This window comes from Dendropsophus ebraccatus, chromosome 13, assembly GCF_027789765.1.
Source record: "Dendropsophus ebraccatus isolate aDenEbr1 chromosome 13, aDenEbr1.pat, whole genome shotgun sequence".
In the NCBI taxonomy this organism is placed as follows: Eukaryota; Metazoa; Chordata; class Amphibia; order Anura; family Hylidae; genus Dendropsophus; species Dendropsophus ebraccatus.
The window spans coordinates 36,200,215-36,478,724 of record NC_091466.1 but is presented as its reverse complement, the minus strand read 5'-3'; the positions used below and the strand labels follow the sequence as shown (position 1 = coordinate 36,478,724).

The 278,510-nt window shown below is 44.6% G+C and overlaps 5 protein-coding genes across 10 annotated transcripts; 2 read left to right on the top strand and 3 right to left on the bottom strand.

Moving 5' to 3' along the window:
• Window positions 1–28,459: 28,459 nt before the first annotated feature.
• CFL2 (cofilin 2) lies at window positions 28,460–61,124 on the bottom strand. The gene is made up of 4 exons (XM_069949477.1): window positions 60,902–61,124; window positions 36,335–36,642; window positions 32,794–32,870; window positions 28,460–29,897 (listed from the first exon to the last, which is right to left on the bottom strand). Exons 1-4 carry the CDS (start codon window positions 60,902–60,904, stop codon window positions 29,782–29,784), a joined length of 504 nt encoding a protein of 167 aa, XP_069805578.1. The 5' UTR covers window positions 60,905–61,124; the 3' UTR covers window positions 28,460–29,781.
• A 17,615-nt stretch (window positions 61,125–78,739) lies between these two features.
• On the bottom strand, window positions 78,740–136,393 carry BAZ1A (bromodomain adjacent to zinc finger domain 1A). Of its 2 annotated transcripts, none has more exons than XM_069951370.1 (28): window positions 136,053–136,393; window positions 135,721–135,851; window positions 129,765–130,043; window positions 128,007–128,132; window positions 125,320–125,421; window positions 123,421–123,508; window positions 120,389–120,514; window positions 116,686–116,764; window positions 110,634–110,800; window positions 104,800–104,895; window positions 103,689–103,827; window positions 102,416–102,562; window positions 101,666–101,761; window positions 100,180–100,404; window positions 99,907–100,072; window positions 98,225–98,332; window positions 97,154–97,272; window positions 95,343–95,864; window positions 94,008–94,168; window positions 91,751–91,896; window positions 90,736–90,881; window positions 89,523–89,615; window positions 89,186–89,433; window positions 86,479–86,645; window positions 83,033–83,508; window positions 81,943–82,088; window positions 81,693–81,780; window positions 78,740–79,563 (listed from the first exon to the last, which is right to left on the bottom strand). In XM_069951370.1, exons 2-28 carry the CDS (start codon window positions 135,831–135,833, stop codon window positions 79,382–79,384), a joined length of 4,551 nt encoding a protein of 1,516 aa, XP_069807471.1. In that variant the 5' UTR covers window positions 135,834–135,851; window positions 136,053–136,393; the 3' UTR covers window positions 78,740–79,381. The 2 variants fall into 2 exon arrangements, with proteins under 2 accessions (XP_069807471.1, XP_069807472.1); XM_069951371.1 differs by having other exon boundaries at window positions 136,196–136,393.
• A 14,967-nt stretch (window positions 136,394–151,360) lies between these two features.
• On the bottom strand, window positions 151,361–232,064 carry LOC138771452 (uncharacterized). 5 transcript variants are annotated; one of them, XM_069951157.1, is made up of 8 exons: window positions 232,046–232,064; window positions 174,389–174,510; window positions 162,040–162,178; window positions 160,429–160,550; window positions 157,024–157,134; window positions 156,162–156,268; window positions 155,336–155,426; window positions 151,361–151,691 (listed from the first exon to the last, which is right to left on the bottom strand). In XM_069951157.1, the coding sequence occupies exons 2-8, from the start codon at window positions 174,419–174,421 to the stop codon at window positions 151,575–151,577; spliced, it is 720 nt and encodes a 239-aa protein (XP_069807258.1). In that variant the 5' UTR covers window positions 174,422–174,510; window positions 232,046–232,064; the 3' UTR covers window positions 151,361–151,574. The 5 variants fall into 5 exon arrangements, with proteins under 5 accessions (XP_069807258.1, XP_069807255.1, XP_069807257.1 ...); XM_069951154.1 differs by lacking the exon at window positions 232,046–232,064 and adding an exon at window positions 181,124–181,225; XM_069951156.1 differs by lacking the exon at window positions 232,046–232,064 and adding an exon at window positions 180,884–180,952.
• Window positions 180,973–193,632, top strand: SRP54 (signal recognition particle 54). Its single transcript, XM_069951152.1, has 16 exons — window positions 180,973–181,456; window positions 184,617–184,723; window positions 185,714–185,805; window positions 186,352–186,436; window positions 187,094–187,198; window positions 187,300–187,366; window positions 187,744–187,801; window positions 188,620–188,770; window positions 189,679–189,827; window positions 190,157–190,257; window positions 190,910–190,996; window positions 191,281–191,354; window positions 191,581–191,689; window positions 192,320–192,490; window positions 192,682–192,777; window positions 193,414–193,632. Exons 2-16 carry the CDS (start codon window positions 184,646–184,648, stop codon window positions 193,503–193,505), a joined length of 1,515 nt encoding a protein of 504 aa, XP_069807253.1. The 5' UTR covers window positions 180,973–181,456; window positions 184,617–184,645; the 3' UTR covers window positions 193,506–193,632.
• On the top strand, window positions 206,756–225,211 carry LRRC14B (leucine rich repeat containing 14B). The gene is made up of 2 exons (XM_069949844.1): window positions 206,756–207,680; window positions 222,990–225,211. Exons 1-2 carry the CDS (start codon window positions 206,761–206,763, stop codon window positions 223,630–223,632), a joined length of 1,563 nt encoding a protein of 520 aa, XP_069805945.1. The 5' UTR covers window positions 206,756–206,760; the 3' UTR covers window positions 223,633–225,211.
• Window positions 232,065–278,510: the final 46,446 nt, after the last annotated feature.

Genomic DNA, 278,510 nt, shown 5'->3' with positions numbered 1-278,510 from the left:
AGAGGGGGCTATGCTACAGGGGGGCTATACTATAGAGGCCGCACAGAGGGGGGTATACTACATAGGGGTCTATATTGTACAGAGGACCCTGTACTACAGAGGCTACACTGAGGGACCCTATATTATACAGGGGTGGCACAGATGGGGCCTATACTATACAGGGGCAGCACAGAGGAGGCCTATACTATACAGGAGCAGCACAGATCAGTCCTATACTATACAAGGCTGCACAGAGAAGAGCAATACGGAAGGGGGCTATACTATAAAGGGTCATATAGGGAACAAATCATAGAAGGGAGCTGCACAGAGGAGGCCTATACCATATAGGGGCTGCACAGATGGCAACTATACTATATAGGGGCTGCACAGAGGAGGCCTAACAACTATATGGGATTGCAGAGGTGGGCAGTACAAGATGAGAATGATGCTGGAACAAGAAGCCTAAAATATCTGGCAGATTCTGTGGAGACGAGTCATGGCAGGAAGGAGAAGTCTTCATGATGGCCGGGCCAGATAAAGAAGAAAAGCGTTCAACTTTGATTAGCTAAAATATCATCTGCACTTCATACAGAGAAGGTGCCTCCTGTGAGTCACTGCACTATAATCATTTATAATGTTTGCAGAACCTGTATACAGTCTTTATGTAGTGAATTTTATTCAGTGACAATTTAGTGTCATTATGCAGTCACTGTATGGTAAGGGTGGCGGTCAGGTTGTGACTGTATTATTTGTCCTGTATATATGCCATATGCCACGGTAGCCTATGTGGTGGAGTAGCAGCACTGTGGGTGCTGGGGCACTTGTCACAGTAGCCTGGAGTGGTGTTTGGACGCACCCTTGAACAAATGGACACCTAGCTACTGGGTTTGGATAGCCCAAGTGTAACCTTGTGTGTGGGTGCAGGTGCAAAATGACAGGCCAGAGTCATATAGCTGAAACAGAATAACATCCATTTCATTCTTAAGTCTTCAGTGCAATACAATATCGCTTTGGTAACTGTAGGTGCAGGCAAGAGGTAGTAGTAGTAAACTTTAGAAGCAAGAGTAAAGGAGCATCTTGAGGTAGGTCCAATGTAGCTGAGTACTCTGTAGGGATAGCGTAGAAGAGGAGAAGAGAAGATCTCTCCAATGTGACCACCTTATGCCCTATAGCATGGGTCTTCAAACTGCGGCCCTCCAGCTGTTGCGAAACTACAACTTCCATCATGCCTGGACAGCTAAAGCTTTGGATTTGGCTGTCCAGGCATGGGAAATGTAGTTTTGCAACAGCTGGAGGGCCGCAGTTTGGAGACCCATGCCCTATAGTGTCGGGTGACCCGGGTTGCTAGGGTAGTCCCTGGTCCCTGCGCTGGATTAAGCAGACTTTTCAAAACTTCCCATAATAGCTGTGCATTACAGTAGGATACATAGGCATTAACTGCAGCTTTATCCTACTAGGGTCAGTACCTAGCCTCAGGTATACTGCCCTGTGTAGTGTAGATGGTATTCCTGGCATGGACAAGGTGATACTCAGAGGACATCCTTCCTCCTGAGGGGTCTAGCAAGGTTCTAGCAGGGTCTGGCAGAATGCGCTTGAGACATCCTATTAAATCAATGGGACAGGCGAAACTTTAAGCAGAGTCTGCTGCGTAAGCTCCGCTTGAAATTCCATGTTGATTCTGTATTGTGAACACACCCTAACAGATGCATATTTACGTCCGTATTATTGACTGCTGGTCCAATTAGCAAAAGAGGGCCAGTGCCCCGGATGTTTTAGGACCCTAGTAATGCCCCTGCTCTAGGTCAGGTCTCCCCAGGTGGAGAGCACAATATTCACAGGATGGAATTAATGCACCTCCTTCATGATTAACGACAGGGGTAGCTCCCTACCCTGCCTGTAAATACAGCATAGTCATGGTATGTCTCGTAAAGCAGCACATGTTCAACCCAATGTTTATCACAAGTTTCTTTCACCTGTCACTCCTGTTGTGTTTCTACATAACATAAGACAGGTTATCCCAAGGTGACCTGTAATATTTGTCACTATAGGAGCGCTGCTCAATAACCCCATGTCAGTGAGCAGAGCCTGTTCCATATACACAACAGGCACTATTACAGCCGACACATGCCATTGCTGCCAAGATCAGAGATAACAGAGATAAATGGTGACAGAGAACCAGAAAAATCATTGTTTTTCCCCCAATGTCAATAAAGGTATCACTCCTAAAGGTATCACTCCTAAAATACTTTGATTTTAAGTATTTACCACGATATGGATTTTTCTGGCTAACACGGTACTATACTATACAATTTTTTTTAAGAATCCCCCAATGTCAGAATTACCCTTCCGTTTCCTCTTGCAGACAACTAAAATGCTACATGACTCCTCCAGTGTCTGCACATTTTCTCTGTATTGTTAGGTAGAAACTTCCTAATTCTCAGCCACAGTGCCTCTTATCCCATATGAAAGTATGGCTCAGTTGCACAGCAGGTCCACATCCACTGTCTGTCACATTGCTACTTTATTTCCTTTCCTACTGTGACTCTTGTGTTTGGTTTTTAACCGGCTGGTTATGGAAAGGGGGGGGGGGGATCCTTTTTTTTTTTTTTTTAAATAATAATAAAAAAAAACCCGCATAGGATCCCCCCTTTTCATAACCAGCCGGGTTAAAAACCAAACAGCAGCAGCCTAGTAACACCAGGGTGGGAAGGGCCATTTATTTAGGCCCTCCCCAGCCTTAATATTACCAGCCTGCTGCCGCCCAGTCCAGGAGCGTCAATTTTGACGCTCCGGGATCACTGGCACCCGGCTCTTCCCAGTACCCCTGGTGGCATTGGGTACTGGGGTAATAATGGGGGGGGTTAGTGTTAGCCACTTTATACCGGCTAACACTAAGCCCCGACTGGATTCCATCTATCAGACAGCTTCCACTACTAAGTCTGTAAAGTAATAAAAAAAAACACAACACACCTAGAAATTTTTTTTATTCAAATAAAAACACCCCCACACCCTTCGTTGAACATTTTATTGAACAGTTGAAGTCAGCCGGTCATTGACGTAGTCTAAACGAATACGACATAATCCTTTGCATGCGGGTATCTGAAAAACAAAAAGCAACAACAAACAGCAAGTAAGGGGTTAAGTCCCTGGGAGCCAGAGTGTAACTCCCATGCCTATGCTGGAAGTCACCCAGCTTTCCCAGCATCCTGTAAGGTTAACCCTTACAGGATCCTGGGAAAGCTAGGTGACCTTCAGCATGGGCATGGGAGTTACAGTCTGGCTCCCAGGGACTTAACCCCCAGGGAGTCAGACTGTTCTGGCACTGAACCTGCACCAGCAAGGAAGGGGGTTAAGTGCCCCCCTTCCTTGCTTGGGCAGATGCAGTGCGATCTCCATGGGGAAGGGGGGGGGGGTTTGATGCTAGGGGCTGGGGGTTACCTGCTGAGTCTTCCTCCACAGTTGCCAGCGAAACTGTAATCTCCCGGTAAGCCCCGGCCCTGTATAGGCTGCTGTGATTTTGGGGGTGGGGCTTACCGTCACGGGGGCTTAGCTTACCAGGACATTCCGGGATTGCTGGCAACTGTGGAGGAAGACTCAGCAGGTAACCCCAGCTCCTAGCATCAACTCCCCCTTCCCCATGGAGATCGCACTGCATCTGCCCCAGCAAGGAAGGGGGCTCTAAACCCCCTTCCTTGCTGGTGCAGGTGCCATGCCAGAACAGTCTTGTCCCCAGGGGCTTAAGCCAGACTGTAACTTCTGTTTGTGGATTTCAAATTTCCCGCTTAGAAGCAGACTGCTTTGTGCTTCTGGGTGGGAAACCCTGTAGACAGGGAATCCCGGATTAATTAGGGGATTCCCTGCTCCTGTACTGTAAGGAGGGGTGCGGTAAGCACCCCTTCTTACTGTACAGCCCCAGGGGGTTAGTAGTGATGCTACTCAGGGCCGGACTGGGGCTGAAAAGCAGCCCTGGCACACAAACCCCACCAGCCCACATATATATTCCCCACACACCTATTGCACTATGTTGAGCAGAAATTTTTTTAGCTTTACTACTGTCACATTATTTTCTTACATATGTGAAGTATTACTCCCTGCAGACTATAGAAGTGTATACAGCAGTGATATCCCATAGCAGATGTACATAGATGCTGAGAGTATACAGCAGTGGTCAGACAGTCACAGGTAGAATACAGAGCCATTACAGAGGATCTTTCCCCACTCCTGTCATTGTGCTGTTCCCCTATCCGACGCCTAAATAAATTATCTCAGACTGCTGACTAAATGGAATTCACAGACGCTGAAATAAATTCATAACCTGGACCCCAAAAAAATGTATGACACAGGCCTAAAATGCATACCCCAACATGTAACTTCAGACCCCAGGCCACATTAACTTATACTGCAAACTCCAAAGGAAACACAGATCCAAGACTGCCTCTCCCCACACAGCTCAATCCCCTCAACCTCCAATCTCTCGAGTGCAACTCCTCCGTACTCCTCCATTCTCTATAGTGTGCACCACCTCCGTACTCCTCCATTCTCTATAGTGTGCACCACCTCTGTACTCCTCCATTCTCTATAGTGTGCACCCCCTCTGTACTCCTCCATTCTCTATAGTGTGCACCTCCTCCGTACTCCTCCATTCTCCATAGTGTGCACCACCTCCGTACTCCTCCATTCTCTATAGTGTGCACCTCCTCCGTACTCCTCCATTCTCCATAGTGTGCACCACCTCCGTACTCCTCCATTCTCTATAGTGTGCACCTCCTCCGTACTCCTCCATTCTCCATAGTGTGCACCACCTCCGTACTCCTCCATTCTCTATAGTGTGCACCTCCTCCGTACTCCTCCATTCTCCATAGTGTGCACCACCTCCGTACTCCTCCATTCTCTATAGTGTGCACCTCCTCCGTACTCCTCCATTCTCCATAGTGTGCACCACCTCCGTACTCCTCCATTCTCTATAGTGTGCACGACCTCCGTACTCCTCCATTCTCTATAGTGTGCACCTCCTCCGTACTCCTCCATTCTCTATAGTGTGCACCCCCTCCGTACTCCTCCATTCTCTATAGTGTGCACCCCCTCCGTACTCCTCCATTCTCTATAGTGTGCACCCCCTCCGTACTCCTCCATTCTCTATAGTGTGCACCCCCTCCGTACTCCTCCATTCTCTATAGTGTGCACCTCCTCCAGGTAACACAGAGGGGACACAACCAGAGTGACACTGCCAGGAGCCACACTGTGTGACAATGTGAGTGCGATGTGCTGCATCACCGGCTCTCACACACACCTGTCCTAGCTGATCTGCCTCTTTCTTGCACAGTAAACGCTTAGGGGAAGATTTATGAAAGGGTGTAAATATACACCTGGTGTAAACTGCCCACAGCAACCAATCACAGCTCAGCTGCCAGCTCTGGTAAAATATAAGAGGAGCTGTGATTGGTTGCTGTGGGCAGTTTACACCACGTGTATATTTACATCCTTCTTCTATGCCCCATATTTTTCACTTCAAGTCCGATCTGTGCCCCATATATTTGATTAAAGCCCCTCTATGCTCCAATTACTAGTGTCCCCCCCACAGTGCCCCCACCAGAGAAAAAAACAAACAAACAACAACTCTCCTGTGACCCGTTCCTGCAGCTCCTCTCCCGGCAGCGCGTGTCTTTTCTCTATAAGGCATCAGTGTGACTTCTGGTGCTGCATGGTTTTGCTGATGGCTTTGTAGTCCTAGTCCTACACACACTACTTACCCCACCTGACCCCCCCCCCCACACACACACACACACACACACACACTACCCCACCTTAAACCCCCCCCCCTAGGTAATTTTGACTACAGGGCGAATCTTGATAAAAGCAGTGTGTGTATTATGACATGGAGCAGTGTTACTCAACCTTTTTCAAATTGAGGCAAAAAAGTCATTCAGTGACTCACAGGTGACGTCTTCTTTGTTCTGAGGTGTCACTTTCCCTTTTCCTCTCCATCCGGCCCAGACCTCCATGATGATTTCTTGCAGCTACAATTCATCTCTTCTGAACCTGCCAGACAAACATCTTAGGTTCCGCACTTACAACAACTTCCACTTTTTTGTGTCATGTGCAGTAAAGTAGAGATGAGCGAACCGACCGAGGTTTGGCTTTGTATGAACCTGAATTATCGGTTTCTGATTCCCGCTGTCTGGCCGCTCCGTGGAGAGGATGGATACAGCCTGAGGACCGCCTGGAAAACTGGGATACAGCCATAGCCATAGGCTGTATCCCAGTTTTCCAGACAGTCCTCTGGCTGTATCCACCCTCTCCACGGAGCGGCCAGACAGCGGGAATCAGAAACCGATAATTCAGGTTCTTACAAACCCGAACCTCAGCCGGTTCGCTCATCTCTACAGTAAAGTTAGTAGGTATGTGGGTTGCCCCCTGTATATAGAATCCCCTGCTGTGCTCCCATATAATAATAAGGCCACCTGTGCAGTGCCCCAATAGTCATAATCCTCCTGTGCTGTCCCCATAGTAATAATCCCCCCCGTGCTCTGTCCCATAGTAGTTATCCCCCTGTGCTGTCCCCATAGTACTCCCCCTGTTCTGCACCCCCATAGTAATCCCCCCTGTGCTTCACCATAGTAATCCCTATGATGCACCCCCATACTTATCCCCCTGTGCTGCACCCCAATAGTAATCCCCCCTGTGCTTCACCATAGTAATCCCCCCCGTGCTCTGTCCCATAGTAGTTATCCCCCTGTGCTGTCCCCATAGTACTCCCCCTGTTCTGCACCCCCATAGTAATCCCCCCGTGCTGCACCCCCACAGTAATTCCCCCTGTGCTCTGCTCCATAATACAGCCCCCATTCCCCCCCCCCGCATTGCCAAATACAAACAAAAACATTATACTCACCTTATTCTGAAATACAGCGGGTCCTTCTCTCTTCTGATCTCCTCGCAGGCCGTATCCTCCCAATAAACTTGCGGTCCCGTGGGCTGTGGGTGGGCGGCACTATCGTCAGTCTGAGCATGATGTTTCGGAGGGGCGGCCGCTGACAGGGGCACACTAATTAAGATCCCCCCACACACACACACACTCACACACTACCCTACCTGACCCCCACACACACACACTCACACATTAGCCCACCTGACAAATCCCCCACACACTCACTACCCCACCTGACACTCCACACACTACCCCACCTGACAAATCCCCCACACACGCTCACACTACCCCACCTGACAAATCCCCCACTCACGCTCACACTACCCCACCTGACAAATCCCCCACTCACACTACCCCACCTGACAAATCCCCCACACACGCTCACACTACCCCACCTGACAAATCCCCCACTCACGCTCACACTACCCCACCTGACAAATCCCCCACTCACGCTCACACTACCCCACCTGACAAATCCCCCACATACGCTCGCTCTACCCCACCTGACAAATCCCCCACTCACGCTACCCCACCTGACAAATCCCCCACATACGCTCACACTACCCCACTTGACAATTCTCCCACTCACACTATCCCACCTGACAAATCCCCCCAAACACACTCACACTATCCCACCTGACAAATCCCCCCACACACTCACACTCACACTATACCACCTGACAAATCCCCCCCACACACACTCACACTATCCCACCTGACAACCCCCCCCCCCACACACACTCACACTATCCCACCTGACAACCCCCCCCACACACTCACACTATGCCACCTGACAAATCCCCCCCTCCCCTCTCCACTCCTCCACCTGACAAATCCCCCCCTCCCCTCCCCTCTCCACTCCTCCACCTGACAATCCCGCCCCTGCCACCGCCTCCCCCCACCTGTCCGAATCGGCGCTTTTGCCACCTCACCCCTCCGTGGCCTGCTCCTCCCACCGCAGCCCGCTTTTTTCCGTGCGGCCAGCTCCTCCCACCGCAGCCCGCTTTTTTCCGTGCGGCCCGCTCCTCCCACCGCAGCTTGTCCCGTCCTGGCCCGCTCCTTTCACCGCAGCCCGCCCCTGCTCCTGGCGTGCTCAACCAATCAATGTGGAACAGGAGCGTGGGGCCGCTGCGACTGGCTGTTGTGCATGTACAACGCGTGCGCCACAGCCAGCTGCAGCGGCCCCACGCTCCTGCTCCGAGTTGATTGGATGAGCACGCCAGGAGCAGGGGCGGGCTGCGGTGGAAGGAGCGGGCCAGGACGGGACGGGCTGCGGTGGAAGGAGCGGGCCGGGACGGGACGGGCTGCGGTGGAAGGAGCGGCCCGGAAGGAGAGGAGCGGGCTGCGCGGTGGGAGGAGCGGGCCGCATCAGTGATTTTTTTTTTTTATTGTGCAACCCGGGCGGCCCACGGACTGGTAATCCGGCCAGCCCAGCGGGCATTTGCCCGGCTTGCCAGATTACCAGTCCGGGCCTGATGCTACTGCATCACTATTTAACCCCTTACACTCCATGGAGTATAAAGTATAGTAAGGGCATAAACCTGAAAAAATTGCAGCAGTTTGTAGATACAGGATGGAACTGCAGATCTCCATGCAGTAGCGTAGTATAACAGGCTAGAATAGAGAAGCAGGGCTGCTGTCATAGGTCTGTGTGGTCACATGACAGCAATGGAGAAGGGGCAGGGGTGTTCAGCATTGACCAATCGGCAAGTGAGAATCACAAAACTGTTCAGGACGAAAGTGACAGGAACTTTATATACAGCAGTTTGGCTGAGTGTGAATGCAGGCACATTATAGCATCAGTGTGTATAGCTGAGTGCAAGTGCAGGCACATTATAGCAGCAGTGTGTATAGCTGAGTGCAAGTGCAGGCACATTATAGCATCAGTGTGTGTATAACTGAGTGTGAGTGCAGGCACATTATAGCAGAAATGGAGAGGATGGGAAACACAAGGGCTGACAGAGACTGCAGGGAGCATGAAGGAATGAGCAGGGCAGATGTGGGCACATAAATGCAGCACACTCTGTCCGGGGAGAGAGGAGTCACAGCTATGAAGAGATTACCTCCACAGTCCTGTCCCCTAATGCAAGCCCCAGCCTGAAGTGGATCTGCCATGATTTGGAAAGCGAGTGAGATGTCCTGGGTCAGTAGAGCTCTGTAGACCTCCCTGTGTAGGCCATGCCCCTCCCCCACTCTCGCTCCCACTCCCACCCAGTACAGGGAGCTCTTAAACCAAAGCAATGCTCTTAAACCAAGTTACAATTGTGAAAAACTGTGAGCTCTTCTTGCTAACGCTCTTAATCCAAGTTACTCTTAAACCAAGCTACCACTGTAATTGTAGCAATGTAGTGGTGTTATGTGTAATAAGGTTTACTTAGTATTAGTACTTTATTCTCTTGTGTGGTGTGGGTATTAATGACGAATATTTGGATTAGTAATCTAGTAATCAATCAAACCATCAGGCACTGCCCCAATGACTCATAGCCCATTTATAATGTTTATAATGATGATTTATCTTAAACGGCACAGGTACTATGAATTGTAAATTGTAGGAATAAAGGAACCTATCAAAATAGTATTGTTCTCTGCTGGAAGGGGCTCTAACCACCTTGGAGTCAATGGCAATACACTTGAAAAACCACCTATACTCCACCCCAGATATGGTTGAGCCAGCTGGTGGGGTTCCCTATTGCAGGCGAATTGCAGTCAGTGGGGTAAATCGGCTTTGGTTGCGCTTTCCCAATCCATTGACTAGTCTAGCTGCTGAAGCTGCTGTAGAAATTGCAGGGCTTGAAAAGAAGAAGCCCTGCTTAAAAAAAAATAAAAATAGTGGAACAGTAGTGGAACCCAGCACGGGACTGTGTCGGCTGGCCAGACCCAGGAAAGTCTCTCAGTAGACTGACTGACTACGAGAACTAGAGCACATGGCCCAGTGGTGTAGCTACCATAGAGGCAGGGTAGGCAGCTGCTATGGGCCCATGGGGGAGGGGGGCCCAGGGATGCACAGGGAAGATAAGAGCCATTGTGTGTCCTTCTGCTTAACCCCAATGTGTAAGTTACCCAGTGTTTACTTACATGCTACAACACAAAAAATGGGTTAAAAGCAGAGGAGATCTCTGCTTCACTACACTTATAACACCTGACCTCTGTTCTGGGCTGCCTGCTGCAATCAAGTAGGAAAATGTGGGAGCTCTATGCAGAGGTCAGGGGTTATCAGTGCACCAGCAGTAGAGTAGAAATCTCCTTGTCTTCTAAACACTGGGTCACCTAAGGCCCTATTACACGGAACGATTATTGGCCGATAATCGTCCCGTGTAATAGAAGGCAACGATCAGCCGACATGAACAATGTCGGCTGATTGTTGCTGTCGTTTGTCTTTCAATATGTTGAAAGACAAACAACTGTGATAGCAGCGATCTGCTGCCATCGCTGCATGGAACAGGAGTGGCGGCAGCAGACCGCTGCTATCCTCTATGGGCTGCCCAGACTAGCGATCACCCAGGAAGCCCCCCGCAGCCTCCCCTGCACTTGCCCGCTTGTTGCTGAAGCATGTAATAGCGCTGGCAGCGAGCAGGGAACAAGGAGCTGACAGCGCTCGTTTGCTCCTCTATGTCGCCCTGTGTAATAGGGGCTTTACACACAGCAGTACATGAGGGGTTAAAGGGGTACTCCAGCGTGGGGTCACTTTTTTGGGGGGACAGGGGAGGAGGTGGCTGAAATAAAAGATGTCCACTTACCTCCCCGGTTCCAGCGGTGGGTCCCGCATCACGGCGCTCCGGTGCCCGGCCGCTTCCGGGTGTCTGACGCCACCTGAGATGCTACGTCTCAGGGCCGCTCAGCCACTCAGTGAAGGAGGCGGGATCCGTTTGAAGTCTGCTCGGATCCCGCCTCCTTCACTGAGTGGCTGAGCGACCCTGAGACGTAGCGTCTTGGGCGGAGTCAGACACCCGGAAGCGGCCGGGAACCGGCCACCGGAGCGCCGTGATGCCGGACCCGCCGCTGGAACCGGGGAGGTAAGTGGACATCTTTTATTTCAGCCACATCCTCCCCGGTCCCCCCAAAAAGTGCACCCACAATGGATAACCCCTTTAAGTAGAAGGTAGTCTGCTCCTGCACCTATGTATTTAAACATGAGGGCTGCTAATGGGCCCTTATAGTTAAATACAGTGGACTGACAGAGTAAGCAGTCATTGGCTCTCTGCTCTGCCAGTCACTCTACACAAGAGATTTTATTTTTTGGATACATCTCAGAGCCTTTACAAAGGGGGGCTCCTTACAATTTTTTGCTATGGGGCCCTGTGAATCCTAGCTACGCCCCTGGCCCATGCCATCTCTATTTATAGGCTTCCTAGAGGTTACTGATTGGTGAAGAGGACAATGGGGAGACAATGAAATTATCCGTTTTGGTTGACCTTAGCAGAGATTGGATAGAAAGCAAACTCTAAAGCAGGGGCGTAGCTAGGATTAATGGGGCCCCGTAGCAAAAAAACTGTATGGGACCCCCCCACACACTATAATATATATATTCGTTGATGTAGCAAAAAAAAAAAAAAAAATCTCTCGTGGCCAGAGGCAGAATCCTGCATGCAGCCACAACAGTGACAGGCAGAGGAGAAAGCCAATGTCTGCTTGTTCTGTCCATCCACTGTATATAACTATAACAGCGTATTAGGAGCCTCATAGTTATATACTAGGTGCAGGAGCAGACTACCTTTTGCTTAAACCTTTATTTACTGCAGTGTGTAAGTGACCCAGTGTTCTCTTACATGCTGTAACACAAACAAAGGGTTAATATAATAGAGAAGACAATTAGCTCTCTCCTTCACTACTCCTGCACTGATAAAACCTGACCTCTGCAGGAGCTCAGAGAACAGAGGTCAGCAGTTTGAAGCTCTCCCTCTCTCTTTATGGTTTTCCTATGGAGAGAGAAAGTAGAGGCAGCAAAACAGGACAACAAAGAGTTAATTTACATCCACATCATAGGCTCTCTCCTCTGACAGTCACCACTGACCTCTCTGACCTCTGAATAGCACTGTGAATAGCTCCCCCGCTGAGCAATGCTTTGTTCTCGGCTCTCAGCTGCCATCTAATCTCCCTCCTTCCTCCTCCCCCCTCCCCTCTTCATAGAACAGAAAGATCCGACAGATGAAAAAACAGTCGAGATTTCCTGATTCTCAGCAGTGGATGACAGAAAGGAGAGGAGGGGGGGCCTGGGGAAAGGCTTTTTATATGCAGATAATGGCATATTTGGCCAATAAACCCAATGACAAAGTTTCTTAAAAAAAAATTTAACGACAGTGACACTTTAAAGATTCACTTTAAGGCCAGGTTCAGACTATGTAACTGTACGGCTGTAATTGTGCGGCGGTATTTTTGGTGGTTCATGCGTAGGCTGGAAAGTATAGGATATACGGCTGCACAGTGCACACTATGTATGAATCTACGGCCCGATCGTAAACGGACCCGTAAAAAATGAACAAGACCATTGTTTGCGGCTGGACATGCGGCCGAGGATTGACAGGCGGTCCGTACGGAGTACTTCAAAAATAGCCGGCAATGATGCCGAATGCCGATGCCTCTAATAGTTAATATATTAAATTAATAAAACACATTTTCTTTGTAATAAATTCAGTTTCGTTGGTCGATAATTTAATTCTAACGAATCCATCATTTGGCAATTAAATATACTGTTAAAATAAATAGATATATAAATAAATGTATATTTATATATATATTTATTTTTCGACAGTATATTTAATTGCACAATGATGGATTCGTTAGAATTAAATTATTGACCAACGAAACTGAATTTATTTAATCGAAAATGTGTTTTCTTAATTAAATATTAATTAGTACAGGAAGCTCCATAAGCCGTTAATTCATATTGCCGGCAAAAGAGGATTCTGTACTAATCATCACTTTACTTTAATGAAAACATCAAATGTTTCTTCTAATTATGTTATCACAATAGCATTATTAGAAGAAACATTTAGAATTATATGTGCGCTCAGCTGATTGGCTGATCGGCTGAGCGCACATATAATTAGCGGGTCCGCAGCATAGTGACTTCATTGTGCTGCGGACCAGCGAAGAGGACACATCGGGGTGAGTATAGAGCTCTCCCCACCCCCTCCCCAGCACTGCACCCCTCCCAGCAAGGAAGGGGGGGGTCAGTTAACCCCTTCCTTGCTGGGATGGGTGCAGTCTGACATCATTTTGGCCCCCAAGGGGTTAAGGGGGATGCAATACATCCTCCCTTAACCCCTTGGGGGCCAGACTGTAAGCAGCGATCTGTAAAGATGCTGCATACTGTAAGGTGCACAACACCGCTCACAATGATGGGTGTTGTGCTCCTGTTTGTGTGTTTTTTGTGTGTTTCTCCCTTTTTGTTTTTCAGATATCGGTATCCTGTGGATTACGTCGGATTCCGTGGACTACGTCGATGACCAGCGTTTTTGTAATGTTTTTTTTTATATAAAATGGTCAATGAGGGGTGTGGGGGTGTTTTTTTTTAAATAAATAAATAATTTAAAAAACCCGCATAGGGTCCCCCCTATTTTTATAACCAGCCGGGTTAAAAACCAAACGACAGCAGCCTGGTAAGACCAGGGTGGGAAGAGCCATTGGTTTAGGCCCTCCCCAGCCTAAATCTTACCAGCCTGCTGCCGCCCGGTCCAGGAGCGCCAATTTTGACGCTCCGGGACCACTGGCACCCGGATCTTCCCAGTACCCCTGGTGGCATTGGGTACTGGGGTAATAATAGGGGTTTAGTGTTAGCCATTTTATACCGGCTAACACTAGGCCCCAACTTAGTAATGGATTCCGTCTATTAGACGGCTTCCACTACTAAGTCTATAAAGTAAAGAAATAAAGACAAGACACAAGTTAAAAAAAAAAATTTTTCAAATAAAAACACCCCCACACCCCTCATTGACCATTTTATTAAAAAAAAAAAAACATTAAAAAAACGCTGGTCATCAACGTAGTCCACGGAATCCGACGTAATCCACAGGATACCGATATCTGAAAAACAAAAAGGGAGAAACACACAAAAAACACACAAACAGGAGCACAACACCCATCATTGTGAGCGGTGTTGTGCACCTTACAGTATGCAGCATCTTTACAGATCGCTGCTTACAGTCTGGCCCCCAAGGGGTTAAGGGAGGATGTATTGCATCCCCCTTAGCCCCTTGGGGGCCAGACTGATGTCAGACTGCACCCATCCCAGCAAGGAAGGGGTTAACTGACCCCCCCTTCCTTGCTGGGAGGGGTGCAGTGCTGGGGAGGGGGTGGGGAGAGCTCTATACTCACCCCGATGTGTCCTCTTCGCTGGTCCGCAGCACAATGAAGTCACTGTGCTGCGGACCCGCTAATTATATGTGCGCTAAGCCGATCAGCCAATCAGCTGAGCGCACATATAATTCTAAATGTTTCTTCTAATAATGCTATTGTGATAACATAATTAGAAGAAACATTTGATGTTTTCATTAAAGTAAAGTGATGATTAGTACAGAATGCTCTTTTGCCGGCAATATGAATTAACGGCTTATGGAGCTTCCTGTACTAATTAATATTTAATTAAGAAAACACATTTTCGATGAAATAAATTCCGTTTCGTTGGTCAATAATTTAATTCTAACGAATCCATCATTGTGCAATTAAATATACTGTCAAAAAATAAATATATATATAAATATACATTTATTTATATATCTATTTATTTTAACAGTATATTTAAAGGGAACCATTCACCCCGTGGCCCCCGGCAGAAACTGACATACAGTGACATAAAGTTCAATATACTTACCACATCACTCCCGGTCCCGTCCCGAAGCCCGTTGTTGACACGGAGAAATCGACGATTCTTCTTCTCGCGCCCATTATGGTAATGAGCGCCGCCGGGTCCGAAGTCCAGCCTTCTCCCCGCCTCCGACACTTGATTGACGCCAGGTCCTCTTCCTCCTCGTCTTCTTTCTTCTCGCCGGATCCCGCGCAGGCGCCGTGACAGTCGTTTTCGGCGCATGCGCAGTTCACAATTGAAGCCGCTCCGCAGCTTCAATGTTTACTGCGCGTGCGCCGATTTGCTCGAAGACCGTATCCCGTTTACCGCGCAGGCGCAGAAGAGGTGACGAGACCATCACAGCGGCGCCTGCGCGGGAATTCGGCAGAAGACTGAAGACGTCAATCAAGTTCCAGGAGGCGTGGATGGGCGGCGACGAGAAGAGGACCTCATGAATAAGTTGGACTCGTCCGTCGTTTCCTATGGACGTTGGACTCATCTCAGCTCATTACCATAATGGGCGGGAGAAGAAGAATCGGCGATTTCTCCGTGTCAACAACGGGATCCGGGACGGGACCGGGAGCGATGTGGTAAGTATATTGACCTTTATGTCACTGTATGTCAGTTTCTGCCGGGGGCCACGGGGTGAATGGTTCCCTTTAATTGCAAAATGATGGATTACTTTAAATTTAGTTAGTGAACAACAAAAGGCACTTTATTACAACGAAAATGTGTTTTATTATTTTAATAGATTAACCATGAGAGACATCGGCATTAGTGCAGAGGATCGCAAACCCCGGTAATAGCAATTCATGTAAACTGTGTTCCCTGCTTTCCCAGATGCATCCAGAGGTGTTTGTATCACTTTCTTAAGATTTTATTTGTTATTTTTAGTTGAACCAGATTTCCAAGTAAATGACCGTATGTTTTGAGCCGCATGTCTATTTTTTCCCACGGCCGGAGTTTCATCCGCACATTTACAGCCGCATAAAAAATACAGCCGCACAGTTACATAGTGTGAACCTAGCCTAAAGTAGTAACAGGTTCCCAGTAGTGATTATATTACTTTAATACAGTGGTGCCTTGGATTACGAGCATAATTCGTTACGGGGCCGCGCTTGTAATCCGAATCCACTCTTAAACCAAAGCAAATTTCTCATAAGAAATCATAGAGATGAAGACAATTGGTTCCACACCCCAAAAATAATGATTTATTATTCTGAATAATTTATTATTCTGTTTCTGAATATCACATTCAGAAACAGCAGAATGTGATATTATAAGTTACTGTACAGTAATGGAGAGGATGGGAAACACAAGGGCTGAAAGTGACTGCAGGGAGCATGAAGGAATGAGCAGGACATATGTGGGCACAGTATAGCAGCACTCTCTGTCTGGTGAGAGAGGGGTTATAGCTATGGAGAGATCACCTCCACAGTCCTGTCCCCTGATGTGAGCCTCAGCTTAAAGTGGATCTGCTATGATTTGGAAGGTGAGGGAGACTTCCTGGGTCAGAGTACAGGGCTGTAGACCCCACTATGCAGACTATGCCCTCCCCGCTTCGCCTCCCACCCAGTACAGGGCGTTCTTAAACCAAAACGCTCTTAAACCAAGTTACTCTTAAACCAATGTACCACTGTATAGTTAGTTTTATTGTTTGTGGCCATACTGTAAAGGTGATCACCAGACAAGGAGTCAGTGTACAGTGTATTGTGTTTTTTGAGACATGCTATCCTGAACCAGATCAGAAGTATAAAAATTAACAAAAGAACCATTAACAATATGCAAATATGAAATATATTGCTGCTATAATATTGCAACACAAACCTGGTTACCAATTTATAGTGAGCATAACTGCATCATTCATAAAGTAAGTAAATAAGACTAGCTCAGATTCCCATTACATAATGCAATTTCTGGCTATTATCCTACACAAGGAAGGATTTTTTGATGATCGCTTATATGTTTTAGATCAGCCATGCATCAGGAACCTTTCAGGCTGTATCATTACAAAGCCCACCCTCTGACCAATGACATTATATTTTTGCTGTCTCCTTTTATAGCCTGTTCTGAATGCAGCCTGAATGCTGTCCTGGTCGAATTTTTTGTGTGAAGCAACAGCTTCTAATTCTCTGTCGACCCTAATAGTCACTTTGCCAGTGTCCGTAGTAGAGTTTTTCCACTGACGTAGCTATATTCATCCTATAGACCATGACATATGTGCTCATTTAGTTCCCTCATCTCCATAGGAAGAGAAGAAGAAAGGATCTAAGATAAAAGGAGAACAAGGTTTACTCAGCACTCAGCGCACATTAGACCTCATCCTGCTGTACAGTACAGGAGTCATTGAATGGCACCTAGCAACCAGCCCAAAGAACACACAAACCTCTGTGTACAATATAGATTTCCTGATACGTCTGGTATTGATGTGGCGGCTATTTATAATGTTATATATTGCCAAAAATAAATCATAATGCCTAAAAATAGTAATCACAATTAGTTTGTAATTAAATGGCATTAAAGGTATTGGCGCAGCTGCTATGTGGCACCTAGGATATGAGTTCTCTTCTATCTGGGTGTAATGTGAAGTGTTGTCAGGAGGCTCGGGATGGACGCGCCGCTGTCTGCTTTTTTAGAATAACATCTGATAACTAAATCCAGTTTTAGGTGGCGCAGGAACAGGAACCGGAATGAGGGGCTTTACTGAGAAGAATGGCCACAAGGAAACAAGAAACAGTTTGCTATTCTTCCCCTACACTTCAGTGTCGCATATACAGTAGTTGTTGTTTGTCCCCAATACTTTTAAAGCAATAGCTGAAGTGGCTGCATAAATTCCCTCCTGGATACTTGGCATTTGGACTTTGAACAGGTTGGAAGAAGTAGACAACATGGCCCCCCTGTGTCTGAAAGCCACTTTCACAACCCCTGTCACACACATAATTGGCACAGGCCTCGTATAACCTGGCACCTCTCCTTCTCTGTTCTACTAGCAACTTTCTCAGTCTTTATCCAATTGGCCTCCACCAGTTTTCAGTGACATTCAGCATCTCTACACGCCACACCCTTGTCCATTTTACTTTGGGTGCCACCCTCTGGAAGAGTCGTGAAACCATTGCACCCTCCCAGACAGGGGAACACTTACAGGCAGTCACTGAACTTGTCCGGGAACCCAAGGTACTGTGACTATCAAGAGCGAGAGATCGATCTGCAACTCACAAAACACAATCATGAATGAAATGTTAACCCCTTCATATACACAATAAAGTTGACAAATAAATGCACAAATGCACAACCATAAAGGGTAGAAAACAGTAGACATATAGTACACAAATACCACAATGATTGCATATACCTACACTAGCACAATCTGTTCAGCTGTCATATTTCTAATCTCCTCTTGTTTGGTCTATCATTTCTCAGACACCAGCAACTAAATTAGTAACCCATCAGATTTAGGTCTGTATTAGTGATAAGCTGAAGGTTTGGGTTCGCACAAACCCAAATAATCGGCATTAGAATCCTGATGCCGGAGAAGATGAATGCAGCCTGTGGACTGCCTGGAAAACAAGGCCTATGGCCGTATCCATGTTTTCCAGGCAGTCCGCAGGCTGCATCCACCTTCTCCAGGCAGTGGGATTGAAATGTTGATTGTTCGGCTTCGCTTACTTTCATGAATGCTGTACTCCATTTCTCCACAACTTAGAGCCGCTAATGAATTTCAAATCAAGTTTAGAAAGACCACAAGATGGCAGCATTAAATAGTGCACTACAGTAAAGCACTCCCCGCTTGAGTTGCTCTTTAGCACTAACTTAAAGCTGCTCTAACAGCAGGTTCTGCCCAGATGGGAGTGTGGATGATGGGAGCGTGGGTGCATGGAGTGGATGATCGGAGTGGATGAGGGCAGTGTGGATGATGTTATTGTGGATGCATGGAGTGGATGACACTCCCATCATCCACACTGCCCTCATCCACTGCATGCCTGCACACTCCCATCATACACTGTATGTATCCACACTCCCATCATCCACAGCATAAACAATCTCTCAACAGGGACCCACTGACAAGACAAACATAAACGTATACTTACTGATGTCAGTGACCTCGGCGCTGAGAACAGCTTGGCCGCAGAGGATTCTTCTTCCAGTTTCAGACAGTCGGCCTATTCGCGCATGCGCAGGAAGATAACCGTCTCGGACAGGACATCTTCCCATCACTTGCGCTGTGACGAGTCCATTATGGATATATGAATATGCATAGTGGGCGCGGGCTGGGCGGCACACAGTGGTGCTCTGAGCAGTGGGAGACGCCCCAAATGCTCCTAAGCGCCAGGGCAGTTTCTAGGTCATTTTGACAACAGGGCGAATCTTGATAAAAGCGCCCCCCTCACCCCACCCCCCTACCTGTCCAGCCCTGGGGAAGCAAGGGGGGTTACTCGGGTTACTAGGAAGAAGCAGTGTGAGCATTACGGCATAGAGCAGTGTTGCACCCCTACCAAATAATGTTCTACTGAATACAAAAGCATCATTCAGTGACTCACAGGTGACGTCCTCTTTGATCTGAGGCCTCACTTTCCTTTTCCTCTTCATCTGGCCCCGGTCTCCATGATGATTTCTTCCAGCTACAGTTCATCTCATCAGAACCTGCCAGACAAACATCTTAGGCTCCGCACATTTCCAGCAACTTAATTCCCCTTTCCCACCTATAGGGTCCCAAACTGTAGTAATTGCGCTGTTAGGTGCAGTAAAGTCAATAGGTATGAGGGTTGCTCCCTGTATGTAGGATCTCTTGCTGTGTCCCCATATAGTCATAATGCCTCCTGCTGTCCCCCATATAGTAATTATGTCCCCTGCTGTGTCCCATATAGTAATTATGCCTCCTATTGTCCCCCATATAGTAATTATGCCTCTTGCTGTCCCCCATATAGTAATAATGCCCCCTGCTGTGTCCCCCCCCATATAGTAATAATGCCTCATGTGTGTTTTCCCATAGTAAAAATGCAATAAACCTACCCCCCCACACACTATCCCACCTTACCCCCTACACACACTATCCCCATCTGACCCCCCTACACCTACTATCCCCACCTGACCCCCCTACACACACACTATCCCCACCTGACCCCCTACACACACTGTCCCCACCTGAACCCCCTACACACACTATCCCACCTGACCCCCCCTACATACACTATCCCAACCCCCTTCAAACACTATCCCACCTGACCCCCTTACACACACTATCCCACCTAACCCCCTTCACACACTATCCCACCTGACCCCCCTTCAAACACTATCCCACCTGACCCCCCTTCACACACTATCCCACCTGACCCCCCCTTCAAACACTATCCCACTTGACCCCCCTTCACACACTGTCCCACCTGACCCCCCTTAACACACTATCCCACCTGATCCCCCTACACACACTATCCCACCTGACCTCCCCTTTACACACTATCCCACCTGACCTCCCCTTCACACACTATCTCACATGACCCCCCTACACACACTATCCCACATGACCCCCCTACACACACTATCCCACCTAACCCCCCTACACACACTATCCCACCTTACCCCCCTACACACACTATCCCACCTGACCCCACTACACACACTATCTCCACCTGACCCCCCTACACACACTATCCCACCTGACCCCCCTACACACACTATCCCACCTGACCCCCCTACACACACTATCCCACCTGATCCCCCCCTACACACACTATCCCAACCCCCTTCACACACTCTCCCACCTGAGCCCCCCTACACACACTATCCCAACCCCCTTCAAACACTATTCCACCTGACCCCCCTACACACACTATCCCACCTGACCCCCCCATACACACAGTATCCCACCTAACCCCCTTCACACACTATCCCACCTGACCTCTTTTCACACACTATTCCACCTGACCCCCCTTCACACACTATCCCACCTGACCTCCCCTTCACACACTATCCCACATGACCCCCCCCCCCCAAACACACACACACACACTATCCCACATGACCCCCCTACACACACTACCCCACCTGGCCGCCATCCCAACAGACACACTACCCCAACAGCCCGGCCCACCCGGTCCTAGAAACGGCCCTAGGTCACGTCTGTGCACAAGGTGCTCAACAGTATCAGGAGATACAGATATATTACAGGGCGACAGATGTAGCAGAGCTCAACTCCCTGAGACCTGCAGCTTACGGGTGATCACTGGGGTCTAGAGGGGAGGGGAGGCGGAGGGGCGCCGGTTACATGGTCAGGGCAGGAGCTGGGCGGTGTCAGGCCCCCCCTTAGCTGTGGGCGCCCCGTGCAGTGGCCCGGCCCACCCGGTCCTAGAAACAGCCCTGCTAAGCACCTTATTTGCATAGGGGCAATTAAGGTATTACGAAGGAATGCGGGGGAGGAGGAAAACGTTATAACCGGCAATCTGCTGCTAAGGTAAGCAGCTTCTAAGGCATATCAGCAGGTTCTCTGGGCAGAACCTGCTGATAGTGCTGCTTTAAAACAACCAATATTATTCACAGTGTCTGTTCATGCAACTGGATATTTATGATGGGTCTTTCAGGAAGCAATATCTGTTCAAAAGATGGTAACCAAGTTTGGACTGTGATAAACTTCAAAACACAAGGGATGTGGGGTCATTACTATGAAATTCTTTCACGTCTTGTTCTAAAGGTCTCAACACAAAGTTTTGATGTTACTTAAATACTTAAAGCGCAACTATAAAATATTTTATAGAGCTATAGAGCTGTGTTTGCCTCTGTGTAAGGATATGTGCACACTGAGGAATTCAGACGGAACCTCCGTCGTGGAATTCCTAGCTCGCGGACTGCCTCGGGCGTGCGCGTCTCCGCCCGTGTCATAAACTCCATTCTATGCACGGGCGGATTCCTTCCTCTGTCCAAAGAATGATCAAGATCATTGGAGTTTATGACACGTGCAGCAACCCTGGGAATTCCGCTGGGAATTCCGCGACGGAGGTTCCGTCTGAATTCCTCAGTGTGCACATACCCTTACTTGTTCAAATCTGTTCAACCTTTCTGGAAATCCGTACTCTGCCTAAGCAGCAGTTTTGTATGGTCCAGTGAGACCATAAGGAGCCCTGCCCACCCCCACAGCGCCGATCTGGCCAGCCCCTGGCCGCCTCGTTCTATTCATTATCATTAGAAAGGGGTGGGATGGACAGGGGTATATGGGCAGTGCTCCTAACAGTCTCAACGGACTATGGAGCAAATGACTAACTGCAATGGAATAGTGTCGAGGAGGAAAGTAATTCACATACCTTCCTCCTTGGCATCTCCTGTGCAATGGGGACATATCAGCAGGTTAGATTTGTCCCCTTTAATATAGATAGTTCCCCTTTAATATGGCAACAGATCTGTGGAATCTTAGAATTTTTCTAAGCATCGAATGTCTTACCTTGGGATGAATTTGTTAGGACATCCCTTGGAAAGATTGTCAACTGTCTTGAATGTTTTCTATTTATGAATAATCTTTGTCACTGTTAAATGATAGACTTCAAATTTTTGACCTTACAACCCATCTCAGATTGATAGGCCGCAACAATTGCTTCTCTTTAAGATTATCTGATGTCTTTCCTCCTTCCTTATGTCTTTCCTGTCTTTCCTTATATAATGTATTACCGTGTCTGCACTGCGGTGGCGGGGCAAATGCTGGGGCCAACGAGCCAACGGCGCCTCTAGGGGCCCTCTAGGGGCCCAAGCAAAAAACCAGGGGCATCGCTAGGCAGTTTTATATAGGGCTCATTCCCCTGATTAAATGCTTGCTGCCCTGAATCCCCCCACTCACTGCAGTAGCCCTCTCCTGCTGGAAAGGGGGGCAACAGTACCAGCATCAGTCACTGATGTGCTTGAAGTATAAAGCCGTTCCCCTCCAGTACACCGCGGCGTCCAGAAGCTGTTAACGTTGCTCTCTCACTTTAAAAGTCCCACTATTGGCAGCAGACATACTACAATACGGAAGCACACAGGGGATCAACTTATTAAATGGGAGCACAGAGAATCCTAATTAATATATGGAGGCACAGATGTGCTGGAGCAAGGAATTTAAAATGTTTCTCTGGCAGATACTGGAGAGAAAAGTTGTTGATGGAAAGAAAAAGAAGAGTGAGCAACTCTGATCAGAGAAGACGTCATCTGTAAGTCAGGATATAAGTCCAAAAGTATCAACTATATGGAGCACTGAGGGGGCCTAACTACTTTATGGGGGCACACAAAATATTGTACTCTCTGTAGTACCTGTTGTTTTACTGTCACCACATGATTTGCTCCACAAATGGGCCCGCTAAGGCTTTGTCGCCCAAGGGCCCAGAAAAGTTAATTGACATCCACGAAGGAAAACTGGCCTCCCTGCAATCCACTCCCTCTTCTGTCCCCCCTCAGAAGACAAAGTATGTGACCACTGTCTCACATTTAGTTTGTTTGCTGAGCAAAAACTAAGGATGCAGGACAGGAGGCAGAGAGTGGTAGGGGAAAATGGACGTTCTGAGCGTGCACCACAAAGACTCATGGGAAATGTAGTGGGACTACAGTAAAACCACATGAAGGGTGTCAGGGGGAACATAGGCTACAATCTTGCACTGTTTAGAAGTTTTGATTTTTAACATGGTTACCCGGAGTTCCTCTTTAACACCCATCAAATTGCCAAAAGGTTTGTTTTTATACACTGGTAACACTTCCTGATGATCAGTTATGGACATTTGATTAGCAGCACTTGGATAATACTCTTTTATTTGACATTGAAGCAGAAAGGCAGTGTTTCCACATGCTTACCTGCACCTAAAACTATGTCCCCATGTATTCCCCTATGGCCATGTTGTGTTGCCAGAGGTCCCAGCATTATCTCGCTGCCATTGGAGAATGCAAGGGGGTGTGGTTTCAGATGAATCCATGTGGGAACATAGCCTAGGAATGCACGTTGATCTTTCACACACAGCTCAGCTCCCATTGAATTAATAATACACTACACTGTAGACAGTATAGGGGTTCTGGCACCATTTTCTCTGTATGGTTGATGGTGCAGCAGCTCCACTTAACAGCTCATCTGCAGGTGGTCTACATGTCAGCACCCCACCAATCAATTATTGATTGTGTAGTGTCCAGGTACAGGTGGTAGTGTCTTATGTCAACCGGGTAAAGGTAACTCTGTCAGGCGTCACAGAAGGCGGATGTTTGCATTTTTACCACTTGGTGTCTCACTTCCCCTAAACTGTTTGTATGAGCACATCTGAAGGTGTAGGGTTAATTTTTGCACTATATGTTTTCTGTTCTAACCAATCACAGGTGCAGGTACCACACACGGCTTACAGCCAACTACACTTCTTCTTTCTCCTCACTCTGTACACAGCCCCACCAATAGGAGGTTAGACCTGGTCACCTTTATAAAAGTGTAGTTAGTTCCTGGTGGGAGGTCTTTTGGTCTTTTGTAGGGATGGTCCGAACCTGGTTCGGACGGGGTTCGTACGAACCCTCCGCAATGATTACCGCTGTCTGCCCGCTCCGTGCAGCGGGCGGATCCAGCAGGAGGAACGCCTGGAAAACTGGGATACAGCCATAGCCAAAGGCTGTATCCCAGTTTTCCAGGCGTTCCTCCCGCTGTATCCGCCCGCTGCACAGAGGGGCAGACAGCAGGAATCCGATGCCGAGCATTCGGGTTCAGCCGAACCCGAACCTCGGCGGGTTCGGACCATCCCTAGTCTTTTGTCTAGTTTATGGGAGAAGGAGCAAGCAACTTAGAGTTCCTGCTAAAGTTATACCAGGGCCTGACCCATGGGGCCAGAGCCCTTGTCAGGAACTAAGGACAAATATACAGATTTTTCTTATGCGAGACACTTTCTTTAAGATGCACTGCTAAATCCACTAAATGGTTAACCATCCTCTAGGGATCACCTTGTCCACACCAGAGATCCTTCTACATCAGAACAGGCTGCAGTGCTCCAAAATTGTTATATTATGGTGAATACAACTTTTTACCAAACCTCCTTTCCAGTCTGGAGAGCAGAGGTTTTCTATGGGGATTTGCTACTGCCCTGAACCGTTCCTCTCATGGACAGAGGTGTCAGCAGAGAGCACTGTGTCAGACTGGGGAGAATACACCACTTGCTGCAGGACATACAGCAGCTAAAAAGTACTGGAAGACTGGAGAAAGTAAATTAAAAATCTCTGGCACTTGCTGGGACCAGTTGATTCGAAGGAAAAAAAATTGGGGAACTACCCCTTTAAACCCCCAATGATGAAAAACGAATCTTTTATCTGAAGGTATACTTCAAGAAACCCATTTTAGTGTTAGTATTTCACCCCACCCCTAAAATGGCTGGGGAATTCACATTCCTCCCATGGCATGCAATACTCTGTGCTCAGGACCTTGAAGCACAGAGCATATGGAGCTTTATCATAGGAGCTGATATGCTGCAGATCAAAGCAGTAACCCAATAAATAATTGACACATGACAATGGGTGCTGTGCACATTTTATACATACTGTTTTGGAGCTTTACTAGTTTCTCAGAATATTTTATTTGAAAGTTTAAAACAATTCTATCCCCATAGTGAACACTAAGCACATAGCTCTATAGCTCTATAACCTCTGTCCAGTGATGACAAGTGTGGGAATGTGTTTGCTATTAATAGGACTGGTGTATGCGGGCCTGCAGGCTGTATCATGTTACAAGCTAAAGTTCCTACAGATTGCTTGCCCTGTATCTGAAATGGCATCTTACAAAGAATATATTAGGAAACTCATTTTGCATATCTATCTATGTAGTACTATGTTGTACTATGGAGTTATTTAAATACCATATCTTTTAATAGCTGTAAAGGGGTTATCTGGGGATAAAAAAAGAAGTTTTTTTATATGACAGGAGGTGATGAAAAAAAGAAGTGCTACCTACCTGATCTCTGCAGCTCCCAGTCTGATGTCTCCTGATACCTTCTCCTGATCACCTCTTCCTGGTTCCTGTTACATGTTGTCCCTGTAAGAGTGTCCAGCCTAGCCAGTCACTAGAGATGATCGAACAGGGCCAAGGTTCAGGTTCGTATTAGCCCGAACCATCGGCATTTTACTCCCGATGCCTTCCCATTCCGTGGGGAAGGTGGAGACAGCCCGAGTACTGCCTGGAAAACAGGGATACAGCCTATTACCTAGCTGGCTGTCTCCACCTTTCCCACAGAATGGGAAGGCAGCGGGAGTCAAATGCCGATTGTTCGGGTTCGTACGAACCTGAACCTCGGCCCTGTTCGATCATCCACCAATTACTACCAATGACCAGTTGCGGCAGGGACCACCACTCAATCGGAACCAGAAATAAGCAATGATAAACAGAAATCAAAAGACATCAAACCAGGGACTGCAGGGAATTAGGTTAGTTTAGTATCACTCCTGTTTACCACACCCCCATCCATATACAGCACCCCTTTAAGTTACATTGGTCTTAAAGGGGTTATCCAGCTTGCTTGCTATGAACTTAACCTGATACCATTGTATCAGACTGATTCATCGCCGTCTATACCACTGTTTTGTCCATACAGTCCCCCCTTTTCTCCAGGCTGTAAATCTTGCTTCTTCCTGTCTGGCCATGTCATCACCCATCATCCTCTGGACTTGTTATTCACGCCCAAGTGCTGGAATTCTTTGCCCACATCGACGGCCCCTCAGGCTAATTATTCCGCACAGAAGGAAGTACGCATGCCCAGAGCGTACCATGTGATTGGCTGAACTTCCGTGGCTGACTTCAGCCAATCACTGCAGGGGGGGGAGGTGCTCAAGCAAGAAGGAGGCGGTGATGAGGATGTCGCCGTGATTACACATGGATTGGACTACAGAGATGACGCGTTGTCTCGAAATGACGGAATAGTGACGTAGCGGTGGTCGAGTTATAGGAGAACTATAAAAAGAACTAACTTCCGGCGGTGAGTCAATCATACAAAAACGGGGCCAGGCAATGCAAATATGTAAACGATGTATATTACAACCTTATATAACTTTTGGTTAGGCAGTGTAAGGTATATAATTTTGTAAAACCGGACTACCCCTTTAAGTTACAATTTTTTTCAATTTACAATGGTCTTTCCTGGACCCAATTATTATTGCATGTTGAGTGACCACTATAAAAAGTTGCATTACCTCTTTAACTAGTCAAAATAATTGTATCGTACAGATCATAAATGCCACCAATCTGCCATATACTTTAACCCACTGAAATAATTTGTCATAAGATTATAAAGATGTCAAGGGAAAATAAGCTTTTCTTTAGCCAATGCCCACTGTGTGTACACAAACCTTTCAAGGTGTACCAAACATGTAGGGGTTAGCACCTACCAAAAGTGCTCCATGGAAGCACAGAAGGACAACTAGCAGCAGGCTTCACATGGCTCACTGACGGCTAGCCCATCTGTTCTGATGCCATGGCTGTGCAAGTACAAATAACTGAACATGTTACTGCTTCCCATGATAAAGAGGTGTCAACTTGACTGCACAGCCAATGACAGTGCAGAATGCTCAGGACCTTCCTTAAAATTGGCGTGCAAGCATCAGAACGACATTTTGTTTTACATAATGTGAACAGAATTTATTATTGGAAAAAGACTCCATAAGAAGGCGGGAATACTCTAGGCAAAGTTCTGTTATGAAGTTGTAAGTTCTGGCATTCATGGGTATGCTACTTTGACCCGTATTAAAGTACTGTGTTTTGCCACACTGAGAAAATTGTTCATAAATTGTTTGATATTCACAAAAAATTCATAGTGTAGACCTAGCCTCCAGATTATCCAGATTTTCATCCAGCCGAGCAACTGTGGGATGTGCTGGAAGAATGTCTGATCCACAGGAGCCCCACCTTAATAACACAAGGCACTGCTGCTCTTTTCCCCTCTGGTCGTGGCTTATCAAAAGGACCAGGACCTAAGAAAAGGATCAGGACCAAATAACAAGACCCAAGAAAGGGATCAGGACCCAAGAACCAAAACCCAAGATCAGGATCAGGACACAAGAGCAAAGAGATCAAGCAATAGAAATGTACCTGGCCCATACATATTAGATGGTTATCCAGTCCTGATAAAATCTGTAGTCAATGCATGAGTAATGTGGATGGGGTCCCTCGCTTCTATCTAATGTGTAACCCAATTAGGGATGGTCCGAACCGAGTTCGTACGGAGTTCGTACGAACCCGAACCATCCGCAATGATTACCGCTGTCTGCCCGCTCCGTACAGCGGGCGGATCCATCGGGAGGAACGCCTGGAAAACTGGGATACAGCCATAGCCATAGGCTGTATCCCAGTTTTCAAGGCGGTCCTCCCGCTGGATCCGCCCGCTGCACGGAGCGGGCAGACAGCGGTAATCCGATGCCGAGCGTTCGGGTTCAGCCGAACCCGAACCTCGGCGGATTCGGACCCAATATGTTCATTACCTATATTCTCTACATTATCTTTACTTTTATGGTTTACAGTTTGAACTTTTCCATTGACTTTATCTATCACAGAAGATTCGAGAGGCCTTAAGACATAAGATGTTCAGCTGGCCCCTCTGACAATGGTGGGTTTGGCTGACACATCTAATGTGTATGGGGGCCTTTTGTAAAACATCTATCATGAGATTGATCTTATTTTGGCTGTTTTTTTAGACAACTTTTTGGACAGCCATCATTTTGGATGTATTATGACAATTACGGATGTAAAAAAGCCAAAATAAGCCTGTGTGGGGACATAGACTTGAAGAGTTTTATAAAGTAGAACCCTATAACAACGCTTATGTGTAATAATCAGACATGTTTTATTACTGTTTGGCACAAAATTCCACAAAACATTGCTTTGGTTGTCCGCAATCAAAACTCTTATAAACTGTCTTTGGCACAAATAACATTGAAATCTGGAACAGCATAAAATATGTTGACTATTGGAAGCATAAAGGCACGCATTTGGTCTAATATAAATACCAATATTAAACTCTTTGGAAACAAAAAATGGTAGAATATATTATGTTAATATAGTTCTTATTGTTATGTATGATACAATTATTTGTCTGTTATTTGGTTTCTCTAGCACTTTCTCTTCCAGTTTTAATATAAAAGGCCTATTTTTAATAGTGAACAATCCCTCAGTACTTATGATAAATGTATGTATTATAATACTTACATTCTCCTACTTTACCATTATTTATGACCAATAGTCTGCCCTTGTTAACCTATATTTATAGTGGTCTGAGCTTCATTTTTGTAATGCAATGCTCCAAATCTCATGTATAGTAGGCATAGTGCCTTACTGAGCTAATTTACAGTAAGTTTGGGTTTAGTCAAATATCGAACGTTTGGGGTTTCACAACCCCGAATTTACTGTAAATTTGCTCTAATAAAGGGCTTGTCTGGCACCACACGATGTACCCATTAGGGTTTGGACTAGACTAAAAATGCCCCAATTTCCCACCATGTCTCTCCTGACAGAACCCAGCCTGGCTGAGCTGCACGTCTTGCTTTCATTTCGACTGCCCAGCCAATCACTGACTGAGGTTGGTTGAAACAAGAGCAGGAAATACTGCTCAGCCAGAAACGGACACAAGGAAGAACACCCCAGGGGATTCAGCATTGAGATTGAACATCATTTTTTTTCTAAGCCAGTCTGAAACTGGAGCATTACATGACAGCCATTCCAAAGAATGGCGGTCCATATGATACATGCTGTTGAGTCTGCTGAAGTGTCTCTCTATTTTGGCTCTGAGTGGCAGGTGCCTCTCTCTGATGTCCATATGTTCTAATAAGGCAAATATATTAGGCTTAATTTACACTTCCATCTTACAGTTCAGTTTTAATATTCCAATATGTATTATTATTCCAAGTTTGTGTGAACAAACCCTTATTGCTGTTGCAATTAGTCTAACTAGTGTAAGGAAAAGTTTTGTCATTTTGCAAGGTTAGTTCTTCACTTCATTTCTCAAGCACCAAAATGGTTTACTCAGTTCATGGAGGTAAAAGGGGGGAAAAAAAATAAATAAATTAAAAAAAAAAAACACTTCTTGGGGTCATAACAGGAATAGCTACTTAAATGTCGTAAGCTTCCAAAATTAAGGAATTGGCTTCACTTTAATGGAACACCTTCCAATGATGTAACCACATTTCCTCCTAGTTTATCTGCTAGGGTGGATCGGTCTCTAATGTCATCCATGCCATTCACTTGCCACTCATGCTTGATACCTAAAAATAGAAAACATGTGAGATAAAATGTAACATACTGATGAACTGGACATTTCTTGTGATGTCTGTAAATACTAGGTTCACTTTTGAAAGTATGTTTTACTATTGCTCCAGTGTATCTGATATACAGTCCAATATAAATGTCCATAATAAGTACAGTGTACTCTGATCAGGCAGCCAGATTCACTTTTATCTGTTTTGTATTACATAGCCGAGCCATGCTATAAAACAGTCTCCTAGATGTTTTGTTTTTTTTTCATATTCTTTCAAATTCCAGTATAAAAATATCCATATTACAATAAAAATAAAACAAGCATAGTACATTCCATAACCAGACTATTCAGAGAACATATTATATCCCCTTAACCCATCCTACTAACCACCCCACCCAATGGAGGGAAGGCAATACGGAGGAGAGGAGAAAAAAAAAGGAACACCCAAAGAAGAGACTCAGTTTATTCCTTCTCAGCATCCCCATATTAGTTTATAACTTTTATAGCTATCTTTAGACTCTGTGCTAATGAAGTTTGCTAATAAGGCTTAACAACCTTGAGATTGGTGGAGAAGAAGAGTCTTTCCATAGTCTCAGGATCGTCTCAGGATCCACAGTCTCCTAGACCGTTGCACATTGTCTTTCCATGGCTCGATGATGCTGTGGCAATCAGTAGATTGTTTGTGCGACCTTTTGCTTTATTTAAACAGCCATTGGATAAGCAGCCGATCAGCATTTGCTCATTAGTTGATTGCTGGCCCTATTAAAGAGGGTGATATCCGCCTGATTTGACAGATAATCCCCCCAGTAGTTAACTACAAAGTACTGTTTGTAGTCTGAATAATTTTTCATAAAGTCAGTCTACAAAGTTGCTTTAGTTTTATATTAGGTCCATTAAAGCAATAATACTGCAATAGTGGACATGGTATTTTAGGATAAGATAATCTTGTAACAAACATTCCAAAACCTTGCCACTGTTTCCCTATTCTTTGCTTCCCTTGACCTGCTGTGTGGATAGGAAATGCCCACTTACAGCAGAGACAGCATAGGAAATGTGTAGGGCACAGCACCTCCTTGCAGACCCAGTCACTGGCTTATTTCTTAGTGCCCAGCCCAGGTCTCCTTCTCCTGTACTCTTCCCTCCCCTTCCTCTGCTACTGCAGATTTTTCTCTGCCTGCCTATAGGCTAAACACATGCTTACTCCCGGGCTCCAGCATTAGAAAAACATGGCCACTTTCTTCCAGAGACAACACAACTCTTGTCTCCAGTTCGGGTGTGGCCGGAACCCCAACTTGCTTCTGCCTGCCATTAGAAGAATCTGTCCTGGTCACTTGTTCCCTTCAACAGAATTATTATTATTTATGTGCCATTGCTTGATTCCCAGTAAAAACAAAGGGGGAGATTTATCAAACATGGTGTAAAGTAAAACTGGCTCAGTTGCCCCTAGCAAACAATCAGATTCCACCTTTCATTTTCCAAAGAGTCTGTGAGGAATGAAAGGTGGAATCTGATTGGTTGCTAGGGGCAACTGAGCCAATTTATCTTTACACCATGTTGGATAAATCTCGCCCATAGTTGATGTCAACACATCAGGAAAATGGCGGCCATTGTTTTGGATGGCCGTCATTTATGCAAAAGACTCCCACAAATTACACACCTAGGCCCCGTTCACATAGAGCAGGTGGGGCAGAATTGTCTGCCGCAGAATGCCGTTAGCCTCCGTGTCATAATGACACTCTATGGGAGGCGCCCGCGCTGCATCTCTCAGTGCTGAAGAATAATCATATTCATTCTTCAGCGCGGAGAGGCCCTGAGCGATGCGGGGCGCGCGCCTCCCATAGAGTGTCATTATGACACAGAGGCTAACGGCATTCTGCGGCAGGGAATTCCACCCCTCTTGCTCAGTAAACGTAGGTTCCAAATGAAATGTTTGCACTTAGTGTTAGTTAGTGTTAGTTGTGTGTGTCTAAAGCTATTTAGAGTATGTTAGGGGGGGGAAAAAACTGGCTCTGCTTGGGAATTGGCTAGGTGAAAGGACCGTGTTATAGCTACTAGAGTTCTAATCTTAGGGCCCTATTCCACAGGAACGATAATCGGGCGAATCGGCCCGATTCGGCCCATTATCGCTCGGTGGAATAGAGAGAACGATCGTTCATTTAGGGCCAGACCTAAAATCATCGGTCCCCCACAGCGCATTGCTACGGTGGAATAGCGGTGCGTGGCGGGCGACTGACGATTTGAGCAGCAGCATACATTACCTGCAGGGCTTCTCCTCCGCTCTGTCTTCCTCCCCAGGTCCCACGCGCTCTAGCTTCAGAATGGCCTGTCAGCTGACGGAGCGCTCAGTCAATCACAGGCCGGGACCGCCACGGCCTGTGATTGGCTGAGTGGCCTGTCAGCTGATAGGCCATTCTGAAGCTAGAGCACGCGGTACCCGGGGAGGAAGACAGAGTGGAGGAGAAGACCTGAAAGGTAATGTATGCTGCAAGGGCTGTAAGGACATCGGTAACGATTAGAGATGAGCAAACCGGGTTCGGGTTCGAGTCCATCTGAACCCGAACGTTCGGCATTTGATTAGCGGTGGCTGCTGAACTTGGATAAAGCCCTAAGGCTATGTGGAAAGCATGGATATAGTCATTGGCTGTATCCATGTTTTCCAGACAACCTTAGAGATTTATCCAAGTTCAGCAGCCCCAGCTAATCAAATGCCGAACGTTCGGGTTCGGACGGACTCGAACCTGAACCCGGTTCGCTCATCACTAGTAACTATGTCCCTGCAGCCCTCGCTCAACGATCATCGGGCCGTGGATCGTTGATTGGGCCCTGCTCGGCCCGTGGAATAGGGCCCTTACTCCACAACGTTACTAGGCTGACACCGATCTTGGCAGTACTATTGCACACACCTGTGAATTTCTTCTTAATTGCATCTTTTGAACTGGCATAGATCATCTTGCTTTTTAGAGGTGCATTGTCAGGCGCCCTAGAAAACAACATAAAAACCAAGAGGTATAATATAACAAGTTATTAACAGTATTTATTTATTTATTAACTTTTTGTCTGCTTTCGGTTCCCTGATGTTCCTATCCCGTGCGTGTATCTGAGACAAGAGTTAGGAGCAGGACCTTCTTATTTAGCCAGTCATTTGCAACAATGGTGTCTGTCTTGGCCAGTGATTGACATAACTGGCAAGTCCTGCGCTAAGCTCTCATCTCGGAAGCAGGCAGAGAACAGAAGTAGCAGACGAGATAGTTGCTGTAGCCTCTCCTGCAGAACTGGGGTATGTAAGTATAATTTATAAATATATGAAGTGTATTTAAATATTTAAATACTCATTTAGGGAGCTGACATTAGAACAGATAACATGCAATACCTCATCTAAAGTACTCTTACGTATAGTTATTAGATTGACTTCAATGGAAAGCATGCATCACTTAGAGCCGCTGACACTGATTCACTGCCAAGTAGCTGTAATAACTCATAGGCCATGTTCACATTAAGAATAACACGGGCCATTCTGTGACCCGGCCGGATCACATAATGGCTGGTGTTACTGAAGAAGATCATCCCAGCTGGTACTGCAGTACCAGCCAAATGATCTTCATTTCTTCTGAATTCGGATACGGGTGCATCCATGGGCACTCGCATCCCAGTTTGACACAGGACAGAATGGAGCTCCATTATGTGAACTGACAGGTTCTCTGCGGCTGCTATTCAATGAATAGCGTCCGCAGAAAATTGACATGTCAGGTTTTTGCGGCTCTGTTAGTGAACCCGGACAGAGTGTATACCATGTGTATACACTCCGGCCGGGATTCCCTCTAACTGCACTGCACATAGGTTGTGTATTAATCACGGCCGTTGTTGCACATGGGCAACAATGGCTGTGATTAATACACAACTGACGTTGTGTGAACATAAACTGTAATCTTGCTGACTCTTTACTATGGATAATGGAAGGGGTACTGGAAACAGAACTTCATACTATAAAATTCGTATGGCAAGGGACTGTCTTAATGGCATTAACTATTAAATAATAATATTAATTTTTCCTTCCCCAATATTCATTCCTTCCCCAATATTTGCCTCTCCAGGGTCAGAGGCTACGCACTATTAAGCAGTTTATGACAAGTTATGCCCTGTGCATAGTATCCATGAGATAGGGTATAACTAAAAGATTGTGGGGGTTCAATTGCTGGGGCCCCTACAATTTTGATAACAGGTACCCCAAAATCAGAGTGGCATGCCAGAGTGGAGACCTCTCTATTTAGTCTCTATGGAGCCACCAAAGATAGCCACAAGCTACATTTGTCTATTTATAGTGCTTTTCATGGAAAATGAACAGAGCAGTAGGCTATATATACGTGACCTGCCGATATATCCAGCAGGGATTTTGGTGTCCCCAGGGAAGTTGCGAGGGGCTCCAATGGCCCTATCCAGTTATGCCGTATCCTGTGCATACTGTGGATAGGACATAATTTGACAAGATGGAATGACCCTTTTAACTATAGAAAATCTGATGTCAATGAGGTGTTTCTATTTCGCACACTGTCACTTTATTATTGATGGGGGGGTTTTATCTCAGAGACTAAGGGTCCTATTACACGGGCCAATGAAGGCTCGATCAATACTGTAAATAAGTGTCGATCTGCTATATCGACACTTATTTACTGGGCCTATTACACGGCCCGATAATTGTTTAGCAATCATTAGCGATGTCCATGCAGCCCTTGCCCAAACAGTTAATACATTAAATCTGCACAGTCCCTGTCTTCTCCTGTGCTCTGTATGCGGGAAACTTACAGAGCACAGGAGAAGACCGGGAGCGTGGAGATGTAATGTATTAGCTGTTTGGGCAATCGTCAGCCATCGGCCGTGCATCGCTATTGCACGCAGCAATGCGTGGTCGGCAGCCGATAATTATACGTCTGGCCCTAAAGAAACGATCAGCTGATGATCGTTTCAACGGCACATAGTTGTCTCTATTACACAGAGTGATAAATGTCTGAATCAGGCCAATTCAGAGGATTATCTCTCTGTGTAATAGGGCCCTTACAGATCCTGAGATTTTTTCTCCACAGCAGCACTCCTGGCTACCTTGCTGAGGGGAACTAAAGCCAAGAATATTTATTTGCAGGTGCTACACAGTAGGTAACCAGACAACACTGCATAGGAAAAGCCGAATCTCAGGAACAGTAGGATCTGAGAGGGGTATCCTAGGGATATGTCATCACTTTATGAGGCAAATACAAGGGCCCTTTAAAACAACACTTTTGTCAGTAATATAAGGGAAAGTTCACATGACATGCTGTGAATATGAATGTGGATCAGCCTGATTCAGTTTCCATACTGCATCCACATTAAAAGGCAGCATGTATAGACTATGGCAAGGATTCCTACAGAAAACAATGGCCTGCCGTTTTTACATGGATTTCACAAGGATTTTAAAACTGTAACTGTGGTTAAAATCAAACACAATTATAGCCATCTGAACAAACCGTAAAAGAGTAAAGAGACAGAAATTCCGAGCGGAACTCTCGCCACGGACTCCACTTGGAATCCTGCGTACACAGTGTCTCAATGTAATCTGTTGCACGCCTCCACTCTCCGCCACTCTCCACTCAAAATATTGACATGTCAATTCTTTGAGTGGAGAGCAGAGGCGCATGACAGATTACATTGAGACACTGAAGCAGGCAGGATCCCAAGCAGAGTCTGTGGCGGGGGTTCAGTTTTGACTTTCCGCCTGTTTTACTCAGTTTGAACATTACCCTAAGGTAACTCATCAAATTATATAATACAGTTTTAGCTAAAACATGACTATACTGTGGAAATATATTTCCCAAACATAGATTCTAGGGATTAGGAAAGGACTGCACATGATACGTAGCAGTCTATATTATTATGATGATGTAAATATGGTATGTATATTAGCTGCTATGTGGATATCCTCTCAAATACAGAGCCTTGACAAAGTATGCTTTTCAGGATCTGCATTCTAGAACCAGTTTTTAACATGCAATTTTATATCAAATTAGAGATATTAGAGACATTGCTTGTATTAAACAGCAGGTAAAGAAACAGTTATACCAGTCAAATTTACCAAGAATGTGGGACCTACAAAAACATAGGAACCCAAAGAGACCTGTGATGTTGCCATTAGATGAGCTTTGTTATTTAGGCATAGTGGTCTCCTACTTGTGGCACCCTTTTAAATACAGCTGGAGCCGCACAACACCCAGCTTTCTGTTCTGAACCTCAGATGGTGGCTGCCAACTCATACCAAGCAGTCCTATACCCTAAAATGGTTCAATCTATGGGACTTCCCCAACTACCCAACCAGCTTTGGTCTAAAATAATTATTTTTTATAGTTCTGGTTTTACACTGTTCAGGGAAGAGAAGGAACATCTGCTCTGTTATTTACCACACCATTTTAAGGAATGTACCAGAAGATGAAGACAAGATCTTCTTTCTTGGACTCCTTGGTCTCATATGTAGCATCATATAGTCCATAACGGCAGTCGTCAAGTGGCAGAAGATTGACAAAGGTCCTGTAAGGGTCCTCAACTGTGTTTCCAATATCTCCCACCAAGATTTGCTTGGCCTCCTCCACAATTATTTCACGTTTATCAGGGCTCAGACAAAACAATACGGCCTTCTTCCTTTTCTTGACCTCTTCAGGAGACTGGGCTTTTCTTACCTTCATCTCATTGAAAACTTTGATAACTTCATCATTTACTGTTACACCAGATGCCTGTTAAAAAATACAAATACAAATGTAAAGCTCCTTTTTGCCCAAATAGTTAACCCTACACGAGATCAGAATCATTCAAGAAGTAGAAATCAGACATTTTAAATGACAATAGAGAGAACACTATATAACCTTTTAAAAGGGTAATTCCACAGGGAGCTGCTATTGTCTTATACTGATGCTATCTATCTACTGGTGTCACATGACGCTGCAATGCTGCGCAGGTCCCTTTACAGCAGCCTCCTAGTATCACCACAAACAGAACATGAAGTCTCAGCTTAGCTTTAGACCTAGACTAATTGTTTTAAAATATAAATAGAAAAATGGAAAGTTAGAAAAAAGCATCAACAAAAATTCTTTAAAAATATGTTTAACGTAAAGGCTTGATTTAAACCAGTGGTGGGGAACCTCCGGCCCGCATCCGGCCCCTGACACCTCCGGATGCGGCCCGCGGCTCCCCTGTGGCGTGCGCCGCTCTGAAGGGGAAGTAGCCAGCATACACAGCTGCCAGACACAGGAGGATGCTGTGAGTTTCGGCTCCTTCCCCTTCAGAGTGGCACACATCTTCCTTCTCCTGTGGGCCGTGCGCGATGACGTCATTTCATTGTGCAAGAGAAGATGGCACAGGCTAGAGGAGAGAGAAGAGAACCTGGGCAGCATGGGAGCGGAGGAAAGGTGAGTGGGATGTTTATTTTTTTTTTATTTGGGGCAGGCACTGGGGGTTAACTAGGCCACCAGGGACATGACTGGGGAGGGGGGGGGGGTAACTAGGCCACCAGGGACATGACTGGGGGGGTTAACTAGGCCACCTGGGACATGACTGGAGGGGTTAACTAGGCTACCAGGGACATGACTGGGGGCAAGGGGAATTACTGGGGGTTAACTAGACTACAAGGGGCATAACTGGGGGTTAACTAGACTACAAGGGGCATCACAGGGGGGTTAACTAGACTACCAGGGACATCAGTAAGGGGTTAACTACAGCTACCAGGGGCATCTGGTTACAGGGCATCACTAAGGATTCACATCAGGTACAAGGGGCATCAAAGAGGGTTAACTACAATAGCAGAGACACTAGGGGAACAATACTTTGCTTTGCCCCGGGTGCTGCAAACCCACGCTACTAACTGCCGCGCACAGTAATGATTTTTATTATTTATTACTGTGATTTTATTCATGCCCGACCGGCCCTTGACATAGAAAAGGTTTCCCACCCCTGATTTAAACAATAGGTAATTTATGACACATTTCCTTTAAAGGGAACCAATCACCTTAAAAAATGCATATAAAGCTAAGTATATGTGCTGTTAGACCACAGAGTACACTTCTCACACATGTTTTCATAGCCTCCTTGCCTCCCCCGTGTAAGCCACAAAGTCACTTTATAAAACTGGCGCCCTGTATGCAAATTACCTGAGGTAGTCATCGGGGCGTTGTGCGGATAGCAGGTAGTCACGGTCTGCTGGACGTCTCCTATCGTCCTGGGCGTTCTTCCGCTTTAATCACGCCTCTGTGGGCGTGATTCAAATTGCCCAGTAGCTGTGACGTCACTCGGGAGCGCGCCGTGCCCGACGTCGGCGCGCCTGCGCTGTGACGCCGCTGCGCATGCGCAGTACCGCCACTTCCATTCCGGCAGTACTGCGCCTGTGCAGAATAGCCTCGAACTCCAGCTCACACTGAGTTCGAGGCTATTCTGCACAGGAGCAGTACCGCCGAATTGGAAGCGGCTGTACTGCGCATGCGCGGCGGCGTCACAACGTAGGCGAGTGACGTCACAGCTACTGGGCAATTTGAATCACGCCCATAGGGGCGTGATTAAAGCGGGAGAACGCCCAGGACGATTGGAGACGCCCAGCAGACCGTGAATACCTGCTATCCGCACACCGCCCCGATGACTACATCATGTAATTTGCATACAGGGCGCCAGTTTTATAAAGTGACTTTGTGGCTTACACGGGGGAGGCAAGGAGGCTATGAAAACGTGTGGGAAGTGTGCTCTGTGGTCTAACAGCACATGTACTTCGCTTTATATGCATTTTTGAGGTGATTGGTTCCCTTTAAAGAGTACCTGTCATTAAAAAGAACCTTTGACATGTCATCAGGCATGGACGCTGCTAAAACACAAATTGTACTGTATGTTACTGAAAAAAATATTGATATGCCAAATATATGGTTAAAAGAACTAATGGTAATTTCTTCCCATGTGTGGTTTCCTCATGAAAAACACTTTTTGAAAAACAAGATTTGAGATAAATGGACTCCTTTTCATAGTTCTACAAATTGGCATGTTTTTTTTGTTTGTTTGTTTTCACAAGTTGATTGTCCTGATTTATTTTTATTTTTCTTCTTATTTACAGTATTAATTTATGTTTATGCCTCACATTTGTTCACTGTATTGTTGATTATCCTTCCCCTTCTTCCCCCTTTTGAAATAAAATAGAGAATGTATTAAAAAAAAAAAAAAAAAAAGGTTTAATAAAAAAAAACTGTTTAACTTTTAATTATGCAAAAAATTTATTTATTTGCCAAAAATAGAATCCCCCTTTAACAGAACAAGAATGTGAACAGAAAAATATGTTTTATACTGTAGATGTTTCTGCACCTGTGTTCCCAGCTGGGGTTCCTGACTTTTATGCAGCTCTGTTTCCCACAGGTTTTTGTGCCATTTCGGTTTGGTCCAGTCTTACGTTTATGTCTTTGTACATCTACTTAATTTACTGGCTTCTCAACTCAATCAGCTGACAGCAAGTGTTATAATATGTCATGTTTGTTTAGCATTGGCTGACATACTAGCATAGAATTCATAGTCTCCGTCTAGACAATCATTGCCAAATGAGAAGCCCAAACATACTTCTAGCACATGATTGAGGTAGCTCATATGACATGTCTACTTACTCTACTGTAGATGGAGTAAGATGCAAGAAACTCTTCTGTGCTCTTTTGCAAGCTGTATCAAGAAAGGATATCTGATATAAAGTTTAATAGACACAATCACATATTTCATATGCATCAAAGTGTATATTACGCAAGTCTAGAGAATGGAAGTCGGGGTGAGGAACTGGCTTCACAAACTAAACTATGTGTAGCCTTAAGCCCCTATTACACGGGGCGATGGGGTGGGCAAGTGAGCACCGACTTGTCAGGTCAGCGCTCACTTGCTGCTCGTTCCATTGCCATCACATGCTATTACACACATTTGCAGTGAGCAAGGAGGAGCGGGTAGGAGTCGGGGGAGGGCCGCGAGGGGGGCTGCCCGGGCAATCGCCAGGGTGTCCGGGCAGCCCTATTACACGGAACAACGGCAGCAGATCGTTAACAGGCTGGTTGTTGGCGTTTCGAGCCTGTTGAAAGACAACGATCAGCCGACATCATGCATGTCGGCTGATCGTTGTCTTCTATTACACAAAGCAATTATTGGCCGTAGTGGACGATGATCGCTTAGTATAATAGGGCCTTTATTCTTCAGTAATGTACAGTATTTCCTCTGCCCACAGCTCTGTCACTTTAAGTCTCTTGACAAAAATTAATTCTTGACAAAAAAAATTTTTTAATCTTTATTTTCCTTTATTTTATTACATATTAAAAATTACAAAGAAAAGTCGCATTACAGGAATAACACAATATCTTCTTACCGATACACTTTCCTACATCCCTGTTTCCTGTTTGCGCCACCAAAAAACACATCTCTTACACCCCACCCCTTGCCGCTGCAGAGAAAAAGGAAGTAGAAGGGAAAGGGGGGGGGGGCTGTCACATTTTTCATCCTAATCACTTGTAATATTGTTCATATATCTTACTGTATCCTTCCCAGTTATACATAGTTGGGGGCTTCAGAGAGAACCATTTCCGCCATCACCAACCGAGCATAAAAAAGGAACCTACCAATTCTTTTTGGGGGGGTCAAGGGGGCTTTCTTATCCAATACTGCCCCTAGAATAGTAACCAGCGGAGAATTATTGAATAAAGCTTTGTCTGTACATTGTGACCAAATGTAACATGGGTAAAAGAGAAAGGGCGAAATGTTCCCTCTTACCTTCAGTAGAATTTGTTGAATTATAAGCAACAGCTAGAAGACATATACAATGCTGGAGGAGGTATTTTGAAATGTTAGTGGTGCTAATGCTAACATATATTAATGTGTAGTGTTGAGCGAAATAATAAATAATAAAACATGTTTTGAAAAAAAAAATATATATATATATCTATGTGTTGCCACTTTTAAGCAATCAGTGTGTGGCTAATATACCCATGTGTTGCTGGAATTAGGCCATCACTGCGTGGTTGATATATCCAAGTGTTGCCACAGTTAGGCCATCAGCGCTTGGCTAACCATGGCAACACTTGTATATATTGGCCAATCAGTGCATGGCTTATATATCCAAATGTTGCCACAGCTGGGCAGTCAGTGTGTTACTAATATATACAGGAGTTACTGGATTTAGGCCATCAGTGTGTGGCTAATATATATGTTGCAGTGAAATAGAATTCAGGGATTTGATCAAATCACTTAAGATTTGATTAAATCCCGGGAGATGATCAGAATGGCCAATCCCTTCCATCATTTCCCTGAAGAAAGTCAGTGATTTGATCCCTTTCAGGGAAATGATAGAATGAACGAGTCAGGATTCGCCCGGCTCTATATTTATTAAGTAACACGACAATAGTCATTCACACGAAAATATTTTATTCGTAACTAATTAACAAAGGAAACAGGTGGCTGAAACAGGTAGCTAAGCTGATATTTATAGGGAGCAGGAGGCATCATCACACAGCACATGGGACCGGAGGCAGACAGGGGAGAAGAGCAGGGAGCAGGAGGCATCACACAGCACACGGGACCGGAGGCGGACATGGGAGCAGGATGGGAAGCAGGAGGCATCATCTCACAGGACAAGGGACCGGAGGTGGACAGGGGAGCAGGAGGCATCATCACACAGCACACAGGACCGGAGGCGGACAGGGGAGCAGAGCCAGGAGCAGGAGGCATCATCACACAGCACACAGGACCGGAGGCGGACAGGGGAGCAGAGCCGGGAGCAGGAGGTATCATCACACAGCACACAGGACCGCAGGCGGACAGGGGAGCAGAGCCAGGAGCAGAAGGCATCATCACACAGCACACAGGATCAGAGGTGGACAGGGGAGCAGAGCCGGGAGCAGGAGGCATCATCACACAGCACACGGGACTGGAGGCAGACAGGGGAGCAGAGCCGGGAGCAGCAATCATCATCCCACAGCACATGGGACCGGAGGTGGACAGGGGAGCAGAGCTGGGAGCAGGAGGCATCATCACACAGCACACAGGACCGGAGGCGGACAGGGGAGCAGAGCCAGGAGCAGGAGGCATCATCACACAGTACACGGGAACGGAGGCAGACAGGGTAGCAGAATCAGCAGCAGGAGGCATCATCCCACAGCACACGGGACCAGAGGCGGACAGGGGAGCAGAGCCGGGAGCAGGAGGCATCATCACACAGCACACAGGACCGCAGGTGGACAGGGGAGCAGAGCCAGGAGCAGAAGGCATCATCACACAGCACACAGGATCAGAGGTGGACAGGGGAGCAGAGCCGGGAGTAGGAGGCATCATCACACAGCACACGGGACCAGAGGCAGACAGGGGAGCAGAGCAGGGAGCAGGAGGCATCATCACACAGCACACGGGACCGGAGGCAGACAGGGGAGCAGAGCGGGGAGCAGGAGGCAGCATCAGCAGCATCGCACAGCAAGCGGGGAGCATATCTTTCAGAGGAAATGATAGAATTCTATTCCATCATTTCCCTGAAAGTGGTCAGTTATTTGATCAAATCACTGACTTTCTTTAGGGAAATAATGGAAGGGCTTGGCCATTTCATCATTTCTCGGGATTTGATCAAATCCCTTAGTGATTTGATAAAATCCCTGATTCTATCATTTCACTGCAACATATACAAGTGTTGCCATGGTTAGCCAATCAGTGCATGGCTTATATATCCAAGTGTTGCCGCAGCTGGCCAATCAGTGCACAGCTAAAATATCCAAGTGTCAAAAAAAGTAATAAAACATTTTTTGGAAAAAAAATAAAAAATACATATCTACTTGTTGCCATGGTTAAGCAATCAGTGTGTGGCTAATATATCCATGTGTTGCTGGAGTTAGGCCATCAGTGCGTGGTTGATATATCCATGTGTTGACGCAGGTGGGCAATCAGTGCGTGTGTGTGACTCACGCTCATTCTACAAAAATTCTGCCATGGCTGCAATGCTTCTAAAACAAGCTGCTTCCCCAAGTCTCACGTCTATTCTAACACTAACATGCATATACACATCAGAGGAGGCTCTGTATTACTGACGCTGCAAAGTGCTAGTTGCATGCAGCGCCAAAAAATATTGGCGCAACCTGGGGAAAAAAAAATCTAAATAAAATAAAAAACAAAAAATAATAGATTGGTGCTCATTTACAGAGCAGTCATCTAATAAGCCAGAATTGTTGTTAAAGGCTTTAGGAAAGATAAGTGGAAGAGCTGTAATAATAGCAATATTGGTTATCCCTGCTAAGTGCAGTCCTCTCCCGACTCTGGGTCACGTGATCAGTCAGGCTCAAAATGTAAGTTTATGGAGCTCGACTGACACGCTGCAGTCCGGTCCTCTCCCCACTCAGACGCAGACCGATCAAAAGTTTTGACATGTCTCTATGACTGAGATGTCAAAAGTTTTCTATGGTGACAGTCCAAAATTACATGTAAACATGTAACATGTAAAATAAAAAAATAAAAAAAATCAGCAATTCTTAAAAAATATTTTAAAGGACAACTCCGGCCAAAACATATTTTTTAATATGTTATTACACAAGGAAAGTTAGACAAATTCCTAATGTACACTTATTATGGGAAATGCACATATAGTGCTATTTTCCTCAATTAAGTAGATCAGGCAGGCTTCAACTTCTCTAAAAAAAAACATGACGGCACGAATCAGGTGTAATTCATATGAAGTTTCCAGCAGGGAGCGCACTATATGGAGAAATTACATTGTAAAACTAACTAGGGCATTTACTCTGCTTTCATTCACAAAATACACCTATAGTGCCCCCCCCCCCCAAAAAAAAAACTCCCCCTGCCCTGTAGTGTAACCACTAACCCCCGTAAGGACCCCAAACTCCCCCCTGGGCCACCCCAAGCGCATCACAAGTGCCAGCAGCCCTGTCCAGTGCACACAGGATGGGGCTGCTGGCACTTGAGGTGCGGCTGCCCCCCCCCATCCGGTCACACACCACCACCGGCCAGGACTGCTTTTGTGATGCGTTTATTGAAACAATATGTGTTTGTGATAACACATTCCCTTTAATAAGTATAATTATAAGGGGGAGAAAAGAATACAAATATTTGGAGTGCATCAGATGTGTCCCAGTTAGTAGATGACATAATTAGAATGACATTCTCAAGGACTTATGAATGATTTCATTCTCTATATCTGGAGGGGTTGTTCATTAGTAGTTTAGAACATAATGAAACTATTAGTCATAGTTATACTGGGATTTTTATTTAAGGGGTTTTCCAGGACTTAAACTTTGACTTCTTAGCATTTACCCTTTTGTTTATAAGGATGGATATCAGGGCAGGAACAGAAGAGTGGTAGGGAGTAGGGATGGTCCGAACCTGCCGAGGTTCGGTTTCGTATCAACGCGAACGCTGGGCATCAGACTCCCGCTGTCTGCCCGCTCCGTGGAGCGGGTGGAAAAAGCGGAAGGACCACCTGGAAAACTGGGATACAGCCTATGGCTATGGCTGTATCCCAGTTTTCCAGGCGGTCCTCCCGCTGTATCCGCCCTCTCCACGGAGCGGGCAGACAGCGGGAATCATTACCGAGGGTTCGTGTTCGTGTTCGTACGAACCCGAACTCGGTTTGGACCATCCCCTGTCTGTGAAAGCCGGAGAAACCAAGTAACCTCTGTAGTGCTCAAAGCTCAGTAGGTGTGGACCATTGCGACCTGCAGGGAGTTTCATAGTGTTCACCTGCAGGGCCTCGTTGGTGATAAACTGTCCCAGGAATAGCAAAATCAACCCCTCAAAAACAAAGTTCTTCAACTGGGTGTAAAAACTGCAAGCTGTAATGCCTCCATGCTCCCTCTCCTATACCTAACCTTGCTTGGGCATCAGCATTTTGCTAACTGTCAATCAAGTAGGGATAGGGATGGGGCAGATACAGCCCTCAGTACTTCAAGAGTGTGGGAAGCCCCCCACACTTTGCACAGGAATTTTTTTTTAACATTAGGGGATCAAAGAGTGATATACAAAAGGTACCATGTGTCTCCTTGTTCTAACTGCTAACAGTGTCAGCAGTTTGGAACCTGAATTGCAGCTAACAGGTTCACTTTAAAGGGAACCAATCAGGTATGTAAGTGCCACGGCTGCTGCAGGAGCTGTATACAGTGGTTTACGGAAACATATCAGCTCGATTGGGCTGATTGGTTCCCTTTAAGAAAAATTGGAGTGGTCTCTAATTTTTTTCCAGAGCTGTATGTGCATTTATGTATATTTCCATAAGTGTATATGTGTCTATGTATATATGTGACTGTATGTATATATGTACTAGTGAGTGTACCTATATAGAAGACTGTATGTGCCTGTGAGTATATATGTACTAGTGAGTGTGTGTCTGTGTGTATGTATATACAAGACTTTGTATGTGCCTGAGAGTACATATGTACCAGTGTGTGTGTGTCTAAGATTATTTTTGGTGCAACTGGACTGATTTTATATTATTATTATTTTTTATTTTTTTAACGGATATAAATTTATCCCAGACATATTTTAACTTACTTGTAGATTTACCAGCCATATCTACTTTCAGTAGGGTAATATTTTTTCATGTTGCTTCTGATCTTTCTGCTAACTAACCTCATTTTGTGCCCTTTTGTTCTTGTGTTTATTTTATTTATTAAAAACTTTAATTAACCCTTAATAACCCTTAATATTTTCATTGCATTGCCCCTTTCTTCCAGACTATGCAAATTTACTTCTCTCCACTTAAAAGGTTTTTCTAACTAAAGATTTTTATATGTAGAAATTTGTTGCAAGTCCTCGTTGGTGTCATTCCAACTGTGCCAAGGCCACTGATCATAGCTACCTGTTCTATGTCAAAATACATAGTACTATGTCATAAAACATAGTATCACTGTGGCCAATGATTGTCTGAATGGACACTTCCTCTATGTTAGGAAACTGGAAGCTTTTTAAAGGGAACCAATCAGCACCATCCTGCAGCAGTAGCTTTATAAAGGTAAAAAAGTTTTATTATGCTGCACAAGGCTGGGAGAGGGGCAGTAACTAGTCATCAGCGGGAGCTGCTCGTGACTAGTCACAGCTCTCTGCCTATCACTGGGCAGTGCGGGAATGATTGAGAGGCCACTGGTAACTTATTTTGAGGGTATCAGAAATCACTACCCCTAAATCCTTCTTTTCTAAAGTCTTTCCTAACACAGAACTGCCAATAGAACAATCAGACAGAGGATTCCTTTATCCCCAATATACACTATTATACATTTGGAAAATTAAATAGCAGTTTCCATTGTTTTGGCAACATATCTAGTAGAGATGAGCGAACCGGGTTCGGGTTCGAGTCTATCCGAACCCGAACGATCGGCATTTGATTAGCAGGGGCTGCTGAACTTGGATAAAGCTCTAAGGTTGTCTGGAAAACATGGATACAGCCAATGACTATATCCATATTTTCCACATAGCCTTAGGACTTTATCCAAGTTCAGCAGCCACCGCTAATCAAATGCCGAACGTTCGAGTTCGGGTGGACTCGAACCCGAACCCGGTTCGCTCATCTCTAATATCTAGTCAAACATTGCCCACCAAACCTTCTCCTTAGTCACATATAAACATATCAAAAAGAACTAGACCCAAACCATAATAGACCCTTATGGCCACCACTTGTAACCAGTTTCTGCTCTGCTTCATTACCAATGACCTTCTGACATCTATCCTTCAGCCAACTGCAAAGCCACTAGATAATCCAGGAATTGAGGGGGTTGTCCAACTCTTAACACCTATTTTGTGGTTAGCAGATAAGTGTTAAAGGGGTAGTGCGGCAGTAAAGAATTATTCACAGACTAACACACATTACAAAGTTATACAACTTTGTAATGTATGTTATGTCTGTGAATGGCCCCCTTCCCCGTGTCCCACCACCCCCACCTGTGTACCCAGAAGTGTGGTGCGCTATACTCACCTGTCACGTGCCGACACCTGTCTCCGATCTTCAGCGAGTGACGTCTTCTTCAGGTGGACGGCGAACAGCTCCGACTGTCCCGAATGCCGGCCGCCCTCTGCAGCGTCATCCGATGCTCAGCCGCGATTGGCTGAGCATAACTGTGCTCAGCCAATCGCGGCTGAGCACAGTTGTGACGCGGCCGAGGGGGGACGGGCGGCAGCGACTCGGCCATCCGTCCGAAGAGGACGTTTGGCACAAGATGGCGGACGGCCCTCGACACTTCCGGGTACACGGGTGGGAGTGGTGGGACATGAGGAACGGGGCGATTCAAAGACATAACATACATTACAAAGTTGTATAACTTTGTAATGTGTGTTATTCTGTGAATAATTTCTGAGCGCCGCACTACCCCTTTAAGTGTATGAGAATGGGGATCCAACTGCTGGGACCCCCTTTGTGATAGGTTTCCAAATCTTCAGTCAGAATGGGGCACAAGATGTACATGCGCACCACCTCTCTATTCCCTGTTTATTAATAGGCTATATTCTTACAATGTTAAAATGATGTGGAAAAATGGTTTGCAAAAACTGCTTGCTGGGTTTCCAAAGCCACACTGTTATGGATGTCATGATTATATTTTGTAGATTTTGTGAAGCCATTACAATATGGAGCTCACCTTCTAAACACGTAGAGATGTTTATATTCCTAAAAGCCTATGTAAGTAAACACTAGTGCTACCAAAGTAACTCTTTTAGTACTACTAACATGCACGTGTCCTAAAAGTTACGTGGGGAAAACCTTCAGAACCCTACGCAAAAGACTGAGTGAACATATTGGTGAAATAAAAAAACAAAAGAGAAACACCAGTTGCAATTCACTTTATAGCGAAATCCAGCCGGCGTAGAGGAGAAGTGAGGATGATTGGAGTCCATAGCGAGACGTGGAGCGCATAGCGTTCCAGGTAATTTAGCGACCAAGTTTAACATATCCTCCGCAGCGATCGGAGTTGATAATGAGACTTGGAGCACAAGTGCGTTCCAGGTAACTTGGAAACAAATTAAACAAAATCTTTGTAATTACCACCCTGGGCAGAAGCAGCTGATCACCAGGAATTGAAGGCCAGTGTGGTGAATGGTATGGCGTAGCCGTCTGTCAATCAAAGGTAAGGGCGGAACTACGGCATAGATATAAGGGAAACCTGTGATCCTGGACTAGTGTGCGACCATCATCAGAGCTATTCACATGGATACTTCATAACAGTTCAGAAGAGAAGCAGCGGAATAAGCCCCTGATGACTTATCGCATAGGAAACGCGTTGGGATCAATGGACTCTGTTTGAACTGACACCAAGAAATAAGGAAATTAGTTTATCTTGGAAATTATCTTGTATATGCTGCATCCTAGTGAAAATAAAAATAAATGTTGACAACATGCAATAATGATCTAAGAGATGAATTTGAGCACTTTTAAGCAATAGTATCATGCATAGTATGGGAATGGTGTGCAATAAATAAATGAATGTAATAACCTATAACCCTGTTCACACAACACAAACGGTAAAGAAGGCTTTGTGTGAAAGAACACATTGCTCACTGGGATTGAAAGGGCAATAAGAGACTTGTGCAATATAATTTATTCACATAGTGCAATAACAAATCTATATTCAAATCAAATATAACCCTAGTGTGAACAAGTGCTGAAACGAATATTTTCTGTGGCAACTCTGTGAACAATAGACTGTAAGCTACTAGAAACTTGATGATGGCTGCGAAGAATAAGACAGACATTTAAAAAGGATTTAATTAGGTTTTTCTTTTGTTTGTGTTTTTTCTTTTAAGAGTGAAAATAAAAGTTACATTTTATATCTCCTATTTAGTCAGTGATATTTGCTAATCCAAGGAAGATACAACTTACTAGAGATGAGCGAACCGGGTTCGGGTTTGAGTCCATCCGAACCTGATCGTTCGGCATTTGATTAGCAGTGGCTGCTGAACTTGGATAAAGCTCTAAGGTTGTCTGGAAAACATGGATACAGCCAATGACTATATCCATGTTTTCCACATAGCCTTAGGGCTTTATGCAAGTTCAGCAGCCACTGCTAATCAAATGCCGAAAGTTCGGGTTCGGATGGACTCGAGCATGCTCCAGGTTCGCTCATCTCTACAACTTACCAAATAACCTGTCAAAGTTCAAATATATATATTTATATATAGACAAAAAACCAAAGTGCAGCAGCAACCCACAGGTGCAGGGGCTTACCGTATATACTCCTCCCAGCGTACACATGGTAAACACCTGCTCTGTAGATATTAAAAAGTGAGGATCTTAGCAAATTATTTGATCAAATAGAGTGTACCCTGTCGCTGACGTTAAGGCGTCCTCGAGACATGGTCCCTACTCTAGCATTTTCACACTAGAAATGGCCTCTCCTGGGCTAAATAAGCCTACAACTGGGCAGATAGGAGCCAAATAGTCTCTTTTATAGCACCCTTGGGACTCTGTTCACACTGCAGGTTGCACGCTGCTCACGGCTAAAGTACAGACAAAAAAACTGAAAGTGCAGCAGCAACCCTGTTTGATCAAATAGTTTGCTAAGATCCTCACTTTTTAATATCTACAGAGCAGGTGTTTACCGAGTGTCCGCTGGGAGGAGTATATACGGTAAGGTAAGCCCTTGCACCTGTGGGTTGCTGCTGCACTTTCATTTTTTTGTCTGTACTTTAGCCACGAGCAGCATGCAACCTGCAGTGTGATCAGAGTCTTAGATGTGCGGCCAATTTTTCATATATATATATATATATATATATATATATATATATATATATATATATATATATACACATTTCAACACCAGATCAAAGAACGCTCAAAGCTTGCATACTCGCTTGCTTAGTTGCTTTTATAACAGTATAACCACACTCAGATGTAGTAACTGCAACCAATCAATCCTTCTGTTTGCAAAGGAGTCTCTTATTTATTTTCCTAAATATTTCATAATTAGAAATAGGGGATTGTGTGTTTTATATTTAGACTATTTTTTCACTTTATTCACTTTTTGTTAATTGTTCCACTAGGGGACTATACTATACAATCTGTTTATAGCACATAAAATATTTGCAGTACACCTCTGCCTCTTGCAGAGTGTGACTGGATTCTGTGTCACATGGTTAATGGTGGCTATGACATATTGTGAGACTGTCACTCACTATTATCACTGGCTGCCATACTGGGAGGGCTGACTAAAAGGGGGAAACCGAAAGGGTAATCCTTCTTCAGAAAAAAAGTCAGTTACTATTTTGTAATTCACCCAGCATAAATCACAAAAGGTTTAGATTTAACAAAATCCTACATTTTATGAAATTTGGGCCAAATTCATGATGAATTAATTGACTTATTTATAAAAATATTATAATTCAAAACAATCAAAGAAAACACACAGACTAGAGGAACTACACATTAAAAAGCATTAACAGCACACTGCCACCTGCTGTCCTTCTTATATATGGGGTTAGAAAAATTAAAGAAGTCCAGCATAAAATTTTATTAAAGTATTGTATTGGACCCCAAAAGTTATACAAATCACCAATATATACTTATTACGGGAAATGCACATAAAGTGTTTTTTCCCTGCACTTCCTGGATAAAATGGTGATGTCATGACCCGAATCCCAGAGCTGTGCGGGCTGAGGCTGCTGGAGAGAATGATGGCAGAAGGATGCTCAGTGTCCCTCCAGTGTCCCCCTGCCATCATCCCTTCCAGCAGCCACAGCCCGCACAGCTCTGGGGGTCGGGTCGTGACATCACCATGTTATCCAGCCCACCTTTTTAAACTTTATAGCCTGCTGCATTAAAGAATATACTGCTCCATAGTAACAGTAATGTAATGTATGAAGAAAATCCCCACATCCAGGTGTGTAAACCTTGTGGCATCTTCCCCAAGAGGATTGGAGGCTGCAGTTACTGCCAAAGGTGCCAAAAAAGTACTTAATACTGACTAAATAGTTTAACCCATTTAGGACCAGACTGTTTTTTCCTCCTCATGGTTAAAAGGCCATAGTTTACATTTTTTCACCTAGAGACCCACTTTCTTGCGCCACTAATTGTACTTTGCAATGGCAGGCTTTTTTTTTGCATAAAGTACGTTGCAAAACCAGAAAAAAGTTAAATGTGTGATGAAATTGAAAAAAACAAACACATTTTTTTAAATTTGGGGAGTATTTGTATTTACGCAGTTTGCCCTAGGGTAAAACTGACTTGTTATCCATGTTCCTCAAGTCGTTACCATTACAACGATATGTAACTTGCATAACTTTTATTTTATTTGATGGCTTTAAAAAAATTTAAACCTCTTTAAAAAAAATTCATGTTCCTTAAAATTGCTCTATTACTATGCTTATAGCTCTTTTATCCTTTGGTCTATGGGGCTGGTTGAGGTGTCATTTTTTGTGCCATGATCTGTACTTTCTATTGGTACCTTGATTGAGCATATGTTACTTTTTGATCGCTTTTTATTACAATTTTTCTGTATTTGATGCGACCAAAAATTTGCTATTTTGCACTTTAGATTACGCCAAATTACGCCATTTACCGTGCAAGATCGGGAATGTGGTAATTAAATAGTTCATGCGATTACGCATGCGGCGATTCCAAACATGTTTATTTATTTATTTATTTATAAAATCGGGAAAGGGGGGTGAGGGGGGAGGCGATTATTTATTAATAAAAAAACATTTATTTACTTTTTTTACACACATACTAGAAGTCCCCCTGAGGGACTTCTAGGATGACTTCTCTCATCTCTCATAGAGATCTATGCAGAATAGTTATACTGCATAGATCCATCAGATAGGGACTCTATTGCTTTCGGCCCAAATTTGGGGTCAAACGGTTCAGGCGTTTGGAAGTCTATTTGGGACAGACAGACTTTCCTTTTTATGATATAGATTATCTATATCATAAAAATGAAAGTCTGTCTGTCTGTCTGTCTTTCCGTCTGTCCCATATAGGCTTCCAAACGCCTGAACCGTTTGACCCCAAATTTGGCACACAAATACATTGGGTGCCCGGGAAGGTTTTAGCGAAGGTCCCGTCCCCGCCAGATGTACAGGAGGGGAGGGGGAAGAGCGGCGCCCCATAGAGATGAATGGGAAAATCTCCTCACTGCAAACACAGGTGATATAATTAGCTGCAGCAGTAAACGGCAGTTGAGAGCCTTAGCAACCAATAGGATTACTGCTTTAATTTTCACAGGGAGCAATGGTTGCTAGGGCAGCTGCCTCACAACATCCACAGTAATAACTGGTAGACCCCCTACTTCAACCATACCACACCAGACCAATACTGCCATACTGTGACTGGATAACACCACTATACCAGACCTGACCAATACCGCCATACCCCCCTCGAAAAGACACCAGATTTTCTGTCAAGTCTGAACGGGAGGGTACTGCCCCTCTGCAAGGTGCTACCCTACGCACCAGACCATGGGTGCCTAATGGTAAATACGACCCTGCAGGTATACAGGACACTACAGGTATACAGGACCCCAAAACTATACACTACAGGTGCACGGGACCTCCACCAACTATATACTTCAGGTATACAGGACCTCCACCAACTATATACTACAGGTATACAGGACCCCAAACTATACACTACAGGTATACAGGACCCCAAAACTATACACTACAGGTATACAGAAACTCCACCAACTATATACTACAGGTATATAGGACCCCAAACTATACACTACATGTATACAGGACCTCAAAACTATACACTACAGGTATACAGCACCTTCACCAACTCTATACTACAGGTATACAGGACCCCAAAGCTATATACTACAGGTATAAAGGAACTCCACCAACTATATACTACAGGTATATAGGACCCCAAACTATACACTACAGGTATACAGGACCTCCACCAACTCTATACTACAGTTATATAGGACCCTCAAACTATGCACTACAGGTATACAGGACCCCCGAACTATATACTACAGGTATACAAGACCTTCACCAATTATACACTACAGGTATCCAGGACCCTCAAACTATAAACTACAGGTATACAAGACCTCCACCAACTATACATTACAGGTATACAGCACCAACTATATACTACAGGTATACAGGACCCCCGAACTATACAGTACAGGTATACAGGACCTTCACCTTCACCAACTGTACACTGCAGGTATACAGGACCTCCCTCAACTATACACTACAGGTATACAGCCCCCCCAACTACACACTACAGGTATACAGGACCCCCCAACTATACACTATAGGTATACAGCCCCCCCAAGTATGCACTACAGATATGCGAGACCCCTAAAAACTATACATTGTGGGTATACAGAACCCCTCCAACTATACACTACAGGTATACACTAATTCCAATGATTAACTCAGATGAAACAATACCTTTAGCTTGGCCTCCTAGGCACCTTAGAACAAATCTAATTAACACGCTGACACTTTATACCCGGGCAGCGCCGGGTATATTTTCCAGTAATATATATAATGTATTATTTAGATTTTTTTTTTTTTTTTTGTCTGCATAATCGAAAATTCATAAAATACCATAAAAGTGTATAAACAGATATGCAACAAGCAGATATTAAGATATATACATTACCAGAATATAACAATCCTAAATAAAAACCTTTGGAAAGATGAAATAGGAATATCAGATCATAGGCCACTCTTCCAGGAGTTTTTAGTACCCTCTAAGAGTGCCAGCAAGTGACACCAACATAACTTCATACAGTACAATGGCATGCACATACGCCCCCTCAAGACATGCCTGCCAAATAGTTACAAAGTTACATCGTTTGTAAGGCTGATAAATGACATACATTCATCCAGTTTAGCTTATTACCCTATAGTGTTGTTCCAGAAAAAAAGTCATGAGGTGGAATAAACTCCAAATCAGAATAAGTCCCTGGATAAACAACCCTTCTCCAAAGTAAAGTAAGTATAACCTGTAATATTATTGTACCTGTGAAAATTAGTCTTTTGATGGCATTGGGAGGGGGGTGCACAAATCCTGGCATCAGCCAAATGCTGAGCTTCTAGGGAGTGCTGGATTACACACCATTCTTCCGATTCCTATTTTTAATATTATTACACTCCAGAAATGTATCCAGCGCCTTTTGATCTTTTCTATTGAGTTCATTATTACAACTTCCTCTGGCTGAGAGTCCCACAGTGTCACTGCTCTTACAGTAAAGAATCCCTGCCTGTGCTGGTGTAGAAACCTGACTAGTCTGACTAGTGATTTGTACAGTGGTAGAACAACTTCCTTGTCTTGCATCTATGCCCCTTTTGATCTTATTTATGTTGGCAACAGCTGCATGACACTGGTTACTATAGTTAAATTTACTCTCTAAATTAAACCTACAAAGTGCTTTTCCATGTCAGTGTTGCTCTTTGTTTTCTCATTTAGTAACTAATCCCAGCATGGATTCTTCCCCCCTTACATTTATAAATGTTGAATCTCATCTGCCATGTCTCAACTCAAGCCTCCAACTTATCCATGTATAACAGTGCCCTGTCTTCTGCTGTATTAAAGGGGTTGTCTAAGGAACTGGCAGCAGCGGAGCAGGACAGGTAAGTACAGTATACAATACTGACATGTCCCCCCACAGCCCCGGCAACATGGCTTAGTATGAATTTTTCCTGGACAACCCTTTTCATTGCTTTACAAAGTTTTGTATGATCTGCAAAAATGAACTTGTTACAATCTCTATACATGGTCATTAATAAATATATTAAAGAGAAACTGACCCCTGGGGTACCCCACTAGTTACAGTGACCCACTCAGAATAGGTACAATTAATAACTAGAGATGAGTGCAACTCGAGCAACTCTACTCTAATACATGGAATCCTAAAAAAAAACATCAGATTTGTTTTGCAATTATTGGGTCTGGGCTAGTAAGGACCCCAGTATAAAAACTAGTGTTGTCTCTTAACATAAGCAGAGCTGATGAGTAACAATCCATATCTATATAAATAATAAAAATTTAGTGTTTCAGTTCTTTCTAAGCAGTTTTGTTAATGTCAATGTACCTAATGATCTAGAAGCAATAAATCGGATCCGCAGAGGTCTAGGGCAGTGTTCCCCAACCAGAGGCTCAGGAGTCATACTGCTGTGTGCTAGTTGTGCCAGGGTTGCTATAATGTTACTGATGTTTGGCATTAATAACATATCTTACGAAGTCAACACAATGGCAGTAAGAGCCATGTGACTTGTACTTGCTTTTTACAGAGTTTTACTTTTAATAACCAGTGTACCCTGGAACCAAATTGGTCATATATAAGAGTAGTGGTTTACAAGCATGAGAAGGTTACGGATCTCTGGACAAAGGTGAATGAATCAATATGTTCATGGTAATCTAGGGTAAATAACATATTTCCTCATAAACTTAGCCTAATCTCTTCCCAAAACACATACTGTAAAATCATTGCATTGCCATATTCAGGCCCCTATACGTTTTGTTTTGGGTTTTTTTGCCTATGGAGCTGTGCAAGGGAGGTAATCTTTAGTTTTCATTGGTACTGAGATAGATGGAACTTTAGGATTACTTTCTATACAGTGTTTTATAGGATGTTATGTGACAAAAAAAGAACAATTTTTAGTCTTTTATGGCATTCACCGTATGAGATGAACAACATTGTATTTTAAAGGTTTGGACATTTCTGCACATGGTGATACCAAATATTTTATATGTCATTGAAGTGATCTTCAATGCCAAGCATTGATGTGAATGTCCGCTCCTTAGCCCTGTCCTTACTACATTACCTGACCTATGATGTACATGTACACCAGGGGTGTCAAACTCCGGCCCTCCAGCTGTTGCAAAACTACAATTCCCATGATGCCTGGACAGCCAAAGCTTTAGCTTGATAGGAATTGTAGTTTTGCAACAGCTGGAGGGCCTGAGTTTGACACCAGTGATGTACACCACCTTTTAAAATAGTATTCACTAAAAAAGGCCTACTATTAAGGGGCTACTCAGGAAAAGATAAAATAAATGCATCAGATTGACTTTCTGCTCTCTCAGTGTTAAAGAAACTCTGTACCCACAATCCCCCCCCCCCCAAACCACTTGTACCTTCGGATAGCTGCTTTTAATCCAAGATCTGTCCTGGCGTCCCTTCGGCAGGTGATGCAGTTATTGTCCTACAAAAACAACTTTCAAACTAGTAGCCCCGTGCCTAACGGCCGGGGCTTAGATTGTGTATGCATTAGGCTGGCACACCCTCTCTGTCCCTCCTCCCCGCCCTCCTCATCATTAGGAATGCCCCAGACAGATTGTCTCCTATTTATCAGCTGTGTGAATACTGAACATAGGCTGGATCGTGAAGGCACCTGTGCAATGTTCAGACAGGAGAAAATGTTCCAGTGGCAATCCTAATGATGAAGAGGATGGGGAGGAGGGACAGTTAGGGCAAAGTTAGGGCACAGATACTCTAAGCCCCGGCCATTGGGCACGGGGCTGCAAGTTTAAAAGTTTTTTAGGACAATAACTGCATCACCTGCCGAATAGACCCCAGGACAGATTTTTGATTAAAAGAAGCTATCTGAAGGTACAAATGGTTTGGGGGGGTCAGATTGTGGGTACAGAGTCGCTTTAGGAGATAGCAGCAGAATGGGGGACTCACACCAGCTCAGTGGACAGGAGGGACAAAATGCCAGAGGGCAGCCCACACAGGCTGTTTTCACAAAGAAGAGCACACAATAGGTAGTTTGCATGGGAGAATCATATAGGCTGAGTATAAGACAGAAAATGGAGCTCATAAAGCAAACTGTAGAGGTTGTAGAAGCAAAACTAAGTAACGTTTAATTAAGACTTATGTTTTCGCACCATAATAAGTATAAAGCAAGAACAAAGTCAGTTGCCCATGACCTTTAAAGGCTCCATTTTATAGTTGACATATGGAATGAATAAATATATTAAGACTTTACTTGTCTTGTTCAATGGTCAACACTTTAGGTAGCTTCTGTTCTTTGACTTTGTGGAAAATATTGCAAACCACATGAATAGGACAACCTCTCAGTCTACCTCCTGGTAAAACTAAAGACACCCCTCACGCATAGAGCGTATATATCTCCACAGGATACAAGCGCCCAGTCCATAAAAATTCCAAAGTTTATTAACGTTTCCTTAAAAACCCTTAAACCACATAAAGTTCTTTAAAACATAGAGACACAGGCAATATATGACAGACAGAAACATAAGGCAACATACCATTGCATTTCTTGCTTCTCTAGCCCTCACTCATTGTCCCAAACACATGGGAAGCTGAGACAGCATATAAACTCAAATGCCCCTCCATGCAAGCCATGTGAAACCTAATCATCATAGACCAACATTAAAGGGAAACTCCAGTTAAGCGAAAACTGGTTTTCTATTAAAAGTACATTTAAAGTTATATAGATGTGTCTATACAATGTATTACCGTATCTGTGCGGTTCTGCCCCACTGGTAGCTGATAGAAATCCGGGAAGTAAAAAAAAAAAAAGGGCCCCTTTGCCAATTCACATTATTCTGCTCCCTCTGCTCTCCCACCTAAGGAGACAAATATTCAATGCCTCTGTCTCACATTGTGTGTGTGAGTGATCCACCATCTTTGAATGACCAGAAGCAGCTGCAGCAAAAATGTTACTGATTGTGATGGGTGGGGGGCTGTGATGATCAGCTAAGGGAAAGCATTGCATTCTGGAAACTGCTCAACCAGGAAGGACAGAAACATTACAGAACCCCCACCCCCACCCCCACCCTCCTAAAAATATGGATTTTTGGTAGTTTCAAAACTGGGATAGATAGGTAAGTAAGTAAGTAAGTAAGACCTCATCCAGATATCTGTGGGCAAGACCGTAAAGCCGTGAAGAGTATAAAGTCTATAGAGCCCGCACCACAAAACAGATCATACAAGTGAAGGCCTTACTTTTTTCAGAATGGATTGAGGGCCACACATGGATCTGACAACTCAATAGAAAACAAAAGGTCCTTTTTCTGTCCTAAAATTAGTATCCTGATTTACAGACAGAAAAACTGATGTGTGGATTTGGCCTTACAAGTTTTTTTTGAGCTAAATATAAGAGATACGTATAAAGGAAAGACTAATACTTTTATATTTTGTAACCACACCTGCATCAGCCTAACCGTAATAAACAAATCCTCTTTGTGTGTTCTTTACAGACACTATGTTCCGGAACTGTATGGACAGTATTATAATTGTATTATAAGACTTTTAATGTTTTTTCCCCCATAGTCAAGTGTATAAACATTATAAAAGCCTGAAAAACGTAGGTTACTTAACTAAAACAGTGTTTGAATAACTGACATTGCACAAATGGCCAATGCAGCAAGAGTCTGTGATAGAAAAACTACCACAAAGTCATCGTGTGTGGACGTAACCTATGAGTAAATATAGGATTCTATCTATAGCTGAGGGACTGAGATATCCCAAGTGCGAGTCATCCGCACAGATGTCCGAGAGATGTGAAAATACCTTTTATCAGGGTAGGTTCACACTGCGTTTTTGCTGTTCATTTAACAGATCCATTTCTTAATGGTTACTTTTATTGTACAGAAAAACGCAAGTTTTTATGTACACTATAAAAAAGGATAATTTTTTTTTATAATAATGGAGGTCAATGGAAAACTGGATCCAAACGGATGCACACAATTAAAGCAGGGCATGCAGAAAGTGTGAATTAGGAATGCCATACCTTTTGTGTATACAGCTCCTATATGTGCCTTGGATTAATACAGGTGCTGATTAGACTATGGCTACAATCCTGTGTGTAGTCCTATATTACTCCTCATGCGGCTATAACCCTGTGTGTAGGCCTATATTACTCCTCATCATGTGGCTATTACCCCTGTGTGTAGTCCTATATTACTCCCCCATCGTACGGTTATTACCCTATGTGTAGTCCTATATTACTCCTCATTAGTGTCGGACTGGGGTATCTGGGGCTCACCAGAGGAAATGATCCTAGGAGCCCACCAATGAAGAAACAGTGAGAAACGACATGAGAGTCAGTGTTTGTGCATGTTGTAAAGCTGGGGGCCCACCGGAGGATCCTCTGGTCCTCTGGTGGGCCAGTCCGACACTGCTCCTAATAATACAGCTATAACCCTATGTGTAGTCCTATATTACTCCTCATCATGCGGCTATAACCCTATGTGTAGTCCTATATTACTCCCCATCATATGGCTATAACCCTATGTGTAGTCCTATATTACTACCCATCATGCGGCTATAATACTGTGTAGTCCTATATTCCTCCTTATCATGCGGCTATAACCCTATGGGTAGTCCTATATTACTCCCCATCATGTGGCTATAACCCTATGTGTAGTCCTATACTCCTCCTTATCATGCGGCTATAACACTGTGTGTAGTCCTATATTCCTCCTTATCATGTGGCTATAACCCTGTGTGTAGTCCTATATTAGTCCCCATCATGCGGCTATAACCCCGTGTGTAGTCCTATATTAGTCCCCATCATGCGGCTATAACCCTGTGTGTAGTCCTATATTAAAGGATTATCTTATCTTATATTACTCCCCATCATGCAGCTATAATCATGCTTGTTACCATTGCTCGCTAGTTGTAATAAAAATGTACTTTTATGTCTTTGTGTGGACCATATTATATGGCCCGATATTAAGGAGCAAGCGAGCTCTGACCTATTAGGTCTCCTCGTTCCTTGCTCACTGTCAGTGCATTTGCATGCACAGACATGGGGGGGTGGGCGCAAGGAGCAGCAGGAGGGGCAGCCCAGACGATCCTTAGATCGTCTGGTTGGCCGGAAAAAGATAGTGGCGGTAAGCTGCCACCATTCCTATTACAGAGAGCGACAGGCAGCAGACTGTCGCTATCGTTGTCGTTTTGATAGGTCATGTTTTAGGACTATGATCAGCCAACATGGTGCATGACGGCTGATTGTTGCCTTTTAACATGACCTATTACGCCAAACAATTATCTGCCGGTACAGCCGGTAATCAGCCAAGTACGGCCGATAATTGTTTGGTGTAATAGTGCCATGAGTCATGTCAAGTACCTCCTGCAGTTCTGTACAGAGACAAGACCTCCACTGTGAATTACAATCTGATTCCCTTCCACATACATATACATGGATATTTTTGTTCGTATATAGCACCATGCTACATAAAAACAATTACCTATATAAAAATGTCTATTTAATACAGCAAGCAAATGTAAAAATGATTCAAATAGATATTTATTTGCATATTTTATTTAATACAACTATATAATACACATGAATTCATACATACTATACCCATATTAATCCCAATACATTTGGCTTTAATATGGAAACCATATAAGAAATCTCACACACCGAAGAAGGGACTGAACATCCTCTCCCTCTCTCCCTGTGTCTACACCACCTGTCAAACAATAACTTTGCTAAGGATTATTCTCCACTCCTTGACCTTTTAAGGCATTCTAGCATGTGCTATAGTCATTGTGAGAGTAATAGTCATGTAACAGTCCACTTTGTACATTATTCTGCTACTCGATGAATTAGAAAAGTTTACCGCATGCATTCAGGGTCTTTGTATTAACCAGATATACTTCTAAAGCTAATATTAGTTTATAACAACCTCCCTTACAATAATCAATAAATGAAAAAAAATATTTGTATTGATATAGGTAAGACAAATAATAAATAATATTATAGTATACATTTACTATAAGTAACTGGTAGGGCCTGGAAAATGCAACCCTTTAAATGTTACCCCTAACAGAACTATAAGCTTTCTTAGTTGCAGAGGGTAATATGGAACTGCTATTTTTTTGTAGACTATATAAAGAAAAACGTGAGGACACCAAAGACACGATAACTCCACGTTTGTACATTTCTCTACAGGTTTGTGAATTTCTCTGAAATAATACAGTATGAAGGCGAGTAAATGGTGATCATGGCAGTAGGATTTATTTATTCATTCACAAAATCTAATAAAAAAAAAATAAAAAATTAAGCGCAATAGATTTTTGTGGATTTGCTTACCATGCTGGCCTTTGTGTAAGGAGAGCTCTAAGTATCCGGGGCTTACGTCTATTCCCAAACTTGCCAAGAACTCCAATAAATGATGAGGAAGGCAGAGTGTCAAACAACCGTGGTAAAGTACAGACCGCCAGGAAAGGGGAGCAGAAGTAAAAACGTGAAGAGTAACAATATAAGGACAGGGAAGAGTGAGGGAGGCAAAGAGAGGTTAGTCTGATGAACACAAGTGTAATATAGTTCAGAGGAGGGTGGGTTATTGGAGAAGGCAGGCAGTCAGTCACTCAATGCCCTGCTCATGCTCATAGCACACATGCTGGACTGACAGCTGCACCGTGCCTAGGTCATCTACACCAAGACACACTTAACTCTTTATGGCATGTTATAATGAATACAGCAAATCCCTCTAGTATCTAAAAATCATAGACACGTTGCATAATATTGAATGCAAATCTCTGTAATTTATAGGCTGTAGTAGTAGTGTATAACTAGGCATTTAGTAGTAGATTCCAACACTCATCAGAATTAAAAGGCTAAATAGGATTTGTTAACTTGTTAACTTATAGGATTATTAACTTGTCAAAAAAGGACCAAAGAGGGTTGAACAAAATGAGAAAAAAAAACAGGTCTCATCTTTTTTTTTTATTCCATTAACGGCTTCCCCCCTGTCCATGGGCTGTCTGGTACAGCTGCTCATCTCTATTTACGTATAGGAGGCTTAGCCACAATACCAGACACTTCCCACCAACAAGAATGGTGCTGTTGCTGGGGAAATAAAGAGGTCTGTTTTTCCTTTTTTCCGCATTACTGTTTTTTTGTGTTAAGGCCCTATTAAAGGGGTATTCCACTCAAACTAGACTTTTGATATGTTGCTGCCCATGGTGAGACTAACAATTCATTCCATACTTGTTATTATGTAGTCTGCCTCCTTCCCCCAGTTCTCAGCTGCTACTTTCTGCTGAAAACACAAAAATCTGCCTGTGAGCCTTTCTCTCTGTCTCCCCCTCCTTTCTGAGACTTTATCTGCAACATTGTAGCAACTTTGCAATGCATTAAAAAGAAGCTACAATGTTGCAGATAAAGACAGCCAGGGACTTGTTTACATCAGCTGTCTCAGAAGGAAGGGGGGAGGGAAAGCAGAGAGAAATGCTCACACACATATTTTTGTGTTTTCAGCAGAAAGCAGCAGTTTGAGTGGGATAACCCTTTAAAGTTTTTCTTTTAAATCAACTGGTGTCAGAAAGTTATATAGATTTGTAATTTACTTCTATAAAAAAAATCTCAAGTCTTCCCATACGTATTAGCTGCTGTATGTCCTGGAGGAAATATTGTTTTATTTTCAGTTTGACACAGTTCTCTCTGCTGACATCTCTGGCCGAGACAGTCTCAGTTTTCTATGAATCCCCATAGAAAACTTCTCCTGCTCTGGATAGTTCCTGTCTCGGCCAGAGCACTGTGTCAGACTAAAAATAAAACATTTCCTGCATGACATACAGCAGCTAATAAGTATCGAAAGACTTGAGATTTTTTAATAGAAGTAAATTACAAATCTATATAACTTTCTGACACCAGTTGATTTAAAAAATAATATTTTCACTGGAAAACCCCTTTAAGGTAGGTATCATGTATAATAGGGCCAGAAATTAGCCAACAAACAAGTTCTTCATCTGACCACTCACTTCAAACCTGTCAATAAATAATCCGCTGTGGGCCCAACGTCTCTTTGTGTAATAGGGGTTGTGCAGCTGATAGATGATTGAAGCAAAAGGCTGCATGAACAATCTAGCAATTCTTCTAGCAGTCCTGGTCACAAGATTACAGAGTTGTGTAAGGCCATGTTCCGAAAGCGTAAGACACCGGCCGGGGAAGCGTAATTCCCAGCAGCAAACATTGAAGCGTGCGGCCTGAGCGCACGCTCTATTATGTGTACTGACAGGTCAGTTTCTTGCGGCGGCTAGGGATCCCGGCCAGAGTGTATACTATGTGTATACACTCCAGACGGGATTCCTGTTGAATTTCCTGGAATATCCTGGCCGCATATTCGCAGGAGCGTAAGTATGCGGCAGGGATCAAAGGCATGATAGAGCGCCGATGCCGTCGGACCAAAAGTCCGACGGTCCGCTCATCTCTAATGATCACTTAGTAGTAGATTGCTGCAACATAGTTGACAATGGCATCTCTGCAATAAAAATGCCTATATATTATATATATATATATATATATATACATAAGCGCACACAGCTAAAGTCTTCTGCACACCCGCGCTAAAACTTTTTAACGTAGGGAGAGGGTAGTACTAAGTTGTGATCATCACATGCGGGCGTGTTTCGTACCAGAGACACTGTAAAGCTGCTTGAAATCGCAAGCAGGCATGGTCTAAGATCCCTAAGTGAAGGCATCTTATGCCTCTGTGTGACAAAGACAACGATCAGACAATGAAACGGTCATTGGCTAATAATTGTTGCTTATTTAAAAATCATTGGCCGTCGGCTGCACATTATTACGTGTGGTGATGCGCGGCTGACAGCTGCAGGACACCAGGGAAGTATACACTCACCGGCCACTTTATTAGGTACACCATGCTAGTAACGGGTTGGACCCCCTTTTGCCTTCAGAACTGCCTCAATTCTTCATGGTATAGATTCAACAAGGTGCTGGAAGCATTCCTCAGAGATTTTGGTCCATATTGACATGATGGCATCACACAGTTGCCGCAGATTTGTCGGCTGCACATCCATGATGCGAATCTCCCGTTCCACCACATCCCAAAGATGCTCTATTGGATTGAGATCTGGTGACTGTGGAGGCCATTTGAGTACAGTGAACTCATTGTCATGTTCAAGAAACCAGTCTGAAATGATTCTAGCTTTATGACATGGTGCATTATCCTGCTGAAAGTAGCCATCGGATGTTGGGTACATTGTGGTCATAAAGGGATGGACATGGTCAGCAGCAATACTCAGGTAGGCTGTGGCGTTGCAACGATGCTCAATTGGTACCAAGGGGCCCAAAGAGTGCCAAGAAAATATTCCCCACACCATGACACCACCACCAGCCTGAACCGTTGATACAAGGCAGGATGGATCCATGCTTTCATGTTGTTGACCCCAAATTCTACCATCCGAATGTCGCAGCAGAAATCGAGACTCATCAGACCAGGCAACGTTTTTTCCAATCTTCTACTGTCCAATTTCGATGAGCTTGTGCAAATTGTAGCCTCAGTTTCCTGTTCTTAGCTGAAAGGAGTGGCACCCGGTGTGGTCTTCTGCTGCTGTAGCCCATCTGCCTCAAAGTTGGAGGTACTGTGCGTTCAGAGATGCTCTTCTGCCTACCTTGGCTGTAATGGTTGGCTATCTGAGTCACTGTTGCCTTTCTATCAGCTCGAACCAGTCTGCCCATTCTCCTCTGACCTCTGGCATCAACAAGGCATTTCCGCCCACAGAACTGCCGCTCACGGGATGTTTTTTCTTTTTCGGACCATTCTCTGTAAACCCTAGAGATGGTTGTGCGTGAAAATCCCAGTAGATCAGCAGTTTCTAAAATACTCAGACCAGCCCTTCTGGCACCAACAACCATGCCACGTTCAAAGTTACTCAAATCACCTTTCTTCCCCATACTGATGCTCGGTTTGAACTGCAGGAGATTGTTTTGACCATGTCTATATGCCTAAATGCACTGAGTTGCCACCATGTGATTGGCTGATTAGAAATTAAGTGGTAACGTGCAGTTGAACAGGTGTACCTTATAAAGTGGCCGGTGAGTGTAGGTAGGTATAAACTGTATTTTTTTTATGTAAAAAAAAAAAAGAGCTCCACCCAGTGTCATACTGGGGTACCTGTGGTCGACCAGAGGAAATGGAAGCTGTAGTGTTTGCAGTTGTTGTGGTTGGAGGGTCAGGAGGGGTCTGTTAAGTCAACCACAACACAGTTAACTTACTTCATCTACAAATCTTTTGACTTTATATGCGCTGGGCCACTCCGCTGAGGGTAGTAGTAGGTGGTAGTACTGGGTAGGAACCCAGGTAGCCGCTTGCCTGATGTAAGGTCACGGTTTTGGCACGAGGGGTAGCAGCTAACCAGCGGGGACCTGACCATGCGGAGGCCGAGCAATTCTTCGTTGCCCCTAGTCAAGGCACCAATAATTAAACCAATGCCAGGGTTCAGAAACAACGGTAGTTGTGTATTTATTGAAACAGTGATAACTAGTAGCAACAGTCTCTCCGGATGCAACCGGGAATAAGGCAGACTTGGATAAGGCAGAGTAATGGGTGATGCTGCAACAGGCTGTGAAGGTAGCGTTACTTGGAATAAGGAAACTGAATGATGAGAGTAGTAGTACTGGAGTTATGATACTGGGCGGAATGGAGTTGAGACGAATACTTGCTATTGGTGATGAGAGAGATGATGAGAGTAGTGAATGAAGACAGCACCCAGATCTTTAGTGGAGATGAGGATCTTGAAGAACTTGAGGATATGAAACCAGGTCCTGACTGGACCGGAACACCTCTGGTAACGCTGGAGCAGCAGAGCACACGTGCCTCTCTCCTGACAGTGAAGAGAGGACACATACACACACCCTGTCCTCTTGAAGGTAGAAGACAGGACTGAGGTAGGACAGGAAGTCACATGGTATCCCCAGCCAAAGCTCGACGGCTATTGGAGTTACCATGGCAGCAGGGGCAGTCACGTGACATCAAGCCATTGCATCATCACACCATTAGGCATATTGGACTGAATATACATGAGAAATGAGTGAAACAGTAGACCTGAATACCGAGGGGGTGACAGGATACACAGTTTCCAGAACAGAGGCAATAAAATACTGACTGGACTCAGATATAAGAATATACTTTTGAGAAAAACAACAAGAGGAAAAACTCTATTCTGGGACACTGCATATATATTAACCTTAATGTGATAGTCACCCCCTTACTCTATTTGCAGTTCTGTGCGGTGAACAGTGTCACCTAGGCAGGGCTTCGCAGAAGATGGTCCCTATCTCCCAGCTTGGAACCATGTTTCTGGGGTGAAGCTGCTTAATGCTATTAAATTTATTTTTTACTTCTGTGTCAGCTACATGCAATGGAGGTGTAAAAAAAAAAAAAAAAACACCTGAAAAAGTATTTAAAAAAAATACACTGGCCACATACATGAAAAGATGTTTTCCCTGTTTTCTAGCAGAGACCATATATGTTCTTTGTGGCAACAGAGCCAGATCTGCAGTAACACAGTCAGTCCCACATGTTTCGCTCAGAAGAGCAAGAGGGATATGTTATGTATTGATAATAATCCTCCTGCTTGTGCAGCTGTCATTTTCAATCATTACTGCATGTCATAGGTTCTCCACTCCCACACCAGTCAGCCGATGGCTCATTTCAGCCATGACACTCCAGTAAAATAGACGCAGGATAATTATATAAGGAAAGAAGCATTATCATTACTTCTTGCACAATCCATTAAATATATTTAGGGGTAATATATTGATGGTTACTGAAGTAACAAGTCTTTTCTCATGTAATGTATCATGTGCTTGTGGCAATGGGGTTGCAACTTGCCAAGCTTAACTGGACTGTGAATATCCTGTAGAATCAGTATATATTTATATAAAATGTAGACCACAACCAGGTTCCCCTAGCAACCAGATTCCACCTTTCATTCCTAACAGACTCTTTGGAAAATGAAAGGTGGAATCTGATTGGTTGCTAGGGGCAACTGAGCCAGTTTCACTTTACACCATGTTTGATAAATCCCCCCCCCCATTGTGTTTAAAACTCTTAACGTTGCCCATTTCTTTCTGCTTCCTCAAAAGAGCTTGAACAGCACATCTCAAAAACCTCAGTCTGCTTTGGAATCCATGGGAGAGACCTTGCTGATGCAGTATAACTACCTTGTGCTGCTGTGCTCAATCTTGTCATATTGTATAACCTCAGGGCCGTCTTAATAGCATTACAGGCCCCTGGGCAGAGCTGTGAACTGCCCCCCACCCCTCCCATAACCCATCCACAGTTTTCCAGCAACTTCTTTTCTTTTCTCCCTCCTATAGGCTCCCATAAATTTGTAATTCTGCTGTTTGGTGCTATGTGCAGTAAGTAAGTAGGTATGTGGGTTGCCCCCTTTATGTAAGGTCCCCCCTGCTTTCCCTCCATATAGTAATAATGCCCTGTGATGTGACCCCATTTAGTAATAATGCCTCCTGCTGTGCCTTCCATATATTAACCCCTTATGGTCCAAGCCAATTTTCGTTTTTGCGCTTTTGCTTTTTCCATTTTATGTTTAAAAGTCCATAGCGCTTGCATTTTTTCACCTAGAGACTTATATGAGTGCTTATTTTTTGCAAAACCAATTGTACTTTGCAATTACAGGCATAATTTTTCCATAAAATATGTTGTGAAACCGGAAAAAAATCATTTGCGCTGTCAAATTGAAAAAAAAACAATTTGTTTTGATTTAGGGGAGTTTTGCATTTATGCCGTTCGTCCTATGGTAAAACTGACTTGTTATGCATGTTCCTCAAGTCGTTACGATTACTATGATATATAACATGTATAACTTATATTGTATCGGATGGCCTGTAAAAAATTCAAACCATTGTTAACAAATATATGTCACTTAAAATCGCTCCATTCCCAGGCTTATAGCGCTGTTATCCTTTGGTCTATGGGGCTGTGTGAGGTGTCAGTTTTTGCGCCATGATGCGTTCTTTCTACCGGTACCTTGATTGCGCATATACGACTTTTTGATCGCTTTTTATTACATTTTTTCTGGATTTGATGCGACCAAAAATGCGCAATTTTGCACTTTGGGATTTTTTTGCGCTGACGCAGTTTACCGTGCGAGATCAGGAATGTGATTAATTAATAGTTCGGGCGATTACGCGCGGCGATACTAAATATGTTTATTTATTTATTAATTTATATTTATAAAATGGGAAAAGGGGGGTGATTTGGACTTTTATTAGGGGAGGGGATTTTTTATTAATAAAAACACTTTTTTACTTTTTTTTTTACATGGACTAGAAGCCCCCCTGGGGGGCTTGTATATACATAGCACTGATCTCTCATAGAGATCAATGCTGTGTATATACACAGCAAAGATCCATCAGATCGGTCATAGATTGCTATGGCCTGCTGCAGGCCATAGCAATCTACTGCCGAGCCGGGATCAGCGTCATTCCGACGCTGCGGCCCGGCACGGCCAGAAGAACGGATCTCCCCCCCGCGATCGCATCGCGGGGGGGGAGATCCGACCCACTAGACACCAGGGATGTTGTGCATAAAGCACTTAAATGCAGCTGTCAGGTTTGACAGCTGCATTGAAGTGCTTAATTAGCCGGCGCGGCAACGGGACCCGCGCCGGCTAACAGAGGCACTGCCCGGCTGCACGTGTCAGCTGGGATCAGCGCCGCTCTGAACACCCCCCACGGCGCCATGACGTATCAGATACGTCATGGGTCGCTAAGGGGTTAATGACTCCCTGCTGTGCCCTCCATATAGTAATAATGCCTCCTGTTGTGCCCTCCATATAGTAATAATGCCCCCTGCTGAGCCCCCATATAGTAATGTCTCCTGCTGTTCCCTCCATATAGTAATAATGCCCCCTGCTGAGCCCCTATATAGTAATAATGTCCCATGCTGTGCCCCTCATAGTTATGTCCCTAACATGCTGTGCCCCTCATAGTATTAACCCCTTAGCGACCCATGACGTATCTGATACGTCATGGTGCCGCAGGGAGTGCTCTGAACGGCGCTGATCCCGGCTGACATGTGCAGCCGGGCAGTGCCTCTATTAGCCGGCGTGGGTCCCGTTACCGTGCCGGCTAATTAAGCCTCTAAGTGCAGCTGTCAAACCTGACAGCTGCACTTAGAGGCTTTGATCCACATGTCCCTGGTGTCTAGTGGGACGGATCTCCCCCCCGCGATGCAATCGCGGAGGGGAAATTCGTTCTTCTGACCGTGCCGGGCCTCAGCGTCGGAATGATGCGGATTCCGGCTCGGCAATAGATTGCTATGGCCTGCAGCAGGCCATAGCAATGGATCACCGATCTGATGGATCTTTGCTGTGTATATACACAGCATTGATCTCTATGAGAGATCAGTGCTCTTTACATACAAGTCCCCCAGGGGGACTTCTAGTTAAAGTAAAAATAAAAGTAAAAAATTTTTTTTATTAATAAAAAATCCCCTCCCCCATTAAAAGTCCAAATCACCCCCCTTTTCCCATTTTATAAATATAAATAAACAAATAAATAAACATATTTAGTATTGCCGCACGCGTAATCACCCGAACTATTAATTAAGCACATTCCTGATTTCGCACGGTAAACGGCGGCAGCGCAAAAAAATTCCAAAGTGCAAAATTGTGCATTTGTGGTCGGATCAAATCCAGAAAAAATGTAATAAAAAGTGATCAAAAAGTCGCATATGCGCAATCAAGGTACCGATAGAAAGAACACATCATGGCGCAAAAAATGCCACCTCACACAGCCCCATAGACCAAAGGATAAAAGCGTTATAAGCATGGGAATAGAGCAATTTTAAGGAACATATATTTGTTAACAATGGTTTGAATTTTTTACAAGCCATCAGATAAAAGAAAAGTTATACATGTTACATATCGTTGTAATCCTAACGACTTGAGGAACATATATAACAAGTCAGTTTTACCATAGGGAGAACGGCGTAAATGCAAAACTCCCCGAAATCAAAACAAATTCCTTTTTTTGTTTCAATTTGACAGCAGAGCATATGTTTTCCAGTTTCGCAGCATATGTTATGGAAAAATAATGCCTGTCATTGCAAAGTACAATTGGTTTTGCAAAAAATGAAAGCGCTATGGCGTTTTAAACATAAAGTGGAAAAAGCATAATTGCAAAAACGAAAATTGGCTTTGACCTTATGGGGTTAAGCACCCCCCGCTGTGCCCCTCACAGTAATAATGTCCCCTATCATGCTGTGCCCCTTATGATATTGCCCCTCATCATTTTGTGCCCTCTCATAGTGATAATGCCCCCTAGAGTACTAAGCACCCCCTCTTGCTGTGCACCAATAAAAAGAAACAAACCTGATACTCACCTAATCCGGGCTGTGTAGATGCAGGATGCAGCTGTTCTCCATCTTCTGTCCTCCAGCCTGTCAGCCGCGTGGACAGATCCTAAGGTATGTATGTTTTGGCATCCCATAGGCTGCCGGCATGAAGTGCCGCCGCGAAGGGAAAAGAGAAACGGTAGTGGGGGTCGGAAATATGGGGTGTCACTGCAAAGGGAAGAGAGGAGCAGGGGATGTTTGGGGATATGGGGTGCCACCGCAATAAGAAGAGAGGAGGAGGGGGGTGGGGGTTGCTGCTTCTGCAAAAGCAGGGGAGGATCGGGAAAGAATATAGTTATTTCTTAATTATACACCGGACTATACCCCATTAAAATTAATGACTTGCCAATGTACTTTTTCCCTGTACCCTGGATTTTTCACTGTTGCCCAGAATACCCCTTTATTTTCTGCCTCTCTCTCTCAAACATACACACACAGCCATGCAGTCTGCTGCAGCCATAGTGCACGTTCACACACACACACACACACAAAACCTACTGCAGCAATAGCACACAAGAAAAACTCACAATCTCCCAGAGAGAAAACACCACATTGAGGACAGAGGTTACTGCTGCACTACTTATGGCTTCTCCTCTATATTACACAGGATCTTCATATTACACTGCGGCTGCTGCCCAAATAGAGTCATCCAGCATTTAGGAAGAGTATCTCCCCCCCCCCCCCCCCCCCACACACACACACACACACACAATTGACTCTACTAGCCCAGAAACAAAATGCCAAACTCTCCCAACAAAACAAAAATTTTTTTACTTTTTTCTTTGGAGAATAAAACCATTCTTCTACATTGTGAAAGCACAGACAGATATACCAGTCACAAGTCTGTCCATCAATAACGTTTGCTGAAAGGCTGCTGAGCTGACAGCTAGATATCACAGTTGCCCTGGACATCCCAGAAATGCCCTGTAGGGACATAACCCTGGGGTATAATACTACCAGTCTGCTAGCATTATTAGTGTAAGGAGAGGTTGGTAGGCCGCAAAACTTTAATAACCACTAGAGATGAGCGAACCGGGTTCGAGTCCATCCAAACCCGAACGTTCGGCATTTGATTAGCGGGGGCTGCTGAACTTGGATTATCTGGAAAACATGGATACAGCCAATGACTATATCCATGTTTTTTAACATAGCCTAGGGCTTTATCCAACTTCAGCAGCCACCGCTAATCAAATGCCGAAAGCTCGGGTTCGATGGACTCGAGCATGCTCGAGGTTCGCTTATCTCTAATAACCACCCTTTTCAGGGTGGGGTCATCAGTGTTGAGGGGCTGGTGGTTCAAAACATTGGTGAAAAGGTTACAAATTCAGGCAGGACTAGAAAGGCCTGAACTAGGGTCCTAAAACAGTGGGACCATCTGTGCTGGGTAGCTGATGTCAGAACCTCATAGAGACAGAAGGGAGGTACAAAGTCTTTTCTAGTGTAGTCCGCAAAAAAAGTGTATGCCGCATGAGCATTACAACTGGGTGAATTAAAAAGGGTCAGATGCCAGGGACAGTTTAGGGCAGTGTAATATGTTCTTCCTAAATTTGAACCACAGTTTCTCTCATTGTTAAGTGTCACAAGACACCAAAATGATTTGATTCTCTATACCAAAATGCCAAGGGTTCGTCTGTAAAGGAGAAGGCGTCACTATTTTTTTTTCTCTCAAACGAGCCGGGGAAGAGGTTCAATAACATGCACCTTCTTCCCCGGCTTCAGTGCAGGAGTATGCTGTCACCAGCTACGTCCTGGTCTGAGCTGGGACCGGGTTGTGGTGTGTCAGCCACACTCAGTGGGCAAGGTACACAGAGAACCGGAGTGGGTGACCCCCTGCGCCGGAGCCAGGGAGGTAAGTGCATGTTGTTATGTTCAGCCACCTCCAGTCTCTTTTGGGGAAAAAAAAAAAAAAAAAAGATAATCCAATGCTGGAATTCTCCAAGTTGAACCACAATTGCCCTCATTGTAAACAGTCAGAGGCCAGTAACCAACTTTTTTTTTCAAGTGTATTGCTAAAATAAGTCTATGCAGCATGACAGTAACACTGCTGGGCTAATGGAAATCAGGTGGGGGGCACTTACATATTTTTAAATGTATTACAAATTAAAAGTACATGGTGCAGAAAAATAATACAGCTGGCCTAATAAAGAAGAGTTGGGGCCCACTTCAGTGTCGGCCAGTTTATTGGAGAGGGGAAAAAAATCTTGAATAATGGGCACTGGAGTAGGAGTGTCTAATTTGGCCATTAACCACAAACTCTTCTCAATCTTGGCTTGTCTATTTTATGTATACAGTTCATAGAAGTGGGTATCGGCACTATCCACTCACCGCTGTGTAGGAGATCCCAGCTGATAGAGTCTCTCTGGATATTGGCGTAGTAATAGCCGGGCTCTACGCCTCTCAGCAAACAATGTCCAATACACTTATAGAGGAATAGAGGCAATGTAGCACTTGCTAAACTTTCCACGTTTTCTTTATTACACCATCTTTACAGTCAGTGATACAAAGTACAGATCGGCCGATCTGTACTTTGTATCACTGACTGTAAAGATGGTGTAATAAAGAAAACGTGGAAAGTTTAGCAAGTGCTACATTGCCTCTATTCCTCTATTTTATGTATACTGAAATGTCTACCAGTTGATAGTACTGCCATATCAATTCCATTTTAGATAAGTGTCGACGGGTTTTAGCAGATGTTACACATTTGCACTGAAAAACTGAAGACTAAAGGAACTTTAATGTTATCACCCCCCCCCCCCCCCCCCCCCAACACACACCCCTGTAGCAGTGACTGCTTTGCTAGGGTGCGTTCACACTGAGAAATCCACGCAGAGAAGTTCCCACTGATTCTGCCTCTTGCCCCTGCTTGCATCTCCACCCGTCCCAGGGTCTAGGGTCAGGCGAATTCCGCCATCCGCCCCAAAGAATGGACATATGAATTCTTTTGCTTGGAAGGCGGAATTCGCCTGACCAAAGAATGGAGTCTATGGGACGGGCGGAGATGCACATGGCGAAATTTTCTCCACGCAGATTCCTCAGTGTGAACGCACCCTTAAGGCCCTATTACACAAAAAAAATTGTCCGTATTCGGCCGTTACAGACAATAATTGTTCCATGTAATAGAAGGCAATGATCAGCTGACATGAACAATGTCAGCTGATCGTTGAAGTCGTTTGTCTTTCAACATTTGTTGAAAGACAAACGACTCATACAGCAACGATCTGCTGCTGTTGCGCCGCGGATTAGGAACGGCGGCAGCAGCAGACCACTGCTATATGCTATAGGCTGCCCGGACAATCTAGCGATCACCCCCCACCCCCACCCCCGCAACTCTCTACCTTTCACCCACTCGCTGTAGTAGGGAGGCTTTACCCTTAAAAAGTTTTCTCCAATACGGACAACAATTTTTAGATTGGTCTCTTTACAATTTTCTTATAGGCTCAAATGAACTTTGCAATAGAGGATTAGGTAAGTGTGAGTTCAACTGCTAGTGACTTGGCGAGGTTAACCTATGGAGTTTCTGTACCCTACAGACTGGAGTATATATAAGAAATAAAAGAAAAGTATAGGTCCTCAAGACAAGTCAGAGAATATTTGGAAATAGTGTCGTGTGATGATTGAAATAGTAATTGATAAACAATAGACGGTCCGAGAGAAGAATAAACTAAATAACACTTTACTTGATAAGTAAAAATAATGAGTTAAAAATTATGGTACCATAACCAATCAGTATAGAAAGTCAAACAATCAAATATAAAATCATATATAAAGACATGTATAAAAAACCATTTGACCCTAATATAGCAAATATATGCAAATCCAAGCAAGAAATAAGCACTGATGTGCAGTAACATACAATAATAAAAACAATAATTAAATGATTATTAAATCATGATGAGAACTAATGGGCAAACGGGCAATATGCAAAGTTTGAGTGAGTCCTGGATAAGTGGCTCATCCGTAAAGTTCATCAATATGTAAAGATGGGGTGAATTATCGGACTGTATACACTGCAGTTGCTTATATGGATGGTGGTATAAAAGCAGCCGCGGTGTATATGTTCAATCAGCAGAGTTCATCCATAGAAATCTATTAGGGATCGATGGTCCGTGCTGATGTGCCTTAGCTGGCAATATGTATAGTTCTTTGCCGTGAGTGTGCAAGATCGGGTTTTAGCGATTTAGCTATCACGCTTGTAGAGTTAGCGTACCTGCACGTGGTAATGTGGTAAAAGATTGTATGGTGTGTGTAACACCTCTCACCCGTCTTGCGAGCTGGGGATTCTCGGAGCGGTGGTCCCTTGTGCGGTATGACGCTGGAAGCGTGTGCCGCGCTCAGCCGTGGTTCAAATACAGATCGGAGCTCTGGTCATGCGCAATGATTGATGTTGCCCGCGGGACCTCGTGGTGAGAATTGGCGCCAAATCCGAGTTTGAATGGCTTGTAGTATGGTAAGCCAGTTAAAGAGTATTTAAAAATGTTAGCATGCTAAATATGGATAGATCAGAATAATCTATATAGCTGGACGCGTTTCGATACTTTCTTAGTATCTTTCTCAACAGCAAAAGTGGTAATGGTGTGGTCCCAGTTTTGGTGGATATATATACAAGGTACACTGCTGATGATTGATTAAGTTCAATTGTACCCTAATGGTTATCAGAGTCAGGTGTTAATTGCATTGCCTCTTACTTAGGAAGCAGGACATTTGTCAACTGTTGGGTTTTTTGATTGCATCATAGGTATAAATTGAGCCTGAGATGATAAGACGATGAGGGCATAATAGAACACCCGATAGTTGTAGCAGAAAAATTTACATGTTATACAAAAAGAAAAAATAAACAGAAAGAATAAACATAATGACATACAAGATGATAACAATATTGTATATTATCAGATAGGATACAACAAGTAGAATACAAAAAATACAAAATAATATAAAAAAATACAAAATAATATAAAAAATAATATAAGAAGTAACTATATTAGTACACAAGATAATAATGATAATGATACTGGTAAATGTTCTGATATAGAGCGTATGTCATTGCATGCATAATGCATATCATAGACCTAGTTGTGTCTGGAAATGAAATAAAACGAACTAATAAGGTTAGTCTTACGCTATTATAGTATGTTGGGTGACAGAATTGGTGGTGAATCTATAGAGAGAGACCCCTAGGGATCAATCCCTATTAAGTTGATAACTGTACATGTAGATGTTGATATTTCATTATGTTGAGTGGTGTAGAAATCTGTGACCCTAGTGGTCACTCCTTACAGATTTCTACACCACTCAACATAATGAAATATCAACATCTACATGTACAGTTATCAACTTAATAGGGATTGATCCCTAGGGGTCTCTCTCTATAGATTCACCACCAATTCTGTCACCCAACATACTATAATAGCGTAAGACTAACCTTATTAGTTCGTTTTATTTCATTTCCAGACACAACTAGGTCTATGATATGCATTATGCATGCAATGACATACGCTCTATATCAGAACATTTACCAGTATCATTATCATTATTATCTTGTGTACTAATATAGTTACTTCTTATATTATTTTTTATATTATTTTGTATTTTTTTATATTATTTTGTATTTTTTGTATTCTAATTGTTGTATCCTATCTGATAATATACAATATTGTTATCATCTTGTATGTCATTATGTTTATTCTGTTTTTTTTTTCTTTTTGTATAACATGTAAATTTTTCTGCTACAACTATCGGGTGTTCTATTATGCCCTCATCGTCTTATCATCTCAGGCTCAATTTATACCTATGATGCAATCAAAAAACCCAACAGTTGACAAATGTCCTGCTTCCTAAGTAAGAGGCAATGCAATTAACACCTGACTCGGATAACCATTAGGGTACAATTGAACTTAATCAATCATCAGCAGTGTACCTTGTATATATATCCACCAAAACTGGGACCACACCATTACCACTTTTGCTGTTGAGAAAGATACTAAGAAAGTATCGAAACGCGTCCAGCTATATAGATTATTCTGATCTATCCATATTTAGCATGCTAACATTTTTAAATACTCTTTAACTGGCTTACCATACTACAAGCCATTCAAACTCGGATTTGGCGCCAATTCTCACCACGAGGTCCCGCGGGCAACATCAATCATTGCGCATGACCGGAGCTCCGATCTGTATTTGAACCACGGCTGAGCGCGGCACACGCTTCCAGCGTCATACCGCACAAGGGACCACCGCTCCGAGAATCCCCAGCTCGCAAGACGGGTGAGAGGTGTTACACACACCATACAATCTTTTACCACATTACCACGTGCAGGTACGCTAACTCTACAAGCGTGATAGCTAAATCGCTAAAACCCGATCTTGCACACTCACGGCAAAGAACTATACATATTGCCAGCTAAGGCACATCAGCACGGACCATCGATCCCTAATAGATTTCTATGGATGAACTCTGCTGATTGAACATATACACCGCGGCTGCTTTTATACCACCATCCATATAAGCAACTGCAGTGTATACAGTCCGATAATTCACCCCATCTTTACATATTGATGAACTTTACGGATGAGCCACTTATCCAGGACTCACTCAAACTTTGCATATTGCCCGTTTGCCCATTAGTTCTCATCATGATTTAATAATCATTTAATTATTGTTTTTATTATTGTATGTTACTGCACATCAGTGCTTATTTCTTGCTTGGATTTGCATATATTTGCTATATTAGGGTCAAATGGTTTTTTATACATGTCTTTATATATGATTTTATATTTGATTGTTTGACTTTCTATACTGATTGGTTATGGTACCATAATTTTTAACTCATTATTTTTACTTATCAAGTAAAGTGTTATTTAGTTTATTCTTCTCTCGGACCGTCTATTGTTTATCAATTACTATTTCAATCATCACACGACACTATTTCCAAATATTCTCTGACTTGTCTTGAGGACCTATACTTTTCTTTTATTTCAAATGAACTTTGCCCAAATTTTTTTTACATGGCCTCTCAAAGATTATCGTTATATCACCGGTGAAAGGAAATCCTCAAAACATGACCTGTTGGTGAGGCCTGAGGACTGGAATTGAGAAGCACTGCCTTAGAGGACTGTAATTTATTTGCCCCTACCTCCAAGAATTTGTAAGAGGGTCACACCTGGCCCTCGCCATGAATTATAAGGTGGTTCACCACCAGGCCTTGACCATGAATTATAAGGAGGTTCACCACTAGGCCCTCACCCATAATTTCTCTGAGGGTGTCCATTAGGCCCTCATTATCCAGGATCCCAGAACTCCTCTCCTAATTGGCAGGGATGCACAGTTGCCACTCAGTATGGTTGTTATTAGGGGCACAAGGCATAGGCATGTGAACATTTGTCCCACCAAATTTTTTAATTTAAATTGAAATTCAAAAAATATTGAAATTGCTGTCAGGAACTGCTTAAAATGTAAAACAGTATTTTTGCTCAGTATTTTCGAACCAAAAACAGACAAGGATTGAAAACACATAAAGGTTATGTTCACACAATGTTAAAATTTGGTGGATGGCCGCCATTTAATGGCCTACAACTGCAAAAAAAGCAATTATTTGCCAGTAAATGAAGGCCAAATTTCAATATTGTGTGAACATAGCCTTGTGTTTTCAATCCACGTCTGGTTTTGGTTTCATAATACTGACCAAAATACTGAGCAAAAATACTGTGTGTGAACATAGCCTAAAACTTAAAATTGAAAGGGGTATTCCCCCCCAAAATTATTTTTGCATTAATATGTTGCCCAACCATAACTTTCCATCTTTCCAATATCAATTATGGATTCTGCAGTTTCGCAGTTATCTAGATGTATTCACCCACACCCCCCCAACGCATAGAATCATCAAATCTTGATCCACTCCAACACGCTCCCTGCTCCTGGCCCCCACCCTTCGTGTCAGGATCACGTGTCTTCTGTTCTTCAATGGGCTGGGAAATCGCTTCTAACACTGCCCACTGAAGTGAAGGACGACACTGACAGCTGCTGCAGATCAGTGTCTCTCCCCCCCCAGGTTACCTGTGTGCCCCCCTGCCCCTGATCTCACCCGCGCCCCCACCCAGCGCCAGCGCTTACCCACAGCCCTACCTCTGAATAACCCCCTGCCTCAACTCTGCTATGTCACTACCTCAACTCTGCTTTATCATGTGGAAATCAGCTCTTGCTACATTATGGACCAATTAGGCATAAGCATTGCACGATGGGAGATGTCGTTTTCTAGCCGGCGCCATGTTGGATATAGATTGGCTTTTTAAAAAAAAAAAAAAAAAATTGTAACTATGGAACGGAAGCATCTAGAAAGACAGGAGACTGCTCAATACACTCAGAGACTAGGTGAGTAAGAGCAGCTAGGGTTGGGAGCATTTTTTTTTTTTAGCTCTTGGGGGGGGGGGAATACTCCTTTAAGTTCAATTAGCTAGTCCTGTTAAACCACATTTTGGTTCCATTTGCAGCCATCTATCCCTTCAGATCCCCACTAACTTCAATGGGGCTCAGTCCGTGCAAAAGTTTGGGTAACGGTCCGGGTCTTCGAACTTCCCACAAGTTGAAATGAAACGGTCGAACTGAATATCCACAGGTCTGCTTATCACTAATTGCAGCTCTATTTTGTACAACGCCATAAGAGAGCTGCCCTTGCCTCTAAGGTTCTCTTTGGGTTAAAACCAGTGCACCAAATATGAGAGATATATTATGCATATATTTATTAATACATTAATTATTAAGACATTAGAAAAATGGAAAAATGTTTTATTGCTTTTAAACACAGGTATCTGCATATGAAGATCTCACTGTGCTAGTAACCTGCAACAGCCCTTAAGTTGGTCACATGGGTGGGAAAGGCGGACATCAATGTGTGTATGGAAAAGTTTGTCATAACAAACATTTAAACCTCAAAATACAAAAAGATTCATAAATACAAACCAAACATATGCTTTAAATGCTAAATAAATAGCTAGAATTTGCAAAATACTCTTAAGTGTTTATTGTCCATCCCTCAAAAATATACCCCGGTCTATTCAACTCAAGTAGTGTTCAGATAGAAAATCTATAGTCACTTTTTCCTCATTCTTGATATAAACAGCAAGTTCCAACATGAAAAATACAAAAACCTACAACAAAGTTAGAAAAAGTCATGGCAATTAAACAGTATGCTGTGTTTCTGATATACATATATATACTTCCATATCATACATGTACGTGGCTTGGACCCTTTGGGGCAGTTGGTGCATTTGCCCTGAGTGCTGAATGGTGTGATCAGTGCTTGTTTGTTTCTGGGTGGCCAAGTATTTGCTTGACGATTGAGTTCAGCAGGACAACAGAATTATAAATAACAAAAACCTGATGTTCACTGGTAGAACATATCTCACAGAAGTCAGATGCGGGACTTTTTAGCAGGAGGAGCAGGAGTGCTTTGAGAGACCTCTAGGCCCAATTTCTCAGCTTCCTTTATGAAGAAGGATTGTAGCCGAACTCCAGCTTTAGCCTCATTGCTAGTAACATTGTTATACTCAAAGCAATTTGAGAACATCAATTCAACATCTGCCATAAATTCAGCTGTAAACAAGTTTGGGGGGGAAAAAAAAAAAAAGGGAAAAAAGTTAGAAGGGTGAAGTAAAGCTGTGCTCCAATATTTGCTTGTAAGAACAGCAGATATAAGGCCCGTTTAAAACAAAGTCATCCATGAAAAGTTTCTGTTACAAGTATAAAAACACGATTCAGCAAATGGGTAAGCAAACTGTATTAATCGAATGTTTGATCAAAGGGGAACTTACCATTACAACTATTAGTAGATTTATTAATCTGTGCGCGCCCCAACTGATGTAACAGATTTAGTTCAGAAGTATCTAAGATTGTTCATTATTAACACGTGTTAAATGACAGGTTTATTAGGGTTGCCATAAAAAAGCTCCAATGTTGGGTACCCTTGTCTAGTCTATTTACCAATATACAGATTAAGGAGGTCCCGTGATCTCATACTTGTACTTATCCTTCGGAAAACCGCTTTAGGGGGGTGTTCACACATACAGGATCTGCAGCAGATTTGAAGCTGCAGATTTGCTTTGAATCTGCAACTTCAAATCTGCTGCAGATCCTGTACGTATGAACGCACCCTAAAGATAGCCAAACTCTCCATTATCACAGGGGACCACCCTGTTCCCTACGATCCCCGTGATCAGATAGTCAGATGGGGATAACTTGTATTCATAGGTAAACTGCCTGCTGGGAGTGTCTACTTGAAGTGTAAATGGCTTCTTGGTTGTAAACCTTTTGTAAAATGAGCAATTATTGATCACACGAATTTGTGAAAATACACCTGCTAAAAATGAGTGCTGTCACCAGATTTACCAACAATTTATCCTGCTGAGAAATGCCATAGAAGGCCTGCACAAGAGTAAACACGCAGCAACAGGAAGTCCTGTACAAGTTAGTGTCTCTTGCATCACTACTAGGGGTGACAGACTTTTGTATACATTATCTCCCCAGATCTTAACACCAGCAGGGGGCAGTGTGTCATTCCACAGCAAAGGAAGTATTGAGATGCTCACCACAAGATCCATTCTCCAAACTAGGGATGTCAAACTCCAGATGTTGCAAAACTACAATTACCATCATGCCTGGACAGTCAAGTCAAAGCTTTTGCTGTCAAGGTATGGTGGTAATTGTTTTTCAACAGCTAGACAGCCACAGTTTGACACCTGTGCTCTAACCAGTCCATTGTCTGTTGGCAAACAGAACGTGGCTTAGTTTATAAATATTATATGTTCCAGGCCACAGCAGGCCAGGTTTTTGGGCAAGTTTACAACGCCACGGCAAATGAATGGTGGGAATTGGTCATGATTGTAGGTGAATTAAGATGCTATCTTTACGGGTAGTCTCTAACTGAAGACTGTTTTCACATATCCACTACTCTTAAACATGCAAGAGATTTGTCAGAAAGCTGCTTCTCTCAGTACAATGATTCTTTCCCTCTGTCAACCTGGCAAAATCCTGGCAACCTGGCACATCCGTTGCATATGCACCTCTAGCAATCAATAATATCTCAGAGGTACACTATGAACAATTTGCCTCAGAGCATTTTTATAGGGCAGCGGGGAGACAGACACCGAATTATGGCAAGACCCAGTGTCTCATCAGACCCCTCCTCAGGGTATTTTCAGCCACACTGGGGTCACTATTCATACTTCCTCTGACAGGTTTGCCAGTTATACATGTGTATGGGCAATATGGCTATTTTTTAGCCTATTATGTTTTTTGTAATGTGATTTACATGTTTACCCACCCACCACAGCTGATTATAACCAGACCCCACCTGTAATCATTTACATATCTGCCTGAGACATCTGCATAATGAATTTTGCAGCAGTGCGACATTTCTATCTAGGTGCATTTTATTTTTGTCATATTTAAGTGTATATTGGGAAAAGCTTAAGCTGCCCAAATTTATAGTGTGAGGGATTATCTAATGGATTTAAACTTACAGAAGCTTAATGGAGAAATAAAATAAGGCTCTGTTCAAACCTTTAAACAGTCAAACAAACTGAAGAGCTCTCCAAATGTGAACAGAGTGTATTGTTAGCCATAAATGTACAAATGATTATGCAATAAAAAGGTAAATTACACAACAGATCTAAGTCAAATCCAAACATTTTTTTAATAAACCATTATATGTTCAAGTAACTTACATGCAGACTTGTATTCACATTTGTTCACTTTCTCCCGAATTATATTTAAGGCAATAGGTCTCTTAATAATCTCAAAATAATCTGGAACCTAAAAAAAAATAATGGAGGTTAAAAACAACCAACCACCATTCATACCTAGTACACTGAGTGTATGGTTCGAGAAATGCAGACACATGAACCAATAAAGAATTCTATATCATGTTATTTTATAAACACAATTTATGGAACTCAAATATTATGAATCCAATACCTGGATTTTAGACACCAGTCTCATAAAAGGCCAGCTGTCATCATGCCTCACCAACTCCACCACCAGCTGCTCACAGGCCGATAACTCATGAACACCCTGTTGTCTCCCGGAACTCCTCCTGTTTCCTTGATCCCCTAAGGAAATCTCTGGAGGAATAAGCGTCAAAAAAAGTTTATGCAAATATAGTGATTCAATTGAGTTTAAACAATGGTGGTAATAAAATCTCTGTGCCAAAAGCTGGTGCAATCTGTACCAAAAGATGACTTGTGGCACATTTTCAATGCATTCTAGAAACTTTCGACCTTGCGTGAAAAAAGGGCGTGGCTTACAAGCGCCAAATATATATATCTATAAAAGTTTATTTTTACTGTAAGGATTTTATAAATTCAGAGCTTGTACTTTCATTAAGTGACTTCACCATGCATTATAGAAACATTCAGATGATTGCATGGTGAACAATGTCTACATAGTGGGAAAACCCCTATAATGCATATTGTGAATGAGCTCAATTTACAAGCCTGACACGCACTAATTTTATTTATTTATTTTAAGTATGCTTTAAAGTGCCTTCACACACAGCATAACCGCAGCGAATTTCTCGTTGCAAAATCCACTGCAGATACTTGCCTAAGCATTTCAATGGACTGACATACTTGCAGTGGGATTGCCATCCCGCTGCAAGTATGGTAAATTTAGCGCCTTTAACCCCCACGGCCCCAGAGCATACATCAACTGCTCCAGGCTCCTGCTTGATTCAGGGCCTGCCAGGGTCTCCCAGCGGTCAGCCAACCAGTGCACTGCGGCGGGGCAGCACACTGATTGGCTGACCGCCGGGAGACCCCGAAGCAAGCAGGAGCCTGGAGCAGCTGGGATGACAATTTCGCTGAGTGTATGTCAGCCCATTGAAATTCATGGGCAAGTATCCGCAGCGCATTTCGCAGCGAGAAATCCGCTGCGGATTGATGAAGGCAAACTTAAGTGGATTTTCCAGCAAGTAATCTATGGTCTAAACCTATCAGCATCTGTCACTACCTTTTAGACAAAGTGCAAAGTAAATTCATAGAAAAGAAATATATTATAGGGAACTTACCAGCTGTTATAAGTCTCCTGCCTCTTCCCCTGCCTTCCATATGGGTAGGTGTAGAATTCTGTGATTTTGACATTCTTCCTTTCGGTGTCTGCTCAACATTATCAAGGGTAAAAGGACGAAAAGCAAATGGGCTTCCCACAGGAGTGTTATCAGCAGACTGGTTTTTACCTCTGCCTCGGCCCCTTCCACGACCCCGGCCTTGTCCGGGAACTGAAACCAGCTCCACTAGTGAAGCTTCTTGTGACTCTGCCTTTGCTTGTGAACTGTGTGTGGATAAACGTGAACCAGGTTTTTTTTCCGCTGGTGGGGCAGAATTGGCCTTTTTGCCTCTACCCCGTCCTTTTGGAGACTGCAAACTGTTTTTAGGTGTGACTTGTTGACTTTTAGGTGTCCTCACAGATCCCTTTTTGGGTCCAGGTTTTTTACCAATTCTTTCTCCTTTGTCTTTTCCTTTCTTTGTTGCACTGTGGGTAAAGCTGTACAATAACACACACAAAAATTTTTTTATATACAATGATACACAACAAATAAGTGATTGCTATTTTTATGTGAAAATATTATAATATATAAATATTATATTACATTATATATTTTAAATATAGAAATATATTATCTGTTAAACTTTTATCACCCCCAGAAAATGGAGTAAAGGAGAACAAAATGCAGAATGTGTGTGTGTTTTTTTTTGTTTTTTGTTTTTTTTAAAACATTCTCAAGCTACAGACTGATATGAAAGGTGTCATGTGTCTCCCTGACCTATCAGGGAGACACAGCTATCTAACAGTGTCAACAGTTTAATATGTAAACTGCATCTGACGGGTTTCCTTTTCTTAAGCAAAGAATATTGCAGTGTGATAAAATAAAAATGAATAGAACCCCCCCCCCCCCCGCCAAGTTCCTGTGGGGGTGGCATGCCATCAGGACCAGGATCCAGAAGCATGATCTGAGTAGGAGAGTATATATTCTTTAAGTGTCTCACAATCAGCAACATATACAATTGTTTATCCCCAGGTTACCCCTTGAAGGCACTAAGAAGGGGGCTCTAAGCACCTTGGTTGCTATGAGCAACAAGGCAAGCTTAGACAGTTTAAAAGGGTTATCCAGACTAACAAAAACATTGCCGTTTTCGTCCAGAACCAGCACCTCTCCTGTCTTTAGCTGTAAAACCTACACTCAAACTTAAGTGAATGGAGCTGATATGTAATACCACACATCACCTGAGGTCAGGTGTGGTGCTGTTTTTGCAAGAAAGTAGCTGCGCTTTTTCAAATTCCAGAAAACGCCTTTACTGTCAATTTTTAAAATTTTTAAACATAAAAAAGGGTATAAAACATAACATAGTGCAATAATTTAATGAATATGGTAGTACAATTATCATTAAATATTATGATGGCAATATTGTAAGGTATCTATTACCATAAGGACACTGTGGCAGAAAAGGGGAGCAGGGGCTGCGGATAGACCAAGGGTAGAGGGTGGTAAGACAAGGGGGTAATGTTGAAGGACAAACATAGTCCCACAGTAAAAGGAAAATCAATGAGTGGAATACTCCTTTAAGCAATACTCCAACATAACTTTTCATATGTTGCTGCCCATGGTGACACTAACAATTCATTCCATACTTATCATCTGTCTCCTTCCCCCAGTTCTGAGCTGCTGCTTTATACTGAAGACACAAAAGTTGGTGTGTAGCTTCTTTGTAATGCTGGGTGGGTTAATTTGAGGTCAAGTTGCTAATGAACTCACTGTGATGAATCCTCCGAGCATTACAAAGAAGCTACAATGTTGCTTGTTTACACCAGCTGTCTCAGAAGGGAAGGGGGAGGAGGGGGAGACAGAGAAAAGCTCACACACAGATTTGTGTCTTGAGCAGAAGGCAGCAGCTGAGAACTGGTGGAAGAGACTGAATACGAAACAGGTATGGAATGAATTGTTAGTCTCACCATAGGCAGCAACACATGACAAGTTATGTTTGAGTGGAACACCCCTGTAAATAAGTCAGGCAAGGCTGCCAGGGGGCATCAAATTCCATTTTCAGTTCGGTTTTTTTGCTTAAAAGGGAACCAATCACACCGAATATGCCCCTAATGTTAAGGAAACATGCTGGTTCATCACCCAGCACGCTTCCCAAACATGCCCCCGTACCCTCCATCTCCTCATTGGTTATGCCGCAATCTGACATTTTTGAAGTCCCACGCTGTATGGTAATAAGGTGTAAGTAGTCACGGTGGGCGTATGTAGTCATGGTGTGGACGGCTGTAGTCATGGTCCTGGGCGGCTGTGAACGCTGTAATCACGCCCAGAGGGGCATGATTGAAGGAGCTGGCTCTGCCGACGTCACCCAGGGGAATGCGCTAACGTCGGCGGCGACGTCTTTAGCACGCCGCACAAGAGCAGATCAGCGTCTTCTCCTGCCGTACTGCGCATGCGTGGAACGCAATCCACGGGTGACGTCAGCAGGGCCAGCTCCTTCAATCACACCCCTCTGGGCGTGATTACAGCATTCACAGCCGCCCAGGACCATGACTACAGCCGCCCACCGTGGCTACTTACACCTTATTACCATATAGCGCAGGACTTCAAAAATGTAAGATTGCGGCATAACCAAGTAGGGGACGGGGGCATGTTTGGGAAGCGTGCTGGGCGATGTACCAGCACATTTCCTTAACATTAGGGGCATATTTGGTGGGATTGGTTCCCTTTAAGGTTAACCTTCGAACATGTGGGCTTTCCCACCAGATATGCTACATATTATATGGTACCCTTTTTATAGCATTTACTGAAGCATTGAGAGGAGGCAGAAGGGAGGATCCCTGCCACTCTAGTGGGAACCATATACCATCTAAGGAGAAGCTTCCACCTTAATTAAGCTTCCAGCCTTAATTAAGAAAACATTTATGAAGATTTTGGCTGTTGTACATGCCATTTTGTGGGTTCAACTGTCCTACCCAGATCAGTCTCCCAAGCCAAGCTTCCATATAGGGCAATTTAGCAGGGAAGGTCATTAAGTCGCTATAAACTAAAGAAGTCATTTCTGTACTGCCTTTGCAACCAAGACAAAGATGCATAACAAATCCTTGTGGTAATGTCACTTTCCTCCCTTTTCAAAGTATTGATAAAATGAGAAATTGGCTGGCAGCGGAAAAGTTCAGTAACCAAGTGTTTATATGTGGAGGAGAATTGAGTGTCCCCACAAATTTAGAGAATATCAGTTCTGTGCCTTGGGGCAGCCAGGGGTAAAGGTCAATAGGGAGGACAGGAGCAGCAAAAGCCTCCATCTCGACACATCATGGATTCTGGGAGCCAAAGTGAACAAAAAAATAAATAAATAACTCCCTCTGAACATGGTCCAACACTGCACTTTAATAAGTGAATCCCACTGAGTTTTAGAAACCTTCACACAAAAGCATACATCACATAGAAAAATACATCTGCCACAAGCTGACCTTTCTTCAGACATAGTAATTTCCTCCTCTTCATCTTTTGACTGCTCTGGCACATCTTCTAGCAGCTCTTCTTCCTCACTATCCTCTGAAACTCTCTTACGGTTAGGCCTGCGGGTCCTTTGTCTGGGTCTACACTCTGGACAAAACCAGTCACCTTCAGGAATACACTGAAGAGGGAAAAAAAAAAAAACATTGTTTTATGAAAAGTACATTTTGTCCTTTGTAACAGTGCTGTATAGATTAAATAGAGTCAGAACTCAGCTAAATGAGAACTGAATGCCCACAGACTGCAGTTGGATCAATGTTAATACAACACTTAGGTTTACAGAAGTATTACATTGTTTACCCTTTGGTAAAGCTGATGTGTTATTCATGTAAATAAAGTTGGTACGATTTCAATGATATGCAACTGGCTTTTAAAAAATAAATTTTTTAAAAAGAACTAAATGTTCCTTAAAATTTTTCTATAAACATGCTTCTAAAGCTCTCATCCTTTGGTCTATGGGGCTGTGAGTTGTAATTTTTTGCGCCATGATGTGTACTTTCCATTGGTACCTTGTTTATGTATATGCAACTTTTTTTTTATCACTTTTTACAATTTTTCTGGATTTGATGCAACCCAAAAATGCACAATTTTGCACTTTGGAGTTTTTTTTTGCACTCACAAGTTTACCGTGCAAGATCAGGAATAGGACAATTTTTTTTTATTTTTTTTTTTACATACACATTAATTATAAGTCCTAAGGGGAATTCTAATACAACTACACTGATCTAATATACACTACCGTTCAAAAGTTTGAAATGTGTATTTAGTTTGAAAATTTGTATTTGAAATAACATTGTTTTTACATCAAACTTTGCTTTCGTCAAAGAATCCACCTTTTGCAGCAATTACAGCATTGCACACCTTTGGCATTCTAGCTATTAATCTGTTGAGGTAAGCTGAAGAAATTGCACCCCACGCTTCTAGAAGCAGCTCCCACAAGTTGGATTGGTTGGATGGGCACTTCTGGCGTACCATACGGTCAAGCTGCTCCCACAACAGCTCAATGGGGTTCAGATCTGGTGACTGCGCTGGCCACTCCATTACCGATAGAATACCAGCTGCCTGCTTCTGCTGTAAATAGTTCTTGCACAATTTGGAGGTGTGTTTAGGGTCATTGTCCTGTTGTAGAATGAAATTGGCTCCAATCAAGCGCTGTCCACTGGGTATGGCATGGCGTTGCAAAATTGAGTGATAGCCTTCCTTATTTAGAATCCCTTTTAGCCTGTACAAATCTCCCACCTTACCAGCACCAAAGCAACCCCAGACCATCACATTACCTCCACCATGCTTAACAGATGGCATCAGGCATTCTTCCAGCATCTTTTCATTTGTTCTGCTCACAAACGTTCTTCTTTGTGATCCAAACACCTTAAACTTGGATACATCCGTCCACAACACTTTTTTCCAGTCTTCCTCTGTCCAATGTCTGTGTTCTTTTGCCCATCTTAATCTTTTTCTTTTATTGGCCAGTCTCAGATATGCCTTTTTCTTTGCCACTCTGCCCTGAAGCCCAAAATCCCGCAGCCACCTCTTCACTGTAGATGTTGACACTGGTGTTTTGCGGGTACTATTTAATGAAGATGCCAGTTGGGGACCTGTGAGGCGTCTGTTTCTCAAACTAGAGACTCTAATGTGCTTATCTTCTTGCTTAGTTGTGCAACGCGGCCTCCCACTTCTTTTTCTACTCTGGTTAGAGCCTGTTTGTGCTGTCCTTTGAAGGGAGTAGTACACACAGTTGTAGGAAATCTTCAATTTCTTAGCAATTTCTCGCATGGAATAGCCTTCATTTCTAACAACAAGAATAGACTGTCGAATTTCAGATAAAAGTTCTCTTTTTCTGGCCATTTTCAGCGTTTAATTGACCCCACAAATGTGATGCTCCAGAAAGACAATCTGCTCAAAGGGAGGTCAGTTTTGTAGCTTCTGTAACGAGCTACACTGTTTTCAGATGTGTGAACATGATTGCACAATTGTTTTCTAATCATCAATTGGCCTTCTGAGCCAATGAGCAAACACATTGTACCATTAGAACACTGAGTGATAGTTGCTGGAAATGGGTCTCTATACACCTATGTAGATATTGCACCAAAAACCAGACATTTGCAGCTAGAATAGTCATTTACCACATTAGCAATGTATAGAGTGTATTTGTTTAAAGTTAGGACTAGTTTAAAGTTATCTTCATTGAAAAGTACAGTGCCTTTCCTTCAAAAATAAGGACATTTCAATGTGACCCCAAACTTTTGAACGGTAGTGTTTATATGCAGCTGTCATGTTTGACAGCTGCATTTGAAGGTCCTAATTAGCGGGAAGTTATAGCCACTGTATAGCAGCGGTTCAGAGCAGGGCCGCGGCATGGCCCCTTTCTGAACTCCCCTAATGGCGCCATGAATGACGTAAGAGGTATGTCATGGGTCGTTAAGGAGTTAAACTTACAATATAGGTCCTTATTTTATTTTACATATTTGTGCAACACTCCAGAAGTAGTATTTTTATATGAAAGCAACCTTCTGGCATATTGCTATGACACATTATGACATTATGACACATTAAAAGTTTTTGTTTCAAACTAAAAAGATACCCTTTAAGCCTGCCCCTCCCCACCCTGACACCCTAAGTAACATGAACTACACTATGTTGAATACAACTGTACAAAATTACCTTGAGCTTAGGCCTCACACAGTAAATGTGGTGCCCTCTCTCACAGCCATCACACAGGATCATACTCTCATTATCTCCCTTCTTGCGGCAAACCTTGCATCTGGCATTACGAATGGATCGGGACCACAAGATGCTGCGATCCAATGTGGACAAGTGGAGGAAAATTTGAGATAAACTCCCACAAGAACGTAAAGATTCTCTCCAGCGGTCCAGCACAGTTTTTTGAACACGGCCACTGTCACTAGCATCTAGTACAAGACAGAAGCCAAGTCAGCATTTACTGTTAATGTTTCTTTTGGTGTGTTTCATTATGATCTAAGCTACTAATTTTACCAACCATCCAATTCACTGGTTTGATCTTCATCTTTTCTTTTTTTCTCATCCTTCCTTTTATCTAATTTCGAGCTTTTTTTGTTGTCTTCAGCATCACCTATATAACAGACGGTTCAAGGAAAACAAATGTGCTTAGCAAATTCTGTGCACATATATAAGGTGCTACAGACTAGTCCCCTGGCTTGGTGGTAGGTAAATCAAATGCAAAATGTGAAAAGGAATATGAAACAATCAAGTAAAAGCTTATTTATTTATTAAAGACCTACTTTCACAAGTGTATCATATGAGAAAACGCACATAAACGCCAACATGTTTGGGACTTTAACACTCATGTCCACAGTATAGACATCCTTCCTACCATTTGCATCTGTCAAACAGATTACTAAAAATGCTGAGTCACCATTAGTGGGATTTGTTGTCTTCTATGTTACCCACAGCTGACTGCACAGGTAATCTATTTAAGTTTCTTAAAAGGTCTGAAGGAAATTCCAGATAAGTAAAAATCTTGGGACCGGGTCATCTGTCATTCACATGGGCCTAGCATAGCTTTCTTTAAAATCCCCCACTGTACAGTGGGGATCAGTCCTTAAAAACTCTGTGTCAATCTGTCTCATTTTAAACACGGACCGGTTCCTCAGTTACCCCCTCTTACTCTATGTGCAGTTCTCTGCATCATTTACAAGCTTAGATGGTGCACATATATACCTGTATAAAACTTGTCTGTGTCTTCCATTTTTTTTCTGTGTCTTTCATTGGTGCACAGTGTCACCTAGGTGGGGCTTCACAGCAGTTGAACCTCATCGCCTACTGGGGAAAAGGGGGCCCAACTGCTGTAAAGCCCCACCCAGATGACACTGTACACCGATGACATGAAGCTAAAGGTTGGCGACAGTATCACTAACAAAATGGACTATTCACTGATACAGACAGTATACATCCCACAGTGTCTGGCCAGGCACTGATAGTCACTGGACCAGTTTGGGGTTTGCTTGTAAATTATAATTATTTGTAACCAGATGAACTCCACCAACACAATAAAGCAGATAAGACTTTATATGGGCAGATTCCAGGCATGCAATTTCGTTATTAATTCTTATTTTTATTTTATTTTTTATTTTTTTTTTGGGGGGGGGGGGGGGGGGACATAAGCCTTTGCAGAAAACAGAAAATGACATATTCCACTAATATAAGACACCATAAACCCACTGGAAACTTACCGAGAGGAGCCTTTAAGTATTTGCGTTCCACTCCCTGCTCTATCTGCAATAAAGCTTGTGCCAGGAAGTGTACAGAATTAGCTGTTGGTTGTGGAGTGCTGGCATTTGTAGAGGTGGCACTTCCGTCAGTTTTCAAACTTTGGAGCCTGTGGGAAATTATAAACTTTATTGAATAAATTAAGGTTTCAAGAAAGTAATTTACAGGCTGATAATGAAAAAAGTGTAAATTAAAATAAAAGTTGTTTTTTTTGTAAACTCTAAACATAAAGCAGCCCACATGATTGATTTCAAAGGTCTAAGGAAACAGAACATTAACCATTATTATATAGACAGTGTCCTACTTGGGGTAAGCTCTTTCTATAAGATTTACATAAGTGCATGTAAGCTGTCTAATGAAAAAAAAAATATACTTTTAGATTAAAGCAGAGAATCAATGCCAAGTGTGGCCTTGGTGCAACTTACCACTACTACTGCTTTATTCAAGTAGGAGTAGGCTCAGGAGAAGGCCTAGACAGAAAACCCCTTTAGGGTGCGTTCACACCTACCGCATCCGCAGCTTATTTTTCCGCGGAAATCCGCAGGTCTGGTAGTGCAGATTTCAACCTGCGAGAAATCCGCGTATGTGTGCGTTTTGCGGTTTTTCCGCAGCAAGTTTATCGCAACTGAAATGTCCGTTTAAAATATCTCTCATTCTAAACGGACATTTCAGTTGCGATAAACTTGCTGCAGAAAAACCGCAAAACGCACACATACGCGGATTTCTCGCAGGTTGAAATCTGCTCTACCAGACCTGCGGATTTCCGCAGAAAAATAAGCTGCGGATGCGGTAGGTGTGAACGCACCCTTAGGGTGCGTTCACACGTACAGGATCCGCAGCAGATCTGCAGTTGAAACGCAGCAGATTTGATGCTGTGTTCAGTTATTTAGATAAAATCTGCTACTGATCTGGTACCTGTGATTGTACTCTTAGACAGAATATTTCTTAATTATTTAATTTTCCTAACTGTCTTCAAACCTGTCCTTGTTGGTTCGATTAATGCCATTTTCCATATCGAAGTCTTTATCCTCCATTTTCACAGACCCATTTTCTTTCATTTCATTATCCAACAGGTCATATGAGCAGTTCTCCAGAGCAGCCCTCCATGATTGTCTGTCAGGCACCTGAAGTACAAAAACAAAAAATATGACTTTAGTTTAGGAATAAATACCAGCACCTGTAAGGCATGATGGTGGGTGGTGGGTCATGGCACTGAACAGATTCAAATTTGGATAGGCTATCAACTGTTTTCTCAAGAAAAACATTGTTATTTGTGGTCCCTGTGCACACAATCATTGTCATTTTTACACAGACAAGCTAAGAAAAATATCTAAAAAAGCATTAGCCAGTATGGGCCACCCTACAGGATAATCTGGCATCCATAGCTTGTGGCTAAGGGTATTGCTTCAGTAGTGATTCACTGTGCTTTCAGTTATCAAGAACATGGGTCTGGCTTCTTTTCTTCAGCACTGATACCAGCTTCTCTTGCTATAAAAGTTATGTTGCATGGGGCTGTGCATGCGTGCAGCAGGACTGAGAATGCGCAGGAAAGCCCAGTTTATGTATGATCCTGAAGATCTGAAGATGAACACAGCACAGAGGAGTAACAGAAGAGCAAGCCAGTCCGTGCTTGGATGGACAGTATGCCATGCCTCTTTAGGTTTTTGGACAGGTGAGGGAACTTCTGCTCCTACACCACTGCTGGCAAACGCCACATAGCAGGTTCCTGCTCAAAAAGCTGGATTGAAATAAGCCATGCAGGGCAAAAGAGGCCCTGCAAGCAGCTTTAGAGTATTATTATAAAAAAAAAAAAAAAAAAAAAAAAAAAAACACACACACTATTAGAATCCTTTTTCCTGTAGGTGGCTCATGTGACAAATACTCTTTAACCCCTTAAGGTCAAAGCCAATTTTCGTTTTTGCACTTTATGTTTAAAAGGCCATAGCGCTTGCATTTTTTTACCTAGAGACACACATGAGCCCTTATTTTTTGTGAAACCAATTGTACTTTGCAATGACAGGCATTATTTTTCCATAACATACGCTGCGAAACTGGAAAAAAATCATTTGCGCTGTCAAATTGAAAAAAAAAAGGAATTTGTTTTGATTTCGGGGAGTTTTGCATTTACGCCATTCACCCTATGGTAAAACTGACTTGTTATACATGTTCCTCAAGTTGTTACGATTACAACGATATGTAACATGTATAACTTTCATATTATCTGATGGCTTGTAAAAAATTCAAGCCATTGTTAAATATATGTTCCTTAAAATCTCTCTATTCCCATGCTTATAGCGCTTTTATCCTTTGGTCTATGGGGCTGTGTGAGGTGTCATTTTTTGCGCCATGACATGTACTTTCTATCGGTACCTTGATTGCGCATATGCGACTTTTGATCACTTTTTATTACATTCTTTTCTGGATTTGATGCGCAATTTTGCACTTTGGAATTTTTGGGCGCTAACGCCGTTTACCGTGCGAGATCAGGAATGTGATTAATAGTTTGGGCGATTACGCGCGCGGCGATACTAAGCATGTTTATTTATTTGTTTATTTATAAAATGGGAAAAGGGGGGTGATTTGGACTTTTAATAGGGGAGGGGGCTTTTTATTAATAAAAAAACATTTTTACTTTTATTTTTACTTTAACTAGAAGTCCCCCTGGGGGACTTGTATATACACAGCACTGATCTCTCAGATCCTATCAGATCGGTGATAGATTGCTATGGCCTGCTGCAGGCCATAGCAATCTATTGCCGAGCCGGGATCAGCGTCATTCCGACGCTGAGGCCAGACACGGGCAGAAGAACAGATCCGTCCCACTAGACACCAGGGCTGCACAGATCAAAGCCTCCAAGTTACAGCTGCACTTAGAGGCTTAATTAGCCGGCGCGGCAACGGGACCCGCGCCGGCTAATAGAGGCACTGCCCGGCTGCACATATCAGCCGGGATCAGCGCGGGCTCCCGGCAGGACCCCGCTCTGAACACCCCCCACGGCACCATGGCGTATCAGATATGTCATGGGTCGCTAAGGGGTTAAAGCAGCAGCCATGATTTATCATTTATACATATAGTTATTTAAACACAATATTGCCATTTTAACTATACAGTTGCAGCATTTTTCTTCTCACAAGTGACAAATATGGTTGCACTTCAATCAATTTTGCTAGATGTACCCAATTTACCAATAAAAAAGGCATTTTTAAGTTTTCCAGCATGTGTTTTGGTGAATACCTTAATAGAGCCAAGTGTGCCCTGGTAAATCCGGTCTTCAATGTCCAGGAAGAGCTCACACAGTCTTAATTCTAGCTGTTTTTCAGCAGAGGTCGGTGTAACATCATGCACTTTTGGGGGTCTCCCTCTCCCTGGTTTAACCTCAGTTGGGGGTGGACTGTCTACAGAAGCAATAAACTTATTACCAAATCAATCAACTTTTAGCTTCTACAAGACTTAATTTCTGGTTACAAAACATCAATAAACCTAGGACCTTAAAGCCTAACCACTGTATGGTGTCAATGTAATAAAGTCACGTTATAATTCAGTTATAAGAACACTCTTCTTGTAACAGGACCATTGTCTAAAAGCAAACATAAAAGGTTCTCAAATCCATATGGACATGGTGTTACAAAACTGTGCATTGTATTACATTAATGGGCACTATTTTTTTTTTAATAACAAAGAAAGAAAACTTTTGCTATAGCAGAGACATATCAAACATTTTGATCCACTGGGATTCAAGTGTTCAGACTATAACATCAGAAGAATGAGCTAGGAGAAGTCTGTTTACTTGGTTGAAATAATTTCTGTTATGATTTGGTCTTGTGCCAGACGTCACACAGCTTTTATATCAGCGTGGTACCAAACATACACCCACACAGTGAACACCATAAACAAGAGGGGAAAGGGGTGACATCTTGCATCTCAGAAAACACAGGATAAATAGCATACGTACGTTTACCTCTCGGGCTCCCAAACTGCCACCCCTACTTCGGTCCCGAGCTGTGCTCAACCATTCAGCAGCTGTAGCGGTGTCATGCCTTTTAAATGGCTAGTTGGGCCAGCAAAACCCTGAAGCAGACACACAGTGGGGACTGGAGCAGCAGAGTATAGGTAGCACAATGGAAGGCTGAAAGGTAAGTGTAGGATATTTATTCCACTTACCACCTCTCCCGGACAACCTCTTTAAAAGTGTTATCTGTGATTAGAAAACATGGCTTTCTTCTAGAAACAGCACCACTCTTGTCTTCAGTTTTTGTGCGGTACTGCAGCCCATTTTCATTGAAGTGAACAGAACAAAGCTGTAATATCATACGCCACCTAAGGGCGTTCTTACCGGTAAAAAGCAACTATGTTCTTCTAATCCTGGATAATGCCTTAAATCCAATAGATGCAGCAATATATTTATCCTAAACCAAATCTATTAATATCATTGAATATATGCCAATGTTATGTGGCTATTGTAAATATGGCCAAAGAGAATAAAATTTTACATGTGCATAATTCCTTCACTTTAACAGCACAAGAAGATTATCCAATGCCATATGAGATATTACAATGGTAAAACAATACCTGGTACATGGAAACGATTTGCTGGGAAATTACTTAATTTCTGGCAGATCCTCGCTTTTTCTTGAACCAATATTTCTTTAAGTGAACTTTCTCTATACCCTCGTGTATTCAAGTTCTCAATCAGTTCATCCAGCTGTTCTACTGTACTGAAGTAGCTCCAGCGATTCGGCTTGTCTACCGGTTTAGGAAGTTCAACTTTTTCTGCATCTTTTGCAGGTAACTCATGACCATTCACCTTAGAAATATTTTCCTCTTCTGTTTCTGTATTTGGCTGGGGTTGCAGCATATCCTCAGTTATACCAGTGTAATCTTCCTCCACAAAAAGTCCTGGTATAGAAAAGAAGGTCCAGAATCGCCTATACCATCGGTCTCTGCCCAGAGGTATGATGTTGGTGCAAGCTGTGACCTGCTGCATCTTTTCCAACAATTCCTGCTCTTTCTTCTCCAGTTTCTGTCTCACTTCTTCATCTACTGCAGAAAGCTCTGTCTTTCCCAGGGAATCTCTCAGCTTCCCTTTCTGACCTATATGGAGAGATAAAAAAAGAATGGTTAATATTCTTACAACGCAAGGGAAGAAACACCTTTATTGCAAAGTAGTGGTGTTTATTAATGCCATAAAAAAAGGGAAGCGTTTTGGCTCAAATATAGGATTTTGAATGATACTGTACATATTTTAGGACTGTCCTTAAAAACTATTTGGATCTGCTTCTTTGCATAAAAAGAAGTGTAATTATATTCTAAATCCATAAAGAAATGCCCTGTTAGCTGGGGATCCATGTATAAGTACTCAGAGGGGCCTCAATGGAAAATCTGCTGTAGGATTTTAGAGTACAGTACTAAGCGGCTGGAGGGCATGCTGATAATTTTCAGTTTTGTAGCATGCCTGAAATGTTGTGTATTTTATAGCGAGACTAGTACCCTTTGGAAAGTAGAGCATAAACATAACATTACAAGAAATGTTTGAAAGGTAGGAAGATGGCATATTTACAGAAACAATGATTTATGGAAAAACAAAGTATCTAACATTTTGCTTGTGCAGCAGGATAACCTAGTACAGACTTGCCGGAAGATCCATAGGATGCATTGTACACACTTACAATGCAGCCTAAGGGGCTTACGGCAGGTAAATTAAAAAAAAAAAAAATGTATCCTGCCGCACGAATGAAATGGTAAGTATTCTTTAAGAACTTCAGTAACAAGTCATTGGGGGGAAATCTCAATCCACGTACGACTAGGTGGGTCTAATAAAATTCACCACCCTGTGCACTGCGTCAGACTTCCTCATGGTGAGTTTACAGAGAAAGATTTATCTGACAGATTTTGAAAGCCAAAGCCAGGAATGGATTTGAAAAGAGGATAGATCCCAGTCTTTCCTTTATGGCCGGATCCCTGTTTATAGTCTGTTCCTGGTTTTGGCTTCAAAGATCTGTCAGAAAAATCTGACTGTGTAAACGCACCATAAGACTCTTAGTAAATTCAGTCAGAATGAGAGGGTGTCAAAAATCTACACCTGCTGCCATAAATCATGACAAATCAGGAGTAGGAGGCAGCCGTTCCTACTCCCAAAACCCACCCTTTAGGCGAGCAGTACTGCGGCTGGTGAAAAAAATCTGCATTATCAGGTATTTATCAGGCACAGGAATGATAAATCTGGGCCATTGAGTTAATTAATCAAGGTTTTTATAGACTTTACACACAACAGCTAAGAGATGAACCTAGGATGCATTTATCATGGGGACATAGGAGAGAATAGATATCAATACATAATGATAGAACTACACAGAAATCAAGGTGTATTTAAACCCATCTACCTTTTGTTTTCTTGCCCACTGGTGCTGAACCTTCTTCGTCTTCAGTGGCCATGTCCTGGTCTCCCTGATCAGCCTCCTTATTCTCACAACCTGTGTCCAAATCGTCTTGTTTTTCGTTACTAAGTTTCAAGTGAAAGGTGTGGAGTGTTAGGAACCACTGCTTACACATTATAAATGACAACCTAAATATTTAAAATTTCTAAGTACATGTGTCGAAACACAAAAATAGAAATATGGCTCACTAGCTATATTCCGGTAAGAAGGCATACTCCTTTGTGATATTTGACACCGAGCCCGCCGGCAAGGATAACACAACTTTACTCTTGTCATCCACAGAATCTTCTGGTGACTGTAGAGAAGGCATTCCAGGAGTGCCATAGCAGCAGCCCCAAGATGTCTGATGACCTTCTGCACGAAATCCCTTAAAACTACATATCCCAGCTCCTTTACTTCACTGTCAGTGCAGACATACAGTAACTAGAGCATGACTCTGAATGTTGAACTTTGGGCTCATATCAGGTTGAGGAGGAGCTTAAAGGGAAACTATCAGCAGAATAAACAAATCTAAAATGCTGATAGACCCCTATAGTGCCGGGGACAATGAGGAGGAAGGTATGTGTCTTAGCTTTCTCCTCTGAGACAGTCTTGTGTTGTTAGTCTCTGTAATCTTTGGCCAGGAGCACTAATATGGGGACGGGGCAGTGCTCCCCATTTAGGCAATTTTGGGCTGGGTCATGAAGGGGTTAAATGGGGGAACCACCTACATCCTCTACAGTATATAACATGATTCATGGAACTATGGGAAGGCATAACTAGTATTTGAACACCAAATTAAATGTACACATTTTTTTGCAATAATAAACCCTTAAAAAAGTTATGTACACGTGTGCCAATGTAGATGCTAGACTACAATAGACAAACAGATTATACCAGCGAGTGTAAAAGTAATATGGGGTGTGTGTGGGGTGTGTGTGTGTGGGGGGGGGTGCTGTCAGTGCCATAGGGAAGATAAGGACTTTTGTTTATGTTAATTTGTACATAAAAACCCTGGTTTATACCAGTGCTGCTTACCCTGCACTTTTTGTGGAAATGATGTTCTCATCTTGTCTTAGTCTCTCCTCCTTATCCTTCATTTTTAGTTCTAGCTCCTTCAATTTGTCTTCTTTCCGCTTTCGAATTCTGAAAGTTTGTAATGAATTTTTTTTTTACATATTTATACTACATGCAAACTCCAGTCACACAACAAATCGACCAAGTTAAGGGGTTATTCACCAATATTTTTTTTTCTTTCAAAATCAACTGGTGCCAGAGATTTGTACTTTACTTCTATCAAAAAAATATTCTCCTAGTACTTAGCTGCTGTATGTCCTGTAGGAAGTGGTATTGTTTCTAGTCTGGATAGCAGGAAAGGTTTTTATATGGGGATTTGCAACTGCTCTGGACAGTTCCTGACATAGACAGAGGTGGCAGCAGAGATCACTGTGTCATACGTGAAAGAATACACACAGCAGCTGATAAGTACTGGAAGACTTGATATTTTGATAGAAGTAAATAACAAATTATAGTTACATAGTTAATACGGTTGAAAAAAGACACATGTCTATCAAGTTCAACCAAGGAGGGGATGGATACAGGGAAGGGGGAGGGTTGATAGGTTCTATACATATGCATTTATATTATTTTGGTCTAAGAACTTGTTTAGGCCGATTTTGAAGCCCTCTACTGTTTTTGTTGTGACCAGATCCTGTGGTAGACTGTTACACAGATTCACAGTTCTCATGGTAAAGCAGGCTTGTCGCCTCCGAAGGTTGAACCTTTTTTTTTCCAGTCGGAGGAAGTGTCCCCTTGTCCTGTGAGGGGGTTTTACCTGAAACATCTTTTCCCCATATTTCTTGTAGGGGACATTTATATATTTAAATAAATTAACCATATCTCCCCATAAACGTCTCTTCTCCAGACTAAACATATTTAATTCTTTTAATCTCTCCTCATAACTAAGATGCTCCATTCCCCCTATTAGTTTAGTTGCCCGTCTTTGTACCCTCTCCAGCTCTAGAACATCCTCTTTATTATAGTCCAGGCACATAACTTATTGGTGTACTTCCAGCAGGTTACTTCCCACCCGGTTTGATTATCATATATGTACAGGGATCTCTAGATTAAGCTGGACAGGGCAGGGTGACTAAGACTCTATCCTAAAGGTTTCTTTTTTTGTGAATCAGACTGTTATAAGGGGGGAAAAATCCCAATAGAAGTCCAAATACAGTGGAGATACACTAAATATTGTTTTATTTTATTTATAGGTGTTTATATGTTGTAAAAAGGGAGCACATCCCTGTTTCATGCTGCTTGTGGCTCAGGCAGGCAGACATAAATGATGATAGGTTCACTTTAAAGGGGACTTACCTCGAACCCACCCTCCTCAAATCCCTAAACTAAAAAGTCAAAATTCTGTAAGTAGGATAAAAGATGCTGATTCCAAATCTGTAATTTGTAGCTTTCTACTCCTTTGTATTTCCCCTCTAAGCCTACACACTGGGCATGTTGATACATAGAGAGGACTACTTAGACTCCTTCACTTGTAGCCTTTTAGCAAAGGAAAGCAATAATGTAGAAAGATCAGCGTTGTATACTCTACTGATGTATAATCTACTGCTAACTTAAGTGTGTTTTGGAGATGAAAGAGTCCCTTTAATAAAAAAAAAAAAAAAACAGTCAAACATGTATTTTTTGTCTTTATTTTTTTTACAAACCTAGCAGCAGCTTCCTCCTTCTCCTTCCTGTTTTGTTCAGCTTTCAGTTCTCGGAATTCTTGCTTTGCCTGACGCAGCTCTTCAATACCATCCTCAATATAGTCTCTTGTGGAAACTAATGTAAGCAGCTTACCGCAAAGGGCATGGAGAATTTTTAACTTTTCATCTGAAACACATGACCCAGTCAGTATACATAACTGAAATTTCCGTAAAAAAACAAACAAACAAAAAAAAACACACAACTGTTTCTGTAACAGAGTCACTATTTCTTACCAGGTAATAAGTCATACACTGATGTAGTAGAAAGTTTTTTTAAGATTGCAGGGTGGTTGATCCGAAGCTCTAAACAGGCGTCATCTGTAGCAATAAAGCCCCCCTGCTTTTGGTACCGATATTTAGCACTGGCAGAGTTTGATTCAGCTCCAGAAGCCAAAATATGGAGACGGAGAATCTCTGAAACAGTGCAGCTATCTAAATCCAGCTCTTTTAGACTGCACCCTAAAAGAGAAATAAATGTATTTGGTACTTTTCAAACATTAAGTGCAGTTGGGAAGTGTTTTTTGCAATTTAAAAACAGTCAGCATCATTTGAGCCATTCACAACCACACCACAGTTAATGGACCGCAGCTAGTTTGTTTATTTGCAGTGTTTGACAGCCCTGCACGCTCCTATATAGTGTCATATGGGGGAAACAGGCTGTCACACTAAATCATTAAAAGGAATCATTTTCCTGACACTAAAAACTTAATCATAGTGATCATATTGGTCACTGTCTGACAGATGCTGGGAAAGCCGATAATGGGATTAATGATACGACAGGGATTCCCCTGTAAGGTAATGTAATGTAGAAATATATCAAAGTTATAAATAATGTAAAAAAGCAGTCCATATCGGTAAGTGCAGCTTGGGGGCCAGTCTATGAAGGAGAATGGCTGATATAGCAGGGCAACAGTAAGAGAGATTTGGCATAATTTACATAAAGATCTCTGGGATCCATCATTTGATCATGCAGTTTGATTTGGGGCAGGCAACAGGAGGATGGTACAGGGGTTTGTCAGAAGAATGGGAATGTTTCTTTTCTGGGGCGGATGGGACCTTCCAGCAAGACAATGCGACAGATCACATAGCTGGAAATGTGCAACATTGGTTGGAAGAGCATGACCAAGACTTCCAAACTATACCCTGGCCCCCTAATTCCCCAGACTTGAACAGAACTTAGCATCTGAGGGGCTGCAGTGATCATCTGGTTTAGTCTATGGATCCTCCCCAACGCTCCCTCCAGCAACTGTGAGATGCACTGCAGTCAGTATGTCTCCAGACACCTGTGACAACCTACTAGGATCTTATTGAGTCACTCATAGCCCATTTAGCTGCTGTCTGTGCGGTAGATGGGAGGTTACTCTGTGTGTTAGCTGCTGGTCATAGTAATGTGACTTAACTGTACTATATGCTAAATTACACACATCTATTTTGGTATTTGGATGTCTTTTATACAATCTATTGCAAAGCTTATGTATACATTTTCACTTTTCACTTATTCAATGTTTGCAATTTCCCATTACCGAATTGTAGTATTTACTTGGCATTGTATGGTTTCAAATGGCATACATACTGTTCTCTACCAATCTCCAAGTGGGCTGAGTTTTGTAACTTTGAAGTAAACTGAAAATCAAGATTCAAGGGTCGGGAAAGGATAAATGTAAAAAGTTCTGACATCTCAGTTACACTGACATCTCAACTAACTTGAAAGCAAACATACCGTGATTTAATTGGGACCAAGCTGCTGCTAAAGAGGCTACTGCGTACAGCGCAGACTTTGTTGTGTCTGTATCCTCACCCAAAGCTGCTGTTAAGCCTAAAGAGGGGGAAGAAAAAAAACAAAAACACGCTTAAGAATATTTTCAAATTATTAATCATTAAACAAATTATAATAAACAGGTTAATAAAACTACCCAAATACCCTCTGGATGCTACTTCTGTGGTGGACTTGTCTCGGCAATGACAGCCTGCTCAGACAAGCACTGACTGAAGTGGAACAGCACAACGACTAGTGATTGGCTGTGTAGACCATCACTGCCAAAACAAGTCCATCTTGGAAGTAGCGTTCAGAGGGTTCAATGTGAAACCAGAATGCGTACCAGGAAGCCCCCCCAAGTTGAGCGTTGTAGGTAAGAATAGGCTGTTTATTATTTTCTCCCAAAAACCCAGATAATATTGTATCCATGTTTTCACGAACTCCCTAGGGCTATATGAAACTTCTTCACCCACTGGTAATAAACTGCAGAGAGTTCGGAGAAACCTGCAAGTGCTCGAGGCTCGTTCGTTGATGGCACCCCTAAAATTCCCTTTGTGTTACTAAAGGCTTGATAGTTATCTGAAATACACAGTTTTTCACTTCTCAGTTTTTATTGTCTGTATTAGGATAAGGAACCTTTTGTGATGCAGTCATGTAGAATTCCTAGTAACAGAACTACAACATAACCTGTCTAGTTTAACATAAGAACTTTACGTTTGGCTTCTGCATCTGTTATTTGGTCATTGGCCACATCTTCCTCCTCTTCTGCCAAGGCCTGGAAAATGGCACTCAGGAAAAAGAAAAAAAGCTCACAAAGTGGTCCTTCTGGATCACTGCCAACCAAAGCCTCCTCAAGCAATTCTGGTAAGGGGGAAAAAAAAAAAAAAAAATCAGTAATTTTTTTTAGTCAAATGCCACAGCAATTATCAGTGAATCTGTTTATGTTTTTCTTTATCACCTCCTAAGAGCCAAAGCTTATTTTCGTATATCAAGTTTTACTTCTAAAGTGTCACTGTTGTTATAACTTTCAAATCCTAAATCAACAGGGGATGTGATATAAAGTATTTTTGCTTTCTTTAGTTATCATGCCTTAAAATAAAGCTATACTTGAAATCAAGGTCCAATCTGAGGGCAGCTTTTTAGTCTTGTGCTGAATAAAAAATAAAATAAAAAAAAGACTAAAGGCAGGAATTGCTGATAATCTGCGCTCAGAGAAGGGAGTCCTGGCCCGATGACAGCCTGATCAATAATGTGAACGCCGGCTCGATAATCGTTTAGTAAGGGCTGCACGGACGGACCATAAACTATTTACATTACTTCTCCACAAAATTTGTGAGGTGGAATGGATTTTCATTTAATTGTGGATCTGGATCTAGATGGCTGCAATCTTGGCACCTTTCACAGTCCCCTTAGGGTGCGTTTACACAGAAAGATTTATCTCACAGATTTTGGAAGCCAAAGCCAGGAATGGATTTGAAAAAAGTATAGATCCCAGTCTTTCCTTCATGACCTGATCCCTGTCTGTTTCTGGTTTTGGCTTCAAAGATCTGTCATATAAACCTGTCTGTGTAAATGGACCCTTACACAGAGATCATCTGCCAAATCAGGCAGATATCTTCCTCCCCACGTCAGTGTAATAAAGCCAATGATCATCTGATGAGTGAGCAAATACTGAATGCGGTCTTTTCATGTTTACAAAAAAGAAAAAAACGACTACAGGCCTGTATAATAACAAATTGTGCTGCAGGTGGCGTATTAAAAAAAAAAAAAAAAAAAAAAGGGTGGTTGTTGCGCGGGGGGTTCGGCCAAATGGGGCTAGGACCCCGCTTCTTCGACACTATTGACAAAAATTTCTTCTAAAAATTTCTTCATGACTGCTTCTGAATCAAGCCTGTTAATTTCAAGTGAAATGAATGGGACATTGAAACCTCTGCAGCAAATCTGCATACGAGCAAATAACTTTAAAATGGAAGCAAAAACCACCTACCAAATGTTAATCCTTCTGGAAACTCATCCTTAAGGTCAAATAGATCACCAAATGCATGAAGGAATTCTAAAACCATGATAGCATCCCCAAAACAATCAGGAGGAAGTCTTGTTTTCACTGGCACTGGATCAGGAAGGTTCTATTCAGACAAAAAGGAAAAAAAAAAAACACTTAGTAGTGAGTAAGCATCTAACTCGTCTGCTGGGGGGGGGGGGGGACAAGTTTATCATGCATGGACAGCCAAAGCTAAAGCTGTCACAGCTGTAATCTGGACAGAGAATTCTTTTCATTGAGACGTGCCAGGACACCCCCCCTCTACCTTAATTGACCATTAAAATGATTCGGGAGAAGTGCTCAGCTAAGCACTTCTCTACCTGTCTCACTGCATTGGACTGTAAATTCTGTGTCCTGCAACAAGATTGGGAGAGAAGAGTTAAGCAGAGTGCTTCTCCTGAAAAAAGTTCTAGAGGTTGGAGGACAAAAGCAGCCATACCTTGAATGATCAAACCTTTCTCTTTCCAAAAAACCTTAAAAGTAATCCTACAAAATTCAAAAAAGCTAGGGAGGCAGTGGGATGAAGTAAAATAAAAACAAAAATAGGCACCCGTTCCCAGGTCCCACTGATAGCCATGGGATGTCATTTTCACCTGGAAAGCAGGTACGTCACGTACACGGCTCTCCAAGCTGCAGCATCATGACATGGCAATTGCCTGCTCAGCTAGTAAGGGACTGGAGCGGTGTCCCATCCCAGTCACTGATTGGCTGAGCGGTCACTCACTCACACAGGTATGCAATGTTGCAGCTGTAAGCTATGCCCTGTTAAAAATAGTAGTAGACAAAATCCTATTGACCCAATTTGGCCCTTGAGTAGAAAGCTGGTAAAGGTCATAGATAAATCTTTTGTTTCTGCACTAAGCGCCAGAGACATCTGAATACAATCTAAATTCTTGCATTAGGCTTATTATACTCTAGCAGCAGGTTAGATCCTAACAATTCTGACATTCAAATAAGGTAGTGGACAAAGATTTACTCTTTAGGCTTAAAAGGTACCTCGCATTTGGATCAGGTATCAGGGTATCCTGGGGGGAACGACACTACACAACAAACTTACCTTCAAGTCATCGCATTCTATGTCATCGCGTCGTTGATTCCAGAGTTTCAATCGCTCTGCATATTTACGTTTCTCCTCACGGATTCTCTCTCTCTCCTGAGACCATGAAAGAAAAAGATTATGCATGTACAGAATTATTGATGTACTGCTGCAGACAATATAAATTACACCATACAAGAGAAATAAACTCCAGGTCACAATCACAGTCCGAGCCACCACCATAAAAAAGGCACAGTGTAGAAAAAAAAACTCCCTAAAGGTGGTATCCTAATAAAAATATTGGGGGACATTTATGAAATCTGCACCAAATTTGCCCCTTCTTCCTGGTATACACAAGCTGTATCCCAAGCTCGGCCGATGGGTAGAAAGGGGGCTGGCAAGGTGGATTGGAGGCATGCATCTGATTTACACCTTAGGAGCAGGTGTACGTCAGACGCAGGTCAGGGAGGATTTACTAAGAGGCATGCGCCTCCGATCTGAGCTTTATGGCAGTCTGAGATAAATATCAGATTACAACACTTCTTTATTAGTACACAATATAATATGTCTAAAAATACATAAAATTTATGGACAACCACACGACAGAAGTTGGATGCTAGTTTGGAATGGAACATTTTGAAAACAGAACTATATACCAAATACTATGGAGAGAAATGCTAGTCTAACAGCACCAACTACTGGTCAAAACAACTGAACAAATAGACAGATATACCAGTATAAGGCACATAACCCATATGGAAATGTATTTGATGTGCCCACAAATTCATTTAACACCACGTGAGATGCCCACTATGTCCTACTACATTCTACTAGGCTCTTGACTAAGCAGGTACAATACATGCACATCAGGCTGTGTGAGGCAGAAACAGTGCTGTTCTTTGGTATGGTTGAGATGGTCAGTGGGGGTGTATTACTACATTGTTGTGTGAGGTTTCACCATCCCTAGTAGAATGTGGTAGGACGTAGTGGGCATCTTGCAGTGTGTTATTTTAATTCTGTGGGCACACCAAATACATTTCAATATGGGGTCTCTGCCTTTGTAACTATGCTGCTTAAACAACCACATGAATAAGCATATACTGGTATATCGGTCTATTGAGTACTATGCAGTCTTGGCCAGTAGATTGTGCTGTTAGACTAGCTTCTCTCCATATTTTGTGTATACTATTAGGCTGCATTCCCCCGTTCAGTGATCCTGACGGATCACGGACGTGGAATGCATGTACCGGAGTCCCCCCGCGCCCGGACAGCATCTGTAATTAGATGCTGGATGCGGGGGAGACTGTATTCATAAGCGCCACACTGTAATGAATCAGCCGCGCGGTGCTGTTACTACAGCGCGGCGCTTATGAATAGTCTCCCCCGCTCCCAGCATCTAATTACAGATGCTGTCCGGGCGCAGGGGGACTCCGGTACATGCATTTCACGTCCGTGATCCGTCAGGATCACGGAATGTGGGAATGCAGCCTTATATTTAATATTTAGGTCGATTCTCAGCATCATGCTCATCACCTGCCCAATACCATCCCTACAGTGAAGCATGGTGGTGGTGGCACCTGTGTGATGTTTTTAAGTGGCTGGCGAAGGAAGACTGTTCAAGGTTGAGGGGAGGCTGAATGGAGCAAAACATGAAAACCTGATCAAGAGCGCTCAGGACCTCAAACTAGGATCGATGCTCACACCCCACACAACAATCATATCCAAGACAACTTGAGGCTGCAATCACTGTCCAAGGTGCTTCCACTAAGTGCTGAGTAAGGGGGCACGCGTTCCGTGCACGGTCCATATATTAGTAAAGCTTCCCACTACTGTACTGACAAAGCAGCATGGCTGTACAGTACCGTGAAAATTTAAACTGATTCGAAGCTCCCATAAGTCATAATGCCAGGAGTTCTGTGATTTTGGTCCATAGCACTTCTTCTATACATGGACCATAATCACAAAACTTGCAAATTGATCCCCAAAGTGTTCAAATAGTTGCAACAAAATATTTTAGTTTCTCCTCTTCTTTTTTTATATAACTGTTTATTTTCAATAGTTTTTTCCAATAAACAAGACAATCATTAACCGCAGAGAAGTGTACAGGCATTCACATTTAGCACATAATATCATTAGGTGAACAACTCTTTGCATAGATGACAATGTAGTGACAGACGGGTCAATAAGGCCTAACGACCAATCACGATTTACATCTTTTCGTCTAGTTACACATAAAGAGTCCCTTGTACACTATAGTAACAAGGCCTAACAATCCTCTGCATTCAAAATTTCAACTACAGAGACACAAGGAGAGAACCCAACTGACTAAGACAGACAGACAGATCAACAAACGGGGGGGGGGGGGGAGGGGACAAGGGCAAGAACACTAGGAAGAGGTCGCAACATCCAGAGTGGTGTCCCACAGCTCTCATATTTTCTCAAACTACTCCACCCTATTCTCATTCAGCGCTGTCAGGTATTCCAGTCGCCTGACCTTCCTGATTCTCTGAATAGGCATGTCCCGGGACGGACATTGCCGGTATTGCACATTTGACCGCCGTGAGGATGTGTAGGAGGAGCCTAGCTTCTGTTTTTTTCAACTGTTTGGGTGGAACGTTGAGTAGGTATGTAAGTATGTCTAACAGGATCAGTTTGCCTAGGACCCTATGTATCAAATCCCTGACCTCCCCCCAATATTGTTGTATCAGTGGGCATTCCCAGAATAGATGGATCAGTGTTCCACGCGTGTGGGAACACCGCCAGCACAGGGGAGACGTAGTTGGGAACAAGCGATGTAATAAATCAGGCGTGTGGTACCAGTGCATAAGAATTTTGTGCTGGTTCTCCTTGTAACTTACACACGCTGAGGCCTTTGCCACTTGGGACCATATAATTTGCCACAGGGTCAAGGAGATTCTTCTTCCCAGGTACGTCTCCCATTTAGACATATAACTCCAGTACCGGGAGGGGTCTTCAGGTGGGAAAGCCAGTAAGTTATTAATACTGGTAATGAGTCCACTGGTGGATGTATTTAGTTTGCACAACCACTCAAAGGAGGAGGGCTTAGAGAAGGGTCTATCTCCATATAGTGTAGTTGCATACTGGCATATGTCATCATAAAAGTGGCGGGCTCTGAAAGGTAGGCCATATCTATCTTGGAGTTTAGCAAAGGGTAAGATGGTCTGTTTTAGGGATCTATGATTAACGCATGGGTCTATCGTCTCTGCTACCATACTATTAGGGATAGCCGGGGTATATAGGAAGGAGGTCAGGGGAGAGAGTTTCTCCTTTTCAATAAATTTGCTAAGACTTGTAACATTCTGTCACCAACTTGTCAATACAACCAGGGCTGTGGAGTCAGTAAGCCGCAGCTCTGACTCCTGAATTTTAATCCGGACAGACTCAGAATCCTGCTCATAATCCTTTATAAATGGCCAGTCAGATACCAGGGGAGTTATTTATCACACTGGCTCAGCAGCTTCTCCCTAATGTCCTACATGATCCTGGGGAGACTTCTGAGGGAATGAGGAAAAATATAAAGCAGCTTCTCCTGTGTGTGCAGTGGATGCAGCCAGTCTCCAGCCTCCATGTCCTGAACTACTCACAACTAGACTAGAAGGAGGAGGTGGTCTTTTCCTGCTGACAGTCTTCTATGTTTCTAACTAAGTACTCACCATACACACAGAAACACTGCTAACAATGCCAGATCCCTGTGATATAGAGGGGTCACTGTGGGTGTGGAGGCACGCCATAGCGCACACACAGCCTGCTGCAGCCATAGCGCGCACGCACACACACACACACACAGTCTGCTGCAGCCATAGCGCACACACACAGCCTGCTGCAGCCATAGCATGCACACAGCCTGCTGCAGCCATAGCGCACGCGCGCGCACACACACAAAGCCTGCTGTAGCCATAGCGCGCGCACACACGCAGCCTGCTGCAGCCATACCACGCACACACACAGCCTGCTGCAGCCATAGCACGCACACACACAGCCTGCTGCAGCCATAGCACGCACACACACAGCCTGCTGCAGCCATAGCACACACACACACACACAGCCTGCTGCAGCCATAGCGCGCGCACACACACACACAGCCTGCTGCAGCCATAGCGCGCGCACACACACACACAGCCTGCTGCAGCCATAGCACACACACACAAAGCCTGCTGCGGCCATAGCACACACACACACACACAAAGCCTGCTGCGGCCATAGCGCACGCGCGCACACACAAAGCCTGCTGTAGCCATAGCGCGCGCACACACGCAGCCTGCTGCAGCCATAGCGCGCGCACACACGCAGCCTGCTGCAGCCATAGCGCGCGCACACACGCAGCCTGCTGCAGCCATAGCGCGCGCACACACGCAGCCTGCTGCAGCCATAGCACGCACACACAGCCTGCTGCAGCCATAGCACGCACACACACGCAGCCTGCTGCAGCCATAGCACACACACACACACAGCCTGCTGCAGCCATAGCGCGCGCGCACACACACACACACAGCCTGCTGCAGCCATAGCACACACACACAGTCTGCTGCAGCCATAGCACACACACACAGCCTGCTGCAGCCATAGCGTGCGCACGCACACACAGCCTGCTGCAGCCATAGCACGCGCACACACACACACACAGCTGCAGCCATAGAACACTGAAGAAAAACACCACATTGAGGACAGAGGTTACTGCTACACTACTTATGTCTTCTCCTCCTCCTCCATATTACACAGGATATCTTCATTTTACACTGCTGCTCATATACAATCATCCAGCATCGAGGAAGAGAACAGAACAGACCAACAACTTTTCTCCGACCACCCTTATCTAATAGGGCCAGTGTCCTATTAGAATGTAGCTCATGAGATGTATTGATGAGCAAAATTTATAAAATTCATATCAAAACTCATTTCTAAGTTTTTTTTTGGAGTCGGTACATTTTTTTCACAACTCCAGCCAAAACTAGCTCTGACTCAAACTTTGACTCCACAGCCCTGATTACAACATATTTAGGTTTAGAACAATGGGGAAAACATTTTTTAAGGCTGCAATATTACATGTGAAAAAAGGGAAAAAGGTCTTAATACCATAAGATTGTTGTTGCCCTACTCACATCAGAAATTTTCCACATTCCATACGTATACTTTGGAATACTAGCAAAAATAGTGTTCAAACATACATAATAGTCTACTTATATACTAGCCTGAAGTAGAACATACATAATTACAAAGATTGTAAAAAAGGATCTTTCGGTCCAGCACACATACTGTATAAAAGGTTTACATTTTTACTTCTTTAAAAGAAGAATAAATAATCATAAAGGTACAAAAAATCATAAAACATGCATTTCAGGCTGAATGGCTAAGTGTGGCAAGGTGGGGAAGAGGCATGGTCTTCTCTCATGCCTGATTAAGTATGATTTACGCCTGCTAGACAGCCTTAATAAGGGTCCTCCCAGACGCCTGTACACCTCCAGTCTTCCCATGCACACAAACATTTACAGACGAATGTTACAGCGTGCTCTCTGGGAAGAGGTAAGCCACAGCCAGACATCTCTGAAAGCAGCTTCTTTCTCTGAGAATAGAGGGGTCGAGTAGTGAAAATCCATTATGCCCCATCTATACTGACATCTGTTAGTAGACACTTGAGGTAAGGGGCGGGTTCGACAGATTAGTATAAAAGTGTTTGAGGCCTTTAACTTTGGTCTACTGAACCCTCTAGTCACCAGACAGTATAGGTCTTTTCTAGCTGTTGTGAGTACATGTCAGGAGTGTAGAAAATTTCTGATGTAGTAAAATGAGGTCTCCACAGATAACCAGAAGTAAATGATAAAAGACAACTTCCTTACCTTTTCCCTTTCAAGTTTGATTAAGTTCCTTTCTTCTCTTTTTTTCAGCCGTTCTACCTGAACTGTCTTTTTAAACTCTTCCTTCTGTTGTACTCTATCTTGCATATCTCTGTTCCTAGACTGTATACGTTCTGCACGTTCTTTTCTTAACTTCTCCTTTTCCATTTCTAGGAAAAAAAATAAAAAAAGAGATAAAAAGTACTGCAGACTAGAACTTTGAGTTCGATACCAATACCATTTCGATACTTGATTCAATATAATGCTGTTTTCTGATTCCCATAACTTTTAAAATCTTTCAGCCGGTAGGGCTGTCCGAGAGTCTTTTTTGGTGCAAACACTGTATACTGTGCGAGATTGGGAAGGTTGTATGGCCGACGCACAGTACAGTACACGTTGGGGGTAGCGGTTGTATGGCCGACGCACAGTACAGTACACGTTGGGGGTAGCGGTTGTATGGCCGACGCACAGTACAGTACACGTTGGGGGTAGCGGTTGTATGGCCGACGCACAGTACAGTACACGTTGGGGGTAGCGGTTGTATGGCCGACGCACAGTACAGTACACGTTGGGGGTAGCGGTTGTATGGCCGACGCACAGTACAGTACACGTTGGGGGTAGCGGTTGTATGGCCGACGCACAGTACAGTACACGTTGGGGGTAGCGGTTGTATGGCCGACGCACAGTACAGTACACGTTGGGGGTAGCGGTTGTATGGCCGACGCACAGTACAGTACACGTTGGGGGTAGCGGTTGTATGGCCGACGCACAGTACAGTACACGTTGGGGGTAGCGGTTGTATGGCCGACGCACAGTACAGTACACGTTGGGGGTAGCGGTTGTATGGCCGACGCACAGTACAGTACACGTTGGGGGTAGCGGTTGTATGGCCGACGCACAGTACAGTACACGTTGGGGGTAGCGGTTGTATGGCCGACGCACAGTACAGTACACGTTGGGGGTAGCGGTTGTATGGCCGACGCACAGTACAGTACACGTTGGGGGTAGCGGTTGTATGGCCGACGCACAGTACAGTACACGTTGGGGGTAGCGGTTGTATGGCCGACGCACAGTACAGTACACGTTGGGGGTAGCGGTTGTATGGCCGACGCACAGTACAGTACACGTTGGGGGTAGCGGTTGTATGGCCGACGCACAGTACAGTACACGTTGGGGGTAGCGGTTGTATGGCCGACGCACAGTACAGTACACGTTGGGGGTAGCGGTTGTATGGCCGACGCACAGTACAGTACACGTTGGGGGTAGCGGTTGTATGGCCGACGCACAGTACAGTACACGTTGGGGGTAGCGGTTGTATGGCCGACGCACAGTACAGTACACGTTGGGGGTAGCGGTTGTATGGCCGACGCACAGTACAGTACACGTTGGGGGTAGCGGTTGTATGGCCGACGCACAGTACAGTACACGTTGGGGGTAGCGGTTGTATGGCCGACGCACAGTACAGTACACGTTGGGGGTAGCGGTTGTATGGCCGACGCACAGTACAGTACACGTTGGGGGTAGCGGTTGTATGGCCGACGCACAGTACAGTACACGTTGGGGGTAGCGGTTGTATGGCCGACGCACAGTACAGTACACGTTGGGGGTAGCGGTTGTATGGCCGACGCACAGTACAGTACACGTTGGGGGTAGCGGTTGTATGGCCGACGCACAGTACAGTACACGTTGGGGGTAGCGGTTGTATGGCCGACGCACAGTACAGTACACGTTGGGGGTAGCGGTTGTATGGCCGACGCACAGTACAGTACACGTTGGGGGTAGCGGTTGTATGGCCGACGCACAGTACAGTACACGTTGGGGGTAGCGGTTGTATGGCCGACGCACAGTACAGTACACGTTGGGGGTAGCGGTTGTATGGCCGACGCACAGTACAGTACACGTTGGGGGTAGCGGTTGTATGGCCGACGCACAGTACAGTACACGTTGGGGGTAGCGGTTGTATGGCCGACGCACAGTACAGTACACGTTGGGGGTAGCGGTTGTATGGCCGACGCACAGTACAGTACACGTTGGGGGTAGCGGTTGTATGGCCGACGCACAGTACAGTACACGTTGGGGGTAGCGGTTGTATGGCCGACGCACAGTACAGTACACGTTGGGGGTAGCGGTTGTATGGCCGACGCACAGTACAGTACACGTTGGGGGTAGCGGTTGTATGGCCGACGCACAGTACAGTACACGTTGGGGGTAGCGGTTGTATGGCCGACGCACAGTACAGTACACGTTGGGGGTAGCGGTTGTATGGCCGACGCACAGTACAGTACACGTTGGGGGTAGCGGTTGTATGGCCGACGCACAGTACAGTACACGTTGGGGGTAGCGGTTGTATGGCCGACGCACAGTACAGTACACGTTGGGGGTAGCGGTTGTATGGCCGACGCACAGTACAGTACACGTTGGGGGTAGCGGTTGTATGGCCGACGCACAGTACAGTACACGTTGGGGGTAGCGGTTGTATGGCCGACGCACAGTACAGTACACGTTGGGGGTAGCGGTTGTATGGCCGACGCACAGTACAGTACACGTTGGGGGTAGCGGTTGTATGGCCGACGCACAGTACAGTACACGTTGGGGGTAGCGGTTGTATGGCCGACGCACAGTACAGTACACGTTGGGGGTAGCGGTTGTATGGCCGACGCACAGTACAGTACACGTTGGGGGTAGCGGTTGTATGGCCGACGCACAGTACAGTACACGTTGGGGGTAGCGGTTGTATGGCCGACGCACAGTACAGTACACGTTGGGGGTAGCGGTTGTATGGCCGACGCACAGTACAGTACACGTTGGGGGTAGCGGTTGTATGGCCGACGCACAGTACAGTACACGTTGGGGGTAGCGGTTGTATGGCCGACGCACAGTACAGTACACGTTGGGGGTAGCGGTTGTATGGCCGACGCACAGTACAGTACACGTTGGGGGTAGCGGTTGTATGGCCGACGCACAGTACAGTACACGTTGGGGGTAGCGGTTGTATGGCCGACGCACAGTACAGTACACGTTGGGGGTAGCGGTTGTATGGCCGACGCACAGTACAGTACACGTTGGGGGTAGCGGTTGTATGGCCGACGCACAGTACAGTACACGTTGGGGTAGCGGTTGTATGGCCGACGCACAGTACAGTACACGTTGGGGGTAGCGGTTGTATGGCCGACGCACAGTACAGTACACGTTGGGGGTAGCGGTTGTATGGCCGACGCACAGTACAGTACACGTTGGGGGTAGCGGTTGTATGGCCGACGCACAGTACAGTACACGTTGGGGGTAGCGGTTGTATGGCCGACGCACAGTACAGTACACGTTGGGGGTAGCGGTTGTATGGCTGACGCACAGTATAGTACACGTTGGGGGTAGCAGTTGTATGGCTGACGCACAGTATAGTACACGTTGGGGGTAGCAGTTGTATGGCTGACGCACAGTATAGTACGTTGGGGGTAGCAGTTGTATGGCTGACGCACAGTATAGTACGTTGGGGGTAGCAGTTGTATGGCTGACGCACAGTATAGTACGTTGGGGGTAGCAGTTGTATGGCTGACGCACAGTATAGTACGTTGGGGGTAGTAGTTGTATGGCTGACGCACAGTATAGTACGTTGGGGGTAGTAGTTGTATGGCTGACGCACAGTATAGTACGTTGGGGGTAGTAGTTGTATGGCTGACGCACAGTATAGTACGTTGGGGGTAGTAGTTGTATGGCTGACGCACAGTATAGTACGTTGGGGGTAGTAGTTGTATGGCTGACGCACAGTATAGTACGTTGGGGGTAGTAGTTGTATGGCTGACGCACAGTATAGTACGTTGGGGGTAGTAGTTGTATGGCTGACGCACAGTATAGTAGGTTGGGGGTAGTAGTTGTATGGCTGACGCACAGTATAGTAGGTTGGGGTAGTAGTTGTATGGCTGACGCACAGTATAGTACGTTGGGGGTAGTAGTTGTATGGCTGACGCACAGTATAGTACGTTGGGGGTAGTAGTTGTATGGCTGACGCACAGTATAGTATGTTGGGGGTAGTAGTTGTATGGCTGACGGACAGTATAGTATGTTGGGGTAGTAGTTGTATGGCTGACGGACAGTATAGTATGTTGGGGGTAGTAGTTGTATGGCTGACGCACAGTATAGTATGTTGGGGGTAGTAGTTGTATGGCTGACGCACAGTATAGTATGTTGGGGGTAGTAGTTGTATGGCTGACGCACAGTATAGTATGTTGGGGGTAGTAGTTGTATGGCTGACGCACAGTATAGTATGTTGGGGGTAGTAGTAGTATGGCTGACGCACAGTATAGTAGGTTGGGGTAGTAGTAGTATGGCAGACGCACAGTATAGTAGGTTGGGGGTAGTAGTAGTATGGGAGATGCACAGTATAGTAGGTTGGGGGTAGTAGTAGTATGGGAGATGCACAGTATAGTATGTTGGGGGTAGTAATATGGCAAATGCACAGCATAGTATGATGGGGGTAGTAGTAGTATGGCAGTTGCACAGTATAGTAGGTTGGGGGTAGTAGTAGTATGGCAGATGCACAGTATAGTAGGTTGGGGGTAGTAGTAGTATGGCAGATGCACAGTATAGTAGGTTGGGGGTAGTAGTATGGCAAATGCACAGTATAGTATGTTGGGGGTAGTAGTAGGGCAAATGCACAGTATAGTATGATGGGGGTAGTAGTAGTATGGCAGTTGCACAGTATAGTAGATTGGGGGGTAGTAGTAGTATGGCAAATGCACAGTATAGTATGATGGGGTAGTAGTAGTATGGCAGATGCACAGTATAGTAGGTTGGGGGTAGTAGTATGGCTGACACATAAAACAAGTAAAGTATATTGGGGGTAGTAGTAGTATGGCTGACACATAACATTAGTATAGTATATTGGGGATAGTAGTTGTATGGTTGACACATAGCTATACAACTACTATCCCCAACATACTATACTAATGCTGACCCAGCACTAGTATAGTACATTGGGGATAGTAATAGTTGTAGTGGAGCAGAACCCTCACCTCCTGCTCCATGCTGCCCGGTCCCGGCATCACTCCTCCCTCCTCGTTGTGACATCGGCTGCTGCGCATGGAGCGGCTCGGATGCTGCTGACACAGCGGCATCTACACAGTTAAATAGCCGGTGTAACTGTGTAGATGCCGCTGTGAAGTGTCAGCACTCAGCAGCATCCGAGCTGCTCCGTACGCCGCAGCCGATGGCTTTGGAGATTGTCCCGTAGTGAGGAGGCTGCGGCCTGTGTGCGGGGGCTGGGAGTCACAACGGAACACAGCCCAGTATAAATACCGCTCCATTAGTGACAGCGGCATGCCGTACCCGGACGGCCCGCGCAGGTTGCAGACCAGGGGTCGGCCAGTGGGAAGTGTGGGGTTAACCCCCGGCCGTGACACATGTGCTGTGGCACGCTGGCTCACTAACCTGCTTGACCGGGCAGCATGGAGATGGAGCAGAAGCTGGTGAGCCGCGTGGGGGAGAGAGATGACACCGGGACCAGGCAGCATGGAGAAGAAGTTGGTGAGCCGCGCAGGGGGTGGGGAGCACACAGAGAACACGGCCGGCGCTCAGATAGCCGCCAGCCGTGTTCTCTACACTATACTCTATGTTAAGCTGCGCTATTGCACATCTTCACATAAAGTATCGATACCAGGAAATCCTGGTACTGAACCGTTTTTTTGCCCCGAATATCGATATTAGTATCGTTATTTCGGTGCATCGTGCATCACTACTGCAGACAACAATGAGGGGTGAGCAATCACACACACACGTACTGTATCATGATTTGAGAAATGTGAATGTTCAATCGGCTTAATCCAATACCATCCAGACTTAGAAAAACATGACTTCTTTCTTCCAGAAAGAGCTCCACTCATGTCCTCAGTTTGGGTGTGGTTTTGCAGCTGTGCAAATACATGACACCCTCAAACAACCTGGGGTGGTGTTCTTTTTAGTACTATATAAGCCCTTTAAAGGGGTTGTCAAAGTTTGGCAAAAAAAAAAAACCTGATGAAAAATGTCCAGTCAATCCCAGAATGTACGGAAGAACTCTTACCCATTGCTTTTAACGCTTTCTTGTGCTGCAGAATTCTCTCTCTTTCCCTTGCAGCAACAGCCTGCTTGGTTGCATTTTCCTATTGCCAAAGTAGAAAAAAAGTTTGTACTTCTGGTGTTTTTGCACAGAGAAATTTATCTGACAAATTTTTGAAGCCAAAGCCAGGAACGGATTTGGAAAGAGGAGAAATCTCAGTCTTTCCTTTATGACCTTTTCCCGATTTATAATCTGATCCTGGCTTTGGCTTCAAAGATCTGTTAGATAAATCTGTCTGTGTAAACGCACCATTACAGAAGCAAATATATCAAAATAAATAGATTTCTGTAATCTGGTGCTCAAGTCTAAGGGCCCTATTCCACCGGACGATTATCGTTCAGATTATCGTTAAATCGTTCGAATCTAAACGATAATCGTTCGTTTGAAATGCAGTTAACGATTAACGACCGAACGAGAAATCGTTGATCGCTTTATAAGACCTGGACCTATTTTTATCGTTGCTCGTTCGCAAATCGTTCGCATTGAATAAGACATCGTTCGGTCGTTCGCAATAGATACGAACGCAATAGCGAATAAATACGGAAGAAGAAACGATCGCAATTACGATCATAAGTAACGATTATCGTTCCATGGAAATGAGTGAACGTTTTCAGGTCTTTCGCAATAGCGGTCGCTTGAGATCGTTAATCGTTAACAATTATGCTAACGATAATCGTCCGGTGGAATAGGGCCCTTAGGCATAACGCTGACAACTAAAGTGATTCTGTACACATGAGAGAGTGGCTATGGTTTTTTAAAATAACACAAATTATAGGATGCCTAAAAAAAAATAAAAAATAATGACAGTCTCACCATTCTGATCCGAAATGGCTCTTGTCAAGGTGTCTCCGTCTATAAGTAAGCTGTCCAGAGGTAGAAGGCTGTGTGATGTGTCCAGCCGCTGTCTGTATAGCATGGTATGTGAGGCCAAGTTACAAAGAGTAAATTGTAAGCAAGGTACAGTCCTCTCTCCATGTACCGGTCTGTTCTTTACTAAATTCATGTTTTTTTTATTTTATAATCCATTCAGTATATTAAAAGGGGTATTCCCCCCCAAAATTTTTTTTGCATTAATACGTTGCCCACCCATAGCTTTCAATCTTTCCAATATCAATTTATTATAGATTCTGCACAGTTTTGCTGTTATCTAGATGCAGACCCCCACCAAACGCATAGAATCATCAAATCTCAGTCCAACCCGTCACCACTCCCTGCTCCTATCCCCCACCCTCCATGTCGGCATCACATGTTCTCCATCTCTTCAATGGGCCGGCTTATAACGCTGCCCATTAAAGTGAGGGGAGGACACTGACAGCTGCTGCTGATCAGTGTCTCCCAACTCCCTCCCCCCAGGTCACCTGTGTGGCCCTGCCCCTGAGCTCACCTTTGGCTCTCACACTGTGCCCCCTGACGCTGCCCCCCCTGCAGCTCAACTGCCCCCCCTACTACGGAGAGAAAGCTGCTGCCCGGGGGTGTACATGTATCCCAGGTCCGCCGCACCTCCCACCCCACCGCGATTCACCCGCAGGAAAGTTTATACAACAAAAGAACCTTTCCACCCGGATGTGAGATACACGCAGGGCACATTCACGGCGGAGCCCCTCACACATACACCGGGCATCATCAGTGCTGCGGGAAGGAAGACTCACCCACGGCACCCCCTAAACCCCCCCCCCCTCACTCCACTCTGCTATATCTTGTGGATATCAGCTCTGCTACATCATGTACCAATCAGACATAAGCATTCCATGATGGGAGATGTAGCTGTCTGGCCGGCGCCATGTTGGATATAGTTCGGCTTTTTTTTTTAAAAAAAAAAACTTGTAACTAGGGATGGTCCGAACAGAGTTCGGTTCGAGTTCATACGAACCCGAACCCTCGGTAACTATTACCGCTGTCTGCCCGCTCCGTGGAGCGGGCGGATCCAGCGGGAGGACCGCCTGGAAAACTGGGATACAGCCACAGCCATAGGCTGTATCCCAGTTTTGCAGGCGTTACTCCCGCTGTATCCGCCCGCTCCGTGGAATCTGACAGCGGGAATCTGCTGCCGGGTGTTCGGGTTCTTACGAACCTGAACCTCGGAAGGTTCGGACCATCCCTACTTGTAACCATGGAAAGGAAGCAGTTAGAAAGACGGGAGACTGTTCAAAATTCTCAGGGGGACTTGGTAAGTAAGACCAGCTAGTTTTGGGAGAATTAAATTTTTTTAGCTCTTGAGGTATTACCCATTTAACTCTTTAATCATATGAAAGTGCTCTGGAATCAAACACAAAACACCACCAACATCACCTATCACCACTACTATTCCTGCATCACACAGCCTTCTACTGCTGGACAGCTTATTATAAGCCACAGACAACCTGGCATAGCATCATTCTGGATCAAAATGGTGGGATCACTATTTTGTCTGTGGCTTAAAAAAAAAAAAAATCCTCCAAGGAGGTTTAAACATTAGGTACACACTACTACTGCACGAACACTTAAGGGAATCTGTCATTAGGTTTATTCTGCCTTAAAGCGACTCCGTACCCACAATCTGTCCCCCCCCCCCAAACCACTTGTACCTTCGGAAACCTGCTTTTAATCCAAGATCTGTCCTAGGGTCCGTTCGGCAGGGGATGCAGTTATTGTCATAAAAACAACTTTTAATCCGGCAGCGCTGTGTCTAACGGCCGGGGCTTACATTTGTACATGCATTAGGCTGGCACCACCTCTATGTCCTTCCTCCCCACCCTCCTCATCATTAGGAATGCTCCAGGAACATTTAATGCTGTTTGAGCTTTGCACAGGTGTATTAACGATCCAGCCCATGTGCCGGGCTGCCACAGGGGGAATAGGAAGCAATCTGCCTGGAGTATTACTAATTAGGAGGAGGGTGGGGAGGAAGGACAGAGGTTGTGCCAGCCTAATGCATATACAAATGTAAGCCGTTAGACACAGCGCTGCCGGATTAAAAGTTGTTTTTAGCACTATAACTGCATCCCCTGCCGAACGGACCCCAGGACAGATCTTGGATTAAAAGCAGCTATCTGAAGGTACAAGTGGTTTGGAGGGGGTCAGATTGTGGGTACGGAGTCGCTTTAAATGAGGGCACCATAAACTAGTGACAGAAATGCTGAACAGATCTGTGTATTACTTCCATCATTCTGTTCAGTCGTTCTCCTAATATGCAGGAGAATAGGATTCTTGTGACAACCCTCCCCCTGCCCTCCAGCTGCTAAATGACAGCTAACTGCCTAAAAAGAAAGGATAGAGAACTGCCAATCAGCAGCTGGTGGGCAGAGTTTTCTGCTTCTCATGAATATCCAGGACTACTGAGGTCATTCTTATAATGGAGAGGAATACTTATTGACCATGTTATTCAGAATATATCTCTGAAATCAGCTACATGAACAATGTAAATGATACATCATTGTGTTCAGCTTATGTCTCATTAGTTTAAGCTACCCTTAGATAGGACAGCATAAACCTACAGTCTCTTAAATGGTAAATGAAATAATGGAAATCAAATATGCCAAGTTCCTCACATACAGAATCTTTGCAGCCACTGTATAATCCAGCGACATAAAGCAGTGCTGGAATTCTTATGCCCTCTAATAATGCAGAAAACCCTCATAAGGTATTGGAAGATTGGTTTCCTAGCCAGGCAACTACTTTAACCACTTACCCTTCTAAGGTGCTTTCTGGCAGCTGCAGCTTTTTTTTCTGCTGACACTACGAATCTTGGAGGCTCATCAGGAAAATAATGGAAGAAGTTCTTCTCTAAGATTTGATACTTTGCAATACTACATGCCTACAAAATGAAAAGCACACAATACAAAATATTGGAAGATGACATCTGGATTCTTGCCTCAAGTACAGAGAGATAGATTACATATATCTATATTTTATATATTTCCCCCACCCAAATCTACACCTTGCCAGCACCACTATGTAAAGCCAGTTATTTAAGGACCACCTAAGAGCACGGGGCTTACCCCCAAAACATTTCCTCATGCTGCAGGAAATAGTTTCTTGCACATGTAATTTGGGGGCGGGCGGGGGGGGGGGGGTAGTAATAGTGTACATTGGCTGCTATCACTGGGTAGTGGATTTTTGAATTTTATTTATTTTCAGTTGATGCCAGAGGTTCTCATATTCAGGGTGGCTGTCAGTGCAGGCTGCCACACTTGATATTTTCACCGAAGGAACAGTTACCTGCACTACACGATTATCCAGTCCCCCTTTTCTTACCGGTAACTGCATTTTAAGACAAGCTTACCAATGCACCCTGTAATGTTGAAGTCATAGAGCAGGGGTACTCAACAACTTTTAGTGAAGGTCCACTTACCGGGGTATATTGTCAGGTGAAGGTCCGAGCTGAACATCAGTAGGAAACGTGTTTTGTTACTTTGTCACAAACGTTCAACTATTTATATACAGAATTGCTGCTTATTAGCGGGAAAATTGGCATTTTTTTCTCTATCACCAAACCTTTGGTATAAGGTACAAAGGGGGTGACTGCCCTGGTAGTATATAGCCCCCCTGTTGCTCCCCCAGTAGTGTATAGCCCCCCCTGTGCGCTCTCCTTCAGTAGTATATAGCCCCCTGTTGCTCCCCCAGTAGTATATAGCCCCCCTGTGCGCTCTCCCCCTGTAGTATATAGCCCCCTGTGAGCTTCCCCCAGTAGTATATAGCCTCCCCGTGCGCTCTCCCCCTGTAGAATATAGCCCCCTGTGAGCTCCCCCCAGTAGTATATAGCCCCCCTGTGCGCTCTCCCCCTGTAGTATATAGCCCCCTGTGCGCTGTCCCCCAGTAGTATATAGCCCCCTGTGAGCTCCCCCCAGTAGTATATAGCCCCCCTGTGCTCTCCCCCTGTAGTATATAGCCCCCTGTGAGCTCCCCCCAGTAGTATATAGCCCCCGTGAGCTCCCCCCAAGTAGTATATAGCCCCCCTGTGAGCTCCCCCCTGTAGTATATAGCCCCCTGTGAGCTCCCCCTGTAGTATATAGCCCCCCCCATGCGCTGTCCCCCTGTAGTATATAGCCCCCTGTGAGCTCCCCCCAGTAGTATATAGCGCCCCTGTGCTCTTCCCCCAGTAGTATATAGCCCCCCTTGTGCTTTCCCCCTGTAGTATATAGCCCCTGTGAGGTCCCCCCTGTAGTATATAACCCCCTGTGCGCTCCCCCCAGTAGCATATAGCCCCCTCAGTAGTATATAGCCCCCTGTGAGGTCCCCCCTGTAGTATATAGCCCCCTGTGCGCTCCCCCCAGTAGTATATAGCCCCCTCAGTAGTATATAGCCCCCTGTGAGGTCCCCCCTGTAGTATATAGTCCACCTGTGCGCTCTCCCCTTGTAGATGCCCCCCAGACAGAAAAAAAAAATAACAAAAACAACTCACCTAGCACCTCGTTCCCCGCTGCGGCTGTCTTCGTCTCTTCCCGTCGGTCCGCCCCCCGGCTGATACGCGCTCTGTAGGGATGTCCCGGGGATTCCCCAGCAGAGCGCGCATCAGTGACCTCAGCGTACGCCGCCGTCCTGCACTTCCGGGAAGGACAGGCCGGCAGCGTACACTGAGGTCTGTGGTGCGCGCTCTGCTGGGGAATCCCCGGGACATCCCTAGAGAGCGCGTATCAGCCGGGGGCCGGACCGACACTGCCCCCAGCCCCACAGGCGTACTGACATCTAAGGACAGTACGCCTATGGGGCGGGAGGCAGTGCGGTGGGGAGCGGGACCTCCTAACCGCCCCGGGACAGACCGGATCCGGGGCGGTTAGAAGGTCTGACCAGGGGTCCGGACAGCTGGCCTCCGCGGTCCGGGTTCGGACCGCGGTCCGCCAGTTGAGGACCCCTGTCATAGAGGTAAGCATAAATGCTGTTTTGACGACTGATTGCATCATTTGTGCAGTCGTTTAAAATCCAACTATGATTAAGTGTTCGGCCAAACAAGCACCAATCAGGTAGGGCCGTGTTTAAGGCTATGTTCACACATGGCATGTGTTTTTGCTGTGATTTTATTCTACTTAGGTGTAAACCATGTAATTGCAGTACAATAGTGCCAATAGTGCCTTGATCACTTGCAATAAAGCCCAGTCAATTTACAAGAAATTTCAGAGCCCACATAAAATCAATAAGTATCTATATTTGGGGGGATTTAAACAAGGGAGTATTAGGGTCCATTTACACAGAAAGATTATCTGACAGATTATCAGACAAAGATTTGAAGCCAAAGCCAGGAATGGACTATAAACAGATCAGGTCATAAAGGAAAGCCTGAGATTTTTCCTCTTTTCAAATCCATTCCTGGCTTTGGCTTCAAATCTTTGGCAGATAATCTGTGAGATAATCTTTCTGTGTAAATGGACCCTTAACGTAAAGACAACTAAGAAGTTGGTCCTAGCACACAGCAGTTTACACACAGAATTCTGTTGAATACTGCAATATTTTTTAGATGAGGCACTTAAAGAATAGCCCCAAAACAGTGGAAACCTAGCCATAGCAATGATCTGTGTGATTAGCAGCTGTGGACGCACTGCGGTGCTATTAGGACAGAAAGATACCTCCCCAGCAAGGGCACAAAGCTGCTTTTATTACCTGGCATAGTAATCTGTTCAGAACTATGGGAAATGGAGAACATGGGAACATGCAGATACCCCTACAGTTCTCACATATGCAGTGCTTTGAAACAACTGTATAAATATATAAAATAAAAAAAATTACCTTGGGCTTTACTATCCCATTTTGTATTTCACAATGAAGTTTTAAGAAGTTTTTCAGTCTCTCTTGAGAAAATAGAGAGGGTTTCCGGCTGCAATCAAGATAAGCAAAGTAAATGAACGTGAAAAAAAAAAAAGCAGCCATCATGTTTAACACAAGACCTAAAAAGGTTCAAGAGGGAAGTAAGCTAAAGAACAAAGAGACACAGTCAAAGGTTAGTTGGGGGAAGACCAGAAGCAACTTGAGAAAATATTGCTGAAAAAAGTAGATGCTTGGAATGAGCAGATGTGGTAGGTAAATCTACAATAACTTAATTTAAACATGCCTGGGATATACACACATAGGATAAAATATATTTATATTCTCTATCTATCCCGTAAGTAAATACTAGAAGGGCAGACTGGATGGACCAACTGGTCTCTCTCTAACGACAATCTACAGTATGTTTCTTATTCCAACGTATAACACAGCATGGACAGTCTGTGATCCCATTCTGCCTCTTTATGCCACTATACATGTAAAATCATGGAATAGTGCACCCCAGACTCAGCTTCCATGCCAGCTAACTGCTTGTATTGGCTAAAATTATACATAATTTATACACATGCCCACCATTACAGACTTTAACCCTTTAAGGACGGGGACAATTTTCGTTTTTGCGTTTTCGGTTTTTCCTCCTTGTGTTTAAAAGGCCATAGCACTTGCATTTTTCCACCTAGAAACCCAGATGAGCCCTTATTTTTGAGTCACTAATTGTACTTTGCAATGATAGGCTGAATTTTTACTGCGAAACCAGCAAAAAATTCAAAGTGTGGTGAAATTGAAAAAAAAAACAAAAACGCATTTCTTTTATTTGGGGGGAATGTGTTATTACGCCATTCGTCCTGGGGCAAAACTGACTTGTTAAGCATGTTCCTCAAGTCGTTACGATTAAAACAATATATAACATGTATAACTTTTCTTGTATCTGATGGCCTGTAAATAATTCAAGCCATTGATAACAAATATACGTTCCTTAAAATCGCTCTATTCCCATGCTTATAACGCTTTTATCCTTTGGTCTATGGGGCTGTGTCAGGTGTCATTTTTTGCACCATGATGTGTTCTTTCTATCAGTACCTTGATTGCACATTTACGACTTTTTGATCGCTTTTTATTACATTTTTTCTGGATTTGATGCGACCAAAAATGTGCAATTTTGCACTTTGGGATTTTTTTGCGCTTACGCCGTTTACCGTGCGAGATCAGGAATGTGATTAATTAATAGTTCGGGAGATTACGCATGCGGCGATAGCAAACATGTTTATTTATTTATTTTTATTTAAAACCTGGGAAAAGGGGGGTGATTCAGACTTTTACATATACTTATACAGCAAAGATCAATGAGATCGGCACTCGTTTGCTTTCGGCTGCTGCAGCCGAAAACAAACGAGTGCCGAGCCAGGGACGGCGCTATCTTGGAGCGGTCCCCGGCCGGCAGCACTAACGGCGATCGCTTCTCCCGAACAACGTACCAGAGGAGCGATCTCCCCCACTAGACACCAGGGAAGTGCTGCATCAGGTAATCGGATGCAGCTGTCATGTTTGACAGCTGCATCTGATTACTGTATTAGCGGGCACTGAGATCGGACCGTGCCCGCTAATACCCACGGTCCTGGGCTACAAGCGGCACCTGGGACTGCGGCGGTTCAGATCGGAGTCGCCGCGCAGCCCCGCTCTGAACACCTCTTACGGGCGCATGACGTACCGGTACGTCATGCGTCCTTAAGAGGTTAAGCTGTGGTTGACACCAGTAGTTCAGGTCATGCATATGGCAGAAACCTTGCCCATGTGCAGCACTGGGCTGTGATTTTTTCCAGTCAGAGAGGAAATACACTGGAAGTAGTGACATACAGTACATACCTGACTTGGCACTGTTTCACAGTAACAGATTCATACATTTCTTTTACAATAGGTTTTACTTTGTATTTCAATAATGATGGGTCAATTGGTTCTTTTTTCTTCCTGAGTGAGATAAGAAAAAGCCTTTAAGTTTTTATCAACATTGATGAAGTATACATGATCCTTTTCATGGACAATACTGGCTTGCAAAGTTAAAGTCTATGGACACCTTTGCACCTTCTGATTCTAGTCTAGTGTTTATTTGCGTCCCAAAATTCAGAAGTAATCAATTTTCCAAATCTCTACCTTTACTGCTGTTGAGATTGTATAACTTCCTTGCACTGCTGAATGCTAAGGAGCCCATACTTTATAGACAGTGAGAAAAAAAAAAAACACTATATATTTCGGACATGCAAGGGTTTTTTTACTTTAAGTGGGCAGTGTCACAAACTTTCTATAGAGACATGTAAAAAACAAATTGAATGGGGTTTTTAAACCCAAATCGTTGAAGGGCCAAGAGGAGTGTGCATTTGCTCCCCGACTCTTTGCACATTACAATGACAGGCTGAATTATTTTTATAAAGTACACTGCAAAACCAGAAAAAAAATAATGTGTGGTAAAATTAAAAGAGAAAAAACAAACAAAAAAAACAAACAAAACACACGCTTTTTTTTTTTTTTTTACGCAGTTTGCATTGGGGTAAAACTGACTTTGTTATACATGTTCCTCAAGTCGTTACGAATACAACAATATGTAACATGTATAACTAAATGTTTTTTCAAACCATTGTTAACAAATATATGTTCCTTAAAATCGCTCTATTCCCAGGATTATAACGCTTTTATTCTTTGGTCTATGGGGCTGAGGTGTCATTGCTTCCGCCATGATGGTTACTTTCTATGGGTACCTTGATTGGGCATATGCGACTTTTTAATCGCTTTTTATTGCAATTTCTCTGGATTTGATGTGATCACAAATCATCAATTTTGCACTTTGGCGAGTTTTCACGCTTACGCCGTTTACCGTGCGAGATCAGAAATGTAATAAATTTAATTTAATAGTTCAGGCGGTTACGCACGCGGTGATACCAAATATTTATGGTTTTTTTTTTTGTTTTTATAAAATATGAAAGGGGGGGGGGGGTTTAAACTTATTAGGGGAGGGGTTTTTTTAAGTGATGAAAAAAAACTTAATTTTTTTTAACTTTTAGTTCCCCTGGGGGACTTTTATTAATACTGCAGTGATCTCTCATAGAGATCACTACAGTTTACTTACAATACACTGATCTATTGCCAAGCCCGGATCAGCATCATACAGACGCTGAGGCCCGGGTAAGAAGGGATTGCCCCTTCGCGATCGCATCGTGGGGGAAGGGGGCCCAATCTCCCCCACTAGACACCAGGGATAGGGCTGTAACGTTAGTTAGATGGAGCAGTCAGCGTTGACAGCTTCATCTAAGTAGCTAATTAGCTTGCCGCGGCAATCGGCCACAGCGGCTAATGCTTGCGGTCCCTGGCTGTACAAAACAGCCGGATGCCGTGCGCTGCAGAGAGGGAAGGCGCCGAGAGCACACTCTGCATCTCATTAACGACGGCATGACGGGTATACCCATCATGCGTCGTTAAGGGGCTAAAGCGACTTTGTACCCACAATCTGACCCCCCCAAACCACTACCTTAAGATAGCTGCTGTTAATCCAAGATCTGTCCTGGGGTCTGTTCGGCAGGTGATGCAGTTATTGTTCTAAAAAACTACTTTTAAACTGGCAGCCCGTGCCCTACGGGAGAGGCCTAGATTGTGTATGCATTAGGCTGGCACAACCTCTCTGTCCCTGCTCCCCATCCTCATCATTAGTAATGCTCCAGGCAGATTGCCTACTATTCATCAGCTGTGTCAGCCCGGCACATGGGCTGAATCATTAAGACACCTGTGCAAATGTTCAGCATGGAGAAAATGTTTCAGTGGCATTCCTAATGATGGAGTGGGGAGGAGGGATGGAGGGGTGGTGCAAAGTTAGGGCACAGATACTCCCGTAGGGCACGGGGCTGTAAGTTTAAAAGTTGTTTTTAGGACAATAACCGCATCACCTGCCAAACGGACCCCAGGACAGATCTTGGATTAAAAGCAGATATCCGAAGGTACAAGTGGTTTGGGGGGGGGGGGGGGGGTCAGATTGTGGGTCGCTTCAACACCCAAACCCTACTGACTGAACCTTATGGCATGTATCTACAACTGGTACAATGTCCCAGACCCTAGATCTGACAGCTATTCCTTACTCTGTGGATAGATAACTTGCCATAATAAAAATACCTCATTTATAAATAACACTGCTCTACCATAAGCCAAGCACATACTAATAACACTAAAAAAAATAATGCCTCAAAGAATCATGAGCCTTTTAAAACACAGATTGCTGTTTTATTGCGCCTATTTCTGGGCAGCACAGTGTTTAGCCCTGTAGCCTTGCAAAATTGGGTCCTGGGTTCAAATCAAAAGGATACTCTGGTTTCCTCCCAAACACAAAACATACAGATTGTGAGCCCTAATGGGGACAGGGACCCAAACTGGCAAACTATGTAAAGTCCGGCAGAACCAGCTGGCGCTATATAAATAAAAGCATTATTTCTATTTAGAAGATTACAGGTTAGAATCTCAGTACAGAGGTACTGATAAATTTTTTTTTTTATTTTTTTTTTAATTATTCCTACCAGCTATCTGGAACATCCTTAGAGTCATCATCGCTGTCACTGATTACTATTGTGTCACTGTCATGCCCGTTTGTCATTCCGTTCTCCTGTGGTGGAAGTTTAATTTCCAAGACTGTACACTCCAACCTGAAACAAAGAAGTTAGTAAGTAATAAGCACTCTATAGAAAACAGGTTTCAACAAGTCAAAAAATCAAACACACAAAGCCTGGCAAAGCTACATTGAACTAATATACTGATAAATCCTTTGTTCTCTACCATGTGGAATCTAAAGGGATTTTGACAGGGTGCCAACATCTCTCTGCACAAACCCCTACTTACTTTTATAACCCAATACATTCAGGTCATTTCCCACCCATCTACAAGTTTCCACTGTCTCAAAAGTGTAGCATACCCTGCTTTGGTGTCCAAGTAAAAACTCACATGCAGAAAATGACCAGAGCAAGGTCACTAGTTGACTACATTCTGGCCACAGAAGTATATATTGTCTCTAAGACATCAGTACCCAGAGGAGAAGAAAAAGACATAAGTAGTGAAGCAGTAACCTTTGTTCTCAATGTGGTGTTTTCTCTCTGGGAGAAGAGTGTGTGTTTTCCTTCAGTGTCCTATGGCTGCAGCTGTGCGTGTGTTATGGTTGCAGAGCGTTGTGTGTGCGTACGTGTGTGTGCTATGGCTGCAGCAGGCTGTGTGTGTATGTGATATGGCTGCAGCAGGGTGTGAGTGTGTGTGTGTGTGTGTGTGTATATGCTAAGGCTGCAGCAGGCTGTGTGTGTATGTGTATAAGGTATGGCTGCAGCAGGCTGTGTGTGTATGTGTATAAGGTATGGCTGCAGCAGGCTGTGTGTGTATGTGTATAAGGTATGGCTGCAGCAGGCTGTGTGCGCGCTTTGGCGTGCCCCCACAGTGACCCCTCTATATCACTATGTGTGACCCCCTGTATATCCCTATGGCTGACCTCTATATTACAGGAATCTGGCATTGTTACCAGTGTTTCTTAGTGTATAGTGAATATTAGTTAGAAACATAGAAGATTGTCAGCAGGAAAAGACCACCTGCTCCATCTAGTCTACTTCTGAGTTGTTCAGGACATAGAGGCTGGAGACTGGCTGCATCCACTGCATGCACAGGAGAAGCAGCTTTATATTTCCTTATTCCCTCAGAAATTGCCCCAGGATCATGTAGGACATTAGGGAGAAGCTGCTGAGCCAGTGTGATAACTCCCCTGGTATCCCACTGGCCATTTATGAAGGAGCAGGAGTCGGAGTCAGTCCTGATAAAATTCAGGAGTCGGAGTTGGAGCTGCGGCTTACCAATTCCACAGCCCTGATAATCACATCTTTAATGCCCTGTTCACACCTGCTTTCAAGACAATAGGGGAGATTTATGAAAGGGTGTAAATATACACCTGGTGTAAACTGCCCACAGCAACTAATCACAGCTCCTCGTATACTCTACCAAAGCTGAAAGCTGAGCTGTCATTGGTTGCTGTGGGCAGTTTACACAAGGTGTATATTTACACCCTTTCATAAATGTCCCCCAATGAGTCTGTCAGGCCCTATAGTGTTTAGCATTTAATGGGGTTTGTCGATTCACGTCACTTTAAATGATCGAGTTTTACGCTGCACTGTTCTGTCAGGAAATTCACAGATTGTCAAAAATTCCAAACAGAAAATGTGATGCAGAAGGGAACACAGCCCGAGGAAGCTAAAAGGTGTTGCTCTATTGTAAAAGGTGATTTCCATAAAAGCTCAGCACATTACCTTGCACCACTGTTTCTCACTACAGTCACAGTTTCACCAATAAAGAATCGGCCTTTCACATATTCATAAATATCTTCACACAGATCTGATACCCTCTGGTGATTGGCAAGAGTGGCAAGGTATAAAACAGGTACGACCACAGGCTCAGGGAAGTTCAGCAAGCTTTTTCGCACTTTTTTCTCTGACTCAAGTGCCTCTTGGTAAGTAAGTCCTGACTTCCCAGTGAAGGAGCAGCTCCAGACAAGACTGTTGCATAGAATAGTGCGTTCAAAGAACTCGCTGTGTAAAAAAAAAAAAAAAAATTGTCACAAATTTATACATAAAAAGGTCAATCTAGAATTACAGAGGAACACTGCCAACCAAATACCCAAATGCTCACAGTGCTTTCACACATTGCAGCCAAGAACTGTAAACTGTGTGGTTGGCCATGAGACACACCAACCACCCCACTGCCACAATGTGTGAACTCAGCCTTATATATACAGTTGAGTAGTCGCTTATTAGAAAAGTGGTTTCAGAGAAGATCTTGTGACAAAATATTAAACCACCACATAGGCCTTCAAGATACTAGGACAGCCATCTAGACTCCCTCATCATGGGGGGAGCAGGAATTTACAGACACCTGACAACACGATAGAACTGAGGCTTTTTCAATGTAAATTTTTTAAGTAATTCCTATTATAGATTGTAAGGGGGGCACCACTTACACACAGTATGTATGGTTCTGTAAGGAGACATAAGGACTACAAGTGCCATTATACAGGCTCCACAAGATTTAGGAACCTATTTTTGAACTTTCACACCAATTTGCCACAAAAAAAAACCTAATGGAAGGAAAAAATAAATAAATACTGTTTGTCTGGTTTTGTGTATTGCAATCAACAGCTCAGGTTTCATTGCTTAGAGTGCTCTGTTAATACAAACCCTAAGCTATGACTGGTTCCAATGGGCAAAACCAGACACTTTTTGGTTTATTTCTTTCTGCCAAACGTCCATAGTTATAGAAGTTAAAAGGTTAAAAGTAGTTAATAGGGTACGTTCAAACTGCGGAATACGCGTGGAGACCTCAAACAGACTCCGCCGGGCGGCCTCCGCATGGACTTTCTCCTGTCCTATAAACTTTAAATTTGCTGACGGATTCCGGCATCCACCCAAAGAATTAACATGTCTTCTCGGCCACTGAGTTCCCTCTCCCCGCATGTCACATGGGGAAGGAAGGGGGGGGCATGGATTACAGCGCCAGACCAAGGTGCCTCAGTGACACTACCGATTAAAAGCATTTTTTACACCAAAAAGATACAGACAGCACTTACAAGAGGTACTTTTTACAACATGCAGCAGCCACTGTCTATGATGGTGCCAAGATCATTACCACTACCAACAGGGGCAACAATATCACTTAAAAAGGTGTACTAGTGTTTTTTTTTCTCAATTCAATGTTTTAATAACATATCAAAGAAAAGCAACAGGATGCCTTCAGCTCATGTAAAATATTCAACTTTATTGTAGAAACTTCATTAAAAGAAACAGTTAATAACATATTACTTAATCCCCACTCTGCTGCCACACAATGCTATTGATACAGAACAGCCTCTACCGCTGCAGTTGCTGCCTGTTCCCTGCATGTAGAAACCGACAATAGCTCCAAGGTAAAGTGGACTTGTGTTATAATGTACACTGACAAAATATAATATCTATCTGCAAGGATAGGAAACTGCAAATGTTTCAACACAAACAGGCTTTACTCGAGAAGCTGCAACTTTTTTAATGTATTGGTTTTTAACCGGCTGTAAAAATACCCCCCCCCCCCAGTTCTTAATCTGAACCCAGGAGAACAACTGTATATATAGAAATCACTCAATTCAGTTACTTTTCATAGAGAAAAAAAAGTAATAAACATGTAAAAAACACTTTTCCTCAGAAAACACAGGAACAACTTGAACAATAACTCCTGTCAGCTCAATAGTCTCCAATTACAGTCTTTGTACATCCAACTGCGTTGCTCCCCAGAAAGCTGCAATGTACTTTGTATGTCTGTGGGTCCAAGCAAGCAGCAGCCAGTTTGGAAAGCAAAAACATGGCAAGGAGGTAAACTAAAAAGGGAAAAGAAAAATGTATGTACAAAACTCTGAAAAGGTTCAGGGAAGGCAGATACATTTCAGCGGGTATGGAAAACCACACAGCTTCTGAGACGGTCACAGAGGATTGATAATGGCTTTTTTCAAAGTGTCCAACACAAGCAGCTGTTACGTCCAAGTCTGTAGTGCAGTTTCTATATAAACTATGGGGGCATTTATCAAGGGCTTTGTGCCTCTTTAGGTGAACTGGATTTTTTGCCCATTCGCTTAAAGTGACACTGTCACCCCCTTAGTGCATTCTGACATCTCTACACAGGTGTAAAGGGTAAATTTACCGTTTTTCATACCTTATTTCATATCATACATCATGGTGTTTGTTCAAGTAAAAATAGTGTCCTTTTATCAACTGCAGATTGTATTAAGTAGGCGTGGCATCGTGGCATTAGCGCCACCCAGCACCGTTGGCCCCGCCCCCTTGACAACCATTGGTTGGCTGACGTAAAGGGGGTGGGGTCTAGACCTTTCAGCCAGCCTGTTCCAATGGTGGACGAGGGGGCGGGGCCAATGGTGCCGTTGCAGGCGGGGCTAAGTGGCGCTAATATCGCGAGGCCACGCCCAATTAATACAATCTGCAGTTGATAAAAGGACACTTTTTACTTGAACAAACACCATGACGTATGATATTAAATAAGGTATGAAAACCGCTAAATTTACCCTTTACACCTGTGTAGAGATGTCAGAATGCACAAAGGGGGTGACAGTGTCACTAAGTTCTATTTATGGACTAGTATTTGACAGGTGATCTTTAGATGCAACTTTTAAAAAATAAGTCTGTCTTATAATCCATGATTTGTGCACAATTTATTATTTGCGGCTTTTCAACAAGTTACACAAACTGGTGCAGACCTATGTCTGTTGAGTACCAGGTTCATTTCTTTCCGCAATTTTTTTGTGAATATTCTGCAATCTATTAACAAATTTATGAAAAGTTTGTTAAATTAGTCCTATTTGACTTGGTAAAAAACAGACAAATACTGCATGATTTACACTCAATAGTAAATGTCCCCTATGCCTCTTTCTTCCCTCAGAAATCAACATTTTTTTCTGTTTTCTTAGGGGCCTATTCCACAGGAGCGATAATCGGCCGAATCGGAATAGAGAAAACAATCAGCCGATGATCGTGTCATCCACTGATCGTTTATTTAGGGCCAGACCTAAAATCATCGGTCCCCCACTGTGCATCGGTACGTGGAATAGCGGTGCACGGCGGGCGACCGACGATTTGAGAAGCAGCATACATTACCTGGCAGGACTTCTCCTCCACTCCATCTTCCTTCCCGGGTCCCGCGGCACAGCATCAGCAGCCCCGAAGCGGCCTGACTGAGCTGTCAGACCGCTCAGCCAATCACAGGCAAGGACCGCCGCTGCCAGTGATTGGCTGAGCGGTCTGACAGCTCAGACAGGCTGCTCCGGAGTTGATGCTGCACTGTGGGACCCGGGGAGAAAGACGAAGCGGAGGAGAAGTCCTGCCGGGTAATGTACTGTATGGTGCAAGGACATCGGTAACAATGTCCCTGCAGTCCTCGCTCAATGATCATCGGGCCGTGAAATAGGCCTAGTAAACGAGTGCCGATCTAGCAGATCGGCGCTCGTTTACATCGTTGATCGGGCCCTGCTCGGCCTGTGGAATAGGACCCTTGACCACTTATGCCACCTCCAGTGGCATCCATATAAAATCTTATGAATGGGGTCATGGCTTACATTTGGTATCAGCTCCAAAACTTTTGACTTATCTCTATGACATGTCAGTCTAAATGACTGATGCTTTCAGACAAAAGACTAAAAACACCTCTGTAGAATTACTAAGGTATACAACCGATGTATGTATTCTGCACAGTGCAGTCTGTACCTGCACATAAAATAAGGGCCCCGTACACTTTAGTCTAAGTCAGGCGCTGAATGAAGAATCAGCCATGTTGTTCCATTCACTGTCTATAGAGTTGCCAGGAAGAAGTACAGTACATGTCGACCTATGGTTACTTCAATAGAAAAAAGATGAAACAGCTGCATGTATATGCAACTTGTGGCTCCATTCACAACACAAACTCAGCCCCGTTCTAAAGGGTGCAAGGTGTCTCCGCCATCAGACCCTGGAGTCTGACACCTATGGCCCTATTACAAGGCCCGATTTACAAGAGGAAGCGAACGCCAACCTGTCAGGTCAATGCTGTCTTCTTCCTTGTTTCCCGCTCACTGTCTGTGCGTGTAACATGCAGACATTAAGGGGGGGAGCAGCGCAGCCACGGGGTGTGTGTGTGTGTGTGTGTGTGTGTGTGTGTGTGTGTGTGTGTACGGCGGTCAGCTGCTAGCACTCCTATTACACAGAGCAATGGCCAACAGACCGTCAATATTGTTGTTGTTATTTTAGAAGATTGTTCACGTCAGCTGAATGTTATTACACCAAACAATTAAGGGACAAATACTGCGACAATCATTTCATGTAATAAGACCCTTACTCCACATCCTGTGGATAGGAACAAGTTATTATAACGTATTATGGACCTGTGGCTAGGAACAGGTTATTTTACCTCAGAACACAATCATAAGACATTGTCTCTACAGTATTACATTCCCTTACTTTACCTCAGAACACCCTGATAACACACAGTCTCTTTAGTATTACAATCCTGTACTTTACTTCAGGACACCCAGATAAGACACAGTCTCTACAGTATTAGGCTATGTTCCCACTATGTATGAGAGCGGCCGTTCCGTGACCACCAGCCAGATGATCTTTCCGGCCGCAGAGCTCTGATGCGGGCGCATTAGAACCTCCCATAGCGCACAGTAAAGGAAGCGGCCGGAGCTGCTCGCTTCACTGTGTGAACTGACAGGTTTTCCTACGGCCGCAATTCATTGAGCTGCGGCTGCAGAAAACTGACATGCCAGTTCTTTGCGGCCTCTCATGGGATCCTGGCCGGAGCGTAAACGATGTGTACACGCTCTGGCCGGGATCCCATTGAAAATAAGGCATTGTTCCACTCCGCATAAAGTACGGCCGATGGCAACAACGGCTGTACTTTTACGTAGTGTGAACATAGCCTTAGGCTACGTTCCCACTATGTAATAGTACAGACGTTGTTGCCATCAGCAACAACGGCCGTACTTTACACATGTGTGCACATTGCCTCTGCTATGTGGGCAACACTGTGAAGAGGTCTTCACAGAGTAAGGCTGTGTTCACACTACGTAAAAGTACAAACGGACGTACTTTGTGTGGTGTGGACATAGCCTTATCTTCTGTGGGATCCCGGCCGGAGCGTATACACATCGTATACGCTCCGGCCGGGATCCTGCACAAGGCCGCAAAGAACTGACATGTCAGTTTTCAACGGCCACAATTGACTGAATTGCGGTTGTAGGAAACCCTGTCAGAGCGGCCTCTTCCTTCACTGTGTGCTATGGGAGGTTCTGATGCGGGCGCTGCGGTGAAAAGATCATCCGGGCAGAGACCGGCCACTCTGTGGCCCAGCCGGGTCACGGAAAGGCCGGTCTCTATACCTTGTGTGAACATAGCCAATACAGCCTTACAGTATTACAGTCCTGTACTTTGTCTCAGAACACCCAGATAAGACATGGTCTCTACAGTATTACAGGGCAACATTTCAGCTCAGAACAGCCAGGTAACAGGGGGGCTAACAGGACACCATGTACAGCAGACCTGTCTTTGCTGCAGCCAATCAGAGCTCAGCTTGTATGTTACTCTGGTAAAGGAAAGCTGAGCTCTGATTGGCTTCTTTGGCAGCAGACAGTTTTATTATGTCCTCATGTGTATGGCCGAGTCCCATAACAAAGAGAAGGGTGAGGAGACATCTTACTCATAGTCTCTGAAGACCTCGTTAGTCACCCGGCAGTAGAAGAGGCGCTCGGTGGGGTCCAGGTCGTCGGGCGGAGGGGTCCGGGTGAACGGCTTGTGGTGAAGCAGCGGCATGTCTCCTCTATGATAACACTGTGAAGACAGACAGCAGTCAACAACAACATCTTTATTCATACAGCCTGCTCCATGACAAGACAGAGAGCCGGTAGACAATGCCGGGCTACACAAGGCCTGAACACCCCCGCATACTACGGGGAGGCAGAAGAGACCAGGCTTATGAATAGGAGGCGACCACGTGACTCCAAATAGAAGAAAGACGGGAAAGCCCGGTACCCATGTGAAGAGCCGCGAGTCCTCAGCGCCTGAGATTACCGCCCGTCAAGGCGGCGCGCCGTCTGTCCTACCGGCTACTTCCGGTTGTGAGAGGCTGGAGGAGGTCTGGGAGGCGGGAAGAGGACGAGGTGGCGGCCTGGTACCTTGTGTCGCTGCAGCTGCTGGCGGGAGAGGGAAGTGAGCGCCGGATCTGCGCCTATTGTGTTGTACGCTCAGCGCGTGTGAGACGAGGCAGGCCGGGCCGCCGCTCTGATTGGCGCTCGTTATGATATGTGTAGCCGGGGAGCACACACAGGGCCGGCCCTCATAAGGGGCAGGACAAGCGGGGATGCCTGAAATATGACTGTTACCCATAGCAACCAATCACCGCGCCGCTTTCATCGCAAACTACTGTAGGAAAATGAAAGATGAGCCCTGATTGGTCACTTCTCACAAGCGAGGCCCTCAGAAACTCCTCGAATACAAGACAAATGCTTAAAGGGGTTATCCAGGAAAACATTACATTACCCCAACTCCATGTTATACATGTGCACTGAGCATTGTTTACTGAGCTGCCCAAGGTCTCTGAGCATTCAAGACACCATGGCGGTCCCAGCGGGCCGAAACATATCCTCTATCCTACTGATAGGGGATTTTATTTTTACTCAGCATACCAATTTAGAGTGCGTTCACACGTACAGGATCCGCAGCAGATTTGATGCTGTGTTCAGTTATTTAGATGAAATCTGCTGCGGATCTGGTACGTGTGATGGTACCCTTAGGGTGCGTTCACACGTACAGGATCTGCAGCAGATTTGATGGCCCAGAATTAATTTGCTTTGAATCTGCAGCTTCGAATCTGCTGCAGATCCTGTACGTGTGAACACACCCTGATGTTACAAGAGAAGACATTGTATTCATTGGGGATCACCAATGATTGACAGGGGTCCCATAATGTGTAATCTAGAAACTGTAACATAAATATTTTAGTCCTCTAGCCCCTTAAAGGGAATGTGTCGCAAATTAAAAAATTTTTTTGAAAGTCTTAAAACTGAATTTGTTGTTTTTTTTGTTAATTTATGTGTTTTTCATTTTTTTTTTACATGTAAGGAAATATGAAAAATTAACGATCTAATTTTTCATATTTCCCAGTGATGGCCACCAGGGGGAGCTCCACCAGTACACTGCTGGTAAAAGCAGCCTGAAAGCCGAATGCTGAAAAAAAGAGGCTGTCCCTGCTCAACTGCTCTGACATCATCACCTCCCTCCTCTTTTCACAGGAGAACAAAGAGGGGAAAGGTGATACTATGTGTACTGCTGGGCAGCACCATTTTGTTGTTGTCTGCACAGCAGTGCAGATAGAAGGAGCATGCCCCTAGCCTTTCATAATGCACCTCAGCTGCTGCAGAACCGTATACAGCTCGCCCACACTCACCTCCCTCACTTCTCACTGCCCATCCCCCGCATGCACATAGGTAGAGGAGGTGTGTGTGCGTATATGTGTGTGTGTATATATATATATATATATATATATATAAATAATATGTATGTACAGGCTAATGCTCTGGTGTCAGTAGTGTCACACATTACACACGTAGAGAGTGTGTGTGTGTGTATATATATATATATATATATATATATATATATATATGTATATATATATATATACACACACAGTGGTGCCTTGGATTACGAGCATAATTTGTTCCGGGACCGTGATTGTAATCCAAATCCACTCTTAAACCAAAGCAAATTTTCCCATAAAAAAATCATAGAAATGCAGACAATTGGTTCCACACCCCAAATATAATGATTTATTATTCTGAATAACATGTAAGACTAATGAAACAAACATTCAGAAACAGCAGAATGTGATATTATAAGTTACTGTACAGTAATGGAGAGGATGGGAAACACAAGGGCTGACAGAGACTGCAGGGAGCATGAAGGAATGAGCAGGACAGATGTGGGGACATACATGCAGCACTCTCTGTCCGGGGAGAGAGGGGTTACAGCTATGGAGAGATTACCTCCACAGTCCTGTCCCCTGATGCAAGCCCCAGCCTGAAGTGGATCTGATATGATTTGGAAGGTGAGGGAGACTTCCTGGGTCAGAGAACAGTGCTGTAGACCCCGCTATGCAGACCATGCCCCTCCCCCTCCCACCCAGTACAGGGAGCTCTTACACCAAAGCAATGCTCTTACACTAAGTCACAATTTTGAAAAACTGAGCTCTTAAACCAAAACGCCCTTAATCCAAGGTATCCCACACACATACATACTGGAGAGTACAGGCTATTGTTCTCTGGTATCAGCAGTGCCACACATTACACAGGTAGAGGAGGTATATATAGATACAGAAGAGAACAGGCTATTGTTCTCTGGTGTCCGCAGTGTCACACATTACAAAGGTAGAGGTGGTAAATATATATACACATACACCTCCTTTACCTGTGTGATGTGTGACACTGCAGACACCAGTGATACGAGCGAGCAATATCCTGTACTAATATATATATATATATATATATATATATATATATAGACAAACACACACTTACGTACAGGCTATTGCTCTCTGATGTCCGCAGTGTCAGACATTACACAGGTAGGGCTGCGGGAGAAGCCGGGGGTAGGAGGAGCCGCTGGGGTGACAGGGGGGAGAGAGAGGCTGGGGTGACGGGGAGAAGCTGATGTGGCAGGGGGGAGAGAGGCGCTGGGGTGACAGGGGCGGAGAGGCGCTGGATTGACAGGGGCGGAGAGATGCTGGGGTGACAGGGGCGGAGAGGTGCTGGGGTGACAGGGGCGGAGAGGCGCTGGGGTGACAGGGGCGGAGAGGCGCTGGGGTGACAGGGGCGGAGAGGCGCTGGGGTGACGGGCGGAGAGGCGCTGGATTGACAGGGGCGGAGAGGCGCTGGGGTGACAGGGGCGGAGAGGCGCTGGGGTGACAGGGGCGGAGAGGCGCTGGGGTGACAGGGGCGGAGAGGCGCTGGGGTGACGGGGGGGCGGAGAGAGGCGCTGGGGTGACGGGGGGGAGAGAGGCGCTGGGGTGACGGGGGGGGGAGAGAGGCGCTGGGGTGATGGGGGGGAGAGAGGCGCTGGGGTGATGGGGGGGAGAGAGGCGCTGGGGTGATGGGGGGGGAGAGAGGCGCTGGGGTGATGGGGGGGGAGAGAGGCGCTGGGGTGATGGGGGGGGAGAGAGGCGCTGGGGTGATGGGGGGGGGAGAGAGGCGCTGGGGTGATGGGGGGGAGAGAGGCGCTGGGGTGATGGGGGGGAGAGAGGCGCTGGGGTGATGGGGGGGGAGAGAGGCGCTGGGGTGATGGGGGGGAGAGAGGCGCTGGGGTGATGGGGGGGGAGAGAGGCGCTGGGGTGATGGGGGGGGAGGGAGGCACTGGGGTGATGGGGGGGGGAGAGAGGCGCTGGGGTGATGGGGGGGGAGAGAGGCGCTGGGGTGATGGGGGGGGAGAGAGGCGCTGGGGTGATGGGGGGGGAGAGAGGCGCTGGGGTGATGGGGGGGAGAGAGGCGCTGGGGTGATGGGGGGGGAGAGAGGCGCTGGGGTGATGGGGGGGGAGAGAGGCGCTGGGGTGATGGGGGGCACGGGGAGAAGACGCGGTAAGGGCAGGCTGGTCCCCCGCAGTACAGTTACGGGGCCGGAATGAGCTTCGGGCACGGACAGGCTGTAATACACCGTCCCGGAAGCTCACAGCTGCAGCCTCTCGGTTACCGGACTTCTCTCCTGCTCTGCAGCGCCGCAATGTCACATGGCCGCCGAGCAGGAGAGAAGTCCGGGCACAGAGAGGCTGCAGCTGTGAGCTTCCGGGACGGTGTATTACAGCCTGTCCGTGCCCGAAGCTCATTCCGGCCCCGTAACTGTACTGGGGGGACCGTACTGGCTGGCCTGCTGGCAAGTTCAGTGCGGGCGGGCGGACGGGCGGGGGGAGAGAGCTGCACAGTGTTCTCCTGCCCACTCACTGTGCGGTCTCTCTCCTCCCCCGTTCTAGTTCCTCTCCTGGACGTCAGAAAAATGGCCACCCCGCCCAAGGTAAGCTGTGTACTGCGCATGTCTATGCACATGGCGCAGTACACAGTGACGGAGCCTCCAGTTTGAGTGAACCAGACGGACTCCGTCGGTTCACTCCAATGTTATGGAGGTGCCGTATAGTGACACTATTAAAATGGCAGCCCCCTGTGCATACATTAGTTTAAATAAAAGACACTCAAGCCCAATGTAAAAAAAAAAAAAAAAAATACAACACATCTATTTTTTCTTATTACTTTTCATTAAAAAATTTTCAAAAATGTGACACTGTCCCTTTAAGGACAGAGCCTGAAATGGCCTTAATGACAGAGACAAATTTTATGAATATGACCAGTGTCACTTTATTCATTAATAACTTCGGGATGCTTTTACCTATCCGGCTGATTCTGAGATTGTTTTCTCGTGACATATTGTACTTTACATTTCTGGTAAATTGGAATCGATACTCATAACGAATCTTTATGAAAAAACCCCAAATAATGTGAAAAAATGCATTTTTCCAACTTTGAAACTTTTTTGCGTATACAGAAAGTGGTTATACCACATAAATTATATATTAAATAGCATTAGCAACATGTCTACTTTATGTTGGCGCCATTTATTAAACGATCTTTCATTTTTTTTAGACAATAGGAAGCTTAAAACATTAGCAGCAAATTTCCAAATTTTCAGTAAAATTTCAAAATCTGATATTTTTAGGGACCTGTTCAGGTTTATAATTAAAGTGTATTTGAGGGGCCTGTATGTTAGAAAGCCCCATAAAGCACCCCATTTCAGAAACTGCACCCCCCACACTCTGCAAAAGCATATCCAGAAAGTGTTTTAACCCTTTAGGGGAGTCACAGAAATAAAAGCTAAGTGTGTAAGAAATTTGAAAATTTAAATTTTCTGTGCAGAGATTTTATTGTAATCCAATATTTTTCATAATTATAAACCTATTACCAGAGAAATGCACCCCAATAATTATTGCCCTGTTTCTGCAGTTTATAGAAATACCCCATATGTGGCCCTATTGCGCTATTTGACGCAACCACAAGCCTCAGATACAAAGGAGCACCTAGTGAATTTCAACGCCTCCGTTATATTTGGTCATTTCTGACTGTACCACGTCAGGTTGGCAGAGGCTCTGGGGTGCCAAAACCTAAAAAACACCCCTAAAGGGACACCATTTAGAAAACTACACCCCTCAAGGAATCTAACAAGGGGTGCGGTGAGCATTTGGACCCCACAGGTGCTTCACAGATTTTCCGAATATGGCGTGAAAAAACAAAAATTTATTTTTTACACTAAAACGTTGTTCTAGCCTTCAATTTTTCATTTTCTTAAAGGGATAAGAGGAAAAAAAAGACACAAAATGTGTAGCGCAGTTTCTCCCGAGTACGGAAATACCCCACATGTGGCGATAAAGTGCCAAGGGGGCGCAGGACGAGCCTCCAAAGGGAAGGAGCGCCAATTGGCTTTTGGAAGCTGAATTTCACTGGAAAGGATTTCAAGGGCCATGTCGCATTTACAGAGCCCTCGTGCTGCCAAGACACTGGAAACCCCCCACAAGTGACCCCATTCTGGAAACTACACCCCTCAAGGAATCTAACAAGGGGGGCAGTGAGCATATGGACCCCACTGGTGACGGGCACAAATGTGGAACAATGTGACATAAAAGTAAAAAATTTCATTTTTTCACTTTCATGGCACAAATGTGCCTGTCATCAAGGGGTCCATATCCTCACTGCACCCCTTGTTAGATTCCTTGAGGGGTGCAGTTTCCAGAATGGGGTCACTTGTGGGGGGTTTCCAGTGTTTTGGCAGCACGAGGGCTCTGTAAATGCGACAAGGCGTTCATCATCCATTCTAGCCAAATCCAACCTCCAAAATCCAAATGGCGCTCCTTCCCTTTGGAGGCTTGCCCTGCGCCCACATGGTGCTTTATATCCACATGTGGGGTATTTACGGACTCGGGGGAAATTGCTCTACACATATTGTGTGTTTTTTTCTCTTTTAACCCCTTGTGAAAATGATAAATTCAAGGCTAAACCAACATTATAGTGTAAAAAATGTAATATTTCATTTTCACGCCACATTGTTCCACATTTGTGCCCGTCACCAGTGGGGTCCATATGCTCACTACACCCCTTGTTACGTTCCTTGAGGGGTGTAGTTTCCATAATAGGGTCACTTGTGGGGGGTTTCAACTGTCTTGGCAACACAGAGGCCTTTTGAATGCAACATGGCCCCTCGAAATCCATTCTATCCAAATCCAGCCTTCAAAAACGAAATGGCGCTCCTTCCCTTCGGAGGCTTACCCTGCACCCGCATGGGGCTTTATGTCCACATGTGGGGTATTTCCGTACTCAGGGGAAATTGCTCTACACATTTATTATTTTTTTTTATCTTTTAGCCCCTTGTGAAAATGAAAAAATCATGACAAGATTAATGATTTAGAGTAAAAATTTTACAAAAATTACACTAAATGTTGGTCTAGCCTTGATTTTTTCCATTTCCACAAGGGGTTAAAAAAGAAAATGAACACAAAACGTGTAGGGTAGTTTCCCCTGAGTACGAAAATACCCCTCATGTGGACATAATGTGCCATATGGGCACAGGGCAAGCCACCAAAGGGACAGAGCGTCATTTAGAGGCTGGAATGGAGGATGGAGGCCATGTCGCAATTACAAAGCTCCTGTGCTGCCAGGTCAGTAGAAACCCCCGACAAGTGACCCCATTCTGGAAACTACACCCCATAAGGAATCTAACAAGGGATGCAGTGAGGATATGGACCCCACTGGTGACAGTCACTTACGTAGAACATGTGCAGAGAAAATAAAAAATACAATTTTTTTCATTTTCACGTCCCAAATGTGGCCGTCATCAGGGGGCCATATCCCCGCTGCCCCCCTTGTTAGATTCCTTATGGGGTGTAGTTTCCAGAATGGGGTCACTTGTGGGGGGTTTCTACTGTCCTGGCCGCACAGAGGCTTTGTAATTGCATCATGGCATCCTCTAATGGGAATGGCGGCCATACCTACTTAGCTGGGGAAAAGGGACAATTCTAATTTATTTGGGGGTATTAGGCCAATTATTAGTTTATAAGGTTGAAAATGACAGGTGTCCATCAAACTCAACCTGTGTTGATCCAGAGGAAGGCAGAAAACCCTTGTGAGGCAGACGACAGTAGCCTCATCACAGGGGAAAAATTCCTTCCCGACTCCATAGTGGCGATCAGAATAATCCCCGGATCAACATGACCCCTGAAATAGGAATAAGGGACAGAATTTAGATAATGTAGAACCCCAATGACGTGTGGTGCGCCTTGGAGCGATCCAGTATACAGAGGCCAGGGTGATCAGGACAGGTGTCACACTGGAAAATGGCGTCCTTCCTGATCCCCCTGTTACGCCACACTCTGCACTTCTTCTGGGGTCTCCCGTTCTCCAGTGTGCAGGACGTCACCTGGAAAATGTTGCCCTGGTGCGATACGGGGTCCCTCATATCCAGAAGCGCTGGGGCCGCTCCATGGCTGCTAAATATTAGGGCGCTATTACTGCTTCTGATATGTTCGGATCGTGCCGCAAGCTACAGTAGCTCGGGCAGCGAGGGACCGGAAGAGGGGGTGCTGGTATAAAAGTTATCCCCGTACAGGTGGTGACCTTTATCCAGCAGTGGGAAGATCAGTTCCCAGACGATCTTTCCACTTGTTCCGAGGATGGGGGGGGAGGGGGCATCTGGGGGCTGCATTCGGGTGTCCCTTCCTACATACACTCTAAGGGTACGTGCACACTGCGGAATCGCGTCAGATAACCCTTCGTGCATTCCGCAGTTGGCACCCGCCGGCTGACTGATGCAGGCGCACGTCTCCGTCCGTGTCATAGACTCCATTCTATGCACGGGCGGATTCCGCTCTCCGTCCAACGTATTCATTCTTTGGATGGACGACGGAATCCGCCCGTGCATAGAATGGAGTCTATGACACGGGTAGAGACATGCGCCCGCATCAGTCCGCCGGCGGGTGCCAGCTGCGGAATGCACAAAGGGTTATCCTTTGCCATTCCGCAGTGTGCATGTACCCTAAATCTGTAAGTGTACCCTGAGGTACGCTCACAGAGTTTGTAGAATTTTACGCCATACCGTCATCTCTTATTGGGACGGTACTGGCGGAAAAGACGTGTCTGGGGGGCAGCGTACGCTACGCTACCCCCAGACACGTCACTGGATGATGAGGATGATGAGGATGAATGGAGGAACGAAGGATCCCCCCCATTCATCCTCACTGGCTGTTTCGGTGTCGGAGGCAATAATAACGTATCCCTCTGACGCCGAAAACACCCTAGGGGCCATCTTTATATTGGGACTAGTATATGGGGTATGTAGTGGTGTAGTGTCAAACTTTATTCAATGTAGTGTGGTGTAATGTAGTGTTTTTTACGTGTTTTTCTTACAGTAAGTATAAAAAAAAACCTACGCCAACAGAGGAGTTGCTGATAAATGCCGCACTTATGTGCGGCACTTATCAGCAGACCGTGGCAGTAGAATATAGAAAAAAAAACACCCTACGCCAAAAAGGAGGAGTTGCTGATTAGCAGCGCACTTTCGTGCGATGCTGATCAACACTCAGCGGCGATAGGGTGCGGAAAATAGAAAAAAAAAAAATTGGGAAAAAAAAAAAAAACTTTTTCTACATTCTGAACATCCCTGTAGCTGCTGATAAGTGTATTACACATATCAGCCGCTAGAGGGCAGCAGAGCGCAAATTCCGGAAAATGACGAGGCTGGAGCCGAAAATAGCCGAAAGAAGACGACGGGGACCGCCGGAAAGACCCGAAGACCAAATGGAATGACGGAGGACGCCGCGAACCCGGAAGACGCCGATCAGGAGCCCGGGACAGGTGAGTAATGTACAAATACCTGCTCTGGACCCCTCCGCTACCTAGCTGAGGGGTCCAGGGCAGGTATTTATTATTTTGTGGGACTCTGATCGCCGTGCCACCGGCCCGATCGCCGTGAATGGCCGGCCGTTCACGGCGATCGGGCCGGTGGCACGGTGACCACCATTACTTTTTACAGTAATGGCGGTCGGTGCCGTCCTCGGACAGCACCGACCGCCATTTTTTTCCGGGTCATCGAGTCACCGATGACCCGGAAAGGTTCCGATCGCCGCTATTGGCTGATCTGAATTGATCAGCCTATAGCGGCGATCGTAAGCACGGGGGGTGTTAACCACCCCCCGTGCCGAGAAGCTAAGATGGCCTGCTATGATTTATAGCAGGCCATCTTCCCCGATCGCTGTGTGCGAACACGCAGCGATCGGGGAAACATCGGGCGTAAATTTACGCCCTGATGCGCCAAGTACCAGGGCGCGAGGGCGTAAGTTTACGCCCGATGTCGTTAAGGGGCTAGACCACAACAGCCCTATATTTCAAACAAAACAATGAAATAATTTAATAATAGAATCTTTAGATTATAATATAAAACAAAAATCCAAATAGCAGTTATATCTAAAAGGTCTCAAAAGGTTCCTACCACGTCTAAAGAGAATTTACAGCAGTTACAAAATCTCATGATTGTGATAAAAAAAACATTTAAAAATAGACAATATTTTAGGATGGTGCGGTACCGCTGGGCCCTGGCCCAGTCCAGGAAGGGATTAGTCACACCCTTATAATGCTTGTATGTGTCCCCGTGTTTTGGGAGTAATCAGAATCTTAGTATTACAAATTGGTATGTGAAAGCAGTCTCGTATACAATATATGAAACAATGTTTTAGTGTAGTATCAGTTCATACTGGACTTGTAGTCCTATCGCAGTGCTGATACATGAACGGTTTAACTCCAAATATTTTCCCAACAGCAGTCCTGTGTTATGTGGTTTACACAGAAGTTCCGATCTCTGGTGGGATGAATTGATTCAAAGTCACAATATTTGGCCACAATAAATAGTTATTTGTAAACAGGCTGAGCAGTATAAAATAGTATATATGGTGGAACGTTAGTGTTTGTTCAGGATAGCTAGTCCTGTATTGCACTCGTCCATAAGTCACTTTTTTCCAAACGCGTTTCACGGTTCTCAAAATGAACCCCTTCGTCAGTGGCGGTGATAACAATCATTATGGTCCCATATTGAGGGGGCATTTATAGTTGACCTCTAATTAATCATGCGGTAAGGAAAATCACAACTTGGTAAGGATGTTCCAGGCCATCTTTTGGGATCTCCATAAGGTCTTATGTCCTTTTTCTTATCTGGGCACATGCAATGTACAAACAAGATTGTTACATAATGTCCTTAACATGTGCTATCGCAATTTCCATGTACTGTAGACGCCACATATTTAATTACACAAAACATCAGTAGTATATAGGCAACAGATAATCCTATATTAATACACTCTGTCTAGATGGATCAAAAAACGCATAATAAACGCAACATATGAATATAGTTCTAAAAACGGATATAGAATAGATATATAATGAATAAAAGAGATGGAAGATTAAATATAAAATAGATATAAAATAGATCTCAAACAATAAATGAAAAAAATATAAACAATAAATGTGAAATGAATTGTATAGATATGAGTAACTACGAAGTATAGAATATAGGATATATATGGATAATGGATAATGTGGTATTATTTCTGTAGTTGTTAAAGTTCTGTAGTTGTTAAAGTTCTGTAGTTGTTAAAAACAACCAGCAAGATATTTAATACACAATAAATGAATGGTGTAAAAGCAATATATAGTTGCACTATGATACTCCTATGTCAGTATAATCTGCCTAAAAACGCATAGTACATGCAGCATGTGAATAGTTTTAAGATAAATGAATAGAGATAGACTAGATATGCAATAAAAAAAATATAGATACAGCAATATATAGATATAAAAATAGGTTATGTGGATGTGATAACTATAAAAAATATGAAGTATGGGATACATACTTTTATGGTCAGTATTGAAGGGGAGAGTGACGGATTCTGCCGTCTCTGAAGGGGTTTTGTTTGTTGGCTCAAAAAAGGATTGTCTTTCCAGCTCCCTGATTTTGGCGAATGAATTGTGTATAATGGTATCTGGATATTTCTTTTCTTGGAATCGTACTGTCAAATGTTTAGCCTCTATCTTAAATTGTTCAGTTCTTGTACAATTCCTTTTTAAACGCTTAAATTGGCCTGTAGGGACATTCATTAGCCATCTTGGAAGATGGCAGCTATTGAAAAGAATATAACTATTTCTGGCAGTTGGTTTCTGAAAGGTCCGGCACTTCCGGCTTTCAGAAACCAACTGCCAGAAATAGTTATATTTCTGGCCGTTTTTTCCACACTACTCAGCCTGTTTACAAACAACTATTTATTGTGGCCAAATATTGTGACTTTGAATCAATTCATCCCACCAGAGATCGGAACTTCTGTGTAAATCACATAACACAATAGTGCTCTTGGGGAAATATTTGGACTTAAACCGTTCATGTACCAGCACTGCGCTAGGACTACAAGTCCAGTATGAACTGATACTACAATAAAAAATTTTTCATATATTGTATACGAGACTGCTTCCACATACCAATTTGTAATACTAAGACTCTAATTACTCCCAAAACACTGGGACACATACAGGGATTATAAGGGTGTGACTAATCCCTTACAGGACCGGGCCAGGGCCCAGCGGTACCGCACCATCTTAAAATATTGTCTATTTTTACATGTTTTTTTTATCACAATTATGAGATTTTGTAACTGCTCAGGTTCTCTTTAGACATGGTAGGAACCTTTTGAGACCTTTTAGATATAACTGCTATTTGAATTTTTGTTTTATATAGTAATCTAAAGATTCTATTATTAAATTATTTTATTGTTTTGTTTGAAAGATAGGGCTGTTGTGGTCTAGAGCAGTGCTTCTCAAACTGTGAGGCGGGCCTCACCAGTGAGGCGCCCCCTAGTTGTTGATGAGGCCCAGCAGGGAGCCAGTTTTCACAAAAGTAACTATGATCTGCACAGCCCTCCAAAATCTCCATTTTAGCAACATTATTAATGTATTTCAAACTTGCTTTATTACTATCTAGAGCTTGGGAGACGAGTGAAAGCTAGTCCTAGCATTATTTTCAGCTTTTAAATGGACTTTCACCACAGATAGTGAGGCCCAGGCACCCTTTTGGTCAGTCTGGTGAGGCCCAGGCATTGCCTTGGTCTGTTGGGTGAGGCTCCAGAAGAAATAGTTTGAGAAGCACTGGTCTAGAGGACTAAAATACTCATTTTCACTATTGTCTCCATTATCTGCTCATTTCTAGGTAGGGACATTTTTAGTTTAACCTCGACCTATTCAGGACTTCAATTGTGAGCTGTACCTACACACTGTTCTTATTGTAACATAAATATGCTGTCATAGTGCAGAGGTTTACTGTACAAATATATGCGGAAATAAGTAGCCTTACAGATTATGTTGTGAAGTATTAAGGGACAACTCTTGGTAGACATCACAGCATCTGTAGTGTCCAGCAGTGGCCATTCAGTAGACCTCCTCCTCATCTCCTTCACCATGCCAGTTATAGGCAGGGTTCACACTACGTATATTTCAGTCAGTATTGGGGTCCTCATATTGCAACCAAAACCAGGAGTGGATTAAAAACACAGAAAGGCTCTGTCTACACAATGTTGAAATTGAGTGGATGGCCGCCATATACCAGTAAATAACTGCCATTATTTCAATATAACAGCCGTTGTTTTAAAATAACAGCAAATATTTGCTATTAAATGGCGGCCACCCACTCAATTTCAACATTGAGCCTTTCTGTGTTTTTAATCCACTCCTGGTTTTGGTTGCAATATGAGGACCACAATACTAACTGAAATATACGTAGTGTAAACCCAGCCATATAATGCAAATGGTCATCATATAGAACCAAAGTACTATTTATTTGCAGTACAACACATTTTGGGGTCATTCAAACCCCTTCCTCAGGTTCCCCGCACAGTGACAGGGATAAGCCTATCAGTCTTGGTGGTTGAACAGGGTCAGGGGCATCTAATGAACACAGAAGACTGTAGGCTCTAATAGTCCTTTTACACGGAGCTATAATTCGCCCAATCGAACGATTAACGATTTCGGAGTAATGATGTGTTTTTTATAACGATCAACGTTTAGACGGAACGATAGATTGTTTGAAAAAATCGTTATTGCGATCGTTTTAAGACCGCTTAAGCCTATCTCATACATAGGTTGAATTGTTGAAAGACTGTTTACATGAATCGATCTGCAAATTTTCAGTGAACAACCAACGATGATTTGAGATCTTGTTGAAAGATCAAAATGAACTATTTCTCGCTCATCGCTTGATCATTCGCTGTGTTTACACAAGCCAATATCGCTCAAATGCAATCGTTATCATGAAAATTCGAACGATAATCGCTCTGCCTAAACGCACCATTAGGTGGGATCTTTTATAATACCCTGGCCACCATCTAAGGTGTATAGGCTCCACTACCACCAAAGGCTTGTCTGATGACAATAGTGGCTATGGATTACAGCCAAAAGTCAGTATTTCAGAAAATTTGAATAATTAACCCAAAACACCTACAGTGGCTTCCTAAGTGTTAAAAAAGGTCCCTTATGAACCCATTACACGGGACGATTATCATGCGAAAAATCGTTAAATCGTTCGAATTTAAACAATTCTGTGTAATTGCAGGCAAAGATCGAAAAATCGCTCGTATGTCGTTGATCGTTGATTTAGATCTGAACCTAAAATTATCGTTAATCGTTCACTGTAATTCCATGGAGTTCGCTCAAGTTCCGCATTTTGTCACTAATCGTTCAGTGTAATTGCACATTGTTCATTGTTTTTCTGGGATCAGAAGGAATATACGATTATACGATTATAGTAACGATCACAATAATGATCATAGTAACGATCGTAACTAACGATTATCGTTCTGTGTAATATAGTGAACGATTTCAGGTTAACGATAAACAATCCCGTTTGCGATCGTTAGTCGTTAATTGTTAAAAATCGCTCCGTGTAATAGGACCCTAATTAGTCTGGTTCAGTATGCAACACAATCATGAGGAAGGCTGCTGACTTGACAAATGTCCAGAAGGCAGTCATTCACACACTTCACAAGGAGGGTAAGTCACAAAAGTTATTTGCCAAAGAAGCTGGCTGTTCTCAGAGTGCTGTATCAAAGCATATTAATAGAAAGTTGAGTGGAAGGAAAAAGTGTGGTAGAAAAAGGTGCACAAGCAACCGGAAGAATCGCAGTCTTGTAAAGAAATTGTAAAGAAAATGCCATTCAAAAATTTGGGAGAGATTTACAAACAGTGGACAGCTGCTGGGAGTTAGTGCTTCAAAAGCCACCACATCCAGACATCTGCAGGACATGGGCTGCAAGTTTTGCACTCCATGTGTCAGGCCACTCCTGACCAATAAACAATGCCAGAAGCGTCTTATCTCGGCCGAGGAAAAGAAGAACTGGACTGTTTTATCAGTGGTCCAAGATGCTGATTTCAGATGAAAGTAAATTTTACATTTCATTTGGAAATCAAGGTCCCAGAGTCTGGAGGAAGAGTGGAGAGGCTGTACACAATCCAAGCTGCTTGAGGTCTAGTGTGAAGTTTCCACAATCAGTGATGGTTTGGGGAGCCATGTCATCTGCTGATGTAGGTTCACTGTGTTTCATCAACACCAAAGTCAACGCTGCCGTCTACTAGGAAATTTTAGAGCACTTCATGCTTCCCTCTGCTGAAAACATTTTTGGAGATGGAATTTTTATCTTCCAGCAGGATTTGGCACCTGTCTACACTGCCAAAAGTACCAATACCTGGTTTACTAACCACAGCATCACTTTGCTTGATTGGCCAGCAAACTCGCCAGACCTTAACCCCATAGAGAATTCATGGGGTATTGTCAAGAGGAAGATGAAAGACACCGGACCCAACAATGCAAATGAACTGAAGGCTCAAAGCAACCTGGGCTTTAATAACACCTTTGCAGTGCTATCAGCTGATTGCCTCCATGCCGCATTGATGCTGTCATTCATGCAAAAGGTGCCCTGACCAAGTATTAAGGGCACTTACTGTACAGACTTTTCATCTGGTCGACATTTCTGTGTTAAAACATTTTTTTAGTTGGTTTTATATAATATTCTAATTTTCTAAAATACTGACTTTTGGTTTTTTTTAGGCTGTAATCCACAATCATTAACTTTAGCAGAAATAAACGCTTGAAAAAGTTCACTCTGTATGTACTCTATAAAATATATAAGGTCACTTTTTGAATTGAATTACTGAAAAAAAATCTTTTTGTTGATATTCTAATTTATTGCAAACCACTGTATATGGATAATACAAATAACCCCCAAACTGCAGATGCAAGTTTTCTTTTCCCAAGACAAAAAGTGACTTCTAGTCCTAAAAATTCACTCCTAAAAACCTAAGTAATTATAGTCCTAGTTATACATATTTACTCATTTTGCAGTTTTATTACTATTTGGTAAAAGTAACATCATTTCTGTTCCATCTTCTTCTATAGGACTCTGTACAAATGAATGTCACTAAGAGCCTCCTGGTCAGTGTCTGGTCCTACGAAGAGATCAGTATCCAGTTCAATTTCTTCTACCCACTGACTTAGTTGTATATTTATCTGTAACAGCAAAAATAGAAATTAAACAAATTAGAAAGATGAAGGAAAAGTGTGGAGTGTACAGAATAATTCTGGATGTATAGCAATATATACAGCATTTCTGCCATCATATAATGGGGGTTTCACATTTAAAGGGAAATCAGCAGGTTCGTACATACAATGTACCTGTAGCTGCAGAGCTGCCCATTCTGGTGGCACTCTTTATATTTCGAGTATTTAGATCTGGAACAAATACGCTAATTAGCCTGTTTGGTTCACTGGGGGTGTCCCTTGACCCCTCACTGTCCCATCCGCTTGCTGGTTTGTACGTTTGTACTTCCTACTTAAAGTGACACTGTCACCTCCTTTTTGCATTCTGACATCTCTACAGGTATAAAGGGTAAATTTAGTGGTTTTCATCCCTTATTTTATATCATACGTCATGGTGCTTGTTCAAGTAAAAAGTCATCTTTAATCAACTGCAAATTGTGTTAAGTGGGTGGGGCCTCGCAGCATTAGCGCCACTTAGCCCCGCCCACAACACCACAGTTGGCCCCGTCCCCTCATCGGCAATTGGAACAGGCTGGCCGAAAGATCTATACCCCACCCCCTTTACGTCAGCCAACCAATGGGTGTCAAGGGGGTGGGGCCAACGGTGCCATTGTGGCGGAGCTAAGTGGCGCTAATGCTGCGAGGCCACGCCCACTTAATACAATCTGCAGTTGATAAAAGGACACTTTTTACTTGACCAAACACCATGACGTATGATATAAAATAAGGTATGAAAAATGCTAAATTTACCCTTTACACCTGTGTAGAGATGTCAGAAAGCACAAAGGGGGTGACAGTGTCACTTTAAGCATATGAGGGAGACTTGGCTACTTATTAATAGATGAACATACATAAGTGAGAAGTGACATACAACCTGGCAGACGGATGGGACAGAGCACTGAGGGGCCGAGGAAGCCACCCCCAGCGCACCAAATAGTGCTGAAATGTGCAGCTCTGCTGCTACAGGTTCCCCTTTAAAACTTTAGAGGGGACAATAAATATTCTGACAATACAGAAAGTTTGTAATTCTGGAATCTGAAGTTCTCAAGCCTGGAAAGAGAAGATTGTGCAAAGAAATCTCTTTTGATAGTAAAAATGTCATAGTCCATTTACTGTATATCCTCATATGTAGCACCAGTATGGATAGCCAGTACCGATGCTGCTGAGTTTACAGGATTTTATTAACCAGAAAGTTCCATCTACAGACACCGAAAGATTTTAACTAGAGATGAGCGAACCGGGTTCGGATTCGAGTCGATCCGAACCTGAATGCTCGGTATTTGATTAGCTGGGGCTGCTGAACTTGGATAAAGCTCTAAGGTTGTCTGGAAAACATGGATACAGCCAATGACTATATCCATGATTTCCACATAGCCTTAAGGCTTTATCCAGCAGCCCCCGCTAATCAAATGCCAAAAGTTCGGGTTCGGATCGACTCAAGCATGCTCGAGGTTCGCTCATCTCTAATTTTAACCTCTTACATCAAAAAGGTGTTATAATTATTATTAAATATATCTCCTGTACACTCTCTTCCTCTTATTTTGTGAACGATCAGATTTCTAAAACAGCACCTACACATGGTGGTGGTGGGGGTCACGGCCATGGGTCATAAGTTAATTCTTACATTATGCAAGTAAGCCAGAGGGCAAATCCTTTAAAAAGTTCTATTTTCATTATAGTGTAGGAAAAGCAAAGGAGATTTCAGATGTTACACCTGGTGTGTTTCTGTAAGACACCACAGCTGACAGGGTGTAGCAGATTTACGGGAACAATATGAGACTTCTTAACCCTTCCTGTAGTGGTTCCTCATGGGTTAAGTTGAGCTTGGATAATTAAGAGGTGCTGGTTAACCTAATCTGATCAGGATGTGTTGGATCTTGGGGTAAGATAGGGTTCCTCACAGTGGAGTTATCTATTTCAATGCAATATCCTGTATGTGTGCCAAAGCCAACTTGTCAAGACAGGTTTACAAAAAATGGCAGGAACAGTTTAATCACTCCAAACAACTCCTGCTGTTTGGTTGGTCTATTGTAAAGCCTCTGGTGGTGTGAGCCGTGTTTGGGCTGTCAGGTCAGCGCTTCTTTTCTCCTCGTTCCCTGCTCGCTGTCAGTGATATTATACGCACACATCGAGCAGGCGGGCTGCAGGGACAATCTTTAGATTGTCTGTGTGGCCCATAGGTGAGAGCAGTGGAGCCGCCGCTATAGATCTTGTAAAGATCTTTCAGGTTTCGTGTTTGTCACTGGGCAACACTGAGTTTCAGCTCCCTCCAAAGATTTTCTATTGGGTTAAGGTTTGGAGATGGGCTAGGCCCCTGCAGGACCTTCAAATGCTTCTTAGCCTCTCTTTAGTTGCCCTAGCTGTGGGTTTTGGGTCACTGTCATGCTGGAAGATTTAGCCATGACCCATCTTCAGTGCTCTTACCGAGAGGAGGTGATTTTTGGCCAAATTCTTGCGACACATGGCTCCATCCATCCTACCTTCAATACAGCCAGTTGTCCTGCCCCATTTGCAGTAAAGTAGCCCCAAAGTATGATGCTTCACAGTTGGGACTGTGTTCTTGGAGTTGTACTCATCCTTCTTCTTCCCCCAAACATGGTGAGTGGAATGATACCAAAAAGTTCTGTTTTGGTCTCATCTGACCACATGACCTTCTCCCATACTTCCTCTGGATCATCCAGATGGTCATTCGCAAACTTCAAATGGGCCTGGACATGTGCTGGTGTGAGCAGGGGGCTTAGCGTTTTTTTTTTTAATTTTAATCCATGATGGCGTAGTGTGTTACTTATGGTAAGCTTTGTGTGAGTGCAGAGTAGGAAAGCTTCTTAAAGGGGAACTCCAGGTAGAGGTAAAAAAAAAAAATAGCTGGAGAAACATATAGCATTGCTTGCCTGTCTAACCCAGTTTTGAAACTACCAAAAATCTATTTGCTTTGGAGGGTTTTGTTCTGTATTTTGTGGCTGTACTTCCTGGTTGAGCAGTTGTACATAGTACTACAGGTCCCAGAATGCAATGCTTTCCGTCAGCTGTTCATCACAGTCCTCCACCCTGTCCATTCCCCGCCCAAATCTGTTGCAGAACATCTAGGCTGTATTCACACATTGCAGTTTCATTGTGTTACTGAATTAAATGCAGTGAATTGGCACAGAGGCCATTTTTCTTCACTTCCTGAATTTAAATGAGCTACCGGTGGGGCAGAACTGTACAGCTATATTAATACATTATATAGACACATCTATATAACTTTTAATGTACTTTTAATAGAAAAAATTTTTCCCTTATGTGGAGTTCCCCTTTAAGGTAAAACAAAGGTCTTTTAGCTACAATTCATGCTGGTGGGTAGGTGATCAAATACTTATCTCATCCAATAAAATGCAAATTAATAACTTGACAATCATACAAATGTGATTTCTAGGGGGAAAAAAAATAACGAGTCTGTCTCTCACAGTTGAAGCGTACCTACAATAAAAATTACACTTCATCCCTTTTAGGTGGAAAAACTTGGCAGTGTATCAAAAACTGTACTTATTTTTCCCACTGAAAGTGATGTTTATGTGACTTTATGCCCATCACCTACACAAGATAATACAACAAAGACAAAATGAACAACCAACCTGGAGTTTGCAGAAGGATTCCTTTAAACTAGGTACGGTGACTACAAGGCATCCTTTGTTCCTTAAGTTCTCATACATAAATATCCAGGCTCTAGAAAGAAGTGTTTAAATACTGTTAAGGCACAAAAAATCATATCTTCACATTTATACAACAAACAAAACCGTAGAAATAAATGATAATATTAAGGAAATATAGTTATTTCAGGACCATGCAGAAAATACTGCAAACTAACAGTATTATAGAAATCCTGAATAGGAAAAGGTAATCTCTTGCTGAAATGTTCCATCTAAACGGGGTGGGTCTTAAGGTCCCCACAAACTATATCCTTTTGTAAACCGTACCCACTGCTCGCAGCTGGTACAGCCATCGTCGTAAGGTGTGTGTGTCTCAGATTACGTAGGTGGAGATAGAGATCGGGTTTGACTTAAAATCTGGGAGAGATAAGAGAGGTCTGACTGCGGCTTACCCGAGAACACAGGATTGCTCGGCCGTGACAAACATTTCTGTGTATGGGAGGGAAGAGATAACTGACCGCTGAGCGAGCTGGAATAATTTTTATGTTCATTTAAATGCAAATAAAAATTATTCCAGCTCGATCGCGGCATTTAAGGGGTTGACAGGCTGCAATGCGATCGCTGCAGCCTGCCATTAACGTTGAGGGCCTGGCTACTGATTGCAGCCGGTCCCCACCTGCTATGAAGCATGTTTCAGTCAAGAGGTCTACAACCTTTAATGGAAATACTCAGCTATTATTGGTTAACAATCATAGACTGTATATGCAATAGATTCCAAACAATACACAGTAAGTGTATGCAAGAGGATTACTTCATTTGTTCCTCTTTGTTCAGGAAGTATTCAAAAACATTATTTAGCACAACCACATCAGCTTGGTGCAGAAGAGTCTTTTGACTGCAAATATCTGAATGGTGCACCTGCATGAAGAAAGGATAGAAGAGAAGAGAAAGTTCATAGCAACTTGAACCAGCAATACATGCACACATAGAGTATTCAACCAAACTACAGCAAGAGGGAGAGAAAGGGAGGAGAGAAAGCATGTGTGTAAATACTCCAACCTTATCATAGCACCAATAGGACAAAAGTGATACTGTTGTTAGGATTATTAATCAGAGGTACTTGATCACTGTCCACCCATATATTTGATATTTGCTGTCACCTATTTTTAAAGCGACTCTGTACCCAAAATCTGCTCCCCAATCATCACTCTGAAAACTGCACATGAGCTGGGTCGTTAAGGCACCTGTGCAGTGTTCAGACAAGTGATGAATAGGAGAAATCCTGCCTGGGACATTCCCATTGATGAGGAGGGAAGGAGAGACATCGCAGGCCACGCCAATTTGACACAGGGCTGCAAGTTTAAAAGTTGTTTTTTAGAACAATAACTGCATCACCTGCCGAACAGACCCCAGGACAGATCTTGTATTGAAAGCAGCTATCCGACAGTACAATCGGTTTGGAGGGGCCAGATTGTGGGTACAGAGTCGCTTTAAGTAAAAAAAACTTTTTGAGCAAGTAAGCAGTTGCTGAAACACTATATTCTAATGTATTTTAGCTGGGCATTAGAATATTTAATACACTAAGGTAGTCTCTCGAGTACTACCACTGTGTGCACGGCAGCCACTAGCAGAGCAAGCTATGACTTAGCAAGTATGTGTATAAGTTACCTTACCTGCAATCTGTCAAAAAATCTATACTTCTTTATGACCTCCTCCTGCAGATCACAGAATTCAGCATTGATTTCCACTCCTTCCAGTTTACTGGCTGAGCTGTAAACATAACCCTAAATTTAAAAAAGAAAGTAAGCGCTGAACATTTAATTTGCCTTAGTTGAGAAATTGTTGACTAACAAAGCATGGTTGGATTTTGACCCCTACCCTGGACGTAAATGTACGTCTTGAAAGTCTGTCACCAGACCACCCTGGACATACATTTATGTTCTGGGTCTCTAGAAAGCTATGAAGCTCTCTCCGGAGCGGAGTGTGCTTCATAGAAGGGGGGGCCAGCTGCATTCAGTAGCCAAGCCCTCACCGTTAATGACAGACTGCAGCGATCACTCTGCAGCCTGTCAAAAAACCCTTAAACGCCACAGCAAGACCGCAGCACGTAAAGTCTGCAGTGGTCCTGATCATTTTCACTGACTGCCAGGGGTCTTTTTTAACTTCCTCCGTGTGGTCCGAACGACACTCTGCTGATTGAGTCTGCCACGGGCAGGCTCGATCAGCAGAACCCCAATTACACTGATCAATGCTATGCTTATGGCATAGCAATGATCAGTGTATGCAATCTAATAATTTTATGTAAAAGTCCTCAAAGAGGACTTAGAACGTGAAAAAAAAAAAAAAAGTTAAAATATTTTTTACAATACCCCAAAGCTCCTACCCCAATAAAAGTTAAAATCACTCCCCTTTCCCATTTGATAAATAAAACACATACAAATATTCAAACAAATAAACATATTATATACCGTCGTGTGCATAATTGTCCAATCTATTAAAATGTAACAATCGTCATTCCGTACGGCAAATGGCGTAAACAAAAACAGGGAAAAAAGCGCCAGGATGACAAAAATTTTTTCATTTTTAATAAAAAGTGATCAAAACGTCCAATCTACACAAATAGGGTATTAATAAAAAGAAGAGATCATGGCGCAAAAAATTACACCCCATACAGCCCCGTAGGTGAAAAACTAAAACCGTTATAAGAGTCACAATAGGGCCATTTTATTAATAATTAAAGAGTCACTGTTGTATTTTTTTTATTTTTGCAGAAATCAATAGTCCATGCGATTTTAAGAAACTTTGTAATTTGGTTTATTAGCCAAATATGCCATTATCTGCATTTAAAAAGCCTTTTCCCAGGTGCCCCCCTCCCTCCTCTTTTCCATCCACTGCAAAAAATCAGGAAATTGTGACTTGTTGCATCAGACGTACCCAGTCTGGTCTAGGGAGAGGGGAGGGGGGAGGAGGAAAGAGGGAGTTAGCCGACAGCAGAAAGCAGATAACAGAGGATTACAGGCAGGGAGCTGTAATCAGAGCTCAGAGAGCTAGGTGAACGCTGTAATCAGAGCTCAGAGACGTCAGTGCTGACTGTAAGAGGAGATAAAGGGTGAGGTATTTGTAGATTAACTCTTTGTTGTCCTGTTTTGGTGTTTTATTGAGCTCTCTCCAAAGGAGAACAATGAAGACAGGGGGGAGAGTTTTAAACTTCTTTTTCATGATAAAAATGTATTTTTTGGAGAATAAACCCAATGACAAAGTTTCTTAAAATCGCCTGGACTATTGATTTCTGCAAAAAAAATAAAAATTCACGACAGTGACACTTTAATTGCAAAAAAAAAGGATTTCAATAAAAAAAAAAAATCATCAGAAAATCTGTGTAAGCCTGCATATGGATGTGTTCAGACTGACCTATAGAATAATGGTATCATGTTGCTTTTACTGTATAGTGCATTGCGTAGACACAGGAACCCCCAAAAAGTTAACATATTGCATTGTTTTTTCCAATTTCACCAATTTATATTTTCATAAATAATATTTTGGGGGTTCTGTCATACATGTTATGGTAGAATAAAAGACGCCATTACAAAGTACTCCTATTCTCGGAAAAAACAAGCCCTTACATGGCCCTGTAGATAAATATATGAAAGTGCTAGAACTTTTAGAATAGAAGGAAAAAACGAAATCGCAAAAATGAAAATTGGCGCGTTCCACAGGGTCATTTTAGACTTGGTCCTCAAAGGGTTAATGTAATGTGTCCCTGAAAATCACAGGATTTCTTGTGTACAAAATAACTATATACAGTATATGCCCATGTATGCTTGATTAGATCTGTTAGGGCCCTAATACACAGAGGGATAATCTGCCGAATCAGGCCAATTATCGCTTTGTGTAATATAGATAAAGATCAGCCAATGGCAACGATCATTGGCTGGTCGTGTTTTTGTCCTGACCAAAAATCATTGGCTGACGGGCGTGCATTGCTACGTGCAGTGGCGTAACTAGAAGTGGCTGGGCCCCATAGCAAACTTTTGATTGGGCCCCCTCCAGACTGACCACTAAGCTGTGAGGTGTAGTCATAACTGCAGGGCTTTTGGTTAAAAGGACATTTGCAGATCCCGGGAGGCCTGCTCGGCTAACTTGTGCTGCAAATGATAACAGCTCAATGGGCCCAGTCTTTTGCAGGAGCAGTGTCAGGACTGGCAGGCGTAGACAAGACAAGAGACAGTGGGCCCTAGATCTGAACCCACCCACTGTCACCTGCCTATCTGCCTCAGTCGACCCTAAACGGTCGCGGACAACCACGGAGTCGGTCCCTACACTGCGTAGGTGAATACACAAAACGTAGACAGACAAACAAAACACAATGAAGGATAGTCAACTAGCAGGGTCAAAACCAAACAGACAACGCAGTACAAAATCAGAAGGAGAGCGGATAGTCAAATGTCAAGCAAGAGGTCAGAACACGGGCAGAGCAATAGCAAGGGGATTAGGACAGGGAACGCTGGGAAAGGAGCAGGGGAGCTGGGACTAGTAACAACTAATAGCCAGCAGGGAACTGAGGATCTGACTGCTTTTTATCCAGGATAAGAGACCAGGTCCAGCAGCTGATTGGAGCAGCCCTGATCCCAGCACCAAGCTTAGCTGAACAGACCTAGCAGTGCAGTAACCCCTGCACTGCCAGAAGTCTGACAGGCAAGGCAGGTGTGGCTGAGAAGTGAAACACAATTCAGACACAAAATTCAGTGCAACAGTAGACATAAAATCAGCGCTTCCTTGGCCGCCCGACACGGACTGAGGAGCGCAAAGTCACATTCCTAACAAGCAGGCCACGGGGCCCCCTGATACGATGGGCCCCATAGCAGCCGCTATGGCGGCTACAGTGGTAGTTATGCCCCTGGCTACGTGTAATAGCAGGTAGAGAAGCACTTGGCTGCCTTGCAAGAAACAGACCGAAGGATTCTCGTTCTTGTCATCCTCATGATCACCAAGGGCCACCAATCATAATGTTATGGTATAGCCTAATGATATCCTATAACATTCTTAGACTAAAAAACCCATCTCATCTTATGCCTTACCGCATACAAGACTGCTCCAAGTCTTGAGCCCACATCTAACAAAGTCTTCCCATTCAGATCAGGTAAGGCATGATGAAACAGAAATTTTAGCTCCGGAATGGAGAAAGAATGTGAAAGAAAGTCTGCAAATATAAGCATAAAATACAATGATACTGGTAATGTGTTAATAGACTGATTATTATTATGTATAAATGCAACCGCAGAAGTAGAGATTGTATGTAATGCACAGCACTTCTACATGACTTAAAACAAATGTACCAGCAGGTACGTTGCTTTAAGATTTTTGCATTAATAGACTGGTGCAGGAATGCTGTAGCCGCAGTCCTTATTTTATTAAACCGCGCATACGGCGACGGTCTATTCTAGGGCACCAGTCTGGCCTGAAGCACTGGAGGAGGAGAGCATGGAGGCTTAGTGGTTAGCACTGTAGCCTTGCAGTGCTGGGGTCCTGGGTTCAAATCCCACTAAGGGTAACATCTGCAAAGAGTTTGTATGTTCTCTCCGTGTTCGCGTGGGTTTCCTCCAGTTTCCTCCCAAAACATACAGATAGGTGAATTTTATAAAGTGAGCCCTATTGGGGACAGTAAGCAATAAATGGCAAACTATGTAAAGTTTTGTGGAATCTGTGTGCGCTATACAAATATTAAACAACTATATAATATCCAAATATTATTATTAAATAGATATTAATAATATCAGTAAGCTCTTTCTGGTTAGCTTGATACTGTGCTGCTTAGAAGGTTGGACCATAAAATAAGGATGCTGGGACTCAGATTGCACAACAAGAAACCACTGTGTCACCCTGTGTCACTGTCTCTGCCACTCAAGTGAATGTGTCATGTTGTGACCCACAAGTCCCTGTGACTGTTAATCCAGAGACACAAAAAATCCATCCAAGATTAAGGGGTTTTGGTCCCAGCTACTTTTGACCTTGAGACCCCATATACCCCCATGTATATAAGTAGAAAAGTCACATGTGTACAACTATGCTGAAAATATTTGGGGTAATCACTCAATCTTCCTCCAATAACGTGTCTTAGGATACTATGCAGAGGAACAAACCAGAAATGAAGATGTTACAGGGTGTACGTCTTTTAAAACCACTTATCCTTTATTCACTAAAACTAAACTCCATAAAATGCATTACAGATAAGGTGCGTTCTGCGATGCATTTTGGCTGACTCCAGCCTTTATCACAGCATTGGCTCAGTCATAAGAAACAGAGTACTTATTGACTGAAATACTATAAATCAATGACAAGTAATAAGAGGGTACTACAGGGGTCAGTATTCAGTCATATTCCTCTATTGCCTGATCAGGCACTTTCTTGTGTGGAGACTGAGGCCAGGAAATTCTGTGCGGCAAGAACAGGCAATGACGGAGCAGCTGCTGTGGGAAACAGGTGAGTACAGTTTTTTTTTTATTTATACTCTAAGCTGGAGACACAAGTATAGACAAAACCCACTTTATAACATCGGGACCTCACCAAATAACATCCCGTAGCTTCCTGAACCTTGAGAGTGTGATGCGGAAGAGGGAGGATAATGCAGTGAATTGCAGATGGATATGGAGTTGGGCTGTAGTTCACACAGCATGCAGCCAATGACTCACCTAGGGGAGCAGTTTTTGTAGAACCACATGACATACAATAATTACGGCTCAACTTTCCTTCTTCACATAATGAGTCAATTATTTCATCATTATACAGAAAAGCATCTACATGAAGGGTCGGCTTCTGGATCCTTTGAATCTGGAAATACAAAGCAAAGGAGTATAGTAATATAAGGACTGAATCATATAATTATAACGCGAAGTATGAGAAACACAGGCAACCTTATCTACTACATGTCAGGGCGAGTTAGGGTGGTTTTCCATGTGAATTCCAGAAAAAGCTGCATTAATACAGTACAGAGCAGAAGGAAAATGTGACATTCAGCACATGCCGTTCTTTTAGGTATGTAACATTCTGTCCTTTCCATTATGAATGTGTAGGGAACAAAGCAAAAAAAAAGCCAGAAAAGTGGGGAGCAATCTCTTTTTCTTAATACCGACTCTAAAGCATAGAATATTGCATATAATTCTACTCGCTTCTCGGAGGGGAGATCGCTAGATGTCTAGTGATGTAATTGACCAGGAAGTGAAAGCACAAGCATGTCGAACGCTACAATGGATGTGGAACCCCTAATCACCATGGTGCAGGCTCGTCCCTGCTTATGGGATAAGAGAGATAAGAGAGATTCCCAGATCACATCAGCAACTGGATCAGTAGTCATCTCTACAGTGATAAGTTAGCCAAAAACCACTCCTAGATTAGCAGAGGTAATGAACACAACTGTCTCACAGCAAAGAAAACCAAAAATGGCACAGTAAAATGGCTGCCAGCCGATCATGTGACCTTCTAGAGGGACTGGCCAAGCTAGTTGAGTTTTTTTTTTCCCTAACAAACTTTATTAGACCGTGTACAGTACAATTTTCACATATCCGTGAAAAACACGGACACGGATGCAAAACGGACGTCAAAACGGATGACTTTTCACTGATCACGGAGGTAGCTAGCGGACAACAATCATGGACCAGGAAAATCACTGAACGTGTGAATGCAGCCTCAGGCTGGGTTCACACTATGTATATTTGAGGCTGTATTTGTGAGGCTGTATAGCAACCAAAACCAGGAGTGGATTGAAAACACAGAAAGGCTATGTTCACATAATGTTGTAATTGAGTGGATGGCCGTCATTTAATGGCAAATTTTTGCTGTTATTTTAAAACAACGGCTGTTATATTGAAATGATGGCAGTTATTTACCGTTATATGACGGCCATCCACTCAATTTCAACATTGTGTGAACAGAGCCTTTCTGTGTTTTCAATCCACTCCTGGTTTTGGTTGCTATGAGGACCTGACTTGAGGACCAAATACTGCCTGAAGTATACAGTGTGTGAACCCAGCCTTAGCTAGCATTTAGTTAGGTTGTAGTTTAAACCCCACTCCAGGCGGCCCATCCCTTCAACTTAATATTTGAGCGGTGCTCTGCAGTGGCTTCACTCATCACTGCAAAGCGCCAGCCGGGGTGGATTGGTGCACTGAGGGTGGTAGTCCCACCTCCAGTGCACCAAAACACCTTATTAGCTTATGGATTAAACTACAAAATTAACGATAATGGAGCAGAGGATAAAGGTAAGATGTGTCTAACCTGTTGGTAGTTTCCCTTTAAGGCACTATATATATATATATATATATATATATATATATATATATATAAAGAATAGTAAAATGCACCACACTTAAAGGAGAAGTCTGGCAAAATTTTGTATTAAAGTATTGTATTGCCCCTCAAAAGTTATACAAATCACTAATATACACTTATTACGGGAAATGCTTATGAAGTGCTTTTTTCCCTGCACTTACTACTGCATTAAGACTTCACTTCCTGGATAAAATGGTGATGTCACGACCCGACTCCCAGAGCTGTGCGGGCTGTGGCTGCTGGAGAGGATGATGGCAGGGGGGTGCTCCGTGTCCCTCCAGTGCCCTGTGTCCCTCAGTGTCCCCCTGCCATCATCCTCTCCAGCAGCCACAGCCCGCACAGCTCTGGGAGTCGGGTCGCGACATCACCATGGTATCCAGGAAGTGAAGCCTTGATGCAGTAGTAAGTGCAGAGAAAAAAGCACTTTATAAGCATTTCCCATAATTAGAGTATATTGGTGATTTGTATAACTTTTTGGCAGCAATACAATACTTTAATAAAAATTTTCGCCTGACTCCTTTAACCCTTAGACGACCCAGGGCGTATAGTTACGCCATGGAAGTCTGTCCCCAGACGACCTAGGGCGTAACTTTCTATAGAGCTGACCATGTGACAGCACACTGGCCAAAGGATTATGCTTGAAGTATACTAATAAAAGATGCAGCATGAATTGTTACACATCCAGGGGCCTTCTTTAGATTTATAAACAACACAATGTTACAAGACAGGTTGGAAGACTGCCAAACAGCCACTCAGAAAAAGATAGAAGAAAGGAACCCAAACACCAGAACTTCATAAACAGGATCTCCATTAGCAGGTGCACTCAAAAGTAGAAAAGCCACCCCGATACACCATGTGTAAGAGCAAAAGAAACATCAGAAAATAGTAAGAGACAATTCAATAAGAGCAGGTTAAAAAAACAACAACTAGTAAAGCATGAATAAAAAGTATGAAAAAACTATATGTATCAAAAAGATTACAAAAATATGAACCCATGTGCTCTGCGGTCATTTGTAATAATGTAATCCATGTATGATAGTTTAATCTTGTACAATTATTACATTAGACACAGTAATAAAACTACAAATACACCATAGTTCATGTAGTCCCCCAGCAGGGAAACAGATGTTCACACTATACCATGTAAAAGTTACACTGTCACCCCCTTTTTGCATTATGACTTCTCTACACAGGTGTAAAGGGTAAATTTTACAATTTTAATACCTTGTTTTATATCATAATGCTAGTTCCAGTAAAAAGTGATGACAGACAGAGTCTGACAGGGTGCTCTCTGCTGGCCTATCTGTCTGTGACAGGAACTGTCTACAGCAGTAGCAAATCCCCATAGAAAACCTTTCCTGTCCTGGAGAGTTACTGTAAGTGATAGAGGTGGCAGCAGGCAGCATCCTCTCACACTGGAAATAATACACCACTTCCTGCAGGACATCCAGCAGCTGATAAGTACTGAAAGACTTGAGATTTTTAAATAGAAGTAATTTACAAATCAGTATAATTTTCTGACACCAGTTTATTTGAAAACTATTTTTTTCCACCAGAGAAAAACATGGCTTCTTTTCCTGTCCTGTCTGTGTGAGGTATTACAGCTTACTATTATTGCAGTTGATGGAACTGAGCTATAAGGAAGGGGCTTGGAAAAAAGGGGGGGGGGGGGTCACTAGTATTTTTTCACTAGTATTAGTATTTCACTAGAATTTTTTAATCTGCTCATATTGATAATATTTAATGTTCATTGTTTAAAAAGAAAGACAAAGACAAATAGTTTTTTTTTTTAATAATTATTAATACTTCTGTGCCTGTTCACATACACTTACCTTTTGTAAGCTTCACTGTTAGGTGTCTTATCTTTTTCTTTTCTGGTTTTTCTTTTGCTTTTACACATGGTTTATTGAGGACCTCTAGTGGTCATTTTTGGCACAAAACTTTTGATTTTCGCTTTTCTGTGCACCCTTATGAATTTCCAGTGTTTTTTTTCCATTTTCTATTCCTCTGCAAGATCCAACAGGTAAAACCATAATCCAACTTTTTGTTTTATGTCTCTGCCAGCAATGAACAATATGTATTACTACTGCTAGTAACTAATATTTTTGGGTACCATAGTTTAGGATTAAAATTAAAAGCTAAATTAAATTAAAAGCTAATACATTGCTTTAATAAAGTTTTATTACTGTGTTCACAAATGGACTGCCGTTGACTGGCAGTAGTGGAGACACGGACCCCTCTGCTGCCACCAATGCTAGTGTCGGGAACTACAGGGCTCTAAGCCCTGCAGCTCCCGATCCCCAGCCTTCTTTCAACACTGCCAAACAGCGATATATAAAGGTACCCCCCCCCCGTAATGTATATTCTTATATACAGTACCCAGGAGAGAGGCTGCCCGACTTGATTGCTGTTTCCCGCAGCCTCTGCAGAGGGAGTGGTGATTTCTAGCAATGCTTGCTTTGCTTTCAGCTTATCCCCTTAAGGACAGAGCCAATTTTGATTTTTGCGTTTTCGTTTTTTCCTCCTTGTGCATAAAAGGCCATAGCACTTGCATTTTTCCACCTAGAAACCCACATGAGCCCTTATTTTTTGCGTCACTAATTGTACTTTGAAATGACAGGCTGAATTTTTGCATAAAGTACACTGCGAAACCAGAAAAAAATTCAAAGTGTGGTGAAATTGAAAAAAAAAACGCATTTTGTTTATTTGGGGGAAATGTGTTTTTACGCCATTCGCCCTGGGGTAAAATTGACTTATTATGCACGTTCCTCAAGTGGTTACGATTAAAACGATATATAACATGTATAACTTATATTGTATCGGATGGCCTGTAAAAAATTCAAAACATTGTCAACAAATATACGTCACTTAAAACCGCTCCATTCCCAGGCTTATAGCGCTTTTATCCTTTGGTCTATGGGGCTGTGTCAGGTGTCATTCTTTGCGCCATGATGTGTTCTTTCTATCGGTACCTTGATCTTTTTGATCGCTTTTTATTACAATTTTTCTGGATTTGATGCGACCAAAAATGCGCAATTTTGCACTTTGGGATTTTTTTGCGCTTACGCCGTTCACCGTACGAGATCAGGAATGTGATTAATTAATAGTTCGGGCGATTACGCACGCGGCGATAGCAAACATGTTTATTTATTTGTTTACTTTTATTTATAACCTGGGAAAAGGGGGGTGATTCAGACTTTTATTAGGGGAGGGGGCTTTTTATTGACAACAACACTATATATTTTTTTTTTACACATATACTAGAAGCCCCCCTGGGGGACTTCTAGTATATACACTTTGATCTCTCATTGAGATCTCTGCAGCATAGATATGCTGCAGAGATCCATGAGATCGGCACTCGTTTGCTTTCTGCTGCTGCAGCCGGAAGTAAACGAGTGTCGAGTCGGGGACGGCGCCATCTTGGAGCGGTCCCCGGCCGGCTTCAGAAACGGAGATCGCTCCTCCGGGATAACATCCCGGAGGAGCGATCTCCGCCACTAGACACCAGGGAGACGCTGGATCCGGTAATCGGATGCAGCTGTCATGTTTGACAGCTGCATCTGATTACTGTATTAGCGGGCACGGCGATCGGACCGTGCCCGCTAATACCTACGGTCCCGGGCTACAAGCGGCACCCGGGACCGCCGCGGTTCAGAGCGGGGTCGCCGTGCGGCCCCGCTCTGGACGCCCTTACCGGCAATAGGGCGTACCTATACGCCCTTTGTTGTTAAGGGGTTAAAGAACATTGAGTAGTCATAGCAATCACCATGGGTCGCCTGGGCACTGTATGTAAGAATATGCATGACGGGGGGGAGGGGGTAACCTGTTCCTTTATATATCGCTGTTTGGCAGTGTTGAGAGAGATACTGTTTTGTTCTTAAAGAGTCACTGTCCTTAAATTTTTTATTTTTTTTTGCAGAAATCAATAGTCCAGGCGATTTTAAGAAACTTTGTAATTGGGTTTATTAGCCAAATATGCCATTATCTGCATGTAAAAAGCCTTTTCCCAGGTCCCCCCTCCTCTCCTTTCTGTCATCCACTCCTCAGAATCAGGAAATCTCAACTGTTTTTTCATCAGTCGGATCTGTCTGGTCTATAAAGAGGGGAGGGGGAAGGAGCGAGATTAGCAGGCAGCTGAGAGCTGAGAACAAAGGATTGCTCAGTGGGGGAGCTATTTAGAGCCCTAATTAGAGGTCAGAGAGGTCAGTGGTGATTGTCAGAGGAGAGAGCCCGCGTTGTAAATGTAAATTAACTCTTTGTTGTCCTGTTTTGCTGCTTTTACTTTCTCTCTCCATAGGAAAACCATGAAGACAGGGGAGAGAGCTTCAAACTGCTTTTTCATGATAAAAATTCATTTTTTGGCTAATAAAACAAATTACAAAGTTTCTTAAAATCGCCTGTACTATTCATTTCTGCAATACATAAATTTTAAGGACAGTGACACTTAAGGTATAAGGTGTTTGGGCTGGGGCTGGATGGACATGGCGAATGGGACGTCTAATAGGTCCAGTAAACAAGCTCAGATCTTGTTTACTAAAATAATTGGACCGTAGTCGGCCCATGTAATAGGACCCTTACTATTCTGCTTACATCAAAACATGACAAATGGAAATACAGATTAAAAACACTTAAAAACCCACTAAAGGGTAAGCCATCACAAGGGAGATATGTAAAAATATCCGTAGCCCCAAACACAATACTTAGTCAAAGCCCTGTATACTATATTACACAATCCCTATAATGTAAACTGGAAACCCTGTATGTAATCCTGTCCGTGCTCATATCACGTAATGTAACGATACGTGTAGGGTGTGCAGTCCGGAGCCCCAATTCAAAGCCCTGGGTGATATGTGATCTTTATTTTTTGTTATATACTGATTCCTTTGTTTGTCACACGGAGGCAATTTATTTGGTGGTATCAGAGTGCTTTGCTAAAGTATGGGCACTATTAGAGGTAAGGTTGAATTCATGAATTTATTACTTATCTGGCACTTGCATTTTAAACAGGTTTACATACAGGGTGGGTTAGTGGGTTTTTAAGTGTTTTTAGGCTGGGTTCACACTACATATATTTCAGTCAGTATTGTGGTCCTCATATTGCAACTAGTGTTGTCACGATACCAGAATTTTGAGTTCGATACCAATACCAACTTTTTTTTTCAATGCTCGATACTGATTCGATACTTAATAAATTAAATAAAAATCAAACAAAACAAAAAAAAAATAGAATAGAAATGCTCCCCCCCTATTCTGACCTCAGCTATCAGGGGGGATGATGGGGGCTGTAGTCATATAACACACACCAGCTATCAGGGGGGATGATGGGGGCTGTAGTCATGTAACACACACCAGCTATCAGGGGGGATGATGGGGGCTGTAGTCATATAACACACACCAGCTATCAGAGGGGATGATGGGGGCTGTAGTCATGTAACACACACCAGCTATCAGAGGGGATGATAGGGGATGTAGTCATGTAACACACACCAGCTATCGGGGATGATGGGGGCTGTAGTCATGTAACACACCAGCTATCAGGGGGGATGATGGGGGCTGTAGTCATGTAACATACCAGCTATCAGGGGGGATGATGGGGGCTGTAGTCATGTAACACACCAGCTATCAGGGGGGATGATGGGGGCTGTAGTCATATAACACACACCAGCTATCAGGGGGGATGATGGGGGCTGTAGTCATATAACACACCAGCTATCAGGGGGGATGATGGGGGCTGTAGTCATATAACACACCAGCTATCAGGGGGGATGATGGGGGCTGTAGTCATATAACACACACCAGCTATCAGGGGGGATGATGGGCGCTGTAGTCATGTAACACACACCAGCTATCAGGGGGGATGATAGGGGCTGTAGTCATGTAACACACCAGCTATCAGGGGGATGATGGGGGCTGTAGTCATGTAACACACCAGCTATCAGGGGGGATGATGGGGGCTGTAGTCATGTAACATACCAGCTATCAGGGGGGGATGATGGGGGCTGTAGTCATGTAACACACCAGCTATGAGGGGGGATGATGGGGGCTGTAGTCATGTAACACACCAGCTATCAGGGGGGATAATGGTGGCTGTAGTCATGTAACACACCAGCTATCAGGGGGGATGATGGGGGCTGTAGTCATGTAACACACCAGCTATCAGGGGGGATGATGGGGGCTGTAGTCATGTAACACACACCAGCTATCAGGGGGGATGATGGGGGCTGTAGTCATGTAACATACCAGCAATCAGGGGGGATGATGGGGGCTGTAGTCATGTAACATACCAGCTATCAGGGGGGATAATGGGGGCTGTACTCATGTAACATACCAGCTATCGGGGGGGATAATGGGGGCTGTAGTCATGTAACACACACCAGCTATAAGAGGGGATGATGGGGGCTGTAGTCATTTAACACACACCAGCTATCAGAGGGGATGATGGGGGCTGTGGTCATGTAACACACACCAGCTATCAGGGGGATGATGGGGGCTGTAGTCATGTAACACACACCAGCTATCAGGGGGGATGATGGGGGCTGTAGTCATATAACACACACCAGCTATCAGAGGGGATGATGGGGGCTGTAGTCATGTAACACACACCAGCTATCAGGGGGGATGATGGGGGCTGTAGTCATGTAACACACCAGCTATCAGGGGGGATGATGGGGGCTGTAGTCATGTAACACACCAGCTATCAGGGGGGATGATGGGGGCTGTAGTCATGTAACATACCAGCTATCAGGGGGGATGATGGGGGCTGTAGTCATGTAACACACCAGCTATCAGGGGGGATAATGGTGGCTGTAGTCATGTAACACACCAGCTATCAGGGGGGATGATGGGGGCTGTAGTCATGTAACACACCAGCTATCAGGGGGGATGATGGGGGCTGTAGTCATGTAACACACACCAGCTATCAGGGGGGATGAAGGGGGCTGTAGTCATGTAACATACCAGCAATCAGGGGGGATGATGGGGCTGTAGTCATGTAACATACCAGCTATCAGGGGGGATAATGGGGGCTGTACTCATGTAACATACCAGCTATCGGGGGGGGATAATGGGGGCTGTAGTCATGTAACACACACCAGCTATCAGGGGGGATGATGGGGGCTGTAGTCATATAACACACACCAGCTATCAGAGGGGATGATGGGGGCTGTGGTCATGTAACACACACCAGCTATCAGGGGGGATGATGGGGGCTGTAGTCATGTAACACACACCAGCTATCAGGGGGGATGATGGGGGCTGTAGTCATGTAACACACCAGCTATCAGGGGGGATGATGGGGGCTGTAGTCATGTAACACACTAGCTATCAGGGGGGATGATGGGGGCTGTAGTCATGTAACACACCAGCTATCAGGGGGGATGATGGGGGCTGTAGTCATGTAACACACTAGCTATCAGGGGGGATGATGGGGGCTGTAGTCATGTAACACACCAGCTATCAGGGGGGATGATGGGGGCTGTAGTCATATAACACACACCAGCTATCAGGGGGGATGATGGGCGCTGTAGTCATGTAACACACCAGCTATCAGGGGGGATAATGGGGGCTGTAGTCATGTAACACACCAGCTATCAGGAGGGATGATGGGGGCTGAAGTCATGTAACACACCAGCTATCAGGGGGATGATGGGGGCTGTAGTCATGTAACATACCAGCTATCAGGGGGGATGATGGGGGCTGTAGTCATGTAACACACCAGCTATCAAGGGGGGTGATGGGGGCTGTAGTCATGTAACACACCAGCTATCAGGGGGGATGATGGGGGCTGTAGTCATGTAACACACCAGCTATCAGGGGGGATAATGGGAGCTGTAGTCATGTAACACACCAGCTATCAGGGGGGATGATGGGGGCTGTAGTCATGTAACACACCAGCTATCAGGGGGGATGATGGGGGCTGTAGTCATGTAACACACCAGCTATCAGGGGGGATGATGGGGGCTGTAGTCATGTAACACACCAGCTATCAGGGGGGATGATGGGGGCTGTAGTCATGTAACACACCAGCTATCAGGGGGGATGATGGGGGCTGTAGTCATGTAACACACCAGCTATCAGGGGGGATGATGGGGGCTGTAGTCATGTAACACACCAGCTATCAGGGGGATGATGGGGGCTGTAGTCATGTAACACACCAGCTATCAGGGGGGATGATGGGGGCTGTAGTCATGTAACACACCAGCTATCAGGGGGGATGATGGGGGCTGTAGTCATGTAACATACCAGCTATCAGGGGGGATGATGGGGGCTGTAGTCATGTAACACACCAGCTATCAGGGGGGATGATGGGGGCTGTAGTCATGTAACATACCAGCTATGAGGGGGGATAATGGGGGCCTCCGGCCCCCACCTCACAGTCCCGTCCAGATCTAGTGGCCGCATGTCCTCCTGCCTCCCCCTCCTCCAGCCTTCTCCTCCTCCTCCGGTCTCCCCCTCCTCCAGCCTTCTCCTCCTCCGGTCTCCCCCTCCTCCAGCCTTCTCCTCCTCCGGTCTCCCCCTCCTCCAGCCTTCTCCTCCTCCGGTCTCCCCCTCCTCCAGCCTTCTCCTCCTCCGGTCTCCCCCTCCTCCAGCCTTCTCCTCCTCCGGTCTCCCCCTCCTCCAGCCTTGTTTTCCGATCTCCTCTCCCGGACCGCAGCGCTGCTCTCTTCCCTCTCTGCAGCCGCTGACCCTGCTCTGACCCCTGAGCTATGCAAGGCTATATATTACTGCTATAGCATTGCATAGCATCAGTAAAATCAGCGCTCTGCTAGTAGAATGTGGCTGAGCCAGACTTAGCAGAGACACTGGGGGGGGTGCCGATCAGACACTTCACAGCCACCTCAAGGGTTAAATGACTGTAGCCTGCGGGTTCTCGGGCCGCAGTCATTAGCTGCCGGGGTCTGCTACACACAGTAGCCGACCCTGCTGCATATGGAGGGGGTTAGGAGAGGGTTAAATGCCGCTGTCAGTGTGACAGCGGCATCTATACAGTTACATAGCCGGCACAAGCGATCGCTGTGTGCCGGCTATTTGAACTTGGCGCCGCTGAAGCGGAGAGAGGGAGGGCGGGCTGAGGAGAATAACAGTACAGGGGACACGCAGAAGACATGACAGGCACTCGGCTCGCTGCCCGCCATGTCTCCTGCTGTGTACTCTATGATAAGCCGTGCAGCAGTGCGGCTAATCATAAAGTATTGAATACCAGGAAATCCTGGTATCGAACTGAAAATATGCCCCTAAAATCGATAGTAGAATCGATTTTTCAGTGCATCGTGCATCCCTAATTGCAACCAAAACCAGGAGTGGATTAAAAACACAGAAAGGCTCTGTTCACACAATGTTGAAATTGAGTGGATGGCCGCCATTTAATGGCAAATATTTGCTGTTATTTTAGAACAACGGCTGTTGTATTGAAATATTGGCAGTTATTTACTGTTATATGGCGGCCATCCACTCAATTACAACATTGAGTGAACAGAGCCTTTCTGTGTTTTTAATCCACTCCTGGTTTTGGTTGCAATATGAGGACCACAATACTGACTGAAATATATACGTAGTGTGAACCCAGCCCAAATCTGTATTTACATTTGTCATGTTTTGATGTAAGCAGAATAATAAAGTTATTGATTTTCTGAGATATTTGTGTGGGTGCGCTCGCTGGGGTGCTTCCCAGGTCGCTGCTGCCGCTATTCCAGGCGGCGGCAACAGCGGGTGGGTGCGTACGGGAGAGGCCACGGGGAGGTGCGGGGGCGCTGCCCGGGTGATCGCTAGATTGTCCGGGCAGGCCATAGAGGCCGATAATCATCCCGTGGAATAGAGGGCAACGATCAGCCGACAATGTTTATGTCGGCTGATCGTTGCGTCGCTTGTTTTTCAAACATGTTGAAAAACAAGCGACTGGGATAGCAGCGATCTCCTGCCATCGCTCCGTGGAATAGGAGCTGCTATCCCAGTCGCTTGTTTTTCAACATGTTTGAAAAACAAGCAACGCAACGATCAGCCGACATAAACATTGTCGGCTGATCGTTGCCCTCTCTTCCACGGGATGATTATCGGCCGTAAGGGCCGATATCGGCAAAATGCGGCCGATAATTGTTCTGTGGAATAGGACCTTTACCTCTCTCCTGTGCTCCGCCTGTGACTGACTGGGCGGCCTGTCAGCTGACAGGCCACTCAGACACTGCAGCCGCCGGTACCGGGAAGCTGTGGAGCACAGGAGAGGAGATGAGGAGCGGGAGAGGTAAGGTATGAAGTGTTTGGGCAATCGTCAGCCGTTGGCCGTGCATCGCTATTACACGTAGCGATGCGCGGACGGTTCCTGTCGCCATCGGCTGATCGTTGTCTCAACTACACGAAGCAATAATTGACCGAATCGGACGATTTTTGCTCCATGTAATAGAGCCCTAAAATTGCTTTTTGATACAAATATGGCGAACAACATTTTATGACTACTCAGGTTACCTCTGAAAATTTGTTTGATGATCTGAAACATTCAAGCATGACAAATATGCAAAAACCGATGACACGTGGAAGGGGACACTTTTTCATGCCAGTGTACTTTAGTTTTCCCAATTGGAAGGCAGTAACACTGGGCCGTGAGAACAGGTATAAATTTATTTATTTATTATATTTATTTAGCTCACACCACTTCCTTTTATCCGCATTGCTCTCCTATTGACTTATCTTTTTCTTAATCATAAAATGTAAATTTCTCACATTTTCCATAGCTTGTTTCTCTGATGACACCATTGCTTCCACTGGCAGACAGTCTCGCAAATAGTCAGCAATACTGTGGAGGAGAACCTCAGCATTACTGCACGTCAGCTCTTCTATTTCACCTAAATAAAAAACAAAACAGTAAATCTTTCAGAGTAGAAAACCTTCTGAGACAGAAGGAGATGTATTATACAGCCTGTGTCCCAGTGATAAATATGGCAGAGATTTTGCCTCTTTAATCTAGTTTTATCCTGCCTAACTTTAGGACAGCAGTGATGATTGGTCTATTGACACGTTTTTATGGTAAGTAAATACTGACCATAAAAACTGAAGTTAAAAAAACACCAGCTGCACGGTTGCAGCAATGCTCCGCTCTGGCTTTTTCCTCACCATTCCTGCTATGCCAGTACACAAGTTGCATCACTCATATACCGCAGTGCTGGGGGGATGGAGAGCAGCCTCTTGAGGCTGGAGGTATAATGCTGCCTCTGGCCACAAGAGTCATTGACAGGGCTGGGAGCCAGTTGCTTCTCAAACAGAGCGCAGCATTTACTGGTATGCACTCCTGATTAGGAGCATGTACAGGTTAGTTAAAGAGTCAGGTGCACAACCCGCAGCACTTTCCTGGGTGCTGTGCTGGCAGGCAGCGAATTAGAAATTTCAGCCAGATTCTAGGTGCTTCCATAGGGTTCAAGTATGTCATGGTCATTTTTTTTTTATTTTTTTAAACACCGCCAGGTTCCCGCGCCATTCTTTTGCCGTGTATCGGCCCAGCTCTATGCAATGGGGGCAGGCCCGCCAACCCCCATTGTGACATGGCTCAATTGATTCTTAAAGGAGAAGTCCGGGGAAAATTTTCATTAAAGTATTATATTGCCCAACCAAAAGTTATACAAATCACCAATATACACTTATTATGGGAAATGCACATAAAGGGGGAGATTTATCAAACATGGTGTAAAGTGAAACTGGCTCAGTTGCCCCTAGCAACCAATCAGATTTCACCTTTCATTTTCCTAATAGTCTGTGAGGAATGAAAGGTGGAATCTGATTGGTTGCTAGGGGCAACTGAGCCAGTTTCACTTTACACCATGTTTGATAAATCTCCCCCAAAGTGCTTTTTCCCTGCACTTACTACTGCATCGAGGCTTCACTTTCTGGATACAATGGTGGTGTCTCAACCCGACTCCCAGAGCTGTGCGGGCTGTGGCTGCTGGAGATGATGATGGCAGGGGGATGGCAGTGTCCCTCCAGTACCCTCTGTCCCTCAGTGTCCCCCTGCCATCTTCCTCTCCAGCAGCTACAGCCCGCACAGCTTTGGAAGTCGGGTCGTGACATCACCATTTTATCCAGGAAGTGAAGCCTTGGTGCAGTAGTAAGTGCAGGGAAAAAAAGCACTTTATAAGCACTTCCCATAATAAATGTATAGTGGTGATTTGTACAACTTTTGGTGGCCAATACAGTACTTTAATAAAAATTTTCGCTGGACTTCTCCTTTAAGGAGCGGTGTGACAGAGTGAAGGGTATACGGTCACACTGGGGAGCGGCGGTCCTGCTCCCAGTGCCTAGAGCCAGGCTGGTGCACGGCAGAGGAACGGCAGCGAGTGCAGGAACAGGGCAGCGTTTAAAAAAAAGGGCCATGCCGGCGACGATTGCCTATTGTAAAGAGAATAGCAATGTACCTCATGGTGCATATAAATACAAATAGTTTTGATTGCAAATTATTTTGTGTATACAGCTCCTATACCTTAATATCTACAGACATAAACTCTGAATCTGAAGACATGTTACATCTTTCCTTGCTCTAGATATAGTATCTGCCACATGGCTGACTCATTACACGTGAGCAAGAGGTTCCTTGCTTTTCTTAAAAAATATAATATTACAGGTTATATAATAGAATATTGAAGGTGAGCATGCTTGATAAAGACCCAATACTTGAGAATGCAATAAATCTTTGAAGAATTGCTCACTACTGTGGATGCTGTTGGACTTGTTATACCACATCCCTGTGACACATCAAAAGTTTTTCATAGTTTCCCATAACATGCAGATAGATTAATCTGGGATTTAGATTATGAGCCCTAATGGGGACATGGAGCCATGTGAATGATGATAAACTGCGTAAAGTCCTGAAAAATACACCAGCCCCATATAAATAAACAATTATTAAAGAGACAGTAATAAAAAAACAAAAGACAGCCTGCTACAAACCACCACAACCTCAATGCCATATGTGATGTAAAAAATAGCAAATAGTAACAGATGCCATAAAGTCTGCCCCCTGACCACACAGTCATACACATCTAGCTTTCAATGCAGATTCTCAGAACTGAATACGATAACTGCATAGATCAGACGACAGACATAAGCAGTAATACCATTGATAAACACCTGTCACCTAGCTAGCCAGAACTGGCAGATAACAGAGAACAATAGATTTATAGAACAGATCTACAACCCAGCCTCAGCTCTCTCTGTAATACATTGCCTCTTTATACTCTGTACAGTATCAGCCCTCCCTGTACTGCTCTGTCTCTGTATACTCTGTACAGTATCAGCCCTCCCTGTACTGCTCTGTCTCTGTATACTCTGTACAGTATCAGCCCTCCCTGGACTGCTCTGTCTCTGTACAGTATCAGCCCTCCCTGAACTCCCCTGTCTCTGTATACTCTGTACAGTATCAGCCCTCCCCGTACTGCTTTGTCTCTGTATACTCTGTACAGTATCAGCCCTCCATGTACTGCCCTGTCTCTGTATACTCTGTACAGTATCAGCCCTCCCTGTACTGCTCTGTCTCTGTATACTCTGTACAGTATCAGCACTCCCTGTACTGTCTCTGTATACTCTGTACAGTATCAGCCCTCCCTGTACTGCCCTGTCTCTGTACAGTATCAGCTCTCCCTGCACTGCTCTGTACACTCTGTACAGTATCAGCCCTCCCTGTACTCCCCTGTCTCTGTATACTCTGTACAGTATCAGCCCTCCCTGTACTGTCCTGTCTCTGTATACTCTGTACAGTATCAGCCCTCCCTGTACTCCCCTGTCTCTGTACGGTATCAGTCCTCCCTGTACTGCTCTGTCTCTGTATACTCTGTACAGTATCAGCACTCCCTGTACTGTCTCTGTATACTCTGTACAGTATCAGCCCTCCCTGTACTGCCCTGTCTCTGTACAGTATCAGCTCTCCCTGCACTGCTCTGTACAGTATCAGCCCTCCCTGTACTCCCCTGTCTCTGTATACTCTGTACAGTATCAGCCCTCCCTGTACTGCTCTGTCTCTGTACAGTATCAGCCCTCCCTGTACTCCCCTGTCTCTGTATACTCTGTACAGTATCAGCCCTCCCTGTACTGCTCTGTCTCTGTATACTCTGTATAGTATCAGCCCTCCCTGTACTGTCCTGTCTCTGTATACTATGTACAGTATCAGCCCTCTCTGTACTGTCTCTGTATACTCTGTACAGTATCAGCACTCCCTGTACTGCTCTGTCTCTGTATACTCTGTACAGTATCAGCCCTCCCTGTACTGTCCTGTCTCTGTACACTATGTACAGTATCAGCCCTCCCTGTACTGCTCTGTCTCTGTATACTCTGTACAGTATCAGCCCTCCCTGTATTGCTGTCTCTGTATACTCTGTACAGTATCAGCCCTCTCTGTACTGTCCTGTCTCTGTATACTATGTACAGTATCAGCCCTCCCTGTACTGCTCTGTCTCTGTATACTCTGTACAGTATCAGCCCTCCCTGTACTGCTCTGTCTCCTCTGTACAGTATCAGCCCTCCCTGTACTGCTCTGTCTCTGTATACTCTGTACAGTATCAGCACTCCCTGTACTGCTCTGTCTCTGTATACTCTGTACAGTATCAGCCCTCCCTGTACTCCCTTGTCTCTGTATACTCTGTACAGTATCAGCCCTCCTGTACTGCCCTGTCTCTGTATACTCTGTAAAGTATTAGCCCTCCCTGTACTGCCCTGTCTCTGTATACTCTGTACAGTATCAGCCCTCCCTGTACTGTACTGCCCTGTCTCTGTACAGTATCAGCCCTCCCTGTACTGCTCTGTATAGTATCAGCCCTCCCTGTACTGCTCTGTCTCTGTATACTCTGTACAGTATCAGCCCCCCCTGTTCTGCTGTCTCTGTATAGTATCAGCCGTCACTGTACTGTCCTCTGTACAGTATCAGCCCTCCCTGTACTCCCCTGTCTCTGTACAGTATCAGCCCTCCCTGTACTGCTCTGTCTCTGTATATTCTGTACAGTATCAGCCCTCCCTGTACTCCCGTCTCTGTATACTCTGTACAGTATCAGCCCTCCCTGTACTGTACTGTCCTGTCTCTGTATACTCTGTACAGTATCAGCCCTCCCTGTACTGTCCTGTCTCTGTATACTCTGTACAGTATCAGCCCTCCCTGTACTGCTCTGTCTCTGTATATTCTGTACAGTATCAGCCCTCCCTGTACTGTCCTGTCTCTGTATACTCTGTACAGTATAAGCCCTCCTGTACTGCTCTGTCTCTGTATACTCTGTACAGTATCAGCCCTCCCTGTACTGTCCTGTCTCTGTATACTCTGTACAGTATCAGCCCTCCCTGTACTATCCTTTCTCTGTATACTATGTACAGTATCAGCCCTCCCTGTACTGCTCTGTCTCTGTATACTCTGTACAGTATCAGCCCTCCCTGTACTGCTCTGTCTCTGTATACTCTGTACAGTATCAGCCCTCCCTGTACTGTCCTGTCTCTGTATACTCTGTACAGTATCAGCACTCCCTGTACTCCCCTGTCTCTGTATACTCTGTACAGTATCAGCCCTCCTGTACTGCCCTGTCTCTGTATACTCTGTAAAGTATTAGCCCTCCCTGTACTGCCCTGTCTCTGTATACTCTGTACAGTATCAGCCCTCCCTGTACTGTACTGCCCTGTCTCTGTACAGTATCAGCCCTCCCTGTACTGCTCTGTATAGTATCAGCCCTCCCTGTACTGCTCTGTCTCTGTATACTCTGTACAGTATCAGCCCCCCCTGTACTGCTGTCTCTGTATACTCTGTACAGTATCAGCCGTCACTGTACTGTCCTCTGTACAGTATCAGCCCTCCCTGTACTCCCCTGTCTCTGTACGGTATCAGCCCTCCCTGTACTGCTCTGTCTCTGTATATTCTGTACAGTATCAGCCCTCCCTGTACTCCCGTCTCTGTATACTCTGTACAGTATCAGCCCTCCCTGTACTGTCCTGTCTCTGTATACTCTGTACAGTATCAGCCCTCCCTGTACTGTCCTGTCTCTGTATACTCTGTACAGTATCAGCCCTCCCTGTACTGCTGTCTCTGTATATTCTGTACAGTATCAGCCCTCCCTGTACTGTCCTGTCTCTGTATACTCTGTACAGTATAAGCCCTCCTGTACTGCTCTGTCTCTGTATACTCTGTACAGTATCAGCCCTCCCTGTACTGTCCTGTCTCTGTATACTCTGTACAGTATCAGCCCTCCCTGTACTGTCCTGTCTCTGTATACTATGTACAGTATCAGCCCTCCCTGTACTGCTCTGTCTCTGTATACTCTGTACAGTATCAGCCCTCCCTGTACTGCTCTGTCTCTGTACAGTATCAGCCCTCCCTGTACTGTCCTGTCTCTGTATACGCTGTACAGTATCAGCACTCCCTGTACTGTCTCTGTATACTCTGTACAGTATCAGCCCTCCCTGTACTGCCCTGTCTCTGTATACTCTGTACAGTATCAGCCCTCCCTGTACTGACCTGTCTCTGTATACTCTGTACAGTATCAGCCCTCCCTGTACTGTCCTGTCTCTGTATACTCTGTACAGTATCAGCCCTCCCTGTAATGTACTGTCCTGTCTCTGTATACTCTGTACAGTATCAGCCCTCCCTGTACTGTCTCTGTATACTCTGTACAGTATCAGCCCTCCCTGTACTGTCTCTGTATACTCTGTACAGTATCAGCACTCCCTGTACTGTCTCTGTATACTCTGTACAGTATCAGCCCTCCCTGTACTGTCCTGTCTCTGTACAGTATCAGCCCTCCCTGTACTGTCTCTGTACAGTATCAGCCCTCCCTGTACTGTCCTGTCTCTGTATACTCTGTACAGTATCAGCCAACCCTGTACTGCTCTGTCTCTGTACAGTATCAGCCCTCCCTGTACTGCCCTGTCTCTGTATACTCTGTAAAGTATCAGCCCTCCCTGTACTGTCCTGTCTCTGTATACTCTGTACAGTATCAGCCCTCCCTGTACTGTCCTGTCTCTGTATACTCTGTACAGTATCAGCCCTCCCTGTACTGTCCTGTCTCTGTATACTCTGCACAGTATCAGCCCTCCCTGTACTGTCTCTGTATACTCTGTACAGTATCAGCCCTTACTGTACTGTCTCTGTATACTCTGCACAGTATCAGCCCTCGCTGTACTGTCTCTGTACAGTATCAGGCCTGCTTACTGCTGCTTCTCATCCACTGGATAACCCTCGGCAGTGCACTCGGGGACACCCGCCTTAGTAAGCTGAGGACAGCGCTCTGAGCTTCAGATACATCCATCTCTCAGACCCTCGAGCAAATAAACGTTATTTATTATTGGGTGTATCAGGATGGCCGCTCTAGGACTCCCACACATTACTACAGACGGTAACGGGAAACGGACCGGGAGCGCTTCATTCCCCTAAACAATTACTTATCACCTACATCCACGCTTTTCAGGCATGGTTTTACTTTATTAGCTGCAACGCTAACATACAAAGGGGTGCCTTCTCCAAAACAGGAACGTTCATTAGCGACCCCTGCAGCGAGGAGACACTGTTTTATGTAACACCGGAAGTATGCCCCAAGTTGTAAGCCGGAAGTGAAAGGTTAAAGGTTGTCTACAAATGGTGACGTTTCCTATAGGCCGGAAGCTGCTGAGACCTCTAGTCTGGCGGAGAGTGTTGTGCGGTTCTGTTTAGGATCTGGTCGTTGGTTTCAAGAACTGAGAAGGGAGGAGAAGAGCTGCAGGCTCCGTCCCGTAGGGGGCGGAAGATCCATCTGTATTGAACCCTCGGGGTAGCCGGAGAAGGGGCTCATCAGACGAAGGGTAATGGCCGGATTACAGCATATGTGGGCACAGCACCAGGATCCTGGGAGCTGCAGCTCTATAGGGATCTCCAGCACCGCATCAGCTCTTATGGCTGTGTTCACACTGTGCATTGTTTACCTTTTACTCTTTAAGTACATAGAAATTTGCTGTATAGTAATCTTCTAGTCGCCTACCCCACCGTATACATACTCTATACTGATGTGTGTGTGTGTGTATATATATAGTAATTCCCTTGACAGTGAATTCTGCTGTATGGCATATGGTATAATGTTTTAGCGTATGTGGTATATAAAGCCTGAGTATAATACGTTTAGCACAAGCCTGATGTGAACACGTCCTGATATTTGTTACTATCAGAGCTCCTCAAGAGAAGCTTTGCTGTTAGTTATGGCTGAAATGTCTGGGGACCCTAACACGTGACTGGACCCTGCACAGAAGAGGAGCGCCAATCTTGTAGATCAGCAGTCATTTATAAAGGATTTATACCGCTGAGCACCAGGCAGGGAGAACAGCCCGAGTGATCGCTGGATTGTTTATGAGATCATTTGTTGCAATCAGTGTTAGATTTCCCCCGTCTTGTGTTTATGAAATCATTTTTGTAAATGGAGAATACTCCTTTAATCCTGAAATGATGTGTGAACTTTTTTTATGCAGTGTGTTGAGCCATAGACATACATTGGCCCAACAGGAGGGAGATGTGTTGGTGTGCACACAATGGGTTAAGGTTTGTTTATGTACATGGCTCAGCCTTTGACTTTTGCCTTGGAAATACATATCAAACTTTAAATCATTGTGTGAACATAACCCTACACTGCTACATCCTGCTGCATCCATACTTGCCTTTAGCTTAAACTGCTTCAGCCTGTACACGTGACTTTTGCCTTTAAGTAAATTTCTACCATCACACACTGGGTCTCACTGAGGGAGTGGGAAGCTTGGTAACATGGAGGGAGGTAGATAGATAGGTAGATGGATAGTGAAGAGAACAGGCACTCGGAAAGTTTTTCTGGCACTAAATTCAAAGTAATAGTGATTTAGAAAATGACTCATGCACATGGCTGCTCTATAGTCATCCTTTATTAGAACAGTAAAGGGTTATTGTCAGATCTGAAGAATTATTCTCTATCCACAAGACAGGTAGCTGTGGATGTGCAGCAAATTGAAACAAATAGTTCAGAGAGAGAGTGTATCTCGGCACTGCTACATATACAGTCCAGCTTAGTCCTTGTCGGCCCTTGTGTCAAGCAAACAAGCCAACGGAAAAGTTTAACATTGGCACTCACCAGTACAAATCATCTTTATTATTCACACTGAGATGCCAATTTAGCGGTAGGAGATCATATTACAGGTGTGTTCCATAGAGGCAACAGACGCTTTTCACAAGTGCTCTGCTTGTAGTACCACCACTGGGTCTGTATATTACAGGCAGATGCATGTGTGTACCACCCAGCGTGAATAATAAAGACCTCTTTTATCAGGGAGTGCTGCAGATTATCTGACAGATTATCTGCCAAAGATTTGAAGCCAAAGCAAGAAACAGACTATAAACAGAGATCAGGTCATAAAAGAAAGCCTGAGATTTCTTCTCTTTTCAAAAACTTTCCTGGCTTTGGCTACAAATCTTTGCCAGATAAGCTGTCAGATAATCTTTCTGTGTAAATGGACCATTATAATTCTTCTGTAGCGTCTTTGTCTTGTTCATTCTATCTCGTTCGTTCATTCTATAAGAAATAGATTGCTTCAAGAGTTGCTTATATCTGCAAATTGTTCAGTTTTATTAGCAGCAAAAATCCTACCCCCAAAAATTCTGGTGCACTTGAACAAAACTCCATGCAAACATACCCATGGTCCTTTTATATTGACCACAAGCAGAGCTCTTGAAAACGGGTATCTCAACCATAAAGCCTACGTTTTCTCTGAAGAGGAGATGTGTGACTGGATGCCACTTTCCCCGGGAGGCTGCTTTGCATCAGCTGATAGCCAGATTATCATTACTTGAACAGGAGTAATAAAGGAGAACTCCTTAGGCTGCTGTCACACACTGCAGTTTTTCTGGAATATTGCCACTGCAGTTTTTGAGCCAAATACGGGAGTGTGAACTATAAAAGAGAGACTTCTCATTCCTGCTGAAGCCACTTCTGACTTTTTCAGGTCCACATTAAGGTCCACTATTTTTACTACATGGTCTGTAATTGCATCCATATCCCCAAAAATTTTAAACTGGTAATAAAAAAAATAAATAAAGCAACTTGTTTGCTTAGACTTGATCTGCGTTTTTCACAGACATCATAAATAAAACATCCAGGAAAAACACTGATCCCTTAGACTACTATTGGTATCCTGTTGTAGAACAGAAAGTGCTAAGCTTATATACTGATATGTTATGCTGCAATGATATATAACTCCCTCTCTGTGCACCCAACATGACAGTCCCATAGATTTTTTTTTTTTTTTTTAACTAGACATGAAAATAAAGTCTTGTTGCACTGTACTTTCAGCATGGTACTAAGCACAGACCATTTGCAGCAGTTTTGTCATGTTGAGTATAGCCTTGAAGGGGTATACTAATCATGTCTGATAGTTTCCAAGGTTCACGAAACAGGAGGGAAAAATCTTTTTATTCAGTCACTGCTCTAAAGTCCTTGGTAGAAGTGCCCTGGGGTGTCACAATGAACTGTATCAGATCACTGGCCTCTGTGGTCACATGCAACATGTGTATGGAGACTCCAGAGCAATGGTGGTGCCAAGAGGGTGAGTGTAGGTGTTTTTTTTTTTTGTTTTGTTTTGTTTTTTTTTGTTTGTTTGTTTCTATAAAATGGGTTACCCTAGTCCATGCCCCCTGGAACTTTGACAACCAAGAATATCTCACCCATTTAACTTCAGTGGAAAAATGCCAGGTCCCCTTAACGCTGTCTGATTAGTCATCATCCACTTGTCATAGTGACAGAAGGCATCCACACTACTCAGAACTCACTTCACAGTAGTGAGACATTTAAATAATCTCATACATATAGATGTGGGGGTCACCTTTTATGTTTTCTTATGACTGTGAAATCCTTTACCTTTTAGTGGTTCTCAGTTGTGTCTGGTTTTTCTCTCTGTTTTATAACCTGTTAAATAATTTATGTAATATTCTCTTTCTGATTGTGTGTGGCAGGTTAGCGTGTGTAGCTGACAGCCGCCAAGATGGTTTTGGCAGACCTCGGACGGAAGATCACCTCGGCTCTGCGCTCTTTAAGCAATGCCACAATTATTAATGAAGAGGTAAGACCAGCTTTCATGTATCTACATCAAGGGGGGGGGGGGTGTAGGGAACCTTGGCTCCCCAGCTGTTGCAAAACTACAACTCCCATCATGCCTGGACAGACAAAGCTAAAGCTTTAGCTGTCCATGCATGATGGTTGTTGTAGTTTTGCAACAGCTGGAGAGCCAAGGTTCCCTACTCCTGTTCTAGACTGACTAACATAGAAGGTGAATTGTTAATTCTGGATAATACAGACATTTCTTCCCTATTTAACATCCTAAAGGTGTTCTGTACTGTCCAGTCGCAACCACAGATCTTTGTTTATATTAAGACTAAAGATGAGCGAACGCACAGTAAAGGCCCTGTTCCACGGAACGATTATCGTCCGTATTCGGCCGCTACGGATGATAATCATCCCGTGGAATAGAGTGCAACAATCAGCCGACATCGTTCATGTCGGCTGATCGTTGTAGTCGCTTGTTTTTCAACATGTTGAAAAACAAGCAACTGATATAGCAGCGATCTGCTGCCGTCGCTCCGTTGAATAGGAGCGTCGGTAGCAGACGCTGCTATATCCTATGGGCTGCCCGGACGATCAGCGATCACCCAAGCAGCCCCCCCGCAGCTCTCCGCCGCCCCTCCCGCACTCACCCGCTCGCTGCTGCCGCGATGAATAGCTGCGGCAGCGAGCGGGGAACGAGGAGCAAACGAGCGCTGAGAGTGCTCGTTTGCTCCTCTTAAAGACCCGTGGAATAGGCCTATAAGTTGAGGTTCGCACCTTGAGACATGTAAGATGAAGCCTATGAAGCCTTTTTTTGCTGGAAACACTTAGGCTGATTCTATATTCTCCAGCCGTCGGGATTCGAAATCCAATAGTTTGGGTTTAGTATAACCCGAGCATACTGTAGGTCCGCTCATCTCTAATAAAGAGATAATGTTATTCAAGTTTGACATATAGTGACATGTTTCTGACACCCATAGATGTTTTACCTGCTATCTTTTTCATTTAGGTGCTAAGTGCTATGCTGAAAGAAGTATGCACGGCCTTACTGGAAGCAGATGTCAACATCAAGCTTGTCAAGCAACTAAGAGAAAATGTCAAGTAGGACTCCATTATATTATTTTAAGGGGATTAGATTTTAACACTTAGATTAATGGGTTACTCAGGCGGAAAAAAAATATCATTCAAATAATCTGGTTTCAGAAAGTTATATAGATTTGTAGATTACTTCTATTTAAAAATTTTTGGACTTTCAGTACTTATCCGCTGCTGTATGTCCTGCAGGACATATGTCCTTTTGTCTGACACAGTGCTCTCTGCTACCACCTCTGTCCATATCAGGAACTGTCCATAGCTGCAGCAAATCTCAATAGAAAACCTCTCCTGCTCTGGACAGTTCCTGTCTGACACAGTGCTCTCTGCGGCCACCTCTGTCCAAGACTGAAAATAAAGCACCTCTTCCTGCAGGGCATACAGCAGCTAATAGATATGGGTAGAATTATGATTTTTAAAGAGAAGTTAATTACAAATCTCTATAACCTTCTGAAAGCAGATTATTTGAAAGAAAGATTTTTCAGCGGAGTACCCCTTTAATGACTAACTTTTAGTTCAGTATTTGCAGGTAACTTAATATTATCATTTCTCTAGGTCTGCCATTGATTTGGAAGAAATGGCATCTGGCCTCAATAAGAGGAAGATGATCCAACATGCAGTTTTTAAGGAACTGGTTAAGGTATTGTATTCTGTGAATTTGTCTTTTATCAGTCCTAACCTTTTATTAGTTTTTCTTTTTTCCTCTTGAGAAATTTGTGTCCGTCAAAAAAAAAAAAAAACGGATCCGTTTTTTTATAATGGAAGTCGATGGAAAAACGGATGCACACAAATGCATCCGTTTTTGCAATCCGTTTTTCATCCGTTTTTTTTTTTGTTTTTTTTTTGTTTTTTTCCAAAAAACGGATTGAAAAAACGCAGTGCGAACCCAGCCTTAGGCTGGATTCACTCTGTGCCTTTTTCGTGTCTTAATTTTTTTGTAAATCCACTTTATATTGCAAATTGCATTGACTTTGCAGTGTGGCTTTTAGGAGTTGTCATTCCTTTATTTTAAGACCCCAGAAAATAGTTTTTTGTGTACTTTTCTACATGTCTACAGCCTATATGAGCTGCCCTCAGTGTCTACTCTTCCCTCTGTCTGCTCTGTACACTAAGATCTGCAGTGTACAACTCTCTGCCTCCCCTTCCGTGCGTCTCTAGCACTGAAACAGCAGACCAAGTCTGTCTAGTGGTTTTATTTTGGTAGGAAATTTTGTAATGAAGACAAGAAATTTGCAGTAAGGAAACACATGCCAAGGTGTTGGTTGTCTTTAAAGCTCTTTAAACTCTTGTTTCATAGCTTGTAGACCCTGGAGTAAAAGCCTGGACACCCACAAAAGGAAAACCAAATGTCATAATGTTTGTAGGATTGCAAGGAAGTGGAAAGACAACAACTTGCTCGAAGGTAAGATATGGAGTTACCTTTACTAAACAGGGGGCTTGTATCTCTTATATGATCTATTATGATAACAAATTTGTGCTGTATTGTTTTTTAATTTTTTATAGCTGGCATATTACTATCAGAGAAAAGGGTGGAAGACTTGTTTGATATGTGCCGATACATTTAGAGCAGGTAAGTGCCGCAGCCGCTAGCTTGGACTTCGATTCGATTACTGTGTCCCATCATACTTTTTAAAACTCTATCGTTGGGCATGTCTAGGCTCACATCTTGTTTGGGCATTAAATTCATAGTGTGCACATTACCATGCTTTCCCAGTGTATTGGGGGATTATCTGTACAGTTACCTACATCTGCCATTAAGTTGCTTCCCATTTCAGTTGAAGCAATTGTATGCAGACATAGCCTGGCCAAACAAACTCCCTTGACCTTAAAGTCCTGGGACTTGTGAGTTGTTGTTGGGTGAAGAGTTACAGTTTATGTGCATTGTAACATAACACTGGTTATGATGTTGCTTACTGAATGTATCAAATAAATCAACTTTATTTGCAGGTGCCTTTGACCAGCTGAAACAGAACGCTACAAAAGCCAGAATTCCTTTCTATGGCAGGTAAGCAGGTTTAGGCCTTGATTGTGCTCAGATTTTTTTTTTTTTTTTTTTGGAGGTGTGTTTTTAAAGTATGTGAGAATAAGTTACCTGTTTATGTATTGCATACAAAAAATGGGTTTAAAAAGCCAGAACCTTAACTTCAAAAATATATACAGTGGAAATGTTTGGCAGAAATCTGAAACTTCCCTTACACTTCTGCTGCATGTTTTGCAACGTGTTATTCCGAGTAGGATAGTACACTGTATAAATCCAGTCTTATTCTTTCCTTTAAGTAGATTTCTGTATTGGGGAGAAACAATCCTCACTACCTGATACAGGTTCAGTATGAACCGCTTGATCTAATCTTGATCTTGGTTGTGTGTGGTGGTGTTCGTTGTTTTTTTGTTTTGTTTTTTTTATGTACATTTTTCAAATAAACTCTTTTTTTATGCTCTATTTATGGTGATGTGAAGGATTTTCTGGAATGAGCTCTAGCAGCAGGCATTAAACTTCTGTAAGGCCGCATGCACACATTTCTTGAATCATAGAAGCGACAGAGCGTTAAGTTGTGCAGTGGAATCACAGACCTTCTTTCATTATTTATCGTTATAATACTGGGAGCATCAAAAGTGTTTAAATCTTTTTGGGACTGTACTGACACAGCTGCTTTCCTGTGTCAGTACAGTCCCACAAAGATTTGAACACTTTCAGCTTCATGGTCTGCAGCTTCTGTAATTTGCAGAATGTGTGCATGCAGCCTAAGGGCATTTTAGTCCATGCAGAGACGCATGCTTGTGTTTCTGACTTTTCATTTTAATTTTATTTTTTTTATTTTTCAGTTACACAGAGATGGACCCAGTAAATATTGCTTATGAAGGTGTGGAGAAGTTTAAAAATGAAAACTTTGAAATAATCATTGTGGACACAAGTGGTCGACACAAGCAGGAAGATTCTCTGTTTGAAGAAATGCTTCAAGTTTCTAATGCCATAGTAAGGCGAACATTTATAGTAGCTTATCAGCTTTGTAGAAACCATTTAACTCATCCCAACATAAAAAAAAGTTATCCTCCACCCACAGGATGTTGGATTTTCCACAAACAAATGAAGCAGCTTATTTGTTCTCTATTGGATTTCTAAACATTGCTGAGTTTCTTTTGCAATGTTTATAAGCCCTATTGACAATTAAATGTTGACCATGCAAGCACATGGCTGCTCAGTTTATTCATGGGGCTTTCCCCTTCTCTTCCATCATCAGTGGGAGTCCCAGTTTTGTGGAGACCCTTTTTTGTGTTACAGCATGTAAGAGAACACTGGGTCACTTACACACTGCAGTACATAAGGGGTTAAGCAAAAGGACACAGCAGGCTCTTATCTTCCCTGGGCCCCCTCCCTCCACGGGCCCAATAGCAACTGCCTCCCCTGCCTCTATGGTAGCTTCTCCACTGTGTGGAGTGATGTGTTTCCTACAGAGATGACATGTCTGACTTTTTTTTTTTTTTTTTTATAACCAGGGTGTTACATAATAGGGTAACATTAAAGAATGGGGGGTCTAGAATCTGCAATAAGTGACCGTGTGTGGGTGGACCTGTATAATTCCATAGGTGGATCTAAAGAAAAACATGACTTTTACACCCTGTCATTTTACACCCTGTTTACACGCATGTCAACTTGTATATCATAATTGTGCGGCTAGAGAGTTAATGGGTTGTTCCATCACCATGATAAAGCCCAACATGCATGATAACCCATGCTGCAATGGACAGACTTTTTATATAGGCTACAGAAAATATATGGACCCATGGATCTCATACCTATAAGGAACACTGATCAGTTTTCTTTCACTCTACTCCATTTTAATTAATTTTTTTCATTTATTTATTTTCGTTTTGTTTTTTTAGCAACCAGATAACATTGTGTACGTTATGGATGCCTCCATTGGACAGGCTTGTGAAGCTCAAGCCAAAGCCTTTAAGGATAAAGTAGATGTAGCTTCAGTTATTGTAACCAAATTAGATGGCCACGCCAAAGGAGGAGGTGCTCTCAGTGCGTAAGTATTTTTCTTTTGCCTTTTTTCTGTAATGTAAAGACGGTGAAAGGACTGTAAGTGTGTGAATCACTAAACATAACATCCGATGTTTGCAAAATAATATCCATAATTAATTTTCATGAACATTAATTTGACGTTCGCGCAAAAGTCAGTTATTCAATACATATATTTGTGTATTGGTCAATTAAATGTGCATGCTAAGCTCGTTCTTTCTCTTCTCAGTACCACTTGACTGACTCAAAACATTTGACTTGTCAAAGTGTGTTTTTTTTTTTTGTTTTTTTTTGACAGGTACACTTTAAAATATAATTTTTTTTTTTATATTTTAGTGTTGCTGCTACAAAGAGTCCGATTATTTTCATTGGAACTGGAGAACACATTGATGACTTTGAGCCATTTAAGACACAACCTTTTATCAGCAAACTCCTTGGTAAGTTATCCGAATAGGAATATTTTCATGTGTTTATACCCGCCCACCTACCCGCCTTCCCAATGACATATTATTATATACTAATCCAATCCCATAGAGACTTGCTGCATGTGAGTTTTTGTCATCTTCTCTCTCTTACCATATGTGCGTAGTAATCTGTATCATGCCCTGTTCTTCCAGAGAGATGCAGAAAATGTGGTCCCCCACTTGTTTTTCTTATCTGAGCCATGACTTTCCTGGCCTGTATATATGTCTTACACCGACAGCTATTTACTTTAATGACCATTATGTAGTACTGCAGACTACCAACTTCTCTGACACTAACAGCTGTTAACCAGGGATTTCAGACGCCAGAAGCACAGAAACCTAAAGTGTCCCTGTCCTACAGACATGTCAAAAGTTTGGATTGGTAGGGCTGTGGGTGTTTAGACCCCACCAATCTTAGAGAAGCACTCACATCCTGCTTGCTGTGATCTCCATACACTTGCATCGGAGGAGTGCCTAGTTGAGTGTTGCTTCTGGCTCTAACATTTTGATGGGGGTCTCAATACACAAAACTTTTTAATATATATATTGTGGTGTTTTACCACTGATAAGCATTTAATGAATTTAATGTTCAATGTAATTTAATTATGCTAACCATTTCTTGTAGGAATGGGAGATATTGAAGGTTTGATTGATAAGGTGAATGAGTTGAAGTTGGATGACAATGAGGCCCTGATAGAGAAACTAAAACATGGTAAGCAATATGCAGTTGTGTCAATATCTGTAAAATTACATACTCTACTGTGTGTCAACCTTTCCTGTGTATGGAAAGGAGGTCCAACAGCATCTAATAATAAATATCAATCTTTATTGAAAGCCCAGCTTACAGTGAATACGATTTTTTGATCCTCACGTAGTGTGAAGGGTTCCTAATGCCTTTTTGTTTTAGTTTTTTTTCTACCTAGTCAGAAAATGTGGTTGAAGCCTTTGAAATCTGAAGTAAATGTTTTAATCCTGTTTTTGTTTTTGTATTTTAAGGTCAGTTCACACTTAGAGATATGTATGAACAGTTTCAAAATATCATGAAAATGGGACCTTTTAGTCAGATTTTGGTAAGTATTTTGGTCCAATACTACTTCATTTAGTAGGACAATTGTAAAACATTTGAGCTGGGTTGACATGTAGTATTTCCCTTATACTTGTCCTTAGCCTTTCGTACGAAACAAAAAATATGAGCTTAGTTTTTTTTTTTGTTATTCCTAGAAAAGTGTTTCCCTGTGTATGCTACCCTCACTTATTGTGTTAATGATTTGTATAATTTGTATTCTTACTTTAAAGGGCATGATTCCTGGGTTTGGACAAGACTTTATGAGTAAGGGTAATGAGCAAGAATCAATGGCTCGCCTTAAGAAACTTATGACCATAATGGATAGCATGAATGATCAGGGTAAGGGTCTTTGTAAAAACCTTTGACATGTTGTCCAGAAAGGTTAGAATACGCTGTCAGATCACTCAGACAAATAAAGGCAGTATGAATGGACCCTAAAGGGATAAAGACACTGTCTCATGGAAATAACACTAACACAAAAATAATCTCATAGCTACAGTTCTCATGTCTTTAGCCCTAGTTTAGTCACTATCTCCTGGGAAGGCTCTTCTAGCTAGACTTTTCTGTTGATAGAGTTGGAGTAGCTGCCTTTGAGTCCAAAAGGGGGGCTTGAGTAACCCACCTGATTATATGCCTTTTAACTACCCCTTTAGCTTAAAAAAATGCATAGTAGAATATAGGTGTAAAGTATAGGTACAAGTTGGGACCGCCGATAACAAATTGATGCACTGTGGAGTATGCAGGGTTAAGCTCCGAGGCATGGATGAAAAGGAAGCAGATGGGGTGCATGGATATATGGCCAAGAGACAGGTATACTCAAGTTAGGTTTATTTCAGCATAGGTGCAGGGGGGAGAGATGGAATTGAGTGCAGACGCGCATTCTAAGACAAGGCCATTTCAGGTGTGAACCCGATTAAATTACAGACAGAGTCTACATATCTCTGATTTATTTATTTATTATTATCGTAGAACTCGATAACACAGACGGTGCCAAACTCTTCAGCAAACAACCCGGGAGAATTCAGAGAGTGGCAAGAGGGTCAGGAGTATCTACAAGAGACGTACAGGAACTTTTAGCACAGTACACAAAGTTTGCACAAATGGTTAAGAAAATGGGTGGCATCAAAGGACTTTTCAAAGGTGAGTATTTGCTTAGTAAATATAGCGCTTTGCAGCTTGTCTGTACATATTTATCACGTGTAGTGCTCCAGACTTAAAAACCATAAAACCATGTGCAGATTGCTTCAGTGTAGTAAAGTGTTCTGAACTGCATTGCACAGTCGATAACATTAAGTTTTTATTGCATATAAAATATGCTTTCTGATTTCTAGGTGGAGACATGTCCAAAAATGTAAATCCCTCACAAATGGCTAAACTAAATCAGCAAATGGCAAAAATGATGGACCCCAGAGTTTTACAACACATGGGTAAGCTTATTTTTTTTTTTATATCCAATCCCTTTTTTCTTTTATAATATAATTTGTAATATATAGCATTCCTGAATATATCTTAAAAGAGGTGCAGTTTTTCTCTTGCTCTGCATGAATGATTTTATAAATAATTTCTCAGATGTAAAACTTGTCCGAGAGACATATCAAAAGTTTTGATCAGTTGGGATCAGGAGAACAAACCGCACGTTTACTTCCTGCTCTGTGTCACATGACCTAGACAGACTAGTATATGGGTTGTCTAGGTCTATGACACCGCAGGGAGAGGAAAATACAGCAACATAATCATCTCCCCGCTCGTTCTTCTGATCTGTTAGGGTGCAAACACTCAGTTCTGAATAATATAAACTTTTAATATTCCTCTATTAAAAGTTTTTATTAATGACAGATACTAGAGATGAGCAAATTTGCAAAAGTTCGAGTTCGCATGAACCCGAACAATCAGCTTTTGAATCCGGCTGCTTGGAGAAGGTAAATGCAGCCCTAGGACTGCTTGTAAGACATGGATACAGCCTATGGCAAACCCAAACCTTTGCAGTCCGCTCATCCCTAACAGATATTCTATATGTAATAAACACTGTTGAATGAATCAATATTTCTGATTCTAATTGACAGGTGGAATGGCCGGCCTGCAGTCTATGATGAGACAGTTTCAACAAGGAGCAGCTGGGAACATGAAAGGAATGATGGGATTCAACAACATGTAGCCAACCTTCTGCCTTTCTAAACAGAAATTCCCTCAAATAACATCTTTCTCAGAGATTTTTAAAACTTAGAAAGGTAGCATTGTCACTTCTGGAAGACCATGAATTAAAATGGATTTAGAGACTAAAATTACATGTGGTCTTTATGCGGTGTCATCCTTGCCATTTGTTATTTTGGCTTTTTACTTAAAGTAATGACAAGGAAAGCAGATTTTAAATTATGTCATAAATTAATTTAAGTTTTGAAGAAAATAGAAGCTTTTAAGAAGACTATTTTACAGCCAGTGTATAACCTCTTTTGTATACTTCACTGGTTTTCACAGAAAATTGTCTGCTGTAAAATAAAGTTCTTCATGGCTGTAACTTGCTTGTTTAGTTATTTGTGTGGTGATGGAATGTTCCTCACTGTACAAGTCACAAAAACCAAAGAAAACAGCAGCACAGCCATATTTCTGTCAGATGTTCAGAGCAGTAGTAGTTGATCCAGGTCTTTGGATTCCTGAGGACTTGGTAAACCACAGAAAAGCCCCAGCACTCATCCAAGAAGAGGTGCAGTGTTTGAACCTTAGCAGGGTCTCTTTGACCTTGAGAAAAACCACATGTCACCAACCATCTCCCCTGCAGATATGTAGATAAATTAATAAGGTAGGTCTTTTACATTGTTTTACAAACACTTGTCAGCATTGAAATTGCAACACCAATAAAATACACCACCAATGACAACATGCAAATTGAAGTAGTAAGTGTCGCTAAAATCTGCAAATGATCAAATATTCAAGCCCCTGCCTCCATGTCTCTTGCATGTGGAAGAGGCTTCAGTAGTGTAAAAGCCAGATCAAATGCAACAATATTTAGCCACATAAAACTTCAAAAATTGGAACCTGTCTGTACCGTATGATTGTGTGATACCTACTGTTTACCACTTGTTGCAAACGAAGGGGATAACAATCCTGGAACCGGGGGACCTTGATTGATCACTCCGGTAGATCAATACTAGGCATAGATGTCTGCACTATTTAGCATTGTGGGTCCCAGTGGTTCAGAAGCAAACAAGCTGGAATGACAGCAAGAGGTGCACAAAAGTGATTCTCTACATTAATGGATCATATGATTAGAAGAATTGCTCTGGGTGAAACATTCTGTACTGTGAGTGAAATTGGATGTTTAATACCAAACCTAGGTTAACTGAGAAAAATCTTCAGAGCTTTCTCTAGAGAAAGGTAAAGGAGAACAGAGTGGAGAATCCATTTCTGTTATTAACACTGAAGTGGTAGAATATCTGGAAGTTAAAATAGCTAAGGATGTTAATAAGTATGTGGATTTGAACATAAAACCCTTGATGGAAAAGGTGGGAAAAAAATAGATGTATGGCTTAAGCTTCCTTTGGGGATGGTGGAGAGAATTGCTTTAGTGAAGATGGTTTTGCTCCCCCAATTTTTGTTTTATTTACAGGCAGCCCCTATATGGATTCCTGAGTTTTGGTTCAGGAGAATAGAAGTGCCGATTAATCGGTTGGTTTGGGGAAGGAAAAAGGTGAGATTGAAATATAGGGCTTTGGTGAGGAGGGGGGGGGGGCTGGCCTTGCTGGACTTTGGGCTCTATTTTCTTGCAGTGGGAGCCCAGAGCCTGGCGAGGTGGAAGTCCTTGCCCATTTTGGGATATATACTTTCTCGATTAGGTAATAACTTGAATATTTTTGAGGTGTTGGAAACTGGTCAGATGTTAGAGAGTGCCTCACTGCCACAGTCTTTTGTTTATTTATATGACAAAGTATGGAAAAAAATTAAGGGAGTTTGTGGGATTCAGGGTTCTGGAAAAAAGGGACCCCTCTGTTGCAATAAGTGTGGACTTGACAAGGCTGACCTTTCTCACTTACTATGGTCCTGTTCTAAGGTGCAAAAATTTTGGCTTAAGGTTATTCGACACGCGGAATCCTGTCTGGGGGAAAAACCTTACAACTAACTGCAGTAGAAATAGTTCTTGGGGGCCTAGCTGATGATGGGGAGGGAGGCACTTTCCTTCTGAAAATACTGGGGGTAGCTAAGGTGATAATATCCAGGCATTGGGTGGATGATTCCACACCATCGAATGAGGAATGGGGAAGGGTGGTAGAGAAAGTGAAGAGCTATGAAAATGTTGCATCTAAACTTTCAGTCAAAGCTACCAGACGTTGTAGGGCAGAATGGAAGTATTGGAAGGGAGGGTATATGCACACTGAGCAATTCTTGAGGAAATGAAGCAGAATGTTTTCAGGCAGAATTTAAGCCCCCCATTGACTTCTATAGGATTCCTCTAGCAGATCTACAGCAGAAAATTCTGCTCGGAAATTCTGCAGTGTGAACAGCAGAGCAGAAAACCCATTGAACACAATGGGACTTCGCTCTGTACATATTTTACGGGAGGAATTTCAAGATGAAATTCCTCTTCAATTCCTCACCTTTTCCTCAGTGTGCACATACCTGAAATTTGATTTGAGACTCTTGAGGCTTCTTTTTTTTTTTTCTTTTTTTTGACATGTCCGGGGGAGGGAGAGGGATGGTGGGGAGAATTTTGCGTGTGTCTCAAGGATACTATAATGCTGTATGTATTTTTATGTGATGCAAAATAATGAACTTTAAAGCGACTCTGTTCCCACAATCTGACCCCCCCCCCCCCCATTCCTAACCACTTGTACCTTTTGGATAGCTGCTTTTAATCCAAGATCTGTCCTGGGGTCCGTTCGCCAGGTGATGCAGTTATTGTCATAAAACATTACTTATAAAATTGCAGCCTTGTGCCCTAGCATTGCACCACCCCTCCGTCCCTCCTCCCCACCCTCTTCATCATTAGGAATGCCACTGGAACATTTACTTCTTTTTGAACACTGCACAGGTGTCTTAATGATCCAGCCCATGTGCTGTGGTAACACAGGTGGTGAATAGGAAGCAATCTGCCTGGAGCACTCCTAATGATGATTAGGGGAGGAGTGACTGAGGGGGTGGTGCAAATTTAGGGCACAGATACGCCCATAGGGCACGGAGCTGCAATTTTAAAAGTAATTTTTTATGACAATAACTGCATCACCTGCCAAACGGACCGCAGAACAGATCTTGGATTAAAAGCAGCTATCCGAAGGTACAAGTGGTTTGGGGGGTCAGATTGTGGGTACAGAGTCGCTTTAATAAGAGAAAAAAAAAACCTAGGGGATCAAACAGTGTCTACACAAACCTTTAGAAGATGCTTGCACAACATTGGGCTACAGGACAGACCTCACTTCACAACTTTGTAAGGTTGCAGAGAAAGATGGCAATAGAAGCTGGATAAGTCTTATCCAGACACAATGATAGCCAGAGATTGGTCTGAAGACCATGTGGGCAACACTGTGAAGAGGTCTTCAGAGTAAGGCTGTGTTCACACTACGTAAAAGTACAAACGGCCGTACTTTGTGCGGTGTGGACATAGCCTTATCTTCTGTGGGATCCCTTCTGTAGCGTATACACATCATATACGCTCCGGTCGGGATCCCGTACAGGGCCGCAAATAACTGACATGTCAGTTTTCTGCGGCCGCAATTCAATGAATTGTGGCCGTAGGGAACCCTGGCAGTTCACACAATGAAGCAGGCGGCTCCGGCATCTTGCTTCATAGTGTGCTGTGGGAGGATTTGATGCGGGCACGCGCTGATGCGCCCGCGTTAGAACCCTGCAGTCGGAAAGATCAGCCAGCCGGTACTGCAGTACCAGCCGTTCCGTGACCTGGCCGGGGTCACGGAATGGCCGGTCTCTCACGTTGTGTAAACATTGCCTAAGGGTACAAACTCACTGGGCGGATCCCTGCCCTGTACACTCATGGCCAGACAAACTTGCAGCGGGATGTCCAGCATAAATAGCATATACATTACTTGGTCCCGCTTCGGCTTGCTTTGGGGGTTCTCGGCAGGTCCTGTTAGGCTAATGAGCGCGCTGCCCAGCCGCAGCGCCCTGGTTGGCTGAACGGGACGTGAAGACAGCGGGGGACCTGGGAATGTATACGCTCCGGCGGCCGGGGGTCTTAACGGGGCAGGCTGCAGATATATTCACAGCGGGATGGACGTCCCGCTGCGAGTTTGTCTGGCCATGAGTGTACAGGGCAGGAATTTGCAGCGAGAAACTCTCTGCGGATCCGCCCAGTGTGTTTGTACACGAACATCACATTGGTCCCACTTCCAGGATTATAGTGTGGGGTGACATAATGTAGCTGGACCTCTCATTTGAAGTACACTTAACAGCTCAGTGTTGAGCTGATTCGGTCGTAAAACCAGCAGTACAGGCAGCTTGTTGCTAGTGTTACTATGAGATGCCTGCGTGACTTAAACATGCTGCTATGGCCTGCAGGGTCTCTAGACTTGTCTCCCCTCAAGAACATCTGCAACGTCATTGGCCTGCAATAGCAAAGGGAGCTGCCGGCAGTGGATTTTGATGACTTGCACGTCCAAGTGCATTCTGCATGGCGTATTAATAAATAGAAAGCATGTAAGTCAGTGTATTTTTGTGTGTGGCACTCATACTCGATAGCAGGGCTGTGGAGTTGGAGTCGGAGCTAGTTTTGGCTGGAGTCGGATTAGGGGTCGAAAAAAATGTTCCGACTCCAGCTTTAAAAAAAAATCCTAGAACAATTAAGAATTGAGTTTTGATATGAATTTTATAGGTTTTGCTCATCAATATATATTATGAGCAGCATTCTAATCGGTCACTGGCCCTTATTAGATAAGGGGGAAAAGTTGTGGGTCACTATTTGGCAGTTTGTTTCTGAGCTGGAAGAGTCCATTGTGTGGGTGGCGAGTGACACGACTGAGAAATGAAAATATCCTGTGCAATATAGAGGAGAAGGCATAAATAGTGTAGCAGTAACCTCTGTCCTCAATGTGGTGTTTTTCTTCAGTGTTCTATGGCTGCAGCTGTGTGTGTGTGTGCGCGCGCGTGCTATAGCGTGCCCCCACACCCACAGTGACCCCTCTATATCACTATGGCTGACCTCTATATCACAGGGATCTGGCATTGTTAGCAGTGTTTAGTTAGAAACATAGAAGATTGTCAGCAGGAAAAAACCATCTGCTACATCTAGTGTCGTTCTGAGTAGTTTAGGACATGGAGGCTGGAGACTGGCTGCATCCACTGCACACACAGGAGAAGCTGCTTTATATCTTTCCTCATTCCCTCAGAAATCGCCCCAGGCTATATAAATTATTGGTGAGATATGGCACAGAAGGAACGCAAACTAAAATGAAAGGTAGGTGGGAGAAAGAAATTGGGTCCATTCCAGGCACTGATTGAGACAGTATAGTAATGAATAATAAGGTCACTGTATTAGATTATAATTATAGGATTATTCAGTTTAAAATAGTGAATAAACTATACTACACCCCAGATAAATTGGCTAAGATGGAACTGCGGTCTGACTCCAGATGCAGTAAGTGTGGCATAGAGGAAGCAGATCATCTTCACCTATTTTGGAGTTGTATTTATATACAGGAATATTGGAGGGCAATAGCTGAGACTATTCAATTAAAACTGAGAGTCATTGTTTCCTTTACTTTCTTGTGTATGGTCCTGGGTTCATCTATGGACCTTCTGGGTAAAAAAACTGTTGATTACCAAACTGTTACAGTTGGCACGGGTCATTCTTATGAGAGCTTGGATTGATAATAAACCCCCGTCGGTCAAGGAATGGGAAAATTTAATAAAACAGACTCAGCAATATAAAAAAGTCTATTATTATCGCACTATAAAGGGCCGAAAGAATTTCCACTATATATGGGACTCTTGGGAATAATGATATAGATGAGTCTATCTATTATTATACTTATGTAGGTATTGGGGTTTATTTCATTTCATTTATTTATTTATTTTTTTACTTTTTTGTTGTTTATTTCTCCTCCTCACCTCTTACCTCCGCTTCCCCCCTTCCTACTCCACGGCATGGGCGGGATGGGTTGGGTTGGGTGGGCTGAGCTGGGTTGGGTTGGCCGGGTTTTTATAGGGGCTAATAAAAGATTTAGATTTAGTTGCATGGGATTAGGGGTTGCAGATAACAGTCCGTATACCCTGAGGGGAATATGCTAATGATTTTTTTTTGTATTTGTATTATGTATATAATATATATTTATTTGAATAATGTACTGCAACTCACTAAACATGTACAATAAATTGTTAAATGTATATTGTGGAAAATAAAAAAAATTATTTGAATATAAAAAAAAAGAGAGCGGACAGCTAAGAAACTGCTAGGAATGCTGCCACCTTGTGAGTCTCCGACAGAAAAGAAATGAAAATCAAAATAGCTGAATATTAGATAATGTTATCATGAACAGAATTTCTATATATACTTAATTTTAAACGCTAAAAGTTACAATGCAGATAAGCCTCCAGTTTTGATGTTAATCTTAGTCTTATTTGAAAATGCATTGAAATTCCAAACTGCTATGTAATGGATTTTAGCAGTTGCACAACAAATAAATACTCAACTTGTTTAATAAAAAAAAAGAAATTGCCCCAGGATCATGAAGGACATTAGGGAGAAGCTGCTGAGCCAGTGTGATAAATAACTCCCCTGGTATATGACTGGCCTTTTATGAAGGAGCAGGAGTCTGAGTCGGTCCTGATAAAATGTTAAAGTCGGCGATGCAGCTTACCGACTCCACAGTCCTGCTCAATACTAAGTAAATGTACTAAGTAGATGTTTTAAATATTTGTATTTCCATTTTATCATATGCACCGATCCTTTCATAAGCCCACGACTTCTCATTCTTGCAATTTTATCATTGAGTATAACTTAAATGGAAGCGACAATCAGAGAAGTAATGCACAACGCCAAAAAAAAAAAACAGGACGCATATGAAAATACGCAAATAACTTGCAAACATAGTCAAGGGCAGGCACATATGTTGAAATATGAAAAAGTAGTTAATAAATTACATACAAGTAGTACAGCAACAATATAGTAGAACTAGTCTAAACAAATAATCACCTGCAAAACATTTAAAGTCCTTGTAAAGTAATCTGCATCCATTCCACCAAACACCCAATACGTGTTTCACTTGGAGTTTTATCACCCATCCAGCAGAGCTTGTCGGGAATGTCATCACAACATATGCTAAAATTATAAAGTTAATTTGTTTTCCCTAAGACCCATTGGCATCACAACATATGGGGTATATTCGCCCCTGCGAGCCCCTGGGACGAAGGAATATTTAATGAAAAAAACTGAATAAATCTTTAATCCCCTCCTCCAGGTGGTATAAATAGGCTCCACCTCCCACAAACACCAGTCGAATTATAACGCATCACAAACAAGGGAGGGAGTCTTGTGATGCCAATGGGTCTTAGGGAAAACAAATTAACTTTATAATTTTAGCTTCCCTTTCGTCCCATTGGCATCACAACATATGGGGAATTAGCAAGTATGCTCCCCAATGGGCGGGTTATCAATTACAGCCGCATTAAGAACGGATTTTGCAAATGCCGTTCTCGATGAAAAAGAAGAATCCAACCTATAATGTCTAACAAACGTCGTAAGTGAAGACCAGGTTGCTGCCTGGCAAATGTCCTCCAGGGAAACGGAGGCACGCTCCGCCCAGGAGGAGGCCACCGCTCTTGTAGAATGAGCTCTGGTAAACTCTGGTGGATCCCGATCTGCAGATGAGTAGCACCAAGCAATAGTATCACAGATCCACCTGGAAATAGAAGGTTTTGAAGCCTTCTTCCCCTTGTTTCTTCCTGCAAATAAGATGAAAAAATTTTCCTCTTTACGGAACTCCTTTACTCTTTCGAGATACACTCTGATTGCTCGAGAAACGTCCAACAGAGATAGGTCCAAGTTCTCCTCAGACGAGCCTGCTGGTGAAAACACTGGTAACACTACCTGCTGGTTAATGTTAGAAAATGACGCCACTTTCGGAAGAAAACCTGGAAGAAATCTCAGGATAACCTTATCCTGAGAAAAAACTACGTAAGGCGGAGTGGAGCCGAGGGCTTGCAGTTCTCCAACTCTCTTGGCAGAGGTGATGGCTAATAGGAAGGCGACCTTAAAAGTGAGAAATTTCAACTCCCCTTCCTCTAAAGGCTCGAACGGAGGTAGACACAATCTTCTCAAAACAAAGGACAGGTCCCAAGTGTCTACCTGTCTTGCCAGATTAGGCCTTAATCTGGTTATGGCTTTGACAAAGTTCTTAATGTCAATAAACTGAAATAAACGGAAGTTTAGATGAGCAGAAAGGGCTGCAATCTGCACCTTGATGGAGTTAGGCTTCAGCCCCTTGTCGAAACCTTCCTGTAGAAATTCCAATAACTGTGGAATCGACGGTTTCTGTATATCAATACCTCTGCCAGCGCACCAGACTTGAAAAATCCTCCAGATACGAGAATAGGCTTTATTGGTGGCATCACTACGAGCATGGGAAAGGGTTTGCAGTACCCTTTCCGAAAACCCCGAATTTAATATGGTCCCCTCAACCTCCAAGCTGTTAAGCTGAGGCTGGCTAGATCCCTGCACAGGTGATGTCCCTGGGATATCAGATCTGGGTGCAGGGGTAACCTCCAAAATTCTCCCTGGCTCATGTTCATGAGTAGGGTGAACCATGACCTCTTCGGCCAGAAGGGGGTTACTATTATCACTGACGCTTGATCCAGTCTGATCTTCGTCAGAACTCTGGGAATCATTGCTATTGGCGGAAATATATATGCCAGTTGATATGTCCATGGGATTGTCATTGAATCCACTATTGTTGGATTGTCTGCCCTGTAAAGGGAACAGAAATTCCTCAGTTTGGCATTGCTTGCTGATGCCATAAGATCTATCTGAGGAACCCCCCATCTCTGGGTTAACTGAATGAACACTCTCCTCGAGAGAGACCATTCTCCTGGAACTGTAAGGCCTCGACTCAGTCGATCCGCCAAGGTATTGTGGACACCTCTGATATGGATTGCTGACAATCTGGTTAGCCTGGCTTCTGCCCAGCAAAAAATCTTCTCCACTTCCTTGAGTAGAGCAGGGGATCTGGTACCTCCCTGCTTGTTTATGTAGGCGACACAGGCTATGTTGTCTGTCCTGATTCTGACTGCAGTGTGAAAAATGAGTGGTGAAAAATGAAGTAGAGCCAAATAAATTGCCCTGAGTTCTCTCACATTGGAAGGAAGGGCCGACTCCTGTTGATTCCATGTACCTGCAGCTGTTCTCTCCGACAGATGGGCTCCCCAACCTGTTCCTGATGCATCCGTCGTTATAGTTACCCAATGTGGTTCTGAAATTGAAATTCCATGATTGACATCTCTCCACCACATTAGGGACTGTCTTGTCTGGGTAGACAGGACGTGCATTGCATCCAAATCCTCTAGTGTCCGATTCCAAACCGATAATGTCTCTCTTTGAAGATATCTCATGTGCCATAAGGCCCATGGCACAGCGTCCGCTGCTGACGTGAGGAGACCCAGGAATCGCATTAAAGTTCTTACAGATACTTGCCGAGGAGGGATAAGGAATTGAGCTCCCGCTTGGATGCGTGTAAGTCTTGGAGTTGAGAGGAACAGTCTCATTTGAGCAGAATCTACTAGGAATCCTAGAAAAATCTTGGTCCTGGATGGAACTAGGTCTGACTTCTCTAGGTTGATAAGCCAACCCAACTGTTGAAGAATGTCCTGGACATAATTCAACTGCACTCTCAGAAGATCCTGAGTCTGAGTCATAATCAACCAATCGTCCAGGTAGGGGATGATCTTTATCCCCTGTAAACGGAACAGAACCATCATGGCTGACACAACCTTTGTGAAAACAAAGGGCGCCGAGGTTATTCCGAATGGAAGAACCCTGAACTGTAGGTGTCTTACCTTTCCCTGGAGTTGGATGGCGATTCTTAGGAATCTCCTGTGAGCCCTCAGAATCGGAATATGAAGATATGCGTCTTGCAGATCTATCGTGGCCATGAAATCTCCCTCCTGGAGAATCGACTTCACGGATCTTATGTTTTCCATGCGAAACCTCCTTTTTACGATAAATCTGTTTAGAAATCGCAAATCTATAATAAGCCTCCACCTTCCGGATGGCTTCGGCACTAGAAACACTGGGGAGTAAACACCCTGACCGACCTCGGACAGGGGAACCTCTTCCAGTGCTTCTATAGATAAGAGGTGAAGAATCTCTTTCTCCAAGACCACGTGTTTCTCTGGTCTTAGATTTCTTGAAAGCAGAAATCTTGGGGGAGGAAGGGGAGACAAATGAAGAACGTAACCCTCTCGAATAATGTTCAACACCCAATGATCTTTTATTAGCTTTTCCCATGCAGGAAGGAATAAACTCAAACGCCCCCCCACCGGGATGCTTCTGGCGTCAGAAGTCGGGCTTCTTGGTGTCCTTGCCCTGCTGCTTTCCGGGATTTCTTCTGGGATAATTTCGTCCTCTTCCTCTATACTGATATCTCCCCTTGCCTCGTTGAGGAGACCTTGCTCTACGAAAGGAGTCACGACTCTTGTAGGAAAGGGGTAAAGACTTCCCCTTCTTGTCGGACATCTCCTCCATGAGCTTGTCAAGCTCCGAGCCAAACAGTCTGCCTGGCTGAAACTCCATGTTACAGAGTTGAAATTTGGAATTGGCATCCCCAAACCATGGTTTCAGCCATAGCGCTCTTCGACCCGCGGTCGATAGCGCCATAGACTTAGATGCTAACCTGGTACCTTGGGACGCCGCATCGCACAGAAAATCTATGGCCATATTGACCTTCTTGAAGGAGCGAAGGACCTTGTCCCTGCTCGCTCCAGACTCCAAATTTTCTTGGACCTTGGCCAGCCACCTTCGTAGGCTTCTAGAAACCTCGAATGAAGATATAGAGACTGCCCCTTGGGCTGCCGCTGCCGTATAAGATCTTTTTAGAGCCACCTCTACTCTTCTATCCATAGGATCCTTGAGGTTGGATCCATCCTCTGCAGGCAGCACAGTACGCTTAGATAGCTTGGCAATGGCCGTGTCCACCTTCGGAGGTTCCATCCATTCCTTACATTGCTCTTCTTTAAGAACATATAAGGTCTTAAACCTCTTACTTAGAACCGGAGCTTTTTCCGGTTTCTTCCATTCTGTTTGAAGCATAGATAGAGAAGTCTCTCCTACAGAAAAAGCCCTGGGCTTTCTAGAGGAGGACGAGCCCTTATCCTCTTCTAATTCTTCAGGGTGTATCTCAGCCTGAACAGCTTTACGCAGCTTGTAAATGCTGTCAGTTGTAAAATACCCCTTAAACAGCTCCTTCTCGTCTTCAGAAGTAGAAGAGGATTCTGACGACGAAGATGATTTAGCCTCGTCAATGACAGTCAACTCAGAACCCTAAGGTAAGATACAAGAACATATATACATATATATATAACTATATATATACACATATATTTCTCAATAACTCTATGTACAGCCGTAAGAATACTCACAGGCTGAGAAGTAGAAGGAGAAATGCTCCTTTTAGACTTCTTCTTGGCACAAGGGCGGCGAGACTCACTAACCGCAAGAGACTTTTGGACATAGTCCTTGACCCATACCACCACGTCTTGCACATCCGGTTCCTCATTAGGTTTAGGTCGGCAAGAAGCACATCGTACTGCAATATATATAGGTATACATAACTATACAGAAGAAAAAACCTCATGAGTCTTATCTGAATCAGATGTCCTCGTACGGTATTCATAGCCGTCCGGTAATGGAGTTTCACAGTCTGCACAAGTGAAGTGTTTTCTCTTGGCGACCCTTTTGCCCGCAGGGCTGGTATCCATCTCAGACATCTGGAGAAAAAAATCACCATTAATAGCAGTAATGAATGTACTTGTATAGCTCCTATACAAACTGCTACTGCAATACCAAAAACTGCCACCTGGTGGCAGCAACGCACTTACTATGCAGATAGATGAATCTAGCTCACCGCACAGGAATAGCAGCAGGATTACTCAGAACTCAGACCAGCACACAGTCAGAGGAGAGCATTCCTCCTCTCTCCAGGCCTGTTTAAATACCTCCGAGAGGCCGGAGCGTGCTCCGGACCCGCCTCCCGGAAGTGACGTCACACTGACGGCGCGGTGGAACGCAAGATGCGTTCCACAGCCGAAAACCGGAAGTACTCGGCTCGGATAAGCTACACAGCGCTTACACGAGCAAACAGAGCTAAGATGGGTAACAGGACTCTCAGAGGCATACTCTTAGTCCCAACATACTACCTGAACAGGATCCAGCGAAGCAGCAGCAATCCTGAAAGAAAAACACACAGGTAACTGAACTAATAAGGAGGAGGGACAAACGTCCCCTAGGGCTAACAGATGCGAAGCAAAAAAAGACTGGTGTTTGTGGGAGGTGGAGCCTATTTATACCACCTGGAGGAGGGGATTAAAGATTTATTCAGTTTTTTTCATTAAATATTCCTTCGTCCCAGGGGCTCGCAGGGGCGAATATACCCCATATGTTGTGATGCCAATGGGACGAAAGGGAAACACATAATAACAACAGTATTATGTTAGTTGAGTTTTAATATATATTTACCAGCAATTTGAATGAATTCAACATGGAAGAGCTGTGTTTACACAGTGTGGTTTTGCCATATTTTTTCTGAATTTGTGGCAAAAGTGCTGTTTTACTCTGATTATGTAAATTGTGGTATAAATGTGTTAGATTTACTGTGCTTTGCATAGTTATGGTAAAATATCACCCAGATTTGCCTTCTCGGTTGTGTAATCTTCCTGTTGCACATAATCTGCAGCAGAAAACCTGCAGTGTTATTTCATAAAAAAATAACAATATGTGGGTAGCAATGTATTCACCAATTTCTAGACGCGTCTGCTATTATGCATAGGACGACAGCCATAATACTAGAAGAAGTTGTATCCAACAGCATCCAACGTAGTGAAAAATCTTCAAATCTTTATTGGCTCACACGTAAAAATAAGACGTTTCGACTCTCCATGAGTCTTTGGCAAGTATACAAAGACTCGTGGAGAGTCGAAATGTCGTATTTTTACTTGTAAGTCAACCGGGGACAGTGGGCTCCAGCGTGCATCTCTATTCGTGCATTGCAAGGGATTGACCAGTGCTGCTGGACTCTATACACATACTGACAACCGTAATACTGGCTGGCTGACTGACTACATGGTAAAAGTGAGACTGACGTGTGGCTGAAGGTTTTCCTCTCCCAACAAATTCCAGTGTCAGCTGCAACTAAAAATAAAGCCTTGTGACACTGTGATCTGCAGAGAGCAGCTAAACACTGACCAAGAGGGGAAGGAAAATGATCAGATACAACATGAAGACCCTTAGATTTCTAGCCGCAGAGAGCTTTATATCCAACCAGGAATATGCCAAGAGACATATCAGGAGTGCGGCGCACAATCTGTACCCGCTCTTACTAAAAGCTTGTTACCTGCATGAAAAAGAGGAAGTAGTTGCTATGTTGGTTGAAAACTGGCCTCAACAAGATTTCAACTTTGGCAAACTACTTGGGAAAACACTGGACTACCCTGAAGATATCAGCCACTGGGCATGTCAACGGAGCTTGTCGGCTTGCCTGAAGGGCTTGAAGAACTATGTACTGAATCTCTCAACAACTTACTCGAAAAGGCTTAAAGTGGTAGACCTTACAGCAATTCAAGACATTGAATTTCAGCCATGCCAATGTAAGAAATCATTGGGGAGATGGGCAAGAACAGAAATGATTTCCCAGCTCTGCTTTGAACTTCTGATTGAGATGCAGAGACTTGATTTTAGTCCTTCTATATTTGACATTGACATTGATATCTTCTGTAACCTTTTTGTGACGGAAAAGAACTATGAACTTGTGGTCCAAGCTTTACTGATGCGATGTCACTGCCCATTGAAGATACGATGTGTAGATTTTAGGGTGGATAATTTAGCCTTGAGGAAGCTTTTTTATATTTTAAAACTTGTCGAGCCGGATTCTATACACAAGTTGGAAATAGTTCACAATGTCCGCCTAGAACTTTACCATCTTGACGTACTTCTTACCAATCTCACTTTCCCTCAACTTAGGTCTCTCACCCTACCAACCAGAACTTTTAATGTTATACATTATACAGCAGAGGATGATGCTGTATTAAGTACCATTGGGGAGAAGCTAAGCAATATGGTCCATCTTACAGAACTAAGTGTTTCCTTCTCTACACTCACAGGAAGGCTGAGAAGGCTGCTCAGGTAAATTTCACTTATTTCATTTATCCGAAGTTATCTGTTTAGGTCAGGTTCACATCATGTTTTATGCCATTGAGGCAAGCGTATGTTGGCAAAAACTGAAAGTTGTCTGCCAAGATATCTGTGCCTTCAGCATGGGTTCTGTTTAATTGAGTGACCTGAATATAGTCAGGTAGTGATTACCTTCAGGTCATACTAGTTTTAGCTCAGACTGAAAAGTGTGGTGTGGTTTGCTGTGCTTTTCAGTCCGAACTAATATGCATTTAGAAAATGTATTGGACAGGACGGCAGATTTGGCTAATATAGTATACAGCATGATTCAGAGGCACGAAATGTAATGCCAACAAGGCCTTAGCATGCACCTAAGGGCCCTATTACACTGCCTGAAGTACAGATTAAGTGATCTTGTAGATCAGCACCCATGTTAAGGCTTCAGGATTGCATGGGGAGGCCTACACAAATGGATCATTTATGTGCCTTTCTGCTTCCACCAACTGCACATCCCCTATTACCCAGGAAGAACTGTGGCCGATCAAAACAGTTTTTTCGCAAAGGTAAAAATGGGTTAAAATGCTCATTATTTAAAGAGGATGAACCATCAGATACATCCTCTTTAATCTGACCCAGGGATAGAACGGTGCCGTCACGGGGAAGCCAAGGCCTCAGTCCGTTCTTTGAACCACGGCTCTGAGCTAAAGCACAGGAGGTGGGGCGGGCCACCCCCAGTGGGAGGAAGCCCCCGCCCCTGTATGACGCGGCTCCATTGATTCTTATAAAGCTGCATCATAGAGGGGAGGGAATTCCCTCCCACTGGAGACGGGCTGGCCTGCCTCCTGTGCTTCAGCTCCGGCCTGGGACCCGCGGATAGAACGCCATACACAGCAACTGGGCTGCCGTGGCACTGGATTCCCTGTGACGGCGCCGTTCTATCCCTGGGTCAGATTAAAGAGGATGTACCTGATGGTACATCCTCTTTAAGTCTTTGGCTGTTTCTATTTTAGTTAGATGATGTTCCCTCTGAATAAGTAAAAGAGAATTTCTATATATTAGTGGACATGTTAGGCCTAGTTTACATATATAAGTTGCGTCCGTTTCAGTTTTTTGTAGGAACCTGATTTTGTAGAAATTAGGTTTTCAATCCTTTTTTAAGTAAAAACCATCAGTTCACATATCAGTTGCCATAAATGTATTTAATTAGTTGCTGTGAGTTTTTTTTCCTCTACAGCATATAGGGGGACATCGATATAGAGGCCAGCAGCACTACAGGGGGCCATCTATATAGGGGGCAGCAGCATACGGGAGCCCTCTACTAAGGGCAGCAGGACTTTATTTGTAAACGAAGAAGAAAAACGGAACTGCACCGATTAAAAATAGTCTTCATCATTATTAATTTTGCATGGTAAAACCAGGTAAGTTCGGACAAGGTGCAGACAGTGCGGCAGACGCCACGGAGGTAAGGTGACAGGCTGATTCACGCCCTTCCGGCGCTTCTACAGACCATCCTCCTTGGGACATCTCCTATAGCAGGGATAGGTAACCTTGGCTCTCCAGCTGTTGCAAAACTACAACTCCCATCATGCCTGGATATCCCAGACATTATGGGAGTTGTAGTTTTGCTGCAGGTGGAGAGGCAAGGTTCCCTATCCCTGTCCTAAAAGGTGCTTCACATATATAGAGGAGGAGGGGGAGGGGGATGGCTGCCGCTCCTGTAGGGGCCACTATGCCAAGAGCCAGGGTCACTAGGGTTAATGGGGGGGGGGCAGGGACAGGGACTCTATGGAGCGCCGGAGGCAAAAGCTGGAGGATGCATAATGCATGCGTCTGTACAAGGCATGCCTCCGGTGCTACATAGACTTTAATGGATGCGGTGCCGGATGAAGGAGCTGACCGCACATCAGAACTCTGCAAGCTGCGTTCTGACGTGCGGTCGATCCGTCGGCAGATTTGTGACAACGCATCATCCGAACAGTCCTATTGAAAACAATGGGATCAGTTCAGAGATGCGTTTCTCTCCGGTGCTTCTCTCCTACACCGGAGGGAAACGTCACCGTATCACCGGATATATGTAAACTAGGCCTCAGAGGTTTTTGTCAGCAAGCAGTTGAGGTTGACATGCACAGAATGGCTGCTAGTGCCCTGTTACCCAGCCTGACCAAGTGATGCAAGTGAGCGCCGATCAGCAAGATGAGCACTAGCTTGCAGAGATTTTACAAGGCTCAACCAATCACATGACAAAGCCACAAGAATGATTTGCTGGATCATTTCTGTGGCCTGTGAACATCATCATAGTTACCTGCACATTCCTATTTACACAGGAAGATATGCCGCCAACTAATGATGATTTAAAAGCCTGCAAAAAGGATGCGATCAGCCAGAAAAGGACTTTTAGTATACACATTAGTCTAATAGAGTTTTAAAGAAAATACTATTGGGCATATAGTGTATTTTTAGGCTATGTTCACACTACGTAAAACTACGGCCGTTGTTGCCGATGGCAATAACGGCCGTAGTGTTTGCGGGGTGGAACAATGCCTTAGTTTCAATGGGATCCCGGCCGGAGCGTATACGATGTGTATACGCTCCGGCCGGGATCCCGTGCGGCCCCGCAAAGATCTGACATGTCAGTTTTCTGCGGCCGCAAGCTTCTTAGTGTGCAGGGGGAAGTTCTGATGCAGGTGCGCGCTGAAGCGCAGGCATCAGAGCTCTGCGGCCGGACAGTTCATCCGGCTGGTACTTAAGTACCGGCCGGGATGATCCGGGCAGAGACCGGCCGGGTCACGGAACGGACGGCCTAATACGTTGTGTGAACATAGCCATATACTGTCAGTGGAATGTTAATGCACCGGAGATTACTGCAGATCAGTTGCAGAAAGTGGTCAAGTGTTTCTACACCAGACATCACATCTGTTTGAATTATTATTAGTATTTGGTCTTTTTCTTCAGGAGTTTCTGTTTTTACAATGATTCTATATCTGCTTTTTTTTTATTATTAAAAAAAATAGATACCCAACAAGTAGCTTCTTTAAAGCATTGTGGCCTTCAATACTATGTGAATTCCCTTTCCAACTTTTATTTTAGTATATAAAACTGGATTAAAAGCAATATGACAAAGTAAGCATGGGAGCTGACGAATATGTTTTCATTTTAAGTGTGTTATAGGGCAGTGTTTCTCAACCTGCGGTACACATAACACACCGACTATGCAGCGCAGGTTGAGGGGTACGTGCAGGGCCGTATCTGCCATGCATGTCAGGCTGCAAAACTGCTCACACTAATTCAATTTCACCTACAGCTGACAGATAACAGCAGTGGGTATACCATATCTGGCCGCCTGTCCTCCACTGTTTGTCAGCTACTGGGGGCTGCTTGCTGTAGATAGGATGGAGGGAGGTCGGGGCAGAAAGAAGAGGGAGGGGCGACTGTAGAGCTGGGAGAGGTGGGCTGAGAGCAGGACAAGTACTGGAGGCTTCTATTGCTGCTGTGTCCCCCACTTCTTTCCACCAAGACTGCTGTGTCCCCCTTTGCCCCACACACACACTTCCAGCAGCTGTGTTCCCACACCACATCTAGCTGCTACGTACCCCCCAAGGCTGCTGTGCTTGGCCCTCAGGCAGTTGTGGGGACCTGGCTGCTGTGTCCCCAGAGATACTGTATAGGATTCATCTTTGTACTGAAAGACATCCAGCTGTACTGTGAAAAAGTAAACAAGACTATATATACTGTAATATGTATATGTCTGCAACATACGTATGTGTAATATAAACGTGTGTCTATGTACTGTATGCATGTACTGTATGTGGGTTTATGTGTAATGTTTATATGTGCAATGTACGTGTATACTGTGTGCGTAGATGTAAAATGGTTCACATTTGTGTTGTTTTTTTGAATGTCTGCTCCTGATCATTGGAGGAGGAGAAGAATGAAAAATGAGGGTGTTGCTGGGGTGTGCCCCCATGGTGGTATGGCGGAGGTACGGCTGGTCACTTGCTAGGTGGTAAAGTGTGACGCCAGTTCTATGGTGGTTGGCCAAGATGTAGCCGGAATCCTAGGGTGTTGTGTCGTGACGCCAGTGTCGGTTGGGCACACAGGTATGTTGTTACACGTGTTTTTATTTTAAAGGGACGGTTACCCCTGTGGACAGTGACCTTCCTGGTTATTGCGGGGTCCCTTGGGCTGTAGTCACGGTGGTCCATAGTGGAGTAGTGACCCACCCGGACTATTGGTACTGCCACCCACAGAAAGGGGAAATGTCCCAAGGAGTGGTCATGTGCTGTGTCGTTGTGGGATGAAGAATTACAGAGTCTCTTTATCATAAATAAGATCTTGTTTATTCTGAAAATACTTGTGTACAGCAGAAACCACAAAGTCTTAGAATATCACTTGCACTACTGTTTTTATCCACCAAATTGTGTTATTGTACGCTGATGGGCCTTAGACACACAAATAATCGCATCGGGGGTGCACCTCATGGATAAGCATATTGTGAACGCAACAAGTTCAGTAAAAAGCTGAGGGCACTCACAGAGTCATTGCGATACTTCTTTACTTCAACATATGTTAAAACCTTCGGTGACACATGTCAGGCCCCCTTCACACGTCCGGAAAAACCATCCGGATTTCCTATCAGGAAATCCGGACGGATTTCCGGACCCATACACTTTAATTAGTCACGGACACCCTTCCGGATTTCTCCGGAAGGGTGTCCGTTCCGGAAAATAGATCCGGAAAAAATAGGACATGTCCTATTTTTATCCGGAATTCCGGCCCGGACGCTCCCATAGAAGTCTATGGGAGCGCCGGAATCACGGGCACTTTCCTGAAGTACATCAGGAAAGTGCCCGTGATTCCGGATAAGTGAGAGCCGGCCGGCCCCCGCAACCACTGGCACCCCTACCTCCCCACCGCACAGGCAGCGGCAGCACAGGCCTCCCTCCCGGCGCCACGGCCCCCGGACAGCTTCCACCAACTCCGCCCCCTCCCCCCGGATCGGACAGCTTACAACCCCCGCACCCCCCCCCCGGACCGGACAGCATGCACCAATCCCCCCCTCCCCCCCCCCCCCCCCCGGACCGGACAGCTTCCCCCCTCCCACGGACAGCATCCACCCAACCCCCCCTCCCCCGGACGGCAGCCGCCGGATTACCCGTATGCACAACGCCAGCGCCCCCCCCCCTCCCCGGAACTCACCACTCTTCGCTGCACCCCCGGACCGGACAGCAGCCGCCCGATCACCCAGCTCGCAACTCTTCTCTGCATCTCCGCTGGCCCGCCCGGGACTTACCACCAGCCGCCGCCGACAGGTGAGATACAACATCCCCCCCCCCCCGAACTAAAACTCCCATCATGCAGGCCATGATGGGAGTTGTACTCCTGCTGCCTGTGGCCATCCAGGTTGCAGAAGTACAACTCTCATTATGCCTCTGCTGACAGGCCATGATGGGAGTTGTACTTCTGCTGCCTGTGGCCATCCAGGTTGCAGAAGTACAACTCCCATCATGCCTCTGCTGACAGGCCATGATGGGAGTTGTAGTTCTGCAGCCTGTGGCCATCCAGGTTGCAGAAGTACAACTCTCATCATGCCTCTGCTGACAGGCCATGATGGGAGTTTTACTTCTGCTGCCTGTGGCCATTCAGGTTGCAGAAGTACAACTCCCATCATGCCTCTGCTGACAGGCCATGATGGGAGTTGTAGTTCTGCAGCCTGTGGCCATCCAGGTTGCAGAAGTACAACTCTCATCATGCCTCTGCTGACAGGCCATGATGGGAGTTGTACTTCTGCTGCCTGTGGCCATCCAGGTTGCAGAAGTACAACTCTCATCATGCCTCTGCTGACAGGCCATGATGGGAGTTGTACTTCTGCTGCCTGTGGCCATCCAGGTTGCAGAAGTACAACTCCCATCATCCCTTATGTTGGCATACTAGACCATATTAAGAACTATTTTTTTTTTTCTCATCAGGAAATCCTGAAGGTTTTTCCTGATGGTTTCCTGATGGTAAAAACGGATTACTGTCAGGGAATCCTGATACTATCCTGATGACATTTGAGGTCTCCTGATCAGGATTTCCTGACAGTAAAAACTGACACGGACGTGTGAATGGGGCCTCACTGTTCAGCAGATGCCAAACCACTTCACATGTACAACACAGACATGACGGCCATTTCGCGCGCATGCACTGACAACCACGCTGCAAGATAGAGTTTATAGGCTTTGCTCTATCCGGATCAGTACCTAGCTTTCTGCTTTTGTGGATACTGTCCGCACTGTGACTCTCCTAGTCCACGGCATGGGTCGAGATGATCTCTGACTTTTCCTCTCTGGAGAAAAGTTTAACACTGCATAGTGCTAAGTGGAGTTACTTGAGGAGAAACTGTTAGTTGCATCTTGTCTTGCTTCCTCTCTATACAGGAGCTTGACTAAGACTGCATGCTAAAACTGGGGACCTGGCAGAGGGCCAGGGCCCAAATGAACCACTGTAGGGAGCGCTCTAGCCTGTGTCCTTCCTCTACAAAGTCCAACATCAAAGAACCACTACAATTCCTCTACCCACGTGACTTCCTATCTACAGCCTCTGTAAGGTGTGCTATGAATGGGTGAATAGTGCATACAGAACAAGCAAAGAAAGAGATGATAGGACAGAAGAAGAGGATAATCTCATTGGTCCACAGATCCATGTGACATATAAACAAGCAATAACCCTTTCCATGCTTCAGCTGTGCAGCAACTATACATATACTGTACTGTACAACTGTACATATACTTACAACAGCGACATTATGTGGCAAAACTTTATCACTACTACATCGCCACTTATACAAAAGTACAGGCTTTTGAGAAGGGTTTAACCAATAGCAACACCCGTGGTGCGACACAACACTGCTAAATGGCACCATACATACCCACACACAACTATGTGCACCAGGTGCGTAGCTAGGGGTTCAGCCTGGGGGAAGGGAGGGAGGGAGCAAGTGAGTCTCAGTTGGCCCCCAACCAATTATAGTATTATTTAAATATATTAAGGGGCTTAAGTTAACCGATCGGGGACCAGAAAGTGGTGTTTTTCACCTTGAAAAGTGCTGCTAAAAGCGCCATATGCATAGTCAATGGCGTTTTTTAGTGGAGCAGAAGACTTCCATTGAAGTCAATGGGAGAAAAATACCACTGTTTACCAAAAAAAACGCCAAACCCTCAGCCTGCTGCATTATGCAAAAACTGCCACAGAGCCACAAAAACGCCAGAGAGGAGAAAAAAACGCCATGTGTGCAAGGCAAATCAAAAACTTCCATTTAGTCTCAGCTAACATCTGGCCGTAGGCGTTTTGGCAAAAGGAAAAAAAAACTAACCATACCATTTTTATTGGCATGTGTGAAGCCAGCCTAAAGGCCTTTGCCCTCTGAGTAAAAGAGGCAGAATTTATGAGCAGACTCTGATAGGTGGATTCTGCTTATCATTCTGATGTCCTATTGCTTTAATGGGATTTCTTGTGCGCCACTGCTCTCCGCTCAAAGAATGAACATGTTCATTCTTTGCACTGAGAGCAGACGCGCAAAAGAAATCCCATTGAAACAAAAGGACGTCAGAATGATAAGCAGAATCCACCTCGCAGAGTCTGCTCATAAATTCTGCCTCTTTTACTCAGGGGGCAAGGGCCCTTAAATTGGTTTTCCAGGCTCAGACATTTATGAACCAAAAAGTCCAAGTACTAAGTTCCAGTCTAGACCAAAAGTAAAAAGTGAACTCTGAAGAACTACACGCATAGCCTGGCAGTAAATACATACTGTAATATAACTTGTTGAGTATTGGGATTTTAGTAGCTGAATGTTACACATTGTATTTATTTACAGGATATTCTGGGACTTGTAGTGTCTTCTTGTGTAGCTTATTCTGGGATGTGTAGTACTTTCATAAAGTATTTATTAAAGGGAACATCTAAGATTTTTTTCTTTTTCTTCTACCATCAGGCACAGTGCCATACAATGAGTAGTGGCTGTAACTGCTGTTGCAGCTTCCCTCACTCACTTCAATGGTATAAGCTACAATGTCAGGTGCAGCTGCTAATAGGAAATAAAGAGTCCATCAACAAGAAAAATACTGGGAAACAACTGTAACATGTCACCTGTGCCTAATCCTGTTGTATATTACTAATGCAGTGTATATAGTGCCTCATTACACCAGTAGGCCTGTATTCACATGCTATGCTCGAAATATAATCTATTACACATTGTTAAAATGAAGGTTGTCAATTTGAAGTACAAATGGTCAAACAGAGAACATGTCATCATTATAATTGTTTAATAGTATGTTGAAGTGTTAGTAATAGAGATGAGCAAACCTCGAGCATGCTATAGTCATTGGCTGTCTCCATGTTTTCCAGACAACCTTAGAGCTTTATCCAAGTTCAGCAGCCCCAGCTAATCAAATGCCGAACGTTTTGGTTCGGATCGACTCGAACCCGAACCCGGTTCGCTCATCTCTAGTTAGTAACATTGCATGTGGTGCATTTAGTACTTAAAAATAAGGATATCTTTAAAAATCTATCATATTGCTATAACATGTGTCGGCAGCGACACATGTGTGTGTGTGTGGGGGGCTGCCCGGGTGATTCCTAGATTGTCCGGGCAGCGCATAGAAGATATCGGCGATCCTATTATACGGAGCGACAGCAGCAGATCGTTGCTATCCTGGTCATTTGTCTTTCAACATGTTGAAAGACAAACGACAGCAACAATCAGCTGACATCTTTCATGTCGGCTGATCATTATCCTCCATTACACAAGACTATTATCGGTCGTAATGGCCGAATACGGCCAATAATTGTTTCGTGTAATAAGGCCTTTACTCTGGAGTTTGCAGTTGGACGGAGAGGATGCAGCTTCAGAGATTTCTTATGATGTTACTGCTATGGGAAAGGAAAAATTTAGGAATTTTGGCAATTCCAGCTTCATATAGATATAATATAGATTATGTCGCTCTGTCTTCTGGGAAACAGAGCTAACATGCACTTTACTATCAGAACTATCAGGGCGCAGCGACTATTGCAGCCAGACCTATATACAGCTATATACAGATAATCGCGGGAGGGCTTATAAATGAATAGGTTAATGAATTGTGCCATTAATATAAGTTTATCTAAGGATATTACTTTATTTCACAGCGCTATATATTAGTGTTGGTGCTGACAGAAGACAGAAGAGGTGAATTTGAAAGAAGTGGTTGTCCATAAACCAATAAATAATTAATAAATCATAAAGGGGGAGGGTGTCCTAAGATATAGATTCTGAATGGTGGCCATACATTTGTATTATAGAGAATTGTATAGCTGTCATTTAGCTCATATACTGTTATTTTTGGAATCGGCTTTGGAATTGGACAATAGAGGGTCCCTACTTTTACCTTTTAAATCTGTTAGTAGAATACTGGGTGCTGTTTATGGCGGCCTGTATTCTGACTATGAAGCAGCAGGTATAGCCTATCATAACACATGCTGATTCTGATGTCTTCCCTTTTACATTGCAGATGTTCTAGAAATGACTATAACACCTGAGGACACACCTAGAGAGGAGGCAGGGACCATCGGTCATAAAGAAGTGCCAAAACTTGTATCAGTCCTTACAGTACTAAAAAAAGACTACAGAGGAGGCCATGATGAACATTAAAAAACTGAATATATCAATGTCCATCAAAAAATAAAGGAATCTATAGCAATAACCCTGCATGAAAAACGCAAAGAAGTAGCCAGAAAAAAAAACAGATACAGGAGATTCTGCTCCCTCTTAAAAATAAGAAGGGTAAAATCTCGGACCACCAGTTACATAAGGAAAGAAAGAGACAAAAAAATCTAAGCAAGTAAACTTGTAGCTCGGAAGGAGGAGAGAAAGGATTAGGAAGAAAGAAGAAAGACTAAAAAGAGAAGGAGGAGGTCATGGCTCTGCTGATGAGAGGAGTTTACATGGCAGCCATGGACCCAGCAGCATTATTCCCCTTATATGTAGTTACCATCTAAAAGGCTCAGCCTTAAAGAAGAATTCCACCCACCCCCCTGAAAAATAAAACCTATTCACACATTAAGGAATTAGTAGCGGCTTCCATTTTGTCCAGTTTATACCTGGTCTGGCTGCTGTCAGTGCCAGCTACACACTAAAATCTTCCAGCTTATTCCTGCTTCTACTTCCTGTCTAAATTCTTGTCATTGCCTACAACTCCCAGCATGCCTCACTGCACTGTCTGTCTGTCACCCACTTTAGTCTCCGCCCTCTATCCCCAGTTGGGCTTACTTCCTTGATCTGTGGCCCTCCACCATCTTGCATGCACTATAATTGACCCTTTCCTTACTATTTGTTGAGCTAACCTTCTGTCAACAAAAGCCCCAATACAATCTACCTTGGCATGAAACCCACTATGTGATTTTATCTATGTGAATATGTGTGCAACAAACAATTTTTCTACTGAAACAGATTTTTGCATATAAATTAGAGCTGGATATATAATACAACTGCAGTAGCCGCAGACCAGCATCGCTGGTAGTAGTCTTCCCATGATTCTTCCCAGTTGTCAGATGGAGATGGTTGTAAGGGACGCTGTTTTTAATTCCGTGAGCAAGATATCGCAGCTGCCCACTTCTCCTTCCCTTTCCAGAAAGGGGTATATTCAACTATTTTCCCAGGTTACAGGTTCTGAGTGGGGCAAATAGTCTCTTTTGACTGCCCTCCGGCTCGCCAGCACTGACTCTTTGGTATAAGAGTCCTGAAGCAGGCCGAACCTCCTCTGAGTGTCAAACTTCAGTACCGTTGCCCGACACCTTTCAAGGGTTGGCTCACCTGGCTGCGGTTTCTCCCATCGGTGGATGAAATCCTGCTCTCTCTTGTGGTAATCGCCAGTGATGGGAATGGACAAGGATGTGGAGTATCCTCAGCTGCTGCTTCATTGCAGAAGAAGGGAGGAAGTTCTGCAGCTGTACAACGTATTTTTATAATCTACAAAGGCAATAAATACATTTTCTTGCTCCTTTACTTGTAATTGTAATCCACAGGACAATAAAATACAGATGATCTGCTCCCCCACTTTTTCCTTTGCTACTGGGGTATTTGTAGTTCCACAGATCAGTGACAATTGTAATCCTGGGTAACAATAATAAATATCCAATCTCCAGCTTGTTTCCACAGTCTCTGGGAGTATTATTTGTAATCCAGAAGGTAGCAGAGCTATGAGTGGTCGGTACTGAAGTACTGCAGTAAAAACGCACTTCTTAAAGCGTCCAATTGTCACGGTGGCCAGCAGTGGTATGCGCAAACCCCTGGATACACCAACACAAACTTTTTTTAGTATAGGTGTTGGTGTGAAGAAAATCAAAGTCTTTGTTGAATTTCAACAGGAAGCAATTTACTGTAGATCTTTAAACGTAGTACAGAGTAAAACGTTCTCTTTTTCAAAAGAGGTGCAATATATTTATTCAATTCCTTAAGCTGGGTACTTAGACTTAAATACAGCTTAGCTTGTGCGTGATGATGTAAAACTTGTATGCATGCAATTGTTCAGACATGGATAACTATTCCTTAAAGCTCCCCGTGTGCAGTTTTTCCACTGCTTTTAATAGCAGATGAGGTTTGGAAATCTGCAGCTACTGAGAAAGCACCATTTATGCTATCTGTACATCAGCCCTTGGCCACCTCCCTTTGTAACCTGATAAGTTTCTATTGTCCCTTAAGTGACTCTGTACTCACAATCTGACCCCCCCCAAACCACTTGTACCTTCACATAGCTGCTTTTAATCCAACATCTGTCCTGGGGTCCGTTCGGCAGGTGATGCAGCTATTGTCCTAAAAAACAACTGTTAAACTAGCAGCCCTGTGCCCAACAGCCAGGGCTTAGATTGTGTATGCATTAGGCTGGCACACCCTCTCTGTCCCTCTTCCCCGCCCTCCTTATGATTAGGAATGCTCCAGGCAGATTGTCTCCTATTCATCAGCTGTGTGAATGAACATGGGCTGGATCGTTAAAGCACCTGTGCAATGTTCAGACAGGAGAAAATGTTCCAGTAGCATTCCTAATGATGAAAAGGGTGGGGAGGAGGGACGGAGGGGTAGTGCAAAGTTAGGGCACAAATACTCCTGTTGGGTGTCAGGATGGTATCTCTGCAGAGCTCGTGCTGTTCGGCCGAGAAGGCACTGATTTTCTTGTATCCTGTTTCTGTGTTTTGTTTTGCTATGTGTGAACTCTGGTTTATTGCTCACCTGGGTTGGGAGACACACCCGACTTCACCTGCTGAGTTCTGTCTGGCCATGTCAGAGTTAATCTGTGTTTTGGTTCTGCTGTGACTGACAGGTCTTCCTGCCAGTGGATCTGTTTTGTTCTCAGCTGTCTGTGCTTGAAGATCAGGGGGATGGTCCAATTATGTTCTGGATCAGAACCCTGGCCTCCTATATAACTACCTCAGTCTTGGATATCATTGCTGGTTATTGACTTGCCTCTGCCTGCTTGTGTGTTCTGTTTTCTGGTTTCTCCTGATTCCTGCTTTGTATCTCTTACCTCCCTTGCTTGCTGCCTGCCCCTGATCATATTGCCTGTTTTCAGACTACGCTTTTGGATCCGATTTTGTACTTTTGCTGCCAGACTGTTGTGACCCGGATTGCTGACCATTCTTATTGTGTCTGTCTGTCTGTCTGTTTGTCTTGTCTTTGTGTCCCACCTAGCCAGTGCAGGGACCGCCGCCAAGTTGCTCGCCGCCATCTTAGGGCGGATTGTGGCAAGTAGGTAGAGGACAGTGGGCGGGGCTGAGCTTAGGGCTCACTGACTTGTCTTGTCCTGCTGTCCGGTTCGTAACAGAATAACCAGCCATACTTTTTTTTTTCTCTCCACCTTGCTATGGACCCCATGAAAGCTCTGGTTGAGCAAATGCAAAGTCTCAACCAGCTTGTTCTGGACCTTATGCAACGGGTGCAGCAGGTAGAGTCTTTCCTGGGCCAAAATGCCATGCTATCTACTGCTGTTCCCCCAGAACCTCCTGTGCAGCTTCCTGATAGGTTCAAAGGCGAGAGAAGGGCCTTTCGAATCTTCAGAGAGGGATGTAAGTTGTTTTTCAGACTTTGTCCCCGGTCCTCTGGGGATGAGAGCCAGAGAGTAGGCATTATTATGTCACTCTTACAAGGACCTCCGCAGGAGTGGGCCTTTTCTTTGCCTCCAGATGCCACTGAGTTATCTTCTGTGGATCAGTTTTTCTCTGCATTGGAGTTACTCTATGATGACCCTGACAGGGCAGCAGCAGCTGAGAGGCAGTTGACAGTTTTGAGACAGGACAAGCGACCGGTGGAGGAGTATTGTGCAGAGTTCCGCCAGTGGTGCGTTCCATCCGGATGGAATGATCCAGCGCTTAGATGCAAATTTAAGCAGGGGTTATCTGATGACATTAAAGATGCCTGGATAGGACATCCAGATCCTTCCACCCTAAAGCAGGCCATGAATTTGGCTATTCGCATAGACCGTAGACTCCGTGACAGACATAGGGAAAAAGTAGGCTCTGACCCTTCTAAGACCTCTGTCCCCTGCTCTGTCAAACACTCTGTTGTTATCCCTGATATTCATGAGGACGAGCCCATGCAGCTGGGACGATTGGACGCCAGGACCAGGCGAGAACACCGGAGACACAACGGTCTGTGCTATTACTGTGGTGACAGTAGCCACTTCATCAGTTTCTGCCACAAGCGTCCCAAGCGGCAAGAAAACCTGCACCCAGATCATCAGCGTTCAGGTGACTCCCAGGAAGGTCACTTGGGCGCACAGGTACCCTCCGGCGAAATAAACATTGCTAGTTCTACTGTAACTGATTTGCCTGTATCTGATGCGAATTTATCATGTTCTTCTGCTTGTCCTGTCAGTAAGCCTGTTCTCCATGCCATGGACTCTTCTTCTGATGAATGGGAGTCAGATGGCAATCTTCTAAGTGAAGTTGAGTCCTGTGAGGGTCCTGAGGCCCCTCGTAAAAGGGGGGGTACTGTCAGGATGGTATCTCTGCAGAGCATTATGCGCCCCTCGGCTCGTGCTGTTCGGCCGAGAAGGCACTGATTTTCTTGTATCCTGTTTCTGTGTTTTGTTTTGCTATGTGTGAACTCTGGTTTATTGCTCACCTGCGTTGGGAGACACACCCGACTTCACCTGCTGAGTTCTGTCTGGCCATGTCAGGGTTAATCTGTGTTTTGGTTCTGCTGTGACTGACAGGTCTTCCTGCCAGTGGATCTGTTTTGTTCTCAGCTGTCTGTGCTTGGAGATCAGGGGGATGGTCCAATTATGTTCTGGATCAGAACCCTGGCCTCCTATATAACTACCTCAGTCTTGGATATCATTGCTGGTTATTGACTTGTCTCTGCCTGCTTGTGTGTTCTGTTTTCTGGTTTCTCCTGATTCCTGCTTTGTATCTCTTACCTCCCTTGCTTGCTGCCTGCCCCTGATCATATTGCCTGTTTTCTGACTACGCTTTTGGATCCGATTTTGTACTTTTGCTGCCAGACTGTTGTGACCCGGATTGCTGACCATTCTTATTGTGTCTGTCTGTCTGTCTGTTTGTCTTGTCTTTGTGTCCCACCTAGCCAGTGCAGGGACCGCCGCCAAGTTGCTCGCCGCCATCTTAGGGCGGATTGTGGCAAGTAGGTAGAGGACAGTGGGCGGGGCTGAGCTTAGGGCTCACTGTCTTGTCTTGTCCTGCTGTCCGGATCCTAACATTGGGTCTGCAAGTTTAAAGGTTGTTATTTAGGACAATAACTGCATCACCTGCTGAGCGGACCCAGGACAGATCTTGAATTAAAAGCAGCTGTCTGAAGGTACAAGTGGTTTGGAGGGGTCAGATTGTGGGTACAGAGTCACGTTAATGCTTCCCTTTTTATATCACCATACAGTGTTAAGAGTGATGGGAGAAAGATAATAGTGATGAAATGCCTAGGAGTAGAGTTGAGTGAATCTACACAGAGATATACCAAAACCTAATTTAATGAATTGGTCATCCATTCATTTGGTCTTTAGCCATTTCCTGGAAGTCAGGAAATTCAAAAACAGACTAGTTTTACAAAATTGACAAAATTCACAAAGTGACATTGGTAGCATCCTATTACAGTACCATACCCAAATGCTGTGTAAAATGGATTTTATACACCTGTGGAAATGGGACTGACTGAAACACCTGAATTTAAAGATGGGGCTTGATACTTGTCTCCATATAGTGAATGTATAAATGTATTTTTACACACTGTTTTAGCATGGTCACAATGACCAAATTCTGGTGCACACTTAGGATATTAACCTATTATTTTTATGGTTTCTTTTTCAGCCCATTGGAGACCCCATTGAAAGTCCTTGAAGTAGGCAATTGTTCCCTGAACCAAGTAGACATGGCGTACCTGGCCAACAGCTTACATGCTGAGAACTTGGAACTCTTGGATCTCAGTGGTCACAATATAACAGAACTCTTCCCATCAACGTTCTTTAAACTTCTCCAAAAAGCTTCATCAACACTTAAGACTTTGGTTTTGGAAGAATGTGATATTGGCGACATGAATATCCATTTGATGGAAATGGGCATGGTGCATTGCCTAAAATTGGAGGATTTTAAATTCCTCCATAACCCTTTGACAACTATAAGTCTTAGGCGAATATTCAGAGTTCTCATTAATCTACCAATGTTGAAGTATGTTGAGTTTCCTGTACCAAAAGATTGCTATCCTCCTGATGTCAGCTATCCCCTTGATGAAGCAACCCTTGTGAAATTTGATCAACAAAAATATAACACGGTCAAAGAATCTCTCCAGCGTATTTTGGTTCAGGCTGGTCGAGAAGATATAGCAGCTGTCACCCCTCTTTTTGGCAGCTATGATTCTGCTATTGAAGAAACCAGCAAGGAACTGGGTGCAGGTTTATTGACTTCATTTAGAGATGCTCTGCACAGCTTCACAACATCTCTGCAAGAATTATAAGGGAACTGTCAAAAATCTTTGCTGGTCAGAAAATTCTTAGCTGCTTTCAACTTCCCATTAAATTTACCCAAGAAGAGCTTCATGCAGAGTGTCAGGAAACCAGTGAGAATGACAAAAGAAAAAAATGGAGCCACTCCATTGCTCTGCTCTATGTAATTAGATGATGTCATCCAATCCTCTTGCGCCATCTAGTGTGTAACTAGAAGCTGCTGCCGCATGACTTTGTCTGACCCTTCAGTGCAGTTTGTTCAGATTTGCAGATTTACCAGGCCATGTTCACACAGGGTATTAACATCGGCCGTGTCAAACAACAGCCAATGTCTTACATGTTCACCTGGCCTATACTGCAGTATCAGCCGGATGAAGATCATTTGACTCTATTTGGAATGTGGGCATATTCGGGTGTGGTGGCACTCCAATTTACCATAGACCACAGTGTAAAGTACGTCCGGGAGCCGTAGTTTACACTGTGAGCACAGCCTATTTTGTAAATCTGTCAGTTGTTTTGAGCAACTGCAGAGAAAAATGGCCAAAGTGTATACAGGGTGTATACACGTCGGCCGTTGTTCTATAGAGTTTACTGTAATTGCACAATGTCAATAAACAAGGGCCGTTGTTTATTGTGTAAATACAGTGTATGAACGTGGCCTTAGCATAACACCATAGATTAGTCAGTTGAAGATTCCCAATGATTCCTTCCCCTGGCTTTTCCTGGATAACAAAGCTGAAGGCCTGTGTAGTTCATTGTATAGTGATGGCAGCAGGTAATTACAGTTCAGTTCCATTTGAAGTGAATATACTGTAAGCTAAGCTGCAGTTACCTGACGCCTCCACCATACAATGAATGGTGCATTGACACCATAGAAAGTATGGGATCTCCTGCTTTGTGCTCCCAGGATTTAACCATTCTAAATCTGTTATTTATATACTTTATATACACTTAGATGTTAGGAAACTTGTATTGGAGATCCAATAACATTTAGTATCTTTTCTCCAAGCTAGAGTCGCTCAACAGGCTACTAGAATCTTCCTTCATTTTACTGTTTCAATGAATGTATCCCTTTACTCTCATTTTGCAATCACTTACATATATCATCATGACATTTACACATAGAAAGTCTCATTCCAGTCCCACTACTCCTTCTTGGTGTGATTTTCTTCTGTAAATGAATATATTTGTTAGAATTTGAATTTCTAGGTAATTGTAGCCATGTATTGGTGTTATGTGTAATAAGGTTATCTTAGTATTAGAGTGACCTCTGCTGGTAATGAGGTGTACTACACTGTAGAGAGAAGCAGTTTCTTGTTTTTACCAGTAGGGGTCAGTAACACACAGCGTAATACTGCATTTTAGATATAAGAAATAAATCTGAATACAAAAGCAGTATATTAGGAAATAATAAAAATGAAATGACACTATGTATAAAGGGAAAATTAGAGTTAAGAGAATTGTGTAGCGTTATATTGCAATGCCTTATGATGCTTAGTAAAAATTATTATTGTCCGGGATGACAAGGGGTTTTGTTCTATATTGTGGGTGTAAAAAGATGTGTCTCGATGTGTTGTCCAGGCTGCTCTACACTGGCTATTCAGAGGCACGAATCCACTACTGATCGGCACGGGGGTTTTGACCTGCTCCGTTTCCGACCTGGGCCGGTTCACCCCTCCTTAGAGCAACCTGGTGGTTCCGAGCTCCCCCCCGGAGTCACCATATTGATACCGAACTTAGTGCGGACACCCAATCGACATAGCGCAGAGCAGACCATTTGTTCTACTCTATGCAATTAGAAGATGATGTCATCCGACCCTCCAGCGCCACCTAGTGTCTAACTAGACGCTGCTACCGCGTGACCTGTTCCGACCCTTCAGCGCAGTTTGTACAGCATTGCAGTTTTACAAAAATACAATATATTTGTCACTTACACCTTCCCAGTGATTCCACCCCACATATCACCACCACATAATGACTAACACCCCCATACTGTATACAATACACTATACACAGACCATTTATGCCCCCATACAGTCAGCATATTATAGCACAGATACTATACATCCAGTGACTGACAAGTGACCTCTTCTCTGATTGACATCTTCCTCTTCTGTTGTCTTCCCTACTTGGCCCAGGCAGTCATGATAACTTCTTCTGGTCACAAGCCATCTCCACAGAATCTGTCGGACACACATCTTAGGCTCCTCAATTTTATAATACCACCTACCCACCTCTATAGAAGAGATTAGTTACTCCCCCCACCATAGTGCCCCATATGGTAGCTAATGCCCCCACAATACCCCATATAGTATCCAATCCCCCAATAAAGCCCCATATAGTATCCAATGCCCCAATCGTGCCCCATATGGTATCCAATCCCCCAACAGTGTCCTATATGGTATCCAATACCCCCTTAGTGCCCCCATATAATATTCAATACCGCCCAATAGTGCCCCATATAGTATCCAATACCCCTCAATGGTGCCCCATATAGTATTTAATATCCCCCAATAGCGCCCCATATAGTAGCCAATACCCCCCCAATGGTGCCCCATATAGTATCCAATCCCTCCAATAGTGTCCTATATGGTATCCAATACCCCCTTAGTGCCCCATATAGTATCCAATACCGCCCAATAGTGCCCCATATAGTATCCAATACCCCCCAATGGTGCCCCATATAGTATCTAATACCCCCCAATAGCACACATATAGTATCAAATACCCCCAATAGCCCCCCATATAGTAGCCAATACCCCACCAATGGTGCCCCATATAGTATCCAATACCCCCCAATAGCGGCCCATGTAGTATCTAATACCCCCAATAGTGCCCCATATAGTAGCCAATACTCCCCCAATGGTGCCCCATATAGTATCTAATACCCCCAATAGCGCCCCATATAGTATCTAATACCCCCAATAGCGCCCCATATAGTATCTAATACCCCCAATAGTGCCCCATATAGTAGCCAATCCCTCAATAGCGCTCCATATAGTATCTAATACCCCCTATAGTGTCTCATATAGTATCCAATGCCCCCAATAGTGCCCAATATAGTATCCAATACCCCCATAGTTCCCTATATAGTAGCCAATACCCCCATAGTGCTTCATATAGTATCCAATACTTCCCAATAGTGTCCCATATATCATCCAATCCAGCTCCTCCCCTCTGTGCAGTGCCCTACTAGTGACACCAACCCGGTCCCCGCACTTTACCACCAGAAAAAAAACAAAAAACAAGAAAACAAAAACTCACCTTCCACCCCTTCCCAGCAGCTCCTCTCCCGGCAGTGCGCTGTCTCCTGTGATCCAGGATGCATCAGTGATATACTGTGTGTATCTATCATGCTGTATCAGCTCTGTGGTCGTCATTGTGACACCAAAGTGTTGTCACTCAGCTTTCCCAGCAGCCTTTATGGAAAGTCTGTCTTGCTGTATATGGTGGATTTATCACTATATAAATCGAAAAAGTTGATACTAGAAAGCAGTCTGGTACTAGAGGGCAATTCGGCACAGGGCACTATAGAAACCTGCCCTCCTGTCGATCAGTTTTTCTGTTTTATCATGACATTCACACATAGAAAGTCTCATTCCAGTCCCACTACTCCTTCTTGGTGTGATTTTTTTCTTCTGTAAATGAATGTATTTGTTTGAATGTGAATTTCTAGGCAATTGTAGCCATGTAGTGGTGTTATGTGTAATAAGGTTTGCTTAGTATTAGAGTGACCTCTGCTGGTAATGAGGTGTACTACACTGTAGAGAGAAGCAGTTTCTTGTTTTTACCAGTAGGGGTCAGTAACACACAACATATTACTCCATTTTAGATATAAGAAATGTGAATAAAAAAGCAGTATACTAGGAAATAATAAAAATGAAATGACACTATGTATAAAGGGAAAATTAGTGTTTAGCAGCGTTTCAAATGCTTATATTGCAATGTGTTCTTCTGCTTAGTAATAATTCTAATTGTGCAGGATGACCAAAGGTTTTGTTGTATATGGTGGGTGTAAAAAGACTGTGTCTCGATGTGTTGTCCAAGCTGCTCTACACTGGCTATTCACAGGCGCGATCCCACTACTGATCGGCACGGGGGTTTTGACCTGCTCCGTTTCCGACCTGGGCCGGTTCACCCCTCCTTAAAGTAACCTGGTGGTTCCGAGCTCCCCCGGAGTCACCATATTGATACCGAACTTAGTGCGGACACCCGATCGACATAGCGCAGAGCAGACCAGAACTCCTGGACAGGGACAGTTTTAGACTAGATGTGGCCCTGGGCAAAGTTGAAGGTGGGGCCCCAAATGCTGAAATATTTTAGCAACAATTTAAGGTCCCCATACATGTTACTCTTTTGTTGGTGGTACCTGTTGCTTCTGGTGGGTTTGGCGATCAGCGTAAGGTGTATGGGGCTCTCTGGACAGTCCTCTGACAGATGACATCAGTGGACATAGGGGGTCAAGCTTGATGGAAAATCAACGCCCAACCTCTTTGTTCTCAGAGAGATAAGCCGCCATCAGATCTGTATGGCTATGGCTTTCCCCTCTCATAGAGAACACAGGAACACTCAGATGTGCCAAATTTCTGTGTATGGGGAGGACGGGACCGGATGGGACAGATAATTGTCAGCTGAAGGATTGTTCAGCCAGCAGTTATTGGAAGTGTACGGCCACTTTTAAGGCCGTATTACACGGCCTGATATTCTGCAGAAGTGAGCGCCAATCTGGTAGAATGGAGCTCGCTTAGAGAGCCTACTACATGGCTCTTTTATGATGCAGCAAAAGCTATGGAGGAGATTTATCAAACTGGTGTAAAGAAGAATTGGCTCAGTTGCCCCTAGCAACCAATCAGATTCCACCATCTTAGAATGTGAGTAATGAATGGTGGAATCTGATTGGTTGCTAGGGGCAACGGAGCCAGTTTCACTTTACACCATGTTTGATAAATCTCCCCCTATGTGTATATATACAGTATATCATTAGTGATGTGTGTGCAATCCTTGCTGTATAAAGTAAACAATAAAGATATATACTACCTGATCACGTTCCCCGGTGCCCTCAGGCCTTGTCTGTGATATATACTACCTGATCATGTTCCCCAGTGTCCTCACAGAGCGATAGCGTCCTGATTCGGACTATTTTCGCTCCATGTATTAGGCCCCTTACTCAGTTCAGAAGGTTACATGCCGGGACTGCCGCTATATGCCAGGACTGCCCCTACATGTCAGGACTGCCACTATATGCCAGGACTGCCCCTACATGTCAGGACTGCCCATACATTCTGGGACTGCCGCTACATGCCGGGCTTTCCCCTATATGTCAGGACTGCCGCTACATTCTGGGACTGCCGCTACATGCCGGGACTGCCGCTACATGCCGGGACTGCCACTACATGTCAGGACTGCCCCTACATTCTGGGACTGCCGCTACATGTCAGGACTGCCCCTAAATGCCAGGACTGCCCCTAAATGCCAGGACTGCCACTACATTCTGGGACTGCCGCTACATTCTGGGACTGCCGCTACATGCCAGGACTGCCGCTAGTGGTGTAAACACAAGAACTATTTATATGAATTGCTTTAAAAAAATTAAATAAAAAAATCACTATAATCAGGACCAAATATTACCTCCATACCGTTATTGAAGAAAACTTTACTATATATAGGCCAATATTACCACCATAAAGTGACCGCCCCATAATGACTCTATATATACACTATATACAGACCAATATTACCACCATAAAGTGACCGCCCCATAATGACTCTATATACACTATATACAGACCAATATTACTGCCATAGAGTGACCACCGCATGACTCTATATACACTATATACAGACCAATATTACCGCTATAGACTTTCCACTGTATAATGAATGACTCTTTATACACTGTATACAGACCAATATTATGTGGCTGTCACTCTATGGCTGTACTTTTGGTCTGTATATAGTGTATATAGAGTCATTCATTATACAGTGGAAAGTCTATAGCGGTAATATTGGTCTGTATATAGTGTCATTATGTGGTAGTCAATCTATGGCAGTAATGACTATATATACACTATATACAGAACAATATTAATGCCAAAGAGTGACCACTGCATAATGACACTTTATACAGACCAATATTACCACCATAGAGTGACTGCCACATAACTCTATATACACACTATATACAGACCAATATTACCGCCATAGATTGACCACTGCATAATGACTCTGTATCCAGACCAATATTATGTGGCGATCACTCTATGGCTGTACTATTGGTCTGTATATAGTGTATATAGTCATTATGTGGTGGTCACTGTATGGCGGTAATATTGGTCTGTATATAGTGTCATTATGTGGCAGTCAATCTATGGCAGTAATGACTATATACACTATATACAGACCAATATTACCAGCATACAGTGACCACCACCTAAGGACTGAATACCACCTTATTATTTTTCTCAATAAAATACACCGTATTGCCTTATATACATAGGAGCTGCAGCCAATCAGCGGCCTCAGTGGTCATCGGCAGCAATTACATAGGACGGATGAGGCCAGAGAATGGCTGCAGCTCCTATACACAGTCTATTCACCTCAACACTTGGGAGTCAGCAGTGCTAACTCACACACTAATATATATATATATATATATATATATATATATATATATATATATATATATATACACACTCACACATCCATGAAAACACATTATACAGATACAAACCATCCAGTCCATACACTATACACAGGACATGTAACACACACTACATTCATCCATTATACACTTACATTCATACACATTACACACTACATATACAGTATACTTACTCTGTCTAGCATGTTGGGTGTAGTGGTGAATCCCCCTCATGTACCATGCAGCAGGCTGTCATCCTCTCCTCCATCGTCCCGACAGCTCCACACCAGAGGAGGAAGTCATGTGCAGTAAGAGGAGCTGGAGGGAGGGGGAGGGGGAGCTACACACACAGCAGACACCAAGCAGCGTCCTGCAGCCTCTGCGTGACCCCTGATAGCAGCAGCCAGGGATCACTGCCAGACGCTGCAGGACGCTCTCCTACTGGAACTGCGGGAGGGGGCCCCTGGGGGATGGGGGCCCTGGGCATTTGCCCTGCTTGCCCCCCCCTAACGCCGGCCCTGCTCCTGGACTCAAGCGATCCGCCAGCCTCAGCCTCCCAAGTAGCTGCGATTAAAGATGCGCGCCTTCAGCGCAGTTTGTACAGTATTGCAGTTTTACAAAAAAACAATATATTTGTCACTTACACCTTCCCGGTGATTTCCTGCCTTCTGGATAACACATCTGACTAGTTGTTATATTATATGAGAATTGGGGACCTAGGCAGATATGCAGGGGCTGGCTGGCAAGTTTTACCCTGGGGGGCAAGCAGGGAAATTGATTCTTGGGGCCCACCCAACATATAAACACCTAATCAGCACCAAACCTTTCACGTTAGTACAGCGAACCGAACTGCCGCTCTGGACTACTCTCAACTACTACTCTCATCAGAGAGAGTAGTAGCTGGGTTCTATCGCCGCCGCTGCTGATGGGCGCAGGGGGAGCCACTCATCACTCTGCAGCTATCATCCCCCTCCGCTCCCCCCTCCTCCTCCGGCCAAACTTTACTCTATGTGATCGCTGAATCCCCGCCGGCGCCGCTCTCCGATCACACATGCCGGCCTGGAACACCAGGAAGCACCGGGAGACGGCATGCGTGATCGGAGAGCGGTGCCGTCGGGGATTCAGCGATCACATAGAGTAAAGTTTGGCCGGAGGAGGAGGGGGGAGTGGAGGGGGATGATAGCTGCTGCAGAGTGAAGATTGGCTCCCCCTGACCCCATCAGCAGCAGCAGCGGCGGCAGCGGTGATAGAACCCAGCTACTACTTTCTCTGATGAGAGTAGTAGTTGAGCGTAGTCCAGAGCGGCGGTTCGGCGGGAGTTCGGTAGCGGCGGGCGTTCGGTGGCGACATGCTTACTGTTATGTACTGATTGATTACATTTATGGAATACTTTGGGGAGCAAGGACACTTGCTCCCCAAAGTATTCCATAAATGTATTTAATCAAAAACACTGTATACTATTTTACATGTACATACACATACACATCCATTGTAATTTCAATGGAGTGTCCAGCAGGGGCGCACTATATATAGAAGTCAATGGTACTCATTGACTTCTATATATAGTGCGCCCCTGCTGGACCCTCCATTGTAATTACACCCCCAATTTGTGATGTCATCTCTTTTTAGAGAATCTGAAGTCTCCCTGATCTACTAAATTAAGGGAAATAGCCCTGTATGTGCATTTCCCATAATTAATGTACATTAGAAATTTGTCTAACTTTCCGTAAGTAATAACATATTAAAAAATAGTTTTGGCCGGAGTTGTCCTTTAACAAACTCACATGTTCAGCAGGGCAGGAAGCTCCATGGAGTCCTCTTGTCTCCATCTTTCCCTCCTCTTCTCCCAGCCAGGCCGGGCAGCCTGCAGCCTCTCCCCCTTCTCCTGTGCACCGACTGCACACATAGCAACAGGAGAGTCACATGATTGCAGAGGGGAGGGGGGATGGAGGGCCCTGCTGCTGCTGCTGCTCTCGGCATCTTCCTCATGACAGGTAGGAAGAGAGAAGGGCCGAGGCTGGGAGCGGGGACACACTGAGTGCAGGGGGAGGGAGGGCCCATGATTAGTTTACATTAAGAACGGGCCCTGATGTCGCCTGTTCTTTTCAGCAGTGTGGGAACAAGCAGGGGCCCCCTTGCGCTCCCTATCAAATGGTAGGCCCCTCTCTGGCTCAGGGACAGGGCCCAGCAAGGAGAAAGGAGGGGGAGGGACCCACCGGGGAATCCCCCAGCTCCCCGGTGGGCCAGTCCGAGCCTGCACACAGTGCTGGACCATGAGTCACGGCCAATCACTAGGGCACATTTGCCCCACCGTACACTATATGGGGGGGCAAATAATACCGCTGTACCAGGACCACATATCACCACCACATAAGGACTAACACCCCCATACTGTATACAATACACTATATACAGACCATTTATACCCCCATACCGTCAGCATATTATAGCACAGATACTATACATGCAGTGACTGACAAGTGACCTCTTCTCTGATTGACATCTTCCTCTTCTGTTGTCTTCCCTACTTGGCCCAGGCTGTCATGATGACTTCTTCTGGTCACAAGCCATCTCCACAGAATCTGTCGGACACACATCTTAGGCTCCTCAATTTTATAATGGAAGCTAATGCCCCCACAATACCCCATATAGTATCCAATCCCCCAATAAAGCCCCATATAGTATCCAATGCCCCAAGAGTGGCCCATATGGTATCCAATCCCCCCAATAGTGTCCTATATGGTATCTAAACCCCCCCATAGTGCCCGATATAGTATCCAATCCCCCAATAGTGCCCAATATAGTATCCAATCCCCCAATAGTGCCCCATATGGTATCCAATCCCCCCAATAGTGTTCTATATGGTATCCAATACCCCCTTAGTGCCCCCATATAGTATTCAATACCGCCCAATAGTGCCCCATATAGTATCCAATACCCCCCAATAGTGCCTCATATAGTATCTAATACCCCCCAATAGCACACATATAGTATCAAATACCCCCCAATAGCGCCCCATATAGTAGCCAATACCCCCCAATGGTGCCCCATATAGTATCCAATACCCCCAATAGCGCCCCATATAGTATCTAATACCCCCAATAGCGCCCCATATAGTTTCTAATACCCCCAATAGCGCCCGATATAGTATCTAATACCCCCAATAGTGCCCCATATAGTAGCCAATCCCTCAATAGCGCTCCATATAGTATCTAATACCCCCTATAGTGTCTCATATAGTATCCAATGCCCCCAATAGTGCCCAATATAGTATCCAATACCCCCATAGTTCCCTATATAGTAGCCAATACCCCCATAGTGCCTCATATAGTATCCAATACTTCCCAATAGTTCCCCATATATCATCCAATCCAGCTCCTCCCCTCTGTGCAGTGCCCTACTAGTGACACCAGCCCGGTCCTCGCACTTTCCCACCAGAAAAAAAACAACAAGAAAACAAAAACTCACCTGTCACCCCTTCCCAGCAGCTCCTCTCCCGGCAGCGCGCCGTCTCCTGTGATCTTCCGGCGCAGGCAGCATAGTACAGAGACACTGCTTGCGTCGCATGCCCCTGCAGCCTCTATAACTCATGATAGAGGTTGCCTGACACATCCGGCGCAGGCAGCGTCTCTGTACCATGCTGCCTGCGCCGGAAGATCACAGGAGACCGCCGCTGCAGTGAGAGAAGCTGCAGCCGCAGCCCTGCCCAATCCCAAAGTGTCTGGCAGCGGGCGGCCTCCGCTTCACAGCGCTGCGGCGGGTGGCCCACTCGCATCTAAGCCTGGCCGCGGCCCTCTAGTTTGTTGGGGGAACCGGCCCGGGCTAGAGGCGCCCAGCAGGCTACTAGAATCTTCCTTCATTTTAATGTATCAATAAACATATCCCTTTGCTCTCATTTTGCAATCACTTACATATATCATCATGACATTCACCCATAGAAAGTCTCATTCCAGTCCCACTACTCCTTCTTGGTGTGATGTTATTTTTTTCTGTAAATGAATGTATTTGTTTGAATGTGAATTTCTAGGCAATTGTAGCCATGTAGTGTTGTTACGTGTAATAAGGTTATCTTAGTATTAGAGTGACCTCTGCTGGTAATGAGGTGTACTACACTGTAGAGGGAAGCAGTTTCTTGTTTTTACCAGTAGGGGTCAGTAACACACAACATATTACTCCATTTTAGATATAAGAAATAAATGTGAATAAAAAAGCAGTATATTAGGAAATAATAAAAATGAAATGACACTATGTATAAAGGGAAAATTAGAGTTGGGCGAATTTTGCAGCGTTTCAAATGCTTATATTGCAATGTGTTCTTCTGCTTAGTAATAATTCTAATTGTGCAGGATGACCAAAGGTTTTGTTGTATATGGTGGGTGTAAAAAGACTGTGTCTCGATGTGTTGTCCAGGCTGCTCTACACTGGCTATTCACAGGCGCGATCCCACTACTGTTCGGCACGGGGGTTTTGACCTGCTCCGTTTCCGACCTGGGCCGGTTCACCCCTCCTTAGAGCAACCTGGTGGTTCCGAGCTCCCCCGGAGTCACCATATCGATACCGAACTTAGTGCAGACACCCGATCGACATAGCGCAGAGCAGACCAGAACTCCTGGACTCAAGCGATCCGCCAGCCTCAGCCTCCCAAGTAGCTGGGATTACAGATGCATGCCACCACACCCGGCAAGGACATTCGTTTGTTCTACTCTATGTAATTAGAAGATGATGTCATCCGACCCTCCAGCGCCACCTAGTGTCTAACTAGACGCTGCTACCGCGTGACCTGTTCCGACCCTTCAGCGCAGTTTGTACAGCATTGCAGTTTTACAAAAATACAATATATTTGTCACTTACACCTTCCCAGTGATTCCTCCCCGGTTTTTCCTGCCTCCTGGATAACAAATCTGATTAGTTGTTATATTATATGAGAATTGGGGACCTAGGCAGATATGCAGGGGCTGGCTGGCAAGTTTTAGCCTGGGGGGCAAGCACACAGTGCTGGGCCATGAGTCACGACCAATCACTAGGGTACATTTGCCCCACCGTACACTATACGGGGGGGAGGGGGGGGGGCAAATGATACCGCTATACCATGACCACATATCACCACCACATAATGACTATCACCCCCATACTGTATACAATACACTATATACAGACCATTTATACCTCATACAGTCAGCATATTATAGCACAGATACTATACATGCAGTGACTGACAAGTGACCTCTTCTCTGATTGACATCTTCCTCTTCTGTTGTCTTCCCTACTTGGCCCAGGCTGTCATGATGACTTCTTCTGGTCACAAGCCATCTCCACAGAATCTGTCGGACACACATCTTAGGCTCCTCAATTTTATAATACCACCTACCCACCTCTATAGAAGAGATTAGTTACTCCCCCCACCATAGTGCCCCATATGGTAGCTAATGCCCCCACAATACCCCATATAGTATCCAATCCCCCAATAAAGCCCCATATAGTATCCAATGCCCCAAGAGTGCCCCATATGGTATCCAATCCCCCCAATAGTGTCCTATATGGTATCCAAACCCCCCATAGTGCCCGATATAGTATCCAATCCCCCAATAGTGCCCCATATGGTATCCAAACCCCCCATAGTGTTCGATATAGTATCCAATCCCCCAATAGTGCCCCATATGGTATCCAATCCCCCCAATAGTGTTCTATATGGTATCCAATACCCCCTTAGTGCCCCCATATAGTATTCAATACTGCCCAATAGTGCCCCATAGAGTATCCAATACCCCCCAATGGTGCCCCATATAGTATCTAATACCCCCCAATAGCACACATATAGTATCAAATACCCCCCAATAGCGCCCCATATAGTAGCCAATACCCCCCCAATGGTGCCCCATATAGTATCCAATACCCCCAACAGCGCCCCATATAGTATCTAATACCCCCAATAGCGCCCCATATAGTTTCTAATACCCCCAATAGCACCCGATATAGTATCTAATACCCCCAATAGTGCCCCATATAGTAGCCAATCCCTCAATAGCGCTCCATATAGTATCTAATACCCCCTATAGTGTCTCATATAGTATCCAATGCCCCCAATAGTACCCAATATAGTATCCAATATCCCCATAGTTCCCTATATAGTAGCCAATACCCCCATAGTGCCTCATATAGTATCCAATACTTCCCAATAGTGCCCCATATATCATCCAATCCAGCTCCTCCCCTCTGTGCAGTGCCCTACTAGTGACACCAGCCCGGTCCCCGCACTATCCCACCAGAAAAAAAACTACAAGAAAACAAAAACTCACCTGTCACCCCTTCCCAGCAGCTCCTCTCCCGAAAGCGCGCCGTCTCCTGTGATCTTCCGGCGCAGGCAGCATAGTACAGAGACACTGCTTGCGTCGCATGCCCCTGCAGCCTCTATAACTCATGATAGAGGTTGTCTGACACATCCGGCGCAGGCAGCGTCTCTGTACCATGCTGCCTGCGCCGGAAGATCACAGGAGACCGCCGCTGCAGTGAGAGAAGCTGCAGCCGCAGCCCTGCCCAATCCCAAAGTGTCTGGCAGCGGGCGGCCTCCGCTTCACAGCGCTGCGGCGGGTGGCCCACTCGCATCTAAGCCTGGCCGCGGCCCTCTAGTTTATTGGGGGAAGCGGCCCGGGCTAGAGGCGCCCAGCAGGCTACTAGAATCTTCCTTCATTTTAATGTATCAATAAACATATCCCTTTGCTCTCATTTTGCAATCACTTACATATATCATCATGACATTCACCCATAGAAAGTCTCATTCCAGTCCCACTACTCCTTCTTGGTGTGATGTTATTTTTTTCTGTAAATGAATGTATTTGTTTGAATGTGAATTTCTAGGCAATTGTAGCCATGTAGTGTTGTTACGTGTAATAAGGTTATCTTAGTATTAGAGTGACCTCTGCTGGTAATGAGGTGTACTACACTGTAGAGGGAAGCAGTTTCTTGTTTTTACCAGTAGGGGTCAGTAACACACAACATATTACTCCATTTTAGATATAAGAAATAAATGTGAATAAAAAAGCAGTATATTAGGAAATAATAAAAATGAAATGACACTATGTATAAAGGGAAAATTAGAGTTGGGCGAATTTTGCAGCGTTTCAAATGCTTATATTGCAATGTGTTCTTCTGCTTAGTAATAATTCTAATTGTGCAGGATGACCAAAGGTTTTGTTGTATATGGTGGGTGTAAAAAGACTGTGTCTCAATGTGTTGTCCAGGCTGCTCTACACTGGCTATTCACAGGCGCGATCCCACTACTGATCGGCACGGGGGTTTTGACCTGCTCCGTTTCCGACCTGGGCCGGTTCACCCCTCCTTAGTGCAACCTGGTGGTTCCGAGCTCCCCCGGAGTCACCATATTGATACCGAACTTAGTGCGGACATCCGATCGACATAGCGCAGAGCAGACCAGAACTCCTGGACTCAAGCGATCCGCCAGCCTCAGCCTCCCAAGTAGCTGGGATTACAGATGCACGCCACCACACCCGGCAAGGACATTCGTTTGTTCTACTCTATGTAATTAGAAGATGATGTCATCCGACCCTCCAGCGCCACCTAGTGTCTAACTAGACGCTGCTACCGCGTGACCTGTTCCGACCCTTCAGCGCAGTTTGTACAGCATTGCAGTTTTACAAAAATACAATATATTTGTCACTTACACCTTCCCAGTGATTCCTCCCCGGTTTTTCCTGCCTCCTGGATAACAAATCTGATTAGTTGTTATATTATATGAGAATTGGGGACCTAGGCAGATATGCAGGGCCTGGCTGGCAAGTTTTAGCCTGGGGGGCAAGCACACAGTGCTGGGCCATGAGTCACGGCCAATCACTAGGGTACATTTGCCCCACCGTACACTATACGGGGGGGAGGGGGGGGGGGGCAAATGATACCGCTATACCATGACCACATATCACCACCACATAATGACTAACACCCCCATACTGTATACAATACACTATATACAGACCATTTATACCCCCATACAGTCAGCATATTATAGCACAGATACTATACATGCAGTGACTGACAAGTGACCTCTTCTCTGATTGACATCTTCCTCTTCTGTTGTCTTCCCTACTTGGCCCAGGCTGTCATGATGACTTCTTCTGGTCACAAGCCATCTCCACAGAATCTGTCGGACACACATCTTAGGCTCCTCAATTTTATAATACCACCTACCCACCTCTATAGATGAGATTAGTTACTCCCCCCACCATACTGCCCCATATGGTAGCTAATGCCCCCACAATACCCCATATAGTATCCAATCCCCCAATAAAGCCCCATATAGTATCCAATGCCCCAAGAGTGCCCCATATGGTATCCAATCCCCCCAATAGTGTCCTATATGGTATCCAAACCCCCCATAGTGCCCGATATAGTATCCAATCCCCCAATAGTGCCCCATATGGTATCCAATCCCCCCAATAGTGTTCTATATGGTATCCAATACCCCCTTAGTGCCCCCATATAGTATTCAATACCGCCCAATAGTGCCCCATATAGTATCCAATACCCCCCAATGGTGCCCCATATAGTATCTAATACCCCCCAATAGCACACATATAGTATCAAATACCCCCCAATAGCGCCCCATATAGTAGCCAATACCCCCCCAATGGTGCCCCATATAGTATCCAATACCCCCAATAGCGCCCCATATAGTATCTAATACCCCCAATAGCACCCCATATAGTTTCTAATACCCCCAATAGCGCCCGATATAGTATCTAATACCCCCAATAGTGCCCCATATAGTAGCCAATCCCTCAATAGCGCTCCATATAGTATCTAATACCCCCTATAGTGTCTCATATAGTATCCAATGCCCCCAATAGTGCCCAATATAGTATCCAATATCCCCATAGTTCCCTATATAGTAGCCAATACCCCCATAGTGCCTCATATAGTATCCAATACTTCCCAATAGTGCCCCATATATCATCCAATCCAGCTCCTCCCCTCTGTGCAGTGCCCTACTAGTGACACCAGCCCGGTCCCCGCACTTTACCACCAGAAAAAAAACAACAAGAAAACAAAAACTCACCTGTCACCCCTTCCCAGCAGCTCCTCTCCCGGCAGCGCGCCGTCTCCTGTGATCTTCCGGCGCAGGCAGCATAGTACAGAGACACTGCTTGCGTCGCATGCCCCTGCAGCCTCTATAACTCATGATAGAGGTTGCCTCACACATCCGGCGCAGGCAGCGTCTCTGTACCATGCTGCCTGCGCCGGAAGATCACAGGAGACCGCCGCTGCAGTGAGAGAAGCTGCAGCCGCAGCCCTGCCCAATCCCAAAGTGTCTGGCAGCGGGCGGCCTCCGCTTCACAGCGCTGCGGCGGGTGGCCCACTCGCATCTAAGCCTGGCCGCGGCCCTCTAGTTTATTGGGGGAACCGGCCCGGGCTAGAGGCGCCCAGCAGGCTACTAGAATCTTCCTTCATTTTAATGTATCAATAAACATATCCCTTTGCTCTCATTTTGCAATCACTTACATATATCATCATGACATTCACCCATAGAAAGTCTCATTCCAGTCCCACTACTCCTTCTTGGTGTGATGTTATTTTTTTCTGTAAATGAATGTATTTGTTTGAATGTGAATTTCTAGGCAATTGTAGCCATGTAGTGTTGTTACGTGTAATAAGGTTATCTTAGTATTAGAGTGACCTCTGCTGGTAATGAGGTGTACTACACTGCAGAGGGAAGCAGTTTCTTGTTTTTACCAGTAGGGGTCAGTAACACACAACATATTACTCCATTTTAGATATAAGAAATAAATGTGAATAAAAAAGCAGTATATTAGGAAATAATAGAAATGAAATGACACTATGTATAAAGGGAAAATTAGAGTTGGGCGAATTTTGCAGAGTTTCAAATGCTTATATTGCAATGTGTTCTTCTGCTTAGTAATAATTCTAATTGTGCAGGATGACCAAAGGTTTTGTTGTATATGGTGGGTGTAAAAAGACTGTGTCTCGATGTGTTGTCCAGGCTGCTCTACACCGGCTATTCACAGGCGCGATCCCACTACTGATCGGCACGGGGGTTTTGACCTGCTCCGTTTCCAACCTGGGCCGGTTCACCCCTCCTCAGAGCAACCTGGTGGTTCCGAGCTCCCCCGGAGTCACCATATTGATACCGAACTTAGTGCGGACACCCGATCGACATAGCGCAGAGCAGACCAGAACTCCTGGACTCAAGCGATCCGCTAGCCTCAGCCTCCCAAGTAGCTGGGATTACAGATGCACGCCACCACACCCGGCAAGGACATTCGTTTGTTCTACTCTATGTAATTAGAAGATGATGTCATCTGACCCTCCAGCGCCACCTAGTGTCTAACTAGACGCTGCTACCGCGTGATCTGTTCCGACCCTTCAGCGCAGTTTGCACAGCATTGCAGTTTTACAAAAATACAATATATTTGTCACTTACACCTTCCCAGTGATTCCTCCCCGGTTTTTCCTGCCTCCTGGATAACAAATCTGATTAGTTGTTATATTATATGAGAATTGGGGACCTAGGCAGATATGCAGGGCCTGGCTGGCAAGTTTTAGCCTGGGGGGCAAGCACACAGTGCTGGGCCATGAGTCACGGCCAATCACTAGGGTACATTTGCCCCACCGTACACTATACGGGGGGGAGGGGGGGGGGGCAAATGATACCGCTATACCATGACCACATATCACCACCACATAATGACTAACACCCCCATACTGTATGCAATACACTATATACAGACCATTTATACCCCCATACAGTCAGCATATTATAGCACAGATACTATACATGCAGTGACTGACAAGTGACCTCTTCTCTGATTGACATCTTACTCTTCTGTTGTCTTCCCTACTTGGCCCAGGCTGTCATGATGACTTCTTCTGGTCACAAGCCATCTCCACAGAATCTGTCGGACACACATCTTAGGCTCCTCAATTTTATAATACCACCTACCCACCTCTATAGATGAGATTAGTTACTCCCCCCACCATAGTGCCCCATATGGTAGCTAATGCCCCCACAATACCCCATATAGTATCCAATCCCCCAATAAAGCCCCATATAGTATCCAATGCCCCAAGAGTGCCCCATATGGTATCCAATCCCCCCAATAGTGTCCTATATGGTATCCAAACCCCCCATAGTGCCCGATATAGTATCCAATCCCCCAATAGTGCCCCATATGGTATCCAATCCCCCCAATAGTGTTCTATATGGTATCCAATACCCCCTTAGTGCCCCCATATAGTATTCAATACCGCCCAATAGTGCCCCATATAGTATCCAATACCCCCCAATGGTGCCCCATATAGTATCTAATACCCCCCAATAGCACACATATAGTATCAAATACCCCCCAATAGCGCCCCATATAGTAGCCAATACCCCCCCAATGGTGCCCCATATAGTATCCAATACCCCCGATAGCGCCCCATATAGTATCTAATACCCCCAATAGCACCCCATATAGTTTCTAACACCCCCAATAGCGCCCGATATAGTATCTAATACCCCCAATAGTGCCCCATATAGTAGCCAATCCCTCAATAGCGCTCCATATAGTATCTAATACCCCCAATAGTGTCTCATATAGTATCCAATGCCCCCAATAGTGCCCAATATAGTATCCAATACCCCCATAGTTCCCTATATAGTAGCCAATACCCCCATAGTGCCTCATATAGTATCCAATACTTCCCAATAGTGCCCCATATATCATCCAATCCAGCTCCTCCCCTCTGTGCAGTGCCCTACTAGTGACACCAGCCCGGTCCCCGCACTTTCCCACCAGAAAAAAAACAACAAGAAAACAAAAACTCACCTGTCACCCCTTCCCAGCAGCTCCTCTCCCGGCAGCGCGCCGTCTCCTGTGATCTTCCGGCGCAGGCAGCATAGTACAGAGACACTGCTTGCGTCGCATGCCCCTGCAGCCTCTATAACTCATGATAGAGGTTGCCTGACACATCCGGCGCAGGCAGCGTCTCTGTACCATGCTGCCTGCGCCGGAAGATCACAGGAGACCGCCGCTGCAGTGAGAGAAGCTGCAGCCGTAGCCCTGCCCAATCCCAAAGTGTCTGGCAGCGGGCGGCCTCCGCTTCACAGCGCTGCGGCGGGTGGCCCACTCGCATCTAAGCCTGGCCACGGCCCTCTAGTTTATTGGGGGAACCGGCCCGGGCTAGAGGCGCCCAGCAGGCTACTAGAATCTTCCTTCATTTTAATGTATCAATAAACATATCCCTTTGCTCTCATTTTGCAATCACTTACATATATCATCATGACATTCACCCATAGAAAGTCTCATTCCAGTCCCACTACTCCTTCTTGGTTTGATGTTATTTTTTTCTGTAAATGAATGTATTTGTTTGAATGTGAATTTCTAGGCAATTGTAGCCATGTAGTGTTGTTACGTGTAATAAGGTTATCTTAGTATTAGAGTGACCTCTGCTGGTAATGAGGTGTACTACACTGTAGAGGGAAGCAGTTTCTTGTTTTTACCAGTAGGGGTCAGTAACACACAACATATTACTCCATTTTAGATATAAGAACTAAATGTGAATAAAAAAGCAGTATATTAGGAAATAATAGAAATGAAATGACACTATGTATAAAGGGAAAATTAGAGTTGGGCGAATTTTGCAGCGTTTCAAATGCTTATATTGCAATGTGTTCTTCTGCTTAGTAATAATTCTAATTGTGCAGGATGACCAAAGGTTTTGTTGTATATGGTGGGTGTAAAAAGACTGTGTCTCAATGTGTTGTCCAGGCTGCTCTACACTGGCTATTCACAGGCGCGATCCCACTACTGATCGGCACGGGGGTTTTGACCTGCTCCGTTTCCGACCTGGGCCGGTTCACCCCTCCTTAGAGCAACCTGGTGGTTCCGAGCTCCCCCGGAGTCACCATATTGATACCGAACTTAGTGCGGACACCCGATCGACATAGCGCAGAGCAGACCAGAACTCCTGGACTCAAGCGATCCGCCAGCCTCAGCCTCCCAAGTAGCTGGGATTACAGATGCACGCCACCACACCCAGCAAGGACATTTGTTTGTTCTACTCTATGTAATTAGAAGATGATGTCATCCGACCCTCCAGCGCCACCTAGTGTCTAACTAGACGCTGCTACCGCGTGACCTGTTCCGACCCTTCAGCGCAGTTTGTACAGCATTGCAGTTTTACAAAAATACAATATATTTGTCACTTACACCTTCCCAGTGATTCCTCCCCGGTTTTTCCTGCCTCCTGGATAACAAATCTGATTAGTTGTTATATTATATGAGAATTGGGGACCTAGGCAGATATGCAGGGGCTGGCTGGCAAGTTTTAGCCTGGGGGGCAAGCACACAGTGCTGGGCCATGAGTCACGGCCAATCACTAGGGTACATTTGCCCCACCGTACACTATACGGGGGGGATGGGGGGGGGCAAATGATACCGCTATACCATGACCACATATCACCACCACATAATGACTAACACCCCCATACTGTATACAATACACTATATACAGACCATTTATACCCCCATACAGTCAGCATATTATAGCACAGATACTATACATGCAGTGACTGACAAGTGACCTCTTCTCTGATTGACATCTTCCTCTTCTGTTGTCTTCCCTACTTGGCCCAGGCTGTCATGATGACTTCTTCTGGTCACAAGCCATCTCCACAGAATCTGTCGGACACACATCTTAGGCTCCTCAATTTTATAATACCACCTACCCACCTCTATAGAAGAGATTAGTTACTCCCCCCACCATAGTGCCCCATATGGTAGCTAATGCCCCCACAATACCCCATATAGTATCCAATCCCCCAATAAAGCCCCATATAGTATCCAATGCCCCAAGAGTGCCCCATATGGTATCCAATCCCCCCAATAGTGTCCTATATGGTATCCAAACCCCCCATAGTGCCCGATATAGTATCCAATCCCCCAATAGTGCCCCATATGGTATCCAATCCCCCCAATAGTGTTCTATATGGTATCCAATACCCCCTTAGTGCCCCCATATAGTATTCAATACCGCCCAATAGTGCCCCATATAGTATCCAATACCCCCCAATGGTGCCCCATATAGTATCTAATACCCCCCAATAGCACACATATAGTATCAAATACCCCCCAATAGCGCCCCATATAGTAGCCAATACCCCCCCAATGGTGCCCCATATAGTATCCAATACCCCCAATAGCGCCCCATATAGTATCTAATACCCCCAATAGCACCCCATATAGTTTCTAACACCCCCAATAGCGCCCGATATAGTATCTAATACCCCCAATAGTGCCCCATATAGTAGCCAATCCCTCAATAGCGCTCCATATAGTATCTAATACCCCCTATAGTGTCTCATATAGTATCCAATGCCCCCAATAGTGCCCAATATAGTATCCAATACCCCCATAGTTCCCTATATAGTAGCCAATACCCCCATAGTGCCTCATATAGTATCCAATACTTCCCAATAGTGCCCCATATATCATCCAATCCAGCTCCTCCCCTCTGTGCAGTGCCCTACTAGTGACACCAGCCCGGTCCCCGCACTTTCCCACCAGAAAAAAAACAACAAGAAAACAAAAACTCACCTGTCACCCCTTCCCAGCAGCTCCTCTCCCGGCAGCGCGCCGTCTCCTGTGATCTTCCGGCGCAGGCAGCATAGTACAGAGACACTGCTTGCGTCGCATGCCCCTGCAGCCTCTATAACTCATGATAGAGGTTGCCTGACACATCCGGCGCAGGCAGCGTCTCTGTACCATGCTGCCTGCGCCGGAAGATCACAGGAGACCGCCGCTGCAGTGAGAGAAGCTGCAGCCGCAGCCCTGCCCAATCCCAAAGTGTCTGGCAGCGGGCGGCCTCCGCTTCACAGCGCTGCGGCGGGTGGCCCACTCGCATCTAAGCCTGGCCGCGGCCCTCTAGTTTATTGGGGGAACCGGCCCGGGCTAGAGGCGCCCAGCAGGCTACTAGAATCTTCCTTCATTTTAATGTATCAATAAACATATCCCTTTGCTCTCATTTTGCAATCACTTACATATATCATCATGACATTCACCCATAGAAAGTCTCATTCCAGTCCCACTACTCCTTCTTGGTTTGATGTTATTTTTTTCTGTAAATGAATGTATTTGTTTGAATGTGAATTTCTAGGCAATTGTAGCCATGTAGTGTTGTTACGTGTAATAAGGTTATCTTAGTATTAGAGTGACCTCTGCTGGTAATGAGGTGTACTACACTGTAGAGGGAAGCAGTTTCTTGTTTTTACCAGTAGGGGTCAGTAACACACAACATATTACTCCATTTCAGATATAAGAACTAAATGTGAATAAAAAAGCAGTATATTAGGAAATAATAGAAATGAAATGACACTATGTATAAAGGGAAAATTAGAGTTGGGCGAATTTTGCAGCGTTTCAAATGCTTATATTGCAATGTGTTCTTCTGCTTAGTAATAATTCTAATTGTGCAGGATGACCAAAGGTTTTGTTGTATATGGTGGGTGTAAAAAGACTGTGTCTCGATGTGTTGTCCAGGCTGCTCTACACTGGCTATTCACAGGCGCGATCCCACTACTGATCGGCACGGGGGTTTTGACCTGCTCCGTTTCCGACCTGGGCCGGTTCACCCCTCCTTAGAGCAACCTGGTGGTTCCGAGCTCCCCCGGAGTCATCATATTGATACCGAACTTAGTGCGGACACCCGATCGACATAGCGCAGAGCAGACCAGAACTCCTGGACTCAAGCGATCCGCCAGTCTCAGCCTCCCAAGAAGCTGGGATTACAGATGCACGCCACCACACCCGGCAAGGACATTCGTTTGTTCTACTCTATGTAATTAGAAGATGATGTCATCCGACCCTCCAGCGCCACCTAGTGTCTAACTAGACGCTGCTACCGCGTGACCTGTTCCGACCCTTCAGCGCAGTTTGTACAGCATTGCAGTTTTACAAAAATACAATATATTTGTCACTTACACCTTCCCAGTGATTCCTCCCCGGTTTTTCCTGCCTCCTGGATAACAAATCTGATTAGTTGTTATATTATATGAGAATTGGGGACCTAGGCAGATATGCAGGGGCTGGCTGGCAAGTTTTAGCCTGGGGGGCAAGCACACAGTGCTGGGCCATGAGTCACGGCCAATCACTAGGGTACATTTGCCCCACCGTACACTATACGGGGGGGAGGGGGGGGGGGGCAAATGATACCGCTATACCATGACCACATATCACCACCACATAATGACTAACACCCCCATACTGTATACAATACACTATATACAGACCATTTATACCCCCATACAGTCAGCATATTATAGCACAGATACTATACATGCAGTGACTGACAAGTGACCTCTTCTCTGATTGACATCTTCCTCTTCTGTTGTCTTCCCTACTTGGCCCAGGCTGTCATGATGACTTCTTCTGGTCACAAGCCATCTCCACAGAATCTGTCGGACACACATCTTAGGCTCCTCAATTTTATAATACCACCTACCCACCTCTATAGATGAGATTAGTTACTCCCCCCACCATAGTGCCCCATATGGTAGCTAATGCCCCCACAATACCCCATATAGTATCCAATCCCCCAATAAAGCCCCATATAGTATCCAATGCCCCAAGAGTGCCCCATATGGTATCCAATCCCCCCAATAGTGTCCTATATGGTATCCAAACCCCCCATAGTGCCCGATATAGTATCCAATCCCCCAATAGTGCCCCATATAGTAGCCAATCCCCCAATAGTGTTCTATATGGTATCCAATACCCCCTTAGTGCCCCCATATAGTATTCAATACCGCCCAATAGTGCCCCATATAGTATCCAATACCCCCCAATGGTGCCCCATATAGTATCTAATACCCCCCAATAGCACACATATAGTATCAAATACCCCCCAATAGCGCCCCATATAGTAGCCAATACCCCCCCAATGGTACTCCATATAGTTTCTAATACCCCCAATAGCGCCCGATATAGTATCTAATACCCCCAATAGTGCCCCATATAGTAGCCAATCCCTCAATAGCGCTCCATATAGTATCTAATACCCCCTATAGTGTCTCATATAGTATCCAATGCCCCCAATAGTGCCCAATATAGTATCCAATACCCCCATAGTTCCCTATATAGTAGCCAATACCCCCATAGTGCCTCATATAGTATCCAATACTTCCCAATAGTGCCCCATATATCATCCAATCCAGCTCCTCCCCTCTGTGCAGTGCCCTACTAGTGACACCAGCCCGGTCCCCGCACTTTCCCACCAGAAAAAAAACAACAAGAAAACAAAAACTCACCTGTCACCCCTTCCCAGCAGCTCCTCTCCCGGCAGCGCGCCGTCTCCTGTGATCTTCCGGCGCAGGCAGCATAGTACAGAGACACTGCTTGCGTCGCATGCCCCTGCAGCCTCTATAACTCATGATAGAGGTTGCCTGACACATCCGGCGCAGGCAGCGTCTCTGTACCATGCTGCCTGCGCCGGAAGATCACAGGAGACCGCCGCTGCAGTGAGAGAAGCTGCAGCCGCAGCCCTGCCCAATCCCAAAGTGTCTGGCAGCGGGCGGCCTCCGCTTCACAGCGCTGCGGCGGGTGGCCCACTCGCATCTAAGCCTGGCCGCGGCCCTCTAGTTTATTGGGGGAACCGGCCCGGGCTAGAGGCGCCCAGCAGGCTACTAGAATCTTCCTTCATTTTAATGTATCAATAAACATATCCCTTTGCTCTCATTTTGCAATCACTTACATATATCATCATGACATTCACCCATAGAAAGTCTCATTCCAGTCCCACTACTCCTTCTTGGTTTGATGTTATTTTTTTCTGTAAATGAATGTATTTGTTTGAATGTGAATTTCTAGGCAATTGTAGCCATGTAGTGTTGTTACGTGTAATAAGGTTATCTTAGTATTAGAGTGACCTCTGCTGGTAATGAGGTGTACTACACTGTAGAGGGAAGCAGTTTCTTGTTTTTACCAGTAGGGGTCAGTAACACACAACATATTACTCCATTTTAGATATAAGAACTAAATGTGAATAAAAAAGCAGTATATTAGGAAATAATAGAAATGAAATGACACTATGTATAAAGGGAAAATTAGAGTTGGGCGAATTTTGCAGCGTTTCAAATGCTTATATTGCAATGTGTTCTTCTGCTTAGTAATAATTCTAATTGTGCAGGATGACCAAAGGTTTTGTTGTATATGGTGGGTGTAAAAAGACTGTGTCTCGATGTGTTGTCCAGGCTGCTCTACACTGGCTATTCACAGGCACGATCCCACTACTGATCGGCACAGGGGTTTTGACCTGCTCCGTTTCCGACCTGGGCCGGTTCACCCCTCCTTAGAGCAACCTGGTGGTTCCGAGCTCCCCCGGAGTCACCATATTGATACCGAACTTAGTGCGGACACCCGACCTACATAGCACAGAGCAGACCAGAACTCCTGGACTCAAGCGATTCGCCAGCCTCAGCCTCCCAAGTAGCTGGGATTACAGATGCACGCCACCACACTCGGCAAGGACATTCGTTTGTTCTACTCTATGTAATTAGAAGATGATGTCATCCGACCCTCCAGCGCCACCTAGTGTCTAACTAGACGCTGCTACCGCGTGACCTGTTCCGACCCTTCAGCGCAGTTTGTACAGCATTGCAGTTTTACAAAAATACAATATATTTGTCACTTACACCTTCCCAGTGATTCCTCCCCGGTTTTTCCTGCCTCCTGGATAACAAATCTGATTAGTTGTTATATTATATGAGAATTGGGGACCTAGGCAGATATGCAGGGGCTGGCTGGCAAGTTTTAGCCTGGGGGGCAAGCACACAGTGCTGGGCCATGAGTCACGGCCAATCACTAGGGTACATTTGCCCCACCGTACACTATACGGGGGGGAGGGGGGGGGGGCAAATGATACCGCTATACCATGACCACATATCACCACCACATAATGACTAACACCCCCATACTGTATACAATACACTATATACAGACCATTTATACCCCCATACAGTCAGCATATTATAGCACAGATACTATACATGCAGTGACTGACAAGTGACCTCTTCTCTGATTGACATCTTCCTCTTCTGTTGTCTTCCCTACTTGGCCCAGGCTGTCATGATGACTTCTTCTGGTCACAAGCCATCTCCACAGAATCTGTCGGACACACATCTTAGGCTCCTCAATTTTATAATACCACCTACCCACCTCTATAGATGAGATTAGTTACTCCCCCCACCATAGTGCCCCATATGGTAGCTAATGCCCCCACAATACCCCATATAGTATCCAATCCCCCAATAAAGCCCCATATAGTATCCAATGCCCCAAGAGTGCCCCATATGGTATCCAATCCCCCCAATAGTGTCCTATATGGTATCCAATACTCCCCCAATGGTGCCCCCATATAGTATCCAATACCCCCAATAGTGCCCCATATAGTATCCAATCCCCCCAATAGTGTTCTATATGGTATCCAATACCCCCTTAGTGCCCCCATATAGTATTCAATACCGCCCAATAGTGCCCCATATAGTATCCAATACCCCCCAATGGTGCCCCATATAGTATCTAATACCCCCAATAGCACACATATAGTATCAAATACCCCCCAATAGCGCCCCATATAGTAGCCAATACCCCCCCAATGGTACTCCATATAGTTTCTAATACCCCCAATAGCGCCCGATATAGTATCTAATACCCCCAATAGTGCCCCATATAGTAGCCAATCCCTCAATAGCGCTCCATATAGTATCTAATACCCCCTATAGTGTCTCATATAGTATCCAATGCCCCCAATAGTACCCAATATAGTATCCAATACCCCCATAGTTCCCTATATAGTAGCCAATACCCCCATAGTGCCTCATATAGTATCCAATACTTCCCAATAGTGCCCCATATATCATCCAATCCAGCTCCTCCCCTCTGTGCAGTGCCCTACTAGTGACACCAGCCCGGTCCCCGCACTTTCCCACCAGAAAAAAAAACAACAAGAAAACAAAAACTCACCTGTCACCCCTTCCCAGCAGCTCCTCTCCCGGCAGCGCGCCGTCTCCTGTGATCTTCCGGCGCAGGCAGCATAGTACAGAGACACTGCTTGCGTCGCATGCCCCTGCAGCCTCTATAACTCATGATAGAGGTTGTCTGACACATCCGGCGCAGGCAGCGTCTCTGTACCATGCTGCCTGCGCCGGAAGATCACAGGAGACCGCCGCTGCAGTGAGAGAAGCTGCAGCCGCAGCCCTGCCCAATCCCAAAGTGTCTGGCAGCGGGCGGCCTCCGCTTCACAGCGCTGCGGCGGGTGGCCCACTCGCATCTAAGCCTGGCCGCGGCCCTCTAGTTTATTGGGGGAACCGGCCCGGGCTAGAGGCGCCCAGCAGGCTACTAGAATCTTCCTTCATTTTAATGTATCAATAAACATATCCCTTTGCTCTCATTTTGCAATCACTTACATATATCATCATGACATTCACCCATAGAAAGTCTCATTCCAGTCCCACTACTCCTTCTTGGTTTGATGTTATTTTTTTCTGTAAATGAATGTATTTGTTTGAATGTGAATTTCTAGGCAATTGTAGCCATGTAGTGTTGTTACGTGTAATAAGGTTATCTTAGTATTAGAGTGACCTCTGCTGGTAATAAGCTGTACTACACTGTAGAGGGAAGCAGTTTCTTGTTTTTACCAGTAGGGGTCAGTAACACACAACATATTACTCCATTTTAGATATAAGAAATAAATGTGAATAAAAAAGCAGTATATCAGGAAATAATAGAAATGAAATGACACTATGTATAAAGGGAAAATTAGAGTTGGGCGAATTTTGCAGCGTTTCAAATGCTTATATTGCAATGTGTTCTTCTGCTTAGTAATAATTCTAATTGTGCAGGATGACCAAAGGTTTTGTTGTATATGGTGGGTGTAAAAAGACTGTGTCTCGATGTGTTGTCCAGGCTGCTCTACACTGGCTATTCACAGGCACGATCCCACTACTGATCGGCACGGGGGTTTTGACCTGCTCCGTTTCCGACCTGGGCCGGTTCACCCCTCCTTAGAGCAACCTGGTGGTTCCGAGCTCCCCCGGAGTCACCATATTGATTCCGAACTTAGTGCGGACACCCGATCGACATAGCGCAGAGCAGACCAGAACTCCTGGACTCAAGCGATCCGCCAGCCTCAGCCTCCCAAGTAGCTGGGATTACAGATGCACGCCACCACACCTGGCAAGGACATTCGTTTGTTCTACTCTATGTAATTAGAAGATGATGTCATCCGACCCTCCAGCGCCACCTAGTGTCTAACTAGACGCTGCTACCGCGTGACCTGTTCCGACCCTTCAGCGCAGTTTGTACAGCATTGCAGTTTTACAAAAATACAATATATTTGTCACTTACACCTTCCCAGTGATTCCTCCCCGGTTTTTCCTGCCTCCTGGATAACAAATCTGATTAGTTGTTATATTATATGAGAATTGGGGACCTAGGCAGATATGCAGGGGCTGGCTGGCAAGTTTTAGCCTGGGGGGCAAGCACACAGTGCTGGGCCATGAGTCACGGCCAATCACTAGGGTACATTTGCCCCACCGTACACTATACGGGGGGGAGGGGGGGGGGGCAAATGATACCGCTATACCATGACCACATATCACCACCACATAATGACTAACACCCCCATACTGTATACAATACACTATATACAGACCATTTATACCCCCATACAGTCAGCATATTATAGCACAGATACTATACATGCAGTGACTGACAAGTGACCTCTTCTCTGATTGACATCTTCCTCTTCTGTTGTCTTCCCTACTTGGCCCAGGCTGTCATGATGACTTCTTCTGGTCACAAGCCATCTCCACAGAATCTGTCGGACACACATCTTAGGCTCCTCAATTTTATAATACCACCTACCCACCTCTATAGATGAGATTAGTTACTCCCCCCACCATAGTGCCCCATATGGTAGCTAATGCCCCCACAATACCCCATATAGTATCCAATCCCCCAATAAAGCCCCATATAGTATCCAATGCCCCAAGAGTGCCCCATATGGTATCCAATCCCCCCAATAGTGTCCTATATGGTATCCAAACCCCCCATAGTGCCCGATATAGTATCCAATCCCCCAATAGTGCCCCATATGGTATCCAATCCCCCCAATAGTGTTCTATATGGTATCCAATACCCCCTTAGTGCCCCCATATAGTATTCAATACCGCCCAATAGTGCCCCATATAGTATCCAATACCCCCCAATGGTGCCCCATATAGTATCTAATACCCCCCAATAGCACACATATAGTATCAAATACCCCCCAATAGTGCCCCATATGGTATCCAATACCCCCCCAATGGTACTCCATATAGTTTCTAATACCCCCAATAGCGCCCGATATAGTATCTAATACCCCCAATAGTGCCCCATATAGTAGCCAATCCCTCAATAGCGCTCCATATAGTATCTAATACCCCCTATAGTGTCTCATATAGTATCCAATGCCCCCAATAGTACCCAATATAGTATCCAATATCCCCATAGTTCCCTATATAGTAGCCAATACCCCCATAGTGCCTCATATAGTATCCAATACTTCCCAATAGTGCCCCATATATCATCCAATCCAGCTCCTCCCATCTGTGCAGTGCCCTACTAGTGACACCAGCCCGGTCCCCGCACTTTCCCACCAGAAAAAAAACAACAAGAAAACAAAAACTCACCTGTCACCCCTTCCCAGCAGCTCCTCTCCCGGCAGCGCGCCGTCTCCTGTGATCTTCCGGCGCAGGCAGCATAGTACAGAGACACTGCTTGCGTCGCATGCCCCTGCAACCTCTATAACTCATGATAGAGGTTGCCTGACACATCCGGCGCAGGCAGCGTCTCTGTACCATGCTGCCTGCGCCGGAAGATCACAGGAGACCGCCGCTGCAGTGAGAGAAGCTGCAGCCGCAGCCCTGCCCAATCCCAAAGTGTCTGGCAGCGGGCGGCCTCCGCTTCACAGCGCTGCGGCGGGTGGCCCACTCGCATCTAAGCCTGGCCGCGGCCCTCTAGTTTATTGGGGGAACCGGCCCGGGCTAGAGGCGCCCAGCAGGCTACTAGAATCTTCCTTCATTTTAATGTATCAATAAACATATCCCTTTGCTCTCATTTTGCAATCACTTACATATATCATCATGACATTCACCCATAGAAAGTCTCATTCCAGTCCCACTACTCCTTCTTGGTGTGATGTTATTTTTTTCTGTAAATGAATGTATTTGTTTGAATGTGAATTTCTAGGCAATTGTAGCCATGTAGTGTTGTTACGTGTAATAAGGTTATCTTAGTATTAGAGTGACCTCTGCTGGTAATGAGGTGTACTACACTGTAGAGGGAAGCAGTTTCTTGTTTTTACCAGTAGGGGTCAGTAACACACAACATATTACTCCATTTTAGATATAAGAAATGAATGTGAATAAAAAAGCAGTATATTAGGAAATAATAAAATGAAATGACACTATGTATAAAGGGAAAATTAGAGTTGGGCGAATTTTGCAGCGTTTCAAATGCTTATATTGCAATGTGTTCTTCTGCTTAGTAATAATTCTAATTGTGCAGGATGACCAAAGGTTTTGTTGTATATGGTGGGTGTAAAAAGACTGTGTCTCGATGTGTTGTCCAGGCTGCTCTACACTGGCTATTCACAGGCGCGATCCCACTACTGATCGGCACGGGGGTTTTGACCTGCTCCGTTTCCGACCTGGGCCGGTTCACCCCTCCTTAGAGCAACCTGGTGGTTCCGAGCTCCCCCGGAGTCACCATATTGATACCGAACTTAGTGCGGACACCCGATCGACATAGCGCAGAGCAGACCAGAACTCCTGGACTCAAGCGATCCGCCAGCCTCAGCCTCCCAAGTAGCTGGGATTACAGATGCACGCCACCACACCCGGCAAGGACATTCGTTTGTTCTACTCTATGTAATTAGAAGATGATGTCATCCGACCCTCCAGCGCCACCTAGTGTCTAACTAGACGCTGCTACCGCGTGACCTGTTCCGACCCTTCAGCGCAGTTTGTACAGCATTGCAGTTTTACAAAAATACAATATATTTGTCACTTACACCTTCCCAGTGATTCCTCCCCGGTTTTTCCTGCCTCCTGGATAACAAATCTGATTAGTTGTTATATTATATGAGAATTGGGGACCTAGGCAGATATGCAGGGGCTGGCTGGCAAGTTTTAGCCTGGGGGGCAAGCACACAGTGCTGGGCCATGAGTCACGGCCAATCACTAGGGTACATTTGCCCCACCGTACACTATACGGGGGGAAGGGGGGGGGGGGCAAATGATACCGCTATACCATGACCACATATCACCACCACATAATGACTAACACCCCCATACTGTATACAATACACTATATACAGACCATTTATACCCCCATACAGTCACAGCATATTATAGCACAGATACTATACATGCAGTGACTGACAAGTGACCTCTTCTCTGATTGACATCTTCCTCTTCTGTTGTCTTCCCTACTTGGCCCAGGCTGTCATGATGACTTCTTCTGGTCACAAGCCATCTCCACAGAATCTGTCGGACACACATCTTAGGCTCCTCAATTTTATAATACCACCTACCCACCTCTATAGAAGAGATTAGTTACTCCCCCCACCATAGTGCCCCATATGGTAGCTAATGCCCCCACAATACCCCATATAGTATCCAATCCCCCAATAAAGCCCCATATAGTATCCAATGCCCCAAGAGTGCCCCATATGGTATCCAATCCCCCCAATAGTGTCCTATATGGTATCCAAACCCCCCATAGTGCCCGATATAGTATCCAATCCCCCAATAGTGCCCCATATGGTATCCAATCCCCCCAATAGTGTTCTATATGGTATCCAATACCCCCTTAGTGCCCCCATATAGTATTCAATACCGCCCAATAGTGCCCCATATAGTATCCAATACCCCCCAATGGTGCCCCATATAGTATCTAATACCCCCCAATAGCACACATATAGTATCAAATACCCCCCAATAGCGCCCCATATAGTAGCCAATACCCCCCCAATGGTACTCCATATAGTTTCTAATACCCCCAATAGCGCCCGATATAGTATCTAATACCCCCAATAGTGCCCCATATAGTAGCCAATCCCTCAATAGCGCTCCATATAGTATCTAATACCCCCTATAGTGTCTCATATAGTATCCAATGCCCCCAATAGTACCCAATATAGTATCCAATATCCCCATAGTTCCCTATATAGTAGCCAATACCCCCATAGTGCCTCATATAGTATCCAATACTTCCCAATAGTGCCCCATATATCATCCAATCCAGCTCCTCCCATCTGTGCAGTGCCCTACTAGTGACACCAGCCCGGTCCCCGCACTTTCCCACCAGAAAAAAAAACAACAAGAAAACAAAAACTCACCTGTCACCCCTTCCCAGCAGCTCCTCTCCCGGCAGCGCGCCGTCTCCTGTGATCTTCCGGCGCAGGCAGCATAGTACAGAGACACTGCTTGCGTCGCATGCCCCTGCAACCTCTATAACTCATGATAGAGGTTGCCTGACACATCCGGCGCAGGCAGCGTCTCTGTACCATGCTGCCTGCGCCGGAAGATCACAGGAGACCGCCGCTGCAGTGAGAGAAGCTGCAGCCGCAGCCCTGCCCAATCCCAAAGTGTCTGGCAGCGGGCGGCCTCCGCTTCACAGCGCTGCGGCGGGTGGCCCACTCGCATCTAAGCCTGGCCGCGGCCCTCTAGTTTATTGGGGGAACCGGCCCGGGCTAGAGGCGCCCAGCAGGCTACTAGAATCTTCCTTCATTTTAATGTATCAATAAACATATCCCTTTGCTCTCATTTTGCAATCACTTACATATATCATCATGACATTCACACATAGAAAGTCTCATTCCAGTCCCACTACTCCTTCTTGGTGTGATGTTATTTTTTTCTGTAAATGAATGTATTTGTTTGAATGTGAATTTCTAGGCAATTGTAGCCATGTAGTGTTGTTACGTGTAATAAGGTTATCTTAGTATTAGAGTGACCTCTGCTGGTAATGAGGTGTACTACACTGTAGAGGGAAGCAGTTTCTTGTTTTTACCAGTAGGGGTCAGTAACACACAACATATTACTCCATTTTAGATATAAGAAATGAATGTGAATAAAAAAGCAGTATATTAGGAAATAATAAAAATGAAATGACACTATGTATAAAGGGAAAATTAGAGTTGGGCGAATTTTGCAGCGTTTCAAATGCTTATATTGCAATGTGTTCTTCTGCTTAGTAATAATTCTAATTGTGCAGGATGACCAAAGGTTTTGTTGTATATGGTGGGTGTAAAAAGACTGTGTCTCGATGTGTTGTCCAGGCTGCTCTACACTGGCTATTCACAGGCGCGATCCCACTACTGATCGGCACGGGGGTTTTGACCTGCTCCGTTTCCGACCTGGGCCGGTTCACCCCTCCTTAGAGCAACCTGGTGGTTCCGAGCTCCCCCGGAGTCACCATATTGATACCGAACTTAGTGCGGACACCCGATCGACATAGCGCAGAGCAGACCAGAACTCCTGGACTCAAGCGATCCGCCAGCCTCAGCCTCCCAAGTAGCTGGGATTACAGATGCACGCCACCACACCCGGCAAGGACATTCGTTTGTTCTACTCTATGTAATTAGAAGATGATGTCATCCGACCCTCCAGCGCCACCTAGTGTCTAACTAGACGCTGCTACCGCGTGACCTGTTCCGACCCTTCAGCGCAGTTTGTACAGCATTGCAGTTTTACAAAAATACAATATATTTGTCACTTACACCTTCCCAGTGATTCCTCCCCGGTTTTTCCTGCCTCCTGGATAACAAATCTGATTAGTTGTTATATTATATGAGAATTGGGGACCTAGGCAGATATGCAGGGGCTGGCTGGCAAGTTTTAGCCTGGGGGGCAAGCACACAGTGCTGGGCCATGAGTCACGGCCAATCACTAGGGTACATTTGCCCCACCGTACACTATACGGGGGGAAGGGGGGGGGGGGCAAATGATACCGCTATACCATGACCACATATCACCACCACATAATGACTAACACCCCCATACTGTATACAATACACTATATACAGACCATTTATACCCCCATACAGTCACAGCATATTATAGCACAGATACTATACATGCAGTGACTGACAAGTGACCTCTTCTCTGATTGACATCTTCCTCTTCTGTTGTCTTCCCTACTTGGCCCAGGCTGTCATGATGACTTCTTCTGGTCACAAGCCATCTCCACAGAATCTGTCGGACACACATCTTAGGCTCCTCAATTTTATAATACCACCTACCCACCTCTATAGAAGAGATTAGTTACTCCCCCCACCATAGTGCCCCATATGGTAGCTAATGCCCCCACAATACCCCATATAGTATCCAATCCCCCAATAAAGCCCCATATAGTATCCAATGCCCCAAGAGTGCCCCATATGGTATCCAATCCCCCCAATAGTGTCCTATATGGTATCCAAACCCCCCATAGTGCCCGATATAGTATCCAATCCCCCAATAGTGCCCCATATGGTATCCAATCCCCCCAATAGTGTTCTATATGGTATCCAATACCCCCTTAGTGCCCCCATATAGTATTCAATACCGCCCAATAGTGCCCCATATAGTATCCAATACCCCCCAATGGTGCCCCATATAGTATCTAATACCCCCCAATAGCACACAATATAGTATCAAATACCCCCCAATAGCTGCCCCATATAGTAGCCAATACCCCCCCAATGGTACTCCATATAGTTTCTAATACCCCCAATAGCGCCCGATATAGTATCTAATACCCCCAATAGTGCCCCATATAGTAGCCAATCCCTCAATAGCGCTCCATATAGTATCTAATACCCCCTATAGTGTCTCATATAGTATCCAATGCCCCCAATAGTACCCAATATAGTATCCAATATCCCCATAGTTCCCTATATAGTAGCCAATACCCCCATAGTGCCTCATATAGTATCCAATACTTCCCAATAGTGCCCCATATATCATCCAATCCAGCTCCTCCCATCTGTGCAGTGCCCTACTAGTGACACCAGCCCGGTCCCCGCACTTTCCCACCAGAAAAAAAACAACAAGAAAACAAAAACTCACCTGTCACCCCTTCCCAGCAGCTCCTCTCCCGGCAGCGCGCCGTCTCCTGTGATCTTCCGGCGCAGGCAGCATAGTACAGAGACACTGCTTGCGTCGCATGCCCCTGCAACCTCTATAACTCATGATAGAGGTTGCCTGACACATCCGGCGCAGGCAGCGTCTCTGTACCATGCTGCCTGCGCCGGAAGATCACAGGAGACCGCCGCTGCAGTGAGAGAAGCTGCAGCCGCAGCCCTGCCCAATCCCAAAGTGTCTGGCAGCGGGCGGCCTCCGCTTCACAGCGCTGCGGCGGGTGGCCCACTCGCATCTAAGCCTGGCCGCGGCCCTCTAGTTTATTGGGGGAACCGGCCCGGGCTAGAGGCGCCCAGCAGGCTACTAGAATCTTCCTTCATTTTAATGTATCAATAAACATATCCCTTTGCTCTCATTTTGCAATCACTTACATATATCATCATGACATTCACACATAGAAAGTCTCATTCCAGTCCCACTACTCCTTCTTGGTGTGATGTTATTTTTTTCTGTAAATGAATGTATTTGTTTGAATGTGAATTTCTAGGCAATTGTAGCCATGTAGTGTTGTTACGTGTAATAAGGTTATCTTAGTATTAGAGTGACCTCTGCTGGTAATGAGGTGTACTACACTGTAGAGGGAAGCAGTTTCTTGTTTTTACCAGTAGGGGTCAGTAACACACAACATATTACTCCATTTTAGATATAAGAAATGAATGTGAATAAAAAAGCAGTATATTAGGAAATAATAAAATGAAATGACACTATGTATAAAGGGAAAATTAGAGTTGGGCGAATTTTGCAGCGTTTCAAATGCTTATATTGCAATGTGTTCTTCTGCTTAGTAATAATTCTAATTGTGCAGGATGACCAAAGGTTTTGTTGTATATGGTGGGTGTAAAAAGACTGTGTCTCGATGTGTTGTCCAGGCTGCTCTACACTGGCTATTCACAGGCGCGATCCCACTACTGATCGGCACGGGGGTTTTGACCTGCTCCGTTTCCGACCTGGGCCGGTTCACCCCTCCTTAGAGCAACCTGGTGGTTCCGAGCTCCCCCGGAGTCACCATATTGATACCGAACTTAGTGCGGACACCCGATCGACATAGCGCAGAGCAGACCAGAACTCCTGGACTCAAGCGATCCGCCAGCCTCAGCCTCCCAAGTAGCTGGGATTACAGATGCACGCCACCACACCCGGCAAGGACATCCGTTTGTTCTACTCTATGTAATTAGAAGATGATGTCATCCGACCCTCCAGCGCCACCTAGTGTCTAACTAGACGCTGCTACCGCGTGACCTGTTCCGACCCTTCAGCGCAGTTTGTACAGCATTGCAGTTTTACAAAAATACAATATATTTGTCACTTACACCTTCCCAGTGATTCCTCCCCGGTTTTTCCTGCCTCCTGGATAACAAATCTGATTAGTTGTTATATTATATGAGAATTGGGGACCTAGGCAGATATGCAGGGGCTGGCTGGCAAGTTTTAGCCTGGGGGGCAAGCACACAGTGCTGGGCCATGAGTCACGGCCAATCACTAGGGTACATTTGCCCCACCGTACACTATCGGGGGGGGTGGGGGGGGGGCAAATGATACCGCTATACCATGACCACATATCACCACCACATAATGACTAACACCCCCATACTGTATACAATACACTATATACAGACCATTTATACCCCCATACAGTCACAGCATATTATAGCACAGATACTATACATGCAGTGACTGACAAGTGACCTCTTCTCTGATTGACATCTTCCTCTTCTGTTGTCTTCCCTACTTGGCCCAGGCTGTCATGATGACTTCTTCTGGTCACAAGCCATCTCCACAGAATCTGTCGGACACACATCTTAGGCTCCTCAATTTTATAATACCACCTACCCACCTCTATAGAAGAGATTAGTTACTCCCCCCACCATAGTGCCCCATATGGTAGCTAATGCCCCCACAATACCCCATATAGTATCCAATCCCCCAATAAAGCCCCATATAGTATCCAATGCCCCAAGAGTGCCCCATATGGTATCCAATCCCCCCAATAGTGTCCTATATGGTATCCAAACCCCCCATAGTGCCCGATATAGTATCCAATCCCCCAATAGTGCCCCATATGGTATCCAATCCCCCCAATAGTGTTCTATATGGTATCCAATACCCCCTTAGTGCCCCCATATAGTATTCAATACCGCCCAATAGTGCCCCATATAGTATCCAATACCCCCCAATGGTGCCCCATATAGTATCTAATACCCCCCAATAGCACACATATAGTATCAAATACCCCCCAATAGCGCCCCATATAGTAGCCAATACCCCCCCAATGGTACTCCATATAGTTTCTAATACCCCCAATAGCGCCCGATATAGTATCTAATACCCCCAATAGTGCCCCATATAGTAGCCAATCCCTCAATAGCGCTCCATATAGTATCTAATACCCCCTATAGTGTCTCATATAGTATCCAATGCCCCCAATAGTACCCAATATAGTATCCAATATCCCCATAGTTCCCTATATAGTAGCCAATACCCCCATAGTGCCTCATATAGTATCCAATACTTCCCAATAGTGCCCCATATATCATCCAATCCAGCTCCTCCCATCTGTGCAGTGCCCTACTAGTGACACCAGCCCGGTCCCCGCACTTTCCCACCAGAAAAAAAAACAACAAGAAAACAAAAACTCACCTGTCACCCCTTCCCAGCAGCTCCTCTCCCGGCAGCGCGCCGTCTCCTGTGATCTTCCGGCGCAGGCAGCATAGTACAGAGACACTGCTTGCGTCGCATGCCCCTGCAACCTCTATAACTCATGATAGAGGTTGCCTGACACATCCGGCGCAGGCAGCGTCTCTGTACCATGCTGCCTGCGCCGGAAGATCACAGGAGACCGCCGCTGCAGTGAGAGAAGCTGCAGCCGCAGCCCTGCCCAATCCCAAAGTGTCTGGCAGCGGGCGGCCTCCGCTTCACAGCGCTGCGGCGGGTGGCCCACTCGCATCTAAGCCTGGCCGCGGCCCTCTAGTTTATTGGGGGAACCGGCCCGGGCTAGAGGCGCCCAGCAGGCTACTAGAATCTTCCTTCATTTTAATGTATCAATAAACATATCCCTTTGCTCTCATTTTGCAATCACTTACATATATCATCATGACATTCACACATAGAAAGTCTCATTCCAGTCCCACTACTCCTTCTTGGTGTGATGTTATTTTTTTTCTGTAAATGAATGTATTTGTTTGAATGTGAATTTCTAGGCAATTGTAGCCATGTAGTGTTGTTACGTGTAATAAGGTTATCTTAGTATTAGAGTGACCTCTGCTGGTAATGAGGTGTACTACACTGTAGAGGGAAGCAGTTTCTTGTTTTTACCAGTAGGGGTCAGTAACACACAACATATTACTCCATTTTAGATATAAGAAATGAATGTGAATAAAAAAGCAGTATATTAGGAAATAATAAAAATGAAATGACACTATGTATAAAGGGAAAATTAGAGTTGGGCGAATTTTGCAGCGTTTCAAATGCTTATATTGCAATGTGTTCTTCTGCTTAGTAATAATTCTAATTGTGCAGGATGACCAAAGGTTTTGTTGTATATGGTGGGTGTAAAAAGACTGTGTCTCGATGTGTTGTCCAGGCTGCTCTACACTGGCTATTCACAGGCGCGATCCCACTACTGATCGGCACGGGGGTTTTGACCTGCTCCGTTTCCGACCTGGGCCGGTTCACCCCTCCTTAGAGCAACCTGGTGGTTCCGAGCTCCCCCGGAGTCACCATATTGATACCGAACTTAGTGCGGACACCCGATCGACATAGCGCAGAGCAGACCAGAACTCCTGGACTCAAGCGATCCGCCAGCCTCAGCCTCCCAAGTAGCTGGGATTACAGATGCACGCCACCACACCCGGCAAGGACATTCGTTTGTTCTACTCTATGTAATTAGAAGATGATGTCATCCGACCCTCCAGCGCCACCTAGTGTCTAACTAGACGCTGCTACCGCGTGACCTGTTCCGACCCTTCAGCGCAGTTTGTACAGCATTGCAGTTTTACAAAAATACAATATATTTGTCACTTACACCTTCCCAGTGATTCCTCCCCGGTTTTTCCTGCCTCCTGGATAACAAATCTGATTAGTTGTTATATTATATGAGAATTGGGGACCTAGGCAGATATGCAGGGGCTGGCTGGCAAGTTTTAGCCTGGGGGGCAAGCACACAGTGCTGGGCCATGAGTCACGGCCACTCACTTGGGTACATTTGCCCCACCGTACACTATACGGGGGGAAGGGGGGGGGGGGCAAATGATACCGCTATACCATGACCACATATCACCACCACATAATGACTAACACCCCCATACTGTATACAATACACTATATACAGACCATTTATACCCCCATACAGTCACAGCATATTATAGCACAGATACTATACATGCAGTGACTGACAAGTGACCTCTTCTCTGATTGACATCTTCCTCTTCTGTTGTCTTCCCTACTTGGCCCAGGCTGTCATGATGACTTCTTCTGGTCACAAGCCATCTCCACAGAATCTGTCGGACACACATCTTAGGCTCCTCAATTTTATAATACCACCTACCCACCTCTATAGAAGAGATTAGTTACTCCCCCCACCATAGTGCCCCATATGGTAGCTAATGCCCCCACAATACCCCATATAGTATCCAATCCCCCAATAAAGCCCCATATAGTATCCAATGCCCCAAGAGTGCCCCATATGGTATCCAATCCCCCCAATAGTGTCCTATATGGTATCCAAACCCTCCATAGTGCCCGATATAGTATCCAATCCCCCAATAGTGCCCCATATGGTATCCAATCCCCCCAATAGTGTTCTATATGGTATCCAATACCCCCTTAGTGCCCCCATATAGTATTCAATACCGCCCAATAGTGCCCCATATAGTATCCAATACCCCCCAATGGTGCCCCATATAGTATCTAATACCCCCCAATAGCACACATATAGTATCAAATACCCCCCAATAGCGCCCCATATAGTAGCCAATACCCCCCCAATGGTACTCCATATAGTTTCTAATACCCCCAATAGCGCCCGATATAGTATCTAATACCCCCAATAGTGCCCCATATAGTAGCCAATCCCTCAATAGCGCTCCATATAGTATCTAATACCCCCTATAGTGTCTCATATAGTATCCAATGCCCCCAATAGTACCCAATATAGTATCCAATATCCCCATAGTTCCCTATATAGTAGCCAATACCCCCATAGTGCCTCATATAGTATCCAATACTTCCCAATAGTGCCCCATATATCATCCAATCCAGCTCCTCCCATCTGTGCAGTGCCCTACTAGTGACACCAGCCCGGTCCCCGCACTTTCCCACCAGAAAAAAAACAACAAGAAAACAAAAACTCACCTGTCACCCCTTCCCAGCAGCTCCTCTCCCGGCAGCGCGCCGTCTCCTGTGATCTTCCGGCGCAGGCAGCATAGTACAGAGACACTGCTTGCGTCGCATGCCCCTGCAACCTCTATAACTCATGATAGAGGTTGCCTGACACATCCGGCGCAGGCAGCGTCTCTGTACCATGCTGCCTGCGCCGGAAGATCACAGGAGACCGCCGCTGCAGTGAGAGAAGCTGCAGCCGCAGCCCTGCCCAATCCCAAAGTGTCTGGCAGCGGGCGGCCTCCGCTTCACAGCGCTGCGGCGGGTGGCCCACTCGCATCTAAGCCTGGCCGCGGCCCTCTAGTTTATTGGGGGAACCGGCCCGGGCTAGAGGCGCCCAGCAGGCTACTAGAATCTTCCTTCATTTTAATGTATCAATAAACATATCCCTTTGCTCTCATTTTGCAATCACTTACATATATCATCATGACATTCACACATAGAAAGTCTCATTCCAGTCCCACTACTCCTTCTTGGTGTGATGTTATTTTTTTTCTGTAAATGAATGTATTTGTTTGAATGTGAATTTCTAGGCAATTGTAGCCATGTAGTGTTGTTACGTGTAATAAGGTTATCTTAGTATTAGAGTGACCTCTGCTGGTAATGAGGTGTACTACACTGTAGAGGGAAGCAGTTTCTTGTTTTTACCAGTAGGGGTCAGTAACACACAACATATTACTCCATTTTAGATATAAGAAATGAATGTGAATAAAAAAGCAGTATATTAGGAAATAATAAAAATGAAATGACACTATGTATAAAGGGAAAATTAGAGTTGGGCGAATTTTGCAGCGTTTCAAATGCTTATATTGCAATGTGTTCTTCTGCTTAGTAATAATTCTAATTGTGCAGGATGACCAAAGGTTTTGTTGTATATGGTGGGTGTAAAAAGACTGTGTCTCGATGTGTTGTCCAGGCTGCTCTACACTGGCTATTCACAGGCGCGATCCCACTACTGATCGGCACGGGGGTTTTGACCTGCTCCGTTTCCGACCTGGGCCGGTTCACCCCTCCTTAGAGCAACCTGGTGGTTCCGAGCTCCCCCGGAGTCACCATATTGATACCGAACTTAGTGCGGACACCCGATCGACATAGCGCAGAGCAGACCAGAACTCCTGGACTCAAGCGATCCGCCAGCCTCAGCCTCCCAAGTAGCTGGGATTACAGATGCACGCCACCACACCCGGCAAGGACATCCGTTTGTTCTACTCTATGTAATTAGAAGATGATGTCATCCGACCCTCCAGCGCCACCTAGTGTCTAACTAGACGCTGCTACCGCGTGACCTGTTCCGACCCTTCAGCGCAGTTTGTACAGCATTGCAGTTTTACAAAAATACAATATATTTGTCACTTACACCTTCCCAGTGATTCCTCCCCGGTTTTTCCTGCCTCCTGGATAACAAATCTGATTAGTTGTTATATTATATGAGAATTGGGGACCTAGGCAGATATGCAGGGGCTGGCTGGCAAGTTTTAGCCTGGGGGGCAAGCACACAGTGCTGGGCCATGAGTCACGGCCAATCACTAGGGTACATTTGCCCCACCGTACACTATACGGGGGGAAGGGGGGGGGGCAAATGATACCGCTATACCATGACCACATATCACCACCACATAATGACTAACACCCCCATACTGTATACAATACACTATATACAGACCATTTATACCCCCATACAGTCACAGCATATTATAGCACAGATACTATACATGCAGTGACTGACAAGTGACCTCTTCTCTGATTGACATCTTCCTCTTCTGTTGTCTTCCCTACTTGGCCCAGGCTGTCATGATGACTTCTTCTGGTCACAAGCCATCTCCACAGAATCTGTCGGACACACATCTTAGGCTCCTCAATTTTATAATACCACCTACCCACCTCTATAGAAGAGATTAGTTACTCCCCCCACCATAGTGCCCCATATGGTAGCTAATGCCCCCACAATACCCCATATAGTATCCAATCCCCCAATAAAGCCCCATATAGTATCCAATGCCCCAAGAGTGCCCCATATGGTATCCAATCCCCCCAATAGTGTCCTATATGGTATCCAAACCCCCCATAGTGCCCGATATAGTATCCAATCCCCCAATAGTGCCCCATATGGTATCCAATCCCCCCAATAGTGTTCTATATGGTATCCAATACCCCCTTAGTGCCCCCATATAGTATTCAATACCGCCCAATAGTGCCCCATATAGTATCCAATACCCCCCAATGGTGCCCCATATAGTATCTAATACCCCCCAATAGCACACATATAGTATCAAATACCCCCCAATAGCGCCCCATATAGTAGCCAATACCCCCCCAATGGTACTCCATATAGTTTCTAATACCCCCAATAGCGCCCGATATAGTATCTAATACCCCCAATAGTGCCCCATATAGTAGCCAATCCCTCAATAGCGCTCCATATAGTATCTAATACCCCCTATAGTGTCTCATATAGTATCCAATGCCCCCAATAGTACCCAATATAGTATCCAATATCCCCATAGTTCCCTATATAGTAGCCAATACCCCCATAGTGCCTCATATAGTATCCAATACTTCCCAATAGTGCCCCATATATCATCCAATCCAGCTCCTCCCATCTGTGCAGTGCCCTACTAGTGACACCAGCCCGGTCCCCGCACTTTCCCACCAGAAAAAAAAACAACAAGAAAACAAAAACTCACCTGTCACCCCTTCCCAGCAGCTCCTCTCCCGGCAGCGCGCCGTCTCCTGTGATCTTCCGGCGCAGGCAGCATAGTACAGAGACACTGCTTGCGTCGCATGCCCCTGCAACCTCTATAACTCATGATAGAGGTTGCCTGACACATCCGGCGCAGGCAGCGTCTCTGTACCATGCTGCCTGCGCCGGAAGATCACAGGAGACCGCCGCTGCAGTGAGAGAAGCTGCAGCCGCAGCCCTGCCCAATCCCAAAGTGTCTGGCAGCGGGCGGCCTCCGCTTCACAGCGCTGCGGCGGGTGGCCCACTCGCATCTAAGCCTGGCCGCGGCCCTCTAGTTTATTGGGGGAACCGGCCCGGGCTAGAGGCGCCCAGCAGGCTACTAGAATCTTCCTTCATTTTAATGTATCAATAAACATATCCCTTTGCTCTCATTTTGCAATCACTTACATATATCATCATGACATTCACACATAGAAAGTCTCATTCCAGTCCCACTACTCCTTCTTGGTGTGATGTTATTTTTTTTCTGTAAATGAATGTATTTGTTTGAATGTGAATTTCTAGGCAATTGTAGCCATGTAGTGTTGTTACGTGTAATAAGGTTATCTTAGTATTAGAGTGACCTCTGCTGGTAATGAGGTGTACTACACTGTAGAGGGAAGCAGTTTCTTGTTTTTACCAGTAGGGGTCAGTAACACACAACATATTACTCCATTTTAGATATAAGAAATGAATGTGAATAAAAAAGCAGTATATTAGGAAATAATAAAAATGAAATGACACTATGTATAAAGGGAAAATTAGAGTTGGGCGAATTTTGCAGCGTTTCAAATGCTTATATTGCAATGTGTTCTTCTGCTTAGTAATAATTCTAATTGTGCAGGATGACCAAAGGTTTTGTTGTATATGGTGGGTGTAAAAAGACTGTGTCTCGATGTGTTGTCCAGGCTGCTCTACACTGGCTATTCACAGGCGCGATCCCACTACTGATCGGCACGGGGGTTTTGACCTGCTCCGTTTCCGACCTGGGCCGGTTCACCCCTCCTTAGAGCAACCTGGTGGTTCCGAGCTCCCCCGGAGTCACCATATTGATACCGAACTTAGTGCGGACACCCGATCGACATAGCGCAGAGCAGACCAGAACTCCTGGACTCAAGCGATCCGCCAGCCTCAGCCTCCCAAGTAGCTGGGATTACAGATGCACGCCACCACACCCGGCAAGGACATTCGTTTGTTCTACTCTATGTAATTAGAAGATGATGTCATCCGACCCTCCAGCGCCACCTAGTGTCTAACTAGACGCTGCTACCGCGTGACCTGTTCCGACCCTTCAGCGCAGTTTGTACAGCATTGCAGTTTTACAAAAATACAATATATTTGTCACTTACACCTTCCCAGTGATTCCTCCCCGGTTTTTCCTGCCTCCTGGATAACAAATCTGATTAGTTGTTATATTATATGAGAATTGGGGACCTAGGCAGATATGCAGGGGCTGGCTGGCAAGTTTTAGCCTGGGGGGCAAGCACACAGTGCTGGGCCATGAGTCACGGCCAATCACTAGGGTACATTTGCCCCACCGTACACTATACGGGGGGAAGGGGGGGGGGGGGGCAAATGATACCGCTATACCATGACCACATATCACCACCACATAATGACTAACACCCCCATACTGTATACAATACACTATATACAGACCATTTATACCCCCATACAGTCACAGCATATTATAGCACAGATACTATACATGCAGTGACTGACAAGTGACCTCTTCTCTGATTGACATCTTCCTCTTCTGTTGTCTTCCCTACTTGGCCCAGGCTGTCATGATGACTTCTTCTGGTCACAAGCCATCTCCACAGAATCTGTCGGACACACATCTTAGGCTCCTCAATTTTATAATACCACCTACCCACCTCTATAGAAGAGATTAGTTACTCCCCCCACCATAGTGCCCCATATGGTAGCTAATGCCCCCACAATACCCCATATAGTATCCAATCCCCCAATAAAGCCCCATATAGTATCCAATGCCCCAAGAGTGCCCCATATGGTATCCAATCCCCCCAATAGTGTCCTATATGGTATCCAAACCCCCCATAGTGCCCGATATAGTATCCAATCCCCCAATAGTGCCCCATATGGTATCCAATCCCCCCAATAGTGTTCTATATGGTATCCAATACCCCCTTAGTGCCCCCATATAGTATTCAATACCGCCCAATAGTGCCCCATATAGTATCCAATACCCCCCAATGGTGCCCCATATAGTATCTAATACCCCCCAATAGCACACATATAGTATCAAATACCCCCCAATAGCGCCCCATATAGTAGCCAATACCCCCCCAATGGTACTCCATATAGTTTCTAATACCCCCAATAGCGCCCGATATAGTATCTAATACCCCCAATAGTGCCCCATATAGTAGCCAATCCCTCAATAGCGCTCCATATAGTATCTAATACCCCCTATAGTGTCTCATATAGTATCCAATGCCCCCAATAGTACCCAATATAGTATCCAATATCCCCATAGTTCCCTATATAGTAGCCAATACCCCCATAGTGCCTCATATAGTATCCAATACTTCCCAATAGTGCCCCATATATCATCCAATCCAGCTCCTCCCATCTGTGCAGTGCCCTACTAGTGACACCAGCCCGGTCCCCGCACTTTCCCACCAGAAAAAAAAACAACAAGAAAACAAAAACTCACCTGTCACCCCTTCCCAGCAGCTCCTCTCCCGGCAGCGCGCCGTCTCCTGTGATCTTCCGGCGCAGGCAGCATAGTACAGAGACACTGCTTGCGTCGCATGCCCCTGCAACCTCTATAACTCATGATAGAGGTTGCCTGACACATCCGGCGCAGGCAGCGTCTCTGTACCATGCTGCCTGCGCCGGAAGATCACAGGAGACCGCCGCTGCAGTGAGAGAAGCTGCAGCCGCAGCCCTGCCCAATCCCAAAGTGTCTGGCAGCGGGCGGCCTCCGCTTCACAGCGCTGCGGCGGGTGGCCCACTCGCATCTAAGCCTGGCCGCGGCCCTCTAGTTTATTGGGGGAACCGGCCCGGGCTAGAGGCGCCCAGCAGGCTACTAGAATCTTCCTTCATTTTAATGTATCAATAAACATATCCCTTTGCTCTCATTTTGCAATCACTTACATATATCATCATGACATTCACACATAGAAAGTCTCATTCCAGTCCCACTACTCCTTCTTGGTGTGATGTTATTTTTTTTCTGTAAATGAATGTATTTGTTTGAATGTGAATTTCTAGGCAATTGTAGCCATGTAGTGTTGTTACGTGTAATAAGGTTATCTTAGTATTAGAGTGACCTCTGCTGGTAATGAGGTGTACTACACTGTAGAGGGAAGCAGTTTCTTGTTTTTACCAGTAGGGGTCAGTAACACACAACATATTACTCCATTTTAGATATAAGAAATGAATGTGAATAAAAAAGCAGTATATTAGGAAATAATAAAAATGAAATGACACTATGTATAAAGGGAAAATTAGAGTTGGGCGAATTTTGCAGCGTTTCAAATGCTTATATTGCAATGTGTTCTTCTGCTTAGTAATAATTCTAATTGTGCAGGATGACCAAAGGTTTTGTTGTATATGGTGGGTGTAAAAAGACTGTGTCTCGATGTGTTGTCCAGGCTGCTCTACACTGGCTATTCACAGGCGCGATCCCACTACTGATCGGCACGGGGGTTTTGACCTGCTCCGTTTCCGACCTGGGCCGGTTCACCCCTCCTTAGAGCAACCTGGTGGTTCCGAGCTCCCCCGGAGTCACCATATTGATACCGAACTTAGTGCGGACACCCGATCGACATAGAGCAGAGCAGACCAGAACTCCTGGACTCAAGCGATCCGCCAGCCTCAGCCTCCCAAGTAGCTGGGATTACAGATGCACGCCACCACACCCGGCAAGGACATTCGTTTGTTCTACTCTATGTAATTAGAAGATGATGTCATCCGACCCTCCAGCGCCACCTAGTGTCTAACTAGACGCTGCTACCGCGTGACCTGTTCCGACCCTTCAGCGCAGTTTGTACAGCATTGCAGTTTTACAAAAATACAATATATTTGTCACTTACACCTTCCCAGTGATTCCTCCCCGGTTTTTCCTGCCTCCTGGATAACAAATCTGATTAGTTGTTATATTATATGAGAATTGGGGACCTAGGCAGATATGCAGGGGCTGGCTGGCAAGTTTTAGCCTGGGGGGCAAGCACACAGTGCTGGGCCATGAGTCACGGCCAATCACTAGGGTACATTTGCCCCACCGTACACTATACGGGGGGAAGGGGGGGGGGGCAAATGATAACGCTATACCATGACCACATATCACCACCACATAATGACTAACACCCCCATACTGTATACAATACACTATATACAGACCATTTATACCCCCATACAGTCACAGCATATTATAGCACAGATACTATACATGCAGTGACTGACAAGTGACCTCTTCTCTGATTGACATCTTCCTCTTCTGTTGTCTTCCCTACTTGGCCCAGGCTGTCATGATGACTTCTTCTGGTCACAAGCCATCTCCACAGAATCTGTCGGACACACATCTTAGGCTCCTCAATTTTATAATACCACCTATCCACCTCTATAGAAGAGATTAGTTACTCCCCCCACCATAGTGCCCCATATGGTAGCTAATGCCCCCACAATACCCCATATAGTATCCAATCCCCCAATAAAGCCCCATATAGTATCCAATGCCCCAAGAGTGCCCCATATGGTATCCAATCCCCCCAATAGTGTCCTATATGGTATCCAAACCCCCCATAGTGCCCGATATAGTATCCAATCCCCCAATAGTGCCCCATATGGTATCCAATCCCCCCAATAGTGTTCTATATGGTATCCAATACCCCCTTAGTGCCCCCATATAGTATTCAATACCGCCCAATAGTGCCCCATATAGTATCCAATACCCCCCAATGGTGCCCCATATAGTATCTAATACCCCCCAATAGCACACAAATAGTATCAAATACCCCCCAATAGTGCCCCATATAGTAGCCAATACCCCCCCAATGGTACTCCATATAGTTTCTAATACCCCCAATAGCGCCCGATATAGTATCTAATACCCCCAATAGTGCCCCATATAGTAGCCAATCCCTCAATAGCGCTCCATATAGTATCTAATACCCCCTATAGTGTCTCATATAGTATCCAATGCCCCCAATAGTACCCAATATAGTATCCAATATCCCCATAGTTCCCTATATAGTAGCCAATACCCCCATAGTGCCTCATATAGTATCCAATACTTCCCAATAGTGCCCCATATATCATCCAATCCAGCTCCTCCCATCTGTGCAGTGCCCTACTAGTGACACCAGCCCGGTCCCCGCACTTTCCCACCAGAAAAAAAACAACAAGAAAACAAAAACTCACCTGTCACCCCTTCCCAGCAGCTCCTCTCCCGGCAGCGCGCCGTCTCCTGTGATCTTCCGGCGCAAGCAGCATAGTACAGAGACACTGCTTGCGTCGCATGCCCCTGCAACCTCTATAACTCATGATAGAGGTTGCCTGACACATCCGGCGCAGGCAGCGTCTCTGTACCATGCTGCCTGCGCCGGAAGATCACAGGAGACCGCCGCTGCAGTGAGAGAAGCTGCAGCCGCAGCCCTGCCCAATCCCAAAGTGTCTGGCAGCGGGCGGCCTCCGCTTCACAGCGCTGCGGCGGGTGGCCCACTCGCATCTAAGCCTGGCCGCGGCCCTCTAGTTTATTGGGGGAACCGGCCCGGGCTAGAGGCGCCCAGCAGGCAACTAGAATCTTCCTTCATTTTAATGTATCAATAAACATATCCCTTTGCTCTCATTTTGCAATCACTTACATATATCATCATGACATTCAGACATAGAAAGTCTCATTCCAGTCCCACTACTCCTTCTTGGTGTGATGTTATTTTTTTCTGTAAATGAATGTATTTGTTTGAATGTGAATTTCTAGGCAATTGTAGCCATGTAGTGTTGTTACGTGTAATAAGGTTATCTTAGTATTAGAGTGACCTCTGCTGGTAATGAGGTGTACTACACTGTAGAGGGAAGCAGTTTCTTGTTTTTACCAGTAGGGGTCAGTAACACACAACATATTACTCCATTTTAGATATAAGAAATGAATGTGAATAAAAAAGCAGTATATTAGGAAATAATAAAAATGAAATGACACTATGTATAAAGGGAAAATTAGAGTTGGGCGAATTTTGCAGCGTTTCAAATGCTTATATTGCAATGTGTTCTTCTGCTTAGTAATAATTCTAATTGTGCAGGATGACCAAAGGTTTTGTTGTATATGGTGGGTGTAAAAAGACTGTGTCTCGATGTGTTGTCCAGGCTGCTCTACACTGGCTATTCACAGGCGCGATCCCACTACTGATCGGCACGAGGGTTTTGACCTGCTCCGTTTCCGACCTGGGCCGGTTCACCCCTCCTTAGAGCAACCTGGTGGTTCCGAGCTCCCCCGGAGTCACCATATTGATACCGAACTTAGTGTGGACACCCGATCGACATAGAGCAGAGCAGACCAGAACTCCTGGACTCAAGCGATCCGCCAGCCTCAGCCTCCCAAGTAGCTGGGATTACAGATGCACGCCACCACACCCGGCAAGGACATCCGTTTGTTCTACTCTATGTAATTAGAAGATGATGTCATCCGACCCTCCAGCGCCACCTAGTGTCTAACTAGACGCTGCTACCGCGTGACCTGTTCCGACCCTTCAGCGCAGTTTGTACAGCATTGCAGTTTTACAAAAATACAATATATTTGTCACTTACACCTTCCCAGTGATTCCTCCCCGGTTTTTCCTGCCTCCTGGATAACAAATCTGATTAGTTGTTATATTATATGAGAATTGGGGACCTAGGCAGATATGCAGGGGCTGGCTGGCAAGTTTTAGCCTGGGGGGCAAGCACACAGTGCTGGGCCATGAGTCACGGCCAATCACTAGGGTACATTTGCCCCACCGTACACTATACGGGGGAAGGGGGGGGGGGGGCAAATGATACCGCTATACCATGACCACATATCACCACCACATAATGACTAACACCCCCATACTGTATACAATACACTATATACAGACCATTTATACCCCCATACAGTCACAGCATATTATAGCACAGATACTATACATGCAGTGACTGACAAGTGACCTCTTCTCTGATTGACATCTTTCTCTTCTGTTGTCTTCCCTACTTGGCCCAGGCTGTCATGATGACTTCTTCTGGTCACAAGCCATCTCCACAGAATCTGTCGGACACACATCTTAGGCTCCTCAATTTTATAATACCACCTACCCACCTCTATAGAAGAGATTAGTTACTCCCCCCACCATAGTGCCCCATATGGTAGCTAATGCCCCCACAATACCCCATATAGTATCCAATCCCCCAATAAAGCCCCATATAGTATCCAATGCCCCAAGAGTGCCCCATATGGTATCCAATCCCCCCAATAGTGTCCTATATGGTATCCAAACCCCCCATAGTGCCCGATATAGTATCCAATCCCCCAATAGTGCCCCATATGGTATCCAATCCCCCCAATAGTGTTCTATATGGTATCCAATACCCCCTTAGTGCCCCCATATAGTATTCAATACCGCCCAATAGTGCCCCATATAGTATCCAATACCCCCCAATGGTGCCCCATATAGTATCTAATACCCCCCAATAGCACACATATAGTATCAAATACCCCCCAATAGCGCCCCATATAGTAGCCAATACCCCCCCAATGGTACTCCATATAGTTTCTAATACCCCCAATAGCGCCCGATATAGTATCTAATACCCCCAATAGTGCCCCATATAGTAGCCAATCCCTCAATAGCGCTCCATATAGTATCTAATACCCCCTATAGTGTCTCATATAGTATCCAATGCCCCCAATAGTACCCAATATAGTATCCAATATCCCCATAGTTCCCTATATAGTAGCCAATACCCCCATAGTGCCTCATATAGTATCCAATACTTCCCAATAGTGCCCCATATATCATCCAATCCAGCTCCTCCCATCTGTGCAGTGCCCTACTAGTGACACCAGCCCGGTCCCCGCACTTTCCCACCAGAAAAAAAAACAACAAGAAAACAAAAACTCACCTGTCACCCCTTCCCAGCAGCTCCTCTCCCGGCAGCGCGCCGTCTCCTGTGATCTTCCGGCGCAGGCAGCATAGTACAGAGACACTGCTTGCGTCGCATGCCCCTGCAACCTCTATAACTCATGATAGAGGTTGCCTGACACATCCGGCGCAGGCAGCGTCTCTGTACCATGCTGCCTGCGCCGGAAGATCACAGGAGACCGCCGCTGCAGTGAGAGAAGCTGCAGCCGCAGCCCTGCCCAATCCCAAAGTGTCTGGCAGCGGGCGGCCTCCGCTTCACAGCGCTGCGGCGGGTGGCCCACTCGCATCTAAGCCTGGCCGCGGCCCTCTAGTTTATTGGGGGAACCGGCCCGGGCTAGAGGCGCCCAGCAGGCTACTAGAATCTTCCTTCATTTTAATGTATCAATAAACATATCCCTTTGCTCTCATTTTGCAATCACTTACATATATCATCATGACATTCACACATAGAAAGTCTCATTCCAGTCCCACTACTCCTTCTTGGTGTGATGTTATTTTTTTTCTGTAAATGAATGTATTTGTTTGAATGTGAATTTCTAGGCAATTGTAGCCATGTAGTGTTGTTACGTGTAATAAGGTTATCTTAGTATTAGAGTGACCTCTGCTGGTAATGAGGTGTACTACACTGTAGAGGGAAGCAGTTTCTTGTTTTTACCAGTAGGGGTCAGTAACACACAACATATTACTCCATTTTAGATATAAGAAATAAATGTGAATAAAAAAGCAGTATATTAGGAAATAATAAAAATGAAATGACACTATGTATAAAGGGAAAATTAGAGTTGGGCGAATTTTGCAGCGTTTCAAATGCTTATATTGCAATGTGTTCTTCTGCTTAGTAATAATTCTAATTGTGCAGGATGACCAAAGGTTTTGTTGTATATGGTGGGTGTAAAAAGACTGTGTCTCAATGTGTTGTCCAGGCTGCTCTACACTGGCTATTCACAGGCGCGATCCCACTACTGATCGGCACGGGGGTTTTGACCTGCTCCGTTTCCGACCTGGGCCGGTTCACCCCTCCTTAGAGCAACCTGGTGGTTCCTGAGCTCCCCCGGAGTCACCATATTGATACCGAACTTAGTGCGGACACCCGATCGACATAGCGCAGAGCAGACCAGAACTCCTGGACTCAAGCGATCCGCCAGCCTCAGCCTCCCAAGTAGCTGGGATTACAGATGCACGCCACCACACCCGGCAAGGACATTCGTTTGTTCTACTCTAATGTAATTAGAAGATGATGTCATCCGACCCTCCAGCGCCACCTAGTGTCTAACTAGACGCTGCTACCGCGTGACCTGTTCCGACCCTTCAGCGCAGTTTGTACAGCATTGCAGTTTTACAAAAATACAATATATTTGTCACTTACACCTTCCCAGTGATTCCTCCCCGGTTTTTCCTGCCTCCTGGATAACAAATCTGATTAGTTGTTATATTATATGAGAATTGGGGACCTAGGCAGATATGCAGGGGCTGGCTGGCAAGTTTTAGCCTGGGGGGCAAGCACACAGTGCTGGGCCATGAGTCACGGCCAATCACTAGGGTACATTTGCTCCACCGTACACTATACGGGGGGAAGGGGGGGGGCAAATGATACCGCTATACCATGACCACATATCACCACCACATAATGACTAACACCCCCATACTGTATACAATACACTATATACAGACCATTTATACCCCCATACAGTCACAGCATATTATAGCACAGATACTATACATGCAGTGACTGACAAGTGACCTCTTCTCTGATTGACATCTTCCTCTTCTGTTGTCTTCCCTACTTGGCCCAGGCTGTCATGATGACTTCTTCTGGTCACAAGCCATCTCCACAGAATCTGTCGGACACACATCTTAGGCTCCTCAATTTTATAATACCACCTACCCACCTCTATAGAAGAGATTAGTTACTCCCCCCACCATAGTGCCCCATATGGTAGCTAATGCCCCCACAATACCCCATATAGTATCCAATCCCCCAATAAAGCCCCATATAGTATCCAATGCCCCAAGAGTGCCCCATATGGTATCCAATCCCCCCAATAGTGTCCTATATGGTATCCAAACCCCCCATAGTGCCCGATATAGTATCCAATCCCCCAATAGTGCCCCATATGGTATCCAATCCCCCCAATAGTGTTCTATATGGTATCCAATACCCCCTTAGTGCCCCCATATAGTATTCAATACCGCCCAATAGTGCCCCATATAGTATCCAATACCCCCCAATGGTGCCCCATATAGTATCTAATACCCCCCAATAGCACACATATAGTATCAAATACCCCCCAATAGCGCCCCATATAGTAGCCAATACCCCCCCAATGGTACTCCATATAGTTTCTAATACCCCCAATAGCGCCCGATATAGTATCTAATACCCCCAATAGTGCCCCATATAGTAGCCAATCCCTCAATAGCGCTCCATATAGTATCTAATACCCCCTATAGTGTCTCATATAGTATCCAATGCCCCCAATAGTGCCCCATATAGTATCCAATATCCCCATAGTTCCCTATATAGTAGCCAATACCCCCATAGTGCCTCATATAGTATCCAATACTTCCCAATAGTGCCCCATATATCATCCAATCCAGCTCCTCCCCTCTGTGCAGTGCCCTACTAGTGACACCAGCCCGGTCCCCGCACTTTCCCACCAGAAAAAAAAACAACAAGAAAACAAAAACTCACCTGTCACCCCTTCCCAGCAGCTCCTCTCCCGGCAGCGCGCCGTCTCCTGTGATCTTCCGGCGCAGGCAGCATAGTACAGAGACACTGCTTGCGTCGCATGCCCCTGCAACCTCTATAACTCATGATAGAGGTTGTCTGACACATCCGGCGCAGGCAGCGTCTCTGTACCATGCTGCCTGCGCCGGAAGATCACAGGAGACCGCCGCTGCAGTGAGAGAAGCTGCAGCCGCAGCCCTGCCCAATCCCAAAGTGTCTGGCAGCGGGCGGCCTCCGCTTCACCGCGCTGCGGCGGGTGGCCCACTCGCATCTAAGCCTGGCCGCGGCCCTCTAGTTTATTGGGGGAACCGGCCCGGGCTAGAGGCGCCCAGCAGGCTACTAGAATCTTCCTTCATTTTAATGTATCAATAAACATATCCCTTTGCTCTCATTTTGCAATCACTTACATATATCATCATGACATTCACACATAGAAAGTCTCATTCCAGTCCCACTACTCCTTCTTGGTGTGATGTTATTTTTTTCTGTAAATGAATGTATTTGTTTGAATGTGAATTTCTAGGCAATTGTAGCCATGTAGTGTTGTTACGTGTAATAAGGTTATCTTAGTATTAGAGTGACCTCTGCTGGTAATGAGGTGTACTACACTGTAGAGGGAAGCAGTTTCTTGTTTTTACCAGTAGGGGTCAGTAACACACAACATATTACTCCATTTTAGATATAAGAAATAAATGTGAATAAAAAAGCAGTATATTAGGAAATAATAAAAATGAAATGACACTATGTATAAAGGGAAAATTAGAGTTGGGCGAATTTTGCAGCGTTTCAAATGCTTATATTGCAATGTGTTCTTCTGCTTAGTAATAATTCTAATTGTGCAGGATGACCAAAGGTTTTGTTGTATATGGTGGGTGTAAAAAGACTGTGTCTCGATGTGTTGTCCAGGCTGCTCACACTGGCTATTCACAGGCGCGATCCCACTACTGATCGGCACGGGGGTTTTGACCTGCTCCGTTTCCGACCTGGGCCGGTTCACCCCTCCTTAGAGCAACCTGGTGGTTCCGAGCTCCCCCGGAGTCACCATATTGATACCGAACTTAGTGCGGACACC

Coding starts and splice junctions, on each gene's coding strand:
- LOC138771452 (XM_069951153.1), bottom strand. CDS start 180,927: ATGGATGTATCTGAAGCTCAGAGCGCTGTCCTCAGCTTACTAAGGCGG. Junction 162,179..174,388: donor AGAAACAAGCTATGGAAAAT/GTGAGAAATTTA, acceptor TTGTATTTCCAG/ATTCAAAGGATCCAGAAGCC. Junction 157,135..160,428: donor TTGGAGCAGTCTTGTATGCG/GTAAGGCATAAG, acceptor TTTTAAATTTAG/GGTTATGTTTACAGCTCAGC.
- SRP54 (XM_069951152.1), top strand. CDS start 184,646: ATGGTTTTGGCAGACCTCGGACGGAAGATCACCTCGGCTCTGCGCTCT. Junction 188,771..189,678: donor TTCAAGTTTCTAATGCCATA/GTAAGGCGAACA, acceptor TTGTTTTTTTAG/CAACCAGATAACATTGTGTA. Junction 192,491..192,681: donor CATCAAAGGACTTTTCAAAG/GTGAGTATTTGC, acceptor TCTGATTTCTAG/GTGGAGACATGTCCAAAAAT.
- BAZ1A (XM_069951370.1), bottom strand. CDS start 135,833: ATGCCGCTGCTTCACCACAAGCCGTTCACCCGGACCCCTCCGCCCGAC. Junction 89,434..89,522: donor TCAAACCAGTGAATTGGATG/GTTGGTAAAATT, acceptor GTCTTGTACTAG/ATGCTAGTGACAGTGGCCGT. Junction 83,509..86,478: donor ATTACTATGTCTGAAGAAAG/GTCAGCTTGTGG, acceptor GTTATTGTACAG/CTTTACCCACAGTGCAACAA.
- LRRC14B (XM_069949844.1), top strand. CDS start 206,761: ATGATCAGATACAACATGAAGACCCTTAGATTTCTAGCCGCAGAGAGC. Junction 207,681..222,989: donor AGGCTGAGAAGGCTGCTCAG/GTAAATTTCACT, acceptor TTTCTTTTTCAG/CCCATTGGAGACCCCATTGA.
- CFL2 (XM_069949477.1), bottom strand. Junction 32,871..36,334: donor GATCTTGTCTTCATCTTCTG/GTACATTCCTTA, acceptor GTTGTTTTCTAG/GGCGCCTGACAATGCACCTC. Junction 29,898..32,793: donor AATTAAGAAGAAATTCACAG/GTGTGTGCAATA, acceptor TTCTATTTTTAG/GTATCAAGCATGAGTGGCAA.